The 253,131-nt window shown below is 40.8% G+C and overlaps 1 protein-coding gene and 1 long non-coding RNA gene across 2 annotated transcripts; both read left to right on the plus strand.

The window, feature by feature from the left end:
- The first annotated feature begins 25,573 nt into the window (after nucleotides 1-25,573).
- On the plus strand, nucleotides 25,574-51,232 carry LOC140477226 (uncharacterized). The gene is made up of 3 exons (XR_011960679.1): nucleotides 25,574-25,658; nucleotides 35,160-35,242; nucleotides 51,183-51,232. It is a non-coding gene; the product is annotated as an uncharacterized lncRNA (long non-coding RNA).
- Nucleotides 51,233-180,580, plus strand: fer1l6 (fer-1 like family member 6; the record flags this gene model as incomplete). Its single annotated transcript, XM_072569593.1, has 39 exons — nucleotides 51,233-51,303; nucleotides 57,634-57,688; nucleotides 57,793-57,924; nucleotides 63,796-63,858; nucleotides 65,106-65,184; nucleotides 67,635-67,794; nucleotides 70,856-71,042; nucleotides 73,547-73,739; nucleotides 76,812-77,152; nucleotides 80,200-80,308; nucleotides 81,460-81,637; nucleotides 86,317-86,437; nucleotides 88,039-88,139; nucleotides 92,646-92,736; nucleotides 98,364-98,480; nucleotides 100,113-100,265; nucleotides 104,052-104,235; nucleotides 106,276-106,400; nucleotides 110,170-110,304; nucleotides 113,294-113,443; nucleotides 115,283-115,393; nucleotides 117,744-117,905; nucleotides 120,272-120,446; nucleotides 124,765-124,871; nucleotides 129,571-129,687; nucleotides 135,263-135,314; nucleotides 137,617-137,699; nucleotides 139,063-139,194; nucleotides 144,824-144,943; nucleotides 147,249-147,376; nucleotides 149,439-149,609; nucleotides 152,708-152,862; nucleotides 154,454-154,596; nucleotides 156,462-156,550; nucleotides 157,610-157,708; nucleotides 159,326-159,567; nucleotides 167,115-167,278; nucleotides 173,058-173,158; nucleotides 176,417-180,580. Coding segments are annotated over 39 exons (5,277 nt in total), but the record flags the coding sequence as incomplete, so codon positions are not given.
- Between the last annotated feature and the right edge of the window lie 72,551 nt (nucleotides 180,581-253,131).

Genomic DNA, 253,131 nt, shown 5'->3' on the forward strand with positions numbered 1-253,131 from the left:
AATTACATGCCTGAAAGTTATTTGTCTGCTTTCCTCTGGTCCCTGGAATGAAGTTTCTTCTCTGGAGCTATCGTTTCAATAGTAGGTCCTTGCTCAAAGCAAGACATTTATATTTAACATTCAGTGTCACTGAGTTGATGACTTTAGAGTATGTCCAGCTGTTGTTGCTTTTTTCTGATTGAGAGATTTAAGTGAGAATTGCATCTTATTTTGTGCCCAAGTGCCACTGCAAATCCAAAGTGCATGTGCATCAAGGTTCACACTGACACATCAGACAAGAAATTTGATAATAGTTCATGAATATATTGTTCACTCATGCATTCACGTTGTTGCACAGTTTTCACATCTGTTGCTTGTGGTATCTGTTACAGCTCTCACTTTGCCAGGATCTGGGAAAAGACCTTTTACTGTCAGTACTTGATCTATGTAGTTTCCTTTAGGTGTATTCAATTGCATCTTTTTCTTCTGTTTGTTTCATATCATGTTTTTTCTTCTGTGATGACTCCCTCTTCTGCTTTGACTTGCTTACAATCGGCTTTGCAAATTTCTTAATTTATCATCTCACCTTGGTGTGTAATTTGATGGCGATTATCCCCCCTCTCACATAGTGTTTAAGAGTATTGGAATGTATGGTTCAGTTCTGTGCCCTGGGCATGCACTGGGCCTTTATGCACACTGCATGCTTGCAAGGTCAATGTACACAATGCACATCTGTGGTCCTGTGACCACTGTTTGGTCAAGATATTCATGTACACTGCAAGGTCCTTATTCTCACTGCATATGCCCTGGGGTGGGATGACCAGTGCTGAAGGCACAGGGGGTGCGGTTAAGGGAATACGCTGAGGAGGGGGCAGAGCTGAAAGGCGATGCAATCTCCAGGAGCTGCCTATGATCTGCTGGCTCCATTCCATGGTCCTCCAGAGCTGACCACTTACTCAGAGGAGTCTTCCAGCCTTGACCCTGATCCCATTGCCCTGCCTCCTTCAAAGATGTGACCTCCAAATCAGGCCCTTCAAGGAAGAGATGGTGAAGTATGTGGAGGGTTGAAGAGAGCTGGTGGGGAGAAGTGAGAGATCAAGGGGATGGGGTTTGAAGTGAGGGAAGGGAAGCAGGATTGGAGTGTATGAGTCAGGAGGAGGAGAAGCAGAGGGTGTGAAGTGAAGGGGGCAGGAGTGGACTACTAATGGTAGGAGTGGATGAAGGGTGGAGCTGAGGTCAGTAAGGGAAGAGTGTAAAGATTCTATACATTTTTCTGTATTTTTGAATTGTGAATTGCACTGGGAAATAAATCGATTTGATTGTTGAAGGATTGCTGCATTTTTTAACAGCGAGTTGTCTGACACTCAACATAAATGCTGCTTACACTTTCCTTTGTTCAAACTGAGGGGAAAGGCTAGTTACAGATAACTGGAACCAGGGGGCTGTGTATGAGTTAAGCTTTGGCTGGCGGCATGTAGCTGAATTGTGACGAGTTGCCAATGACAAAGGCCTCATGCCGATCTGCCTATGAACTACTATATGGTGGGGGGCTTATAAGCGGGTTAGTTTAACTGTTGGAGTTATATGTTGACAGTTCATAATTGTTTATCTGAAGTTGGAATCTATTTATTTGCAATAAATAGGAATTCTTGTTAAGTACAGAAACATGGTCCATGCATTCGGTCAACCTGAGTCTAAAGAACTGAGATAAATTGGGGGTTCTGTGAACTTCTGTGACAAATTTGATCTCCAATGTGTTAAAGTACAGCTTTATTTGAGATGCTGAGATCTTTGGGCAATAGTTATTAGGAGAATTTTGGTGTAGGTTTGCTTTGTTTCCTGTTGTAATGCAGACTGGGGCAAAGTCTGGAAGCACTGGTCTAAGTGAGGCTGGTGTGAAATGCCTTTCCCGACTGCTTTATCAGAAGCATTAGTCACCATCATCAGGGGAGATTCTCAAGACACTTACTTTCTTGTAGTTTTATTGTTAATCATAAAGTAAGTGCAAAAAGAACAACATCTGCAGCATTGAAGGTCACTCCCACAAGTGAGACTTTATTCCTTGCAATGTGGAGTAGGACTTTAAAGCACCAAACCTGGTAATGTTGTGTTCTCTAGAGTTAAAACTGAAATCCTTATTAATTCCACAATTAGATCAATAAACGGTGGACCTTTTGTATTCTCCACATTTGATAATGGAAGAGTTAATACCACCACCTCAACTATAAACTGCAAATCATTATTTCTATAAAAAAGGCAGCAAAAACAGATTTACATCAGATTTTAAATAAAGACTAAAGTGCTGGAAAAACTCAGCACGTCTGGCAGCATCTGTGGAGTGGGAAACAAAGTTCATGGTTGAGTCCAATATGACTCCTCTTCAGAAGAGATTGGATTTTACCCAATAGATAATGTTAAGTGAAACTTTGTTGACTCCCCTATTAATACCTAATCTGAATCAGTAACCTTAATGTGATATAATGCTGTATAAGCTACTTCCTATCCACATACCTTTTTAGTGACTTGCCATTTGATTTACATGATTCTCCTGTGTTTTATTATGGGTTGCAAGTTACACCAACTTGACCTAGGTTTACTAATATTAACTAAGAATGTAATTCTTACTTTCCAGACTGATTTCTATATAATTAGTACTTTTTTTAGATTAGATTACTTGCAGTGTGGAAACAGGCCCTTCGGCCCAACAAGTCCACACCGCCCTGCCGAAGCGCAACCCACCCATACCCCTACATCTACCCCTTACCTAACCTACGGGCAATTTAGCATGGCCAATTCACCTGACCTGCACATCTTTGGACTGTGGGAGGAAACCGGAGGAAACCCACGCAGACACAGGGAGAACGTGCAAACTCCACACAGTCAGTCGCCTGAGGCAGGAATTGAACTCGGGTCTCTGGCACTGTGAGGCAGCAGTGCTTACCACTGTGCCACCGTGCCACCCACAATTTCTTGGTGAGCATAATATTAGAGTGTCATACTTACACATTTAAGTGTCAGACTGTCAAACTAGCAAAATATATAGTTTCCTGATTGTGTAAAACTGACCAAACAACACTGAGAAGGTCAAGTTAGCTCTGCTGATTGGTACATTTGTTGCTGCTTTGAAGTTGCAAAGTGAAATCCAGTCATAGAGTCATAGAGATATACAGCACTAAAACAGACCCTTCAGTCCAACTCGTTCATGCCGACTAGATATCCCAACCGATTATAGTCCCACTTGCAGCACCCTGTCCATGTCCCTCCAAACCTTTCCTATTCATATACCCATCTAGATGCCTTTTAAATGTTGCAATTGTATTCGCCTCCACCACTTCCTCTGGCAGCTCATTCCATACACGCACCCTCTGTGTGAAAACGTCCCTTAGATCTTTTTTCTACCTTTTTCCCCTCTCACCCTAAATCCATGCCCTCTAGTTCTGGCATCCCCCCATCCCGGGGAAAAGACTTTGTCTATTTATCCTATCCATGCCTCTCATGATTTTATAAACCTCTATAAGGTCATCCCTCAGCCTCCGGCGCTCCAGGGAAAACAGCCCTAGCCTATTCAACCTCTCCCTATAGCTCAAATCCTCCAACCCTGGCAACACCCTTGTAAATCTTTTCTGAACCCTTTCAAGTTTCACAATATCTTTCCGATAGGAAGGAGACCAGAATTACATGCAATGTTCCAAAAGTCACCTAACCAATGTCCTGGACAATATGACCTCCCAACTCTTGTACTCAATACTCTGACCAATAAAGGAAAGCATATCAAACGCCTTCTTCACTATCATAGCTAAAACATGCAACTCCACTTTCAAGGAGCTATGAACCTGCATTCCAAGGTCATTTTGTTCAGAAGCACTCCTTAGGACTTTACCGTTAAGTGTATAAGGCCTGCTAAGATTTGCTTTCCCAAAATGCAGCACCTCGCGTTTATCTGAATTAAACTCCATCTGCCACTCCTCAGCCCATTGGCCCATCTGGCCCAGATCCCATTGTGATCTGAGATAACCTTTCTTGCTGTCCACCACACCTCCAATTTTGGTGTAATCTTCAAACTTACTACCTATACCTCCTATATTCACATTCAAACAGTTTATGTAAATGTTGAAAAGGAGTGGACCCAGCACCGATCCTTGTGGCACTCCACTGGTCACAGGCCTCCAGTCTGAAAAACAACCCTCCGCCACCACCCTCTGTCTTCTACCTTTGAGCCAGGTCTGTATCTAAATGACTAGAACTCACTGTATTCCATGAGATCTAACCTTGCTCACCAGTCTCCCATGGGGAACCTTGTCGAACTCCTTAAGTCCATATAGAACACATCTATTCCTCTGCTCTCATCAATCCACCTTGTTACTTCTTCAAAAAGCTCGATCAGGTTAGCAAGACATGATTTCCCACACACAAAGCCATGTTGACTATCAGTCCTTGCCTTTCCAAATACACGTACATTCTGTCCCTCAGGATTCCCTCCAACAGCTTACCCACAACTGACATAAGGCTCACCGGCCTATAGTTCCCTGGCTTGTCCTTACCAATTTTCTTAAATAGTGGCACCACATTAGCCAACCTCCAGTCTTCTGGCACATCACCTGTGACTATCAATGATACAAATATCTCAGCAAGAGGCCAGCAATCACTTCTCTAGCTTCTCACGGAGTTCTAGGGTACACCTGATCAGGTCCTTGGGATTTAAACACTATTATATATTTCAAGACATCCACCACTTCCTCCTCTGTAATATGGACATTTTTCAAGATTTCCCTACATTCCATATCTTTCATATCCTTTTCCACAGTAAATACTTATGCAAAATACTCGTTTCGCATCTCCTGTGGCTCTGCACAAAGGCCACCTTGCTGATCTTAGGATGACTCTATTCTCTCCCTAGTTACCCTTTTGTCCTTAATGTATTTGTAAAAACCCTTTGGATTCTCCTTAACTCTCTTTGCCAAAGCTATCTCATGTTCCCTTTTTGCCCTCCTGATTTCTCTCTTAAGTATACTCTTACTGCCTTTATACTCCAAGGATTCACTTGATCTATCCGGTCCATATGCTTCCTTTTTCTTAATCAAATTCTTTAGTCATCCAGCATTCCTTACACCTATCAGCCTTTCCTTTCGCCCTAACAGGAATATACTGTCTTTGGATTCTCGTTACCTCACTTCTGAAGGCTTCCCATTTTCCAGCTGTCCTTTTACCTGTGAACTTCTGCCCCCAGTTAGCTTTTGAAAGTTCTTGCCTAATACCATCAAAATTAGCCTTCCTCCAATTTAGAACTTCAACTTTTAGATTTGGTCTACCCTTTTCCATCACTATTTTAAAACTAATAGAATTATGATCGCTGGCCCCAAAGTGCTCCCCCACTGATACCTCAGTCACCTGCCCTGCCTTATTTCTCAAAACTGGGTCAAGGTTTGCACCTTCTCTTGTAAAAACATCCACATACTGAATCGGAACATTTTCTTGTACACACTTAACAAATTCCTCTCCATCTAAATCCTTAACACTATGGCAGTCCGAGTCCATGTTTGGAAAGTTACAATCCCCTCCATAACCACCCTATTATTCTTACAGATCACTGAGATCTCCTTACAAATTTGTCTCTCAATTTCCTGCTGACTATTAAGGGGTCTATAATACAATCCCAATAAGGTGATCATCCCTTTCTTATTTCAGTGCCACCCAAATAACTTCCCTGCATGTATTTCCAGAAATATGCTCCCTCAGTATGGCTGTAACACTATCCCTTATCAAAAAAGTCACTCCCCCTTCTTTCTTGCCTCCCTTTCTGTCCTTCCTGTAGCATTTATATCCTTTGAACATGAAGCTCCCAGTCCTGTCCATCCCTGAGGCACATTTCTGTAATTGCTATGATATCCCAGTCCCATGTTTCTAACTATGCTGAGTTCATCTGTCTTCCCTATTGGGCCTCTTGCAGTTTAACTTATCAGACCTACGTTGATCTCTGCTTTGTCCCTGCCTGCTCTGACTGTTTGACTCGCTTCTTTTACCAACTGTACCAGTCTCCGATTGATCTCTTTCCTCAGTATCTCCCTTGGTCCCACTGACCCCACCTTACTCGTTTAAACCCTCCTGAGCAGCTCTCGCAAATCTCCCTGCCAATATATTAGTCCCCTTCCAACCCTTTCCAGTTCAGGTGCAATCTGTCCTCCTTGTACAGGTCACTTCTACTCTCGAACAGATTCCAAAGATCCAAAAATGTGAATCCTTCTCCCATTCACCAGCTCCTCAGCCCTGCTCTAACCTCCTATTCCTCCTCTCACTAGCTCGTAGCACCGGGAGTAAAAATCAGCCAATTCCATTGTGGAATTGCGAACAAAATAATTCTAAGGCTCCCTCAGCTTCTCATTGAGAGCAGAATACAGGCTTATCGATCTCTTGACTAACGCAATCTGGCAGGGTGGGGGAATCCCTTGAAAAGTGGAGCCAATGCAGGAGTAGAGGTGGGCAAACTCCTGGATGAGTAGGACACCTGCTTGGGCCACGGGGTCATTTTGATGGACCAGCTAATTCTGAAACAATTCAATAGCCGGCCACATTGCAAACCTGTTCCCTTTTTTATGCCTATCCCTGCTTTTTATTACACCATTCCCACTGATAAGCTATTCTATCACAAAACAAAACTTGAATTGAATTTATTGTCATGTGTTCCAAGGCACAGTGCAAAGATTTGTCTTGTGAGCAATACAGGCAGATCACAGAGTTAAGTAGCATAGATAAGTAAATAGTAGGTAAACAGCGGCAAAAACAAAAACACAGGTACAGGCGTGAGTCCATTAAGTATTTTAACAACAGTAGGATAGAAACTGTTTCAAAACCGGCTGGTGCGTGTGTTCAGGCTTCTGTACCTTCTCCCCAATGGTAGAGGTTGTAGAAAAACATTGCCAGGATGGGATGGATCTTTGAGAATGCTCGCGGCCTTTCCTTGACCACTGGCATGGTAGATGGATTCTGTAGATGGGAGGTTGGCCTTTGTGATTGTCTGGGCTGAGTTCACCACTCTCTAACTTCCCTATGTACTATCAGTACCCTTGTCTTTAAGTCAAGATTAGTGTAGTGCTGGAAAAGCACAGCAGGTCAGGCAGCATCCGAGGAGCAGGAAAATCGATGTTTCGGGCAAAAGCTTCAGAAATGAGCCTGGGAGCCTCTGGAGTGGAGAGATAAATGGGAGGGGGTGGGACTGGGGAGAAGGTAGCTGAGAGTGCAATAGGTGGGTGGAAGTAGGGTGAAGGTGATAGGTCAGAGAGGAGGGTGGAGCGAATAGGTGGGAAGGAGCTTTGGCAGGTAGGACAGGTCATGAGGACGGTGCTGAGCTGGAAGGTTGGAACTGGGATAAGTGGGGGGAGGGGAAATGAGGAAACTGGTGCAGTCCACATTGATGCCCTGGGGTTGGAGGGTCCTGAGGCGGAAGATGAGGCATTCTTCCTCCAGGCATCAGGTGGTAAGGGAGTGGCGATGGAGATGGCCCAGGACCTGCATGTCCTTGGCAGACTGGGAGGGGGAGTTGAAATGTTTAGCCACTGGACAGTGAAGTTGATTGGTGCGGGTGTCCGGGAGATGTTTTCTGAAGCACTCTGAGAGAAGGCATTCGATGCTGTACCTTGAAAGAGATCATGTAGTTTCCTGGATCCTTCCCCATTAAAAACCTTCCATGTTTCAAATGAAACAAAAAGAAATGAAGCATTCTAATTATGTCGCTCCTCCCACAATCACTAGCATCTCAAACCGCTGTGCAGTCAATACAGAGTAGTCACTAATGTTGGGAATGCAACAGTCAGTTTACACAGAGTAAGATCTCACAACAGCAATTTGAATATAACAAGGTAATCAACCTGCTGCTTCTGAAGAAGTTATATTGGACTTAAAGACAGTCTCTATTTCTGTCTTCACAGGAGCTGCCAGACTTGTGTTTCTTCAGCATTCTCCATGATTGTTTCCGATTTCCAGCATCCACAGTATATTGCTTTTAATCCATTTTTCTGTGGTGCTGATCTTTAGCTAAATACCCCATCTGTTCTTTGATTTAGTGGCAAGGAATCTTTTATGTTCACCTGAGAGGACAGATAGAGTCTTGGCTTATCATTTCCTTTGAAAGAGGACACTGCAGACAGGACATTAACTGGTGAGTCACTCATTATTCTCAAGGAATGAGAATTGAATTTGAAACCTTCTGACTCAAAGAGGCAAGCATCCGATCAAGAAGCAGCTGACACAATCCTATTTCTTTTTAGTCCAGGAGCTATCCCTTAAATCGGTCATGATGCATTGGAAAAAGCCTAAAATTCCCCTGAACAAACGCTGATTTTCAGGTTCTAATCTCTTCCTAGCTGCCCCAGCAAAAGAAACAGTTTGTTACTACCTACGCTGTCAAATCTTAGTCCATCTGATAGTTTGTGCTTTAAGATTAATGTATTCATCAGGACAGACATTGAGCTTTACCAACTTGTTGCCTCAGTTACAGATTTGAAAACAAATCAGGTTAGATATTTAAAATATATTAATGTTAAGTTGTCTTAGTTTATTTCCAAGGTTACAGGCCTAAGACCATCAGCAAACTATGTACAGCAAATTTGTTTATACTGTGCTGGCTGCATATTGACCAGTTATTTTCGATTCTGTGCATCAATTGTCCAAGTTTAGAATTTTTGAAACAAAGCATTGCAAATATGTCATAGGTCAATTAGCATTGGGGTGGCATAGTGGCTCAGTGGTTAGCACTGCTGCCTCACAGCACCAGGGTCCCTGGTTCGATGCCAGCCTTAGGCGACTGTGGAGTTTGTACATTCTCCCCGTATCTGCGTGGGTTTCCTCCGGTTTCCTCCCACAGTCCAAAGATGTGCAGGCCAGGTGAATTGGCCATGCTAAATTGCCTACAGTGTCAGGTGCATTAGTCAGAGGGAAATGGGTCTGGGTGGGTTATTCTTCAGAGGGTCGGTGTGGACTGATTGGGCTGAAGGACCTGTTTCCACACTGTAGGGAATCTAATCAGTGTCTCCTTATGACATTTCCAGTTTTAATTTGGATTTTCAGCATTTGGAGCTTTTCAAATTTCTCGCCTATGCTCAGCATGGAGGAGCAGGAGTTTCAGCTGCCCGAAGCAAACATGCCAATGACTCAAAAACAAAAGACTGTCCTGCGCTTTTACATCTGCCAGGCTGCACCTTACCACCAGAGGGTGCTGCTGGACTGTGGAAAAGACTGACTTGCTTACTACTAGCTGTCCTTTTTCCCAAAAGTAGGCATTACTTATTTTTAACAAACTAATGAAGTCTTATTCCATCAGATACTTTGTGGTTTAATTTTTGGTAGGGTAGATAATGAGAAGCTGTTAACTTTTGCTGGGGGAACTCAGAACAAGAGGGTGAAACCTTAAAATCGGGCGTGGTGTTAGGAATCACACAAGGTTGTGGAAATCTTAGCTCTCTGCCCAAAACTCTGTTGAGGCTGGGGGTGTGGTCTTTGAAAAATTCCAAATCTAAATTTCATCAATTGTTTTGAGGCAAGGGCATTAAAGGATATGGAAAAAAGATAAGTGGAGTTGAGGTTGAGGGGCAGAACAGGTTTGAGTGGCTGAATGGGCTACTCTTGTTCCTTGGGTTAGCAACTCTGGTTGGATATATGTATGTAATTGCTTAAAATGGGAGGGAGGCAGAAGACAGCAACCCCTAGGCCAGTTCACCTGACCTCAGTCGTGGGTAAGGTTTTAGAGACCTTTATTAAGGATGACATTGCAGAGTATTTGCAAGTGTGTGACAAAATAGGGCTTCATCAGCGTGGCTTCATCAAATCTGTTAGAATTCTTTAAGGAAGTAACAAACAAGTTACATAAAAAGAGCCAGTGGATGTGATTTCAGAAGGCTTATGACAAAGTACTTCACAGGAGGCTGCTAAATAAGAGAATAGCTAATGGCATTAGGGGAAAGGTACTGGCATGGATAGAGGATTGGCTGACTGGCAGAAAGCAGAGACCAGGGATAAAGGAGTGATGAGAGTTCCCCAGGGGTGAGTATTAGCACCATAACTATTCACGTTATACATTTGTGATCTGGATGAAGGAACTAAGAGCATTGTTGCTCAGTTTGCAGATGACACAAAGGTAAGTGGAGGGGCAGGTGGTCGAGAGTGTGGTGCTGGAAAAGCACAGCAGGTTAGGCAGCATCCGAGGAGCAGGAAAATCGATGTTACGGGCAAAAGCCCTTCGTCAGGTAGTGTTGAGGAATCAGGAAGACTACAAAAGGACTTGGAATGGCTAGGAGAGTGGGCAAAGAAGTAACAGATGGAATGTAATGTATGAGGTTAAGAACTTTGGTGGGAAGAAAAGGTGTAGACGATTTTTTAAATGAAGAAAGACTTTGGAAATCTGATGCACAAAGAGACTTAACAGAATCCTGAACTAGCACTTCAAATGTCAATATGCAGCTTCAGTTGGCAGTTAGGAAGGAAAATGCAATGTTAACACTCATTTCAAAAGAGGTAGAATACAAGAACAGATATGTACTGCTGAGGGTGTATAAGCTCTGGTCTGACCAAATTTAGAATATTATGAGCAGTTTTGGGCCCGATAGCCACAGAAGGATGTGTTAGCATTGAATGGTGTCCAGAGGAAGTTTGCAAGAAATTTCCTGGGGCTGAAGGGCTTGTCTTATGAGGTATGGTTGAAGACTCTGGGTCTGTACCTGATGGAGTTTAGAAAGATGGGAGTGTGTTGGAGACTCATTGAAACTTACAGAATACTGAGAGGCCTGGATCGAGTGAACATGAAGAAAATGTTTCTACTAGTAGGAGAGACTAGGACCTGAAGACATAGCCTGAGACTGAAGGGATGACACTTTAGAACTGTGTTAAAAATCACACAACACCAGGTTACAGTTCAACAGATTTAATTGGAAGTACTATAGCTAATTTGCAATAAGTTCTGTGTCTTATGATCCTGCTCCGCAGTTACCTGATGAAGGAGCAGCGCTCAGAAAGCTAGTGCTTCCAATTAAACCTTTTGGACAATAGCCTGATGTTGTATGATTTTTAACTTTGTCCACTTCAGTCCAACCCTGGCACCTCCAAATCATCTCTTTAGAACTGAGATAAGGAGAAATTTCTTTAGCCAGAGAGTGGCGAATCTGTGGAATTCATTGCCGCAGAAGGCTGTGGAGACCAAGTCATTGAGTGTCTTTAAGACCGATAGGTTATTGATTAGTAAGGGGATCAAGGGTTTTAGGGAGAAAGTAGGAGAATGGGATGAGAAATTGATTGAATGGTAGAGAGGATGTGATGGGCTGAATGGCCTAATTCTGCTCTTATATCTTATGGAACGTCTGATTGCTGAACTTCTGTTCAAATGACACATGCCTGCAATTTGCCAAAGTTACTAGAAGCCAACAGTATTTTATTTTTCAGGTGAAAGGTATTGAAATGCAGAGCTGAAGGACTCTGTTATGCAGAGTTAGATACTCTATCACAGCCTGTACCTGTATAATTTCAACACTATCCTCTACCTGACAATGTAGAAGGTTGCCAGGCAAATTGCACCCCACACATAGAGAATCCACCCAACTTGGCAAGTTGGCCTAATAGCCTCTTCTCAATCAAAAATATAATGATGGAAGGACTCATCAACATTGCCAGTTAGTAACAACTAAATGAATGATAATTTCCTCACTTGACAGTCATTTGGTTCCACCAGAACCATTAGTACTGACTGCATCTTTTAAAAAGAAGCATTTTAATCAACCTATTAAATAATGTTGTTATATACATGGGGAACAGGTTGGACTTGAACCTAGGCCTCCTGGCTCAGAGGTAGCAACAATACCTCTACACCACAACAGCCAAGTACTTAGTCTCATTGCAGTGCATCAGATCATAGACATGCTCCACATTTAACATCCCAGAGGCAGGGGCTAAGAATTAAACCCGAAGATAATTGCTGGAAAGAATCTCAGTGCATTCCTCCCTTCTGGGAATAAAGCAATAATTTCAAAGCTAACCAAAAGAAATTGTTTGATTGTTTGGTGCAGGTGCCATTAAATCATAGTCACCAGCTTAATTCTCAAAACTTCAAATTGGATTCTTGAGGTGAAAACGTTAACCAAGTCTTTATACCTAAAACAAATCCAGCAACTTACTTTTCAAGTTTCATCAACAAAATGTCAATGTACCTGAAATTTGCAAACAATGTAGTTTCTGATTTCAATTGTGTTAAAACATGAAGGAAGATACAAAGAAGTGTACAAGGATTGATAGCTAGGTCAGCAAACTTGCATATACACGGTGATGCCCATATCCATGGAATCATTTTCACTCACCTGTGGCTTACCACGGCCGGAACATAGGGAACATTCCAGCACCAGGGACCAAGAGGCTGCCGGGAAGGTACATTTCCCATTCGCTCCTATCTGCGGTTTTTGGTTTCCGTGGTAGGTCCTGGAACGTAACCCTCCTGTGGGTATGGAGGGGGTGGGTGTGGATGACTGCTTCTGCTTAAATTCCTTTAGAAATGGTTGTTTGAATTCTAAAAATGCTGAAGATCAACGGGTCAGCAGCATCATGGAGAGAAAGCCAGCTAATGTTTTGAGTCTGATGAAGGATCATCTAGATTCACAACATTAGCTTGCTCTCTCTCCATTGATGCTGCCTGATCTGCTGTGATATCCAGCATTTGTTGTTTTCGTTACAGATTCCAGCATTTGCAGTAGTTTGTTCCTACCTTGATTTGAATTCTAATTGGCTTAGCATCATTATATGTTCCACTCATGGGCCCCATATCTCAGGAAGGATGTACTGGCCCTGGAGGGTGTTCAGAGGAGGTTCACAAGAATGGAAAGGTTAACCTGAGGAAAGTTTGAGGGCTCTGGGTCTACACTCAATGGAGTTTTGAAGGATAGGGGCAGGGAGGGGTCTAATTGAACCTTACAGAATACTGAATGACCTGGAGAGAGTGGTTGTTCGGAAGATGGTTCCATTGGTAGGTGAAACTAGGCCTGGAGGGCACAGCCTTATACTAAAGGAAAGAACTTGTAGAACCGAGATAAGAAGAAACTTCTTCAGCTAGAGAGTGGTGAATCTATGGAATTCATTGCCACAGGAGGCTGTGGAGGCCAGGTCATTGAGTATATTTAAGACTGAGATAGATTGGTTCTTGATTGTCAAGAGGATCAAGGGTTATGGAGAGAAAGCGGGAGAATGGGGTTGAGAAACATTATCAGCCATAATCGAATGGCAGAGCAAACTTGATGGGCTGAATGGCTTTACTTCTGACCCTAAGTCTTATGAAATTATAAGTCAAACGTTTTTCTATCTCAGATTGAATATGGACAATTACAGTGTTCACAGTAGCTAGGCATTGAGAATTCAAAACATTTCCAGTCTTCTGAATGAAGGAATTTCTCATCTCAATCTGAAATGAGCAGTCCTTTGTCAGATTCAGTCTTGGCCTTACTGCAACAGTCAAGCTCATGTCTTCACTCGGTTTGACACAGCTAAAGAGTAAAGATTTGTCAATAACATCTAAAGGTGTAGGAGTTTGAAATTGTTAGCGATAGATTTTGATAAGCCACCCAATACAATTTATGGTGAAGATTTATTTGAATAAAGCACTGAAACTGGGACTCTTGTTGTAAATGTCAGCTGTTATTGTTTTGTTCACATTTTGTAAAGGCAACTTTTATTAGTGTGAAAATTCAGCCTCCTAAAAAGCTAAATCCTGCACTATAAATTATAAATAGACTGGAAATAATGTGTATTGCTCCAGAATCCTGTGAATGTGATGAGTCTCCGTGGTAACTGTTACATTGCGACATATCTGGAACTTAACAGCAAATGTTGTAGCATTATTAATGTAGCCCCCAGTCAACAATTCAATTTATAAATTCAACACCTTTCACTGCTTCACCATAAATTGTTATTGAAATAGAAACAGGCAAGGACATGAAATCATGGTTTTAAATATAGCACAAATCTACATCTTTTTGATTTATTTCATTATATGACAAATATCTTTTGACTAATTCTCTAAACTATAATTTATGCACAGCGTGCATTTTGATGAGAGTTAATATTGGACACCCATGTTGAAGTCATTGAATGCAGAACGTGATGTCTCGCTTACAAAAGCAAATTCCGTTTTCCATGAAAATACAGGACAAATCCAATCTGATCAATTACTGCCTGATCTGGGTTATCAGTGAAGTGATGGAAGGTTTCAATACAGTGCAATAACCTACTCACTGGTTCTCAGTTTAGTTGACAAATGGAAAGTAACATTTGTGCTTCACAAGTGCCAGACAATAACTCCAACAGGACAGAATCGACCATCACCCTTTTAATGGGGTTATCCCCTACCACTAACATCTTGAGGATTATCATTGACCAGAAATGGAACTGAGCTAGCCATATAAATCCTGTGGCAAAAAGAGGATGTCAGAGGGTACGAATTCTGCAGTAAATAATTTATCTCCTTAATCCTCAAAGCCTGTTCATCATCTACAACGTATTGGTCAGGAATGTGATAAATGAATGCAGCTCCAACAACCCTCCAAAAGCTTGGTACCATCCAGCCAAAGCAACACATTTGATTGGCACCCAGTCACCACCACAAGCATTAATTCTCTGTACTACCAATACACAAGAGCAGCAGTGTGAAGCATCTGTAAGGTGGACTGGAATCATGTCCCAGGCCGCACCCACAGCACCTTTCACCTAGAAGGGTAGGGCAACAGATGCTAGGGAATACCACATCAACAAGCTCCACTTCAAAGCACTCACCATCCTGACTTGGAAATATAATGTCAAAAATCACATGACACCAGGTTACAGTCCAACAGGTGTAGTTGAAAACACCAGCTTTTGAAGCCTCGCTCCTTCCGCAGTAAGAGAGGGAGAGTTTAAACACAGAATTTATAAGTAAAAGATCAAAAGGTCGTACAACTGATGCAAACAAATTAAACACACCTAAGATGGCTGTTAAATATTTAATCCATTAGAATGGAGGTTCAAGTTGCGATTGATTAATATCTGAATCCCTCAGAATTTCTTTCAAGTTACTACCCCGAGATGTGAGTGAGTGTGTGTTTATTGTATATGTGAGAGGGTCTGTGTGTGTGTATGTAAGTGTGTGTGCTACAGTGTATAGTGTGATGGGGTCACCTGTAGTGCGATATGAACCCAAGATCCCAGTTGAGGCCATCCTCATGGGTACTGAACTTGGAACCTGCACCTCCATTCTAATTGATGAAAGATTTAACAGCCATCTTACGTGTATTCAATTCATTTGCAAGCAGTTTATGATACTTTGATCTTAAACTTATAAATTCTGTGTCTAGGGTCTCCCCTTCTCACTAGAACCTGAAGTAGGAGCAAAGTTCCAAAAGTTTGTGTTTCCAAATAAACCTGTTGGACTATAACCTGGTGTTGTATCATTTTGACCTTGTCCAACCCCCAGTCCCAACACCAGCACTTCCACATCATGGAAACATAATACCATTCCGTCACTGCCAGTGGATGAAAATCTCAGAAGTCCCTTCTTAACAACACTGTGGGTGTATCTACACCTACAGCTGTTCAAGAAGGTGGGTCATCACAATCTTCTGAAGGGCAATCAGGGATGAATCCTATTATTGGACTTGTCAGCAATATCCAAAGGAAGTAAATGTAAAACTGCTTATTAAAGGTAACAGTCTCTAATTTGTCTCTAATTTAGAGCAATTTTGTCCAAAAGAGTAGCTCGCATCAAACAAATCATTATTGAATATTATACAGGTCAATCTTTTTTTCATGTTTTAGACTTTTACAATTATTATGTTAATCACATACTGTAACCCATGCTCCATGCAGTTGTGCATTTTAGTTATTTTGGGAATAATAACTTATATAGATTAAGGACACACAAACAGGTTTCCGAGGCACAATTTATCAAGACTATACAGGCAATGCATCAGAAAGATCACAACCTTGATGACTTGACTTTGCTGAATTATCTGGCGACAGTTCTTCATTGTAAGTGCTGTAATAGACCTCCGAACCCAAGCAAGTGAAAAATACAGTAGAGTTTCCACTCTTCGTTGTTATTCATCAACCTCTGCTAAAAGTAGATAAATACTAGCTAAGGAAAGAGTTAGGCTTTTCTACATTGCATGGTATAGTTCAATGCTTGATCTAGGATCTTAGATAAATAATTGATATTTGGGAACTGTTGTCAGTGTATAAGGCTCTCAGAATCATAACCCAATGAAGAGTCAGGGGCTTCAGGAAAAAAGAGAGAAAACATTCCCAGGACTAACATATTTTAATATTTTAATGCATTGCAAATCATTTAAACACTGACTAACAAAAGCCTGTCATTGAATTTTTAATGTTCACAGATTGCACTTGCTGTATATCACAAAAATACTCCGCAAATAACATATGACAATATATGAACTGACATCCAGTAGAAAAGTTAAGAAAATAAAAACTGCCTCTTAATAGGCAGGAATGATTTGGGGTCTTGTTACCAGAGAAAAAAAACAATAATGTTTATAAAATAATTTTTAAAATTCGAACCGCGCAGAGATATGAAGCAGCCCTTCAGTAGATGCAGCACCAAAGGACAGGGCTTTGATGTAACCAGTCCAAAAACATTGTTGAACGTTTTTAAAATAAGATACAATAAACAAGCTGGTAATGTTTGTCAACGCATTGCACCTCATACCTTAAATAAGCTCAGCCTATAAAATATTTTGTTTCTATTTGTAGTAAAAAATTAGATACAAGTTACTTTTGTCCTTGTTTGTTTTCTGGCTGACATTTGATTTAAAACAGTTTCCATTAAACCGTTTCTTTAAATGGAGAGCAATATTCTTTAGAAGACTGTATCAGATAACTTGGTTCATTTTAGTAATGTGAAACCGTTGACAAAATTTAGAAGATTGTTAGTAGCTTAGCTTATGTTTGTCCTCAAGACTATTTATCTGTCACACACTTGGGCACCACAGATGAAGAAGTAAAGTGCTCTGTCCCTGTCCAGTTTGAAAGCAATTGAAAAATTCTCTGCTATGACATAACCTGGTTAACAATTTGTAGGATCAAACATAATTAATCTGTAGGAGCTCTTCTATTCACTCTTTACACCAGCAAAACGAAAGAAGAAGTTGAAGATTGCCCATATTTAATGTTTCAATTTTTGTGGTTTAGAACAAGTCATTGGCAACATGATTTTGACATGATGTTTGTGTGTTCCTCAATACTGCTGCTGTTTTTGAACAACAATGGAGAATTATTTTTGCAGCCACAGGCCCAGGAGAGAATTAATGCAACGTACCTGACATAAAAATACATTGTAGTAGGCAGTTGGGTATCCGCCAACTTAGTGTGCTGTTAGCAATTCCAAATAGGAGCATAATATTGAAAAACAGAAAAAAGAAATGGATAAGCATAAAGTGCTTTTGTTCCCAAGGCAGAACTGGCTCGATGTTTGTAATGTTCATATTTTGTTCATAGCAGTTTTCAGTGGATGGTGTTTGTAAACTCATTTACAGATAACTAAACAAGGTGAGCAGTTTAAGAGGTTGACCAGTTAAAATGATAGTCTTTCAGACAAGTCACATTCATTTTGTGGTACATGGTTGAAGTTCCTATTTCAGGACAGTAACCTGACATAGATTTCATCACAATAATGAATGTTATTACCAGGCTGGTAATAATTTATAACAAAAGCATTGTCATCAAAGGAATGTTTGTAATTTGGTAGCAGGTAGATAGTTGTAGACAGATTAGAAAGCAACAGTGCAGGAATTGGTCACTGTAGGACTTTGTTGATATGGTCTCTTCACAAATTGGTGTGTCAGCCATGTGCAGGAAGGTAAATCCTGTAACAGAAATTCAATCAACCAGGTGAACCAATATAGAGGAGCTCTCAATGTATTCACCAGAGAGGCTGCTGTTCAATTGAAGATGATAATAGTGGAACTATGCTTTTCTAAACACCTTTTTCAATGCAGGTGGGTACAAGTATGGTAGCAATGGCAGAAACAACTGATTCTGGGCCAGAGCAGCATACTTGCTATCGAACACTGATGACACATTAAGCTGGATTGAACATCTTATAGTAAACACTCTAGAAAGAGATTGGCTGGAAGTTCATTGCAAGCTATGAGATCTTGTATGGCTTATGTCAAAGAATGTTCTCTTCTTGGCACCAAGTTACTTAAATTTGGCTTTCAAGGACAACATCAGTGAAGATAGGAATTACAAGACCAAGTAGGGGTCTTCAAAATTTACAGTCTTTATGGTCGTAGGGTGCTGGAATACCAAGTTTCACATTATACAGCACAGCGTAATTCTGGTTGTAAGGATGAGGGGGTCCTTTACTGTTTGTTGAGCCTGAATGGCGAGCATTTTTATTTCCTTTTCTGCTGGATGGCAAGACAAAACTGCTCAACCTCACGTGCTATAGTCTTTAACAACAAACAGAATACTGGTGTTGATTGCCACATGTTTAAATCAAATTCTGTCCAAGATGTGAGTAAAAGACCATACATTTCTTACAAGGGAAACATTCCACCACAGTGGTTCCATTATAAGTTGCAGCCTGAATGTATGGCCCGTCATTTGTTGCAGTATGCACTGAGGTTGTGTGGTGTTTGGCATGGGCAGTTGGTACATGTGAGATAAATTGCAAGACAAACAGTCTGTGACTGTATTATTCAGTCTACGTTTGGAGGATTGCGCACAATACAAATGTAAATTTGTGATTTGCTCTACCCATGAATAAGGCTCTCCATTGGCAGCATGGGCTCACATGATTTCCATACTTCTTTTTCATCAACCTTAAACCTGATGGGGAGTTCTTCTAGTGCAGTGGTAACCTCCCTGCTTCTGGGACAGCAACGTTGAGTTCAAATCTCACCCCCAGGACATTTTGGCCATGATGGGTGAAATTGATCTCAACCAAACAGATTGATTGCTCGCCAGCAGATCCTTCCAACTCAAGTGATGGCTATTTACAAATGGATAAGTTAGGGGAATGGCCCAAAATTTGGCAGATGAGGTTTATCATGGAACAGTGTGAGGTTATCCATTTTGGTTGGAAGAATAAAAAGGCAACTTATTATCTAAATTTCAGTATGATTTGGTGCTGACAGATCTGGATGTTCTCATGCATGAGCAGAGATGTTAGAATGCAGGTACAGCAGATAATAAGGAGGGCGAATAGAATTTTGGCATTTATTGCTAAAGGAATGGAGCATAAAAGTAGGGAAGTGTTGCAATTACAAAAGGCATTGGTGAGACCACACTTGGAGTACTGTGAACCGTTTTGGTTCTCTTAATTGAGGAAGGATGTAATAGCATTAGTGACAGTTCAAAGAAGTTTCACTAGATTAATTCCAGAGATGTAAGGCTTGTTTTATGAGGAGAGAATAGGCCTATACTCACTAGAGTTCAGAAGAATGAGAGGAGGTCTAGCTGAGGTATATAAGATGGTAAAGGTGATTGACAAAATCAGAGACAATCTAAAATCCCTTGAAAATGAGGGAGAAGTGAAAAGAAGAAAAAAAAATCCTTTGCCATATATAGGAATCTTGAAACTAAGCTGTAAAATGTACAAAAGAATCATTAGTATCTTCTTGATCCAGGTATTTGTATAATATCCCATTATATGGAAGTTCCATCAGCTTGTAGATGCAAACTCTCTGTAGCAGCCTTTACCTACATGATGGGCACTGAGTGCTAGATAGAAGACATTTATTCATATACTGGGCCTTCAGGCTCCTTTATCAACTGCGATGTCAAGCCTCAGAATATTCTTAACAGCTACTTTGTTTTGCAAATGTGGGTATCAACACTGAATAATTTGGGATGTCAGCTTATTGGATGGAAATCCCACTCCCTGGAATGGTCTTCCCTTTTCTCAGACATCCACCTCCCAACTTGGTACCAGATGTTGCTCCAGAGCAGAATCCTTCACTCCGGATGCCAAAGAACCTGAATCCAAAATCAGCATCAAGCTTTGTCATCCATAATGTGTAAACGAAGGTTAAAAGATGTTTGAATCTTACTCCACTCTTGAAAGGTACACTTCACACTCAACATTAGAAAAGACTATGTGATGTTTAAAACTACTGGAGATGGTGACACATAAATAAGTCTGAAAGTATTAGCAGTGAATATTTTCAAGCCCTTGGTTATAAATCAGGAGAAAATTGCCAGATGGAGGATTTTTAAAAATCTTCTTAACTGGCCAAGCTTTCTTTCTCCTGGAACATTTCCCAGAGCACACATGCAGCATGTGTACAAATGAAAAGGAAATGATCCAGGTACAATATCCATCACATACTCATGGAAGATGAGCAGCCAGGTAGAATCCCATTACTTATCACTTGGATACATTGTTTTGCAAAGCCTTCTGTATTTTTTCAGTGTATTAAGTTTTAATGTGTCATATTCTGAGAGGACTCTACAGCACTATTCATTTTGAAGAGTCACCTTTTCAGGTAGGTTATGTCCCGTTTATGGGCAATGATGATGGAACACCCCCTCCCAGTTCATTGAGCTTATAGCTGTTCACAGGTTTTGTGCAGGCTTTTGAACTGCTATTGAAAGGAATGCTTTTGACATTGTGGAAGTGTCCTTGTCTGTGAGCCAGGAGCTCTGGGTTCACTTTCCACCTACTCCAGAGGTCATAGAGCCATAGAGATGTACAGCATGGAAACAGACCCTTCGGTCCAACCTGCCGACCAGATATCCCAACTCCATCTAGTCCCACCTGCCAGCAACCGGCCCATATCCCTCCAAATCCTTGCTATTCATATATCCATCCAAATGCCTTTTAAATGTTGCAATTGTACCAACCTCCACCACTTCCTCTAGCAGCTCATTTCATACATGCACCACCCTCTGCCTGAAAGAATTGCCTTTAATAACATCTCTAAACAGGTTGATTAGAAATATCTCAAACTGCTACTCGGTGATGCCATGTGACTGATCTAGTCTGGAGAGATCCCCTGCTTCCTTGGAAACTTGCCTGGGCTGAGTTTAGAAATGGGCAGAGATCATGTTGTGTCCCTAACCTGAAATCATAGAAACATAGAAGATAGGAGCAAGGGGAGGTCATTCAGCCCCTTGAGCCTGCTCCACCATTCAGCACAATCATGGTTGATCATCCAACTCAATAGACTAATCCTGCTTTCTTTCTATAACCTTTGATCTCATTCACCCCAAGTGCTCTATCTAGCCACTTCTTGAATACATTCAATGTTTTGGCATCAAATACTTTCTGTGGTAGTATCAGGGTTTTAGCACATACCTCCACCCAAACCTGTCTCCCTTTACCAGTGTCGGACTTTGGCTCAATCTACAAACTTACTTTCTTCTATGTGTGAGCCAAGTCCTGCGTGTTCTTTAAATGAAGCAATAGGAGAAGATATTCGGTTTCACACTTTTAGTTTATTTTAGCAGTAAGTGGATAAAGCATACAGAGCTCTGGGTCTAGACCTTTCCATCCCTGACAAACTATACAGTGTGTCAGTTCAGAAAAATATCACACCTTTCTGTCCCTGACCCAGTCTTTTCTATAATAAAAAATGACATGCAATCACTGAGGTGGGATTATCTTCTGATTGGCTGTTGATCTGACTCCATTCTCCACCTCCTTGCGTTCCCGGATGTCCGACCCCACGTGACCTTGTTTTGCCTGCGAAACGGAGTACCACGTGACCCTGTTTTGCCTGCGAAACGGAGGACCACGTGACCTCCTTACACGTCTCCGGCACGTGACCTTGTTTTGCAACGGAACGGAGCACCACGTGACCTTGTTCTGTGCGCGCATAACAGAGCATCCCCAAAGGCTTCTGAATGCCGAGTATATTTACACTCGCAGCCAGCCATATATTTATAAGTAAGCCGTATATTTACACCAGTCAAAATCTTGTCCACAGAATCTAATCCAGGAATTAACAGTTAGAAAGTGGAAATCATGTATTGTAAGTGAAATAGCGACAACGAAAGAAAGATGGGGTTAAGAGATTTTTAAAAACTGACAGAGTGGAAAAGTAAAGAAAAAGTAGACGCTCTTCATCACTGATCAACAGATGGGCTGAGACTCCATACTTGTAAAATTAACTTCTCTATTCCAGGAGAGTTTTGTCTTCCAGCTGTAATTAAGAGGAAACACACGATTAAAGAAATCACTATACATTAATGCACCAGCCATGACCTTTTTTGATTTGTTTCGAGTGTAATTAATGCCTTGTGCAATTTCTGTGTTATGTCTCTGGGCAAGGTATAGATATAACAAAACAATTTTTAGATTTCTGTATTTGACTGATTGAAAATTGTTTTTCAATTTATTCTTTAATAACAATGAGTATTGTTACCCTCAATTCAATTAATAAAGTAAAATCTGGACTGTTCAAATCTGGATGGAATCAGTACTGTCCTGTGATGAGACTGCTTTGTTACACTTAGTTGGTTATAATAAGCTTGATTCACACTGAATATCAATACTATATTGATACCTCGGGACTTTCCTCTGATTTTCTTATAAAAGATCCAACTCATGTTTACATGATATTTCTTTGCTGGCACTGAGACCATTACATTATTTGAACAAATTTCCACCTGTGTTTGCAGTTGCAGCTACTATCTGAAGCTGACCCAGCTATCGCTGATAGACAATGTATCAATGATGTTTGTGAAACTTTATTGCAATTTAAGAAAGAGAATGTGCTGAAATACATGCAAGGATTTCTTTAATGTAAACTTAAGTGAACATACATTCACTTTCATTTTACTTGTAGCTACGGGGTACTTGAGAATATGAGTTAGAATTAATATTTAACCTTTTTTTACTGTTGCGTAATTCAACAGTGTTGATGAACAATACTGAGTTTTGATTTAGTTATATTTCCAGTTTGTTAATTTCCTGTTAACTTTTAATGATACTTTTATGTATGAACATACAAATTCAGAGCAGAAGTTGACAATTTGGCCCTCAAACCTGCACTGCCATCCAATAAAATCATGGCTGATCTGATTGTGTTTGAAATTTCACAATCCCATCTCCCTGCAATGACCTTTAATTGCCCTGCCTAACAGGAATCTATCTATATCTTCTTAAAAATATTCAGTGGCATCTCCTATACATCTGAGGCAGTTCCAAAGTTTTTTTTAAACAAATAGAATCCCAACACTGTGGAAGCAGGCCATTCAGCCCATCAGGCCCATACTGACCCTCTGAAGAGCATCCCATATGCAACCCTTTATCCTATCCCTGTAACCTCACATAGTCTGTGCATCCCTGGACACCATGGCAACTTGGCATGAACGATCTATCTAACCTCTGCAGTTTTGGACTGTGGGAGTAAACTGGAGCAACCAGACAAAACCCATGCAGACACACGGTGAACATACAAACATACAGACAGTCACCCAAGGATAGGATTGAACCCAGGTCCCTGGCACTGTGTAGCAGCAGTGCTAACCACTGAGTCACAGTGCTCAGTTGAGGAACTGCCTGAGAGGAAATAATCCCTCTTCTCTGTCCTAAAGATGTGACCCCTAATTTTAAAACAGTGTCCCCTTGGAGTCACTCGCAAGAGGAAACATTCTTTCCACGTTCCCCTTGTCAAGACCATTCAGTATCTCATACACTTTAATCAGATCACATCATTTTTCTAAACTCCAGTTAAAAAAGCCCAGCCTATCTAATCTTTTCACAGAAGACAATGGGTTCATTTTGGATAGCAGTTGAGAGTGTGGTGCTAGAAAAGCACAGCAGGTCAGGCAGCATCCGAGGAGCAGGAGAACCATTATTTCAGGCAAGAGCCCTTCATCAGGAATGAGACTCTTGCCTGAAACATCAACTCTGCTGCTCCTCAGATGCTGCCTGACCTGCTGCGCTTTTCCAGCACCACACTTTCAACTCTGATCTCCAGCATCTGCAGTCCTCACTTTCCCCTCATTTTGGATAGCAATCTATTGGAACTCCCCTGAATGGGGGAGAATGTTTTAACATCCTTGACTAAGTAAGGAACCCAAAACTGTACATAGCATTTGAAATCTGGTCTCACCAATGCCCAGGATTCTCTTGAATGACCCCCATATCATCCTAAATAATGGGGAAAACTGTGAAATAAAGAAAGAATGATACTGGATAGCATACCAAACATGGGCAAAAGAGCTGAATTCCTGCGGTGAGGTGAGAGTGACAGACTTTGACACCAAAGAGCCCTAACAAAACTGAAATCAATGGATATTAGGGGCAAGCTTTCTGTTGGTTGGAGTCGAACCTGGCACATAGGAAAATGGTTGTGGTTGTTGGAAGTCAATCACTTCAGTTCATGGACATCTCTGCAGGAGTTCCTCAGGGTAGTGTCCTAGGCCGAACCATCTTCAGCTGCTTCATCAATGACCTTCCCTCCATCATAAGGTCAATACTGGGGATTTTTGCCAACGATTGCATAATGTTCAGCACCATTGACTCCGCAAAAACTGGAACAGTCCATGTTCAAATGCAGCAAGACCTGGACAATATCTAGATTTTGTTTGATAAGTGGCAAATAACATTTGCATTGCATAAATACCAGGCAATGACTTTTTCTAATCAGAGTCAATCTAAGCTCTTGATAATAATAGCAGTTCTATTACTGAATCCCCCACTATCAACATCCTTGATGATTACCATTGACTAGAAACTTCACTGGACTTGTCAAATAAACACAGTGGCTACAAGTCATAGGCTAGGAATACTGGGGACAGTAATTCACTTCCTAACTCTCCAAAGTTTGTCCATCACCTATAAGGCACACCTCAGGAGGGTGATGGAATGCTCCCCAATTGCCTGGATGGGTGCAGCTCCAGCAGCACTCAAGAAGCTTGACACCATTCAGGACAGAACAGCCTGCTTGATTGGCACCACATCGACAAACATATACTCCTTCTTCCACCAATGCTCAATAGGCGCAGTGTGTACCAATTAGATGCACTGTAGAAATTTCCAAAGATACTTAGATATCATCTTCTAAACCCATGACCACTTACATCTAGACGGACAAGGACAGCAGACACATAAGAACATCACCACCTGCAGGTTCCTCTCCATGCCACTCATCATCCTGACTTGGAAATACATTGCTGTTCCTTCACTATCAATATCGCTGCGTCAAATTCCTGGAATTCCCTCCCTAGTGGCTTGTAGGTCACCAACAGCATATGGACTCAAGAGGTTCAAGAAGGCAGCTCGTCACCATCTTTTCAAGAGCAACTAAGGACGGTCAATAAATGTTGGCCAAGCCAGTGACACCCATGTTCCATAAGTGAAAAGAAAAACCCTAAGGATTGATTTTCTTCAGATCGTGCTACAGACTTGTTACAGATCTTGTGCTGCTTGTTGTCCTAATTGTGATAAGTTTACATTTGAAGAGTCCTGACCTAATGCAGATTTATATCTTCGCACCTTGAGTAATTTGGAGTGGAGATCAATGTTGAGGATGTTACCACCACATTGCACCTTTAGCTGTTGCCATGAAAAATGTCTGCAGTGATATCCTGGAGCTGCCCTTTAATAACCAATATCATCTTCTTTCGTTTCAGACATGACTCCAGTTGCTGGGGCATTTTCTCTTTGAGCTGAGTCTTGTTTTGGCTACAACAAAGATGTTCGTGAGAACCAGGCCAAGGTGAGTTAGTCTCTTAGGTTGACTCACTTCGCACTTGCTGCAGGTCTAGCATGCAAGGCAACTGTCAACAAAAATTTCAACTTGTGATTCCTGTAAGGCTTTAGGAATATAAAAAAATGGAAACTGGTCTCATACATTTTCTCATTTTGGGCTCTGTGACTACGACACACATCACACTGACAGAACAGAAAAATGTGGATGCATGAATAAAAACATTTTATTTTCTCTTCCTTCTATCTTTGTGAGTTGTGTGCATTAAAAAGTTGGCAAAGCAGTAATAAACATTACAACAAATTTTGGGAGGTGCGTTAACTGACAAATGTTACCACTGGGATTAACAAATTCAGAACATAGTAGACATGGAACATGAGGGCTTCAGTGAACCAGTTGGTGCTTTTAACATTGAGTCACCAGCAACTTTTGAAATTTATTAATTTTGCTCTCTGTATCTGAAAATCTTCTCTGCATGATGACACGCCCAGCATTACAATGGCACTGCCAGAAGTGATTGGAATCTTTTTCTAGTTTGTGTACAAGATGATGCTGCTTAATGCAATCCTTCTATTGAAAATAGAGTCATAGAGTCATAGAGATGTACAACAGGAAACAAACCCTTCAGATCAACTCATCCATGTCGACCAGATATCCCAAATTAATCTAGTCCCATTTGCCAACACTTGGCCCATATCCCCCTCAACCCTTCGTATTCATACACCCATCCAGATGTCTTTTAAATGTTGTCATTGTACCAGCCTCCACCACTTCCTCTGGCAGCTCATTCCATACATGCACCACCCTCTGCATGAAAAGGTTGCCCCTTACGTCCCTTTTAAATCTTGCCCCTCTCACCTTAAACCGACACTTTCTAGTTTTGGATTCCCCTATCCTTGGGAAAATACCTTAGCTGATCAGCCTATCCATGCCTTCATGATTTTATAAACCTCTATAAGTTCACCCCTCATCCTCTAATGCTCCAGAGAGAATAGCCCCAGTCTATTCAGCCTCTCCCTTTGCTCAAACCTTCCAACACTGGCAACATCCTTGTAAATCAAATATTGTCACTAATGGTGTTTATTAAAACTGCAGTTTGTAGTGATTGTAACAAGGTTAGCCAGGTGGACCTCATAGAATATGTGTTCCCTGATTGGGGCTCTTACCCTGGTCCAGTCAGGGAGCCCTAGCTGACAAATATAAAAAGGAGTGTCTGGGATTCTGTTCACTCTCAGAGCTGCCTCTGAGAAGCCAGACCAGTGTCAACTACTATGCACATATAAATAAAGGGTGACTTGGTGACAGGATACTGGCCTTTGTGGAATTATTTCACAGTTGGTTTGTATAAATCAGTCAAACTACATCGAAACTTTTTCTCTTCAGCCAGACTGTGTAATGTGATAGGATTATGGTTGGGGTGATTAGTGTTAGAGTTAGGGATAGGGTCGATGACTAGACCTGAAAGTTGGGAGCTGATTGTTGCAGATTATGGAGTGTGGAACATCTGAGAGCCATGTGGTGCTTTTGTGAATGTTTTAACCATATGCCTCCTGTTTCTGGTAGGAGCCTGCTTGTATTTACAGGTCAGGGTCCTGGTGCTGTTGTCACTCTGTATTTGTAGTTTGTTGGTACAATCAGTTGAATAAACAGATAGTTCTTAATGGCTGCTCTGGAAATGGAAAAGTACTTGGGGGCCAAGGTTTTGTGGGCCAGAAGGAATGGGTGAGCTCTACTTGACTCGACAAATTACCACAGCCCAATGCTAGGTTCTGCCTGATCCATCCAGGATTGATTCCCACAGTTTTGCACAAATGATGAGCTTTAACCAAGCACATGTTTGGTGTCAGCATTTGGCAACCATATACAGATAACATCTGAACCTGAAAATGTCGGCTTTCTGAAGGTACCCATCAGGAGATTATACATTCTTCTGATGAGACCCTACATGTGCTCTTGCTCAAAAAATCTTTCAATGTTTGCGATAATCGGCTATGAATTAAGCAACTCAGCGTTTGGTCCCAGATAGCTGGAATCAGCAAGGGTGATGAGTAATCCATTAGATTAATTTTGAGTCTTTTATCTATTAATCCAAGTCACTGTATATTCAAAATCCTGTTCAAATGCTCTATCCTGCTTGTAGCATATTCATGAATAGTTGAATTGATATGCTTGGGAATTTAAGTTGACAGTAAAGCTTATTAAGAAAATATGTCTAATTTTCTCCATAGAAATTTTAAGGAACAATGTCTCTGGAAGAAGACAGAGGGTAGTAGTTGATGGCAAAGATTCATCTTGGAGTGCCGTCACTAGTGGTGTTCCGCAAGGATCTGTTTTGGGACCATTGCTGTTTGTCATTTTTATAAATGACCTGGAGGAAGGGTTAGAAGGTTGGGTGAGCAAGTTTGCGGATGATACGAAAGTCGGAGGAGTTGTAGACAGTGAGGAAGGATATGGCAGGTTACAGCGGGATATAGAGAAGCTGCAGAGCTGGGCAGAAAGGTGGCAAATGGAGTTCAATGTAGCTAAGTGTGAAGTGATTCACTTTGGTAAGAGTAATAAAAAGATGGATTACTGGGCTAATGGTAGACTACTTGGTAGTGTGGAAGAGCAGAGGGATCTTGGTGTCCATGTACACAGATCTCTGAAAGTTGCCACCCAGGTAAATAGTGCAGTGAAGAAGGCATATGGCGTACTGGCTTTTATTGGTAGAGGAATTGAGTTCCGGAGTCCTGAGGTCATGCTGCAGTTGTATAAGACTCTGGTGCGGCCGCTTCTGGAATATTGTGTGCAGTTTTGGTCGCCATACTATAGGAAGGATGTGGAGGCACTGGAACGGGTGCAGAGGAGGTTTACCAGGATGTTGCCTGGTATGGTAGGAAGATCCTATGAGGAAAGGCTGAGGCACTTGGGGTTGTTTTCTTTGGAGAAAAGAAGGTTTAGGGGTGATTTGATAGAGGTGTACAAGATGATTAGGGGGTTAGATAGGGTTGACAGTGAGAACCTTTTTCCGCGTATGGAGTCAGCTATTACAAGGGGGCATAGCTTTAAATTAAGGGGGGGTAGATATAGGACTGATGTTAGGGGTAGGTTCTTCACTCAGCGAGTCGTAAGATCATGGAATGCCCTGCCAGTAGCAGTAGTGGACTCTCCCTCTTTATGGGTATTTAAGCGGGCATTGGATAGGTATATGGAGGATAGTGGGTTAGTGTAGGTTAGGTGGGCTTTGATCGGCGCAACATCGAGGGCCGAAGGGCCTGTACTGCGCTGTATTGTTCTATGTTCTATGTTCTATGTTCTATGCTATTTATTACTATTCAGTGTTCTCTCTAAGTTGATTTTACACTGCTTACGTAAACATTGTCAGAAGACCTGTGATATTCATCCAACTTTCTATGTATTTTCGATGCATGTTTACTAAGGGCTGGTTTATTAACAGATGTAAAGTGGGGCCTTAACAATATGATTGTGCCAAGATCATGTGATTCTCCATGCATACGTTTATACAGGATACATTTGATTACTTAGTTAATAGTTTAAACTGGTATCAATTGGAATTTGGAATAAGAAGCAATTAAGATCTTTCAAAGAAGAAATCTCCTTCAGCACCAATCCCAACAAAGAAAGGGGATGGATAAGTATTTTTTGTTGGTTGGTTTTTGCTCGTCACAACAATAACAGCTTACATTTATATAGTATCATTACCACATAAAAAGTATCTTAAGCAAGCGTTATCAGGCTAAATTGAACACTAAGCTAAAGAAGGAGAAAGTTGGAAGTGACCAAAAGCTTGGTCAAAGAAGAGAGCCTTGCATACTCCAGAGATACCTGTGTTGGGATTGAATATAAAAAATGAGTATGACCATGTTTGGGTAAGTGGTAATTACACTGAGATGGACAACTGAAGAAAGACATTGGAAGAGAATAGAGTGGTTGGCAGCACTAAAAGCTAAAGAGAATATGAGGAATGATGCCTATGAGGGCAACATCTGAGATTTTGGTCAGGGCTATCTCAGTACTATTGCAGGGATGGCAATAGATTGCAAAATATTCATAACACAGAGTTTCGAGAAAGTAATAGATGTTACCTCAGCCCTCCATGCCATTGTGTGGCCTGGGGTTGTCTTGGAGATTAACCATGTGTTCAAACTAGGCTCTACTTACCTCATATAGGTGGCTTAATGAGGTGGGAGGGAACACAGCCAGCTGTCTACTTTTCTGGACCATCCACTCATTGAACATAAAGCAGAACAGTACAGCACAGGAGCAGGCCCTTTTGCCTACCACCTCTGGGCCAACCATGATATCATTCTAAACTAATCCTATTTGCCTGCACATGGACTATATCTGTCTAATTTCTGCCTGTTCCTGTATCTGTCTAAATGCCTCTTAAACATTGCTAATCACCCTGTTTCTTCCACTCTGTTGGCAGCACATTCCAGCCATCTACCGTCCTTTGTGTTACATCAAAGAGAAATGAGCTCTGTGTAAGTGTCTTTCAAACTCACTTTAAACCTATGCCCCCCAGTGCTTGATATTTTCATCCTGGGAAAAGGACTCCAACTAGTCACCCTATCCATGCCTCTCATAGTTTTACATACTTCTATCAGATCACCCCCCCAGCCTTACCTCTAGCAAAAACAATCCATCTTTGTCCAACCTCTCTTTATAGCTAAGATACTTCAATCCTAGTATCTAAGATCCTAGTAAACGTCTGCTGCACTCTCTCCAAAGCTTCGACACCTTTCCTATAGTATGGTGACACAATAGTCCAAATGTGGCCTACAAAAGTTTTATACAGCTGCAACATGACTTAAAAACTTTAATGTTCAATGCCCCGAGTGATTAAGAAAATCATGCATATATCTTTACCACCTTATTGTCTTACTTGTATTATTGCTAGACTTTTAATAATTAGGCCCAGTTAATCTGGGTTGAATCCCATCATGGTAAATTGTGGATTTGAATTCAATAAAAATATGGAATTAAAATCTAATGATGACAATGAAGACATTGCTGATTGTCAGGGAAAACCCACCTGGTCAACTATTTCCTTTAGGAAAGGAAACTGCCATCCTTTTGGCTCCAGACCCATAGCAATGTGGTTGGGTAATTAAGGATGGTCAATGAATGCTGGCCAGCCAGTGATGCTCACATTCTCCAAATGAATAAAAAAAACTTGTATTGATACTTTCAGGGAGCTATGGATTTGAACCCCAAGTTCTCTCTGTATATCAGTGCTCCAAAGGGTCCTGCCATTTACTGTATAGTTTCCCCTTACATTTGACCTCCCAAAAAGCATCACATTATACTTGTTTGGATTAAACTCCATTGACCATTTTTTTGCCCAACATTCCAATTGAGATATATCCTGGTGTATCCTTTGACCACATTCCTCACAATCCACAAATTTTCATGTCAGTTGGACACTTTCTAATCACTTCACGTACATTTTCATCCAAATCATTTAAGTATGTTCACTGACCACATTCACTGCCCTACCCTCATCAATCATCTTTGTCACTTCCTCAAAAGAACTTAATCAAATTTGTGAGGCAAGACCTCCCCTTCATAAAGCCATGTTAACTATTCCTAATAAAGTCAAAAATCACACGACACCAGGTTATAGTCCAACAAGTTTACTCACCCCGGTCCAACACTGGCACCTCAGCATTATCCCGAATAAGTCCATTCTTTCCCAAATGCGAGTAAATCCTAACCCGAAGAATCTTCCTTATAATTTTCCTTCTACTGATGTAAAATTCACTAGCCCATAATTTCCAGGATTATACCTGTTTCCTTTCTTAAACAAAGGAACACATTGGCTATTCACCAATCTTCTGGTACCTTGCCTGAGACTAAAGAGGATACAAAGATCTCTGTGAAGGCCCCACCCCCACACCAACAACAGAACAATCTGAGGCACTCTGACCTTTGTGTTGTTTGCCTTGATCAGAAGATACTAATATCTTTCATCCCAGAACATAGAGACAATTTTCTCTCCAGACTAAAAGTTCCTCTCATGCTGAGTAACATCCAAGGGAGGAAACATGAAGGGAACTGCCTCATCACAAGCTCAGTGGATCTTGGTTTTGTTCCAGCTAGGAGAAAGTGAGGACTGCAGATCCTGGAGATCAGAATCGAGAGTGTGGTGCTGGAAAAGCCCAGCAGCTCAGGCAGCATCTGAGGGGCAGGAGAATCTACGTTTTGGGCATAAGTCCTTCACCAGGAATCGGATTCCTAACGAAGGGCTTATACCCGAAATGTCGATTCTGCTGCTCTTCGGACGCTGCCTGACCTGCTGTGCTTTTCCAGCACCACACTCTTGACACTTTTGCCCCAGCTGTCAGGCACCCTTGGGGTATACTTATCCTATCTACGATGCAAATAGTTGTTCCAGGGAATATGAGTCTTCTACATTAAGACTTCCCTATCACTACTCCTCCCATATGTCCTTGAGAGAATGAAAGATTGGATGGATAATCACAGAATTTGACTTCTTGTCTGGACCTTTCATTAAGTAGCAGAAAATAAGATGGGTTATTTACCAATTATTCAATGAAAGAATTTTACATCACAAAAGTGAATATTTAAGTTCTAAAAGGATGAACTACATATTCTCATTCATTCCTTTTTTTTGCTTTTTTGCTTTTTTTCCAAGTATTTGTATCGTTTCCCTCTTCATGCTCAACTGGAAATTTTTCAAGTAAAATTTACATTTCATTCCTCTAGATTGTAACACTCCTCACCGTACATGAGGCAGTCAGGATTCTAGTTCATGCCACTATGAAAAGGGACATTAATAATTAGAATATTCCAGTCTGATTTCTTCTGTCCAATTTTACGACTTACCTGGAAAATCATTTCCATGTGACCAATTTGCTTATTGTGGGAAAGACCAATCACAAACACACATACTTCCCTCTTTTATAATGATTGCTCATCAGTACTCAAACAGAAACTGATCTGGTTAGTTACATGAACTTTACATTCTGGAACTACTTTTGAAAAACAAAGTACATTTGTATAAAGAAAGCTCATATTGTAGCCTCTGAAGCCAACAGAATCCGAGATGGAGCCTAGCACCCCACAAAAGTAAGTAAAAATATTGTTTTCTGTTTATGCAAATGACAAATGTATTTAATTTAAACTAGTGTTAGTTTCAAATGAACTTACATCAGGTTGCGACTCAAAAAATGCATTAATATGTTCATAAGGAGAATTTTCTTAACTTTGAGAAAACCAATATGAAAATAAATTTGGAACATTTTCTAAATATTGTTTTTGTCTATTTTTAAAGTAAACATGTTAATTACTTTTAGCTGATCTTTCAATGTAAGGATTAAAGTGAAATAATCTTAATGGTCAAAAGAACAGCATTTTTGAAAAATGTAATTAGATTGGAATTTATGGAAGCACTTGTGTTATGACAATAAGCAGATTCAATATATTTGGTTCTATTTGTTAAAGAAAATAAGCTTTGTATTATAGTGAAAATGGACCCATTAATGAGTTAATATCCACCGTAGATATATTTGCCAAAGAGGTGGTGGGAGCCATGAAAGAGGCCATGTAGAAGTGTAGAAATGTGTTTGCACTTATACCAAGAATCGCAACTCTTTGTCTCATTCTAAATGTATTGCAAAAGTTGATAATAATGTGCAAGTAAATGTTATATTTTTATAGTTTTAATGTATATTTTGCCTGAATACATAACATATTTTTCAATACATATACAGTTACACATTGTATAATGTGAATATCAAACAGTCTCCATCCCAATCAACTCTAATGGAAATTTTAATTCTGAAGTTATACAAAATATTATATATTTTATCTAACTTTCTTTCTCTCCCTCTGTATAACAGCCAAATTCAAAATACGTTTCTAAGAGGTATATACATTTGGGTAGTTTATTTAAATAGACATTCTTAATTCTTTTTTGCTTCTTTGAGGGACAATGAAACTGTGTCCCACTATATTTGACACAAAACTTATGTGCTTAGAGTTACCACAGGACAGACCCACTTGTTCATTTTGTTAAGTAGACTAGTAACTAATACACAACCTACCTAATCTTTATTGACCACGCAGCCAATTCAACCACTAAGACATTGAAATCACTCAGTAAAACACAAAGCCAACTTGAAGGACTGTTCGTTCAGCTAGCTCTTGAATGTTTAAATCCTATTGAAAATTCTTCAAGCACATTTATATAAACCCAGTGGTAAAATATTTGTGACAATTTTAAGAGACATTTAAGGTTTATGTTTATTCATAAAGCAAAGCTGTGAATGCTTTAGTTTAAAGAAGCACAATTGGAGAAATCCCTTATTCAATTTTTAGGAGGAGTAACCATGCTTTATAAATCATTTGTACACTCTCATATTTTGAATCATACACTGTTTCCTGATCACTTATTTGTTGTTTAACTTAAAACAATCTAAACCTGATAATCCAAAACCACAATTCATGATCTTATTGAAATTGTGTTTAATGGACAATACAGTTTTGTTTGGCCATTTTCCCCATTGTTGGCAACAGCTTTTACTGTAATTTAGTTAATTTGTACAATTGAGCGCATGAATTGATATAATATTTTTCTAAATGTATTCAAAAAGATTTAAGCTGCTCAATAAATAACTGTACTTTAGATGGTGCTTACTAAAAGCATTTTCATAGAATTTGTTTCAGTCCAAACACTCTGCGCTCTCTCTGTCTCCTTCTGAGAACTGGGAAGGCTGCTCTCTGTGTTGAATGCTCTTGCTGCCTCTTCATTCTATCATTGGATGTGGTTGTCACTGGTAATGTTAGCACAAGAGCTGCCACCATGATCACAGCATTTTGAAAGATGTGTCAGTAGTTCTGTATTTAATGATTTTCAGCCTCTTTTGTGTATACTAATAAAATGAAAGAACAATACAGAAAAGGATCAATATAACATGGGGACGCTGACTACCTAGTGGTATTATTGCTGGACTATTAATCCAGGTACCCAGGTAATGTTCTGGGGACCTGTATTCAAATCCTGCCTTAACAGATGGTAGAATTTGAATTCAATAAAAAGAGTCTGGAATCAAGAGTCTAATGATGACCATGAATCCACCGCTGATTGTGGGGATAAATCCATCTTGTTCACCTGTTGGGGAAAGAAAGTGCCATCCTTACCTGGTCTGGCCTGCATGAGACTCCAGACCCAGTGTGGTTGACTCTTAATTACCCTCTGGGCAATAAATACTGGCCTAGCTGGTGATGCTCTCATCCTGTAAATGAATAAAAAATATATTCTTCTGATGGACTTCTCGCTCACTGAGGAACAGGGAGGGAGGGAGGGAGATCCATGTGAAGACATTTTTATAGGCTGTCTATTGGATTATCATTAATGTGGAGCTAAGCAACCAATAATTGAGGTGCTAACATATTCATGGGATGGAGTTTATTAGTTGCCTTCTCATTTGTTTCAAGAAGGTTAACTGTTCATTCAAAATGTATGTGTTTTGTTTGTTTCTCCAGGAAAAGGGTGTTTATTGGTATTAAGCTGAAAAAGAAGAAAAATGAAGAAAGAGGTTTATTCATAGAAAACAAAGGTGCATTAGGTAAGGCCTAGAAGATAAATATTCATACTGATAATAAGCAACATAAACAACATGTTAAATGATGGGACACACTTTTTAATGCAGAATTGACAAAAATTTGGATAAATGCATTCAATTACAAATCAAGCAGTAGTTGCCTTTCATTAAAATACATGTAATGGAGCCATACTAAGTTATATAGTAGTTGACCATCTGAATTATACCCATTTTGCTCCATCTTGTTCAGTTCCAATTGTACTTGCTTTGAGGATCAATAAATAAGGTGGCAGGATGCAACTCTGTGTCATTCTTAAAATAGTTGATTGCATCAAATCTAAACGGGAGTTTAACTGAGATCAGAGCATTCTGTTAGTCTGTGACTTCTGGACCATTGGTATCTATCAAGTGGATTTCTGGAAGCCGAGGTGAGCTTGTGAATTACCACTGCATTGCGGTTATGCCAAGGCATTGAATCCATGATCTATTACACCCTGTGAGACAGTCTCTCTCAGAAGCTGTACCATACAGCAATATTTGCTGAGGTATGTGCCTTTCAGGATGTGCAGTAGTAATATGTTGACACCAACTCGCATGTCAGTTTTAGCTTTTAGCATGTATTGTCCTTCCTTTTAATAACAGGTGATTGTAAAACTTTCTGATCACTTCATATCATAAATATGATTAAAAATGTAGTAAACTTGGTCATCTTCTGAAATTTACTTTTCTCTTGGTTGAAACTCATTGATACTTTAGTGTTTTTGCACATTGTTAGCACTTGCTGCCAGTGCTGTGGTATTGTACTGCCTTGTTGGTCACATCTGTTTTTTTTGTGATGGGTTCTGGCGAGACCTTTCCATCCAGATTTCCTGCACATACAGGGGCCTTGGTGCTACATAAAAGAGAAGGTGGACAGCTTTTGAATAGGTGCAATAAACTGCACCTGCTGCAGATTTTGTTGGTTTGGTGCACCCTGCTGGCTGGAGCAATAGTGTTGGTTGCACTGAATTATTGTTGGCCATCCCTATAGCTTCATATTTGTGTCCATCCTCAAGTAATGTATGTGGTCAGTTTTATTCACCAATGGTTTAATTGGTACAAAGGTGAGCCGACTTAGTGAGCCCCCTAAAATTCTTCTTCCGAAAAGTTTCACGCATGTCCTTTTGTGTGGCATTTTCTGACAAACTAGACAGCAGACTCTTGGAGTTTGTATTTGTGCAATATGAGTTGGAGTCTATTAATCCTGAAGATAATTCTTACCTTGCCCTATTGTTTGTCAATTTTCCAAACCTTCCCTGGATCGTTTTGGTCATCAATGGAAAGACTAGCTGTGTATTCTCTTATCAGGATTATCTCTCACTTGATCTGTGAAATATAACTACATACGTTGTCTGTACAGTTGTAATTCAGTAAAGGCATCGCTGGACACCCAGTCCAGAATTAAGTGCTGGCCTTCAATTTTCTTTGCTGCTCTTTGCTTAAACTCATACTGTCATACAGCAGGAAACAGATCCTTTGGTCCAAACAGCCCATGCCAAACATAATCTCAAACTAAACTAGTCCTACTAGCCTGCTTCTGGCCCATATCCCTCCAACCCTTTCCTATTCATGCATTTACCCAAATATTTTTTAAACATTTTAATTGTACCCACATCCACTACTTTCTCAGGAAGTTCATTCCACATGTCAACCACCCTCTGTGTAAAAAAAAACTGTCTCTCCCCTCATCTTAAAAGTGTGCACCCTTGTCTTGAAATCCCCCATCCTAGGGAAAAGACAATTACCATTAACTCTACCTCTCATTATTTTATAAACTTTTATCAGGTTGCCTCTCAACCTCCTACGTTCTATTGAAAAAGGTCCAGCCTATCCAATCTTTCCTTATAACTCAAACCCTCCATACCTGGCAACATCCTGTTAAATCTCTTCTGAACTCTCCCCAGCTTGATAATATCCTTCCTATAACTGGGTGACCAGAACTGTACACAGTATTCCAGAAGAGGCCTCACTAATCTCAACATCACTCCCAACTCCTATGCTCATAGGACTGAGCAAGGAAGGCAAGCATGCCAAATGGCTTTTTACCCACCCAGTATGTATGTGACGCGAACTTCAAAGAATTATGTACCTGCACCCCTAAGTCCCTCTGTTCTAAAATATTACCCAAGATCCTACCATTAATTGTATAAGCCCTGCCTTGTTTGTTGTCCCTCACATTTATCCAGATTGAACTCCATCTACCATTTTTAAGCCCATTGATCCAATTGATCAAGACGCCTTTGTAATCTTAGAAAACCTTATTCACTATCTACTATGTCACCAATTTTGGTGTCATCCACAAACTTACTAACTATGCCTTTGATAGTTTCATCCAAATCATTTATATCAATGACAATCAAAAGAGGACCCAGAACCAGTCCCTGTGGAACACCGCTGGTGACAGGCCTCCAGTCCAAAAAGCAACCCTCCACTATTACTCTGTTTCCTGCCATTAAGCCAATTATGTATCCAACTGGCAAGTTTACCCTGAATCCCATGTGACCTAACTTTACTAATTAGTCTACCATGCCGAATCTTGTCAAAGGCTTTACTAAAATCCAAATAAACAATGTCTACTGCTCTGGCATCATCAATATTTTAGGTAAATTCCTCAAAAAACTCGATCAAGTTTGTGAAACATGATTTTCCTTGCACAAAACCATGCTGACTATCCTTAATCAATTTTTGACTCTCTACATGTCCATAAATCCTATCTTTTATAATCGCCTCCAACAATTTACACACAACTAAAGTAAAATAGAAGTGCAGTTTTTTAAAATTTACTTTATTGGTTTTGCATTTTTCTCCTTTTATCTTTTCCTTGTTTGCTTCTATTACTATTTTTTCCCTTGTTGCTGCTCTGTTACTGGCCTTGGCCACTTTAAAACTTTCTTTCTAAGAACTGCAGGTTTGCATGTTTTAGAATTGCTGGCTTGCAGTTGTAGATTTTTGTTTGTAGGTGGTGCACCAAATAAGGAGCAATGACATCATATAGGTTTTTTCTTATTTTCACACCAATTTGGAAAAAAGAAAATGGTGGAACTGACCTCTGAACATAGGTAAGGCTTTTCAACTTAGAAAACTGCTTTTGTTTTTAGTGATTTAAAGCTGTATTTTGTTTTAGTCGTGCTTTGGAGTTGTACTTTTAGGATCATTTAACTACCTTTTTAAAAAGAAACATTTGATTGGCAGACTGATTTTTTTTTAAAAGGAAAACAGGGAGAGAAGTTGGGAACTTGCTACAGAGGGAACAGATAGACAGATTATTAAGTAGTAATTGGTTAAAGGGTTATGGGGAGCAGGCAGGAGAATGGACGTCAGGTTGAGATGAGAGCAGCCATGATCATATTAAATAGTGGAGCACGCTCAAGGGCTGAATTGCCTTCTCCTCCTAGGTCTGAAGTCCTCTCTTTAGCTATTAATTGGCTACTTTTGGAAAATCACAGTGTAGGCTTCTGACCTCTATTTAAATCCAATGGTGGGGTTCTGAAGCCCACAGGGTAAATCTAGGCTCCAGGGTTAGAGGTCTGAATTAGTGGGAAAGAAAGGAAAAAGAAAGTATTTCTGCCTTTCTGGACATTCCAAAGCACTTTGCAGCTGCAGAAATGTATCTGAAGTAAAAAGGTTGTTATAATGTAAGAAGCACAGCAGCTGATTTGCATATATGGAAGTCTTACAAACAGCAATGATAACAGACAGATCATCTGTTGAGTGAAAGTCAAATATTGACCAGGTTACTCCTCTGCACTTTCTTCTACCTCAATGTTTTGTCAAAAAACATGACGTTTCATCAGTACCACACTCGAATGTCAGTCTGAATGTATATAAGGTAAAAACAATGACTGCAGATGCTGAAAATCAAATACTGGATTAGTGGTGCTGGAAGAGCACAGCAGTTCAGGCAGCATCCAACGAGCAGCGAAATCAACGTTTCGGGCAAAAGCCCTTCATCAGGAATAAAAGCTTTTATTCCTGATGAAGGGCTTTTGCCCGAAATGTTGATTTCGCTGCTCGTTGGATGCTGCCTGAACTGCTGTGCTCTTCCAGCACCACTAATCCAGTCTGAATATTTATGTCCAGGCTTCTGGAGTCGCACTAGAATCTTAACAATACAATTAAACCATGGCTCACTAGTTCTGTTTAATTACTCTTTAATTTGAACTACTGTATGGCCATACAGTAGAGCACAGATTCCAGGTGAAACGTTGATACGTAGAGAATAGGTGTAAAAGTAGGCCATTCAGCCCTTCAGGCCTGCACCACCATTCAGTATGATCATGGCTCATCATGCAATGTCAGCATTCCACTTTCGCTTTCTCTCCAAACCCCTAAATCCCTTCAGCTGCATGAGCTATGCCCAGCTCCCTCTTGAATATATTTAACAAACTGACCTCACCAGCTGTCTGTAGTAGAGAATTCTATAGGTTCGCAACCCTCTGAGTGAAGAAATTCTTCCTTATCTCTGTCCTGAGTGGCTTACCCCTTATTCTTAGAGAGTGACCCCTAGTTCTGGATTTCCCCACCATCGGGAATACTCTTCCTGCATCTAACCTGTCCAAGCCCATCAGGATTTTATATGTTTCTATGAGATAACCTCCTCATTCTTCCAAACTCAAAGATAAATTTAAAATTGGTATCAGGGAGTGGTTTTTCAAGCAGGCACTGACCAACACCTGAAATGGGCTATTATACAAATTGGTGGAAAAAAATCCCTGGGATCCTTAATGAAGTGATTCACTGCATTATTAGGGCTGTGTAGAGTTGTCCTGGATAGATGGTTAAGAATAGTTAAAAGATCTTTCTCATTTATGCATATCTTCAGAGCTTATGACTTTGATGGAATCCATTAATCCATGTGGATAAACTAAAATGCCAAAATTCTTTATGCTAAAGTTGGCTCAATCACTTAATGTCTCATGATCTTTATTGTAATTACAAAACAAACAAATTTACGAACAAGTATATCAGTTAGCTCATATTGTAACCTTATACTGACAGAACCTCCCGGGAAGGTGCCTACAATAGACTATTCTCTCATCCCACAAAGTAAACAACTGATATGTACAATCCTATTATGCACTTCCTCCATGTAATTCAGTACCAATATGACAGGAGAATTTGAAGAGTGCTTGTCACTTTTTGAACCATTGTGTTTTGATTTCAGAATAAGACTGAGTGGACACACCTAATTTAGTTAGAAACACTGGATCAATATTAGATTTGTGTTTGTAAATTTTATACATTTATTTCCAAACAGCATGCTCATAAAGCATCTTATTAACACCATAACTAGACTATCTGGTTAATTGAAATTTTGTCAATTAAGTTAATTAATAAATCTAAAGTGAGTACCTGACTCAATTCCATGTTCCTGCACAGTCGCTATGTCCTTTAATTCACATAGTGTCCATACATATATAAATGTGGCACTGGGAGGATTTAGTAAAGTAATGAATAAACACATTCAAGCAGAGGTTTGGCAGAGAAACAAATCTGTCATTCTTATCTGATCTGGAGGCTGCCGGGTGATGGTCACATGTGGGAAGGGCTAGGCTTACTCACTACTTTAGGAAAGCTCCTGGATCCAGGAGACAGTTCTGGACACACTCAGACCTCAAAGGTATTCCCTTAAACATGGGGAATCTTGCCCACACTTCAAATCAAGTGTGCCAATAAAGCTGACAATTTTCTTCTCATGCTGTTGAAAATACCAACTCCCCTTCCTGAGATTGGTGAATCAGTTGCTCACCTTCCAACCTCAGTCAAGGCTGGAAATGGGTGGAATGCTGCTGGGTTTGGATAGGGAAGCATGTTTCTGTAACTCTAAAACGCTTCCCTCCATTCTCACATGACACAAAATCACAACCTTTTCAAAATTAAACAGCAGCGCATTCTTTATGTATTCTTCCACGTTCTCACAATAATTCCTTCTTCAATCCTGTGTTGACAGATTTCGACACCATTTTCATTTCTTTATTGACATTTTTGACTCACCTTTATTTTGTAATAAAATAATTGCAATGATTCTATCAAATGGTTTTCTCCCTGCGAGATATCAGACTCAAAAACTTCAAATCCAGGGGCTGTGTCGGGCATAGAGACTAGGAAGGAGTAGACTATATTAGTGCAGCAAATCTAGAGAGAGTTCAGAGTTGTTTCAGCAAACCTGCACTGTCTGGATGTGCTGAAGTACTCTTCCTCAGTAAAAGAGCTTATTCTGAGCTATTTTGCATTGTCTCACTTCACTTGTCACTCTTCTGTGGCAACTAAAGTGCAGTATAACATAGAGAATTTATATTTTGAGTTTGTGATGTTGCAAATAAAAAAGGACCCTGTGCTGGATGGGATGAGGATGAGGCTGCTGAGGAAAGGAATGATAGAAATTGGGAAATCACTTGTCACTATCTTCCAAGTTCCCTTCCTTGGAACTCAGAGGACTGGACGATTGCAAATGTTGCACCCTTGTTTAAAGGCAAAAAGGACATATCTAGCAATTAAAGTTTTTAGACACAGTAAGCCAACAGAGAATAATGCATTTGGACATGCAGAGCTGCTAAAGGATGGATTTGTTATTTGTAAATCATATTTGGCTAACTTCATTGTACTGTTGTTTGAGAGCAGTGCAGTTGATGCTACGCAAATTAACTAGCTAAATGAATTTTCTATAATATTGAAGTCCATGAGATAAAACGGGTAGTGTGATGAAACTAGAATTGTTTAAGGGCTAGAAAATATGGGGTGTGGTGAATGACTATTTCTAAGAGGTGAAGGCTGTTTGGATAAATGACGTTTAAGTAGCTTGACATGGATTGTGACTTTTTCCTCTGCTGGAACTTGCTTTCTCTTGAGTTTTTGGTATCCATTAAACACATTGTTCAAATTACAATGTCCAAAGCAATTTTCAGTGAATTGAGTGAATTTCCAAGGCCTCGTGTAAACATAAAGCAAGGAAGTGACAAGGATTTGAATAAGTATTTTCTTCAGTCATCACAATGGAAGACATAAATAGAACTGCAAAATTACCAAATATTCAAGGGAGAAAAGGTGGAGAAGAAATAGATCACTGGAGAAAAGTGCTAGGGAAACTAATGGAGCTAAAGTCTGCTACAACTTGTGCAAGTCTGGCCAGAGTTTCTGCTGCAGCACATTTCAACAGAAGATTTGGACTTTCCAAGGAATTCATCACCAGGGTTAAAGCAGGTCTTCTCACCTCTTTTGGACCTAAACTGCAGGGTGGCACAGTGGCTCAGTGGTTAGCACTGCTGCCTCACAGCACCAGGGTCCCAGGTTGAATTCCAGCCTTGGGCGACTCTCCGAATGGAGTTTGCACGTTCTCCCTGAGTCTGAGTGGGTTTCCTCCGGGTGCTCCAGTTTCCTCCTACAGTCCAAAGATGTGCAGGGCAGGTGAATTGGCCATGTTAAATTGTTGGTAGTGTCAGGTGCATTAGTCAGAGGGGGGTGGGTTACTCTTCGGGGGGTTGGTGTGGTCTTGTTGGGCCAAAGGGCCTGTTTCCACACTGTAGGGAATCTAATCTACCTAGGATAATGACATCAGCGTAACTACAAATTGAGAGGTGATAGACTTAAGACCGATGTCAGAGGCAGGTTCTTTACGCAGAGAGTGGTAAGGGTGTGGAATGCCCTACCTGCTAATGTAGTCAACTGAACCACATTAGGGAGATTTAAACAATCCTTAGATAAGCACATGGATGATGATTGGATAGTGTAGGAGCACGAGCTGAGAATAATATACAGATCGGCGCAACATCAAAGGCCGAAGGGCCTATTGTGAGCTGTATTGTTCTATGTACTATGTACTATGTTCTATGTCCTAAAGACTGACAAGTCCCCTGAACCTGGTAAGACATATCCTGGGACATTACAGGAAATAACGATAGATATAATGGACGGATTGTTTATAAATTTCTCGGAATCATTAGATTATGAAAACGTTCCAGTGGATTGGAAAACTGTCAACCTTTCCATACAAAAAAGTTAGTGTATGTTTATTGTTGGGAAAATGTCAGACTCTATTACAATGGGTTTAATAGTAGTGTAGAAATGTATTATATGATCAAGCTTCATGATAAGAAGTCAGTCCTGCTAAATGTACTAGAATTTTTGGAGGGGTTAACAAACAGGGTAGATAAAAATAAAGCAGTGGATGTAATATATTTGGATTATCAAAAGGTTTGAAAAGTACCACACATAAGACTATTTAAGAAGATCAGAGCCCATGGTGTTGGAAATAGTATATTAATGTGGATAGAGGATTGACTAACGAATCGAAGACTGAGAGTTAGGATAGGGGTGTCGTTTTCAAGATGGCAACCTGTAACTCGTGCAGTCCACAGGGATCAGTGCTGGGGCCACACTTATTTGCAATATATAGTAATGACTTGGATAAGCTAAGTTAATAAAGCCAAGTTTGCAGATGACACCAAAAATAGATGGGACTGTAAGTGTTGAGGACGACACAAAAGATCTGCAGAAACAGATAGACAAGTTTAACAAATGGGAAAAGAATTCACTGATGGAATACAATATGGGAACTTATGAGGTCTGCACTTTGGCAGGATGATTGGAAGAGCTTAAAATCTTAGAAAGTTACAGCACAGAAGAGTCCTCAATTCATTAATCTAACAAAATTAGTATTCAAGTTCAGCAGGTAATGAGGAAGACAGTTGGAGTGTTAGCCTTTACTTCAATGGGAGTGGAATACAAATGATGAAAACTATGCAAGGCATCAATCAGATCCCACTCGAAATGCTGTGAATAGTTTTGGGCCTCATCTAAGGAAAAATATGCTGGTATTAGAGGTAGTTCCAGGGAAAGAGTGGTAAGCTGATACCAGCTATGGAGAGACTGTTCTGATGAGAATAGGTTATGAAAGTTGGGCCTGTACTCATTGGAGCATAAGAGGCAACCTCAATGAAACATCCAAGATTCTTTGGCGACTTGACAGGGTAGAGGACTGAAGAGTATAATACGGAATAAGGGGTCACACATTGAAGACAGAGATATGCAGGAATTTCTTCTTACAGAAGGTTTTGAATCTTTGGAATTTTTTTTACTACAGAGGGCTGTTGAGGTCATTAAATATATTCAAGGCTGAGATTGAAAATAATCAGTAAAGAAATCACAAGTTATTGGGAAAAGACAGGAAAGTAGAGATGGGGGTTGTCAGAGCAGCCATAATGTCATTGGGTGGCAGGGCAGACTCGATGGGCTGAATGGTCTGCTTCTATTTCAATGTCTTATGATCTTACATAATTCATTGGCATTGTCAGGTCTAAAGCTAATAAATGGTTTGTGATTGTTAAAATTATGAAGCTATCTAATGGAATGATACTCATCCTAAGAAGACAAATGTAGCTGAGAACACAGTACAATGGGAAGAATGAAGATCTGAAATTCCAGACAGTACAGATTAAGTAAAATCCACTTGTATCAGGTGAAGCAAGAATAAACCTCAGGTGGGTAGCCCTAATAGTGCAAAAGAGGTGTGCCATGTTTCACAGCCCACCGAGTCATTGACTGTTCAAAGTTTCCTAGAAGAAGTTACAAAGATGTTTTTACAGGTTTTAGATGTTTATCTGGTGCATGTTATCTTGGAACAGATGAGTGTGTGAGACAAACTTAGCATGTGCCAAGGATAGGGCCATCTGTCCTTAAGGCCAACCAAGACAGAAGAGCTGACAAAGAAGAAAGTGAGAACTCCTATAGAGTGGATTAGCAGCACAGCAGATGTGAAGCAATCAGGAAAGCTAAGAGGATATTTTGAGCCAAAGGATCTCAGTAAAGATCTGTAGAGATCTTGCTAACCTATTCCAATCATTGGAAGGATTTCGCCACAACTTGCAAAGGCAAAAATCTTTGCTATCCTAACAGTGAAGAGTGAGTACTAGCAAGGGAGATAAATGATTGTGCATGCTGCTTGGCACTTTCATAATCTCCACAGCAGGATCAAAGCAGTTAATATGTGATCATGATTTTTCAAAGTGCTAACTATAATGGGTAAACTGTTAGTTTATGGTTACGGAGACACAATGGATGAAGCTGTTGCTGAAAAATCTTGGAAAACTGACGGTATGCATAGATCCAAAGGAGTTTAAAGAGATTTCACAACCCCATGTTAACCAATAAAAAAAATTTCAACAACTCCCCAAGATGATAGTCCTTATTACCCATCTTGTGAAGGTTAGTTACTAACAAATGAAGCTGGATGTAAACAACAAGTTCCTAAATTCATTCTGGGTACCACTTGTGAGATACAATGGTTGCAGACGCTGTTTGGCATTTCCACTGCTTCAGAAGAGATCAACACAGAATAAATGATAGTTGTTTTTCTGAAATAGAAGTTACTATGGATAATCCAGTCTATCAAACGGAGACATGATCGAATAAGCTATAGACCATTATCCATGAACTATCTATCAAAGTTTTTGTTTAATTTGTCATCAGAGTGTGAATATTCTCCAAGCTCACTACTGACAATATGCAGTGACATTGGGCACAGAATAAGAAGCAGTTTCCACTTGAATCCAAAATTTAGGAACAACAGCTTGTTCTGTTCAGGAAGTCATCAGCTCAACAGTTGTTGAATCTGGGAAAATAAGCATCTTGCTCTGACCAAGCACTCACTCTGTGAATAATACTCCTCTGGAATGAACAGATAGAAGACAAACTAATATCAACAACTTTGACATATATCATTCTAACACCTGAATAACTCCAAGATAATGGATGAAATGAATGTGCAGAGACTGATGAAAGTGGGACTTAGTAGAATCAGCACACGTGCTTTATTAATGAATGATAATTGTTCTATTGACAATATAAATGGTAACTTAGCTACCTTGAACTGCAAATATACAAGTAGATTTTTTTATGAATGGGGTGTATTTGGAAAAATGTATATTGTGCACTGGCTGGCTTCTCATAGTTATATGAATTGTACGTCTGCTGTAACTTGCTTTCACTTTTGGCTATGGCAACCTTTAAAAACATTACTTAAGTCAATGAGAGGCATACTATGGTCTCAGTCCTGCGTCACTGATTTTGATGCACATCATAATTTCGACTTGGATAAAGGACACTATTTTGAACTTTCTAGATGACAAGACTTTGAAGGTTCACACAAAGTAAGGAAAATAATAACAGACTTCAAGAGGACCTAGACAGATTGACACAGCAGTTTAAATATAATGCAGAAAAGTTTCAGGCAATATTTTTTAATTTAATTTAACTACTAATTGGTGTAATTTTAAAGAGAGTGCAAGAATAAAGAAACTTAAGAGTGCTTGTGCATAGACCTTTGAAGGAGCAATACAGGTGAACAAAGCAGTTCAAGCATATGGGCTTCAAGTACAAGCAAACGGGACTAGTTTGGTTTAGGAAACCTGGTTGGCATGGACAATTTGGGCTGAAGGGTCTGTTTCCGTGCTGTATGACTTTCATCTCTCTAACAGAGGGATAGCACACTAAAGCTAGAAAGTTATCTGAAGCCTGATTAAAATGCCACTTCAACTTCAGCTGGAACAGTGTATCCAATTCTCGGCACTATTTGAAGAAGGCTTCAGAGACTATAGAAGAGATTTACTGGAACAATTCCAGGGATAAGGATTTACAGATATGCGTTCTCCTTGAAGATGTTTAAATGATGAAGTATTTCAACAACCATAATGTTTTACTTGTTCGAAATAAAATTTATCAGAAATCTCCTTAATTTCATGGCTTATTTCATTCAAGACAGATATTTGACTTTTGGTATTCAATTTTCATTTTATAGATTTCTATACAGTCCACTTGGGAACAGAACTAACTATTCCAAAACCAAAGTTAAAAATCACACAACACCAGGTTATGGTCCAACAGGTTTAATTGGAAACACACTAGCTTTCGGAGCGACACCTTCATCAGGTGATAGTGGAGGGCTCCATCATAACACAGAATTTATAGCAAAAATTTGCAATGTGATCTAACTGAAATTATACATTGAAAAATTGATTGTTAAGCCTTTCATCTGTTAGAATACAGTGATAGCTTCACTTCTTTCATGTGTAAATCATAAAACCTTTTTTTAAAAGTTGCATTCTCGGGTTAGCTGTTAACAATGGTGATAGCTAGACAATAGGTTGAAGGTGTTAGCCCCCTGTGTTCTCTGTCTATGACCTGATGTTTAGATTGATTCTAATCTAAAAAGTGAGATAACAGAGTTTTACATAAATTCATGCAGTTTTTGAGCTCAGAGTTCTACATGAATGTATGTATGCAGTTCTTGAGCAAAGTGCAATGTATCTCTGCAAGTACAAATTCACCCACAAAAAATATGTGTGCATGTGGGTCTTTGTCTGTCTGTCTGTGTGTGTGTGTCTGTCTGGGGTGGGGGTTGTGAGTGTGAGAAAGTGTGTGTGTGTGGGAGTGTGTGTGTGTATAGTGAGTGCAGAGTGTCTTAAGTCTGTGAGGGGGTGCATGTGTGAGTGTGGGAATGTGTGTGTCTATAAGGGTGTGTGTGGGTGTCTGTGCGCGCATCTGTGTGTAACTGTGTCCATGTGTATGTGAGAGTGTGTGTGTGTGTAGGAATATCTGTGTGTGTGTGTGTGTAGTGCAATGGTGGTCACCTGTAATGTGACATGAATCCAAGGTCCCAGTTGAGGCCCTCCCTATGGGTACCGAACTTAGCTATCCGCCTCTGCTTGGCCACTTTCCTCTGCTGCCTGTCCCGAAGTCAACCCCTGGTCCAGGACATTCAGCCTCAGACCTTCGGGTGACCATCCTTCAAGGTTGACTTCGGGACAGGCAACGAGGAAAGTGGCCGAGCAGAGGCTGATAGCTAAGTTCGGTACCCATAAGGAGGGCCTCAACCGGGACCTTGGGTTCATATCACATTACAGATGATCACCATTGCACTACACACACACACAGATATTCCTATACACACACACTCTCACATACACACGGGCACAAGTACACACAGATGCGCGCACAGACACCCACACACACCCTTATAGACACACACACTCCCACACTCACACATGCACCCCCTCACAGACTTAAGACACTCTGCACTCACTATACACACACACACTCCCTCACACACATACTTTCTCACACTCACAACCCCCACCCCAGACAGACACACACAGACAGACAGACAGACAAAGACCCACATGCACACATATATTTTGTGGGGTGAATTTGTACTTGCAGAGTTACATTGTACTTTGCTCAAAAACTGCATACATTCATGTAGAACTCTGAGCTCAAAACCTGCATGAATTTATGTAAAACTCTGTTATCTCACTTTTTAGATTAGAATCAATCTAAACATCAGGTCATAGACAGAGAACACAGGGGGCTAACACCTTCAACGTATTATCTAACTATCACCATTGTTAACAGCTAACCCAAGAATGTAACTTTTAAAAAAAGGTTTTGTGATTAATACATGAAAGAAGTGAAACGATCACTGTATTCTAAAAGATGAAAGGCTTAACAGACAATCAATTTTTCAATGTATAATTTCAGTTACATCACACTGCAAATTTTTGCTATAAATTCTGTGTTATGATGGAGCCCTCCACTATCACCTGATGAAGGAGCGTCGCTCCGAAAGCTAGTGTGCTTCCAATTAAACCTGTTGGACTATAACCTGGTGTTGTGTGATTTTTAACTTTGTACACCCCAGTCCAACACCGGCATCTCCAAATCATAATCCAAAACCAGATGAGTAGCAGTTCATTTAATGGCAGAATGATCAGATTTGCATTAATTGAAGCATTTCTAGCAGAGAGATATCTAAGAACCGAGGGAAAGGAAGTCGCACTCTGGCATTTTATATGCAAGACTTTAATTTTTGTTGCCACTTTTCCTAAACCTAGAAAGCATATTAGATAAAACTGTGGAAAGAAGTATACAAGTCAGTTCTGCTCTTAACCATCATTTATCACTTAGATTACATTTCTCTCAGAGCTCTGTTCTGAATGACACTAGTATTTCCTTTCTTAATCATTTGTGAAGTATGTTTGCAGCATGTCCTCATTGTTGACAATTCCTTGAGTCTATAGCACAAAACTGATGTGTCTAAAACTTGCCAATTCTACTGATGTAGGTCATACGAGCAGCTTGTAAGGTAAACAGAAAATTCAAACTTGTACAGAAAAGCATGTTCCTTGGAAGTTGGTGTCAATGAACTTGGTGGGTGAGAGGACCTTAGTTGTACAATATTCATCTTGGAGTTCTTGAAAGCATCAATAAAGGCAAAATACTGCAGATGCAGAATCAATAAAAAACAGGAAGTGCTGGAGAAATCTGGTCAGTCTGGGAGCATCTGAGGAGAGAACAACGTTTTGAGTTTGAAAATGTGTGTTCTAAGGAACTGAAATGGAGAGAGCTGGAAAATGGTGGAGAAGAACAAGTGGAACAGAAGAGAAAGTCAGTGAAAGGTTTGAGGCCAAAGGAGATTGGGATCCCAGGTATCAACTACCAAAAGGCAAAGGGAATGGGAATGTTTGTGAAGATAGGCCCAATGTAGGAGACAATAGCAGGAGTTAAAGTCAGAATATAGGTCAGCTCTGCTGAAAGCAAAACCAGACATTGGGGGTAGTGTTGTGTATTTGAGGGGAGAGTTGAGATGGTGGCAAAGTGGTGGCGATGTTAGGAAGGCAAGGAAAACAAAATAGAGGACAGGGTTCATGATCTGAAATTATTGAACTTAATGATAGGTCCAGAAGTCTGTGAAATGTCTAAAAGGAAAATGAGGTGTTATTCCTTTAGCTTGCATTGGCTTCAGTGGAACACCATTGCAGGCCTAGGACAGAAATATGACCATGTGAGCAATGCAGTGTATTAAAATGGCAAGCAATTGGTAGATCAGGGTCATGCTTGTGGATTGAGCGGAAGTGTTGGATATGGTGAGCAATAGAATGAGGCTTGAATCAGATGACAGGAAGGCCATGGGGTGAGGTAGGTAGTTAATGACTTGTGTTTGGTAAGGTGGGGCAAGAAAACCTTGCTAGGCCTTTATTTAATTTAAACTCAATTAAACTGTCACTTATCCGAATACACAACATTTGCTTTTTGGCTACGTATGTTGGACTGTCACTTTAGGAGTCTGATCATGTGCCACAATGTTGACATCGTTGACCTTTTTGGGTGGAAATATCTTAGTCTAACCTTGCTGCCTGTAGAGTAAACATCTCCTTAATGAACATCCTGCTGTTAAATGCTTCGGCCTCCTGGTGCTTCTTGGAACTTAACAGCCCCATGTTTGTGAAATGTGTAAATGAGGCTGGGGTATTTGCCGAGCTTGTGCACTTAAGATCTCCATTCATACTCTCATCATGAAGGGTAATTCTTGAGTTAGAAGTTACCAGGTAGAGAAAGGAAAAGAACTGTAGTGAAGAGTTAAGTATCATTTTGGATTGATTCTGAGGGATTTAAATGTCTAATTAAAGCATAGTGTGAAATATGTTTTCCAGTTGTGCTAAAACATTAGAAAGGGGGACTGTGATTTAAAGTATAAACTGCTTACTTAGATGTGTTCAGTCAAAAGTGCTTCTGTCTTTTGTTACAGTAAAGGTCTTAAAATGTGAACTCTTGATGTTTGACTTTTTAAAACCAATCTCTGTGAAGATCACAATATAAATATTCATGGTGTCAATCAATTATGCCTATGTCTTGACTGAATAATTTTGTTTCTGCTTGCAGTTTGTTCTCTATATTCAGGTAAAAGTCCCATTGCTTCCTGGAATATGAAACATGTCCTATTTGTAAAATGTCAATTGGTAAATTGCTTTCACAGTACAGTCACACTTCACACTTCACACTTTAAAGTCAGCTCCCTCTAATATAACTGCCTTTTGTGTTGAAAGACTGGCTACACGTTTACTGGAATTCTAGAGCTTACTGTGATTATTTCCAGGTGATCTGGATGACAGGGCTAGCGTGCTGGACAAGCCAGAAATGATCGACCATGATACTTATGAAGTTAGTAGTGAAATTCCATTCAGCAGTTCCTTCAGGAATATTTCCCCCAGAAAAAGGTACGTGACTCCAGTACAGTAAATCTATATTCCAACTGTGTGCAGTTGTCAGAGATTATTATCATGTTCAACCTGAGAGTAAAACTCAACAGCACCTATGGAGAGAGAACTAGAGGGCTGAATTTTCCCAAGTTGTGAGTGACATAGGCTATGGTGAGAAATGTGGGAAAATAGAACTGGAATGACAAAAGTCTAATTCTAAACATTGAGAAAAACAGTTTCTGATTTATTTTCCTTGAGGTTTCATCAGTAAGATCAAGACCCACTGATTATGGGTGACTATCTTACTTCTGTGCATTGGTATCTCACAAATATTCAACTCACCTTCTTTACATGAAGCTTGCAACTCTCCCCTCCTCTAGCAATAAATTGAATGGCAACAATTCCTGGCTTGAAAGTGAGAGTGTTTACCCAGTGGATGTAGCTCAGTTCTTGCTCCTCCAGACATCCATTTTAATGCTCCTTATCAACATATCCTTGATGCTCTGTGGACAGTGGCTTTCTCCCTTCATCCAAATTTGGCAGAGCTCATCTGCTGTGACTGCTTTATATTTCTTCTCTTTTTTTTCTCTTTGCCTTTTTACTTACCTCTTGTCCTGAGTTCGGACGGCATCAGCGACAGTGAAGAACCCCAACGTGGGCCCAAATGGGCACAGCACAGACCTCATGGTGGAGGTGAGTGGGCCCAGCACAGACCTCATGGTGGAGGTGAGGGGGCCCAGCGCAGACCTCATGGTGGAGGTGAGTGGGCCCAGCACAGACCTCATGGTGGAGGTGAGTGGGCCCTGTGCAGACCTCATGGTAGAGGTGAGTGGGCCCAGCACAGGCCTCATGGTGGAGGTGAGTGGGCCCTGTGCAGACCTCATGGTAGAGGTGAGTGGGCCCAGCACAGGCCTCATGGTGGAGGTGAGGGGGCCCAGTGCAGACCTCATGGTGTAGGTGAGTGGGCCCAACACAGACCTCATGGTGGAGGTGAGTGGGCCCAGTGCAGACCTCATGGTAGAGGTGAGTGGGCCCAGCACAGGCCTCATGGTGGAGGTGAGGGGGCCCAGTGCAGACCTCATGGTGGAGGTGAGGGGGCCCAGCGCAGGCCTCATGGTGGAGGTGAGTGGGCCCAGTGCAGGCCTCATGGTGGAGGTGAGTTGTCCCAGAATGGGCGATGGGCAGAAGATAGATCACAACAACTTTTCTGACATGTGCCATGACACTCTCTGAAAATAATACTTTGCTTCATAATAGGAAAGTTCAACCCAGAGACTTCAGTTCAATGTGACTCTTCTTTGCACTGAAGAGAGATAGAGATGTGTTGGGTTGGGAAATGTGATGGGTTTAAAGCTGCAGATATGGGAAACTTGGGGTAGTGAAAAAAAGTGAAAGTCAGGGTGACATTGGAAGCCAAATGAGAATAGACTCATGGGGATCATGGAATGAAAGGCAAAGGGAGTGATAATGAAGAAAAAGGAGGGATAAGAACTGTCCCGTATATACTTTCTTAGTGTCTGTACTGACATTATTTAAGAGTAGCATTTCAACCTCTGAGTCAGCACATAATCTCAGATAGCACCTCACCACCATACTTAAGAAATATTCTACGTATTATGTATACGATTCTAAGGGGCATGGATAGGGTGGATAGAAAGCAACCTGTTCTGCTTAATTGAAGCGTCAATAACAATGCGTCATCATTTTAAGGCGACGGTCAGGATGTTCACAGGGGATTTGAGCATATTTTATTTTGACCCAGCGGTTGGTGGGGTCTGGAATGTACTGTCTGGGAGGGTAATTGAGGTGGGAGACATCACAACTTTAAAATGTACATGGAGGGGTACTTGAAATGTCATTATTAGATTAGTTTACTTACAGTGTGGAAACAGGCCCTTCGGCCCAACAAGTCCACACTGACCCCCCCCCCACCCAGACCCATTCCCCTACACCTAACACTATGGGCAAGTTAGCATGGCCAATTCACCTGACCTGCACATTTTTTGAACTGTGGGAGGAAACCGGAGCACCCAGAGGAAACCCACGCAGACACTGGGAGAATGTGCAAACTCCACACAGATAGTCGCCTGAGGCAGGAATTGAGCCCGGGTCTCTGGCGCTGTGAGACTGCAGTGCTAACCAGTGTGCCTCCGTGCACACTGGTTATAATTCTATGACTCCAACTAGCAGAGAGAATTCCCTGATTCCCATTGAAGCAGTTTTGCTCGGGCTCCTTGATGCCACACTGGATCAAATAAGGTCTTGAATTCAAGGGCTGTCACTCTCCCCTCACCTCTGGAATTCAGTTGTTTTGTCCATGCTTGAACTAAGGCTGTAATAAGATCTGTTCAAATCTATGGACCAAATATTGGAAAGAGGCAGTAGTGTAGAAAGGTCAGTGCAGACTCGATGGGTTGAAGGGCCTCTACTAAGCTGTATGACTCTATGACTTTACTGTCACAGCTGCTGGCCTTTGAATGAATTGGAAACCACTGACCCATCTGACCTCTCAGCTGGATATAACTGATTACATGCACATTGTACAAACAAGAACAGAGGAACACTTCAAATTATGTTCAACAGCAAATGATGTCACTGCAGAGTAACCTTAACAAGTAATCCACAAACTATAAATCACACCAAAACAGCCTGAAGACATATGAAAGGTGTTTTATGTGTTGTTTTTGGATGTGTGTACCATAAATAGTGAAAAATAGAATTGGAACGAAACAGTAAAATCCTATCATATCTTTTCAGGACATTTCTAGACTTTTGTTTTGCCATTTCAAAATAACAGCAGAATCCAAAGACTGTAGGAGGCCCTGTCCTGACTCAAGCATTTAATTTTTTTCAAAATAAATAACGTATGAATTCTTGGTATTGCTAGGTGTGTCAGTATTTATTACCTGTCCTGGGTAGTCCTTGAGAAGGTAGTATGAGCTACCTTCTTGAACCGTTGCAGTCCATATGCTTGTAGACAGACTCACAATGCCATTAGAGAGGGAGTTTCAAGATTTTGAGCCAACAACTCTGAAGGAACAGCAAAATATATCTAAGTTAGCATGGTTATGGCTTGGAGGAGCACTTGCAGGAGGTGGTATTCCCATGAATCTGCTCCCCTTGTCCTTCTAGATGGAAGTAGTTGTAGGTTTGGAAGATGCTGCCTCTGGTTCTTTGGTGAATTTCTGCAGTGTATCTTGTAGATGATGCACACTACTGCTGCTGGGCATTGGTAGCGGAGAAAGTGGACGCTTTTGGATGTAGTACCAATCAAGTGGGCTGATTTGCCCTTGATGGTGTGAAGCTTCTTAAGTATTGTTGGAGCTGCACTGATCCAGGCAAGTGGGGATTATTCCATCACACTCCTGACTTGAACTTTGTAGATAGTGGACAGATTGTGGGGAGTCAGGAGATGAGTTATTCACCCCAGTATTCCTAGCCTCTGATCTGCAGATGTAGCCACTGTAATTATTTGGCGAGTCCAGTTGAGTTTCTAATCAATAATAACCCCTAAGATGTTGGTAATGGGGTATTCAGAGTTAGTAATGCCATTGAATGTCCAGGGGTGGTGGTTAGATCGTCTCACACTGGTGATTGTCATGTCTAGCATTTGTGTGATACAATTTTACTTGTCACTTGTCAGCCCAATCCTAAATATTGTCTCGGTCTTGCTGTATTTGGACAAGAACTGTTTCAGTATCTGAAGAAATTCTACAGTTTCTACCACAGAAAGCAATTGAGGCCAAAACATGAGTAATTTCATGAAGGATTGAGATATAATTCTTAGGGCTAAAGCGATCAAAGGGTCTGGGAAGAAAGTAGCAACAGGGGACTGAATTAGATGATTAGCCAAGATCAAAAGGCTAAATGGCCTATTCCTGCTCCTATTTTCAATATTTCTACTACTAGTGCTAAACATTGTGCAATCATTGGTGAACATCCTAACTTCTGACTTTTATGATGGAGGGAACACCAACGATGAAGAAGCTGAAAATGGTTGGGTCCAGGACACTACCCTGAGGAAGTCTGACAGAGATGTCCTGAGGCTAAGCTGAGTGACTTCCAAAAAATACAATCATCTTCATTTGTGCCAGATATGACTGCGGGTGGCACAGTTACTCAGTGGTTAACACTGCTGCCTCACAGCGTCAGGAACCTGGATTTGATTCCACTCTTGGATGACTGTGTGGACTTTTCATGTTTTCTCTGCATTTGTGTGGGTTTCTGCTGGGTGCTCTGGTTTCCTCCCACAGTCCAAAAATGTGCAGGCTAGATGGATTGGCCATGCTAAATTGTCTGTAGTGTCCAGGGATGTACAGGCTAAGTGGATAAGCCATGATAAATGCGGGGTTATGGGAATAGGGTCAGGTGCTGAATCTGGGTCTGGGTGGGATGCTGTTCAGAGGGTTGGTGTAAGGCTTGATGGGATGAATGGCCTCTTCCACAATGTAAGGATTCTATAATTCTATGACTCCAACTAGCAGAGAGAATTCCCTGATTCCCATTGAAACAGTTTTGCTAGGGCTCCTTGATGCCACACTGGATCAAATAAGGTCTTGAATTCAAGGGCTGTCACTCTCCCCTCACCTCTGGAATTCAGTTGTTTTGTCCATGCTTGAACTAAGGCTGTAATAAGAACAGAAGATGAATGGCCCTGGTGGAACCCAAACTGGGTGTCAGCGAGCAAGTTATTGTTAAGTAAATGCAGCTTTTGCGCACATGATGACACTTCCACCACTTCCATATTGTTATATTTGCTCTTCTAATTGTTTCCATTATTTATCTAAATTTTCTCAAAATCATGACATTCTCTTCTATACAAAAGTTCAAGGCAAAGAAATTAGTGGATGATGTGACAATGAGTTATATTTTCCTAGGCAGGGATCCTTACAGGGCACTGTGCAGCCCTAGTAGTGTTCTGCTTTGATACTGATGAATGCTTAGTGGTTTGTACAGGTAGTAGCCTACCCCTGGGGAATAATTGTCATTATTCAGAACGGCATTTTCAAACAAATTTCCCCACCCAAATTTGCACCTGGAGTTATGATAATGTTATTAAGTTATCCCCTGTTATTGTGATAATGAGCTAACTTCAGCAAATTGCTCAGACAACAGTGTACTAGAGGGTATGCTTTTCATTTCAGGAGTAAACCATTCATATTAGAAAATCTACTTTTTGGTGTCCTGGCACCATTTTCTATTTGTGCTTTTCTATTCCCAGCACCTCACATGAGAATTAAAGAAGTATTCAAGCTAAACTAATTTAAATATCACATTAATGAACATAAAAGCATACTTGCTCATGTGTTCCTGCCATAAATCCTTCCTACAAACTCAGTTCCATAACCATAAAAGCTAATGTTGACTGCCTCTCGAATCATTAGTCGATTGAGATTGTTATCATGACCTGAGACGCACAGTGGATGGTAAAGACAGATAGCTCTGAAGCACAATTCCTTCGGATGATTGTTTCCATACGTTGGATGATAGCTTCTAATATTTGAAGGCATGTATGTTTAGCAAATTATTCTCCTCACTTGGGACGTCATGTTGCAACTGTGCAGTACATTGGTTGGGCCAGTTTTGGAATCTGCATTCACTTCTGGTTTCCCTGCTGTAGGGAAGAATTTGTGAAACTTGAAAGGGTTCAGAGAAGATTTACAAGGATGTTGCCAGCTTGGAGGGTTTGAGATATAGGGATAGGCGGAATAGGTTGAGGCTGTTTTACCTGAAGAGTTAAAGGCTGAGGGGTGGTGACCTTATAGAGTTTATTAAATCATAGGAGCATGGAGAGGGTGAATAGCCAAGGTCTTTTTCCCAGGGTAGGGGAGTCCAAAACTAGAGGACATAGGTTTAAAGTGACAGGGGAAAGATTTAAAAGAGACCTAGGAGGCAACTTTTTTTATGCAGTGGGTAGTGCGTATGTGGAATGAGCTGCCAGAGGAAATGGTAAAGGTTGGTGCAATTGCAACATTTAAAAGACATCTGGATGGGTACATCAGTAGGAAGGCCTAGGAGGGATCTGGACCAAATTCTGGTAAACGGGACTACATAAATTTAGGATGTCTAGTTGGTAAAGCCGAGTTGGACTGAAGGGTCTGTTTCCAGGCTGTACAACTTGATGACTTTATGACTTTTTCCATTTGAAATCTTTTCCCTCCCCATTGTAAGCAGTGTTTGAATTTAGGGACACAGGAACTGACCCATTAATCAGCAACCAGGAAGAGCATTATTTTCCTCCCAATAACTGGTTTCCAACCTGAACAAATTGTTGATTTAAGTAATTTATTTATTTAATTAAAACATTGTGGATGTAATTACACTTCATTAATAAAGCTTTCTTCACAGATCAAAACCAGTGACTAAAATACACCCCACTGAAAACAAAGCTCTACACTACCAGGTAGGAGACATATGAACTAATTTTCGTAGTTTTGCAATAAATGTTTCTTTAGTAAATTCAAAATGAAAGTTGTTCATAGGGGAACTCTTGTTTGCTTCTATTAGATTGGTATTACGATCACTGAGGCACGGCAGCTAGCTGGGGACAATATCGATCCGACAGTAATCATTGAAATTGGGGATGAGAAAAAGCAAACAACTGTGAAAGAATCAACAAATTCCCCTTTTTACAATGAGGTAAAAATATTCCATCATTTATGTCAATAATCACACATCTGCTCTGAAAACTTTATGATGGTTTAACAACCTTATGTTGAAATGTTTAAGCATCAGTTTACAGCAAATGAAAACAGCTTTCAAACTTCAAATAATGATTCAGAAATGTGTCTCCAATAATTGAAAAGGGCACTCAGTAGAGTGCATACCTCAGCGATGCTGTGTTAATTCAGTGCTGTGACAATTATATAGTTCTTTTCGCTGCCTGATTGATGCGCCACGACTGCAAAGCTGAAAAGTCAAAATCTTATCTATAAGAGTTTCCATCTTATTGAGGAGGCTTTGGAGCAATTCGCATCCACACGCTGTTCTGAAAAATTCTACTCACATTTTGACAACTGTGATGAATTCCACTATAGCAGCTGACACAGCCCACGATGTTCCAGATCAAGCCACAGCATGCTAAATCAACAACCATTAAACATAAGTCACCATGAACCTTGTGTTGAGGAACCTTTGAAAAAATTCAACCGAATCCAGGCTTCGACATGAACGTAGGCCAAAGCTAACCAGTTTGTGACATACATATCCAGTTTTATTGAAATCTGCCCACTTGTTGTGAGATAACTAATAAAAAGACAACAGACCTGTAAGGATTAAAGGATAATGTTGCCTATCTTCAGTGAGGGAATTAATAAAATGACACAAAACATGAATCTTCTTCAAGCGCAGAATTCAAGAGATTGCAGGGTGCCTGTTGGTTCTACGGGGAAGCCTGTCAAAGTCAGGTTGAGCATAATATCAGGTGGTCATGTTGATTTCTTGCAGGGTCCCAATTTATAAATTCTTGGGGAGGTGAGCTGGAAGGACAAAAGGACAAGGTTCCAATAGCAAGTTATCTTTCCTGATCTGCCTATAGATAGTGGGCAGAACATATATAGACTACGCATCACCCAATTTAGTCCAAACATGGCATTGGCTTTCCATTGATGTCAATGGATCCTGATAGGTCAGATTGGCACTTTCTTTAGAAACCTATTTAATCAAAGGACCCTAACACAATATCTACAATCATTAAAATGGCAGCAACAGGGTGGTCAATTCTTAGTCTTCATTTTTATACCACTCATGCCTTGGTTTTACAAGGTTTAGCTCATAAATCATAAAGGAAGTGCTTCAGGACTCCAATACGCTGTGTCAGTTTTAACACAAGTTCACATCTTGGAATCTTCGCACATTGGCCTCCTGATCTTCATTGTATTGCTGTGCGAGATCAGATTTTTTCCATCAAGATAGATAGATGATTTCATTGGGAAACTGCCTGAAAATTCCTGAACGCCACAGTCATGGAGTGATATTGATAGAAGACTAGAACTTGGCTCTCCTCCTCTGTATATACATACATACACACAGTCTCTCTCACACAGACTTGAACACACACACTCACTCTCTCACGCACATACACTCACACATTCTTAAATACACATTTACGCACTCTCACACTCACATATACTCAAACTAACACATACGGTCACACACTCACACTAACAAACACACACTCACTCTGTCTCTCTTATATGCATTCACAGACAATCTCACACCCACTCTCAAACTTCCACACACACATTCACACTCACTCTCTTACATGCTCACTCTCTCACATACTCATTCTCTCCAACACTAATAATCTCATATTTAGATGCACACACATTCTCACTCAGTTCCACGCACACATTCACATTCTCTCACAAATATTCAAACTCTCACACACACACATCCATTCATTCACTCACACCCACACTCACACACAACCTCATTCTCGCACTCACAAACATAACCCACTCTTACTCTCACACTCACACTTCTTGCTGATTCTGCCAGGACTCTGCATTACATCCCCAGAGGCCGATACACTTTTTATTAGGAATGATGTGTGACATGGGAGAGAAGTGAGGAAGGAAAACAAATAACAAATATTGTGAAAATAAATGATGCTTTCAAAAATGTGACGCATAAAAGGACAACAGAATAATACACAAATGCATTCCTTGCTAAATGAAATGGAAGGTGAGAGGCAATAGCAAATCTTGATTTCTGTTTTATTTTTGAGAAAAAGGTTTTAAATTCTCTAAACATTACAAATATAAATTGATTGTGTTTGACAGTAAACAGAAATTAATATATTTTGTACTATTTGGATAATTTTGTCAACATAAGGCAATATATGTTTCTAAAATAATACAGAAACCTTCACTGTTGAAAGAAACATTTCGCATTAGTATCTCACTTGTCGAAAATCAATTGCACGACTGTTACTTTAGAACATAGAACCTTACAGCGCAGTACAGGCCCTTCAGCCCTCGATGTTGCACGGACCTGTGAAATTAATCTGATGCCCATCTAACTATTCCATTAAAATCCATATGTATGTCCAATGCCCATTTAAATGCCCTTAATATCGGCGAATCAACTACTGTTGCAGGCAGGACAATCCATACCCCTACTACTCTGAGTAAAGAAATTACCCCTAAATTACCCCTATCTGCCCTAAATTTATCACCCCTCAATTTAAAGCTATGTCCCTTCGTGTTAGCCTTCACCATATGAGGAAAAAGGGTCTCACTGCCACCCTACCTAACCCTCTCATTATCTTATACATCTCGATTTAAGTCACTTCTCAACCTTCTTCTCTCCAACGCAAACAGCCTCAGTTCCCTCAGCCTTTCCTTGTAAGACCCTCCTTCCATACCAGGCAGCATCCTAAAAAGTGTCCTCTGAACCCTTTCCAAAGCTTCCACATCCTTGCTATAATGTGGTAACCGGAATTGCATGCAATACTCCAGGTGAGGCCTTACCAGTGTCTTGTACAGCTGAAGCATGACGTCATGGCTCCAAAACTCAATCCCCCTACCAATAAATGGCAACACATCATATGCCTTCTTAACAACCCTACCAACCCGAGTGGCAACTTTCAGGGATTTATGCACCTGGACACCAAGATCTCTCTGTTCATCTACACTGCCAAGAATTTTACCATTAGCCCAGTGTTCTGCATTCCTGTTACTTATTCCGAAGCGAACTACCTCACACGTTTCAGCATTAAACTCCATTTGCCACTTCTCAGCCCAGCTCTGCATCTTATCTATGTCCCTCTATGACTCACAACATCCTTCAGCACTATCCTCAACATCCTCTGCCTACCTCAGTGTCATATGCAAATTTACTAACCTATCTTTCTCTGCCCTTATCCAGATCATTTATAAAAATGACAAACAGCAGTGGCCCTAAAACAGATCCTTGCAGCACATCACTGATAACTGAGCTCGAAGATGAACATTTCCCATCAACCACTACCCTGTTTTCTTTCAGCTAGCCAATTTCTGATCCAAACAGCTAAATCACCTTCAATCTCGAAACTCCTTATTTTGTGCAATAGCCTACCGTGTGGAACTTTATCAAATGTCTTAAAGTTCATATACATCCCATCATCTACTTTACCTTAATCCACCTGTTTTGTCACCTTCTTGAAGAACTCAATAAAGTTAGTTAGGCATGACCTACCCTTCACAAAAACATGTTGACTATCCCTAATCAAATTATTCCTTTCCAGATTATTATAAATCTTATTTCTTATAACCTTTTCTAACATCTTACCCACAAACGAAGTAAAGCTCACTGTCCTATAATTACCAGGGTTGTCCCGACTCCCTTTCCTAAACAAGGGAACAACATTTGCTATCCTCCGGTCCATGGCACTAATCCTGTTGACAATGATGACATAAAGATCAAAGCCATAGACTCTGGCTTCCCAGAGAATCTGAGGATAAATCCCATCCAGCCCCAGGGTCTTATCTATTTTCAGATCTTCCAAAATTGCTAAAACCTCCTCTTTGTCAACTGCAATCCCATCTAATCTAGTAACCTGTATCTCCATTTCTCACTAACATTGCCCTTTTCCAATGTGAAAACTGATAAAAAGTATTAATTATGTCCTCTGTGTCCTCCGATTCCACACACAACTTCCCCCTACTGTCTTTGATTGGTCCTAATCTTACTCTAGTCATTCTTTTATTCCTGATATACCTATAGAATGCCTTAGGGTTTTCCTTGATCCTATCTGCCAAAACTTCTCATGTCCCCTCCTGGCTCTTCTTAGCTCTCTTTTTAAATCTTTTCTGGCTAATTTATAACTCTCTAGCCCCCTAACCGAGCCTTCATGCCTCATCCTCACATAAGTCTTCTTCTTTCCCTTGACAAGAGCTTCGACTTCTTTCGTAAACCATGACTCCCTCTCTCTACAACTACGTCCCTGCCTGATACTTATCAAGAACCCACAGTCACTGTTCCTTGAATAAGCACCATATTTCAAACCTATCCATCCCCTGCAGTTTCCTTCCCCATCCTATGCATCCTAAATCTTGCTTAATCACATCATAATTGCCTTTCCCCCAGTTATACCTCTTTCCCTGCAGTATATACCTATCCCTGCTTATTGTTATTGTAAACATAACCGAATATGGTCACTATCGCCAAAGTGCTCACCTACCTCCAAATCTAACACCTGGCCGAGTCCATTCCCCAGTACCAAATCCAATATGGCATTGCCCCTTCTAGGCCTATCTACATACTGTGTCAGAAACCCTCCTGCGCACATTGAACAAAATGGACACATCTAAGCAACTTGAACTATAGTATTCCTAGTCGATATTTGGGAAGTTAAAGACCCCACAACAACGACCATGTTACTCTTGCTCCTATCGAGAATCATCTTTGCAATCCTTTCCTCTACATCCCCGGAACAATTCGGAGGCATATAGAAAACTCCCAACAGGGTGACCTCTTCATTCCTGTTTCTAACCTAAGCCCAAACTCCCTCAGTGGATGAGTCCTCAAACATTATCTCAGCTGCTGTAATACTACCCTTGATTAACAAAGTCACACCTTTCTCTTTACCATCTTCTCTGTTCTTACTGAAAATTATTGAATATTGAAAATTATATCTGGATAATAGCAATGTCAAATAATATTGTTAAAACATTCTTGAGGTTGCATCTAAACTGTTACTGTTTTACTGGAATTATGTTTCTATTGTGTTTACTTTATATATTATAGTATGTATTATCTAGAATGGTCACCTTGTTTAATCAGTTTAACAATTAAGTTGCCACATAGATGGTCAAATAAAGCCTTGGTGAGACTAGATTTGGACCTGGTCTCCATTCCAGAGGAAGAATATGCTTGCCTTGGAGGAAGTGCAGTGAAAGTTGAATAGATTGATTCTCAAGATAAGGAGACTGTCCTATGAGGTGAGATTGACAAGTAAGGCCCTGACAGGAGAGACCCAGGAAACTGTTTCTCCTGGCTGGGGAATCCAGAGCAAGGAATCACAATCTCAGAATACGGGATCAACTATTTAGTATAGAGAAATCTCTTCTCTGAAAGATTGCAAAACTTTGATGAAATTGTCTCCCAGTGAGAGCTGTAAATGCTCAGTTGTTAAGTCAGTTCAAGTCAGAGATTGCTAGATTTTTAGATATAGAGGATATCAAGTGAGGTAGGGAATCTGTGGGAAGATGTAATTTAGATGATGCTTACTGAATTCTGGTGCAAGCTTGATGCGTTAATGGCGTACTCCTGCTCCTGTTTCTTATGTTCAGAGATTTTAGTTTCGTTTCTGTGACAGTACAAAAACATTTAGAAGCTGAGATCAAGCAAGGAAGAAACATCTGATCCATGCATTAATGCTCCTTTCTCAAGTGTCCTATTGTCTCAGATTAAGTTACAGTTACAATTCTGGTGCTTCTGATCTCATTGTGCTGATGTGGGCCAGTATGGCAGAACGACATGAAATATTTACTATAACAACATTCATTAATTATTTTCTCTTCACAGTACTTTGTGTTTGATTACATTGGTCCAACAGAAATATTGTTTGACAGAATCATTCGGCTTTCAGTAAGTAATCACATTATTATACATATTTTAAATTGCTTTCTGTTAATGATGAGATAAAAGATACTGCAAAGTTTTAATTGCCAAATATGCTATAATGGGATCTTATTACAATTTCAATGAAGTGAGATTGGCTGAGAGATGTTTATCAGCTAGATGTAGAACTAGAAGCAGAAGATTAAACATATTGCATTCAGGTAAATGGAGGACCAGTGAGTCAGCAGTTTGTTACCTCATTCAAACTTGCTATTTCCAATGAAGCAGAGAATGTTACAGCACAGGAGGAGGCCACTCGGCCAGTCATCTCCAATCTAGCTCACTGCAGGATTAAGGCGCCTTAAGTCACTCCCCTGCCTTCTCACCATAGGTGCCTATTGGAGGAGCCAAAACAAACTAAAGCGCCTATTGGAAGAACAACACCTTATCTTCCACCTGGGCATCCAACAGCCCAGAGGACTCAACATTGAGTTCTCCAATTTCAAATAACCTCTGTCCCCATCTCCCGACTCCCTTCCTAGCCCCTCTCTCTCTCTGCCACCAACCAGATCCATTCCTCACATTGACCAACCAGGTTGCACCTTCTACCTGCCTTCACCTATTCCCACTTCACCACCCTGCCACCGCCTCCCACTGTATCTACAGCTACTGCACACCCACCCCCAGTCCTCAAGAAGGGTTACACTCAAAATGTCAACTTCTACAGCTCCAAATGCTGCCTGGCTTGCTGTGTTCTTCCAGCCTCCTGCCTGTATAGCCAGTATAGAACAAGCTACCAGAGGAAGTGGTGGAGATGGGTACAATTACATTTAAAATGCATCTGGATGTGTATGTGAATTGAAAGGGTTTCGAGGGATATGAGCCAAATGCAGGCAAATGGGACTAGGTTAGAGCAGGATGTCTGTTCGGCATGGATGAGTTGGACCGAAGTGTATGTTTCTGTGCTGTATAACTCTATGACTTTATATCTGGACAAAATACTCCAGCTAACGCTGAACCAGTGTTTCATTCATGTTTATTATAGCTTCCCGGCTTTTGTTCTTATTTCTAAATAGGAAGATGTAAAATGGACCATAATAGGAATAAGGAACTGTCAGTAAATGAAATGATCATAGCTTCCCATGATTTAATAAATGGGTAGAGGATTAAAACAGAATGTCTTGTTACTACTTTTCTAAATATCACAGTTTGAATTTTTCATTAAGTGTTTTCACTCATTTGCTATTTCCCTAAATGCTGATGTCATTGTGCAGGTTTGGCATTCCAAACTGATCCGTGGAACACTGATTGGGGCTTTTAAACTGGATGTGGGAACAGTTTACAATGAACCAGGTACATTCAATTGCTGTCAGTTCAAAGCTATAGGGGTGAATGGCGCAGATTGGAGTGGGTCTGTGTAATGGCTGAGTGGAAGGTCGTATTTTCCAGCTGTTGTGGTAGTATATTTTATACCTTTAACAGTTTGTATCTTAAATTGCCATCAATCATTACTGCCTCAAGGGGAATTAATGTACTATGGTCATGGCTGGAGGGAAATCTGAAGCAGCAGTCGTAGGATTACAATGTGCTCCATTTAATCTACCAGTAAATGTATCTAAGTATAGTCTTATCTTCAAATCACGAGTTCACATCATTGCTTCAACAATCTTTGTGTGTCATTGGTACATTTACATCTAAGAAGCAGTTATTTACAAACTTTTTCTTAATGCAACATGGTGGCTCAGTGATTAGCACTGCTGCCTCACAGCACCAGGGATAGGCAGGAGGCTGGAAGAACACAGCAAGCTAGGCAGCATCAGGAGGTGCAGTAGTCAATGCTTCTTCAGGACGAGGGGTGAGTATGGGGTAGCTGCACATAAAGAGGGAGGCGGGGGCAGGGTGGTGAAGTGGGGTTAGGTGAAGACAGGTAGAGGGTATGACCTGGTTGGTCAGTGGGAGAATGGATCCAGTTGGTGGTGGGAGCAGTGGCAGTGAGGAGGAGGGGCTGGGAGGTTATTTGAAATTGGAGAACTCAGTGTTGAGTCCTTCGGGCTGCAGGGTGCCCAGGTGAAAGATAAGGTGTTGTTCCTCCTTAGGTGCTGTGGTTTGTTTTGGCAATGGAGGAGGCCAATGATGATCATGTCAGAAAGGGAGTTGTTGGGGGAATTGAAATGGGCGCTGACTGGGAGCTCCAGTGTGCCCCTTCAACACCAGGACCCAGGTTATATTCCAACCTCGGGCGACTGTCTCTGTGGAGTTTGCCCATTCTCTCCATATCTGTGCAGGTTTCTGCTGGGTGCTCTGGTTTCCTCCCACAGTCCAAAGATGTGCAGGTTAGTTGGATTGGCCATGCTAAGTTTCCCACAGTGTTCAAGGATGTGTAGCTTAGGTGCATTAGCCATGGGAAATGCAGGGTATTAGGGTAGGGGATTGGGTTTGGGTGGGGTACTCTTTGGAGTGTTGATGTGGACTTGTTTCCAAATGGCCTGTTTCCATGTTTTAGGGTTTCTATGGCATTTCATTATTTTGAATGTGAGAGAAAAATTTCAGTGCATGCCATTTGAAATTAGAATGTCTGCATTATCTTTTAATGCACATTATTTACTAAAGAAAGACTAACCATGATTGATAATGACAATTCTTTCATTTTAATTCTATATGTACTAAATATCCTCTTGTTTTTCTTTCCTAACCTGATCTCGTAATTTCTCTTGTATTTTCCATCTTCCTCCTGATACTTGTTTTCCACTCAGAACCTGGATTCCATGCTGGAACATTTTTCCTGCTGTATTCTCCCAATCCCGAATGATGGATTAATTCCCTAGATGGGGCTCGTGCCACCGGACTTGGTTATAGTGAGAAAGCTGCAGTTTCCAGTGATCTATCCAAGTTACCATGGTCCCATGGGAACTCATTAGGGAGATTGACAATTGGTGGTGGTTTAACTTGAAGGTCATCATGCCTAGCATGAAAGATGTGATTGGGAAAGTGGGTCTTCCATGGTAACCTCAGCTGGTGCAGGAATTGAACCTGTGCTGTTGATGTTAGTCTATGTAAACCAGCTAGGTAAAAACAATGACTGCAGATGCTGAAAACCAAATACTGGATTAGTGGTACTGGAAGAGCACAGCAGTTCAGGCAGCATCCAACGAGCAGCGAAATCGACGCTTTGGGCTTCCTGATGAAGGGCTTTTGCCCGAAACGTCGATTTCGCTGCTCGTTGGATGCTGCCTGAACTGCTGTGCTCTTCCAGCACCACTAATCCAGTATGTAAACCAGCTGTCTAGCAAACTAAAATTCTGAAACTCAGTCACCCACAGCAATTTACTTTATTTATTTGTGCTGCCAGGAAAGCAGTGGCAATTCAGTACTGAGGTGAACAATCCACTCAATGGCTGATGCATGGTGACTGATTGTAATTCCAACAGGAACTGATCTCTCAGGGCAGGAGTTCAGAACATGAATTGCCAGCGTCACAATGTGAGCTGTTCCTCGTGTGACCAGGTCATCTCTGCATCTTGTCTTGGTCAAGAAAGAGTCTGACCACCAGTTTGGTGCACTTGGGGTATTTAGGAATTGGCACGAAATATTGCCCTTTCCTGCAATGCCTACTTCCTATGAATGAATATTATTTTAAAAATCCATCCTTTTAGCATAATATTCAAAGGACCCCGTGGTTTGCTTGAATGCTGTAATAATTGTATCAATACAGCAATTTTGTAATTATAACTTGTTATTGAAAATTTCATAAAAAGAACTAAAGTCAGGTACTGAATTAACTTTTTTTCTTCTCCTTCCTATAGGCCATCAATTCTGCAACAAGTGGGCACCTCTAACCGATCCTAGTGATATCAAAACTGGAGTGAAAGGCTACCTTAAGTGTGACATCTGTGTCACTGGGAAAGGTGACAGTGCACCACCTTCTTTGAAAACCGCTGAATCGACTGAGGAAGAAATCGAAAAGTATGGTTATTCTTTCATTCCTTTGCGAGAAATGAAAGGAAATGAAAACAAAATTGAGTTAGAAGTGCTAGAAATGGTTAGCATGTCAGAGAGTAGTGGCAGAGAGAAAAACAAAGTTAGTGTTTCTGGTTTACTAGCCTGTCATCAGAACTAGAAGAATGCGAATACCTGTATGCAGAGTGAGGGGAAAGAGTGAAAGGGGAAAATCTATGATAGGGTGAAAGGCAGAAGAAGCTCAGTAAGAAAGGGGATATCGGGGCAAGTCCAAGGGATGGCAACGGGAGCTGCTGGAAATGGCAACAGCACAATCAGATATTGCGACAATGAAAATCAAGATTCAGAAAATTGTGCAAGGAAGAGGGGAGAGCTATAAACCACTCCGCTAGCCAGGAACAAGGGTTCCCCACCCCAAGAACTAGCTCACTCCAACTCCATCCCTAATGTCGCTGATGAAACACCATGACTAGCACTTGCTGTTTGAGAGAGAGCACAAATATGCTCAGCTTAAAACCTGCATGCAACTAAAAGGAAACAGAAGTGAAGGAAATGCCAGTGCTGGAATCTGAAATAACCTCCATCCCCTCTGGAAACACTGGTATACAAAGCAAATGAAGGAAGCTTCTGTAAACAGACAAGATAGCCATGTGTATTTTTTCATTAGAATGTACCTGATGAAGTGTTTACCTGAAATGTTCACTTATTGCCTTGATTTCAAATGTTAATTGAGCTGTGGTGTTTTTCTAAAATTATCTATCCAAATTAATGAATTCTTGAATTATAATGTAGCAATTTATCCTGAGGAACAGGTAAAACATGATTTTCTCAAAGCAGGAGTAAAGTTTGTGTTTAATGTTTGTGCATGTGAAAATGAACATCTTGTAAACTTCTTTTTGAACCAAATTAATCCCTTTTCCCTTAAGATAGTGAATTGGAATTTCAATTTAAAACTATCAAACCGAAGACACTGGTTTAAGTGCCAATGATTGGGACATGTTCCAATTCAGGCATGAGGGTCAGCAGAAAACAATTCGAGGTCAGCTGCAATAGAAAGGATGCAGGGTCATATCTTCTCTGTTCTGCCTCCAATAGTCTATGTGTCAGCATGATATTCTTTCTTCTTTTGTACACTAGTTCTTATTAGACTTGTCAGTAATATGGCATGAGTCTGGAGCAGTTTTGTCCATTGAGGCCTATGATCAGTGAAACATGATTGTCATCAAATAGTGATCATTACAAGATCAAGTTCAAAGTAACATTTGAAAGCGAGAAACACAAATCAGCTACTAGAATTTTAGATTTAGGTTAGACCAACTTTCTTGAGATGAGCCAGAGACTGCCCATAGTAAATTTGGAAAATCTACTAACACAACAGTGGAGGATGTTTAAAAAAGCACGATACAAACCAGTTTATACCAGTTATAGGGAAAGCTACACTTCACAGAAAGAAGCAACTATGGACAACTGAAAATGATAAGGTATAGCATAAAACTAAAAGGAAGGGCTCACAAAAGTGCAAAAAAGCTGCATGAATCCTTCTGAGTGGGAAAGATACAAAGACAAGGAAATGGCCACAAAGCAGTATCACATCTAAGAAATGGTATTATGAAAAGGAAACTTTCCGGGGACATCAAAATCAATAAGGGGACGTTTTACTAGAAGAAGCCTACTAAAGGCTGAAAGTGGGGATAATGTCAATGACTATTGGGAAATGGCAGACGTGTTGAATTGTCACTTTCCCTCAATATTTACAGAAAAAAGGATAGCTTGCCTGTAGTCCCAAGGAAATAAGTAGTGGATTGGGAACAGGCACTGAGTAACACTAACATAACTAAAACATTGCTAATGAGGAAAGTAATGGAACTAAAGAATGTCAAATTACTAGGAGTTAATGATTACCATCTGAAGCTGTTGCATGAAGTGGAGGAGCACTTTATATACGCTCTAACTATAATCTTTCAGAGTTCCCTAGATACAGGAGTCATCCCTCTGAATTGGAAAATTGCATTTCACTCCACCTTTTAAAAGGATGGAAGAGGAAAATCAAGGCATTACAGACCAGTTGACCTGACATCTGTGGTGTGGAAATTGTTGGAGTCTATGATCCAGGATGTGTAGTTGAACACTGTGAAAATTTTCAGTTGGTCAGCAAAAGTTAGCATAAATTCATAACGGGTAGACCAAGGCTGAAAAACCTCATTGAATCTTTTGATGATTTTTGACAGTGGCTGACCAAAGAAACTTGGGAGGTGCACAGATCTTTAAAATTACAGAAACGGGTGCAGAAAATAATAAAGAAAGCTAATGGAATGATATTCTTTATATCTGGAGGACTGGAGTATAAGGACGTGGAAATTATGTGGTAACTGTGCAACCTTTTTGGAGTACTGTGGGCAGATCTGGGCACCATACCTTAGGAAGGATATATTGGCCTTGGACCAATGAAACCTGGACTTCAGGGGTTAAAGTTTGAGGAGAGATTATACAAATAGGCTTGTTTTCTCAAGGATTGGAAGGTCAGGAGTGATTTGATCAAAATCTTCAAGATGTTAACAGGAAAAGACAAGGTAGATAAAGTTAAATTATTTCCACTGGTTGGAGGATTCTAGAACTAGGGGCATAGTCTAAACATTAGGGCCAGACCTAACAGGAGAAATGCACTTTCACACCCAAAGGATGGTAGATGTTTGGAACTCTCTTCCAAAAATGGCAATGGATGCTGGATCAATATACTTTTAAATCTGAGATTGTTTAACAAAACTTTATTTCAGGAATGAAGGGATAAAATCTGGGCCAAAGACATGACCTCATTGAATGTTGGAACAGGTTCAAATGGCTTACTCCTGTTCCTGTTTTCAATGTTCCTATGAGACTGTCAAACTCATTTTGAATAGAATCCTTGCAGCCAGTATTTCTAAGATTCTGAGTACCCAGCACCAAATACCCTACTTCATATTACAACTTAATTTTAAACAGCTTTGTGTTTCAGTCACTATTTGCTTCTTCAATAAAACATCAAAGTCATTACATTTTTATTTACAACACAATTTTTGGTTTGTGTTAGGAATTTACTTATTCCAGTTGGATTTCCGACAGAGAGACCATGGGCAAGGTTTTTTGTCAAGATTTACAAAGCTCAGGGATTGCCGAAGATGAATTCTAGCCTCGTGGCAAATGTAACAAAAGCATTCATTGGAGACAGCAAGGATTTTGTGGACCCATATGTCATTGTCACCTTTTCTGGTCAAAGGGTATTTACTATCTTTCAAGTTATTTCTCTGTTTGTTTATTCGCATGTTCATTGCACAATTCTGCAAACCTAACAACAGGATTGCAACTTGAAATCAAAATAGACTTTGTTACCTCCTATTTACTTTTATCTAACCTTATTTATTATTCATGAATTGGATTACTCAGAGTGGATGACTAGGCATTTTATCTTCTATTATGTTAAACCTGCACAAGGAAGCTGTTGAGGTTTAGAAACAGCAGAAGGTCATTCAGTGCTTCAAGCCATGGGTATGTGAAGAGAAAAGGTCAGTGAAGACAAATGTCATAGAGCCATGGAGTCATAGAAATGTACAACATGGATTCAGACCCTTTGGTCCAACCTGTCCATGCCGACCAGGTATCCCAACCCAATCTAGTCATACCTGCCAGCGCCAGGCCCATATCTCTCCAAACCCTTCCTATTCATATACCCATCCAAATGCCTCTTAAATGTTGCAATTGTACCAGCATCCACCACTTGCTCTGGCAGCTCATTCCATACACGCACCACCCTCTGTGTGAAAATGTTGCCCCATAGATCTCTTTTATATCTTTCCCCTCTCACCCTAAAACTATGACCTCTAATTCTGGTCTCCCTGACCCCAGGGAAAAGACTTTGCCTATTTACCCTATCTATGCTTCTCATAATCTTGTAAACCTCTATAAGGTCACCCCTTAGCCTCTGAAGCTCCAGGGAAAACAGCTTTAGCCTTTTCAGCCTCTCCCTATAGCTCAAATCCTCCAACCCTGGCAATATCCTTGTACATCTTTTCTGAACCCTTTCAAGTTTCACAACATCTTTCCAATAGGAAGGAGACCAGAATTGCATGCAATATTCCAACAGTGGCCTAACCAATGTCCTGTACAGCCGCAACATGACCTCCTAACTCCTGAACTCAATACTCTGACCAATAAAGGAAAGCATACCAAACGCCTTCTTCACTATCCTATCTGCCTGCGACTCCACTTTCAAGGAGCTATGAACCTGCACTCCAAGGTCTCTTTGTTCAGCAACACTCCCTAGGACCTTATCATTAAGTGTATAAGTCCTGCTAAGATTTGCTCTCCCAAAATGCAGCACCTCGCATTTATCTGAATTAAACTCCATCTGCCACTTCTAAGCCCATTGGTCCATCTGGGCAAGATCCTGTTGTAATCTGAGGTAACCCTCTTCGCTGTCCACTACACTTCCAATTTTGGTGTCATCTGCAAACTTACTAACTGTACCTCTTATGCTCGCATCCAAATCATTTATGTAAATGACAAAAGTAGAGGACCCAGCACCGATCCTTGTGGCACTCCACTGGTCACAGGCCTCCAGTCTGAAAAACAACCCTCCACCACCACCCTCTGTCTTCTACCTTTGAGCCAGTTTTGTATCCAAATGACGAGTTCTCCCTGTATTCCGTGAGATCTAACTTTGCTAATCAGTCTCCCATGGGGAATCTTGTCAAATGCCTTACTGAAGTCCATATAGATCACATCTACCACTCTGCCCTCATCAATCCTCTTTGTTCCTTCTTTAAAAAAAACTCAACAAAGTTTGTGAGACATGATTTCCCACACACAAAGCTATGTTGACTATCCCTAATCAGTCGTTGCCTTTCCAAATACATGTACATCTTGTCCCTCAGGATTCCTTCCAACAACTTGCCCATCACCGATGTCAGGCTCACTGGTCTATAGTTCCCAGGCTTGTCCTTATCACCCTTCTTAAACAGTGGCACCACGTTAGCCAACCTCCAATCTTCTGGCACCTTACCTGTGATACAAATATCTCAGCAGAGGCCCAGTAATAGGTCCATTAAAATCAGAAACAGGAGAACAAAGAGTTAACAGTCTAATTTAATATATATTTTAGTTTGTCGCCACAAAAGATGATGCAAATATAAACCCAAAAATCTTGGGGAACACAGGATCTAATGAGAGAGGAACTGAAAAAAAAACATTAATGGTGTTGGAAGAACGATTGGATTAAAGGCTAATAAACCACAGGGCCTGGTCATTTGTATGATTTTAGGGAATTGGCCTTAGAAATAATGGATGCAATTGTGGCCATCTTTCAAAATTCTATAAACTTTGGACGGGGGTGGGGGGGGACTATGTGGTGAGTGTTAGCTTAGTTGGTTGGATGGCTGATTTGTGATGCCAACAGCATGGGTTCAATTTCTGCATTGGTTGGGGTTACTATGGTATTTAATGTTTTTGTCATGTATTCCTGCATCACAGAAATTTGTATCTCTTCAATATACACTGAAAAAATGTTTTGACACAATATATAACTGCTGTCCTGTGTGATTTATATAATCATTTAAATGTGACTGCTGCTGAACCCAAATCCAGATTCCAAATGTGCTTGAATTTGACTGATTGTGGTTCTTTTGAAGGCCCACAGGGAATGTGATCAGTGTTGACATGGACTGATTTATTTCTCCACTTCTGTTATAATGTACCTTTTTGTTTACTGTCACCTTCTACTCATCAGGGCCGAACATCTGTACAGAAAAGTTGTGCTGACCCTGTCTGGAATGAGCAGATCATTTTCAAAGAAATGTTTCCACCACTTTGTCGGCGAGTCAAAATTCAGGTTTGGGATGAAGGGAATGTTAATGATGTTGCCGTAGGAACTCATTACATTGACTTGAAGAAAATATCAAATGAACAGGATGGAGATAAAGGTTAATTCCCGTTTGTAAAATCTCTCAGTAAAAAAAATCTAAATATTCACTTAAACTTTTAATTGAAATTAATGTTTTGTTTGAGAACTGTTGAGTGCTCAATATTTTGAACTGTCACATATGTCGACAACAAAGTGGTCTTTTTGTCGTGAATACTGCTACTTTTTTTGTTCATATACTTAAGACTTTAGAAGGAATTCTTCAGATTTCAACAGATCTGCAAGTTGTATGGTGGCCGTGATGAAAAAATGATATTGAGATTCATTAGAACAGTGACAGTCAAATTATGAATGTTAAAGAGGGTGATTGTTTTTACTCTTGCCTGAGAATCACACGGATTGTGATTACAATTAGTAATTTGGGCGCATCCTCTAAAAGTTTCCAAACATTAATTTGAATAGATGGAGAGTTGTGGAAAGTGTTACAAAATTGTCTGATTTGTGTTTCTGACGGGTGAGTCTTCACATAAGGTGTACGATTTCAGAAAAACTTCTTTAAAATATAGTTCAACTCTGGTCATAAAGTGTACATTTACTGCTCATTGAATAATAGGAAGGATTTGATTGACTCTTGAGAGGGAAAACAGATGAAAAATTAAGGGTTTTTTGTTCTGGATAACTTCCTTAAAGTCGTGGGCTAGATTCCCATTTGGTGATGGAGGTGTGAATGAGGTTAGGAGGGGAATCAATCTTAAAACACTTCTGCTAGTAATTTCAAAATATGCAGTTCAAACCTTGCTTTACTTTCATGTGCCATTTTCTATAGTTGGCAATGCCTTAGGTTGTGACCCTGTGCACACTCTTCTGATGTTGGGGCCACCATTGGCAATACTATGGCAAATCTGAATATCTCCCCTCACTCAATATCTTTGTGTTTGGACCGGTTCTGGAAGTGCTAATTAAAAAAGTAAAAATTGGCAAATTCATGATCAATGGGGCAAGTGTACTGAGGATTTGTGAAATTCTGACCTTTAAATGTTAAATGTTTTGATAATTTCAGGTGACAGTGTTAGACATTGTATTGTAATGTAAATGTGTTTGAACTGTGGTGATGCATCATAGGACCTTGTCAGTAAAGGTAAATTATCCATTAAATCAACAAGCATTATTTAAGTATCAGGATGTGTCAGAGTACTTTAACCTTGGAAGATGCTATCATGCATTCCAAACAGTAGCAAACTGTCTTTCTCGCAGTTGTGGCTGTGATTTAAATGTTGCAAGATCCTTAACTTTAAAAATAAAGCTGAGCTCCACGCATTTGATTGATGGGTAATCTGCTTTGAAAGCACCATCTATTGTTTTAGTTTCTTTTCCTCAGGAGTTGCAATGGTTTGTTTTACAGCTGTGTTTTTTATTTATAATAATTTGTGTTTCCAAAACTCTACACCCACAAATGTAATTGGGGTATTGTCCAGATTTAGATTGATTGCTATAAGAAGTTCTAAAACTATTATCTATCCTTGATGTAGTAATTGAAGAAATACTTTTTTTAGGATAGGCTGACCACTTGAGGAAATTTTAAAAAATATATTTTTATGAAGGAGAATTTTTTTTCAGTGTGGTGTACTTGGATACCAGCTTTATAATTGGTGGTATGTTTTAATGTCCATTTTAAAGACATCCTGTTGAAAGCTGACAGTGGTCACTGGCTGTATGGCCACATTGGATAAATAGAGGCATGGGAGCTATGAGGAGGGCATGGCTATTTGAGGGGACATGGAACTTAGGGTGATATGAGGAGTAGGAGGAGATGAGGAGATATAGAAGGGACTCAAGGTGGTATAAGGGGCCATTGGAGGTTGTTGATGTGAGGTTCATGGGGTTAACAAATAATGTTGGGAGCTGGACAGCTGTACTTGAGAACCAAGGTGGGCCTTCTAACCAGTACACCTCTGCTCCCACATTACCCCCTGTACTCATCCTGCATTGCATTGTGGGACTTGCAATCCAACCTCTCCCTTTCTACATCTTGAAGAGGAAAAAATATAGCAGGATTAGAGCCCTAAATAAGTTTCCCTGGTTTCCTGAGACAAGAACCTAGACCCTGGCTTAGAAAATAGATTTGTTTTCTTTTGAAGGGAGAAAAACTTGAGTTGATGGCATTAAAATTTCCAGCAGCTATGCAAACCTGACATAACTAGTTTAAGCAAATCATTCATTGCAGTGGAGTAAAACTCCAAGTTATTGAATGTAATCTTGAGGGAGATGACAGTATCATAGGAATGTGATTGGACTAACAGTGCAAAAACCCCAAAAATGCTTTGGTCTCAACATTCATCGAACACATCAGCCCATCAAATTTAAATACAATGAAGAAATCTATAAAGGTAGTTTCAGTAATAGCATCTGTCAGAAATGACAGCAATCATCATAAAAACTCATGTGGTTCACTAATATTCTTTAGGAAAGGAAATCTGCCATCCTTACCTGGTCTGTCCTACATGTCCTACATGTAACTCCAGTAGCACAGGAATGTAACTGTTCTCTGAGATGGCCCTGTTAGTCACGAAGTTGAAGGGCAATTAGACATGGGCAATAAATGTCTTGCAAGTGAAAACCACATCTCTTAAGAAATGACCCCACAAGATTCTGCAAAAATAATTTAGTTGTGGAATTAGGCGTGGGTAAAGGCATTGAAAATGATCCTTTAAGTTGCTTCAAGATGTGGTTGAATGTTGAAAACGAAGGGATTAAGAAAATATACAGGAGGGAAGTCATTGAAATCAACCTCCGGAGAGCTAATGGGATGCAGATAGTAAAGACATCGTCCTCCTGCTTGAAGCCAGGATTGTCCTGCATGAGAACCACCCTGCCTCACATGACTCTGTTGTCATCCATGTTCTACATTACACCCCCTTATAAATTCCATTGCCTCCTTTGCAATTGTCACCTCCCTCTACCCCTCAGCCTACAGTCCCCAACTCTCATGATTAGGTGCCTGGGCCTGGTTAAATGACGTTACTACTTGGTAAGGCAGGAATGATGCAAGCATGCAATTAGAATCATGAAATAAGAAAGTAATATTCAAAAATTGAGAAGTGATGTGAAACGAAAAGCTTTTTTTATCTTTCAGGGTTTTTGCCAACTTTTGGACCAGCATGGATCAATTTGTATGGCTCAACTCGCAATTATACCCTACTGGACGATAACCAGGAGCTCAATGAAGGCTTTGGAGAAGGAGTATCATTCAGGGGCCGGCTCCTGATTGAAATTGCAGTGGAGATTCTGTCAGTGGGCGCAACTGATTCCAAATTCTCTAAGCTTACAAACGAGTTGAAGATTGTACCTAAAGATACTAAATTTGGAAAAGAACAGAAGACATCTGCCACACCTGAAGAATCCAAATCCTCTAACTCTTCTAATAAGACAAATTCTACTGAAGTTGAAGTAGAATCAATAGAGACATCTTCTTGGGTTTGTTTTACAATCACCAGTTGTTTTTTTCACATTAATCTGGGGGAAAGGGCATGAAACTTCAAAATGGAATGAGGTTGCAGTTTTAACTTTGTTTATTAGATTTATTACACATGGTAACTATTTTCAAGTTTGATTGAAATCACAAGGCCTTTTGTTGGAATCAGACTTGTCAACATGTGTCCTTGCCTGCCCTTCCCCAGCTCCTGGCCTTTGAGGTGTCCTCCCCACACATCGCCCTCCTGCTTGAAGCCAGGATTGGCCTGCATGAGAACCACCCCACCCCACCCCACCCCACCCAACATGACTCTGTTGTCATCCATGTTCTACGGTACACCCCCTTATACATGCCATTGCCTCCTTCGCCATTGTCATCTCCCTCTACCCCTCAGCCTACAGTCCCCAACTCTCATGATTATGTCCCTGGGCCTGTTTCCAAGGCAGTGATCCCCTTGCAACCTCCAAAACTCTTGTTTCCCCTTAGCTTCCATTGAAGGACTTGATGGACTGACTGTGGCCCACACCCTTACATAACCCAACTGGATAGCCACAGATAAGAATGTCCCAGGCCCCTGACCGATATCTGTCCCCAACCAAGTGAGTCTGAGCCTCTGGACTGGATTCTGTGGAGCATTAGTCAATCCTCAGATTGCAGAGACACAGACTCCCTGACCAAGAACACCACAGCTGGATACTTGACTGTGTCCAAACCCCTGGATTGATGTTGGAGGCTACCCTTGATTCACTCTGCCAGACCCACTGTTTGACAGGTTCTTCCATGTACTTCAGTGAAGATTGTTCCCTTAAGACTTTGAGTCATAGCTGCCTGCTTGCTGCACATGCAGTCTGTTTGCTGTGTAAGCTGCTGGCATGTGATGCTGGTGTGAGATTGACGCTGTCGTACAGCAGGAAGTCTGCCCACTTGACTGAGACTGCTGACCAGCATGGCAGACTGCCTGGTTAAATGAGTTCACTATTTGGCAAGGCAGGAATGGTGCAAGCATGCAATTAGGTGCTAAATGAGTGAGTGACAAGACAGTGAGTGAGCAGTCTTAGTACAGCCTAGCCCAATCTGTGAGTTGGGTTCCTATCCATTTGTGCAAAGCAACCTTGCATCAGCCTTTCAATGTCAGTTGCTGATGATGGCTATAAATCCTGCTGTTTGATGCTAAGAACATGGCAGCACTTCACAGGCATTGGCTGGAGCTGGGGTCGCCAGGTAACCACTGATGTCAAATTTGCTCACTGTGGTAGTAGGAAGAGCAGCTGTATAATAATGAGGTGACATGTAAAGTTAACAAGATTTTTTTTGTTCATGTGATGTGGTCATCGGGGGAGAGTGCAGCATTTATTGCCTATCCCCTATAGTTCCTTGATATAAGTGGCTTGTGCGGTCCACTTCAGAGGACAGGGAGAAAGTGAGGACTGCAGATGCTGGAGATCAGAGTCGAGAGTGTGGTGCTGGAAAAGCGCAGCAGTCAGGCAGCATCCGAGGAGTATTCCTGATGAAGGGCTTATGCCTGAAACATCGATTCTCCTGCTCTTCGGACTCTGCCTGACCTGCTGTGTTTTTACAGCACCACACTCTCAACACTTCAGAGGACAGTTAAGAATCAACCATATTTTTGTGGATCTAGAGTCCAATACAGGCCAGACCAGGTAAGAATAGCAGATTTCCTTCCTTACAGGACATTAGCGAAGACATCCGGGGGATGCGATGACCTAGTGGTATTATCACTGGGTTGTTAATCCAGAGATGCAGGTAATGCTCTGGGATCCCATTTTCAATTCCTACCACAGCAGAGGTGGAATTTGAATTCCGTGAAAATCAGCAATTAAGAGTCTAATGATGATGCAGCCAATGTTGATTGTGGGGAAAACCCATCTGGTTCACAAATGTCTTTTAGGGAAGGAAACTACCATCCTTACCTGGTCTGGCCTACATATGACTCCAGACCCATAGCAATGTGATTGATTGTCAACTTCCCTCTGGACAATGAGGGATGAGCAATAAATGCTGGCCTAGCTAATGACGCCCTCATTAATGAATTGAAAAAAAGTCAGGCTTTTACAGTAATTGGCAATTTAAAAAGCCAGTTTTAAATTCCTAAGTTTTAAAAGTGAATTTAAATTTCACTATCTGCCATGGTGGGATTTCAATACATAACCAGAGAGTATTAGTTTGTGGGTTCTTGATTACTAGCAACTACAAGCAATAATTCCATTGAATAGACAACTCACCACTGCCTAATGAGAACTCACCACTGCCTATCAAGAATCTCATCTAGACCTTAGTTAAAAGATGCAACAAGTTGCCCTGATGTGGGAATGGGCCTCATTAGATTTCTCATGCTGCTATATTTTGCCCCGTCGACTCCAACGTTCAGGCCCCTCTATGATTCTGGCTACAGTCACTGAATCTTAGGTGTCTCTTAGATATGGTCAGCACCCCATGAGATTCTAAAATGTTGTACCTTATACCCAACCAAGCTTGTATGAATTCATCAGGTTAGATGGAGCTTATTACAGTTTCCAACATTCATCTTTTCTGAGCCATTATCTTTTACAACGCAGCCTATAGTTGCTCAATGTAATAGAAAGCTATGAGTCTACTTGGAGACAAACAGCCAATGGCTGGACAGGGTGCCAGCAGCCACTCTCTGTGTTCCTGAGTGGGGAGGTAACACAGATATTGCCCGGTAGATAGGGATTCTTAAAACCCCTCCCCGCCAACGTAGTTGTCTGGCTACATTTTCAATTTTGGATTTTTAAAAAATGTTGTCGAGACAGTATTTTCTTGTTAAGTGTTGCCTTAGTTTACCCTTTAGAGAGTAGGGCGGAGTTTCAGAGTCTGATTCATATTGAATTAAATATTCTCACATTTTAGAAAATTCAGAATTGGGTGTTTTAGAAAGTTCTTTTTTGCTTTATCACAAATGTTTAAGTCATTTAAGAAACGAAGGACTGGAAGAAGTACTGATTCTGTAATGTCTTTATTTAGACTATCTTTTCAGAATTACTGCCTAATGAATAAATGTCTTTTCCAGTCAGATGAAGAAACTGTCCAAGATTTCCTTCTGTTTGGTACAATATTTGAGGCAACAATGATTGACAGGAAAATTGGCGACAAACCAATCAGCTTTGAGATGTCTTTAGGTAAGAAGTTACAGGTTTGTCTCTTCATTTAGATGATATGGAAGCGTTTGACCAACCATAGTTATGCTAAATTATAGAGCAGGCTTGATGAGTTGAATGACTTACTCCTGTTGCTATGTTCCTACGTTAGTTTCAGTATTTTTCATGATCAATGTTTTACCGGATCTGTAGATTCTGAAGTGTGTGAGAACAGTGCTGATACTACACTGAGAAATCACTGAGTGCGGATTGAGAAAGCATACGCTTCAACTGTAAAATGTAATTACAATAACTGTTCAATAACATCTCTGAATACATCGCACTCTCTCAGGGAGGGTTAGGATAAAAAAAAGGAGAATTACATCCCACTAACTTCAGATTGGACATGGTCAGAGAGGAAATTGCTTGCTTCCAATCAGTCTTTATGGCCACTGGCAAATAGCGACACCAAAGAAGGTGATAATACCACATTAGTGCATTTGTATGTAATACCAACATTGGCTGACACATCTATATTCCATGATTTTTCATTTATCCATTTATTCCAATAATGTTTTGCAGCAAATGTTTGTGTGATTGTAATGTATAAATCCACTGAATATAAACCCATTTCAAACAATTGATGAATGTTCCTTGAAGAATTTACAGCATATCTTGCATGAATTGATTGCTTCCTACCTATTCCCAATGTGGCCCATATGTAGTCATCACAAGAATGCTGAGACCATCAGCCTAGTGTTATTTACAAATGACTCATGTCTACTGTCCACATGGTAACCAGGGCATCGAGAGGCTGCTGGTTCCCTGTTTCCTCAGCAGCAGCTTCCCAAACAATCATGTCTCACAGTAAAATCAGTGGAAAAAATTGCTGAACTTATGATCAGACAGGTCCAATATTTCCATGAATAACCATAATAATCCTGTAATAATCATAAGTTCCAATGTAAAGAAAAAACCAGAGAAAATCTGTGGGCAGATACAAGTGACGAGTACTGGTCATTTGCCATTGACAATAAAACGTGGGCCAATAAATTTACGAAGGAGAAGTGTAAAGGCAGCTGCAAACCTCTCTCTTTCTACCAATAGGAGGAGGTACTGCTAAGATGTACATTAATGGCTTAGAAGGAAAGATGTGCAAATGGGAAGTTTCATCTTTCATTTCCTCTTTGCAGGGAATTATGGAAATACCATAGATGGAGTTGTTCCAGCCAGTCCAACCAAAAGGCGACAACCAGAAGTGAATGAGGGTGAAACTGTATCTCTGTTGTATGGCAGGGGACTGGGTGATATGTCTCAGTCCAACAAGTCAATGAGCACCCCTGAGAAACCATTACTAACTGAAGGCAACAGGTGGAGTTCAATATCTATTCATTTTCTTTTCAGTCACATTGTGTGGGTGTCATTAGCTTGGCATTTATTACTCATTCATACTTGTTCTTGGTGTTGGTGAGCTGACTTCTGGAACCACTGCAGCCCATGTAATGCACTGTGATGTTTGATAGGAACTTCCAGGATTTTGACTCAGCATCCGTGAAGGAAAAATGATAAAGCTCCAAGTCAGAATAAAATATCATTTTGAGGGAAAGCTACTTCCATGAATCTGCTGCCCTTGTCCTTCTAGGTGGTAGGGGTTGCAGGTTTGGAGGTTGCTGTTGAAGGAACCTTGGTGAGTCACTGCAACTAGTATATAATGCACACTGCTGCCACTGCACTGGTGGCAGAGAGAGTGCTGGATTGCTGACAGCTTGCCAGTCAAGTGGACTGCTTTCTCCTGAATGGTGCTGAATTTCTTGACTGATTTTGGAGCTACATTTATCCAGGCGAGTGATGAGTTTTCCATCACACACCTGATTTGTGCCTTGCATGCAAAGAGATTTTAGAGAGTCAGGACATGAACTACCCATGACAAAATCTCTAACTTCTGACCCGGTTTTGAAGCCACATTATTTATTTACATAAATCCAGTTCAGTTTCTAGACAGTGGTAACCCACAGGTTGTTGATAGTGGAGAATTCAAAGTTGCCAAAGGATGATGGTCCAACTCTCACTTGTTGGAGTTGATCATGTGTGATGCAAATGTTACTTGCCACATATCAGCCTAAGCCTGGGTATTAGCTGAATCTTGGTACCTTTGGGCATTTGGACAAGTATACTTTACTACATGAGGTATCATCAATGGTACTAACCAATGTGCAACCTTCAGAAAAATCTCTGTTCTAGCCTAACATTGGAAGAAAAATGGTGGGGCTCCTATGAGGAACTCCTGCAGTGATATTCTGTGTCTGAAATGATTGGCCTCCAACAACCACAACCATCCTCCTATGTGTCAGGTATGACTCCAATGAGAATGATTCCCATTGACTCCAGATTTGCTTAGCTTCTCAATGCCATGACTTATATCACAGAAGCTCTACAGTGTGAAAACAGTCCCTTCAGTCCAACAATTCCACACTGACCCTCCGAAGAGTAACCCATCCAGACCCATCCCCCTACCCTATATTTACCCCAGACCTCTGAAACTAACCTATATATCCCTGAACACAATGGGCAATTTAGCACAGCCAACTCACCCAACCTGCACATCTTTGGATTGTGGAAGGAAACTGGAGCAAATGCACGTTGACACAGGGAGAATGTGCAAACTCCATACAGACAGTCGTTTGAGGTTGGAATCAAACCTGGGGCCCTGGCACTTTGAGGCAGCAGTGCTAACCACTGAGCCACTGTGCTGCCCCATCAAATAGGGCTTTGATGCTAAGAGCTGTCATTCTAATCTTACCTCTGGAATTCAGCTCTTTTGTCCACATTTGGACCAAAGGTTTAATGAGGCCAATAGCAGAGTGCTTGTGAGCAGCATGTTTTACAGCACTTTTGATAGCGTTCAGTGAGTTTTTTAATTGTCTGCTTGCATCTATGACTAAATGTGGCAGGACTAAAGAGCTTAGATTTGATCAATTGGTTATGGAATTGCTTAGTTGGGAGTGTGGTGCTGGAAACGCACAGCAGGTCAGGCAGCATCAGAGGAGCAGGAGAATCGACGTTTCGGACAAAAGCCCTTCATCAGGAATTGCTTAGCCTTGTCTATCACTTACTACTCTCACTGCTTAGCATGCAAGTGGCCTTGTGTTTATTTCTTCACCATGTTGACGCCTCATTTTGAAGTTTTCCTTTTGTTGTTTTTGACGTGTCTTCCTGCACTCCTTAGTGGATAGGGTTGATACCCAGGCTTGAAGTTAATGGTAGAGTGGTTGATATGCCAGGTTATGAGTTTACAGTTTACAGTTGAATACAGTTCAGGGCTGACAGCATCTCATGGCTACCCCGTTTTGAGTTGCTAGATCTGATTGAAATTTGTCCCATTTAGCATGGTGGTAGTGTCACACAACATCATGGAGAGCATCATCTTTCAAATAAGGAAGGTACTTTGTCTTCACAGGTTTGTAAGGTGGTCTCTCCTACCAAAAACAATCCTGGACAGACATATCTGTGACAGGTAGATAATTGAAGACAAGTTCAATAGTTTACTTTTCCCTCTTGTTGGCTTCCTCTCTACATCTGCAAACCCAATCTGGCAGGTAAGTTCTTTGGGACTTCAGCAGTGGTGCTTCTGAGCCGGTTTGGTGATGAAGATTGGAGTGCCCCAACCAGAGTCAATTCTGTGACCCTGTCAGCCTTGGGGCTTCTTCTAATTGGTATTCAACATGAAGGAGTACTGATTCATCACCCAAGGTAGGGGCAATAGCTAGTCATTAGCAGGAGGTTTCCTTCTTTGCCTTTGACTTAATGCCTTTTACCAAAATCATATGTGATAAAACTGAAAAGTAAATGATATTGTTCACTCCCAGACAAAAACTCTTGATTTTGTAAACAAGTGTTGGTTGAGAAAATATTTATTGCACCCATCTGTGTGCTGCATCCTCAGATTATGCAAATCAAAGTCAACTGATTGAAGTGCAACTTCAGTGCTAGCTGCTTTTTTGTATAGTTGATTTGTGTGGCAGGAAATGGGTAAAATTATGCGAGACGAGTTCCTGTATCTGTAAAGACTAAGCACTTAAACCAAAGTTAAAAATCACACAACACCAGGTTATAGTCCAACAGGTTTAATTGGAAGCACACTAGCTTTCGGAGCGACGCTCCTTCATCAGGTGATGAAGCACCGGCATCTCCAAATCACTTAAACCAAAGTCTCGAAGGGAGATTGTCAAACTAGCCTCCTTATGGGCTAGCTTCAAAACCAAAACCAGTTCCAAAATTCTACTTTATGTGCAGTCCCACCATTGTATTTACATTTCAAATGCCAACAACAGGCTTATGCCAATGGTAATCCCAGAGCATTGAAATTCCATCCTCCTTCACCAAACGAGCTCAGCCAAGTGTTTGTGATCAGCAGTTAGCATAATGCTATGCTGGTTACAATGGGACACCTGAGATACTGAAAAATTGTCTATACTATTGTGAGCATGGTGAATGTGCTAATGGACACAAATTCCTGTCGAACAATGACCCACTTAAATCTTTAATGCAAACATATGGAAATGATGGATGTTAGGTCAAGTAGCTCAAGTCTGTCCTATGCAATCACATCATAACTAAATATCATTATCCTATTAATCTCACTAATTAAAATACAGTGGAGGACAGACAGTCAACAATTTCAAAGAGAAATTCGATAATGAACTGTTAAGGGAAATAAAAAGAGCATCAGGCTGGGACTGACAACATTGTCCTGTAAAATGCTAGCAAGACTTTGATAGAGTAAATGGTCCCCCTGTGCCATAATGACTTTGAATTTACGATTCTCAATTCCTGGAGCTAGTACAAAAATAAATGAAAGATAAAACTGAAGCAAATTCAGAAGAAAAGCATTCTAGGAAAGTGCTCTCCAATTTCTGAAAGCAATTAGAATGATTTTGGAAGATCACAGTGGCCCTAAGGCACATCAATCAATATCCAGCCACCAAAACCCAGCCATCAATTCTTGCCACCAATATCCAGCCACCAATATGCTGTCCCTAGATCTCCAATATGGCAGGCACCAAATACTCAGCATGATTGCTTTTAAAAATGGATTACAAAATATAATGTGAAGTATTTCTAATGCTAAACTCTTGCGACTTCAAAATCTCTTGTCTGACACCCAATCCTCTATACTCTATAAACATTATCTCATTCAAAACACTGCCATTTGTATTTTAACGTGCACTAAATTCTGTTCAACCATCACCACTACCCTAGATGATCTGTATTAAGTCCAAGTCACCCAATGGATTGTGCTGAAATCCTCCTCATGCTGTTGCTCCTCCATTTCCCTAACCTCTCCAGTTCTATAAATCCATTCCCCAAACATTCCATTCCTCTGCTTTTGGCCTCTTGTGTCTCCCTCCTTTAGCCCCACCAACGGCTTCACTCATTTAAACACTCAATGCTGAAGGTGCTACCTCCCTTGCATCCTTCCTTTCTTAAAAACCATCTTTGACCAAATTTAGGTCACCTCCCAAATACATTCTTCTATGGCTTGACTTCTATTTTGTCTAATTTGCCTCACTGTGTATGCTTTTGAATTTTTTTTACAGGGATAGCAGCAACTTAAATTTGTGTACTTGCCTTTAACACAGTAAAATGTCCCAGGGCACTTTCCAGGGGCATCATTGGCTGAGGAGAAATTCATACTGATGTCAAAAAGCTTGGTCAAAGAGGTTGGCTTTAAGGAGTGTCTCAAAAGGAGAATTGGAGGGTGGAGGGGGATATTTCAGAGTTTAGGGCCTGGCCAATGGTGGTATGATGAAAATTAAGGAAGAATTGGAACTGAAGAAGGGCAGAGAATTCCAATGATAATTCTGTAAACACAAGTTTTTCTGTTTCTGTTAATCCAGACAAGGAAACCATGTGGAAGATAGGGCCAAAACATAACTTTTAGCTTTGACTCTCCTGGTCCTCAGTCTCCCTGAAATCTTTGTCTCAGATAGTAAAACACAAGTAACAAATGTGCTAACTGATCCTAACTGGGTTCCTTCTTTTGTTTGCAGATGTTACTACTATTTGCCATTTAATAACAAGAAACCTTGCATGTATGTCAAGAGTCACTGGGAGGACCAAATCTTTCGACTGCACAGTTCTAACGTCCTGGACAAAATTGCTGACAGGCTTGTTCGTGTTTTTTGAAAACTATCTAATAATTAATTTCTTCCATCTCCTCTGATCTTGTTGACTTTCCCTCTGACCCTCTCTCAATAATTTGTCTGTCCATAATGGATCAACCTTTTCTCCTTTCCACATAGCAGTGTTCTTCTCCGCTCTCCTGGGGTAAATTTAACTCCTAGGTCATGTGAAAAGTTAATGCTTTGAAAGTTTCTCATCCAACCTCAGCCACCTCAAATCTGCCCTCTCTTCTGCTACAAAGGTAGAGAGGGAGGTGTGTGATTGAACAAGAGTCAATCTCAGCTGGCATCTTGCTCAGTTTGAGCTTTTGAAAGAAGCTGCTAAAAGGAAGGTTGGTGGGTGGAATGGGGCACTGGGGCTAGGATTGTATCCATAGGATACAGACCTGTTTGTGAACCATGCAGAACAGGAATTCCTCCTGACTTCACAAACCAGTCAACATCCTGCTCCAAGATTCTAACTTCCCCTAATACCCTCCTCTCCATTGTCATCTTGGAATCTTGATGTGCCCCCCACCATGTGATCTTTTATTATATTCCTCATCCTTCTTCCCCCCATTTCAATCTGTCCCTACACTGACTGAGACATTGACCCAACTACCACTCATCCAACTACTACCAACTCTCCTCCTGCATAACTGCAAGAAACACCCTTCCCTCAATTCCACCCACCTGGGAGAGGGGCATAAAAGGTGGTTGAAATGTCAAAAGTCTGAAACCCAATACCAACTTGTTTCAAATCTACTTATTTCCAGTTTCAATTAGGGTCAATTGTGGTGATGAGGGCATTGACATGGGGTTTGGATGACTAACTGTGCCTGGAAGGGCAGGTCACTTATTTCAATATGCTACTTTTAAGCAGCTGTGATTTCCCCAGTGATTTGTAACTGAAATGAGTGTGGGATTGGATCCAGTAAATATCTTTGCTAACATTGCTTGTGGGCCCAGCGAGCAGGAGTGCCTAATATCCCTATCTCTCATGATCCCTTCAACACCTACCTGTGATCTTCCTCTTCCTCCCTTCTTTACGCTATCCTTCCAGTTTGACCTTTCCACTCAACAGCCACTCAACCTGGCTGGTTGACTGTGGACCAGGCAGAATGATCAATTTAAATAGGATCCCACCATTAACTTTACCACAATCTCTGCATTATCAAAGCTTCTGGCTTCCACAACACTCCTTTCCCAACACTACAATCGCTCTATCACTGCCTTGATCTTTGCAGACATCCATGAAGCAGACCACAATTTTTACTGTCAAGCAGAAATCGATATCTGTATTACTGGGGAACTGAATGTTAATTGGTTATCGACTCAGATTGTTGGCCAACTATAATGAATTGTGTATTTGCTTCTCTACAGAATCCATATCATCTGCATGAGGCATATGTATATGTCAGAGCCTTTTGTGTACACTGTACAGTTAGATCCCAAGTGTGAAAGTGGATGTGAAACTGAAGTTTAAGTATCAGTGGCACATTTGGCAATGATTATTTAAGAGGCAAACTGGTTACAATATAGTGGGCTTAACCCCACAAAAAAGACGAAGGAGCTTGACAGTTGTATCCATTATCTCAACTTCTTATTTAGGAAGAAGATTTGGAAGAAATCAAAGAATGCATGAAGGTTTCTGATTCTAGAGTCAATAAGAAGATGAAAGCTATTCTATGGGAATTTATAGTCAGATGCAGGTAAAATACTCAAAATGACTCTGATATATCAACTGAGAACGCATACAGGAATAATACTAACACAATACCCAAATGCCTTTGCATTTTCAAATTTAGAACATATAACATAAAACAGTACAGAACAACTACAGGCCCTTCGGCCCATGATGTTCTGTCAAAATGACGCCAAATTAAACTAATCCCTTCTGCCTGCCTTTGGTCCATACCCCTCCATGCTTTGCATATTCATGTGCTTATCTAAAATCTCCTTAAATGCCCCTATTGTAATTGCATTCACCAACACCTGTGGCAGTGTATTCCAGACCCCTACTACTTTCAGTGTAAAAGACTTGCCCCTCACAACTCCTTTGAACTTTCCCCCTCACACCTTAAATGCATACCCCCAGTATCAGACATTTCAACTCTTGGAAAAAAGATTCTGACTGTCAACCCTATATATACATGTCATAACCTTATAGACTTCTCTTAAGTCTCCCTCAGAATCCACTGCTCCAGAGAAAAAACTCAGTTTTTCTAGCCACTCCTTATAACTCATCTCCTCTAATCCAGGCAGCATCCTGGTAAACCTTTTCTTCACTCTCTTCAATTCCTCCACATCCTTCCTGTAATGAGGTGACCAGAATTGAACGCAATTTACATTTCATTCCTTTAGCTGTACAGTACAAACATATTTCAAGAATGCTTGCAGCAATTTATTTTTACATTGATTCTTTTTGGAATTCATGTTTCTATTTATAAATTTTACATTTTATGGTTAAGTCTCTGCTAGACTGCGATGCATTTTATTGCTCCACTTGTAGATTTTAATTCCTGGCATGTAAGAGCGGATATGTTTTGCCTGTTTAAATAATGTTGCTCTACTCTGTACTTGAGGACCATATATATTCAGTACTTGACTGAATAATCTTTAAACAAAGGGTTTAAAACAAATAGATAGTCCAAAGGTACTTACACTAACACAGAAAATGTCATGAGTCAACAACGAATTAGATTAGAAAAGCAAGATTAGAATTAAGAAGAATAAATTGGTGACCAGAAAACAAGAAATGCCAAAGGACTGGATTTTTAAGAATTCATGGATGTAGATGTCACTGGCTGAACCAGTAATTATTGCCGATCCCTAGTTGTCACAGAGAAGCTTGTGGTGAGCTGCCTTCTTGAACAGATGCAGGCCATGTGCTGTAGGCAGACTCACAATGTTGTTAGGCAGGAAATTTCAGGATTTTGACTCAGTAACACTAAAGTAATAGCAACATATTTCCGAGTCAGTGAGTAGCTTGGAGAGAACTTGCAGTCAGTGGTGCTCCCATGTATCTACTGCCTTTGTCCTATTAGATGATAGTAGTTGGGGGTTTGGAAGGTATTGTTTACGGAACCTTGTAAATTGTATCTTGTAGATGGTATTCACTACTCTTACTGAACAGTGGAGTGAGTGAATATTTGTTAATGTGGTGCCAATCAAGTGGGGTGATTTATTCTGGATGTTGTCAAAAAACATAGAAACATTGAAAAAGAGAAACTAGGAGCAGGAGTAGGCCATTTGGCCCTTTGAGCCTGTTCTGCCTATCAAATGATTTTTGGTGATCCTCTATCTCAATGCCATATTCCCACTTTCTCCTCATATCCTTTGATGCATTGAAAGTCTGAAAAAAAAAATTCTCAATTCCTGAGTATATTCAATAATTTGATCTCTGCAACCTTCTCTGGTAGAGAGTTACACAGGTTCACAATCCTTTGAGTGAAGAAATGTTTCCATATCACAATTCTAAATGGTTTATTCTGTGTCCTGAGACTGTGTCCACTGTTTATAGACTCCACAACCAGGCAAAACCTCCTCCTTACAAGTAATCTGTCAGCCATGTTAGAATTTTATACCTTTCAATCAGGTCCTTTCTGTGCCTTCTGAGCTCTAGTTGGACTCTTGTACACCAAATAATGAAAGTAGACTAGCAAGTGCAATAAAAAATTAGGAAGGCAAATGATCTATTGGCTTTCATTGCAAGAAGACTTGAGTTCAGATGTAAGGATGTCGTTCTTCAGTTATATAAGCCCAGTTAAACTAATGTCTCCTCAAAGGATAGTCCAACTATCCCCAGTATCAGTTTGGTGGATCTCCTCTGCACTCTCTCAATGGAAAATATATCCTCAGGTAAGAAAACAAAACTAGCATACAATACTCTCGATGATAGTTACACCAAGGCCCTGCATTAAGATCTTTGCAAGGGTTATGCTCATGGAATCATCTTATTGGAACTTAAGTGACACTGAATAAACACCTCAGGCCTTAAACTGCACTTCATTCTCTATATTCACTCACTGGATGTGACATCACTGGTAAGGCCCGCATTAATCACCCAACCCTAATTGCCCTGGAGCTGAATGGATTGCTTGACTATTTCAGAGGGCAGTTAACAGTCAACTACAATATTGTGTATCTAGAATGAAAGATAATGTCAGATTTCCTTTCTTAAATGACTGGATTGGTTCATTCAATAATCAATGATAGTTTCATGATCACCATTACTAAGATTAGGTTACATGTCCAGATTTTATTCATTGAATTCAAATTCCACTAGCGCCACATTCTAACTCTCCTTTGCTGCATGAACACTATGAATTTAAGAGTAGGTCATAGGCTGGGTAATTTGCAGTGAGGAACTCAATTCCTGACTTAAAGTCTTTTTCACCATGGACAAAGCTCAGTTTAGGAATGTGATGGAGTATTGTCCACTGGTTTTGTTGCTCCAGCTGTACTCAAGAAGCACAACACTAATCTGGACAAGCAACCTACTTGATTGGTTCCCCATTCAACATTCTCTTCCTTATCTCAGCGGTGTGTACCATCGACAAGATGTACTGCAGCAACTCATCAAGGCTCCTTCAGCAGGACTTCCCAAACCTACAGCCTCTAATGTCTAAGTGAACAAGGATAGCAGGCCTATGGGAATACCACTGCTTACAATTTGCTGTCCTATTCTCACATACTATCCTGACTGTCGTTATTCCTTCATTGTTGCTGAATCAGAATTCTGAAACTCTACCCTAAGAACATTGCAGATATATTTTCAACAGATGAACTAATGTGATCAAGAAGGGACTTATCATTAACTTTTCAAAGGCAATTAGGAATCTCATATCCAGTTAAGTTTCTATTCACTTTTAAGCTAAAGGATATTCATATAGGGGAATTGATTGCAGTAAAGTTATTAAATATCAAGAGAAGGTGGTTAGAATTGCTCTTGTTAAAGATGGTCATTCACTAGCATTTATGCTGCATATGTATATAGTACTTGAGATTTATCACCTGAAGCCTGAATGATGTCCAAACTTTGCTACATGCAGATATCAGCTGCTTCAGTATCTGAGGAGTTGTGAATAGTGCTGAACATTGTGCAGTTATTAATGGTTTTTCACAGTTCTGATCTTTAAATAGGAATGTCATTGAAGCAGTTGAGGATGTTTGTGCCGAGCGCACCAGCCTGAGGAACTCCTGCAGAGATGTCTTGGAGCTGATTGCCTTCCAACGACCACACCCAATCTCCTTTTGTATAAGAGTGACTCCAACCAATGGGAAGTCTTCTTCCTCGTTTTCGTTGACCAGTTTTGTTAGGGGTCCTTGGTGCCACACTCAGTCAAATTCTGTCTTGATTTCAAAGACAGTCACTGTCGTCACACCACTGGAGTTCAACTGTTTTGTTCATGTTTAGCCCAAGGCTTTGTACTGAAGCCAAGTGGCTCGTTTGAAACTGAGCTCAGCATCAGTGAATACATTGTCGGTCACTTACAGCAATGTGGACAACACTCCTGTCAGGAAAAAGTGAGGACTGCAGATGCTGGAGATCAGAGCTGAAAAATGTGTTGCTGGAAAAGCGCAGCAGGTCAGGCAGCATCCAAGGAGCAGGAGAATCGACGTTTCGGACATAAGCCCTTGAAGAAGGCCTTATTCCCGAAACGTTGATTCTCCTGCTCCTTGGATGCTGCCTGACCTGCTGCGCTTTTCCAGCAACACATTTTTCAACACTCCCGTCACACTAGTGAGAATTAAAAATAGGCTTATGGGGTAGTAATCAATCAAATTATAGCTTTTTATGGACAAGGCATGCTTGGGCATTTCTTTCAGTTTGTCAGGTAGGTACCAATGCTATTTATGTACAATAATAGCTGTCTAGAGGCAGAGCTTCTGTGGTTCCATGATCAGGAATTGTAGTCAATTCATCTCATACTTTCAGTCAGAACATGATTCAGAGGCTTCCCATCATGCCACTGAATAATGATCAGGAGTGAAGGATAAATGGGGTGATTTTGACTTTCTTCAGGTGCTGAGAAGAATTGCAGGATAATAAGAAGCAAATTATTTACTTACGACAATTATTCAAAGTGTTTTGTTAACTATAGCCAGTTGGTGGGACTTTCGCTTGAAGTTCAGCGCAAGCAATGAACTATTGCCTTTGACTGTGAAACAGCCACCACTTATCTAACTAATAGCTCAATGGACTTGAATTCCAGAAATTTTGCCAGCTTTGCTGAAAAGGAAATCGAAAGTGTTGAACAAACGGCGCTTGACAAGAAACGCTTCAGTACCAGCAGGATGGAACTGGTAGGACACTGACTGAACAGAGTGTGTATAAAGGCTGTGATCTCAATGCTGCTGCTGCTCAGCCACTGAAAATCAGGCAGAAACCAAATTGGGTGTAACATTGGAGTTTGTGCTGGACTTCTGCAGAAGTGAGCAGCTCCAAAGAAATATTTTGGTGTGTTTGGCCTTTAAGACATGATGCGTCTTATAACTGTTAAAGTACAGAGCAGCTAAAAGACAATTGCACATGTAAATTCCCATCACCTTCTTCTAGCCGTCTTTCCATAATTAATTCCTGATGCAATAGATTCCTTGAGGTTTACTGTGGGGTAAAGAACAGTAGTGGGGGGATTTTAACTGTTAGGTGCCTGAGTGACAGACAGCACTGACAACACGCCTTATCCTTTAGAGCATGGAGGCCAAAACCTTTGGCCTCAGAGAGTTGGAGTTGGGGAGTTAGTGGCCTGGTGCAGCTTGCTGGACTGGAGCCAGCACAAGGTCAGTGAGTCTGTTGGCAAGTGGCCAGCAGAAAGGTCATTTCTGGGAGGAGGGGGATTTGCCATTAGAGGAAGCAAGAAAGTAAATACAGGGTGGCAGCAACTAGTATTTTTTTTGAGACATCCAAGTGCTTTGTTTCCTAATTCAACTATTGACCAAAGATTTGAATTACAATTTTGTAAGAATATTCCTTAAAAAAGAGGGATGAAATGTTTCATCTTGTGTTAACAACACATTTAATATTAACATTCGTGTTTGCAGTGTGGTGTTCTTGTGTGATATGGACACAACATGTATTAATACACAAAGCTTGTTCTTTGCATCAGAAAGAATGTGTACATTCATTGTGCTGTTTCAACTGAACCTAATAGTTAACAGCCTCTGGCCCAGGAGAATGCATTGACCTATCAAAGCCAACCTATTTGATTTAAGTTTAAACAAAGCTTAACAGTTAATTGTTAGTCATCACCCAACTGATATATTGTCTGTGGCAATGCCCTGACCAAGTAGAGTCCACTTGCCAAGCAATCAGCACTCTCTTCTCACACAGTATACTTTGTAATTTAGAAAATGCTGGAAAATCTCAATAGGTCTGGCAGCATCTGTAAAGAGAGAAAAGAGCTGATGTTTCGAGTCTAACTGACCTTTGTCAAAGCTGGTCACTGAGGAAGGATATATGGCTGTGGAAGCGAGTCTTAGTAAATACCTTGTCTAACACTGAGAGAGAAAAGGAAAGCAGTGAAGGTGGACGGGGGAGAGAGACAAACGAAAATCGTGTCAGAGAGAAGAGCAGTATTTCTTCAGGGTAGGCATTCCTGGAAGAGAGGTGGCAGTGGGTTAAACACTGGATAAAAGCAAATTACTGCGTGTGAGAAACAAAGCTCACTCACTTCAATAATTTCAGTCCGAGACAAGATCTGAATCAGTAGTATCATTTATTTTATCCTTGCAAGAGGGTGCGATGTCCACTGTCTACAAGGCAGGGACACACACACAGTGAATTCAACGAATACACGATATTTATGTAATTTGGTTCCTTTTTTTTTATCCCATTGCTCCTCCCCGTTTACATCTTCCACTTCTCTAAGACCAGCACCCATTACTCCTGTTTATCTCTTGCCTTATCCGGCCTTGTCTGTGACAAAATGCTTCTTTCTGGCCTCACAAGGCCGTTTGACCACATCCCGCTGTGCCCCATTGTTAGGTATTATCTACTCCCTCCATCTGTGCTTTGCCCAACCATACTGATCCTTATGACCTTTTAATTGGGGTTTGTTCCTGTGTTTCTATAAAAGTGGGAAACAGATGCTTATAACTACTGCTTGTGCAAGCATATCTGGCTTAACCTACAACCTCACAGCACCTTATCTATTTGTCTGTAACATCTACGATTGTTTTGCAGTCACGTTTCATTCTTGCATACAATTTTAGCTAATACAAAAACAATTATGTATTTCCTCCACATAGTTTGCATTCTAGTTGACTCAGCTCTTAGTTGAAACAATTACACATTGTTGTGAGTTCATTTACCTTGCATAAGTAATTATAATTGCAGAAGTAGCACTACTTTACCTATATCCCCACACTGTGGATGCTGGAATCTGAGACCAAAAGAGAAAATTTGACAAAGGGTCAGTTAGACTCGAAATGGCAGCTCTTTTTTCTCCTTACAGATGCTGCCAGACCTGCTGAGATTTTCCAGCATTTTCTCTTTTGGTTTCAGATTCCAGTATCTGCAGTAATTTGCTTTTATACTTTGTAATTTACTTTGGTAATTCTTGTAAAATGTGCTGATGAGTACAAGACAAAAATCTGGGACAAAATGTGTCTTTTTTTTAGCAATAATCAAGGTCTTTACTATCTGATGGCAATTTGTAAAAACAAAATACAACTTATATTAATAATAGACCCAATCCTGTAATTTAAAGGAATCCTGGACAATCAGCACATTCTCTATTTTGGGCGTTCTAACATAAATTTGGATCATTATTTAAATTCAGAATTAACCAAAGGCCAATGAAATAGAGCATCAAAAAAATTGCTCTCCCTTGGCACAATGAAGAAATAATTTTTAACTTCTCTTTTTGAGAGCTTTATAGTGAAAATTGCTGGGTTCAGGCTTTATTCAGGTCTGTCCTGAACTGACACCTGTGTCCTTTTTATAGGTTGGGCTGCCTGTTCTGGTTTCTGAAAGTACCATCACATCAGCTCACAATCCTGTGTCCACAGTCCCGCTATTGCCCATATATCGCCCTATGCTTCACCTTCCCACATTGATCAAACGAACAACCCATCAGTGGCCCGATTGAATAAATCATGACTACCAGTTCAACCACTTTCTTCTCAGCCCTGTACAGTAAAAGAATGTTTGCAAAGAAAACTTTAAAAATGTACCATTCTTTTAATGCCTGATAATTTTTTTCCTCCTATAGAAGAGTTCAGGAAAGATTCATGTTTAATTTCTGTAGTATCCTGCACTATCCCCTATTTTTTATGTTTGTTAAACTTGCTCAGTAAAAGGTACTTACTTCCCAAAATATGCAGGAGCTTTTAAACATGGCAAATGCCAATATATGATGAGGATTGGCTTACTACAGCTATTCTGTTGTTGTTAGATTCAATTTAGTACTAACTAGACCAAACTAAAATGGTCTAAAGTTAAAATTGCTTCCAAAAGAAAATAATATCAAATTGGCTGACCAATAGAAAGTAGGATATGCACAGCTGATTCCAAACTCTTATGCAGCCTCTGTAAGCAATATAGCATACTTCAAATGCCTAATACATTTCTCTTCATTTTATTAGTTTCCAACACGAACATAAAGTTCATGATTTGGAGCTTTAATATTGCAATTTTTGATTGCATTTTGTATTTTGACAGGTTTTTATTTTTTGCAATACTGTAACTCTTAAGGAGTGAGGAAGTCTTGTAGCCTAGTGGTTAGTGCTTCTGCCTTTGAGCATCTAGCTTCAAGTGCCACTCCAGGACTTGGTGGTCAAGAATGTGCATTTGTAACATGGCCGAAAAGATTCAGGCTCAACTTGTAAATCCTTCCACCGCACAGCCAGGTCATGTGGTTATAGAGAGAGCAAGAGAGATTCCTGGTCAGCCATACGTTGGAAAGAAAATCACAATCTCTACCATCACTAGCCAGAATCGCAGTTGGTGATAAGCATATAAAATTTGTCAAAGTAACTTGGACTCTTTGGAGGGCAGGTGGCGAACAGATTGGAGGGCAAGGGATTCAATTCCTGTTCCAGTGGGGGTGGATTTGGAATTTGCCTCCTTACCAGATCCAAAGTGGTGAGGGCTGTGGCATTATGGGTTGGACTTCCATTTGCAGTGAGAAGTGAAGTAGAAAGAGGCAGACTGAGACGGAAAATCTTGGATCTGCAAGTTTAAGACAAGAGGAGGGCATGCAATGAAATAAATGGTTTTTGGATTGCATGAAACAGTAACCATGTAGTTCAACAGCAGTTCTGCTCCAGGGTCATCACAACATGAGCCTGGAAATATGGTTGGTGTGTTCATGCATTTAGAATAAATGGGTTTAATGCCTCTGCAAATAGTGGATGGAGAAATTTGAGACAAATACATTAAGCATCATATAATTGTGATGCTTAACTACAATTTCCAGATCATAGAGTCATTATGGCACAGAATGAAACCATTTTCCCATCTTGCTGATGATAGTATCTTTTTCATTTAACAAACATAGGGCTAAAGAAATCCAGCTTTCAGAGCATTGTTTAATTTAATGTTGGAAATTGAGTTGAGGAACACTCAACAAACTTCACAAATAAAACAACAAGCTAGATCTAAAATGTCTCCATATGTTGCCCATTATGAGTATTTTGTCACCTCACTTTCTCTCAATGAAATTGAAGCATGAGTAGGCCATTTAGCTGCTTGAGTTTGATCTGCCCTTAACAAGGTCAGTGCTGATCTCATTATGGCCTTAATTCCATTTTCTTCCTTGCTCCTCAACTCAAAAAGTTGCTTTATGCCTTCGCTTGAACTTCGAGCCTTTGACATTGGTTCCTTTATATCATGGATACAGATCAACATATGACACTTATGTGTACAACGCAGAAGGTAACTGAAAACTATGATGCTTTCTCCATCTATGCCCACTGATGTTTAACACTACCAGTGGAAACCATTCATTTGGGATTCTTTCCAGGACATTAAGATTTGCATATTTTTTTTGAAAGAGAAGTGTAATTTTTTGCTGAGTAAAACAATAATGTCATTACTGGGAAATAGAAGGTTTGACTAGTCACTCAATAACAGCATCAAGTATAGTCAGATGCAGTTTGATACCAGTCAGATCTAGTCTGCATCAACAGACTGATCATCTCAAAGAGAAAAAGGACAAGCTGCCATATCATTCTGAGTTTTCCATTTCCCCCACGAGCTATCATTTTTAGTCTGTCTGAATATCTAAATATCTTTTAAAGGCTGCATCCCTCACTTCCTCTGAAAGTTCATTCAACACTCAAGCCATTCTTTTTGTTAAAAAAAAATTCCCTCTCATGTCTCTTTAAAATCTTTCTCCTCTCACCTTAAAAATATACCCTTTAGTCATGAAATCCCCCACCTTAGGGAATAGACACCTGCTGTTCACCTTATCTACACCCCTCATGATTTTATAAACTACTATTAAGTCGCCTCTCAACCTCCTACACTTCAGTCAAAACAGTCCAAATCTCTCCTTATAACTCAAATCCTCCATTCCCAGCAACATCCTGGTAAATCTCTACTGAACCCTCAGTGCAAAAACATTGTTTTGTTTTGCTTGTATTGTCCAATGCCTATAAGGAATTCAGCTGAGACTGTTCAGACCTCTTCCAGGCAGAACATTACAATTAGCAGAAAGAATTTCCATCAATTTAAACTGAATTCCAGGTTCACATAATCTTTAAGGTGCTTTTTTAAAGTAGGTGAGCACTGCTGGACTATAGAGGAGAAAGTCAAAAACTCCAGATCCCCTGTCCAGATTGTTGAGTGACATGCATGCCTGCAGATACATGTTTTAGTGTAACCTGCCGACAGAAAACTAGAAACGAAGAAAGAAAACATTGTTTGATGAACCATCAAAGTCAGCTTTCACAGTCATGACCTTGCTCAATCTTTCTTTGTATTCCAGGAATTGATAAGCAGTGAAGCAAGGGCAATGATTCAGGAGAAGAAGAAGATGTCAATGAATGAATGGCTGCGTGAAATTCAGAACTGGATGCAAAAGTTACGATTTCTTGCAGATGAGGTACAGTGCAGTCAAGAATAGAAAGGAATATTTCACTGTAATTAAATATTAGTTTGTCAATCTGGTAAAGGAATCTAAAGATAAGGCAGCAACTTTCTCTGTGTTAACATCCGTATTGTTTGTTTTTTGCCTAATCACTTCAGGAACCATCTCTATTTATCTATGAGTGTGTTTCAAGAAGGCCATAACACAATACTGGATAGAATTATGGACATGTGGGGTCCAGTCACAGAGCTTCAATGCAGACCAGTTAGATATATATATAATTGCCATAAAAAGAGGGCAGCATAGAAAGAGCTGATTCGGCCCATCATGCTGATGCTAGATCTTTGAAAGAGTTTGTTCAATGAGTCCCATTCTCCATTCCCTCACCCACCTGTCCTTTCTCAATAGTCCTGTATTTTTCCCCACTTAATTTCTTTTTATTCATTCATGGCATTAAGGCAAGCTAGGCCAATATTTATTGCCCATCCCTAACTGAGTCAACTACATCAGTGTGCATCTGGAATCACATGTAGGCCAGATGAGGTAAGGATGGCAGTTTCCTTCCCTGAGGGACAGTAGTGAACCAGGTGGGCTTTTCCAACAATTGGCAATGGATTCACAGTTATTATTAGGCTCTTAATTCCAGATTTTTATTGAATTGTAATTCCACCGTCTGCCATGACAGGATTTGAATTCGGGTTCCCAGAAGTTTACCTGTGTATCTGGATTAATAGTCCAGTGATAATATTACAAGGCTATTCCTGGAGATACTTTCCTCTTAATACCTGTTATTTGTTTTAACAATGTGCACTGTATTTAATTTTACAGCACAGCTTTTAAAATATTGGGTTACCAGTTGGATGGCAACACAGTGATGCATCAGTATTTTAATACAGTGTTGGAGTTATGTAGGCACATCTGGCAAATTCAGGAGAGTCCTTTAGTTCTTGTCTAGCACCTTTAATTTACCATTAACAAGGTTCTTAATGAGGCATGCTGGCTCAGTGGTTAGCACTGCTGCCTCACAGTGCCAGGGACCCAAGTTTGAATCTCCCCTTGGGTGACTGTGTGGAGTTTGCATGTTTTCCCCATGTCTGTGTGGGTTTCCTTGGGAGCTTTGATTTCTGCCCAGAGTTCAAAGATGTGCAGGTTAGGTGGATTCGCCACGGAAAATGCAGGGTTACGGGGACAGGGTGAGTCTGGATGGGATGCATTGTTGATAGGCCAAATGGGCTGCTTACAGACTGGAGGGATTATATGAGTCTAATGGACTGGCTGCATTGCGAGGACAGACAATCCTCCCTGCCCCTAACCTATATTGGCCAAAATACAAATCCATGAGGAACAGGGTTGGGAAACTGGCAGATTGGTCACTACTGGTATTTTTGGGCTCCACTTGCTTCCATTCCTGTCCTTTGGCAGGGCCCACTGTTCACATCTGTGATCACTCATCACCTCCTGAACTTTATCGTCTGTTCTGAAGAAAGCTCCCAGAACTGAAATGTTAACTCTGTTTCCCTCTCTAAAGGTGATGCCTGAAGGGCTGGATTTTTCTGTTTTCATTTCAGGTCTCCAGAACTTGTAATATTTTGACTTTTCAGTTAAAAACAAAAGGCTTAGTTATTTTCTCTCTTTCTATATTTTCAGCCACAACATACTATTCCAGATGTGTTCATTTGGATGCTCAGCGGCAACAAGAGAATTGCATATGCACGGATTCAAGCAAAGGACATCCTGTATTCTAAGAAAAATGATGAGAAGGGGAAAAACTGTGGGATGATCCAGTCTCTATTTCTTAAAGTATTCATTTGTTTTGCTGTAGAAATGTTTCAACTTGCATGGCATCTTAAAAGAGAAAGAAAACCTAGCCAAATTGCATTTTCTTGGGCTGTGCATTGTTCTGTTCCACAGGATAGACAGATGGGTATTCTGACTCCAAGTCACAGGCATTTTGCTAAGGCCCGTTGGCGTATGATGATCCTTGTGTGTGAGCTGGTATGCCTGATCATCTATTTTGCCCCTGAGTGTGGGAGGGTGCCTGACGTTCACTTAGAGAACAGTTCAGCAGCCCAAGCTAGGCCTGCAAGTATAGAAACCCTTATGGATGCTTCTCCACCACAACCACAACTCCCCTTAAATAGCCTCACCATTATTGTCTCACTCACACTTCTGAATTCCCTTACCTTCCCTGATTTCCATCAAACCGCCCTTACTGTCCCATTCCCCCAAACATAGAACTTATAACATTACAGCACAGTACTTCGGCCCTCAATGTTGCACTGACCTGTGGAACCAATCTGAAGCCCATCTAACCTACACTATTCCATTCTCCTCCTTGTGCCTATCAAATGGCCATTTAAATGCCCTTAAAGTTGGTGAATCTACCACTGTTGCACACAGTGCGTTCCATGCCCATACTACTCTCTGAGTAAAGAAACTACCTCTGACATCTGTCCTACATCTATCACCCCTCAATTTAAAGCTATGTCTTCTTGTGCTAATCATCGCCATTTGAGGAAAAAGGCTCTCACTGTCCAACCTATCTAACCCTCTGATTAGCTTATACCTCTAAATTAAGTCGCCTCTCAACCTTCTTCTCTCTAATGAAAACAGACCCAATTCCCTCAGCCTTTCCTTGTAAGACCTTCCCTCCATACCAGGCAACACCTTATTAGATCTCCTCTGAACCCTTTTCAAAGCTTCCACATCCTTCCTATAAGACAGTGACCAGAACTGTACGCAATACTCCAAAGAACAAAGAACAAAGAGCAGTGAACATTACAGCACGGGAACAGGCCCTTCAGCCCTCCAAGCCTGCGCTGATCAAGATCCTCAATCTAAATCATCTATTTTCTAAGGATCTGTATCCCTCTGCTCCCTGCCCATTCATGTATCTGTCCAGATACATCTTAAATGACGCTATCGTTCTTGCCCCTACCACCTCCGCTGGCAACACATTCCAGGCACCTCCCACTCTGTGTAAAGAACTTTCCACGCATATCCCCCCTTAACTTTTCCCCTCTCACTTTGAACTCACAACCCTTAGTAATTGCGTCCTTTACTCTGGGAAAAAGTTTCTTGCTATCCACCCTGTCTACATCTCTCATGATTTTGTAAGCCTCAATCAGATCCCCCTCAACCGACTTCTTTCCAATGAAAATAATCCTAATCTACTCAACCTCTCCTCATAGCTAGCACCCTCCATACCAGGAAACATCCTGGTGAACCTCCTCTGCATCCTCTCCAAAGCATCCACATCCTTTTGATAGTATGGTGACCAGAACTGTACACAAATGTGGCCAAACCAAAATCTTATATAATTAAAACATGACATGCCAACTCTTGTACTCAATACCCCCTCCAATGAAGGAAAGCATGCCGTATGCCTCTTGATCACTCTATTGACTTGCATTACCACCGTTAGGGAACAATGGACTTGAGCACCCAGATCTCTCTGTACATCAATTTTCCCCAGGACTTTTCCATTAACTGTATAGTTTGCTCTGGAACTGCATCTTCCAAAATGCATCACCTCACATTTGTCCAGATTGAACTCCAACTGCCATTTCTCTGCCCAATTTTCCAATCTATCTATATTCTGCTGTATTCTCTGACAGTCTCCTTCACTATCTGCTACTCCCACTAGTCTTACTTCACCTCTGCAAATTTGCTAATGAGGCAACTTACACCTTCCTCCAAATCATTTATGTATATCACAAACAACAGTGGTCCCAGCACGGATCACTGTGGGGCACTACTGGTCACAGGTCTCCATTTTGAGAAGCTCCCTTCCACTACTACTCTCTGTCTCCTGTTGCCCAACCTGTTCTCTATCTATCCAGCTAGAACACCCTGGACCCCATGCAACTTCACCTTCATCAACTTACCATGGGGAACCTCAACAAATGTCTTCCTAAAGTGGCTGTACCAGGGTTTTGTACAGGTACAACATTATCTCATCGTTCCGAAACTCAATCCCTCTACCAATAAAAGCTAACATACCATATGCCTCCCTCAGCCCTTTCACCCTCTTTATCCCCTCTCTTTCCCCAAACACTCTCACGGTGTCCGTTAAATAAACAACTCACCAGCACATTTGGATGTATTTTATCTCATAGGTCTGTCAAAATGAATAAACATAACTTGAATAGCAGTTTAATAAACCACTATTCTATTCAGAAGCTCCAAAGTGTCAAAACAAATAAACTCACTTTTCCTTACTCAGCTAGGAAAACAAACCCTGCTGAGCAGAATCCATTTGAGCTTTCGAAGATCACTAAAAACTCTGTAAAAGCTATGAAACAGGTGGCCAAGCTGTTCTTTGAATATTTAGTGCAAGCTCAAGCATATTTCAAAGCTTTAAAACAAGCAAATGTAGGAATTTCTTTTGATATATAAATGGCAAAAGAGAGGCAAAGGTGGACATTGGACCACTGGATAATGATGCAGGAGAGATATTAGTGGGGAGCAAGGAAATAGCTGAGGAACTGAATAATTACTTTGCATCAGTTTCCACATCTGGCAGAGATTTCCCTGCACATCCAAACACCATGTCCGTTGCTCTCAATGTGGTCTCCTCTACACCGGGGAGACAGGACACCAACTTGCGGAACATTTCATAGAACATCTCTGGGGCACAAGCACCTAACAACCCCAGCACCCTGTGGCTGACCACTTCAACTCCCCCTCCCAATCCATGCAAGTCCTGGGCTTCCTCTACTGCCAGATCCAAGCCACCCGATGCCTGGAGGAAGAATGCCCCATCTTCCGCTTTGGGACCCTCCAACCACATGGCATCAATGTCAATTTCACCAGTTTCCTTATCTCCTCTCCCCACTTTTATCCTGGATCCAACCCTCCAAATTGGCATCGCCCTCTTGAACTTCTCCCACCTATACATCTTATTGTCAAAGGTACTGTGTGGGTGTGTGTACGGAATGAAGGAGGAGTGGATCAGGGAGTCCTTGAGGAAATGGTCTTTGTGGAAGGCTGACAAAGTAAGGGAGGGGAATATGTGTCTGGTGGTGGCAACACGCTGGAGGTGACAGAAGTGGCAGTTAATGATCCTCTGGATGTGGATACTGATGGGATGGTAAGTGAGGACAAGGGGGGACCCTGTTGCTGTTGTGGGAGGGAAGAGACGGGGTGAGGGCAAACTGTGGAAGCTGGGTTGGACCCAGCTGAGGACCATGTCAACCATGGTGCTGGGAATTCCTCCGTTGAGAAAGAAGGTAGACATTTCAGCGGCCCCCCTGTTGAAGTGGGAATCATCAGAACAGATGTGACAGAGATGCAGGAACTGTGAGAATGCAATGGAGTCTTTACGGGAAGCAGGGTGTGGGAATGCATGGTCAAGGTAACTGCGGGAATCAATAAGTTTGCAGTGGAAAAGGAAACTTCTTTGTTTAATCTGAGGCTGAATTCAAACATAAACCCTAAGTATATCAATGCTATTTTGTACCTACTTCCCCCACTCAACTCTGAAGTTATTCAGTTCAGTGAATGTTCTATTTTGATTAGAAGTTGTTGAATGGCTGTTATTTGTGCTTCTTGCAATGCCATTTTTTGACATGTGTATCTTTTCAGTTGCCAGGAAATCGTGTTATAGGATGGCCTGTGCAAGCAAAAGTGGACATTAACCTATGGTTAGGTCCAACCAGACACATGGATGCTATTCTGGAAAATCTGCCCAATGAATTTGATCCAGAAATGCCATCAAAAAGTAATGCTGCGTATGGGATTTCCCCACCCCTCAGTATTATTTATAAAGGTAGGTGGGACGGATCTTAATTCCAATTCATAACTAATTCTGTATTTAATCTTTTCTGTATTAATGGTGAGATTTTTCCACAACTAGAGTGCAGCCAGTTATTCCCGATGACATCAAAAGACAAGGAAGGAAGTTTTAGACTCTAAAATTGTGGAATTCAATGTTGAGTCCTGAAGGCTGCATTGAGCATGTCTTTTCTTCCATGTCTTTTACCCATCCCATGTCATGAGCTTTTTCAGCATAGCTAAACCATTTTGTCTCACTCATAGCCCCAGATATCATGTATCTAGCATCTTTTCCCTGGTTACCAACAACAATCCCTTTATCCACCTTTTCTCTCTGTTCAGGCTCTGTCTGCACCTATCCATACTCTCTTTCTCCCCTCCAACTCATGTCATTAGCATAACTATACCTTTTCTACGTTGCTATCACTTCCAAAGCAGAATCCGTGGTCTTAAAAGGTTAATTCTGTTTTATCTCCAAAGATGCTGCCAGACCTGTTGAGTTTCCCCAACAATTTGTTTTTGTTTGTTTCAGATCGCCAGCATCTTTGTTTTATATACAGAGCTTTATTTATACAGCAAATGTGGGTAGATGTATTTTAAGGTATTTTAAATTGTTACCAAAGCAAATTAATGCAATCTGTAACATATTAGAGTCATAGAGTCTGACAGCATAGAAACAGACCCTTCAGTCCGACTAGTCCATGCTGACCATGTTCCCACACTAACCTAGTTCCCACTTGCCTGTATTTGGCCTGTATCCCTCCAAGCCTTTCCTATATACGTACTTATCTAAATGAATTTTATATGTTGTAACTATACCTGCATTCACCACTTCCACACATGAACCAAACTCTATGGAAAAGAGTTGCCCCCATGTCCTTCATAAAACTTTCTCCTCTCACTTTAAAAATATGCCCCCTAACTTTGACCCTTACTATTCACCTTATCTATGTCTCTTATGATTTTATAAATCTTTATAAGGTCACCCCACAACCTCCTATGCTCCAGTAAAGAAAGACCCCAGCCTATCCAACCTATTTTTATAATCAAACCTTCCATTTTTTAATGAATTCACAGGTGACAATAGAAGCATTGAGGAGATGCCAACATATTGATATTTTCACTGAGGTGTAGTGATCCATGTTAATGTTGTAAGAACATAAGTTCAAATCCCATCACGGTGGCTGGTGGAATTTAAATTCTGTTAGTAAAATCTGGTGTATGGAACTACTCTCAGTAATGGTGACCGTGACAAATATCTTTAACTTTTTTTTTAAAAAGATGTTCTTACCCAGTCTGGCCTACATGTAACTCCAGACTCACAGCAATTTAATTGACACTTATTGCTTTTTTGAACATGCATAAAACATCATGCTGTTCAAGGGAAGTTAAGGATGGGCATCAAATCCTGGCCTTGCTGCCAACCATGAAAGGATAACAACGAAAAAATGTGCCAAACATAATTTTGTCTGGTTTCTGTTCTTAATATCCTGGTAAATCTTTTCTGAACCCTCTCCAGATTAACAATATCCTTCCTAGAGCACAATGACCAGAATTGCACACAGTACTCTGGAAAAGGTATCATCAACATCCTGTACAACCTCAACATTCTTTACCACCCTGTCCACCTGTGGCAAAAATTTCAAAGAATTACGTATCTGAACCTGTAGATTTCTCTGTTCTACAACACCACTGAGGGTCCTAATTTTATTGTATGTTATTGCTCTTGTTTGTTTTGCCAAAGTGCAGTTCTTCGCATTTTCCAAATTAAAGTTGCTTGGAAAATGTTAACTACTTATGAAAATCTAGCAGACAGCATCTTTCACATACTCTGCATTTGAAAAGGTTTATGACTCTAGCTCCTTCACACGAAAGAGGAGATGATTACATTAGGCTTAGGCTGTGATTTCATTTCTTTGAACAATGATGATAAGTACTGCTAACAGTGGATTATTACTGAACCAAGTGTTATATTTCTAATCAATGTCTCTGCATCTTTAACATCTTGTGTTTTGAACTTTTTTGTATTGAACAGATCATCACATGTTTCAGCTAAGGTGCCATATGTACCAAGCGAGAGGTCTTCTGGCTGCTGATAATACGGGTCTTTCAGATCCTTTTGCTAAAGTGACATTCATTTCACATTGTCAGACTACTAAGGTAAATAATGAAACATTAACACGATGGGAGGAACTGCAACAATTACAGTCATTAATGAAGCTTTCTAATGATCATACTATGCATTTCATTTAGTCCTCTCAGTTTTCCAACATTCTTTTGAGTTGGCAGCCATATGTAATGTTTTAGGTCAGTCAACTGTTCATATAGTTGAATAGCAAAATATTAGCTAGCTTTCTACTAAGCATTAGTGATAACACTGTAAGTATAAGAAAGTGTACATAAATTATTCACTGTAATATGGTCTTGAGAAACTTAATTATTACTATTCATACACTTTCTCATAATATCAGTATTTCATTTTTGACAAGTCTTTTCTGTGATTTTTGAATAGTGCTTAAGAATTCTCCTATTAATAAAATGGTAGTGTTCTTTTACAGTCATAGAGATGTACAGCATGGAAATAGACCCTTCAGTCCAATTCGTCCATGGTGACCAGATATCCCAACCCAATTTAGTCCCACCTGCCAGCACCCGGCCATATCCCTCCAAACCGATCCTATTCATATACACATCCAAATACCTCTTAAATGTTGCAATTGTACCAGCCTCCACCACTTCCTCTGGCAGCTCATTCCATACATGTACCATCCTCTGCATGAAAAAGATGCCCCGTAGGTCTCTTTTATATCTTTCTCCTGTCACCCTAAGCCTATGCCCTCTAGTTCTGGACTCCCTGACCTCAGGGAAAAAACTTTACCTATTTATCCTATCCATGCCCCTCATAATTTTGTAAACCTCTATAAGGTCACCCCTCAGCCTCCGACGCTCCAGGGAAAACAGCCCCAGCCTGTTCAGCCTCGTCGTATAGCTCAAATCCTCCAACCATGACAACATCCTTGTAAATCTTTTTTGTTCTTGGGATTTTCTTATTACATCAAAAGTAGGAGCAAGAGTAAGCCATTCAATCCTTGGAGCAAGAGCAGACCATTCAGTCCTTTGAGCCTGCTGTGCAACTTAAAGTGATCATGGCTAATCACCCAATTCAGCACACTGTTCCCACTTTCTCCCCAAACTCTTTCACCCATTTAGCCCTAAGAACTACATGTAACTCCCTGAAAATCTTCAATGATTTGGTCTCAGCTGCATCTGTGCCAGAAAATTCCATAGCCTCAACATTCTTTTCATCTCAGTCCTAACTTGCTTATCCCATATCATTAGACTGTGACCCCTGTTTCTGGACTCCCTGTCATTGGGAACATCCTTCCTGCATTTATCCTGTCCTATCCTGTCCTGTTATAATTTTATAGAAAGATTATGAAACTCCCCCTGCACCTCAATTCATCAAAATTCCAGTGAGTACAGTCCTAACCAATGCAGTTTGTCTTCACATGCCAGTCCCGCATTCCAAGAATCAGTCTATCAAACACTTTTTGTACTCCCTACATAGCCAGAACATCCTTCCTCAGATAAGGAGACCAAAGCTGCAAATAATATTCTTATGCGGTCTCACCAAGACCCTGTACAATTGTGACAATTCATCCTTCCTCCTGTACTCAAATCCTCTCACTGTGAAGGCCAAATATCATTTCTCTTTTTCACTGCCTACTGTACCTTTATGCTTACTTTCAGTGACTGATGTACAAGCCGACCTTAATGACATTGCAACTCACCCTTTCCCAAATTGTCACTATTCAGATAATAATCTGCCTCTTTGTTTTATTTTGCATCACATTTATGCTGCATTTGCAATACATTTGCCCACTCAACTTCACCTTCCCACCTAGCTATGTATCATCTACAAACTTGGAGATATGACATTTCATTCCCTCATCTCAATCATTAACATATATTGTGACTAACTGGGTTCCAAGCACTGGTCTTTGCAGAACCCCATGAGTCACAGCCCATCGCTTGGTCAAAGGCCTCTTTATTCCAATTCTTTATTTCCTGTCTGCCAACTGTGCCAGTACATTACTCCCAAGCCCAGGCACTTTAATTTTACTTGCTAATGTCCTATGCAGATCTTTGTTAAAGACTTCTGAAACTCCAAGTAAACCTCACCCACTGGCTCCATGATCAACTGTATTAGTTACATCTTCAAATAACTCCAGTAGATTTGTCAATCCTGATTTCTCTTTTGTCATTGTCTTCCATGTGCTCTGTAACTAAATCTTTTATAATGGACTCTGGCTTTTTTGATGCTTTTAATATGAGTAACTCAAAAATATGCTTGAAATGCAACACGATGTCTCAGGTTGAGTCTGCATATCATTTGCTTTTCTTCCCTTGTTTTTGATTCTTTCTCATGTTTGTGCCCAAATTCATCTGCAATTGTTTGATCCAAATATACCTTCTTCCATATTTTGCCCAACTTTATGCTCACTTTTCCTATACCACTGTCCTTCCTACTTTGGTATCCTCTACAAATAGAACCATTTGCACAAATTTTGTGAATCTAGACCATCTATATAAATCAGAAACAATTGTAGTCCCAACGATAAGTACAAAGGCAACTCCCTCAATATCCTTCTTCCCTCTCCAGTCATTTCTTTTTATTGCTGCTTATTCTTTCTTATCTATGTTGCCTATTCCTCAGGCTTACCCTGAATTGTGATACTATGTTCCCTTGAGTTGTCACTCCTAAAGTTATTCAGGAGGTTGGTCAAGCAGAATGTTCTCTCTTCTCAATCCATATTGATTGTAGTTTATTGACTCTCAATCTATCCTTGGGAAATGATTTGCCTTGAGCCCATTTAGGAGCCTATCTTGTCATGGGATTACTTTTGAGTGGCTTTGACAAAGAAACATTCAGGCTAAGGGACTAATTCCTTCTCCAGGGTACTCAAGTGATAGATTAAAATCTTGATTTCCTCTTCCCCTTTTTTTGCCACAAATATTCATTAAATCTGCATCCCACTGTTACATGCTGTGAGGTTTTTGTACACCATAAACTCAGCTGCAATAATAAAAGTTACCTTTTCCCTACTTCAGCATTATCCCAAGTGGGTTTGTTATTGTCTGGGACGTACCTTGCTTTTGTACGTGACACCTCCATTAGTAAAGCCATACACTCTTTTTTTAACACCTTCTCAACTTGAACTGCCAGCTTTAAATATTTGTGTTCATACATTTCCCAAGTTTCTCAGACCCAGAACCCCCTTTTAAAGAGGGCTTATTTTATTGACGAGGTAACGGCCTTGTGGTATTATTCCTGAACTGTTAATCCAGAGACCCAGGTAATGTTCTGGTGACCACAGCAGGTGGTGGAATTTGAATTTGATAAAAATTAAGAGTCTGATGATCATTGTTGATCGGTGGAAAAACCCATCTGGTTCACTAATGTCCTTTAGAGAGGGAAACTACCATCCTTGCCTGGTCTGGACTGCATGTGACTCCAGACCCACAGCAGTGTGGTTGACTCTTAACTGCTGTCTGGGCAATAAATACTAGCCTAGACAACAATGCCCTTATCCTGTGAATAATTTTTTAAAAAAACCACCTCTCTTCTTCCATCTGACCAAATGAATCACTTAAATGAGATTTCATCTTGTATTGGTCTTTTTTCACCAGTCGGTGTATGTCCTGGAGGCTGGAGAAGGTTTGCTCTCTGATGGCTGGCCTGAAGCAAGGAGGAAGCTTGGTCAAATTGCATGGCTCTGAAAAAATAAAATTTGTCCTGATCTTTCATTTTCAAGTGTAACTTAGGAAAATTTATTTAAAGGATGGAAATTATCCTGAAGACCAAACATTTATCAAGATGATGAAGATGAAAACCTAATCACACTTCTTTTTTTTTGGTTCTAAACAGGTTATTACTCAGACTTTGTCTCCAACATGGAACCAGATGCTCCTGTTCAATAACATCCACCTATACGGTAAAGCAATGGAAATCAGTGAGTCTCCCCCACTTGTGGTGATTGAGGTTTATGATGAAGATACAGTTGTGAGTATAAAGTATTAATCTTTAATGGGAAAACATTCTTTATAAAGGAAGTTACTAGCTTTGCATCTTTATTATTTGCTGGTTCACTTTATTTCTTGAACACTAATGCTGTCTCAATTCTAGATAATTTTATGATGTGCATTCAAGCTGCCAGTTCCCTTCTAGTTGCTGAGAGGTGCTAGATAGTGTGTGATCTGTCCCACTGCCTTCCTCTTTCCTTTCCATAGAACAGTAACATCAATTGATACTGTTTGTTTGTGGGAGCTTGCTGGGTGCATGTTGACTGCTACCTTTCCTGAAGTTAACAGGGACTAATTTTCAAAATTATTTAATTGGTTGAAAATGGCTTTGAGAATTTTGAGGTAATGAAAAACTCTAAATAGAGTCTAAAGGCAGAATCTTCTGGATCCAAAGGCAAGTAAAGAACTTCAGTGCAATGGTGACATAACAGATTCCTGCTCATTCCTGTCACTAGCCAAATTACATTCTGAGTGGGAAGGCTCAACTCCATCCTTCCTGCCCCACTGCCAAGTAATGCCCTCAAATAGACTGTTAATAACCATGTGACAGCCTCACCCTACTGATATGATTCCAGTTCCAGGCAGGACGAGACAGTTGCAGCTTACCTGACCAGTAAACAGGTCAGGGTAGGTTATCATTTTGGGGTGGGGGTGAGGGGTGTTGAGTGTCCCTCATTTTATGGATATGGCTGCTAAGAGTCAACAGTCTGCCTTTGCTTCCAAATGCCAAAAGCCCCTGTCTCTGCAATCCCCAAGAAGTAAGACTCACTCCCAAACATCTGGAATTGATCTTCTACCTTGGGAGTCTAGGGCATATTGTATCAGCAGAAGCCATGGCCTCGTCTGTGTTCTGGAGCTGTTATACTAATTAGTTGGCAGCTCTTGGTGACTGAGACTCCCTTGTTCTTAATATGAATTGAAACCCTGCTGGCCACTAATTGCTGCATGATCAGGCAGGCTTTCACATTCCGAGACACTGTGACATTGTTTTCTCCAATAATAGGAGGATATTGCCCAGAGATTCATCAAAGAGGAGGAGGAGACCATTTGGCCCATTAGGTCCACCCTCTAATGCAATCCACTCAGTCCAATTCCCCGTTCTTCTCCTGTATACCTACAAGTTCCTTTGGCTCAATCCAATTTTATTGCTTCTGCTTCTACCACTCTCATAGTGCGTTCCAGGTCATTGACTCTCAGTCAGTAAATATATTCTTCCTCACACAACCACCCTCACCTCACTTTTTTCTCTTACCCCAAGATTTAAATCTGAAGTCCCTGGTCCTTTTACCATCAGCTTGTCATAACAGTTTATCTTTATCTATCTCACCTAAACCTATCTTAATTGTGTTCACTTCTATTAAGTCTCCCTTGTTCCATCGAGATCAAATGTAACTTCCCTAACTTAATCTCGTAACCAATCCCTGGAACCATTGTCTCCCCTGCACCCTGTCAGTGCTTGTCATCATTGGTGATTGAAATATTGAAATTCAGTTGGTGTGAGTGCATACTCTCCACATGACACAGATCACCAGGTTTCCAATATACCTCATTGTCCTACTGTCCATCTTTATTTATTACTGACTTCTAATTATGATGCTTAATAATGATCAAGCAAACATCACAGTTCTACAACTGGCAAGCATCAATGATTCATTGCAAGTATCTGCAAGTATCTAAGTGTTGATTTGTAAGCCATGCATCTACCTAATGAAATGAACCAACAAAACCTCTCAACACACCATTATTCTGCCATTCTCATATTCCAATCGCTTAATCTGAACTATCAACAGCTTTTCTCCACTAGCATCCCACATCCACTACCCTCAACCCCCCCCCCCCCCCCCCCCCCCCCCCCCCCACACACACTTCACTTCAGCTCTGATGGAGTCATCTAGACTTGAAACACTAGCTTGCTCTCTCTCCATGGATGCTATCTGACCTACTGTGGTCTCCAGCATTTGTTCTTTTCAGTACAGATTCTAGCATCAGCAGTAATTTGCTCCAATAAAACATCTAGTTCGCATTTTAAATCATGATTTCACCGAACAGCAGAAAAGCTGGTTATTCACTGCTATCGTTCTTGTTTTGAACTATGAGGGTTTGAATGGGTTAATCCAGCGATTTGCCGAGTGAGGGTCAGGACCCACAGGAAGATGAAATTTTCAGACTGAAAATTCTGAGGCAGCAATGGATGAATTCCCTCCCCTTGCTCAAGGGTATTCTCCTTCCCGTCCCACAGCTCACCGAGGGGAAAAATGTTCGGGAAGTATTGGCTTAATGCCTGTGTTACTGAACAACTTGACAAATTGATAAGAGGATTCAAGATCAGGTTATGATAATTTATTTCCTGCATATGCAGGGAGAGCCTGCTTTATCACCATGATGAGTAAAACACACTCTGATGGATTTGCAGGTAAATCGAATCTTGATAGAAAACATTATAACATTCACATTAAAATTCCCACAGTCCTTTGTCCAGACTGTCTTACATTAGCTGCTGCTTTTCTTGCTGTCTTTCACAGGAATTGTCTGTATTTTACCCAGGTGTAGCTTCTACTCTACTAACCTTGACAGCCAACATGACTCATTTGTCATCCATTCTTTGTACATTTGTGGTTCTCACTGACTTTGCTACCTTTGCTATTACTGACAATATAAATAACTTAACTCCTTCACCTGGAATGTTATGATGGTGTTTGCAGTAACATTGTATGAGAAAGAGGCATTGTATGATTTGAAGAGAGTTAAGATGTATTACTGTGACATTGCATACAGTCCTCAAATATGCAATAAAGTAGTTTCTGTTAACATATAGAAGAAACTGTAATCTCAAGCAGCATCAATCTATGGGGGAATTAGTCTTCATCCCAACTCTTGTATCCTGTTAGGCTAACACTGTTAGCTGAAAGTGTTGTTCTAGCAAGCTAATTTGAAAAGATGGATCTTCTTTCATGCTACCTTTATTTCAGGGTAAAGCAGAGTACATTGGCAGCACTATGGCTGTTCCTGTTGTGAGGCTGGCTGGACAAGATTATGTGCCCCCTGAACTTCAATATCACCCCATGTACTGTGGCAGTGTACCTGCTGGTGAGCTCCTTGTAGCCTTTGAACTTTTGCAGGTGAGAATGTTTTGGGATCAAGTTTAAATCAACCTAATAAACTCCTGAAACATAAACTATTGATGATAGTTTGATCTTGTAAGAGCCTAAGTAGCTAATAAAATGGATACCTAAAAGACAGTCAGGTGGGCGTATTGGGGAAGGAATTCATTCACATAGCACTGCTATATGCGGGGGGAGGGGTTGGGGAGGCCTTAGCTGCTATTTATATGGCTTGTTTAATTCATATTGATTGAATTTAGCTTCCAGAGGTAAAAGAGTATACTTGATTGCTTATTGAAGTTAATCTTCGTGAACACACACATTTTAAAATAGCCCTTGTGCAATATCTTTCATGAAAGAACTGGGGAAAGTTAAGAGCCAAAGGTTTAGTTTGTTTGGAAGTGAATTGCCACTGACAATGTATCAAAACTGTGCTCACATCCGTCAGAGCACGTTTACATTGTGGTGGCCTGGCTCTTCAGTGAGAACTACCAGCAGTCTGTCCCTCGTGGTGGAGAATGGGCTTGTATTGTTGTGACTGCTGGAAAGTTAGGACAGCTATTCTGGGTCAGCAAACCAAGTTAGACTAACGCAGTTTTCTAAAAAATTATTCAGTCAACTATTTTGGGATGTGGTGTCTTGTCTGCCTCATTTTCCAGATTCCAATATAAGCTCACCTGAGCCTGATGGCAAACCAGAGCAAGATCTAGTCTGTAGTATCAGACTGGTTTGCTAAATGAATATCTGACTCTAACAACTCAGCACTCAATCCTGTTTATAAAAACTGAACCGCTGATCTTGAGTCTCTTCCACGAGAAGAATTTATCCTCAAAATACCACATGATTGGTTCTTTTGTGGCAATTTGAAATTTACCAAAGCCAATTAAAAACAAATCTTTATCAATATTGTGCACAAAATATAGAATTTGAATTGAAAATTTAAATTCACAGCAGAATGTGTGCATATATGAAATAGAAAAAGTAGACTATTTGGCTCAAGCTAATTGCACCACTTAATAAGGTCGTGGTTGATCTGTTTGTGTTTTGAGTTCTGCATTCCCATATACTCCACCAAGAACCTATTATTCTTGTCTTATAAGAATCTATCCACTTCTGTCTTAAAAATATTCAATAATCCTGTCTCTGCTGCCTTCTGAGAAACAAAGTAAATATTTAATGTTCACCATTGTTAAGATTAGTATTCAATACTAAATTCAGATGAACTTAAATTCCACCAGCTACATTGATGAGATTGAACCCTATGTTCCCACAGCATTAGTCTGGACCTTTACATTATTAGTCTAGTGACATTAGCACTCCAGCACTATCTCCTCCATGCACTGCCTCTACTCTTTCAAGTTTGCAACATGAAAAAGTCTGTTTTGAAAGACTCAGGACCCCAAGAAAACCTTTTAGTATTAAAATTCAGAGCCAGAAATACATCACAAAATGAAGAAACTGGGAAACTAGTCAAGAAACTGCAAAATGATCAAGTATTGGAAAGAGTTGAAACAGAAAATGGTGAAGAAACTCATCAGGAGTGACAGAGACAGAGTATAGGGAGTAGATGGAGACAGAGACAGAGTGAACATTTCAAGTCAATGTGGTCATCTTGTGAAAAGAGATGGCTTCTCCAGCTGAGCTAAATTCAAACAAGATTTTAAACACACTTTATTATGATTCATTTTAGCAATTTCATATTAGACATTAAATGCAAAAACGAAGACTGTGAGACATAGAAGGTTCATTAAGAAGGTATTAGCTAGGTGAACAGGACAATCTTAGGATAGGGGAGAAATAATAAGTAATGCAAGTGTGTAGGATATTTATCTTTTGCTATAAATTATGTACTTTCAGATTCCAGACTCAGGAGTTGAAGATCTTCCACCTATTGATGAACCAGATGGAAATCAGATCTTGCCAGTGCCAGTCAACATCCGTCCTGTGCTAAGCAACTACAGGGTGGAGGTACAAGATATATGAAGTTAAAAATCACACAACACCAGGTGATAGTCCAACAGGTTTATTTGGAAGTATTAGTTGTCAGAACACTGCTCCTTCGTCAGTGACGAAGGAGCAGTGGTCCGAAAGCTGGTGCTCCCAAATAAACCTGTTGGACTATAACCTGGTGCTATGTGATTTTTACATTTGTCCAAGGAGTCCAACTATGGCACCTCCTCGTCATTGGATATATGAGGGAGACTGCAGCTAGGTCAAAAAAACTAACTATTCTGCTTTCCTTATAAATAATCCTCAGCCTTAAATCTGCATAATTTTTACACTTTTGTTGACGAACTCAAAATGCTATATCCATACAAAAGCTTATATACCCATAGCATGATATAGAAGCAGGACAGAAACAGAGAAATGGAAACAGAAAATGTTGGTATCATTCATTGGACCTGGCAGTATTCTTTGGAGGGAGAATTAGAGTTAATGGGCTGGATTTAATAGGACACCAAAGTCTCACAGCAGCCCATTTAGACACTGGTGTGGGGAGGTCCCTTCTCCTCAGCTGTGATCAGCATTAAACATTCTGAGGTGGGCCTTCCATGTTTGTGTTGGGAAGAAATCCCATCTTAAAGAGCTGTTGGCCAATCGATGACCAGCAGCTTGTTTGTCCCAATAGTGCCAGCAGTAGTCACTGCTGGTACTGTGCCCACTCCCAACAAAGGAATCCTGACACCACAGTATGTTGGGGGTCTTATTGGGGCTGTGTTAGCACACAGGATTGAGTGGGGCTGCATGGGACCTAGGTGGGGAGAATTACCTCGTTGGGGCTTGAGGTTGTGGTGTGGGGGGAATCACCTCTAAATCTAAAGCAATTGCCATTGAGTAAGGAAAATTCCAAAGACTGGACCAAACAACTATGGTTAAAGATGATATCAAATTTAAAGAGAAAACAAGTAATTGTGCAATAATAGGTGACAGGTCAGAAGATTGGACAGAAGGAAAATTAAAGAATGATAAAAAAATTATAAGGAAGGAAAATTTAGAGTCTTAGAAAAAGCCAGCAAAAAATATCAAACAGATAGTCAGAGTTTCTATAAATATGTAAAAACGAAAAGAAATAAGAAGTTCTATAGAAACTGACTCTGGAGCATTAATAATGGAAAATAAAGGAATGGCTGATGGATTGAACAGGTAGCTTGCATCAGTCTTTACTATGGAAGATATAGTAACATCCCAGAGGCAGTTTCAAATCCGGAAATGGAAAGGAGGGTGGAACTCAGGAAAATCACAATCACCAGAGGGTGGTACTGAGTAAATATTTGGAGCAGTAAGCTGACAAGTGCACAGGTCCTGATGGACATCATGCTAGGGTTTTAAAAGGAGTGGCTACTGATATAATTGATGCATTTTCCAAAGCTCCCTTGACTTGGGGCAATGTCCCATTAGATTAGAAAATAACAATGTAGCTCCTTTATTCAAAATGAGAGAGAGACAGAAATCAGGAAATTACAGGCCAGTTGGATAAACCTGGGCCTCCTGCATGGCACAGGCCTACCCCTGCTGGTCAAACATCTAAGGGCCTCAATCAGCCCATAAACGAGCAGCTCACGTGAAGACTCCTCCATCCCAAGTATGGGATATTGTAGAGAGAAAGGACAGGAAGATTATGGTGGGCATAGTGCCCACTAGATTTTATGTAACTCACCCCACCATCAAAGCCACCCTGCTGGAGTGTAAAATCAAACCCAGAACATTTAAGTGTATTAACATTCCACCAGACCTGAGAGATTGAGTACATTTTAAGCAAGTGAAAAGGTGAAAGATAGGACAAAGAGGAAGATGGAAGACGTGAAGGCTGGTAAGATGCATGATAAAAGGGATCATGGTGCTTGAAAGACAGAACTCATACTTAAATAGAGGCATTTATGTTCTCAAGATATCCAGAGGTGCTGCACAGCAGTGAGTAACTTTGGAAGTGTAATCTCCATTCCTCCATAAGGCCCCACAATGAGATATATGCTCAGATAATCTCTCAGATAGTGCAGTTGAGGGATAAATATTGAGTACAAAACTCTGAAAACCCACATTGCTCCCTTAGCGCTGCGAAACACAGCCACAGTCTTCATATCAACATATACGATGTAACACCGCCTCCATTGTAAAACATGTGTGGGTTCCGGTGTTGGACTGAGGTGGACAAAGTCAGAAGTCACATAACGCCAGGTTATAGACCAAAAGGTTTGCTTGAAATCATAAGTCTTTGGAGGGCTGCTCCTTCGACATGTGAATGTGCTTGATTCCCATCAAATGTTAGATGTCAAAGTCGATTTCTGTCCATTCTGAATAGTAATTTTGTTTTTTGCAGGTGTTTTTTTGGGGTCTCCGCGAGCTCAAACGGGTGCAGCTGCTGACTGTGGACCGGCCGCAGGTCTTCATTGAATATGCAGGGAAAGGAATCAAATCTTCTGTCATTCAGAGTTACAAGAGAAATCCGAACTTTACTATTCAGGGAGACTGGTTCATTGTAGTAAGGAAACAGCTATTACATTCATCATGTTGAGGTCTCTGCTGGCCTTGGTGCCATTGCTGTGATAGTTCAGAAATACTACCTGGTATTCACTGCTGAGGGCCTTCTAGCGTCCCTGCCAGCCAAGAGCAGGCATGACTTCCACACTAGGGTCTAAGGAAGACCTAGATATATTAAGAAGGAAGGGCAATTGCTTCTGAAAAGTTGCTTAAAGTTGTGACATCTTTTCTTCAGATCATTGAACGACCCTATATCTCCTTTATCGGAATGATGAGGTACTGCTCTAATTCACAGTTATTGTGGCCAGCTTTGCTCTGCTGTGGCCCATCTACCCTTATGGTTTAAATAACCTCAGCACAATGCTTTAGGACAGGTTAAACCCAGAGCACAATAGCAGCCCAAAGGCCAGCCTTGTCAGACTGCCAGGGGTCAAGCAGTGTCTGTGAAATGTTGGATGCTCTCCCAAAAAACTTGTTTATTCTTGATGTGCCTCATGGTGGCTGAAACAAAACAGCATTTGGAAAATCAGAGCAGCCAAATATGTCATAGTCATAGAGTAATACACTCCAGAAACAGTTTCCGGTTCAACTCATCCATGCCAACCAGATTTCTCATGCTAAACTAATCCCTTTTGCCTGCTTTTGGCCCATTTCCCTATAAACCTTTCCAATTCATGTACTTGTCCAAACATCATCTAAATGCTATAATTATACTCTCTTCTAACACTTCCTCTGGCAATCCATTCCATGTATGCACCAGCCTCTGTGTGAAAAAGCTGCCCCTCAGGTCCCTTTAAAGTCTTTCCCCTCTCATCTTCAACCCACACCCTCTAGTTTTGGACTCCCCTACCATGAGAAAAAGACCTTGGCTATTCAATTTATCTAGACTGTCATGATGTTATAAACCTCTATAAGGTCACCTCTCAACCTTCTACCCTCAAGGAAAAAATGTCGCAGTCTATCCAGCCTTTCCTCACAACTCAAACCCTCCAGTCCCAGATACTCTTTTGACTTTTCTGGATATGTTTTGTTCTTTTTCTGCTCTTTTGATATATCTGGTCTCATATCATGGAAGTGGCCCTACTTTCTGGCAACCAGTGAGAGAAATCTTAGACTCTGACTGTAGGTCTGTCTCTTTGCTCTTTATTTCCATTCAGCATCTTTCCATTTTGATTGGTGTTGGAGCCAAACCTTTTTGTTTATCTGCTCTATCCACTCCATTGAATTGATTCATTTGGAGTTGTCATTTACCTCCCAACAATAGTGGTGACAGTGTCGAGGAGGGGGTTAAAAAATGTTGAAAGGTCTGCATTGCCCTTACCTGGTGTTCTGTGTAATTTGATTCAGTGGAAACATGGGTAATTTAGTGGTGGAGGATAATAGATGAAAAATGCTACAGGTGATTTTGCAGTATTCTGCATTAAAAACAAAATGTAGCAAGAAATGCTGACCTGTACCAACCTACTGCACATGTGACTGCTCCTATATAATACTAATGAGGTGTGCAGATGGCATGTATCCTGACTTGGTGATGCTGAATATGATTAAGTCTGAATGTCCACACCCACTGTGCACTTGGGGGATGGGTTCCAACTGCTGGACAGGTTCCTTGAGACTTGGGGAAACCTGGCAGTGAAATGAGTCTGTATAACAGAGCGACACACTGGCTCAGAGGTTGGTATTGCTGTCTCACAGTGCCAGGGACCCAGGTTCAATTCTGCCCTCAGGTGACTGCCTGTGTGGTGTTTGCATTTTCTTCCTGTGTCTGCATGGGTTTCCTCTCGGTTCTCCTGTTTTCTCGCACAAAGTCGTGTGGGTTAAGTGGACTGGCCATAGTGTCTAGAGATGTATAGGTTAGGTGGATTAGCCCTGGGAGTTACAGGAATAAGATGGGAGGCTGTTCAGAGAGTTGGTATGGACTCAATAGGCTGAATGGCCTGCTTCTACACTGTAGGAATTCTAAACAAAATTGGCTGTATTGTGTTTCTGAACACCTCAAGTAAATCTTTTGTTAATCATGGCCCCTTCCTGCTCCTTGTAAGCAACACTTTCCCACACCATTCATCCCCACCTCCAAATTGCTGGGGTCCAACCTTCACCCCAATTTCTCTCTGGTTGGACACCACTTCCAACTGTCCTGGCTGCAGCTTTTTTGCCATTGTTTCTCCTGCCCCCGCAACCTCTCCAACGGCAAATAGTACCAATATCACGGGTTAGATTCCAGGTTTTACTCCTGGCCTTGTCCCTCTCAGGTCACCCCTCCCTCCTTTGGTAAATACTGGGGCTATTGTACCATGTACCTGTAAGACTTGTGCACGTTGATTTAAAAGGAATGTAAAACAAAGGCTTTACTGTTTGTTTTGACAGGAATTACCTGACAATGAATACCTTCACCCACCACTCCGTATCTCTGTTGTTGACTGGAGAGCATTTGGCCGCAGCACTCTTGTTGGGACACATACCATCAACTCACTGAAGCAGTACATGCACAGACCTCATGAACATCGTCAATCAGCATGTAGAAGCACACCGGACATAACTGGTAAGTATCTCTGACCTTACTCTTCTCAAAGCAGCTGAGAATGTAACGGGGGACAGTTTTATCCCCCCCCCATCTGTGATGAGTAAACAGTCTGTAACAGGGCCTCCAGAAATAAGTGGCAACAGTGAGGGGGGGGGGGGGTGCATTGACTGAGGAAACTCAGAGGGACTTTCTCAGGAAGAAAGGGTGTCTTGATCAGAAAGAGACTTCAGGAAGAGTGGGACACATAAATAGACACAAAAAAATCCTTTGATGCTGCCTGACCTGCTGCGCTTTTCCAGCAACACATTTTCAGCTCTGATCTCCAGCATCTGCAGTCCTCACTTTCTCCTCGAAGATTTTAACCTACTGCGAATCCTCTTGCAAGGATGCCTTCCTTGAAGAAGCTCTCTTCCTCCCATTCCTGAAGAAGGGCTCATGCCCGAAACGTCGATTCTCCTGCTCCTTGGATGCTGCCTGACCTGCTGCGCTTTTCCAGCAACACATTTTCAGCTCTGATCTCCAGCATCTGCAGTCCTCACTTTCTCCCACAAAAAATTCCTCAACCAGATGTGAACTATAGGCTTAATTCCTTGCAATTATTCTATTTTCCTACTTTAACCTTAATTTTTCCAAGGAATTGATGCCAATAGAAATAAAGAATTATTGCTTCATGATGTTTGGGCCATCTGTCCACTTAAATTTTGTCTTGCAATATAATATAAAATATAATCAAGAACAGAATGTCTGGTTGGGAAATTTAGGACTGGAAGCAGTCTAAAAGCTCGAGCTAGATCTTTTGGGAGTAAAGTTAGGGGTGCATTTCTTCACTCAAAAAGTGCTAGATGTGTGGAACTGTTTTTTTTTTGCAAATTGCAGTTGATGCTACACCATGTGTTAATTTTTAAACTGAGATTGAGCAATATTTGTTAGCCAAAGATATTAAGGAATACGGGTACATGAATTAAGGTTGCAAATTAGTTATGATCATTGAATGGTGGAACAAATTTGAGGAGCTATATGGCTCACACCAGTTCCTATGTTCCTAATATAATATTGAAGAAAGGCTTTTGCCTCCAGCGACTATTTAATTGTTTTTGGCATACATCCCTCTGAGTTAGAAGCTCACATAATCAAGTACTACTTCAGAGACTTGAGTACAGAATCTTGAGTGACACATCAAGTTTAGTACTGAGTGAGCACTGTCAGAGGTGCTGTTCGGATGGTAAAATGTTTGTTCTCTTAGGTGGATGTTTAAGATCCCACAGCATTATTCAAAGGAAAACAAAACAGGGTGAGATCTCCCAGTGTTTCTGGCCAACCTTAATCCCTCAGCAAACACCTACAAATAAGTAATCTGGTCATTTATTTGATTACAAATTGTGACAATTTGCCTTGCACATATTAACCTGCACATTTCCTTGAGTCCAAAAAAATCAAGACTTTTCCTTCAAAAATTGTTAATTGGTCCTTAGGTTCAGTAAGATATTGCGAGGTCGTGAAACACATTATGTGAATGAAAATCTATATTCTCTCTTTTGTTTTTGTCCTTCCTTTCACTGTCCCTCTATCATTGTCGGTCAGTTTTCATTTCAAAAATTTTAATTCAATTTACAGTAACATGTAACAGTTTCTCTTCCATTTACGGTTAGACCACATTGCTGACAAGAGCAATATTATTGCCCTTGAATTGAGAGTCCAACTGAATCTTTTCAAAGGGCATTTAAGAGCCAACCGCATTGCTGTAGACCTGGAGTCAGGGGAAGGCCAGACTGGGTAATTAATGAAAAAAAAAGAACTGCAGATACTGGAAGTCAGAAACAAAAACATAAACAAAAACAAAATTGCTGCAAAAGCTCAGCAGGTCTAGCAGCATCTGTGGAGAGAAATCAGAATTAATGTTCCGGTTTCAGACAATTTCAGAACTGTCCTTTCAGGAAGGTAAATTTCCTTTCTTAAATGGCATGAATGAATCAGATTTTTATCATAACTGGTTTTTACTACAACTGGTGATAGTTTCATGACCGTTGTTGCTGACTCTAGCTTTATATTACAGATTTATTAACGGAACTTCAACTCTACCAGTTGCCATGATGGGACTTGAGGCCATTTTCAAAGACTATCAACTTGGGCCCCTAGATCACTAGTGATCGCTATGCAACTACCTCCCTCTGAACATTTTGGTCAATCAATTTGCAAAATATTTTGCACTATTTACTGGACAGGAAGTCATTATTTCTATGCAGCATTCCATTAAAATCAGAAATTGTAGCAGCAGAAGTAGGCCATTCAGCTAATCGAGTCTATTCTGCCATTAATGAGATTGTGGCTGATCCGATAACCCTACTCCACTTTCCTTCCTTCTCACAATAACCCTTGATTCCCTATTGATTAAAAATCAGTCTATCTCAACCTTGATTATATTTAACAATGCAACTTCGACAGGCCTCTTGTAAAGAATTCCACAATTCACCATCCTCTGAGAGATGAAATTCCTCCCATCTCCATTCTGAATGTGTAACTTCTTATTCCAAGATAATGCCATCTGGTCCTGAACTCTTCCAAAGGGGGAAACAATCTCTTTACATCTATCCTGTCAAGTGCCTGAAGGATTTTGCATATTTCAATAAGCTTGTCTCTCATTCTTCTTAACTTCAGTAAAGGCCCAATCTCCTCAACCTCGCCTAATGAGATAGTTCCTTTATGCTGGGATTATTCTCGTGAATCTTCTCTGGACTATCTCCAATGACAATATATTGTTCCTTAGATAAGGGGCTGAAAACTATTCACTGTATTCCAGCTGTAGTCTAAGTTGTATAATACCCCTCTATTTTATACTTTATCCCCTTTGAAATAAAGGCTAACATTTCATTTCCCTTCCTTTTTACCTCTTGAACTTGGATGCTAGCTTTGTTGTGATTTATGCATGACGACTCCCAAATCCTTCTGTGCTATAGCATTCTGCAGTCTTTCTCCATTAAAATAATAGTCAGCTCCTCTATTCTTCCTGCCAAAGTGCATAACCCCACATCTCTCCACATATTATTCCATGTGTGAAGTTTTTTGTCCACTCAATTAACCTGCCAATATTGTTCTGCAGATTCTTTGCATTATCTTCACCACTTGCATTCCCAACTGTTTTTATGTCATTGTAAACTTGGTAATAGTTCATCTGTTTTCCTTAATTAAATCATTTGTATTGTAAATAATTGTGGGCCCAGCACTGAACCCTATGGTAATCCATTAGTTACAGGTTGCCATCCTGTAAGTGCTCCCCCTTATCCCAACTCTGTTTTCTATTAGTTAGCCAATCCCCTATTCAAGTGAATGGACTCCATCCAACATCATGGGCTCTATATCTTCTTTAGTTTAGTGTCTAATGTTATCATCCATGTAGACACCAATACCTCCAAAAAAAATACAATATTTCTATTCCTAATGACAAACTTAAGGGAATCACATGACAAAGCTTGATGTTTTAAGACTTTTACTGCAACAAAGAATAACATTGACTACATATTACTGGCAGCTAATTATTTAAACTACAGAAAAGATAATCCTTACTAATATTTTAATGCAACCATTAACCCTACACTGCATGCTATAGTCTCCATGTTAACCAAGCTACCCAGGTTTGTTGTCAGCCAGAAATTGAAATAGATCATATGAATCTCTTCACTCTCCATTTTTACCATGAATGGAAGAAACAGTCGAAAACATAATCAACATATAAAAATTCACATTCATAACATTGGACAGCAGTCCATTTGCACAAAGCGACATTTTGCAAAAAGCTTTGAGATTAATGATGATTTCTCAGCTTTGGTCATGTTCGTTAAGAGACGAACCTGAAGATGTAGATTATGCCTCATTTAAAAGTAGTCTTTTGACTCATTCTGAAATCCTTCAGGATTTCAAGTGCCAAGCTAGCTTACGTGCTTCAGTCTGAGAACACACCTCAAAGCAGAAGTTTCTGAATTAGAAAGCAGAGTATTGTCAAATGAGCCAAAACACATTGTGTCTTAAATCAGTAACAGAAGAGGACTGTATGTGAACCAAATAAAAAGGTTACAGGCTTTCTGGTTACTCTGGAGTATATCAGTTTGGGTACCTAAGAGACTGTAGAACTAACTTTGAATATGTGCATTTATCAGATTCAGATTATAGAAAAGTTAAAGCAAAGACAAATTAAGAGTTGAATCTTTGGAAAAACCAAACTCAAAGTACCTGAGCTGTGTCGATCTTTACAGCAATAAATGTTGATATTTACAGCAAGGTATTTCAGCATAAATGTACGTTTACATTTGCACTAATAATTGACTTCTTAAAAAATCTTTAGATGAACCTTGTACTATACCACAAATGCAAGAAAATGAAGTCCATATAAGCATGAGTCTTGACGCATCATCTGAACCAATGCCAGCAGTACATTTCTCAAGACACATGGTCAGTAAGATCTACTTTACTGAAGTTAGATTGCGTGACTATGTTGAACCTGATTGAATACTATAGATTAAGATGACCTGCAATATTAATGCACTTCTATTGACCTCATGTTATTTGTGCAGGAGCACTCTGATCGTTATATGGCACTGTCCTTAGGGTGAACCTCATGCCAGAAAGATACCCAGGACATACAGGCATAGAGTTATACGGTACAAAAACAGACCCTTTGGTCCAACTTGTCCATGTTGACCAAATATCCTAGACAAATCTAGTCCCATTTGCCAATATTTGGCCCATATCCCTCTAAGCCTTTCCTATTCATATATCCATCCAGATGTCTTTTAAATATTACAATTATACCAGTCTCCATCACTTCCTCTGGCAGCTCATTCCATACGTGCACCACCCTCTGCTTGAAAATGTTGCCCCTTAGGTCCCTTTTATATCTTTCCCCTCTCACCTTAAACCCATGCCCTTTAGTTCTGCACTTTCCCACTGCAGGAGTGGGAGAGTTGACTATTTACCCTATCCATGCCCCTCATGATTTTATAAACCTCTAAAAGGTCACCCTTCAGCCTTCAAGTCTCCAGGAAAAAAAGCCCCAATCTATTCAGCCTGTCCCTTATGCAGTAGTTCCCCCGTACCTTCGAGGCATATATTCCAAGACCCATTGCGGATGCCCGAAACCATGGGTTTGAATGGGAAACTTGCCTCCCAGGCAGCCCCCGGTCCCCAGTTCTGGAATGTTCCATGTAATATGTTCGGGTTGCTGTAAACCACGGGTAACTGAAACCGAGGTGAGAGGATCCGCAGACACAGTGGCTGCCCTACATCCCAAACACTCCAACCCTGGAAAAACTTTGTAAATCTTTTAAGTTTCACAACACCCTTAATATGCCAGAATCTGCAATTATCCCTAAAATTGAAAGGAGGACCCATGGAAAATGACTGGTTCTTTTTATTGATTTTTCAAATGCAGATCAAAAATTGAGTCAAAATGATCATTCCTTTATTTTGATTTTGTTGAGAACAAATTTATGTAGGGATGCATGATTAAGTATGCATGATTTCAGTTCAAGAAGACTTATGTGATTGACAGTGAAGCAGTCAGCTGTAGTGTTCAGGATGGTATCAATGGACTAGTCAGGTGAACTCAAAATAGACAAATGGGATCTAATCAAGAGATGTGTGAGATTTGGGTAAGACATACAGGGCAAATAGATACCCAGTAAATGGTAGGATACTAAAAAGTACACAAGATTAGAGAGCATAGCAACAAATCTCTGAAGGTAGCTGGTCAGGAAGATAAGATGGTTAAAGAAGCATACAGAATACTTTACTAGTTGAGCTAAAGAATATAAGTGCAGACAAGTTATGCTAGAATTGTAAGAATGCTAGTTGGGCCAGAACTAGAGTATAGCGTAGAATAGTGGAAATATGTTATTGCGCTAGAAAGGGTAGAGAAGAGATTTGCAAGGCTGTTGCCAAAGGTAGAGAACTTTAACCAATTTAAGACTGAGATGAGGAGGACTTTCTTCTCTCAGAGGCTTAAGAGTCTTTGGAACTCCTTGCCACAAGAGCTTAGAAGTAGAGTCCTTGTGCATACTTAAGGCTAAGATAGAAAGATTCTTGATCAGTGGGGTTACGGGGAAAACGAAGAAAAGTGGATATGAGGAATGTTGGATCAGCCATGAGAGTATTGAATGGTGCAGCAGGCTCTAGGTGCCAAATGGCCCACTCCTGTTCCTATTTCTGTTGGGCTGATGGTATTAATCATGAGAAAATATTGGAATGGCTGCAGTTGTTTTCTGTGCAATAAGGGAGATTTAATTGGATGTATAAAACTTTTAAGAAGCTCTGATAGAGTGGAGAGCAAAGGAATCAGCAATAAGGGGGAAAAGACATAAAGTAATTGGTAGAAGAATTGATGTGGGTGCTGAAAGGGGGCTTTGTTTAAACCCAGAGTGTTTGGTTATCTGGAACTGAGCTGAAAAGAGCAATGGAGTACCATGTTGGTAGAGGAAGTATGACTCCATTAACTTTGATTTCATTTTCAGACTATAATGCTACATGCACTATAATAACTACATTTCAAAAGTACTTCAATAGCTTTAACTGGATGCTTTGCTATTAATTGTATACAGGTCATGGGTACTTAACTGGGGATTCACTTAGGTCCCTTTAAATAATAAGACTTAAATTATGATTGTTGTGTGAGGAGGTGTATGCTTATAGTACATGACTCTGTTAATAAATATAATATATATATATATATATATATATATATATATATATAAAACAATTGGTTCCAGTTCTATATTCACCAACTGGCTTTCTCGAATAGAATATGGTAGTAGAGAAATGTTGCCTTAATGCAAATGTTGAAAACTAAATAAAAAGTTAAAATATGGGAACATTATTGTCTGCTGGTTCCCTTCCAAGCTACACACCATCATGACTTAGAAGTGTAAAACCATTCCTTTATCATTGCTGAAACAAAACCTGGATCTTCTTTTCTAATGACATTGTGGATGCAGTGATTTAAGAATACAGCTCACAAGTATCTCCTTCAGGTCAATAAGGGACAGGCAATAAATGTAACCTTAACCAACAACGCTCACATTCCATGAAAAAAAATCATATAATATCTCAATATCAGTGATCCAAATTAAGTGATGTCACTTCAAGAATGTCATTTTCTCTTGGAAAATACGATGGTTGTTGCTTCCACAGTTTCTTGTAGAAAAGCATTCATTTCCCAAAATCTCCTAAATGCAAAGTTTAAAATCATCCATCAACCAGAGGAAATCAGTATTTCCTATTCAATATTAAAATATCATAAATTTAAAATGTTCAATTAATTTTCCCAGCCTTCTCATAGAATCCCTACATGTGGAAACAGGGCCTTTGACCCATCCAGTCCACACCAACTCTCTGAAGAGCATCCTCCCAGACCCAACCCTTTACCTCATCCCTGTAACCCTGGACTTCCCATGGCTAATCCACCTAGGCTATGCATCCCTTGACACTATGGGCAATTTCACATAGTCAATCCTCCTGATTCTGCAGATCTTTAGACTGAGGGAAGAAACTGGAGCACCCATGCAGGTGCAGGGAGAACACGGAAACTCCTCACAGACAGTTGCCTGAGGCTGAAATCAAACCCAGGTCCATGGCACTGTGAGGCAGCACTGTGCTGCCTGTGCTTCTGTGCTTATGTAAGTAAAGTTGTAGAGTTTATTCATATAACTATACTTTCTGCTATCTGTTTCATTGAAATCTGTATCCAATGCCATTACTTTAGGTTCCCGAGTGGCATTCAGGTTGCTGCAAAGTCACTTCCTAAATGTTTCCCAAGGGAACACTCTTCTATTAGTGACATTACTGTAGCAGCCTAACATTGGTCAAAAAAAGTGACTTACATTTATATAGCACAACATCAGGGCATCCCATATGATATTACACCCAATTATGTAATTTGGTATCGTTACTACTTCAAAAGGCTTTTCTGGTGCAAAGGCAGTGTCCCTTGCTCTGAACCAGGAGGCCAGGGTTCAAATCCTACCTACTCCAGAGGAGTGCAATACAGTCTCTGAACAGGTTACTTTAGGAAACATATACTCACTATTGCAATGTAGGAAATATCAGTGTTGCACAGCAAGCTCACAAAAGCCATAGTGAGATAAAAGATGAGCTAATCTGTTTTAATGGTATTGATTGAGATTAAAGATTGACAGATCATGGGGTGTTTTCCTCTTCCCATTGTCTCTCTTGAGAGGTTCGAGAAGGAAAAGAAAAAGTCAACAAAGAGGACCAAACTTACTAGGACAAGTAATTATGCAGCAGAAAGTGAGGACTGCAGATGCTGGAGATCAGAGCTGAAAATGTGTTACTGGAAAAGCGCAGCAGGTCAGGCAGCATCCAAGGAACAGGAGATTCTCCTGCTCCTTGGATACTGGCTGACCTGCTGTGCTTTTTCAGCAACACATTTTTCAGCAAATAATTATCCAGAAAATTATATTTAACAATAACATTAAGTTAACTATACAAGTAATAACTTCTCAGCACTTTACATTAAGTAAATTTTTTTCTGAGCCTACTCTATAGATAAATCCTGATATCGGGTACAAAATTGAGATAACTAACAATTCACTTTTTTAACGAGTCAATACAGTACATTGGGTCTTCTAATTAGCTACTATTATTTAGTTCAGTACTAAACATGCTTATTTTATTCATGCTAAGGTTGTTGTTGTATATTCAGATAATTTGTTTGGCGAATAATGTGAAACTGTGGAAGGATTTTCAGTCGGTTTCTGAGCCCAAGAAACCATGATGTAAATTTATCTTCCATGGTGACTGTCTTCCTTACACTGGCTGATAGGATGGTTACTTTCAAATGGCGGGAGCTTTTTTTTTAAAACTTCCACAGCCTACAAATTGAACCTATATCAGTGCAAATATTCTGCTGGATATCATCCTCCAGGGATGGAATTCCAATCTTAACTCACCAGGATTGTTTGGAGCAAGATTCCAATTCAGAAATGAGGATGTTGCCATTAAGCTAAGGGTTTGCTCCCTTGCCACGGTGATGGGATACGATGGTTTATCACTGCATATAACCAGTGAAAGTGTGTAAACAAAACATTATTTCTTTTCCTTATTGAAACCACCTCCATTTGCCTATGCTTTATTACAGAAGAGGAGGTTGTCACGAAAGTTCACATCAAGAAGGAAACCTTCTGTCATTCAAGACAGTGAGAATGTCATAGACTGGTGGTCTAAGTATTACTCTTCTGTGGCAAGGGCCCAAAATGTATGACATACTTACTGATAAATGTTCATTTTATAATGCTTGTTCAAATTAAAGTTACCAATAAGTTATATCATTGATTGGAATGGTAGCACTGATCAATAAGAATGGCTGTAGTTCACTGATTTTGCTCATAATATGAGAAACAAACTAAAGGGTAAGTACAAGCGTGTAATAGAAAATGAAAAATAACAAATGCACAGTCTTGAAAGCAAAGAAAAATATTTGTTCTCACTTTTCTTTGACTCTGTATTTATTAAAAACAATTTCTTACATTTTCTGGTTCTGACAATAGCCGACTTGAAAAGCAATTCTGTTTTTTTTGTTCACAGATGCATATTGATCAGCTGCCTATTTCCAGCATTCTGGATGTAAGTTTGTCACTGAACTGAAAGGTTCACTTTCAGACTTTTCGTCACCATACTCGGTAACATCATCAGTGAGCCTCCAGCGCAGCGCTGGTGTTGTGTCATGCTTTCTATTTATGTGTTTAGGTTTCCTTGTGCACATGATGTCATTTCTTGTGTTGGTGATGTCATTTCCTGTGTTGTGAAGTGATTTCCTATTCTTTTTCTCAGAGTATGGTAGATGGGGTCCAAATTGATATGCTTGTTGATAGAGTTCTGGTCGAAGTGCCATGCTTCTAGGACATCACACAGCCAAGGAAACCTAAACATATAAATAGAAAATGGGACATAACATCAGTGCTTCACCAGAGGCTCACTGATGATGTTACCTAGTGTGGCAATGCAATGGCTGAAATTGAACCTTGCAAAACAGTAAGCAAACTTACACCCAGAACCTCAAACTGAGCTATAAATCTTATCAAAACTTGCTATTTCCAGCACTTCCTGTTCCTACTTCAGATTTCCAGATTCTGCACTATTGTTCCTTGCTCTAATCCTATTGCCACATGAATCAGTCTTGCTTGCTGTGCTGCAGTTCATTAGCTCCAGACAACTTTCAGCATTCCTGACACAACGCTTCATGTGCTAGAAATGTACATTAAAAAATTGACTGTTCAATGGCCCTGATTTTCACTACACTATGGAAAAGCTGCAAGACCAAGGCACAGCTTTCTTGCACAAACATATTTGTCTACTGGCACTGTGAGAAGCTAGACTGTGAGCTTGGTGAATTATATAAGTGAGTTTGTTTGATGTCTGAGCTGTGACTCTGCTCATGAACTCCGATAAAGTATAGAACCATCAGGATTAACAGCTGATTTGTGGATTTCATGTATTCTTTGACCATCCTTTGGTTCTTGTCATAATCCATGGTGACCGTTAGTGTAGTTCTGATTGTATCCATCAATGGCTCAATGGGTTTATCCAATGATTGATCGAGCTATGCAACATCGTCTCAAACCAACATCACTGTCTATGATTCTAGCTCAAGGGATAGTAGTGGAGTCATCATTGTTATAACCATATCTTAGATAATGTTTCCCATATTATTATGGTTTCATTTTCTTTCTCATCATATTCACTGTCTGAGGTATCACCCAGGAAATTATAATTCCCTTTGTTGTGCATTTCTCCCATTTTAACCTATCCCATTAAAGCTTTCTTGACAGTTCATCAGGTGTGACATTCCAGGGTATCTCTCTCCAGACAGCCACTGCATATATATCTGTAGGCATTTGTTTGACTCTTTAAAAAATATTTTAGAACATTGACATTAAAAGTTCAATATGTCCATAGGTGATCCGTGGTCATGACATTTCCCTCACATGATAAATGAAACGAGATCCATTCTCATTTCATTACAAAGGATGAAAAAGAATTAAATATGTAAAATGTGAATAAGTTGATTCTCTTAGCTTTAGTCTATATTACCTTTTCAGTTCTTTAAGATTTGATCAGGGCATCTGATTTCCCAGCAATGTAGGTAAATTTTAACTGGTGTAATTGATTGAACTGACACCAATGGAATAAACAGGCATTCTGGGTCTTAAACTTCTCCATAAATAGTAACACATAGTGGTCAGTAGAGACTGTGGTCTCTTTGTAACCATTTTGAATAAATATCTTAAAAGTAATTGAGAGATCATAATATACAAACGGTTTCCTTCTCCTTTGACAGAATACCATCTCTGATGATTGTTTAGTTTCTAGACAGGTACCTGATTAGTATCTCCATTTCATATTCATCTCCCTGACAGAGACAGCTCCTATCCCAGATATCACTTGGATCAGTAGCAGCTTAGAGCTGCAAGTACAGGCTCACTTATTAAAATGGCCTTCAGCCTCTCAAAAGCATTTTGACACTTGTCAGTTCATACTACCTATTTTTTCTGGATTAGGTCTGTCAGCTTTGTGGCCACTGTGCTGAATGTTTGGGATAAATGTTTAATAGAACCCACACATTTCCTGGAATCTCACAGCTTCCCATTTTATTATGGGAATAGAGATCTGTGCTACCTTTGCAGAAGTGGACAATACTTATCCTTGACCCATTATGATCCTGGATAGATCACTTGGGCTTTCATGAGCTTGCACTTGTGAAAATGTCCACCAGGTCAGTTGACTGTTTTGTAGAAAAAGGCTTGGAGGTGTAGTGGATAGCAAAGAAGGTTACCTCAGATTACAACAGGATCTTGATCAGATGGGCCAATGGGCCGAGAAGTGGCAGATGGAGTTTAATTCAGATAACTGAGAGGTGCTGCATTTTGGGAAAGCAAATCTTAGCAGGACTTATAAACCTAATGGTAAGGTCCCAAAGAGTGTTGCTAAACAAAGAGACCTTGGAGTGCAGGTTCATAGCTTCTTGAAAGTGAAGTAGCAGGTGGATAGGATAGTGAAGAAGGCGTTTGGTATGCTTTCCTTTATTGGTCAGAGTATTGAGTACAGGAGTTGGGAGGTTATGTCGTGGCTCTACAGGACATTGGTTAGGCCACTGTTGGAATATTGCATGCAATACTGGTCTCCTTCCTATCGGAAAGATGTTGTGAAACTTGAAAGGGTTCAGAAAAGGTTTACAAGGATGTTGCCAGGAGGATTTGAGCTAAAGGGAGAGGCTGAACAGTCTGGGGATGTTTTCCCTGGAGCGTCAGAGGCTGAGGGGTGACCTTATAGAGGTTTGCAAAATTATGAGGGCCATAGATAGGATGAATAGACAAAGTCTTTTCCTTGGGGTTGGGGAGTCTAGAACTAGAGGGCATAGGTTTAGGGTGAGAGGGAAAAGATATAAAAGAGACCTAAGCGGCAACTTTTTCACACAGAGGGTGGTACGTTATGGAATGAGCTGCCAGAGAATGTGGTGGAGGCTGGTACAATTGCAACATTTAAGAGGCATTTAGATGGGTATAGGAATAGGAAGGGTTTGGGCCGGGTGCTGGCAGGTGGGACTAGATTGGGTTGGGATATCTGGTCGGCATGGACAGGTTGGACCGCAGGGTCTGTTTCCATGATGTACATCTCTATGACTCTATGTCTCTAGAGGGCATAGGTTTAGGGTGAGAGGGGAAAGACATAAAAGAGACCTAAGGGGCAACTTTTTTTACACAGAGGGTGGTACGTGTATTGAATGAGGTGCCAGAGGAAGTGGTGGAGGGTGGTACAATTGCAACATTTAAAAGGCATTTGGATGGCTAAATGAATAGGAAGGGCTTGAGGGATATGGGCCGGTTGCTGGCAGGTGGGACGAGATTGAGTTGGGATATCTGCTCAGCATGGACGGTTTGGACCGAAGGGTCTGTTTCCATGTTGTACATCTCTATGACTCTATGATTCTAAGTGCATTTCCCAGGTGTTGTAGTATATTAGGAGGTTGTCTAGGTACACAGTGCAATTAGATAAACCTGACATTTTCTGCTTCATCAGCCTTTGAAAGTTGGTTGGGGAATTTTGGTGTCCATCTGGTATGACTTGACATTGATATAACCTGCCTAGAGTTATGAAGACTGAGCTTTCCTTCATGTGCCATCTAGGGAACATACCAGTACCCCTTGAACAAATCTACCTTGGTAATGTGGGCTGCCTTACCTATCCCATGTACGCACTCTTCCAGCCTGGGTATTGGCTCTAGGGCAGTTCTGGACACTTTATAAACTTTTTAATAATCAATGCAGAGCCTTGTGGAGCCATCTGTTTTGGGCACTATCACAGCTGGAGAGCTTCAGTTATGCTACTGGTCTCTATTAGTTGGTAGTACAGCATGTATTTACTCACTTCGCAAACATCGGCTGGGTCCAGCCTAAGGGATGTTACCTTGTGATAGCTTATGCTTTGTTAAGTCTGCCCAATGTTCCACATCTATATAAGTGAATAAGGACTCTAAGTTTGATAATATTTCAGTATTGGTTAGTGTGGTACTAAGGGATTCAATATGGGTCTTATACAAATCCCCTTCCAGTTGCCCTTGTTGCTATCCTTGTCCTCGAGGTCGGTGGCAATGAAACAGGCCATAGCATAGAGTCTTCAGGCTAATGCGGACTTCGGTTTTACAGATACTGACAAGTCCAGACATTGGAATCTCATGAGCTAGTCACAATATCTCAGTAAGGTACTGCTGCGGACCCATTGCCTCGAGGACCACTGTGTACTCCTCATTTGCAGGTCTTTTCTGTGAGCGGTTCTTCATTTACTCATCAGCACCTCATTTTTAAAAATAGTATCATTCAAGGACTCTGCTTTAGCTTCAGAGTGAGCTGCCTGAGCTATGGGCCAGCTTGTGGGGCTGTTACCAAGTAAGTTCTATTTATTCCCTCTTTAGGTCTTCTGGACTCCTGAAAAAGATTTCAGATAGCCAGACCACAGGATCTTATGGTTATGATGCCATCTCAGCCTCCACTGACTGAGCTAGTCTGTCCATGAACTGTATGGCTTCTAGCATCCAGAGCGAGAGAGTCTTTTATCTGCCACACTGGGGTGCACATAAGTAGTTCTTCAACTGAGACCTTCACAGCACACTATTGCTTGAACCCAGCTGACACTGACAGCCATTGACAACAGTCAGTTATTTAGCTTTAGCATTTTACTTTTAAGAGACACATCGTGGAAGTTTGATTTGTCCATATGTGTTCTGAAGTTTGATCCATACAAAAGACACAGCTAGCCTCGATGTTAGGTGTTGAACTTTTTTTTGCTCTATTTTATTTTGTTTCTCGAATATGAATATCAAACATAACAACCCCAAATCAGATGTTCGTCTTTAATGACCTCAAGTTACACAATTCAACGTGAGTACTCCTGGTCAAATCATACTATTCCAATTGTGCAATTCTTTATTACTGAGTTCACAGACCACTACACAATTCAGATACCATGCTTTATGGTTCAAACTAGCCTACAGCAAACAATGGTTTATTCTGAACACTTATACTATTTCTTACTTTTGATCTACATTTTCCATGCATATTAACATTGTAGTGCATTAGAAGATACACAATGCAGACTTAGATTCCCACAGCAAGGAATTAAATTCAGAGAAATCCTCTGATGTCATTGCTCATCATTTCTTAGAATGCTCACATTAACTTGACAATAACCTTTACTAGTAAAGCTACTACACATATCATTTACAACATTTGTAAGTTAAGTGCTTGTCTACTCACTAATGTTGTGTTTCTAACAAGGCAAAACTGAAAGATACAAGTAGCAATCTGCATGTTGAAGGATACAAAAATGGTAAGTGAACCCTGCAAAGTAATAAAATGTGTTATTGATGGACAATCTTCTACAATATAATTCAATGTTCAAATTATCTAATGCTATTAAAGCACCCATTGTCTAACAAAAGGCAAAACAAATGATTGTATGATATACGTAACTGAAGGACTTTCATCACTGATAGAAGCATGTTCACCTCAAAATTGGCTGCCGAGAACAATGTGCCTAATTTGCTGCATTTGATTTCCTAGTTATTTGTTTTTATCATCAGAACAGTGGAAATGCCCCAAAGGGACTGTGGGACTCTGTGCCTGATACTCTAAACTGCATTGGCCACAGACCCTCATAAAATTTACCCCATAATATCTGGGGTATGGTTACATAAAATAAATACTGAGGATCTCATAACAAAGCAGTAGTATGCCAACCACTGGGCGAGAAGGTAGAGGTTCAAATCCAACCTACCATGGAGGTGTGTCAAACCATGTCTGAATAGGTTGATTAAAAATAAATTTAAAATAATTGCTCAACGTCTTTGGTTCTAAGGAAGAGATTGTAACTATAATATATTTAGTACACTGTCAGTCATATTGTAAGTGTCACTCTAGGACTTAACGGCCAAGGAACATGCATTCAAAACAAGGCCAAAGAGGTGGTTGTGTATCAACCTGTAGTTGCTTCCATCCACTTGTCAATGCAGAGAGAGGGAATAAGAGAGATTCCTGATCAGCCATGCGATAGAAAGAATGTTGGATCTCTTTCGGCACAATTATGTTTCAGACTACAACTGGCAAAAAAAAGTCCATGTTGCCATAGCAACCAGGAGTTTCTGGGCGAACTCTCTCACACACCTAGTTCTGATCTTATTAATGTTAATTGTGATGGAATGAGGTTGGGGCCACTGCTTCAGGAGCTAGGAGTAAGCATAAAGAATTAAGTTCAATTCTAAATACCAGAAGTTGCACGTCACTCCAGCAGTGATTGTTGTTGTCTGAGCAATCCATTCAGAAAATAAATCCCAAATTAATTGTAGTTGGAATGATTAGACTGGAAATATGTTGTATCTGTCTGGCTGTTGCATGAGTTCACATTCTGCTCAAACCGATATTCACAGTTGAGAAAGGGACCATTCTGCCCATTGTCTCTATGCAAGCTCTTCCAAAGGATTTTCCAATTAGTCTCACTTTCCACCTCTTCCTGCAGAGCCCTTTAGAATTTGTTAGGTTATAGAATTTCAAAATATAAAATGTGGTAAAACTTTCTGTGTTGGCAAATTGTAGCATAAACAAGATGGTGAAGAAGGTGTTTGGTATGTTTACCTTTATTGGTCAATGTATTGAGTATAGGAGTTGGGGGTCATGTTGCAGCTGTGCATGACATGGACTAGGCCATGTTTAGAAGACTGCGTCTAATCTGGTCTCCCTGCTGTAGGAAAGATGTTGTGAAACTTGAAAGGATTCAGATAAATTTACAAGGATGTTGCCAGGGTTGGAGGATTTGAGCTATAGGGACATGCTGAATAAGCTGGGGTTTTGTTCCCTGGAGTGTCGGAGGCTGAGCGTGACCTTATAGAAGTTTATAAAATCATGAAGGACATGGATAGGGTAAATAGTCAAGGTCTTTTCCCCATGGTAGCAGAGACCAAAACTAAAAGGCATAGGTTTACGGTGAGAGGGGAAAGATTTAAAAGGGACCTAAGGGGCAACTTTTTCATGCAGAGGGTGGAGCATGTGTGGAATGAGAAGACAGAGGAAGTGGTGGAGGCTTGTACAATAACAGCATTTAAAAGGCATCTGGATGGGTACGTGAATAGGAAAAGTCAAAAAGGGTGGCACTGCAGGTCAGGCAGCATCCGAGGAGAAGGCATATTGGGCATAAGACCTTCATCAGGAATGTGGAAGGGAATGGGGAATGAGAGCTAAAAGAATATGGGCCAAATTCTGGCAAATGTAACTAGATTAATTTAGAATATCTGGTCAGCATGGACAAGTTGGACCGAAGGGTCTGTTCCTATGCTGTATATCTCAATGACTCTATGACCTGTCTTCATAAACATGCAGATGGAATGCCTGCTTAGTTTTTAAATTGAATATCTTAAATGCTATGCATCAAAATGGGAGTAGTTTAATTAATATCCCAGATACTTATAATTGCTTTTAATTATTATATATTCTTATAATTCCGGTCTTTAAAAAGTCAAATACTAAATGCTGTTTCTTATTTCACTTTTTGATGTGATGCATAATTTGATTCTGTGCATAGAGGCTGCTTATGTAAATCTCCTTGCCTTTGTTTCTAATGCTTGATGCCATCACTTCAGATGATGAAGATGATGAGAAGAGAAAAAGAGTTAGAATGGTTGAAAGAACAACATCGCAAAAGCTTGACATTGCAACTTTTGAGGTAAAATTATAAACTGTATGGCCCACATGGTTCAGTATATAAATACATCCATTAAGTCTATTCTTAAGACCATGTCTACTTATCCTTAGTATAGCCTCATTCTGCCCATTCAAATTCCTGGAGAGGGAGACAAATCATATGTTAAACTTACAATACAAAACACCCCCAGTAAAATATCATGATGTCCAATTTAATCACTGCAGAAATCTACAATATAGCTTTTACCCAGAAACCTGATGTCATTTATTCCTTTTTGATTTGCATTCTCTGGGTCACACTGCATTAGTCCAAGCAATGTTATATTTTGGTTCTGATATTTCTTCAGGGACGTGGAGAGAGTGGTGGGGAAAGTTGGGGACAGCAATATGGAGGAGAGTATTTGCAAACAGGAAACATCAAAGTGATGAAATTAGCAATAGGACACATTTTAAAATTATTCTGCAGGTTTCCCTTCAGGCTGAGCACCTGCTGGGTTTGAAATCCTGTGACACAGGGACATGGCAGAGGAGAGGAGGGAGGGACTGAACAGTCATGGGTGAATATTTCACAATTTGGTGTGGATGAAGGAGAGGGCAGAGATTTGGAGGAGAGTGGAGGTTGGGAGGAAAATAGTAAAGATTGGAGGTGGTGGTGATTGGGATATGGGTAGAGTAGATAGAGGCTGGGGGTTTGGGGGAGTGGGTGGGGAAAAGGTAGTTGGTAAAATTAGGATATCTTGATGGAAATCATAGACTGACGGCAAATGTGGTTGGTGGGGTAGGGTTTGGAGGGTGCTGTTAGAGATTGTAGAGTTCAGGTGCAGATCGTGGAAGGTGAGTTTTGGCTGGGTGAGAGACCATAGCCTGAGGTTGTGATTTTGATGATTATAGAGTCTGCGAAGAGTCATGTTTGTTGGATTGAGAGAAAGCAGTCCTACACAAGCAGTGCAGTAAATGCACTTATTTATGGAGACCCAAATTCTTCATAACCTATGCTTCAACCTCCAGAATCTTATTCGTCACGTCACTCTGAAATTTCTCTATTTCCTCAATGCCCTTTCCATAGAAGTGATAGTCAAAGTTACAGGCATTATTCTAATAGGGGCCTTATCAATCAGATATATATGGTTAAAATAATTTGATTGACTTTCAATGAAATACTAAGTTGTATCCCAGGTGTATGACTGCAAATTGTAGAATTCAAATTGGGCATGATCTTATGAACACTGTCTGTCTGCAAATCTTCCCTAATATTTTGCTGCTCATTTTGAGGTCGCCTCTCTGGCTAGTTCTCCTGAAGCATCCTATTTACCAAGTATAGATTACATTAATCAGGTTGTATCATTGGAGCGGAAGTTATCATTTTTATGAATTGTTTCCATCAGGTATATGATAAAGAATTGGAAGAAGAATTTGATCACTTTAGTGATTGGGTGCAAACATTTGATCTCTTTCGTGGTAAAGCAAATGAAGATGACACCAGTCTAGATGATGAAAGAATTGTTGGAAAATTTAAGGTGTGTTTTAATCATTTATTTTTTAAAATTTGTAATAGATTTTAAGGTACAGAGATTCATGCAACATGGTCAGACACAGAGAACTGTGTGCATACTTGGTAGAGAAATAAACATTTTGGGGAGGAGGAAGAGGAGTGAATCTAGTTTTTTCCATGTTGTGATCAAAATAGGTGTTATCTTCCTCCCATCTTAATGTCAGGGATCTATTCTCTGCTTCTGAGAAAAATATTTTGTCTTGTGAATTCTCTGTCCCAAAAGCCTTTGACATCTGTTCCAGAGTTATTAATGGCCCTCCATTACTTTCCACATTCGATCATTCTCCATGTCTGCACTATAGCAAGCTATTAGATCATGGGCTAAACATCATCACCAAAAGTGCTTCAAGTATCAGTATATAACATAGTAAGATCATGTTGAGATTGCAGAGAGAGACAGTTCTTACAGCATTTACAATGTACGCTAAGTAGGTAGGGGAGACCGTTTTGAGACCATAACGGTTCAGTCCTCAGTCCATGTGTATCCGCCATCACAGCCGGCCTCACTGATCATGCATAATATTCATTAGCAAATGAGGATTTGGCTGTAATCACACAGATCGCTTTGGGAACAAGAGATCTCTATGTCTTTTACCTCTCTCACTAGCCCATGTTTTTGAGACCAGTGGCAAGATTGAGTTTTAGGTTGAGACCCCAATGATGGGGTGAAATGGGAATCTCGCAACCCTGAAATGTGTTGGGAGCAGTGACCCCATTTTCAGAAGTGGATTGGAAGATAGACTGCCAAAGTATGGATTGGACTAGTGGTAACCAACAGCATCAAGTACCTGGCGCTCTCTGCTAATGCCAAACATGCAATAGTCTTCCACGCAAACTACTAAAAGCATTTCTTTCCAACAGACCCTATTTCCCAATGGCAATCCCACAGTGGAACAAGCTGCCAAGAAAATAGTCCCAAGCCTATCACTGGAAAAATTCAAGTTTAGATCATTTCCATTTACAAGTTATCACCAAGGCAACCATCTCAGCTTGTCTTGTCTGCTTTAGCTGGTACTGTCTACATTAATGTCAGCCAAATATAGATATTAGTCTCTGATGTTAACACTACTAAAGCAGAAGCTTGGAAAACTGGCAGTGATTACGGCTGCATAGTCAGAGACGGCACTCTCCAGTGAGGAGACTGCCAGACTCTCAAAGTAGGAGGGCTAGTAGAATGCAATTTATCTTGAACGAAGCTCCAACCTGCTGCTCCAGCTAACAGAGACAGGGAGGGCCACCATCCTGAGGCACTTTATCAGCACCTTTAATGAATTTGTGTTGAAAAATTGCTGGGGCACATCAGTGTGGCAAAGCTGCCTGAGGGAGTAGCTGTCTCACGCACCTATGGGAAGACAAATGGAAAATTCCTGTCAGTCTCCAATAATTGCCCTTCAAAGTAATTCAATTAACTTCCTGCCAACCCTGACTGGGAAAGTAGCCCAGGGATGGGATGGTACCAACACAGCTCACTCTTACTGGTGGTGTGATCTTAGCTGCCTGCCTCCTTGCAATCTTGTCCCCATATTGGGGTGAAAATTCAGCCCTAAAGAATAGTACTCCAACAGAATTTTGCTGAAATCTAAGACCCAAGGAAGGGGAATCCAAAACGAGAGGGCATAGGTTTTTTTCATGCAGAGGGTGGCACGTGTATGGAATGTGCTGTCAGAGGAAGTGGTGGAGACTGGTACAATTGCAACATTTGAAAGGCATCTGGATGGGTATATGAATAGGAGGGGTTTCGAGGGATATGGGCCAATTCCTGACAAATGGGACTAAATTAATTTAGGATATCTGGTCAGCATGGACAAGGTGGAACAAAGGGTCTGTTTCTGTGCTGTACACCTCTGACTCTATCAATGACTCAACTGAAGATAGGACCTCTTAGAGGATTGGCTCTGCATTGAACCATGTAGTGTATTAAGTTGCAAGTGAAACACTTTTATAAATGTTCAGTGATAGCAGCTCTCCTATAACTTTAGTTAGAGCCATAGAGTCATAGAGATGAACAGCATGGAAACAGACCCTTCGGTCCAACCTGTCCATGCCGATCAGATATCCCATCCCAATCTAGTCCCACCTGCCATCCCTCCAAACCCTTCCTATTCATATGCCCATCCAAATGCCTCTTAAATGTTGCAATTGCACCAGCCTCCACCACTTCCTCTGGCAGCTCATTCCATACACATACCACCCTCTGTGTGAAAAGGTTGCCCTTTCGGTCTCTTTTATAGCTTTCCCCTCTCACCCTAAACCTATGTCCTCCAATTCTGGACTCCCCCACCCCAGGGAAAAGACTTTGTCTATTTATCCTATTCATGCCCCTCATAATTTTGTAAACCTCTATAAGGTCACCCCTCAGCCTTCGACGCTCCAGGGAAAACAGCCCCAGCCTATTCAACCTCTCCCTGTAGCTCAAAGTTGTTCATTTTAAATCTTGATAGATACATTTTAGTTCAGCGGAGTTATTAAATAACAAATACAGAAACCACGCAAGCTTGAAGAACAATTTATCTTTGTTTGGGGACCCTGCAGCCTCTGGGGCTAATCATTGAGTTACACTGAGGTGGGGATGATATACTGCTTTTTTAACAGCAAGATATAACAGAGAAATGTTGTAAGAATTGAGCATCACTTACAGTAGTTATAAAAAAGCATTATTTATTATATTTTATTTTTATTTACAAATACTATGAGATCTAAAGATCACCATTAATCATCAGGAACATTTGCGCCACATAATTAATGGGCAATCACCAACTCTAATAGGAGACAATCTAACCACTGCCCCTTGACTTTCAATGGTGTTACCATCATGAATTCCCCATTACCAACATCTTGGGGGTTACTACTAGCCAGAAACACAACTAGACTCTCCATAGAAACATAATGGCCATCAGAGCAGGGCAGAGTCATTGCAGTGAGCAATTTACCTCATGACTCCTCAAAGCTTGTCCACCATCTGCAAGACACAACTCAGGAGTGTCATGGAATATTCCCCACTTGCTTGGATGAGTGTAGTACCAACAACACTCAAGAAGCGTGACATCATCCATTTGATAGGCACCACATCTACCTCCGATGACCGACTTTTGATCACCTTCTCAAGGTCAACTAGCGATGGGCAATAAGTCCTGACTCAGCCAGCGACGCCCATGTCCCACGAGTGAATAAAATAAAATCTAATTTGATGAAGGCATCATGAAGTATAATTTCATAAGACTTGCTGCTCTGTGGAATCAGACTCCTTCAGACCATGGGCACCCGCATGGGTCCCAGCTATGCCTGCCTCTTCGTAGGATATGGGGAATAGTTCATCTTTGCAGTTACACTGGCACCAATCCCCACCTTTTTCCTCTGCTACTTTGCTGACTGGATCATGCTCCCACGAGGAGGTGGAACAGTTCATCAACTTCACTAACACCTCCTACCCTGACCTTAAGTTCACCCGGACCATCTCAGACACTGCTCTCTCCTTCCTGGAACTCTCCATCTCCACTTCCGGCGACCAACTCAACACGGACATCTACTTCAAACTCACCAACTCCCACAGCTACCTGGACTGCACCTCCTCCCACCCCTTCTCCTGTAAAAATGCAATCCCTTGCTCCCAATTCCTCCGCCTCTGCTGTATCTATTCCCAGGAGGAGCAATTCCACTCCAAGACATCCCAGATGGCCTCATACTTGAAACGACAATTTCCCCTCCCATGTGGTCAACAATGCCTGCCAGTGCATCTCTTCCACTTCCTGCACCTCTGCCCTTGAACCTCACCCCTCCAACTGCAACAAGGATAGAACCCCCCTAGTCCTCATCTTCCACCCCACTAATCTCCGGATATAACACATTATCCTCCACCATTTCTGCTGCCTACAATCAGATCCATCACCAGTTATATATTTCCCTCTCCACACCTAACTGTGTTCCACAGAATGCATTCCCTCTGTGACTCCCTCATTAGGTCCATGACCCCACCAGCCCACCATCCACATCCAACACCTTCCCTTGCCGCTGCAAAAGGTGTAAAACCTGTATCTACACCTTCCCCCTCACCTCCATCCTAGGCCCCAAAGAATCTTTTCATATCCAGCAGAGATTTTCCTGCACATCCAAACACCTCACCTACTGTGTCAGTTGCTCTCAATGTGGTCTCTTCTAAATTGGGGAGACAGGATGCCAAATAGTGGAATGTTTCAGAGAACATCTCTGGGACACGTGCACCCAACAACCCCACTGCCCTGTGGCTAGCCACTTCAACTCCCCCTCCCACTCTGCCAAGGACATGCAAGTCCTGGGCCTCCTCCACCGCCAAATCCAAGCCACCCGATGACTGGAGGAAGAATGCCTCATCTTCTACCTTGGGACCTTTCAACCACATGTCATTAATATTGACTTCACTAGTTTCCTAATCTCCCCATGCCCCATCTCCCCATCCCAGATCCAACTCTCCAACCTGGCACCGCCCTCTTGACCTGTCTTACCTGTCCATCTTTTTTCCCACCTATCTGTTCCACCCTCCCTACTGACCTATCAACATCACCCCCCACCTGCATCCACCTATCGCCTTCCCAGCTACCTCACCCCCACACCCACCCCCACCCTCCTGTTTATCTCTCAGCTTCCTTCCTCACTTGCCCCCTCCTCACCCCACATTCCCGATGAACAGCATATGCCCGAAATTTTGACTCTCCTGCTCCTCGGATGCTACCTGACCTACTGTGCTTTTCCAGCGCTATACTTTTAGACTCATACTCTCAACTGCCAAATGTACGTCAGATAACTGCTGCGTTGTTTTGTGGAGTCACAGCCTATCTATATTGGTACCTGCCAGGCACTGCATTCGCAATAGCTCATTTTAAAAGTATTCCTGAGACTTTTCTTCTTTCAGATAAAAGTATTTTGCTTTAATTGTGCTAATTTTTCAAGCAGCTACACTGGGTTGTTGGGGAAACTTAAGAGTACTCATCGGATTGCAGGCCCAATGATATAGAGAGAATTGAACATGAGGATTATAATCGAGGAGTTGATAGAGTGTAAATGTGGAGGTGAAGAATTGAACAGCTGCAGAAATACAGTGCTAAATGGAAGACAAAATGCTGGACTATTGGGAGCTCCATTTCTGCTGCAGATCAGCATTCCATTTCTATTGCAATTTATGACGTGGAGGAGTCAGTGTTGGATTGGAGTGGACAAAGTTAAAAGTTTTGGAACTATCTGATGAAGGAGCAGCACTCCGAAAGCTAGTGCTTCCAAATAACCTGTTGGACTATAACCTGATGTTGTGTGATTTTTTTACTTTATGCCCATTTAAATAAAATGCATTAGAGTTGAGGAGGAATCACTTCACTCAAATGGTCATGAAACTGTTGAATTGACTACCCAGAGTCCATGGGACATTGGAACATGGAATAGGCCAAAGGAGGAGATTGACAGATAGATTTTTAAATGGGTTAAAGAGCTATCTTGAGCCCAAGATGAGATCAGCCATGATTGTATAAAGGACGGAGCAGATTCAATGTGCTGAATTGCCAATGTCTGCTCTTAACTCTGATGTTCTTATATTCTCAACAGCATTCCCTTCTCTTGTCTATTTTCAGGGATCATTCCAGGTGTGGAAATGTATTAACGATTATGATACAGATGGACAATGTAAAATTTTACATGGCATGCCATCAAACATCCCTGTCAAAGTTTTAATTAGAGTCTACATTGTAGCAGTAAGTGACATTGACATTTCACTCAGCTTTGAATATTAGTCCTAATTCTTCAGCTTTTGATGAAAATTATTTGAAAAAAACGTACAATAAAAACCTAAAACGTGTTAATGTTAGGAACAGCTGAGGTCCACACCTAAAAGGCTATCTCATATTTGTTCCCAGGTCTGATTGAGAATTGCACCAGTAACAAAGACCACTCTCTTTATTTCTGCAGACCCCCATATTAACATGGTAAAACAGATCAATATGTGTTTTTATATTTTAACTAATCTATTCATTTATACTTTAGTCAAGTAATCACTTCTCTTGCGATTTTGGAGAAGATTTGTAGCCTGGATTATGGATCAGGTAGTAAGTTGCTTACTGTGCTGGTAGATTTGTTTTTAGATGTTTCATCACCATGCTAAGTAACATCATCGGTGAGCCTCCAATGAAGTGCTGGTGTTCTGTCCTGCTTGCTATTTGTGTGTCTTGGTACTTTGTGGTTGATGATATCACTTCCTGTTCTTTTTCTGAGGGATCTAAATCGATATGTTTGTTAATGGAGTTCTGGTTTGAATGCCAGGCCTCTAGGAATTCCCATGCGTGTCTTTGTTTAGCCTGTCCCAGGATGGATTTATTGTCCCAGTCGAACTGATGTACCTATTCATCTGTGCGTCTGGATTCTAGTGATAGTTGGTCATGTCTTTTGGTGGCTAGTTGATACTCATGCATCCTGGTGGCTAGTTTCCTCCCCGTCTGTCCAATGTAATGTTTGTTGCAGTCCTTGCAGGGTATTTTGTATGATGCTCATTCTGCTAGTTGTTGGTACAGCGTTATTTAGATTCATCAGGAGCTGTTTTGGTGTGGTGGTAGGTTTGTGAGCTACCATGCTGCTGAAGGTCCGGAGTAGACTGGTCATCATCTCTGAGATGTCTTTAATATATGGCAGGGTGGCAGTTGTGATCAAGCCAAAGAAACACTGGCCACACTACTAGACGTACCAAGGACACAACACCTGACAGCACCAACTCCTCAAAATAGTAGACCTATGGCTCACAACCCACTTCACCTTCAACAACAAGATCTACAAACAAATCAATGGGTTGCCAATGGGATCACCAGTATCAGGACTCTTCACAGAAGCAGTTATGCAAAGGTTAGAACAAACAGCCATTCCCACGATCCAGCCCAAGCTTTGGGTCCGCTATGTGGATGACACCTTTGTCATCACAAAACGCAATAAATTAGAAGAAACCCGCAAACACATAGACAATATCCTTGCCGGTATAAAGTTCACCAAAGAGGAAGAGAACAACAACAGACTCCCCTTCCTAGATGTCACAGTAGGATGAAAAGCCAATGGAGAGCTGCAGACCAGCGTCTACATGAAAGCCACACACACTGACCAGATACTCAACTACAGGAGCAATCATCCCAACACCCACAAACTGAGCTGCATCAGGACATTATGTAAATGAACCACAACACACTGCAACACCCAGGAACTACAAAAAGCCGAGGAAAAACACCTATACAACGTATTCAAGAACAACAGGTACCCAAGAAGTGCAGTCAGCCAATTTGTACACAACAGACCTAAACAAGAAGACACAACACACCCAGAGACTCTAGCCACCCTGCCATACATTAGACATTTCAGAGATGACGACCAGACTACTCTGACCCTGAGGCATCATGGTAGCCCAAATCTTCAACCACACTGAAACAGCTCCAGATGAATCTAAAGGACCCTGTGCCAACAACCAGCAGAATGAGCAACCTTGCAAGGACTGCAACAAACATTACAGGACAGAAGGGCAGGAAACTAGCCACCAGGATACATGAGTACCAAGTAACCATGAAAATACGTGACCAACTATCACTGGTATCTATACACACAGATGAAGAGGGACTGGGACAATACATTTACCCTGGGACAGGCTAAACAAAGACACGCAAAGGAATTCCGAGAAGCCTGGCATTCAAAGCAGTACTCCATTAACAAACGTATCGATTTGGACCACTCAGAAAAAGAACCGGAAGTGATATCACCAACCACAACATAAGTAACAAGTGAGACAGAACACCAGCGTTTCAGGGGAGACTCACTGATGATGTTACCTAGCATGGTGATAAAATGTCTGAGGACACATCTACCAGCTCAGCGAGCAAACTTACAACCTAATCACTTCTTTTGCAGCTCCTGGCCTGGAGAAGTCATCATTCCACATCATTAGTACAAAGTTGCATATTAAAATAAACATATCGATATATAAATATCTCAGTAATCAAGTGTTTCTTTTATTTCTTCATCCTGTATCAGGCAAGTAATCTCTACCCTGCTGACCCTGATGGAAAGGCTGATCCTTACATTGTTCTGCAACTTGGAAAGACTGAAATTAAGGATCGTGATAATTACATCCCCAAACAACTTAATCCACTGTTTGGAAGGTCAGAAGATGACTGCTCGCATGTGTGTTAATGTCTGATCTAGTCTGTAAATGTTCCAATGTTATAAATAATTGGATAAGGTGCAGACTAGAGGCTCAAGACAGCTTTGTATGCTGAGCCATACAAGAGATAACTACACCAAAGCAGATTTAGTATTACAACTTACAAATGAGTGTAAATGGCAGTGAAATGTTAAATTTTGCTGTTATAATTTCACATGCATCTAATAGCCAGTTTGGAGGAGAGAATGAGGAGGCAAAAATGTGAAATTGGGTATGATGATGGGGTTCAGGAGGCTATTGCCTACCCAATCTCCTCTGGTATTTTACCGATGATGGTTTTATGCTGATGCATAAATCAGTTGAGGCTATGAAATATCCAATGCATGGCTTTTTAGATTGAATTGGAAATTGTGGGTTTGGAAGATGCTATCCGAGAATCTTTGGTGAATTTCTGCAGTGCATTTTCTAGACAGTACACACTGCTACGTCTGAGCATCGGTTTTGGAGAAAGTAGATGCTTGGGGATGCAGTGCCAGTCAAGAGGGCTGCTTTGTCCTGGATGGTGTCAAGCTTTTTAAGTGTTGTTGGAGCTGCACTCATCCAGACAAGTAGAGAGTATTACATCACACTCCTGACTTGTTCCTTGTAGATGGTGGTGAAAGTGAGGACTGCAGATGTTAGAGATCAGAGTCCAGATTAGAGTGGTTCTGGAACAGCACAGTTGGTCAGGCAGCATCTGAGAAGCAGGAAAATCAACGTTGTGGGCAAAAGCCCTTCATCAGGAATGCATTCCTAATGAAGGGCTTTTGCCCGAAACATCGATTTTCCTGTTCCTCAGATGCTGCCTGACCTGCTGTGCTTTTCCAGCACCACTCTAATCTGGACCTTGTAGATGGTGGACAGGCTTTGGGGAGTCAAGAGGTGAGTTATTGCCTGGCTGCTTAAGAACCTCCTCTTGCCACCGCTGATATTTTATCTGCTGTTATTTTATCTGATGTGGTGGTGTCAAGGTAGGAGCAGTGCTGGAAATGGTGAACTGCAGGTTATCTCAGTGAGAGCTGGTGTCTCTTGAACGTGGCACATCCTCCCAGTTAGAACTGGAAGCCATGCCTTTACACAAATAAGAACCTGAAAGCTATAAAATCAGGTTGTGGCTTCCCAAAGCTGTAGAGGTGAGTTGTCCCTACCCCTTCCAGTGGGGCCACCAGCTCTGAAAAATTGTAGCCCGCTTTGAGCCTGCTGGGTGGCACAGGCCCGATAGCATCTGAACACTCAGCAGAGTAACTAGGGACAGGCAATAAATGCTGGCCAGCCAGCAATGCCCATATCCCACAAATGAATAAATGAAAAAAGGTCACTGTTGTTCTGCCATTCCCTATGCTTGTGCATTCAAATATGTGCACTTACAAACTCCCAGCTCTTGAGCTTGTTATTGACTGAGAAGGATGTTAATGAGACACCAAATTTGCTTCAATTAATAAAGGAAATATATTGTAGAAGAACACTTTGGTTTCAAAGCTGATTTTTAAGAAGGAATTTAAAAGTAGGTTCTGCACATGCTGCAAAAAATCAGCTCTTACATTTAGTCAGATGATATGTTGAAATGCCTTTGAATTAAAACAGTCAATTTCTAATATGACCCATTCATTTCTACTGTAATTGTATTTCAAGAGCTACACAATTCGACAACTCTGTGTGATCCTTATACTAGACAGTGAGTTAGAATCATTTGACTCCAAGAACATTCTTTGAACTCTGGGGGGAACCATAGGTTCTTTGCTATGAATATTTGTTTTACTTGCCTCTTATCTTAAAAATAAAACTTTCAAAATTTACAATGGCCCTGTTTTATTTATTCCAATTAAATCTACTTGAGATAGAGTCCTTGAAAATTCAATATTTCATTAAAAAGTCAAGACAAAAGTATTACTTTATCACATCAATTTTGCAAAATCTGGAGCTCTAATTTCTTAGGCTTTATTGTTAAAATTATTCAGTCTTCATCTGTTATTAGGAAAAAAATTATCTCTTGTACAATAATCCTTTCCTTCGTCTGACAGATCTTATGAGATTGAGGCGACATTCCCAATGGAATCTCTGCTCACGATAACAATCTATGATTTTGATTTGGTTGGGACAGATGATTTGATTGGATCAACTAAAATTGATCTGGAGAACCGCTTTTACAGCAAGTACAGAGCTACCTGTGGACTACCGTATGAATATGAAATGTAAGGATGGGTTACATCTCAATCTACTGGACAGAAAGGGCAGATGTGCCTGTAATACTGCACACGACTGAGAGAGAAGGATTAGTTTGCTGTAAATGTGCGGGTGGGTTTGCTCAGTTGGCTGAATGCCTAGCATTAATGAAGAACGATGCCAGTGTGGCTGTGATAGTTCATGGAAGTTGCCTCTTGCCTTGCCTCATATTTGATGTGAAGTGGTATCCCTCAGGCTAATAACCAATTGTTTCTCTTCTGTAGAGCCAAATGACTTTGTGATCTATGGCTCGCTATTTAATTATGTGGTGTAAAATCACCCACTGATTTGCAAACTGTTGGGAATACAATGATAAAAAATCTCTTTAGAAGGAAACAGATTTATGATGCAGGTTCTCTTTAAGCTGCCTTAGAGAGGGAAATTGGAGAGATTGATCTCACTGGACTGCTAATACTGGCTTATAGAAAGACTTTATTTGGCTCAATGGATACACGTTCCAGTAAGTTAGGGATTAATTATTATGTTACTGATCTAGTAGTGCTGGGAATAATGATATAGTTCTTGGTAAGATAATGATAAGTTCAAATCTCAATGTGGCAGTATGGGAATTTAAATTCAGTATATAAAACAAATATGGAAAATAAAACATAATGGTGACCATCAAAGTATTGGACCCACCTGATTCATTTATGGCAATTAGGACAGGGAGTCTATCATCCTGAACACATTTGGGCTATATGTGAGTCCAAACTCATGTTTAGCAAATGTGCAAATATGTCAAGAGTTCTTTGAAGATGTAACAAGCAGGGTGGATGTGGGGCTATTAGATGTAATGTATTTGCATTTCCAAAAGGAATTTGATACAGTTTCACATCAGAGTTACTGCACACAGCAGTAACTCATGGTGAAGTGAATGACATGTTAGTACAAATAGATAGTTGACAAACTAACAAGAAACAGCGAATCATTTGATCATTTTCAGGTTGGCAAACCAGAACCAGTGAAATGAGGTGACCTTGACAGTTTACAATCTATATTAATGACCTGGTCAAAGAAACAAAGAGTATTGTAGTCAAATCTCCTTATGATACAAAGATAAGTAGGAAGGCACATTGTGAGGCAGATACAAAGAATCTACAGAGAAACATTGATGTGTTCAGTGAGTGGACAAAATATGGCAGAAAAGTATAATGTATGAGATTATTCAGTTTGGCAGGAAGAATAGAAAATCAGAATATCACTTACATGGACAGAGAACACAGAATGCTGAAGTATAAAGGCACCTGGTGTTCTCGTAAGTGAATCCCCTATGTTAGTATGCTGATTCAGCAAGTAACTAGTAAGGAAAATGGAATATTGAACCTTATTATAAGGAAGTTGGAGTATAAAAATGTGAGGTCTTGCTACAATTGTACCAGCCATTTTTCAGATACCATTTGGAGAACTGTGTACAGTTTTAGCTATTTTAGACAGATCCACTTGAGGATTAATTAGAGGGATCAGAAAATGGTCACAAGGCTGTTTCCTGGAATGAAGAGATTGGTTTATGCGGAAAAGATTAGCAGGTTTGGCCTATATTCATTGGAACTTAGATGAATAAGGAATGATCATTTTGGAACATGTAATATTCTGAGCGAGAGTCAGTTTTTTTAGGGCTATTTGAGATTTTCCTGACTGACACTTTTTGATTTTTGGGGCTCCTTTTCATGCTCGTTAATTCCTTTATTAGGTAATGGGCTCAAGTAGTAATATTATCATATGCATTGTGGTTTAGTTTTGGGTTCCTTCCTTAGATAGATTGTGCAAATATTAAAGATTGCATACACACATATGTATTTGGTCAAATCTAATTTGGAACTTACAAGAGGATTTTTAAAATGTATTTATTGTAAATAAATCTTTAATGTTCATAATTTTTACACATTCACAAAAAGGAATAGCTAAATGCATACCTGATTTAACAATGGTGCAACATTAATATTGATTTTCCAGGAGTAATTCTTCCTTACTGGAAAAATTACAATTTGCAAATAGCTTTCTGAAAAGCTTCATGGAAGTTTAATGCAGGGTGTTCACTGTTATCTAGAGAAGCAATTTTCAAATTATTATTTGCTTTTACGCATTAAAAATATGTAAGCTCTCAGCTACCCACAAGAGAAAATGCTCCTGTGTGCCATCACCTCTCAGCATGTTGAATATTAAGCATGATTATTAATAATATTATTCTCAACTCCATTAAACTTGGTCAATAATGGATAAAATTATATGATGCATAAAGGCCATGATACCTACCCAATCATTAGTAGATCAATCTCAGTGCTCCTCTCCCCACTCCTCCTGTCTCCACACCTCTCAACTGACACTGAAACACAGTAACCCAAGCTGGTTGCAACCTAGATCGGCCTTAGTGGAGTTCAGTTCCACCAGTCACATTTCCCAGTCTTACTGCTTTTCACTGCTTCTGTATCTGGAAGAGCAGCAAGCTTGGGAGAGGGGATTTGTCAGTGATGGAACTGAACAGAATCTGTGTTTGGGGAAACAGTTCTTCACTGATTTTACCTCGCCCACGTGTTTTGTCTGATTGATCACCTCAGCGACTGAATTTTTACAGGCATTTTAGGGCTTTTCAGGGGCACATGTACCTGCCAGCCCTGTGTATTTTGACTGTTAGTCCTGAGGGAACTTGACGGATTAGATACTAAGACACTTCTTCCTGTCATGAAGGGAATTTAGGAATAGACGTCACAATGTTTGTTTATTCGTTCATGGGATGTGGGCATTGCTGGCCTGCTCATCATTCCTTGTCTATCTCTAGCTGCCTTTGAGAAGGCTGCTTCATCCAATGATGCCCACGTTCCATGAAGTAATAAAAATAAATAATAAGGGGTCTCTTATTTAGGTTGGAGATGAGGATGGAGGAGAAATTTCTTGTCTGTAGTTTATTAGTCTTTAGAATGCTTTTCCCCTGAGGAGGATGTCCCTTATTTTTACTCTTGTTTGTTTTGAGCTCTCAACTACCAGTATATTTCAAAGCTGACATAATTTAATCAGTCTGACAAAAAAACATGTCTAAGGATATTTTAATTACAATCTATAATAATTGCAGAGAAGGTTACAATGCCTGGCGTGATGCAATGAAACCAACCGAAATCTTAAACAGAATGTGTAAGGAAAACCATCTCCGTGGACCCTACTTCAGATCGGGAGAGATAGAGGTGGAACGCAAAATCTTTGCGGGAAAAACCATCTTTATGGAAGACGGTGAATATCAATATTTATGTTAATAAAAACCTGGAATACAGAGATATTACAAAAACTTCGGAATTGTAACATTTTCCCTTCTCAACATTATAAGTGGTGGTTGCATAGCAGGTTTTGAGATTGATGTTGAATGTGGAATCTCACTTTTTCCTGATCCCTCCAGCATATTCACCATAATTACAAAGCTAATTATGGGATTCTTAACTGCAAATTAGTGCCTTCATACACAAAAGAGTAAAAGTTTATTTAACAAACCTATTACAGTTATTATTAAACTGATATGTCTGTGAAACATCAAGTCATATAGTCATACCGCACAGAAACAGACCCTTCAATCCAACATGTCCACTGAGACCAGACATCCCAGTCTGATCTAGTCCCTTTTGCTACCATTTGGCCCATATTCCTCTAAACCCTTCCTATTCATATACCCATCCAAGTGCCTTTTAAATGTTGTAATTGTACCAGCCTCCACCACTTCTTCTGGCAGCTCGTTCCATATATGCACCATCCTCTGTGTGAAAAGTTTTCCCCTCAGGTCCTTTTTAAATCTTTCCCCTCTCACCTTAAACCTATACTCTCTAGTTTTGGACATCCCCCACCATAGCTATTTCACCCTATCCATGTCCCTTATGATTTCATAGTATGATTTTATAATAATTTTTATAATAAACTACTATATATTCAAAATTCTGCAGGGTAAGGAGTAAAGGAGAGATTCTGGCATAATGATAATTTCACTGGACTAGTAATCTAGAACCCCAGGTTAATATTCTGGCGATATGGCTTCAAATCACACCATGGTAAATGGTGAAGTTTAATTCTGAAATCTGGAATAAATCTGCTCAATGAAGTAAAGATCCTATCGGTTCACTAATGTGCTTGAGGGAAGGAAATCTTCACAGTTCGCTCTACCTCAATGTATTTTCTCTGTACAGTTATATAACCGAAAAAGCGAGTGTGAGGATCTCGTATAGTATTCTTTTGAATAATTAAACATGTTAGCTTTGGTGTCATCCTCATGTGAAGCAGAGATTATACTTTCGTGTAAGATGTGAATTGCTTTCTTTTAAAGCTTATTGGTAATCCTTCTTCATTAATCTATATTGGCCTCCTATTACATATTTATGTGTCATCCTTTCATGAGTGTTTACCCATCCTTATTTATGTGTCCATTTTGTACTGTGTTAGTGCTATACTTCTTTGACATCAAGTTTAAGGAAAATTTCAATCCTCCTCAGTGATCAATGGGAACACACTTTCATCACTTTCATCAATCCAGTTTCAGTGAATCAAGGTGACATTGTGTGTCTATATAGTATTTTTAATATACGATGACATTCCAACATATTTCATATTAACTTTCAGTGATTCATATACAAGGGAGTTCTCTGAATACCAACACTTTCTAGCTAGCTTTTCCCTACTTAAGAAATGTTTTGTTTCAATGTTTTTCTGTTGGAGTGGATACTTCACAGTTCTCTACTTATTCTACTCACTTGTTCTTTTAGAACTTGTGCGTAATTCAGCCACCTCTAAGTAGCAATACTTGTTTTTTTATACGATCTAAGTATATTCTTGTTTTATGTAGGTGAGGAGGTGATCTCACATGAACACCTGGCTTTAAAGGTGTTACATTATTGGTCAGAAATTCCTGGTGCTGGATATAAATTGGTTCCTGAACACATTGAAACACGCCCTCTCTACCACTTGGATAAACCGGGCATGGAACAGGTAATTTCACCGGACTAGCTGGACAAAGCTCTTAATTGCTGAGAAATGAGAGCTGCAACCATTACATGACATGTTCATCTTATATAATCTACCTCCATAATGACAAATTCTTACACCTTGATGTGTGTTTAATGCATGAACTTCCTAAAACTTTCATGAATTATTGGGAACTAAAAAAATTGTGTTTTTTATCAGGCAGTATTACAACCATGAATAGACTAAACTCCATTCCGAGCTCAGCATGCACTATTTTGTTAGATCTCTTGTGGTATATTACTAGTGTCCCTGCCTCTGAAGCAATAGGGCTGGGTTCAAGTTTGGCTTTTTCCAGAGGTGTGCAATAATATCTCTGAATAGTTTAATTGTTTTGATAACTGTCTGTTTGAGATTTTGGGTTGCTTCATTTATAAATGGATAAGGGTCATTATCTTGGTCAGTGACAATTAGATGTTTCTTCAAGCTGCACAATTTTAAGTTACTTAACAACAAGAAGTTGTTTTATATTGGACCATTAGCGTGGTAAAATGCTGGAAAACACTTCATTGAGGCAGTCTCAAATAGACGTTGATGTCGAACTACATATTCTGCTTGGTTAAAGCAATGGGCTTTAAACTGTATCATAAAGGAAGAGAGAGTGGTAAAACAACAGAGGTATCAGGTGGGAACTCCAGAGGCTTATTCAAAGGCTTGGAGTGAGTGAAGGAAATTGAAAATATGTAAGAAGTCAGAATTGGATGACTGCAGAGGGTGACAAGTTGTCAGACTAGGAAATTACAGAGATAGGAATAAGAATTTTAAATTGGAACACTGTGGGATGATATCCCAATGCTTTGTGCAACGTTCCTGTTGCTTGGCTTTAGGTACAATGACAAAACTTACTTGTTGTTTTTCACTTAGAAACATATTTAATCATCAGTTCATGTTCCAGATGATTCATTGGTTTTGGTCAAGTATGTATTGTAATTAATTTTGGAAATAAATTTGTCCCACACAGTTTGTTGAGAAACAACATGCAGCTCTTTGGGAAATATACATCCACCCAAATATATAAATTCATCACAAAGATATTAGTTGATTCCTAGTGGCAATGAATCCATCTCCTCATGCCCAGGTTTGTTAACTTATGCTTGTAGTGTATTCCTGCTCGCTTGGCTGTGTGGTAGAGTTCTCACCTTCCTATTCAACCAAAATCACTAAAAGCTGCTTGCCTATTATTTGTGACATGTTAATTGCACAAAAAAATTGGCTGCTGCACTTGTTGACAAAATTGCATTGGCTAATATTCAAAAGCAACAAATTAGCTACGCTGTGCTTTGAGTCTTTCTGTGGACACAAAAAGGCAGCATCTGACTGCAAGGTTTTTTTCCTTTAATTTGAAATTTGGCTATAATCAAAACCCATTCAGAACCTGGTGCAATTCATCAACCAGATACAAAAGTGAGGGGCTGAATTTAAGTGCAAATCTGTGAAAGATGTGGAATTCTAAAGGGTAGTCTGTTTTTTCTTTTAGAATGGAATTTTGACCATATTGGAAACTTATCATAATTTTCTGTCCTTTTTAACATCTTGAAACAATTGCAGAAACTTTCAACTTTGGAGATGCTAAAAAAATGGATCAGTTGCCTAATATGAAAGGGAAATAAGGTGGAGATATTCATTGGAGGGACATTCTAATATCACTTGCTTAGGTTGTCCTTCCCTGCTTTCAAAAGCAAGATGTCTTCAACAACCTCTCTTGAGGCCACAGTCTAATTCTGCATTTTTCAATCTTGTGTTGCTAATGTAATCATCACTTAAGCATCGTGTTAAATTTTATGGAAACACGTTACTGCTTGGTCAATTTCAAGTTTCTGATAATCCTCCAGGGCCGTATCCAGATGTGGGTGGACATGTTTCCAATGGACATGCCTCCTCCTGGTCCTGCTGTTGACATATCACCTCGTAAACCAAAAAGGTAAGAGCTGAATTCTAGTTGGAACGCAAGCACCATATTATTTGTAAGACGGTTTGTAAGAACAGTGTCCTGCTATATGTCTGTAATTTATTATTTAAAAGGATATTAAACTTTATTTAGAGCCATTCATCTCATTAAATTATTTGATCTTACCGTGAAAGCTCCCCGCTCTTTTATTCCGCTCTTCAGAGCACCCCGTACTCATTTAATTCTATGACCTTAACTGATACGGTATATCCAGATTATCAAATTGACATCAAATCAAATTATATGCAATTTTAAAAATCATCCACTTTGAAACAAAACATTCTAAAGAATACTTCTGAAATCATTTGTGCCTTACCGCAGTGAGACCTTGGCCAATAGTGGAATTGAGGGCTTCAAATTATTTCTTAGACTTTTACGTTGTTATATTCTTCTTCTTCGGATCCTTTTATAATGGAATATACTGGGGAAATGGATACTATTGGCCTGATATTACACTCGGTTGAGGACAAATTTATTTTCAAGGTTTCTCGGCCCAGATTTTGAGATCAATGGTCTCAATGGATCGATAAAGCTTCCTGGATAAACTGACCTGGAAGTAATCTCTCTGCAAAGATCTGGTGATAAAGGACTGCAGCAGCTAGTCCAATCAGATGGCTGGAAACCTCAAAGTGAAGGCACCGCAAGACTGGAATGAAAGCAATTGATAATTTAATGAACCATAGGTGGAAGGCCCTAAATTACAGTGGAGAAACCACACGTGATGGTCCATCAGTGCCCTGGAGATAGCTTCCCTTCTCCTGCTTTGTGTCATGGGGAGTCTCTAGTACTGCAAACCCCATTCCCAACTCTGTTGTTCAAAATGCAGGTGGCCCCATAAAATGGCTGCCTCCTTGAAGCAGGTGGCCACTATTCCATATAGCCCACTGCTGAGAAACATCCCCCTCTTGAAATGTGGTTGTAAAATTCAGGCCATGCTGTCTAAAGAAATAAGCTCGCCTATAATTTAGCACTTATGTGAAGCATTTGTGGTGAATGCCCGTGGGGATATTCCTTGATGGACTTTGATTGCAGGTACGAACTACGAATAATTATCTGGAATACAGAAGATGTCATCTTAGAAGATGAGAATTTTATTACCGGTCAAAAATCAAGTGACATCTACATCAAGGGGTAAGAGCTGCACATGGTTAATATTTGCTTTACTTAATTCAAAAGGAGTTTTATTAGAAACTGGGATTAAAATGTAGTTACAATTTTACCAACATTTTTCAGAATAGAATTATACAGTGCAGAAGAGCCCTTCATCCCCTGGGTCTGTACCGCTAAAAAAACACTAAATCTACACTAGTCCCACAATTCAACGTTAAACTAAGCATTCCATAGAACACTTGACCAGAAGCTCACCGAGAATCACAATTGTTCCTGGATGAGACCGGAATGAAGTAAGCTGTGATGATTTAATTAGGCAGGAGTCCAACAAGCAGATATTTACTGTCAAAATAAACTTCTCCCACCTCAGAAGTGAGGTCTTGTTCAGGCAGTGAGAATATTAAGGCACTTACATCCCATTAATTACACAACTTGCAGCAATTAACTTTACCTTCCCAATTAACCTCTGCCGAACTGAGATACTTCAGTAAGTGCATACGTGACAAGTTGGTCTTCGGCCTCCAGTCTGGGTAAGCTTTCCTGCCTTTTCTCCCTTGAACAAACATCATTAATGTTTTCTGTCTTCACTTTTGCTCCAAGCTCTGAAACTGTAGAAGGCATGTCCAAGGCAAGACGAATCCCTGTACCATTACAAATTCCTACCCCACTTTGTAGGGCTGAACCTAATTATACATACTTGGTGGTTGGAAAACAGGCTGGCTCCAACTTGGCAGAATATTAATAGATTCTGGATTAGTGGTGCTGGAAGAGCACAGCAGTTCAGGCAGCATCCAAGGAGCAGAACTGCTGTGCTCTTCCAGCACCACTAATTCAGAATCTGGTTTCCAGCATCTGCAGTCATTGTTTTTACCTAGAATATTAATAGATCCAAGGCAGCTTTGCCAAGAGCAAGAGATAATATGGAATGTCCAACTGCACTGTGTGGGAAGGACTGGGGCAGCAGTGATATCAAATAGTTGTACACAACCCACAGAGGCACTTCTACCTCTCCTGGACCCACAAAACATGCAAGTAAAACAACAAATAAATTAAAAATATATTTAAGTAATAACTTAAACTTATTTAAGGGTTCTTCTTTGGCTGCAGATCGCCATGTTGCATGTACAGCCCAGATTTGATTAAAATGGCAACAGATTGCCATTTATATTGTTGACCACTGACCGCTTGCAAAGCGATCTCTTGGCCTGCTCACATATCAAAAGAAGCTACTGCCTGAACCAATCAATATACTGTTGGCTGCAGGGCATGAGATCCAGGGGAAAGAGGATAGCAGCTAGGATGCTTGCTTAAACAGGGCATTGGACCACTTTCAAGTCACTAAGCCATTCCATTTAAGCCAATTGACTTAAAGTAAAGTCTAACCCTCTGACTTTCCAATGCTGGACACGATTGACTGCAGACCCTTCAAGGGATTCCAGCACAAAATTCCAGATGAGTCTTCTTTATGCTCTTTGCGAATCATCACACACTCAAAATAATCTAAATTTGTTCATGAAAATGTTGGAAAGTGGGAATGCAATCCAATTCTTCTCAAGACAAAGGAGCCATTATTCTCTCCCATGGTGTGAATCTGAGGTACAATTTTTTTTAACATTTCAAATTCATTTTTTTCTCTAGCTGGCTAAAGGGAAAAGAAGATGATAAGAAGGAAACAGATGTACATTACAACTCTTTGACTGGGGAGGGAAACTTCAATTGGCGTTTTATCTTTCCTTTCAACTACATACCTGCAGAGAAACAGATGGTTATAAGCAAAAGAGAGTCAATTTTTTCTCTGGATAAGACAGAACGTAAAGTCCCTGCAATCCTGATACTTCAAGTCTGGGATTTTGAAAGGCTTTCTTCTGATGACTTCTTAGGTAAGTCAGAAACTTGGAATGCTTCCATTTAGAGTCACAGAGATGTACTGCACAGAAACAGACCCTTTGGTCCAATAAGTCCATGTTGACCAGATATTCCAACCCAATTTAGTCCTACCTGCCAGCACCCGGCCCATATCCCTCCAAACCCTTCCCATTCATATACCCATTCAAATGCCTCTTAAATGTTGTAGTTGTACCAGCCTCCACCACTTCCTCTGGCAGCTCATTCCATACACGTACCACCCTCTGTGTGAATGAACCCTTTCAAGTTTCACAGCATCTTTCCAATAGGAAGGAGACCAGAATTGCATGCAATATTCCAACAGTGGCCTAACCAATGTCCTGTACAGCCACAACATGACCTCCCAACTCTTGTACTCAATAAGAATAGGGGAGTGGCAGATTGTTGATAAAACCCAGCCTATGATTTTCCAGCATAACCCCAAGGTAATATCTACTTCAGAAATTGCAAATGCTGCGAATCAAGGGTGTAAAAAAACCCAGCAAATCCTGGATGTATATATTTGAGCATCCTTATAAATAGGAAGACAGATTAATATTTTAGCTAATGGCTACAGAAATGGTGGTTGTTGACGTGAAGCCAGTTCAGTGAGTGTTTTTTGTGCCTGTTTCTTCTTTAGTTTTGGACCAAAATGGAAATCAAATTTGATCAGAGTCTAAAGTGGGGCAGAATTTTCATATTCTGAGTACAATGTTTGTAGTAGGTGCTTTGATTCCACATTTCATTGATTGAAAAACCTCTTGACTAATAACATACAATTGCACTTCTACAATTGGCTTCTGCATCTCTCTGCTGGGAAGAAAAGAAAGGCCTTTCACAGATTCCTGTTGAAGTACACCTCTGGCTCTTCTTAGTTCTTCATTAGTTCTCTACCTCTGGTTCAGCCACAACCTTTACATGGGTAAAGGGTAGGGCAAGGAGACATGTCCTAAATCCACCCTGCCTAAACTGATGGGAATACAGACTTTTATACACTGGAGTAGGGACCTATCAATACTGATAGTGGCGGCTCCAACGTTCATTCTGTCACATGGTTAACCAGGAATCTCTCCAGCTCTTGTCAATGCCATCGGTGTGTGTAAGAAGGATTTCTGGTGAACATTCAATCCGCTTGACTATGTTATGAACTCAGCTTCCTTGGTCAACAAATCCAGGGGCTCAGAGGTAGAAATGTGGCCCACTGCACCAGAAGACCAACTCCTCCTTGTTCATGTGTCTAAATCTCTGGAATGAATAAGTATATGGAGCCGATTTTCAGATTATTTTAAATATTTTTGAGAAAGGAGATGTTAAATAGTGATGTTCATTCCATTACAGACAAACCTCGATTATCCAAACGAGATGGTCGTGCACTATTTCATTCAGATAATTGATTATTTGGATTTTCGATTTGACCTTAAACAGGGGAAGCCATATTGATCTAACACTGTGCTCTACTGGAGAGATTGTTTAAATCTATCATTTTGATGAGTCTTTTATTTAAACAAACTAATCTTTGCATTCTGCAAATTGCAGGTTAAACTGAGAAGAACTAACCCATTATCATCACACAAATATATGGAATCCCATCATTAAGCAAGGTCCCGAACACCTCCTACGATCACAAGAGCATTTGTCAGTTTCCGTGAACTCAGTGTCACGATAGAAAGATAGAAGCACCATCTCGCACAGGCGTTTACTTTCTTGGCCATTATTTACATGTTTTTTTTTGAAAAGATGTGCAACTTCTACAGGCTGACATTCACAGAGAACTTATAAAAGAGCAGAGAAAGTTTACATGCAACTCACTTGTGCTCCCTTAACTCAGAAAGACAGAAACACCTCCTCGCACATGCGTTTACTTTCTCAGATATTTTTTTCATGAATGGCCCGGTAAAGTGACGGGAATACCCTGCAAAGTACTTACTTTTGCAAAGGGCTGTGTAACTACCCATTATCCAAAAAAATATCCAGTCACTGATGGTTAAGGTGCTTGTGTTTCTTTGTTTTTGCCAGCGTTTTCACATGTTCTTCAGTACCTGTACAGGTAAATTGAATACACTTACCTCTTTGATGTAACTTCTTCTGATAATCCAAAATTCAGATAATTGACATTTGGATAATCAATGTTTCTCTGTATTTTTCTAAGTTTGGATTTCATCTTCATTTTGTGATTGGCCTCCTGAGATTAGGTGACAATGTGTCAGTAAATAAAATAGTTCCATATTTCAGTTGTTTGAATTTGCGCTCAGACCTGACCATTCAGCTCATGTTGGTGGGGATGACACCACCTAGGAAATGTAACAACCCGTCTCACTCATCCTGCACCAACTTCTTTTATAACAATAGCATGGCGGCATTCTGCCTCACAGTGCCAGGGATGTAGGTTCGATTGCACCCTAGGGTGACTGTCTGTGTGGAGTTTGCACATTCTGCCTGAGTCTGCATGGGTTTACTCCCACAGTCCAAAGAGGTGCAGGTTAGGTGGGTTGGCCATGCTAAATAAGACTACAGCGTTCAGGGATGTGTTGGCTTGGTGGATTAGTCATGGGAAATACAGGGTCACAGGGATGGGATGCCCTTTGGAGGGCTGGTGTAGACTTGATGGGCTGAATAGCTTTACTGTAGCAATTCTATGAAGATGTGAAGAAGCAGGCAAAGTCGTCATAGTTCTGCTCTCTCATTAAAGGGAAATACTTGGTGATGAGTTTGACCTAAAGGTCACCTCAGCCAAGGTGTGAGGTTGAGAAGATATATGTTGGCAGTGACCTAAGACTATGCAGGAATTGAGTCCATGCTATCAGTATCACTCTGTATTGCAAACCAGCTAATCAGCCAACTAAGCTAACTGACCTCCTTGTGAAGGAACATGCATTACATCACACTTAAATAACTGCAATATTACTTTCTGTGTTGTTTCTGGGTCTAGAAGGAACCATGCAGTATAAAAAGAGGCCATTCTGCCTACTGGGCCTGAAGACTGTCCAACTAGTTCTACTTTCCTGTTTCTTCACCACAAAGTTTTCCTCTTAAAGGATTCATCTAATTCCTTTATTTAATCAGCTACTACCACGCTATTAGACGGTCCAGTCCAGATCATTGCAACATTTGTTTTCCCTTATGTGCTTCTGATTATGTGGAATTACTGGACAGAATTTAATGTAGGCAACTTGGGGATCACACATTGACTGGACAGCCAATTTAGCAAGCACCGTATTGTCCCATTTTAGCAGAGTCTGCCACATTGAGTGCCAATCCGGCAACGAACTGGGCAGCAGTGGACCTTCCCCGGGACTAAGGAAGTCCTGCCCACTGAGAGCTGCCAGTCAGTGAGTCCTTATCCTAATCCTATTGCAGCACCTCTCTGTTGCTCAGCAGCACCACCAAGACAATGACAGCACCACAATTGCGTGAGTCCAGGATTGTCAAGGGACTGAGATACAGGAGGGGACACATGGACTGGGGAAATACAAAGAGGCATATTGTTGACAGGGTCAGGTATGGCTGCCAGCAGCTTACCCAACCCCCACCCCCTTCCTTGTCCCCATATTATTTCCCACAACAAGGCACTGAGTGCTTTTGAATGAGACCCACCTCTCTACTCTGGGACCCACCTCCAAACATCCATGACAGAATTTGTTTTACAGACTTCATGTATAGCACTGCTGCCTCACAGCGCCAAGGACCTGGGTTTGATCCCAGTCTTAGGTGACTGTATGTGTAGAGTTTGCACATTCTTCCCATGTCAGTGTGGGTTTCTGCTGAGTACTCTGGTTTCCTACCACAGTTCAAAGATGTGCAGGTTAGGTGGATTAGCCAGAGTAAGTGTGGGATTATAGGGAAAGGATGGGGTCTTGGGTCTGGGTGGGATGCTATTTGGAGGGTTAATGCAGACTCGATGGGCTGAATGACCTCTTTCTGCACTGTCAGTATTCAATAAAAATGTCTGAGTGTTGGTGAAGCCTTGAAAAAATTTCATCAAACTTTCAGAAGCAAGTGAATTCTAAAATGCAATGAAACATTAATTATCTCTCAAAATCAAGACTTCTTTATTTCCAGTCAGCTGAGCAACATGAGCAGATAGCTACTAATTCATGTGCTATCCACCAAAGTGCCATGTGACTTCCTTAATGAGCATTAGCAGCAAATTTAAGTGGCCATTAACAATCCTCTGGGCAACCATTCATAGTGTAAGGTTCAGTTCCTTTATCAAGTTTATGTCTTGTGCTAAACACATTACTGCTTAAATGCCCATCTTGTTACTTGGAGCCTATTCAGCTCAAACTAGTTCATGCCTGTGATTATGGTCCACAAGAATCTCCTGGCTCACATCATCATCTACACTTTCAAGGTTAAAAATCACCCAACACCAGGTTAAAGTCCAACAGGTTTATTTGGAAGCACTAGCTTTCAGAGCGCTGCTCCTTCATCAGGTGGTTGATCCGAAAGCGAGTGCTTCCAAATAAACCTGTTGGACTATAACCTGGTGTTGTGTGATGTTTAACTTTGTACACCCCAATCCCAACACTGGCGTCTCCAAATCATGACTACACTTCTTCTATATTTTTCTATATTTTTCCCCTTCATGTACTTATCTGTCTTCTCCATGTGGTCTGCAGGGAAGCCCTCTTATCATTTGAAGTTATATTCTGCTCCTGTTAAAATGAATGGATAAAATTCATGACAGTGACAATGATTTATTTTTCTGCCCTATTTGATTCCAATCAGCAAAGGTAATTTTATAACGTAAGGGAATAGTTAACTGGTTTTTTCATGTTTGTTAGTGATATGCATCCACATAAAGCATGGATGCTTCGACTACTTTTGGAATATTGCCTGCAATTCTGGTCTCCCTACTATATGAAGGATGTTATGAATCTTGAAATGGCTCAGAAAAGATTTCCAAGGATGTTGCCAGGGTTGGAGGATGTGAGCTAACGGGAGAGGCTGAATAGACTGAGGCTATTTTCCCTGAGGCATCAAAGGCTGAGGGGTGACCTTATGGAGGCTTATAAAATCATGAGGGACATGCATAAGGTAAACAGACTAGAAGAGTATAAAGGAAGTAGGAGTATACTTAAGAGGGAAATCAGGAGGGCAAAAAGGGGACATGAGATTGCATTGGCAAATAGAATTAAGGAGAATCCAAAGAGTTTCTACAAATATATTAAGGACAAAATGGTAACTAGGGAGAGAATAGGGCCCCTCAAAGATCAGCAAGGTGGCCTTTGTGTGGAGCCACAGAAAATGGGGGAGATACTAAATGAATATTTTGCATCAGTATTTACTGTGGAAAAGGATATGGAAGATATAAACTGTAGGGAAATAGATGGTGACATCTTGCAAAGTGTCCAGATTACAGAGGAGGAAGTGCTGGATATCTTGAAATGGTTAAAGGTGGATAAATCCCCAGGACCTGATCAGGTGTACCTGAGAACTCTGTGGGAAGCTAGAGAAGTGATTGCTGGGCCTCTTGCTGAGATATTTGTATCATCGATAGTCACAGGTGAAGTGCCGGAAGACTGGAGGTTGGCTAACGTGGTGCCACTGTTTAAGAAGGGCGGTAAGGACAAGCCAGGGAACTATAGACCAGTGAGCCTGACCTCAGTGGTGGGCAAGTTGTTGGAAGGAATCCTGAGGGACAGGATGTACATGTATTTGGAAAGGTAAGGACTGATTAGGGATAGTCAACATAGCTTTGTGGGTGGGAAGTCATGTCTCACAAACTTGATTGAGTTTTTTGAAGAAGTAACAAAGAAGATTGATGAGAGCAGAGCAGTAGATGTGATCTATATGGACTTCAGTAAGGTGTTTGACAAGGTTCCCCTTGGGAGACTGATTAGCAAAGTTAGATCTCATGGAATAAAGGGAGAACTAGCCATTTGGATACAGAACTGGCTCAAAGGTAGAAGACAGAGGGTGGTGGTGGAGGGTTGTTTTTCAGACTCGAGGCCTGTGACCAGTGGAGTGCCACAAGGATCGGTGCTGGGCCCTCTACTTTTTGTCATTTACATAAATGATTTGGATGTAAGCATAAGAGGTACAGTAAGTACACCAAAATTGGAGGTGTAGTGGACAGCGAAGAGGGTTACCTCAGATTACAACAGGATCTTGATCAGATGGGCCAATGGGCTGAGAAGTGGCAGATGGAGTTTAATTCAGATAAATGCGAGGTGCTGCATTTCGGGAGAGCAAATCTTAGTAGGACTTATATACTTAATGGTAAGGTCCTAGGGAGTGTTGCTGAACAAAGAGACCTTGGAGTGCAGGTTCATAGCTCCTTGAAAGTGGAGTCGCAGGTAGATAGGATAGTGAAGAAGGCGTTTGGTATGCTTTCCTTTATTGGTCAGAGTATTGAGTACAGGAGTTGGGAGGTCATGTTGCAGCTGTACAGGACATTGGTTAGGCCACTGTTGGAATATTGCGTGCAATTCTGGTCTCCTTCCTATCAGAAAGATGTTGTGAAACTTGAAAGGGTTCAGAAAACGTTTACAAGGATGTTGCCAGGGTTGGAGGATTTGAGCTATAGGGAGAGGCTGAACAGGCTAGGGCTGTTTTCCCTGGAGCATCGGAGGCTGAGGGGTGACCTTATAGAGGTTTACAAAATGATGAGGGGCATGGATAGGATAAATAGACAAGGGATCCCCTGGGGTCGGGGAGTCCAGAACTATAGGTTTAGGGTGAGAGGGGAAAGATATAAAAGAGACCTAAGGGACAGCCTTTTCACGCAGAGGGTGGTATGTGTATGGAATGAGCTGCCAGAGGCTGGTACAATTGCAACATTTAAGAGGCATTTGGATGGGTATATGAAGAGGAAGGGTTTGGAGAGATATGGGCCGGGTGCTGGCAGGTGGGACTAGATTGGGTTGGGATATCTGGTCGGCATGGACAGGTTGGACCAAAGGGTCTGTTTCCATGCTGTTCATCTCTATGACTCTATGACAAGGTCTTTTCCCGGGGTGGGGGAGTCCAAAACTAGAGGGTATAGATTTAAGATGAGCGGGGAAAAATTTAAAAGGGGCCTAAGGGGTAACTGTTTTATGCAGAGGGTGGTGCATGTATGGAAAGAGCTGTCAGAGAAAGTGATGAAGCCTGGTACAACTACAATGGTTAAAAGGCATCTGGATGAGTATATGAATAGGAAGGGTTTTGAGGGATATGGGTCAAATGCTAACAAATGGGACTAGATTAATTTAGGATATCTGGTTGGCATGGACAAGTTTGACCATTGGGTTTTTTTTCCATGCTATACATCTGTATAACTCTATGACTCTATTCCTTTCCAATGATTCCAAATCTAAATGCTGCCACAAGTTAATTATTTTCACACTGTTTCTCTTGATTTTGGACATGGCTGTTCTGATCATGGAGAATATTGTAATGCTTGATAACTGTTGGGGAATAAATGGACTGAACATATGGAGGTGATTAAAAGAAGGAATGGCTACAATATTGATTACTTATCATTGTCCAGAACATGAAAAATCGATCCAATGTAAGCAGTGTCTCATGTGCGTTTTATTTTTCTAACACCTTTTTGTAGGATCTGTTGAACTTGATCTGAATGGATTTCCTCGTGGTGCCAAGTCAGCAAAGAAATGTGGCTTGGATATGATCGAAGAAAACTCCAAGACTAAACTTATTTCAATATTTCAGCAGAAGCGACTGCGAGGTTGGTGGCCTTTAGAAAAGTCGGGTGAACTCACTGTAAGTACAGTAATTCCAATCTGTTATAAATAACATTGAACTAAACTTCAACCATATTGGAGAAAGAAAATGGAGTCAGTAACATTCCTTTTCTCCTTTTGAGTTTGATTTATCCAGTGCAAGTCTCATGTCAGGTCTGAGTGAAATGTGCCAGGCAGTTTGTTTCTTGGAGGTACAAGCAATTTATAAGATGAAAGGGCTCAGAATTTGTCCTTAAAGTGGACAAATTGTCCTGATGAAGAGCTTATTCTTGAAACGTTGTCTCTCCTGCTCCTTGGATGCTGCGTGACCAGTGCCACACTTTTTGACTCTGATCTCCAGCATCTGCAAGGCAAAAGTGAGGACTGCAGATATTGGAAACCAGAGTTTAGATCAGAGTGGTGCTGGAAAAACACAGCAGGTCAGGCAGCATCCGAGGAGCAGGAAAATCGACGTTTCAGGCAAAAGCCCTTCATCAGGAATCCTGATTTTCCTTGGATGCTGCCTGACCTGCTGTGCTTTTCCAGCACCATTCTGAACTAAGCTCCAGAATCTGGAGTCCTCACTTTCTCCAAGTTGTCCGCATTGTTCTAAGAAGCTGCTACACATGTTAGTGTGGGCATTATGGAAGGGGGGGGGTGGTTGGGGGAGGTGGGGGCGATAAGATAAGATCAGTATTGCTGCATGCACCCACAAGATACCTACAATATATCCAACCTGAAATTGGGTGGACACTTTTTTTAGGCATTTAGGTCGATCACCTAAACAAGTGATAAGTCATTTTCATAAACTAATGAGGGGTCTGTCGCATGTTTTAGGATTCCCCTGCTAACATTGGTCTGACCATCATTATTAGCAGGCATCGGCTCTGTTTTATTCAGGCTATCTGAATGTATATGCAGCCTTGTTGCTGTTATTGAGAAAATGTGTTTACTTATTATATTTAAGTAACTTGCTTCTTCCAATTTCACAACCCTTCTGCTGGCAATCCCACCCCTCACGCTACGGGTACCCCCAAACTTTCCACTACTTCTATACAACGCCACCACCCTCCGCCCATTTCCCCCCACCACCTTCCATAAACAGGTCACCCAAACCTTCCTACTATCTTGACACACAGACAGTCTAGAGTTTCATTGTCCAGCCAACTCAAGTGATAAGTGGCAGCATTTCATCCCAATAATTGTCCACAATCCTCAGACTTCCATCCGTCGGGAACAGGGACTATGCCGTGTGCCCATTTGGTATTTGGAATCTGACCTAAGCAAATTTCTACACCAGCATTCTTTGTTTCAGCTCCGCTACGTTCTCTCAGACATTCAAGGAAGCAGACAAAATCAATCTAACTGATGTTTGTTCCCTCTCTTAGCTTAATAATTGTAAGGCCTATTGCTTCATGCAATGGTACTGGCTGAGACCAGTTAACTGACAGACTGGAGGCCAAAGCTGGGCTTTTCTTGCTTTGTGTAGCCTATGTTCCAAGTCCTTCATGTGCCATTGGGGTCAGATTTTTGCACAGTCAGTCCTCCATTCACAGAGGCCTTTTAAATGGTCAGTGAGACCTAGACAATAAATACCACCCAATTTTACAACAGATCCCATGTTTCCTTGATGGGGAAAGGAGCAAGAGTCTGAATCAAGATGGCACGAAACCCAAGCACAACAAGTCTATTTGAAATGAGGGCTAAGTTCAAACCAGTTCTATTTTTACACTTCCAAGTCTTTAACCAGCACTGTGGGAATCATAAACATATAAGTACTCTTGAAAGATGGATAGAGCTTGTTTCAGTGTTATGATCAGGCATTATTCATCACCCCACCTTTTTAATATGAAAAATGAAGGATGCAAATGTCATTTTGAGTTAAACAAATCCCCAGTGGTTGCACTGCTTAGTTTGACATGCTAGTTAGTGGAGGTTAGAAAAAATGGTTGTGATCTGTCCCTGAAGTTTAAATTGAGTTATGAATCATAGAACGCTAAAGCACAGTACAGCCCTTGGCCCTCGATGTTATGCTGTCTTTTATCTGACTCTAAGATCCAACTGACCTACATACCCTTCATTGTACAATCTTCCATGTGCCAGTCTAAGAGTCCCTGATGTCCCTCATGTATCTGACTCTACTACCACTGCCGGCAGTACATTCTATGCACCCACCACTCTCTATGTAAAGAACCTACCTCTGACATCTCTCCTAAATCTTCCTCCAATGACCTTAAAATTATGCCTCCTCATGATAGACATTTCCGCCATAGGAAAATGTCTCTGGCTATCCATTCTATCTATGCTGCTCAACATCTTGTACACCTCTAACAAGTCACCCCTCACCCATCTTCGCTCCAATGAGAAATGTCCTAGCTCCGTCAACCTTTCTTCATAAGACATGCCCTCCAGTCCAAGTAGCATCCTAGTAAATCTCCTCTGCATTCTCTCTATAGCTTCCACATCCTTCTTGTAATGAGGTGACCAGAACTGATCACAATATCCCAAGTATGGTCTAATCAGGATTCAAAGAGCTGCAGCATAATCACACGCCTCCTAAACTCAATCCCCCAACTAATGAAAGCCAACACACCACATACCTTCTTAACAACCCTATCAACTTGGGTGGTAATTTTGAGAGATCTATGGACATGGACCCCTAGATCACTCTGTTCCTGCACACTGCCAAGAATCCTGCCTTTAACCCTGCATCCTGTATTCATAGTTGACCTTTCAAAGTGAATCACTTCACACTTTTCTAGCTTGAACTCCATCTGCCACGTATCAGCCCAGTTCTGCAGCCTGTCAACGTCCTGTTGCAATCTACAGCAGCCCTCTGCACTATTTATAATTTCACCAACCTTCGTGTCATCGGTAAACTTACTAACCCAGCCTTCCATTTCCTCATCCAAGTCATTTATAAAAATCACAAAAAGCAGAGATCCGAATTTATCCGTCCACATGCCCAGCAATCCGTGTCCCCATCCACTCCTGTTGAGCCTTCACTCCATCTATTCATGAGGTAAGTCTTTAAGAGAAATAGTTACCTTAGTGACAGCACCCAATCCTCCCTCTGACTGCTCCTGCTGCTGCAAATGGAGGCCGCTGATTCGCAAGGTAAGTATTTAAGAGGAAAACTTACCCTCCCGGCAGACTTCAACAAAATGTTTGGCAAGGTTCCGCATGGTAGATTGGTTAAAAAGATTAAATGGCATGGCATCAAGGGGGAGCTAGCCAATTGAATACAAAATTGGCTTGAATGGAGGAGTCCATTGTTGAATCTTTCCAAATGTTGTTATTACAGCACCACTACATACCAGGAGCTGGCATGGAGTACAGAATGGCATGAGTATTGTGGGGATATAGGGAAAATGGAGGTGGATAGAGGGCATGAGTTGCCATGGAGAGGATATGGAGAGTGTGAAGGGGAAAAGGAACTTGCTAGAGATGAAGGAAGTGGATGAGAGAGTGCCTTCTAATGAGCCCACCTCCGCACTCTGTCCCCACGTTGCTACCCCTGATCTACTTCAGGGATCGGCACGCCTTGATTCCATCCTGTCCCTCTCTGTCAGCAGAAAACCTGCATGTGATGGAGCCTTTCATATCAAGGCAGGTCTATTAAGCTGACTTCAACTGCCCACCTTGGGAGTGAAAAGTTGGCCCCCAGGTTCTTAGAAGCATACACTTTGTCCTGAGAAGAATTAGTATCTGCCAAAGATAGCATAGTATAGGCTTAATTCAGTGAAAACAAAACTGTTGTTTGTGCATATTTTAACAGTTAAGTTCATTTGCCAAACATTTCCAATGACTATTACCCACCCACATCATGGTATCATCCCTGTCAGTACTTTTATTTTGACTAAAAACTACATGTTCTGTAAAAAAAAGCACCATCGTCCTGCTTGACATCATAACTTGTGAAATTTATTTTAGCTCAAGATGTCATTCTGAAAGGAATTTTGCTCCATTTCAAGTACATGACGCCAAAAACATCTCAGAAACCATTTGCAAAACACTTCTGATATTTTAAAATTTTCTGTCTTGATCACTGAATTCTTTACCCAAAGGAAAGATTGCAACAACCAGTGTTGATTAGGGAATGATATGAAAACCCACAATTCCAAAAACGTTGTTGTATTTTTATTTGTTATGATTAAACATACCAGCCATATCCGATCCCAAAGTGAGACCATAAATTTGATTTTTGCTATTTGTTTACTGTGGAGGTCAGTCATTGACATATTCACAAGAGGCTGTCGATGTACTTTTAATAGAAGAACATAAAATTTATTACACCAAGAAGAAAAAAAAGATATTACATGTAAATAACTTGAAACTGTTTTATTACAAATATCAGAAAAATAGATTCAGACCCTCAACAATCTTACATATACTCAAATCTCAGTGAGATGGCACTATGTCCTCACTTTAAAATCTCTTATTTAGTTGGAACAGCTGTAATTGGTTTCTGGAGCTTTCTTCTGACTGACATCTGAGCTTTTTGAGAACAAAGAGATGGGTTTACTATTTATCCTCTTCCAGCAGTTTCCTGTTGCTGGATATTTTTCTCTTAAGCCATTCTGTACTTTTTCTCCAGCCTTGATTATTTTTTGAGGCACTGCTAGACTAACAGTACCTTTTCACAGACACTAAGACACGCACACCTGTGATTCTGGTTGCTAAGCAACAACATTTTTCTCTTCTATCCCTTTTTTCCCTTATTAATCAACTATTTACCTCAAGTTTTGCTCCAAAGCTTTAAAGCCTCATTAAAAATACTTGTACATCAATAAGTCTCAGCACCATTCAGCACAACATTAAATGAAACTAAAATCATTTCATACCCTCCTAAGCACATTTTAGAATCAAACTCAAAGCTGTACATACTTTCTCTGCTTTAGAACCCAAGTTCTCAAATGATAAGAATATATTAAATCAATATAAAATCATACTGCAGAAAATAGCATGATAGTACTGTTTATTTAGAAAGGGTCTACGCAGCCAAGGGGAGGGGTTCCACAGCAACTTCATTACCAGTGCTTCACATCTTCCTCCACCGTGTTACTGAGCTTACTCGTCCTCACCAGTGGTGGTGCTGCTGAGCTGCCAGCAATTCTTGTTGGCGGCATCCAGTCCCTACTTGACCACTACTAAGAAAATGCATCTAAGGGTTCTTCTGCTGGCTTAAACGTGGCTTGGTTCCCATTCTGCTCCCCCCGCCCACTTCCCCGTGCTCAGGGTGGCACGGTGACTCAGTGGTTAGCACTGTTACCTCACAGCACCAGGGACAATGATTCGATTCCAGCCTTGGGCAACTGTTTGTGTGGAAGTTGTATATGCTCCCTGCGTTTGCTTGGGTTTCCTCCCACAGTCCAAAGATATCCAGGTTAGGTGAATTTGCCATGCTAAATTGCTCATAGTGTTCAGCAATGTGAAGGCTAGGTGCATTTGTTAGGGGAAATGTAGAGTAATAGGGGAATAGGTCTGAGTGGAAAACTCTTTGGAGGAGTGATGTGTTGGGCCAAATGTCCTGTTTCCACACTGTAGGGATTCTATGTCCATTGCCAATCAAATTGGCAGAGATTTTCCTTTCACCGTACCAGGTCTAAAGGTCATGTGTCAGAATAGCATTGTCAACATGGGTCCATAATTCAAAATCCATTCAATCAATTGTTGCATTTTAAACATAAAAAAAATTATTGACTGCCATTCCTTTACTGATCAGCAGGTATAATCTAAACTGTGTCTCCTTTTTATTCTTTTTTATGCCTATGTTTATGAATGTTCTACTATTCATACTTTCTGCACAATTAATGTAGGGCAAGGTTGAAGCTGAATTCCATCTACTTACTGGTGAGGAGGCTGACAGGAATCCAGTTGGCTCTGGTCGTAAAGAGCCAGAACCATTGGAAAAACCCAAGTAAGTTTGGTCTCATTGCTGGACAGGTAAACAGTATAGAACCTGATAATGAACCAAGGGATCTAGTCTACACTTTCAAGCATGCATGACTAACTCTGATTATTGAAATATTGGTAAGTAGATTTGTTCAAAATACATGCTTTTTCTTCATGTTAAGTTTATTTTATTGTTTCATAGGCTGTGGGCATTGTTGTTTAGGGCAGCATTTATGCTGAAAATGTGTTGCTGGAAAAGCGCAGCAGGTCAGGCAGCATCCAAGGAGCAGGAGAATCAACGTTTCGGGCATGAGTCCTTCTTCAGGAATGAGGAAAGTGTGCCAAGCAGGCTAAGATAAAAGGTAGGGAGGAGGGACTTGGGGGAGGGGCATTAGAAATACGATAGGTGGAAGGAGGTTAAGGTGAGGGTGATAGGCCGGAGTGGGGGTGGGGGCGGAGAGGTCAGGAAGAAGATTGCAGGTTAGGAAGGTGGTGCTGAGTTCAAGGGTTGGGACTGAGACAAGGTGGGGGGAGGGGAAATGAGGAAACTGGAGAAGTCTGAGTTTATCCCTTGTGGTTGGAGGATTCCTTGGCGGAAGATGAGGCGCTCTTCCTCCAGCCGTCGTGTTGCTTTGGTCTGGCGATGGAGGAGTCCAAGGACCTGCATGTCCTTGGTGGAGTGGGAGGGGGAGTTGAAGTGTTGAGCCATGGGGTGGTTGGGTTGGTTGGTCCGGGTGTCCCAGAGGTGTTCTCTGAAATGTTCCGCAAGTAGGCGGCCTGTCTCCCTAATATAGAGGAGGCTACATCGGGTGCAGCAGATGCAGTAAATAATGTGTGTGGAGGCGCAGGTGAATTTGTGGAGGATATGGAAGGATCCCTTGGGGCCTTGGAGGGAAGTAAGGGGGGAGGTGTGGGCACAAGTTTTGCATTTCTTGCGGTTGCAGGGGAAGGTGCTGGGAGTGGAGGTTGGGTTGGTGGGGAGGTGTGGACCTGACGAGGGAGTCACAGAGGGAGTGGTCTTTATGGAACGCTGATAGGGGAGGGGAGGGAAATATATCCCTGGTGGTGGGGTCCGTTTGGAGGTGGCGGAAATGACGGATGATACGATGTATATGGAGGTTGGTGGGGTGGTAGGTGAGGACCAGTGGGGCTGTGGTCCAACCGCAAGGGATGAACATCTTCCACCTAGGAACCCTCCAACCACAAGGGATGAACATCTTCTGCCTAGGAACCCTTCAACCACAAGGGATGAAAATCTTTCGCCTAGGAACCCTCCAACCACAAGGGATGAACATCTTTCGCCTAGGAACCCTCCAACCACAAGGGATGAACATCTTCTGTCTAGGAACCCTCCAACCACAAGGGATGAACCACTGGTCCTCACCTATCACCCCACCAACCTCCATATACATCGTATCATCCGTCGTCATTTCTGCCACCTCCAAACGGACCCCACCAACAGGGATATATTTCCCTCCCTTTCCCTCCCCTATCAGCGTTCCGAAAAGACCACTCCCTCCGTGACTCCCTCGTCAGGTCCACACCCCGCCCACCAACCCAATCTCCACTCCCAGCACCTTCCCTGCAACTGCAAGAAATGCAAAACTTGCGCCCACACCTCCCCCCAAGACCCTAAGGGATCCTTCCATATCCACCACAAATTCACCTGCACCTCCACACACATCATTTACTGCATCCGCTGCACCCGATGTGGCCTCCTCTATATTAGGGAAACAGGCCGCCTACTTGCGGAACGTTTCAGAGAACACCTCTGGGACACCCGGACCAACCAACCCAACCACCCCATGGCTCAACACTTAAACTCCCCTCCCACTCCACCAAGGACATGCAGGTCCTTGGACTCCTCCATCGCCAGACCATAGCAACACGACGGCTGGAGGAAGAGCGCCTCATCTTCCGCCTAGGAACCTCCAACCACAAGGGATAAACACAGACTTCTCCAGTTTCCTCATTCCCCCTCCCCCCACCTTGTCTCAGTCCCAACCCTTGAACTCAGCACCACCTTCCTAACCTGTAATCTTCTTCCTGACCTCTCCGCCCCCACCCCCACTCCGGTCTATCACCCTCACCTTAACCTCCTTTCACCTATTGCATTTCCAATGCCCCTCCCCCAAGTCCCTCCTCCCTACCTTTTATCTTAACCTGCTTGGCACACTATCCTCATTCCTGAAAAAGGGCTCATGTCCGAAACGTCGATTCTCCTGCTCCTTGGATGCTGCCTGGCCTGCTGTGCTTTTCCAGCAACACATTTTCAGCTCTGATCTCCAGCATCTGCAGTCCTCACTTTCTCCTAGGGCAGCATTAATGGTCAATTACTAGTTGCTTATTAGAAGATAGTGATGAATTGTTAGCTTGAACCACTGAGGTCCATATGCAGTGTTACTAGGGAGAGAGTTCCAGGATTTTGACCCAGGGATACTGAAGAAATGGCATTCTAAGTCAGGCTGATTTTTGGTTTGTAGAGGAGGTGGTATTCCCATACTTTTGCTTCCCTTGTCCTTCAAGATTGAAGCCACAGGTTTGGAAGGTGTTGTCATAGAAACATTGGTACATTGCTACAGTGTGTCTTTTAGATTGTACACACTGGGGCCATTCTGCAGAAGTGGTGTAAGGAAGGAAAGATCAAGGTGGTGGGTGGCAAGCTTATCAGTGAGCTGCTTTGTCATGGAGTCATAGAGACATACAGCATAGAAATAGACTCTTTGGTCCAACTCGTCCAACTTTCCCAAACTTAGAAGATGTGGAGATTCTTGAATTTATTGGAGCTGCACTCATCCAAGCATGTGGAGAGTACTTCAACACATTCCTGACTTGTCCCTTGTAGATAGTGAATAGGTTTTAGGGAGACAGAAGGCGAGTTACTCACCACAACATTCTCAGCTCGAACCTGCTGATATAGCCATAGTATTTATGTGGATGATTCATTTGTTTCTGGTCAATGGTAATGCTCATGATATTGGCAGTGGGAGATTCCATAATAAAAATACCATTGAATGTCAGGACGGTGAGTAGTTTCCCTCTTCTAGGAGATGGTCTTTGCCTGACACATGTGCAGTGCAAATATTTTATGCAGTGTGTTTTAATGATAAAGTTATTGCAAGGAACATTATTCTGGGAAGGTTGTCAACTTGAAGTTTATTGAACCTTGCAATGTATTTAAATCCTATGAACAACAACACTTGTGCTACTTTAGTTTTTAGAAGGTCATCAACACTCACAATGGTTTGAAACTGTTTTAATTGGATTTTCTTTCTCCCTATAGCCGCCCTGACACCTCTTTCTCTTGGTTTGTAAACCCTTTCAAGTGCCTCTACCATCTGATCTGGAGAAATTACAAGAAGTACATCATAATTGGACTAATCTTGATAATACTCACATTGTTTATTGTGTTATTGATCTACACATTGCCTAGTGCAATAAGTACAAGGATAATAAATGGATGAGCTAAAAGATTTTTTACTTGAAATGGAAGAACTCTTCAAAAATGCTTCAGGCTTTAGCTTCCTGTGGACATGAGGTTAAATGGTTGCAAATGAACTGTTAAATGGCAATGTATTCCACTGGATGTGTTTTTTTCAATCACAGTGCAATCTATTTGAACTGAAAGTTTTGTTAGGTTCTAATAAGTGTCTAATTTGTCATGTTAAGATGTTACATAATTGCTAAATTTTAATTAGTAGCATAAATACATGCAGCTTATTCCTTTCTCGGTAGCATTATGTTTGTAAGACAATAAAGCAAAGATTTCTGCTTCAACCTACAATTAGGTAATGTACAGTCTGTTAGCAGAGTAGTGCCACACTGCCCATTGTGTTAAAGCTACATTTTTGTTTTTTTTTGAAGTTGCTAGAAATGGAACCTGTGAAGTATAGGGTTTCAGTTTCAGAAATAGCAAAATTGCAATAGAATTCTAACAAGAACAAAATATTTTGGTCTTAACTAAGCTTGATATAAACTTGCCTTTACTTTGAGGTGGTAGATAGGTTCTTTGCTTTAGTAAGGCCATCAGTCTGTGGGTGAAGCATGAAGATGTTTCCTGCCACCTGAAGCCTCTGGTCTGGCAGACACAAAAGCCTTGATAGTGCCTATGGGAAAGATAGGACCCAATTTACTTAACTGCATTCAGACAGTGAACTAGCTATAAAAGTAAGACGTGAAGATAAGTGTAGATAAATAGGGAATTATGAGAAATATATCATGGTTAAAATATAAAAGAATATTAAAATAAGCTCCAATCTAAGAGGAATTTTGAATATATGAAAAGAAATAATCATTGTGAGGAAACTGGTTATTGAAGAGGTTAAGATTAGATCAGATCCCCTCCAGTGTGGAAACAGGCCCTTCGGCCCAACAAGTCCACACTGACCCTCTGAATTGTAACCCACCCAGACCCGTTTCCCTCTGACTAATACACTTAACACTATGGGCAAATTAGTATAGCCAATTCAGCTGACTTGCACATCTTTGGACTGGAATTGAACCTGGGACCCTGGTGCTGTGAGGTAGCAGTGCAAACCACTGAGCCACCATGCCATCCAAGATAGCACACTCATATGGGATATGTGAATCTAAATGTGAATGGCTCCAAATTCACATTCAGAAGCTAGGGATCTTTGCTCAGTCCTTTTCTGAGTGGACCATGTAGTCCTTCAATGCTGGCGTGCCTTCCTGACTGAAGGAAGATGTACAAGTAGTCAAAGTGATGAGGAGAGAAATAGCTCAGACATTGTATGAACAATGAACTTGTTTATAATGAAGGGCTAGAGCACTTAACATTCATTTAACTAAACCATTCAGCTTTGTTTTTCAGGAAATTAGCTCAATTTTTATATTTCTTACGCTTGATAGAAGTGTTCACGACTTTAGGTGAGAGGAGGCTGTGTTCTATTGACAGTGCACTATTCTTTAGATTAGATTACTTACAGCGTTGAGACAGGCCCTTTGGCCCAACAAGTCCACACCAACCCTCCAAAGAGCAATCCACCTAGACCCATTCACATTTACCCCTTCACCTAACACTATGGACAATTTAGCACAGCCAATTCTCCTAACCTGACTGTGGGAGGAAACCAGAGCACCTGGTGGAAACCCACACAGACACATGGAGAATGTGCAAACTCCACACAGACTGAGGCAGGCATTGAACCCGGGTCTCTGGCGCTGTAAGGCAGCAGTGCTAACCACTATGGCACCGTGCTGCTCTATGTTGTAGAGATGAATCAACATTCAGTGAGTTATTGTGTTCACCCAGCTTCACTATGATATGCAAAAACATTAATGGAGATCCTTCGCTTTCTAGGGTGAAACTGTGTAAAATTCTACAATTTGTTTTTAACTCACAAAATGTTAGACGTATTTAGTTGCTCGTGATGTCTTTCATATCAATTTCTTACATTACTTCTATTCTTTTCCAACTCCAAGTTGTGTATTACTACAAAACTGAGCTTTTATTTGTTAACCACACTTCAAACTTCTTTGCTGTTTTGTTCTCCTGAATTTTAGCTGCTTAGAAGCTCAGGATAGTTTCATGTTTAGCTTTATTTATTCAGGGGAAATCTATGTCACTGGTCAGGCCAGCAATTATTGCTTATCCCGAGTTGCACAGAGAAGATGCTGGTCAGCTGCCTTCCTGAATTGCTACAGTTCTCAGGGTGTAAGGACAGTCTCAGAACTGTTACAAGGGGAGTTTCAGGATTTGAACACAGTGACACTGAAGGAATGGTGATAGAGTTCCAAATTGGGATGGTGTGTGGCTTAGAGGGGAAATTGCAGGTGGTGGTGTTGCCATGGGCTGTTGCCTTTGACCTTTTAAATGTTAAAGGTTGCAGTTTGCAAGGTGCTGGAGTTGCCTTGGTCAGTAATTGCTGTATATCTTGCAGATGGTACAAACTACTACTACAGTTCATCAGTGGTGAAGATGGTAAATGTGGAGGTTGGCGGAGGGGGTGTGAATCAAGCAAGCTACTGTCCTGGATGGTGTGAAGCTTCTTGAGTGTCATTAGAACTACACTCATCCAGACAAATTGGGAGTATTTCATCACACTCATGACTTGTGCCTTTACTAGCCATAGAGTTTTCAGTCTTGACCTGTTCTTGGCACCACAACATTCATATGGGTGGTTCATTTCAATTTCTGGTAAATGGTAACCTCCAGGATGTTGATAGTGGGGAATTCAATGACGTTGATGTGTTTGAATGTCAAGCAGTGATCATTAGATCCTCTCTTATTGGGAGTGGTCATTGCTTTCCATTTGTATGGCAGAAATGTGACTTGCCACTTATCAGCCCAAACCTGGACACAGACTGCTTCGGTATTTGAGGAGTTGCAAATAATGTTGGACATTGTGTAATCATCAATGAACATCCCCACTCCGAACTTATGATTAAGGGAATATTATTGATGAAGCAGGTAGGGGGTGCTTAGGACTTGGACACAACTTTGTGGAACTTCTGCAGCGATGTCTTGGAGCTAAGATGGGGAACACCAACAACCACAACCATTTTCCTTTGTGCAAGGAGTGACTGCAACCAGAGGAGTGATTTTTCTTGTGTTCCCATTGATTCCAGTTTTGCTAGGGCTCCTTGATGCAATACTCCAAACTGAGTGCCAGTGAGCAGATTATTGGTAAACAAGTGCCGCCTAACAGCACTGTAAATGACCTTTCACTCACTTTACTGATGATCAAGTGTAGACTGATGGGGCAGTAATTGGCCTGACTTGATTTGTCCTGAGGATAAGGCAATTTTCCACATTGACAGGTAGATGCTAGTGTATTGTCTTTTCTGCAGCAGTTTGGCTGGAGATGTCACTCCAACTAAAAACACTGTGACAAGCAATAGTTACAAAGGCAATTATGAATTTAGCGATGGTTGCCAAATTGCCATATATAGTTTGAGAAATGCGAAGTAACACAAAATTTAATAGAAGTCTATTGTTTGAGTAGAGTAACTGTGATTGATTTTATTAACCAGTTGAAAGTTGGAGGTTTGGAATCAATATTGTAGCCAGAGTTCTGACGAATTGTCACCAGGTTTGTGTGGGCAGAGGTAAGGAATTCACAGCCACTTCATCCTTTATGCCAAAGCAATGCAGTATATTCCTTAACTGTAGTCTATTAAAGCACACATGGCTTGTATCTTACTTTGACAAATGAATGTTAGATTACACAGAAAGCACTGGAACTCTTTTTAGTAAGTCGGCTGCTCACTATGGCAATCTTAGACAACTTCATGCTTTGAATGCAAATGTTACTTCAATATATTTTGAAGAATTTGCACCCAAGACATTAACTTGAGTTTTCTACTGACCAATACAGCCTGACCTGCTGTCTCCAATATTTTCAGGTTTTGGCTCAGTTTTCTAGAATCTTCAGATTTTTAATTCTTGTTTGTAATGTTAACACAAGTGACTTAATAAATGCTATATCAACTGCAACATTTTAAAGTTAGTCTTTCTAAATGGAATTGTATGTGTTTGCTCAGATTTATAAAATTGCTTGTATAATGCTTGTAATCAATCATTAAAATAAAAAATCTTTATGATGCTGTATATACATGAGCTGATCTTCAATTCATTGATAATAACAACAAAAAATAAGTTATAGTGACATACAGTCATACAGCACAAAAAGGACCTTTTAGTCCAACCAGTTCATGCCAAACATAATCTCAAATTAAACTGGTCCCGCCTGCTTGCTTCTGCTACATATTCCCCCAAACCTTTCCTATCCATGTACATATCCAAATGACTTTTGAAAGTTGTAATTGTACCCACATCCACCATTTCCTCATGAAGTTTAGTCCACATGTGAACCACCCTCTGTGTAAAAAATTTGACCCTCATGTTTTTAACAAATCTCTCTCCTCTCACCTTAAATATATGCCCCCTTGTCTTGAAATCCCCCATCCTTGGGAAAAGACAACTATCATTAACCCTCTCTATACCCCTCATTATTTTATAAACTTTTAACAGGTCACCTCTCAAACTCCTATTCTCCAGTGAAAAAAGTTCCAACCTATACAGCTTTTCCTTATTATTAAAATTCCAACCAGCGAAGAAATCTATGTCATCAGTGCTCAGTATGCAAATGGACAGCAGGCGAACTTGCCCTCAAAATGCACAGGGAATGCCAATTTCAGGCAAACAATTAGAGAAAAGTGCCCCATCAGATACTCGAATCTGAGAGGAGATGCCGTCTCAATCCCAAATTCCCCCTCTCCTCCATTGTGTGCCTCACCAGACAGAATGTCTGATTGGAGGCGCAGCCATTCTAGTGGCTGCTGTAGCATGAAGGAGAGTTGGACAAGTGTGGAGCAGGCCTGAGGGGGAACCCCAGACAAAAGTCTGGGCTTCAGTCAGATAAGAGCCAGGCCTGAGTTTCAGGAGCAGAGATGGATGGGAGAGGGTATTGTTCAGGAAAGCAGGTAGTGGATGGTGGGGGAGATGAGTTGGGCTTCATTTTTTAGATGGGGTGGGTGAGAGGTTGGAACTTGTGGAGTTGCTGAATAATTAAGGTGAGACCTTTACAGTTTCCACGTGCCTTGATATTGCTGTTCACTGTCCCACGTGGGCACAATCGACAATCCCTTGTGTTCACAATGTTAAGGACCACATGCTATAATAATATTACAATTATAAATCAGGGCTAAAACAGCAATGGATGGGATGTATAATCCCAATTGAAGACCAGCTCAGCTACTTATCACCCAGAAAGGCAGTAAGTGCATCCATTTGAACATAATTTTATCCTGTGGTTGTCAGGCTGTTTGTACTTTAACCTTATTTGAATACTGGGTGAAATGTGACTTCTGAATTAGAGCAAAATGTGTGACAGCAATTTAACATCTTCTTTAGATGCTTCTTCCAAAGTCAGTGATGTACTAAATTGGATGCACTGTAAAAATGTTACCTGTATCATTTTTTGGGAAATGACTTAATTGCAGTTTGTTTTCTGTTTCACTGTTCACTGGGACCAGTAGCAGTATCTGAATTAACCGTTTATGTGCACGTTGATGATCTATGTCCAGTCACAGAAGACAAAAAATATCTTGGTTGCACAGTAAAATGTAACACGATTAATACCATGTTAAACCATTTAAGTGTGGTTAGAGGATTTGACATTCTCTGTCCTCTAGCTGTGAAACCTTTATTGTCAGATAACTGCTGGTCTCTGAGTGACTACAGTTTTTGAAATGTGTGATTCCTGAAATTTAAGATAAACTAATGAGCAAAGCAACCTAAATTCAATCAGATGAAACACAGATAATAGAATGGAGGTTCTGACATGATATTCCCGAGCTTTGTGGGTCAGAGAGAGATTTCTTAAACTCCATGGCTATCAGCACACCTAAAGCACCCTCCTGCCAAAAGGACTGGAGAATCTGGTTGATGAATTTACTAAGTAAGTGGGATTGAGATTGGATTTCTGGAACTCCCTCTCTTCTTGCCCCTCCACCTGAAACATCTGATAGCTGCAGATGACACTAGGTTTAGAATGAGGCTATCAATGTGCCTTATGTAGGGAAATTAGTCCCACCTTGTGCATGTACATATTGACACAATTTGTGATATAGCGTGATAGTTCCGATCCTGTGTGATCCCATGTTATAAGAAAATGGCATGATAGCAACACCATTTAAGCTAATGAGACTGGAATCGCATTATAGTTTGTGTTCTACAAATTACGGTCTAAATTCTTCAATCGTGTTATAGCCAATTTGCGTTGAAGAAACGCGTGTTATAGCAAAGCCGACTGCAGCTAGGAACAAAGACTCGAAGACACTGAAAAGGGGATTTAGTTCTAAATGTATCTGTGGATTCACTAAAAACATTCTGGGCTTTAAATTAATCAATATCAGGTTTTCAAATTAGCTAAAGGCTGCTGAGGGTAAGGCTGAGCTTTGATAGTTTCCATTCTGTGTAAAATGTTCATCGTTACATCCTTTTGTGGCTCAATACCTTGTTTACATTTCAACAATTCAACAATTTTGTTCAATGTGTATTGCTGTACTTATCAGTTATATAGTTACAGCAATGGTAACTGTGGAAATATAGCTTATATAATCAGTAAAGTTAGGCAAGCAGCATTGAAATGGTTTGTCAAATAATTACAGCTCTGTTCACTACTGACCTTAATTCAAATGAAAATCTTGACATCTAAATAAATGTTGATAACAAATATGTTACTTTCTGGTAATTTCATTGAGTTTCACTGAATACAAACATTGATTTCACTGTTCGGATTAAAATGAACAAGTCTCTGTGAACAAATGTCTCTGAAGTTGAGAGCTCTTGTCAATCACAAAACTGGACAAGCAAAGAATGCGGGGCTAAATGCTTTTCTTTAAAATCGAACCACTAAATCAAACAGAATACTTTGCTCCCATAGAGTTGGGTATAATAATCTAGATAATTAAAAAGAAGAAATTGTTTTCCATGGGAGAGAGATTTCAGTTTGATTTAGCTGCCTAGGCACCCTATATTGCAGACATTCTATCTTGAAATTATTGACTGTATTTATCAGTAAAATGAAAAGATTCTCATCTCTTTGGGCCTCTGGCAAAGTGAACCTATCCACCAGAACACATTGTCAGTCTAAATTCTCCACTAAGAGAAATTCCAAGTCACTACAGGAATTTAATCGGCAATAAACTGGGTCCTATAATGAAATGTCCGCCCTCTGTGAGGTTTTAGGCCAGCAAAAGTGTTTTAGGATAGGATGCATCTCCAGGTATACACCAGCAGCATCAACTCATCTGGGTTAACATAAATCAGCACAGAGAATCCCAACTTAAGAATTCTAGAATATTGCTTTCTGTGTTTGGGTTCTGGAGAATAGAATTACAAACCTTTTCAATACTTGCTTATGAACATTTATTATACAAATCAATTCTGGATTTCACAATAGTAATGAGTGACATTTCATTGACTATATAGTAGCTAAAGATAGTTATTGTCATATTAATGATAATGCTCTAATAATCAATCATCAGTGATTGATTAACACAGTAAAACACTTTAAAAGTTATGACACAGATGTTGCAGCAAATTAACTGATTTCTGTGTGTAACTTGCAAATCCAAGGCAGACTAACTGCCAGGGAGGCTTGCAATTTTGTTTGCACACACCATATGGAGTCCTTAAAGATGTGTCTCATGCAGGCAATGTTAGAACATACAACTGCTAGAACATGACAATCCTACTTTAAAAGTTCACACAATTTTTAAATCCACCTTAAGAAACAACTGGATATTAGAACAAACGTGAGATGAAAATTACAATTTCAATTCAATATAATTTCTAAATAGTCTTTGTCTCAAACTTTAAAGGGTGAATTTGGTTTCAAACTTGACCCTGCATTGTTTCTTACAAGTTGGCTGATTTGTGTCTGTATGTATCCATGTGCTGGCTTTTTAAGAAATCGTTTTCAGCTCCACAGCAGTTAGAAACAAGCCACTATTTTGTTCAAATTTTATTGCAACAAAGAATTATTGAGGATCATACCAGCCTTTTTCTTGCCAGAGGTCTAATTTAGAGTAAATAAACTCAAAGGAAGGGCTGAGGGAATTTAGTCGTAATACCATCTCACACCTTCCTCTGTCTGCAGCATGTATCTGAGAATTAGCTCTTGGCAAAATTTCAAATTCTTGTTCTGCTTAGATTATGTCTCAAATTTAGCCTTGGCTGGATTCATTTTGGATATTCTTTACAAAAGGGAAATACTGAGATATACAGCATGCTTGGCAGCATGATAAAGAGCGAAGACAAATTATTGATGATTCAGCTATCTGCATCTTAGACAGCCCCTTCAGATCCAGAATGACTTGCTTCTACTCACTTTGATGGGTTCTGAAATGGTTGACAGATCCAATGTGTGATCTGCCGAATCTGCCACATTTGGAGCAGATGCTGCTTAATGACCCAGGTAGATGAACTGTTTGGAGGTTTGTGTGCTCCCTCCTATACCTCAACTTCACCATTGGTACTAATACCAGGGAAAGAGGGACGGTATGGTTCAAATGATCTTCAGCTGAAATGTGCCTGGACCAGATGGTGCGTTCTTTTCAAAGTATCTTTCTCAAAGGAATATATTTTTGTTGGGAGTTGTGAAATATCTTCTCAAATATATGTCTCTTTTTTTAACTGTAAACCTATTTTGTCATTCCATTTTAGCTAACTTTACGTAGAATACAGAATACTGCTACACAGATGAATCAGATGTCCTTACATATAAATCACAACAACTTAGCAGATAGGATTTCAGGACAACAGATAATACCCCAGATCAACGATGGGCATGTTGAGTTTATAATCCCAACTTGCGTTTTAGTAAAAAGAGGATATGCAACCAATAAGTGACTGAGAATGTACATTCAGTGAGTGACTAGAAGGTATGTGTGGATTATCCCCAACCTCAAGGGAGATCTTGAATTCTACACTTGACGGATGTCAAAGATGCTTTAAAAAGAAGGATTTCAAAGATAAAAATACACTGAAAGCTGAAATGTTAACTCCTGTGAGCAATATCAGACGATGAACATTATAGGAGAAAACAGTCTGGGTGAGAGACACATTTATGTTTTCCCTTTTCAAGAATATACAAGAATGGGGCAGACCAGATCCAACCTTGGTCTGTATTTCTAATGGGTCAGAGCTAAGAAAAAGCCTAGTCACTCCTGTGCTAGAGATAAAATATCATTTATTGAAGCCAGAAAACAAGCGAACCCATATTCAAAAGGAAACAGGACGAAGGGCTTTCAGTTGACCTGCAAAACCAAACATTTCAAAATCAACTGTCACTTACCAACAGCAGTATCATCCAATGTGATAGCTGCAACACAATATCATTTACTCTTCACAGAATTCATAGAACATCCATATATCTTTTATCATTTTTATCGTAGACTCATCTCTCATTTTTAACTGTGTATACACATGCCACATTATATTTCTTCCACATTTAGTAACTAACAAAGTCACACTTCTGTTAGGTCAAGAAAGCCTGGTTAATTAGGCTTGTTATCAAATATAAATTAATTTTGTCTCAGAGAATGACAAAGGGAAAACGTCTGAGTCTCAGAGCTTTTATCTGCCACCTGCTTCATTCTATACTGTGCCCTCTTTAGGTGCTGTTTAACTAACTCACCTCCTCAATTTAACCTCTTCCTCACCTCTGATACATAATCTAAGTATGAGATCTCTGATTTTGGTCCTGTCAATTTTGCTTTCTTCAAAGGGCCTCTCACTTCATGACCAAATGTTAACTCAAAGGGAGTGAACTGTGTAGATTCATTTGGGGCATCTCTAATGGCAAACAATACGAATGGGATACCTTTATCCCAACCATTCGGGTAATCCTGACAGTATGCTCTCAACATGGTCTTCAAGGTCTGATGCCACCTTTCTAAAGCTCCCTGGGATTCAGGATCATACACACTGGAATTAAAGTGCTTTATACCTAAGTTATCCATAACCTCCTTAAACAGCCTAGCAGTAAAATTTGATCCTTTGTCCAACTGAATCTCTCTGGGTAACCCAAATTGTGTGAAGACAGCTACTAATGTCTCTACTATCCATTTTACCTTGATACTCTGTAATGGAATTGCCTCCAGAAATCTGGTATACATGTCCATTACAGTTAACAAGTACTGGTTCCTTCTTTTAGGTCTCAGGAGGGGACCTACACAATTAATTATAACCTGCATGAAAGTTCTTCAAATGCGGGAATTGACAACAAAGGTGCTGGTTTTATTACTGCCTGTGACTTACCCACCATTCGGTATGTATGACACGTAAGGCAAAAGTTAACCACATCCTTGTGCATTCCAAGCCACTAAAAATATTTTTGTACCTTACTCTGAGTCTTTCGTACCCCGAGGTGATCTCCTACAGGTCGTTCATGTGTTACCCATAATACCTCCTGTCTATACGCTACCAAGAACACAATCTGGTGCACTTTGGCCCATTTTTCCTCTGCCCTAACCTGCTGTGGTCTCCATTTCCATTTTAGGATTCTATCTTTCAGATAATAACCCGACAGAATCTTCTCTGCCTCCTTTTCATGCACCCACATATACATCTTTTATCATCTTGTCTTGCTGTTGCAAGTCTCTTAGTCTTTCAGGAGTAAATACTTCTGTCTGACCCTCTGCCTGTTCAGGTTTTTCCTGACCATTACATCAGACAGAACCTCAACTCCTTCACCTTTCTCTTTAATTTTCACTTCGTGCAGTGACTTATGATAGTGGGATCTGGTTACCACACAGTCTGGGAAAATACCAGGATATTTCTGCATTAACCCCTCAGTTTCTCAGTCTTCCTTGGGCTTCTTCACAACAAGGGGCATCACTTCCACCTTGGGCCCTGCCAAATCATTCCCAAGAACAAACTGAATTTCTGGAACTGACACTCTGTCAATCACTCCCACTGTAGTTTCCCCAGTCTTGAGTTGGCACTCCAACCTGATCTTACATAGGGGAACACTAAATTTCTGTCCATCTATCCCACAAATTACACACTCTTGGGGAACAGATCAGAAAGAGAGCATATTCGTTCATCCCTTACTATAAGCAACTGGTTAAATCCTGTAGCTCTCAAAATTATAACTTTGTGTCCTTCTCTCCCTGTTCTTTCTGAGTAAACTTTACCCACAGAGGTAAATTCTTTGTAGAGGCCAGGTACTAACTTCATACCCAGCCCCTGCCTAGGCTGTGCACTCACCTACAGCTCCTTGGCTCTTGGGGGTCTCCTTTGCTACCTTCACTAATGCCACTGGTTTAGCTTCTTTTACCACATCTTTCCCACAGTGCCTGTCTTTAACGACCAGCACTGTGACTTTATGTGTCCCACTTTACCACCGTGGAAACACCTGAGGCCTTTCATTTCCTTTCCACCCTCTTGGGCTTCTTTTTTATCCTGTGGTAAATTCTTACCAGTTCTCTCTACTCTTGGTTTCATAGTGGAGGATCTCCCCTTCTCCCAAATTCTATCCCTCACAGGACCCAATTCTGGCCAGAAGATTGTCTTATGTACCAAGATGTACTCAACCGCTAACTCTGCTGCCCTTCTCACTTCCTGAACTTTCTATTCCTTGACATGAATTTTTACCATCTCAAGAAGTGAGTTTTTAAACTCCTCTAGCAGAATAATGTCTCTTAGAGCCTCAAAGGTGCTATCTATTTTCAAAGTACGCACCTATCGATCAAAATGACTATGTTTAATTCTTTCGAACTCAGCATAAGTCTGACCTGGTTCCTTCTTTGTGTTTCTGAACTGTTGTCTATATGCTTCTGGTATCAATTCATAAATGCTTAAAATAGCCTGTTTAACCTCTTCATAATCTCTTGACACCTCATCTGACAAAATGTCAAATACCTCACTAGCTCTGCCTATCAGTTTAGTCTGAACTAGCATTATCCATAAATCCTTGGACCACTCTATCTGCTGAGCCAATTTTTAAAATGAAATAAAGAAGGCTTCAACATTTTTCCCATCAAAATGTGGTAGAGTTTTGACATTTTATATATATATATATATATATATATATATATTTATATATACACTTTCTCTTTTAATCCCCATCCTGTTAACTTGACTTTGCTGACTAAGTCGCAACTTCTCAAGTTCAAATTCTCTCTCTTTTTGTCTCTCCCTTTTTTCTCTCTCTCTTTGCTCAGCTAAGAACCTTCTCTCTCTTTTTTCCTCTCTCTCCTCTCTCTCTTTCGCTTGCTCTCTCTTCCTCTCTCTTTCCTTTCTCTCTGTTTATCTTCTAACTCCATTTTCCCAATTGTAATTTAAGTTTTTCTATCTCTACTGCACTCTTCTGTTTTTCTGACACAACAAAGTGTTTGAGTAATTCCCTTACAATTTCAGCTTTACTTTTGTTTTTTTGTTAAACCCAAATCTAACTAATTTGCTAATTGTAAAAGTATGGCCTTTTTCTTTCCTTCTAAACTTCTTTGGCAAATTTGAGAATCATCTTCAAATACCAGAACTTCTTTAACAATTTTAAGAGCCATTTCTCTCACTTTTAATTTAATCAACCACAAATCACCGAAATTAAACAAATTGTCTCACTTACGTTTTATTTTAAAATCTAGAACACTAACCTGCAAATGTTTAAATCTGCTGGGATTTTTCATACCCCCAAATCTATTCAAATATGTCTAAACAAATTCAAATCACAAATCCAAAACCCAAACTGTTCAAATCACGGACAAAAGCCCCCAAACCTTCAAATCTCAGCGATGAGCCCTCAAACTGTTACGACATGGGGTAAACTCCTCCCCCCGCAACAAATTTAAACCTGCAACACAGAAAAGATTTATCTCATGCAGTAATCTGTGAAAATTTGATAGGCCAAGAACTAAAGTAAATTAACAACCTTATTTCTTAAAGTATAACAGAGAATAGTTAACAACTATTTACAACTCCTTCCTCTAACCTATCTTTTGCTTTCCTTTCTATAATACTAGTCCGATAAAACCTCCCAATTAAGTTTTACTGAAAAAATTCAAGTTTCAAAACCAGCCAGATTTTGAATCTTCTTTTCTTCTTCTTAGAGATTTCTGCTTCATGGGTGGCTGATTGATAAAAATACCTTTAAGAGCGCTTTTCTCCAGGCAGTCTCTACATGCCGGTGGCATGGCAGTTCTCTTCCCAACTGTTCAATTTTCTCTGGTCTTATACCCCCCAAAGCATCGGATTGTGTCATTGGCTTTTAAGATTGTCATTATATTAAATTCAAATTTGATTGGAATTTGGTATTTTTGAGGGTATAGTTTAACCTGATTAGCCTAATTTGAATCTGTTTTTGTCTCCAAGCAACCAGCTACCCAAACTGCTGGACCACATGCTACATTGTATTTTGTTGAGAACACTTGATGCTGTCAGGTAGTCCTGCAGCTTTTAACTTCTTTAAAGGTACATTACGCCCACATCTGCATAACATACTCAACCCGAAATGTTAACTCTATTTTCTCTCCACAGATATTGTCATACCAACTGAGCTTTTCCAACCATTCCTGTTTTTGTTTCCATTCTCATAGAATAGAATCCCTGCAGGAACCTGTGAATAAACCATTGCCCCAGGATTTCATGAAGGGCTGGTATCCATCATTTGAAATGGTTCATTGAGCTGACAAATTACAATTCTTATTCTTTTTAAAATGTATCCCTTAACTGTTTTATCTGTCTGTGTGAGTGGGAATTAAGATCAAAGAAGATTGGCATTATGAATATCAATTATATGACCTTGTTGATGTGTTCTGCTAAAGTTACAATTTTAATAATAAATGCTAACTTTTGTTTAAGTTACAAATGTGATGTCCAAGGTCTGTTATTTGCAAAGAAAACAACATATACTGGAGATGACAGTGTGTTGGACAGCATCCATGGAGAGAGAGCAAACTAACTTGTCATTGGAGCTGAAGTGAAGGGTGGAGGGGGCTGCATTTATGTGATAATTGGGGAGAGGGTGTGGAAGTGATGGAGTGTAGAGTGCTGAGAGAGGAAAGATGTTGATAGCTCAGATTAAGTGATTGGGATATGAGAATGGCAGAACAATGTTGTGTCTAACTGCCAGAGTGGAAAGAACAGAGAGTCCCACTGGGGTGGGGGGAAGGGAAGAGAGGACATGTTGACAAAGAATGTAACAAGTAAAACTAAAAGTAAGGGAAGAAATGGGATTTGGTTCACAATTTGAAGGTGGTGAACTCAATATTAAGTCGAGGAAGCTGTAAAGTGCCTAGTCTGAAGATGAGATGTTGTTCCTCCAGTTTGCTCTGTGATTCGCTGGAGCATTGCAGCATGCCAAGGACAGACAAGTGGGCATGTGAGCAGGACGGTTTGTTAAAATGACCAACTATGGGAAGATACTAACTATCTAACACAATGGTTTAAAGTGTGTTCCAGTTATGAATCAACTATGCAAAGAAGAAAGAGACATATGATGGAGATGACATTTGGATTTAGTAATCCAAAGCAATTCTTGGTGGCTCAGTGGTTAGCACTATTGTCTCATGGCACTAGGGATCTGGATTTGGTTCCAGCTTTGCGTGACTGCATGGAGTTTGCACATTCTCTACCATGTTGCATGTTGTATGCATGGCTAAATTCCATATAGACGATATCCATCACTTTACCTTCATCATCTTATTTGACACTTCTTCAGAAAGCTGAATCAAGTTAGTGAGACATTGTTTCTCATGCACAAAGTCATGTTGACTATCCCTAATCAGCCCTTGCCTTTCCAAATCCATAAGAGGTGACCTTATGAAGGTTTATAAAATCATCAGGAGCATAAATAAAGTGAATAGCAAAGGTCTTTTTCCTTAGGTGGAAGGGTTCAAAATTAGGGAGCATATTTTTAAGATGAGAGGAGAAAGATTTAGAAAGGACCCGAGGGGCAACTTTTTCACACAGAGGGTGCTTTGTATGTGGAATGAACTACCAGAGGAAGTAATAAATGTGGGTAGAGTCACAACATTTAAAAAGCATTTGGATAGGTACATGAATAAGAAATGTTTCGAGGAATATAGGCCAAAATGCAGGTAAGTGGGACTAATTTAGTTTGGGAAACTCATTCGACATAGACGAGTTGGTCAGAAGCATCTGTTTCTATGCTGTATGGCTCTATAAATCAGCTGCCTGCTAAAGCAGTCAACATCATCGCCCCTTTTCATTAGAACATGATATGTAAGGTCGGCTATGACAGGACAATATCCACAATAGTCAAACAGATTTGTGTTTCGGTCCGACAGACTTTGGCATATTCTTCTTTTTGCTGCTGTCATATGTGTTCAGGCCATCGACAGAGGGGTTTACTACCACACTAGCATTGCCAGAAAGCTGCTCAGCCTTACTTGCCTAAGATCCTCAACAAAGGTACATCAAGACCTAGTCAGAGAGTTGCTCTACTCTACTGATGCCCCATCAATATTCCATACCGAGCAATATGAACAGACTCTCCCATGTCAGTACAGTATACAATCTAAATTCGAACCACTGTCCTTTGTTTGTCTCATACAGTAAGAGCACCTGGGGTAAACATGTCTTATGAGTAATAAACTGTTCAAAATGTCTATATAGAATATTTCACAGGCACCAAGATATACCGTGAAGAAAAGAGACCACCTTCACCACCAGAATCAGCAAAATGGTCAAAAGTGTTGCCATACCCCAATCTATCAGCATCAAGAATATGATGGTGGAGACAGCTGATAGCTTCACATATCTAGTCTCCACTATCCTCAGAAATCCATCCGTTGATGCTGAAAACAATGCTAACATGCCATAAGTTGCAGCTATTATGTTCAATCTCAGGGAGAGAGAATGGAACAACAGTAACCTGATTGAGTCCCTTAAGCTTGTATCCTCAGTGCATCCCTCTATAGGAGTCAGACCTGGGCAACACCTGCTAGGAGGAAAAATGGCCAAACAGTTTTCACCTTCACTTCCTGACATATTCTTGGTATCTCCTGGCTGAACAGGGTCAGTAAATCAGAGGGCCTGGAGTGTGTTAACTCCTACCTTCTGTCTCTAAAGAAATTGCAAACTCATCAGCTGTCATACATAGTCAGTGATGGCTGCGATATCTAGAGGCTGTCTTTGGAAGGGCATTGTAAATAGTAAGGACAAGCAAACAGTCCGGCTGAAGAGAGGACCAAGAGAAATCTGAGGCCAGTGAATCATGCACCTTCAGAGCCCATTCAGCAAACGTGACAGACAATGCCAAGCCAAAATGGCCATTCTGAGGCACAGTGTGTGATACTTAACACAGAGATCACCACAGAAGTGCAAACTATTGTTTTTTTAAGACAGAAGGGTGTCACCATATCTGCTTTGACATTGAATTCACTGACTCAAATTCATCCTCCTTCTCTGTCCTTCTTATTTTTCAACTCTTAAATCCCGCCGGTGGCAGATACCCTATTTGCTAATATCCCAGATGCCCTGCATAACTAGCTCATACTGTTAGCAACTTAAAAGAGAAAAAAGTTTTTGAGGTAAATGATGCATGGCCAAATCTAAATAGTAGAGTGAAAAATAGAGTTCCACTAAATTCCATCCAAGTACTTTCATGGATTGGCTGTATGGCCTACACTGAACCCATATTGAAGACTTCATTTAATGATACTTCAGTTCAATGTCCAGCATCAGTAGCACATCATCACCAACATTTAGTCTGCTTGCTTTTGTGCAAAGATTCAGCTTTTTCACCTCAGCAACACATTCATATCAGAGGCTGGAAAACAGTTGACTAGGGGCTGCTTCCTGGCACAGGAAGAAATGCTGATCTTATCCAGCTTCCAGTGCACAAAATTATGTAGTCTAAGAGCACACTTAGCACAGGAAAACATGGTTATTGATGTCCACAACTAAACTGTAGATTTTCAAAAATCAGTTACTTCATAAGTGGTTAAAGTTGCACTGTCTTGCACAATTATTTTGATTTAATTTAAATATATCTTATGAACAAAAAGGTAGCAATGTTTATTGCTGTGTTCCTTTTATCTCCCTGACAGCACGTGAATGAAGTGCCTTGTAAAACTGGTAGGCAGTCATAGTAAAACATTTATGTGGGATTTGCTCAATTCCTTTATGATTTCTTTGATGATTTTCATTGTTGCCTGAGCTTTTCCATGTAACTGAAGATAGTGTGCAAAAGTATCTTGACTAATGTTAGGTGTCAACAGAGAAGCATACTGCCAGTGGAATATCTTACTTCACGTGATTTGAAACGAGATGGATATACGAGACCCTCATACCTTCAGGTGACGTTTGGTATTGATATTATGAGCGTGGCTCTGAAAGGTATACTGGCATACTGACTGTGAGAAATTCCAATACAATTGTGCCTTCATGCAAGTGATCATGGAATTGATAGGTGCTGTCTAAGCAGCATTGCTAAGTTAGAGTCATGGAGTCATACAGCTGTATAGTACGGAAACAGACCCTTCAGTCTAACTCATCCATGCTGACCAGATATCCTAAATTAATCGAGTCCCATTTGCCAGCATTTGACCCATATTCTTCTCAACACTTCCTAACCATATACCCATCCAGATGCCTTTTAAATGTTGTAATTGTACCAGCCTCCAGCACTTTCTCTGGCAAATCATTCCATACACACATCATCCTCCGCATGAAAAAATTGCCCCTTAGGTCCCTTTTAAATCTCTCACCCTGAACCAATGCCCTCCAGTTCTGGACTCCCCCACTCCAGGAAAAAAGACCCTGTCTATCTACCCTATTCATGCCCCTCATGATTTTATAAACCTCTATAAGGTCACCCCTCAGCCTCCAACGCTCCAGGGAAAACAGCCCCAGCTGATTCAGACCCTCCCTATAGCTCAAACTCTTCAAACCTAGCAATATTCTTGGAAATCTTTTCTGAACTCTTTCATGTTTCACAACATTCTTCTGATAGGAAGGAGTCTAGAATTGCACACAATATTCCAAAAGTAGCCTAGCCAATGTCCTGTCCTGCTGCAACATGACCTCCCAACTCCTATACTCAATGCACCAATCAATAAAGGAACCATACCAAGCGCCTTCTTCATACTCCTGTCCACCTGCAACTCCACTTCAAAGGAACTACGAACCTGCACTCCAAGGTCACTTTGTTTAGCAACATTTCCCAGGACCTTACTATTAAGTGCATAAGTCCTGCCCTGATTTGTCTTTCCAAAATGTAGCACCTCACATTTATCTAAATTAAACTCCATCGGCCACTCCTCAGCCCATTGGTCCATCTGATCAAGAACGCATTATACTCTGAAGTAACCTTCTTTGCTGTCCACTACACCTCCAATTTTGGTATCATACTAATATACCTATTGTGTTCACATCCAAATCATTTTTTTAAATGAGGAAAAGCAGTGGACTCAACACCGATCCTTGTGGCACACTGCTGGTCACAGGCTTCCAGTCAGAAAAGCAACTCTCTATCATCCTCTGTCTTCTACCTTTGAGCCAGTTCTGTATCCAAATGGTTAGTTCTCCCTGTATTCCATGTGATCTAACTTTGCTAATCATTCTACGATGAGGACCCTTGTCGAATGCCTTACTGAAGTCCATATAGATCACGTCCACCGCTCTGCCCTAATCAGTCCTCTTTGTTACTTCTTCAAAAAACTCAATCAAGTTTGTGAGACATGATTTCCCACACACAAAGCCATGTTGACTATCCCTAATCAATTCTTGCCTTTCCAAATACATGCACATCCTGTCCCTCAGGATTCCCTCCAACAATTTGCCCACCACCAATATCAGGGTCTATAATTCCCTGGCATTTCCTTACCACTTTTCTTAATAGTGACACCACATTAGCCAACCTCTGGTTTTCCAGCACATTACCTGTGACTATAGATGATACAAATATCTCAGCAAGAGGCCCAACAATCACTTCCCTAGCTTCCCACAGAGTTCTGGTGCACACCTGATCAGGTCCTGGAAATCTATCCATCTTTTGTGTGTTAAGATGTCCAGCACCTCCTCCTCTGTTGTATGGACATTTTTCAAGATGCCACAATCTATTTCCCCACATTCTATATCTTCCATGTCCTTCTCCATAGTAAACGCTAATGCAAAATACTTGTTTAGCATCTCCCCCAACCACTGCAGTTCCATACATAGGCTGTCTTGCTGATCTTTTGAGGCATGCCTATTCTCTCCATAATCACCCTTTTGTCCTTAATGTATTTATAAAATCCCTTGGGATTCTCCTTAACCCTATTTACCAAAGCTATCTCATGTCCCTTTTTTCCTCTTTATTTCTCTCTTAAGTGTAAGTTGATTCAGTGCAAATTGTGAATAGAACACTTTGCTGTCACTGTATGTCAGTGATAGAGGAAGTGACTGTTGAAAATTGTGGATGATGTGTCAGTCAAGCAGGCTGCTTTATTCTTGATGGTTTTTAGCTTCTTAAGCTATTGATGCTACACAATCCTGACATGTAGAAAGTATTCCATAATGTTCCTGACTTGTGCCTTATAGATTATGGATAGGAAATAAAGAGACAGGAAGTGAGCACCTTGCTGCAGAATTCCAAACCTCTGACCTGCTCTTGTAACCAGCCTTTTTTCGACATGTCCAGTCAATGGTAAGCCCTAGGATGTTGATAGTGGGGGATCTAGTGATGGTAATACACTAAACATCAAGAAAAAACAGTCAGAAACTCTTTTGCTGGAGATGGTAATCATCTGGCACTTGTATGACACAAACGTTACTTACCACCTATTAACCCAAACATGGATGTAGTCCGCATCTTGCTGAATATGGATATAAACTGCTATCACCTGAAGAGTTGCAAATTGTTTTGAACATCTCCACTTCAAGAGTCATAGTCATTGAGTCATACAGCATGCAAATAGACCCTTCGGCCCAACTAATCCACGCCAATCGTGTTCCCAAACTAAACTAGTCACACTTGCCTGCCTTTGGCCCACAACCTTTCCTATTCATGTACCTATCCAAATGTCATTTAAATGTTGTAACTGTACCTGCATCCATCACTTCCTCTGGCAGTTCATTCCACACACTAATCACTCTGTGTGTAAAATAAATGCCCTCATGTCCTTTCTAAAACTTTCTCCTCTCTCTTTAAAAATATGCCCCCTAACTTTGAACTTCCCCACCCTCGGGAAAAGACTCTAGCTATTCATCTTTCTATGCCCCTCATGATTTTATAAACCTCAATAAGGTCACCCTTCAACCTTCTATGTTCCAGTGAAAACAGCCCCAGTCTATTTTTATAACTCACACCCTCCATTCCTGGCAACATCTTTGTAAATATTTCCTCAACCCTTTCCAGCTTTATGATATTCTTCCTATAATTGGGTGACCAATACTGTACATAGTCCTTCAGAAGAGGCCTCACCAATGTCCTGTACAACCTCAACATGACATCCCAACTCCTATTCTCAAAGATCTAAGCAATGAAGGTAAGCATACTAAACACCTTCTTAACCACCCTATCTTCCTGTGATGCAAATTCCAAAGAATTATGTCCCAGAATCCCACGTCTTTCTGTTCTGCAACACTACTCAGGACCCATTAATTGTATAAGTCCTGCCCTTGTTTGTTTTATCAAAATGAAGAAGATCATGCTTATCCAAATTAAACTCCATCTGCCACTTCTCAGCCAATTGACCCAACTGATCAAGATCTGTTTGTAATCTTTGATAACCTTCTTCACTCTCAACTCTACCACCAATTTTGATGTCATCTGCAAACTTACTAACCATTCCTCCTATATTCTCATCCAAGTCATTTAAATAAATGACAAACAAAAGTAGACCCAGTACCAATCCCTATAGAATATTGCTGGTCACAAGCCTCCAGATGGAAAAACAACTCTTCTTTGTGCAAGGGATAACTTCTCTGATTTATGATGGAAGAAAGGTCATTGATGATGCAGCAAAGGATTGTTAGGCTGAGGAAAGTAACTCAAACTCCTGAAGTGTCATGGGATTGTGATGATGGACTTCCAACAAGCATCTTCCTATGTGCCAGGTAGAACTCCAACCAGTGGAGAGTTTTCCCCGTGATTCCCATTGACTCCAGTTTTGCTAGGGCTCCTTGATGCATGCTTGGTCAAATGTAGTCTTGACATCAAGAGCAATCACTCTGACTCACCTCTGGAATTCAGCTGAAAACAAAAATTGCAGGAAATTACAACAGAAGACTGCAACATCTGTGGAGAGAGAGCATGGAGAAGGATGCTGCCTTTCCCATTGTGATTTCCAGCATTTTTTGCTTTCAGTGCAGATTCAGTATCTGTAATCATTTGTTCCTATATTCTGGAATTCAGCTGTTTTGTCCATGTTTGCACCAAGCTTACAATGCAGTCAGGAGCTGAGTGGCTTTTGAGGAATCCCCACTAAGTATCAGTGAGCAGGTTATTGCTAAGCAAGTGCCATGGATGGCACTGTGAACGATCTCTTCCATCATTTTGCTGATGGTGTAGAGTCGACAGATAAGGTAGTAATTTGCCTGATTGGATTTGTCCTGCTGTTTGTACACAGCATGCACTTAGTAATTTTCCACATTGTTGGGTGATGCCAGTTTGTCGCTGTGCTGAAACAGCTTGGTTAGGACAGTGATTGTAACACTGTCAGCCAGATGGGCCTCATAGAAGAATCTGGTCCAATCAGGGAGCCCTGGCTGAAGGATATAAACAGGAGTGTCAGACATCCTGATCATTCTGACAGCTGACTCTGAGGGAGCTGGATCAGTGCCAAGAACTCCCCACATGTAAATAAAAGATGACTTGGTGACTGCTTACTGGCAGCTGTGGAGTTATTTCAGCTAGTGCTGTATGTAATTCTGAATCACAAGTCCTTAATATCAATGATGGCATATTGACAACCCCATAGTCTTTGCACTATCCAGAGCCTTCAGCCATTTCTTGATCTCATATGGATGGAATAAAATTGGCATTGTCCTTCTCTATGTTCTTACTTTTCTCACTATTGCATGGTACCAGGAGTAGTCCAGAGATTGCTATTATTAAAGTCCTGTTTGTTAGTTTCTTTCATAGCTCCCTATAATCCGCTTGGAGCACTGCATGTCTCATTCCACCTGCATAGTTAGACTATGTCCCTGGCTGTAGAGTCTCCATTAGAGTACACTGCTACTGCTGGCAGCAGGGAGACAACACAATGTACTACAGAGAAATACCAACCTGTTATCCTAACTACTGAATCTCCTATCACTGTCATAAACTTGCCCTAACACAGCTGAGCCACCTGTGGCACTGTTGACTTGGCTCTGATTGCATAAGTAGATTCGTTGTCCTCATCAGTAATCCATACTGAATACTGGGGAAAAAGTGATAGTGAGATGCCTCACATGCTTTGTTCTCTTTGACTGTCTGATGCTCAGCTATTCCTTCTCTGCACACTCTTAACAGTAGTGTTAGCACCTCTGAACATGTGCATTCACATAGCCCCCATCCTCACGAAGGATCATAGTGGCACCAGCTATTGTTCGAGCTCTAATAACATGTTCCTTACTCCCCCATTTCACATACTGGAAATATACTTCTATTTCTAAAGATCATACTTCCTCTTCATTAACTTCTAATTTTACTTTTGATTATTTTTTACTTGAGGTTTCACCCTTAAGACAAATTATGGATATCAGCTACAGTCGATTTGGGTTTATGACGTGATATAGCTGACCAAACTCCCAAATTCTTCATGTCAATTTTTGTTTTCACTTTAAAAGCAAATTGACTAGTGGAAAGTAATCCCAAAGCACTAATAAAACTGCAAAATCCCACACAATAAAATGGAGTTTAATTTATTCTGACACTTAGGCATATTGAGATTCATGATACTCTTTGTATGGTCAGTGTTATTTGGAAGTGCATTCGCATTGTGAAATGATTTATCAACTTTTCTGGATTTTCCAGGCTGCATTATCAGTAAGCTATCAGAAATATTTGGAAGAAAAAGAGAACACTTTGTTTTTCATTTTCTCTTTGAGCAATGGCACAACATTCCTGAAGAAGGGCTCATGCCCAAAACATCGATTCTCCTGCTCCTTGGATGCTGCCTGACCTGCTGCGCCTTTCCAGCAACACATTTTCAGCTCTGACCTCTAGCATCTGCAGTCCTCACTTTCTCCACAACTGATTTATTGCCCATCAACCTCTATTCTCTGCCTGAAGGCAGGTCCTTGGTGATCATTCACTTAGCTATAGTGAAATGCTTTAATTTATTTTGCCACAAATAGGTCAGGGGCCTAGTTCTAACTCAGCTAGAATGGAGATCCAACCCCATGTTGTTGGCATTCATCTGATTAGCTATTTAACCAAGTGGCACACATACATCAACCAATATCAAAGATTATGCATCAACTGGTATATGTCACAGCAACTAGTCTTCAATAATAAGATACTTAATTGATTGAAAAGTGCTTTCTGCTGTCCTGAAATGATTGAAGGTGTAATATAAATGAAAGTTCTCTCTTTAAGTGTTGAATTCCAGCACTGAATATATGGTGAAGTCCAAAGTTGATGGGAAATGCTGCATATACATTCTCAGGTGTTGGCATCTATCACAGGCCAAAGTCATCGTCTGTGATCCTGAAGAAGATGTTTTTTCGAGCCAACTTTGCAGTGATACAGAATCCAGTTTCTTTGTCCATTTTCAGTTGGGTTTCTCAGTTAAGAGGGTCTAAGGAAGTTTGGATCGAAGAGTGAGGCTTCAGCTCAGGAGTCTTTGACAAGGAGGTTGAGTGAAGTGATTACGCCACAGTTGAAGAGGGTGAAGACATGACTGCCCAGCTGGTTCAGTGCGCTGCGTGCTTGATGTGGGAGGTCAACAACTCTGGTGTATCTGGCTCGTATATGTGTGGAAAGTGCACATTCAGCTATTGACCGAGCACATTGCAGCGCTGATGAAAGAACTCGAGGACCTTAGGCTCATCCGAGAGAACGAGATTTTTCTGGACAAGACCTTCAGCGAGGTTATTACACCAGTCATGCCAGAAGAGAGCAGAAGAGAGCAGACGATGAGGAAGGCAGAGAGGAGACAGGTGCAAGACACCCCGGGAGAAGTACCTGTCAGGAACAAGTTGAAGCTTTTGGAATCAATAGAGACTGATGACACTGCCAGTCTGCAAGGCGGCCTGGTCTGTCAATCAAAAGTTGGCGCAGAGGCAGAGCGGAAGAGTCGGATATTGCACAGAGCCGTGGTAATAGGGGACTCCATCGTGAGAGGAACTGACCGGGGTTTTTGTGGCAGCAGACAGGATTTAAGGATGGTGTGTTGCCTTCCTGGTGCCAGGGTGAAAGACATCGCGGACAGAGTGCAGGAAATCCTGAAGGACGAGGGTGAAGAGCCAGAGGTGGCAATACATGTCGGCACAAATGATGTCGGGAAGAAGAGCAGGAACATACTACAGCGGGACTTCGGATAACTAGGAAGAAGGCTGAAAAGCAGGACGCCCAGGGTGGTTATCTCCGGTTTGCTTCCAGTTCCTCGGGCTGGTGTGGCCAGAAACAGGGAGATAATGGACTTGAACGTGTGATTGGAGAACTGGTGCAGGAAGCAAGGATTTAAGTTCTTGGATCACTGGGATGTATTTTGTGGCAAGCATAAATTCTACGAGAGAGACGGTTTGCACCTTAATAGGTTAGGGACCAGCATTCTGGCAGACAGGTCTTTTACTGCAACAACGCTACATTTAAACTAAGTAGCTGGGGGGAGGGGACAAACTGGATGTTTAAAAAGGAAATTGAAGGGAAGGTTAGAACAAGAGAAGTCAAGAAAGATAACTGTATCAATGAGGCAGAAAACTTGGAAAGGGATCATGCTGTAAGGTTGAGTGAAATAGGGGCTGATGGGAAGGGTGAGGGCAGTAACAAATTAAAAATACTATACATGAATGCACGAAGCATTAGACATAAGATGGATGTGCTTGAGGCTCTTTTGGAAATTGGCAGATACGATATTGTGGGGATAACTGAGACGTGGCTTCAAGTGGACAGGGCCTGGGAAATGAATATTCAAGGCTACACGTGCTATCGTAAGGACAGACTGACGGGCAGAGGGGGTGGGGTGGCCTTGTTGGTAAGGGAGGATATTCAGTCCCTTGCACGGGGGGACCTAGAGTCAGGGGATGTAGAGTCAGTGTGGATAGAGCTGTGAAATACTAAGGGTAAAAAGACCCTCTTGGGAGTCATCTACAGGCCCCCAAACAGTAGTCTGGATGTTGGATGTAAGTTGAATCAGGAGCTGAAATTGGCCTGTCGCAAAGATGTTACTACAGTTTTTATGGGGGATTTTAACATGCAGGTAGACTGGGAGAATCAGGATGGTATTGGACCTCAAGAAAGAGACTTTGTGGAGTGCCTCAGAGATGGATTCTTAGAGCAGCTGGTGCTGGAGCCGACCAGGGAGAAGGCAATTCTGGATCTGGTATTGTGTAACGAACCAGAATTGGTCAGAGACCTCGAAGTGAAGGAGCCATTGGGAAGTAGTGACCATAAAACATTAAGCTTCAATCTGCAATTTGAGAGGGAGAGGGTACAGTTGGAAGTGACAGTACTTCTGTTGAATAAAGGGAACTATGGAGCTATGAGGGAGGAGCTGGCTAAAGTTCAATGGTGCAATACCTTAGCAGGGATGACCATGGAGGAACAATGGCGGATATTTCTGTGTATAATGCAGAAGTTGCAGGATCAGTTCATTCCTAAAAGGAAGAAAGATCCCAGGAGGAGGCATGGCGGCCGTGGCTGACGAGGGAAGTTAAGAAACATATAAAGTTAAAAGAGAAAAAGTATAACATAGCAAAGATAAGTGGGAAAACTGAGGACTAGGAAGCTTTTAAAGAGCAACAGAGGATTACTAAGAAGGAAATACGCAGAGGAAAAATGAGGTACGAAGGTAAACTGGCCAATAATATAAAGGAGGATAGTAAAAGCTTTTTTAGGTATGTGCAAAGCAAAAAAATGGTTAGGACTAAAATTGGGCCCTTGAAGACAGAAACAGGGGAATATATTACGGGGAACAAAGAAATGGCAGAAGAATTAAATGGGTACTTCATCTGTGTTCACTGGGGAAGACACAAGCAGTCTCCCTGAGGTAAAAGTGGCTGAAGGACCTGAACTTAAGGGAATTTATATTTGCCAGGATTTGGTGTTGGAGAGACTGTTAGGTCTGAAGGTTGATAAGTCTCCAGGGCCTGATGGTCTACATCCCAGGGTACTGAAGGAGGTGGCTTGGGAAATCATGGTTGCGTTGGTGATTATTTTCCAGAGTTCGATAGATTCGGGATCAGTTCCTGCGGATTGGAGGGTGGCTAATGTTATACCACTTTTTAAGAAAGGTGGGAGAGAGAAAGCAGGAAATTATAGACCAGTTAGTCTGACCTCAGTGGTGGGAAAGATGCTGGAGTCTATTATAAAGGATGAAATTATGGCACATCTGGATAGTAGTAACAGGATAGGACAGTCAGCATGGATTTATGAAGGGGAAATCATGCTTGACTAATCTTCTGGAATTTTTTGAGGATGTAACTCTGAAGATGGATGAGGGAGATCCAGTAGATGTAGTGTACCTGGACTTTCAGAAAGCTTTTGATAAAGTCCCACACAGGAGGTTAGTGAGTAAAATTAGGGCGCATGGTATTGAGGGCAAAGTACTAGATTGGATTGAAAATTGGTTGGCTGATAGGAAACAAAGGGTAGTGATAAACGGCTCCATTTCGGAATGGCAGGCAGTGACCAGTGGGGTACCGCAGGGATCCATGCTGGGACCGCAGCTTTTTACAATATATGTTGATGATATAGAAGATGGTATCAGCAATAACATTAGCAAATTTGCTGATGATACAAAGCTGGGTGGCAGGGTGAAATGTGATGAGGATGTTAGGAGATTGCAGGGTGACCTGGACAAGTTAGGTGAGTGGGCAGATGCATGGCAGATGCAGTTTAATGTGGATAAATGTATGGTTATCCACTTTGGTGGCAAGAACAGGAAGGCAGATTACTACCTAAATGGAATCAATTTAGGTAAAGGGGCAGTACAGAGAGATCTGGGTGTTCTTGTACACCAGTCAATGAAGGCAAGCATGCAGGTACAGCAGGTCGTGAAGAAAGCTAATAGCATGCTGGCCTTCATAACAAGAGGAATTGAGTATAGAAGCAAAGAGGTGCTTCTGCAGCTGTACAGGGCCCTGGTGAGACCACACCTGGAGTACTGTGTGCCGTTCTGGTCTCCGTATTTGAGGAAAGACATTCTGGCTATTGAGGGAGAGCAGCACAGGTTCACGAGGTCAATTCCTGGAATAGTGGGATTACCTTACACTGAAAGACTGCAGCGACTAGGCTTGTATACCCTTGAGTTTAGAAGACTGAGAGGGGATCTGATTGAGACATATAAGATTATGAAAGGATTGGACACTCTGGCAGCAGGAAACATGTTTCTGCTGATGGGTGTGTGCCGAACCAGAGGACACAGCTTAAAAATACGGGGTAGACCATTTAGGACAGAGATGAGGAGAAACTTCTTCACCCAGAGAGTGGTGGCTGTGTGGAATGCTCTGCCCCAGAGGGCAGTGGAGGCCCAGTCTCTTGATTCATTTAAGAAGAGTTGGATAGAGCTCTCAAAGATAGTGGAATCAAAGGTTATGGAGATAAGGCAGGAACAGGATACTTATTAGGAATGATCAGCCATGATCATATTGAATGGCGATGCAGGCTCGAAGGGCTGAATGGCCTACTCCTGCACCTATTATCTATTTTCTATTGTCTATTGTCTATTGTTATTGGGCATGAGCCCTGCCTGCAATCTTGTTCCATTTTTAACCAAGGAGCAAATGTTCCTCCATACTGCCTTGACTGAGATTTGTCAATTTTCTACAAATCAGAAATTGAATCTTGAATTTTGTTGGCACAGTTGCAAGTCTGGCTGGAAAGTAATCTGGAAATTTGATCACCTGACATTGCACTTCTAGTTGTGTGATGTCTGACTACATGACATGTGAAACGTTTACTGCATTCACATTCTAAAGCTTAAGTGCTCCATATTTGAGTATCTTTGCTGAGAGTTTTGTGCCAGCAATAACTATAAGCGAAAAGCTCAGAGAATATAAGGCTCAACCCTGAAGAAGGAAAAATGAGGATGGGAAGAAATTGAACATGGGGAAGCAATTAACAGAATGGAAACTGTTGAAGACAAATGTAGGTCCCTTACAGTTAGAATCAGGTGAATTAATAACGTACAACAAAGCTTGGCAGACAAATTGAACAAATACTTTGATCTGTCTTCACTAAGGAGGACACTAATAACCTTTCTAAAAGGCTAGAGGACAGGGGGTTAAACATGAAGAAGGAACTGAAGGAACTCACTATGAGTCAGGATTAAAGCTCAATAAGTTCCCAGGGCCTGATGCTCTGCTTCTCAGACTACTTAAGGAAGTGGCCCTAGAAGTAGTGGATGCATTTGTGGTCACTTTCCATCATTCAATTGACTCTGAAAGAGTTTGTAATGACTAGGTGGCAACTAGTGTACCCCACTTTTTAAAAATACAGGAGAGAGAAAACAGGAAGTTAAATGAATGCTGGTTAGCCTGACATTGGTGCTGGGGAAATGCTGGAGTCAATTATTAAGGGTGTAATGATTGAGCATTTGGAAAGCGGTGACAGCATCAGTTCAAGTCAGCATGGATTCACTAAAGGGAAAACATGCTTGGCAAAGCTTCTGAATTTTTTGAGGATGTGACTAGTAGAGTGGAAAAGGTTGAATCAGTGGATTTTGTGTATCTGGACTTCCAAAAGACTTATGACAAGGTTCCAGACAAGAGATTAGTAAGCAAAATTAAAGCTCATAGTGTTGGAAATACCAGATTGTTGTGGAGAGAGAACTAGTTGGCACACAGGAAGCAGAGAGTTCAAATAAATAAGTACTTTTCAGAATGGCTGGAAGTGATAAGTGGAGTACCGCAGAGTTGAGTGCTGGGGCCCCAACTGTTCACAATATGGCATGCTGGCCTCCATAGTGAGAGGATTTGAATATAGAAGTAAGGACCTTATTTACAAATCAGAGCAGGACATATACACTTAATGGTGAGGTCCTGGGGAGTTTTGCTGAACAGAGAGACCTTGGAGTGCAGGTTCATAGTTCCTTGAAAGTGGAGTTGCAGGTAGATAATGTAGTGAAGGCGGTGTTTGCTATGCTTTCCTTTATTGGGCAGAGTATTGAGTATAGGAGTCGGGAGGTCATGTTGCAGCTGTACAGAACATTGGTTAGACCACTTTTGGAATACTGCATTCAGTTCTTATCTCCCTGATAAAGGAAGGATATTGTGAAACTTGCAGAAAAGATTAGGCGGCACGGTGGCACAGTGGTTAGCGCTGTTGCCTCACAGTGCCAGAGACCCGGGTTCAATTCCCACCTCAGGCGACTGACTGTGTGGAGTTTGCACGTTCTCCCCGTGTCTGCGTGGGTTTCCCTCCGGGTGCTCTGGTTTCCTCCCACAGTCCAAAAATATGCAGGTCAGGTGAATTGGCCATGCTAAATTGCCTGTAATGTTAGGTAGGGGTATGGGTGGGTTGTGCTTCGGCGGGTCGGTGTGGACTTGTTGGGCCGAAGGGCCTGTTTCCACACTGTAATGTAATCTTAAAAAAAAATTTACAAGGATGTTGCCATGATTGGAAGATCTGAGCTTTAGGGAGAGGTTGAATAGGCTAGGGCTAATTTCCCTGGAGCGTCAGAGGCTGAGGCATGACCTTATAGAGGTTTACAAAATCATGAGGGCCATGGATAGGGTAAGTGGGTGGGAGAGTCTAGAACTAGAGTGCATAGGTTTAGGGTGAGAGGGGAAAAATATAAAAGGGACCTAAGGGTCAACATCTTCATGCAGTGGGTGGTGCGTATATGGAATGAGCTGCCAGAGGAAGTGGTGGAGGCTGGTACAATTATAGCTGTTAAAAGGCATCTGGATGGGGCATATGAATAGGAAGGGTTTAGAGGAATATGGGCCAAGTGTTGGCAAACGGGACCAGATTAATTTAGTTTATCTTGTCAGCATGGACGAGTTGGACTGAAGGGTCTGTTTCTATGCTGTACATCGCTATGACTCAATGACTCTGAATCTATGCACAGGTATACCCTTTCCCAAACAATGATTACAGCTGAAATTTTTAAAAATTGAAAAATGTTTATTTTGACTGTAATTACAACCAAATAGTTGTGAAACAAATATTAGCAGCATAAGTAATGTGAAGATAAAAAATGTTTTCCCTTGAACACTTATGCATGTAATAAAATTATTTTTACATTGCTTCAATTAACTGATTTATTATCTTGCCCTTTCTGTCTGGACATCTTCTTCCATTTACATTTCCATTAGCTTGACTTCTCTTTGTCATCATCTTTGATTGCATCAACCTTATTTTGACATCAACTACAAACTCCACTTAATGCCTGAGTCTATTCTGTTCATTTCACTCCACCAGTAGGATCGGTGCTACCAGCAGACTTTCATTCCTTTCAATGTCATTTTGTAGAACAATGCATTACTTATTTTTGTCTTGTAATAGTTACTTTATGTTACTGTTCTGTTCTTTATTTTATTTCACTGAAGGAAACCTTGAAGCTGTGGGCAGATAGCCAAAATCCTGGCTTCAGATAAATAAGAATTTTCAGCCCCAACAATTCTTCCAAGATAGCTAAGTTGTAATTCATTTATTAAGAATACTTTGAGAAAGATTCATCACAATAATCAACTAACTCTATCTATATGGTCTCATGCTTTCTTATTTATGAGTCTTTAGATTCCCTACAGTGTGGAAACAGACCCCTCAGCCCAACAAGTCTACACTGACCCTCTGAATAGTAACCCACCCAGACCCATTTCCCTCTGACGAATGCACCTAACACTATGGGCAATTTGGAATGGCCAATTCACCTGACCTGCACATTTTTGGACTGTGGGAGAAACTGGAGCATGCAAAGGAAACCCACGCAGACACGGGGAGAATGTGCAAATTCCACACAGGCAGTCACCCAAGGCCAGAATTGAACCTGTGTCTCTGGCACCGCTGAGCCACTGTGCTGCCCATTGAGCCACCATGATGCCCATGAGCCACCGTGCTGTCTTGGTCTGGGCAAATATTTAAATCTTATATGTTTTAAGTCATTACCTGTCATTAATACCTCCACTTTTTTCATTAACTGGTTTAATTTCTTAATACTCCTAGCTGCTTTAAAAAGTACCATGTGATACCATGGTGAGATGAAAATGTTTATTGGTCGAGAGGACACATTCTGCTCCTACCGTCTAACTGTCGCAGAATGAATTCTCACCACAGTTCTTTGTGGTGTAGGATCCATTCAGTAGATTTGCTGCCATCTTCCTTTTTCCTGTTAGAGATCTGGAGGGCCTGCTTGGTCGAGTGTCGGAGTGAAAAACATTTGGTAATCTAATGATCTCACTCCTTTGAGATCCATAGTTGTTCACCCACCTGATCCAAGTGAAATTATCAGCAATTATTGCACTCCTCAACAATAATCCCTTTCAGACCCTTATGCCCAAATGGAAAATCTTGTCTCTTCCAGCCTTTTGCCCCATTATTAACATTATACATTTAGGTAGGTAATTATATTTTCTTTGCCATCACCATCCATATTTACAGACTAACAACATCCATGTCAAACTTTATGTGTGATGGAACTTGTGTCATTAAATTTAATTTGTAGTTTCTTTTATGCAGACCCTAACTCAAACAGAAATGAACTAAAAGGATAACTGGACAGGTAAACACAGACAGGAAATTGATCCTCCCGTTTTCTTGTGAAACAAAAATTAACTGAAATTTGGAAACCAAAGTGTCTTGCAAACTGAACTGTTTCAAATACATGAAAGGATACACATCATTCTGAGCTGGGTAGTTGCAGTTATGACTGACCTTCAACAACCATGACCACCTTCCTATGTGCCAGGTATGACTCCAAACAGCAAAGAGTTTTGCCCTATACTTCCATTAATTGTAGTTTTACTAGGATTCCTAGATGCTATGTTCGGTCAAATGCAGCCTTGGTGTCGAGGGCTGTTACTTAAACTTCCCCTCCTGAGTTCAGCTCCAAGTCTTTAATAAGGTCAGTAGCTGAGTGGCCCCGGCAGAGCATCTGTGAGCAGGTTATTGCTGATCAAGTGTCACTCACTAGCATTATTGATGACATCTTCTATCACATTGTTGATGATCTTGAATAGACTGTTAGGGAAGCAATTGGCTGTGTTGAATTTGTGCGCTTTTTGTTTACAGGAATTAACCTAGCAATTTTCCACATTACCAGGGGGACACCAATGTTGTAGCTGTACCTAAATAGCTTGGCTAGAGAAGTGATTAGCTCTGGAGCCACGACTTTAGTGTTATTGCCAGAATGTTGTCAGAGGCCATAGTTTTGCAAAAACCAGTGCATTCAGGAATGTCTTAATATTAAGTGACATTGAATTGGCTGAAGACTGGCGATGATTGGGGGAGGCATGTACTTGACACTTCTGGCTAAAGATGGATGCCAATGCATCATGAGCCTTTTCTTTTGTACTAAGTGCTCGGCTAGCTCATCATTGGGGCTGAGAATCATTGTGGAGTCTCCAGATTTCTACCAGATATTCCTTGCTTCTTCTTATGTGCCAGGGATGGTTGTTGGAGGTCAGTCATCTCAGTCCCATGATGTATGGGAGTTCTTCAGGGTGGTGTCCTATGCCCAACCATAGGACACCAGCTACTTCATCAATGACTCCAACCAATGGAGAAATTGCCCTTGTTTTACATTCACTATTGTTTTTTCTAGGGCTCCTTGGTCAAATGCAGCCTTGATGTCAAGGGCAGTCTAACCTCATCTCTGGAATTCAGGTTTTTAGTGTATGCTTGAACAAAGTCTGTAAATAAGGTCCGGAGCTGTGTGGCCCTGGGAGAACTCAAACTAAGCGTTAGTGGGTAGGTTATTCCTCAGCCCTATCTTCAACCTTCTGTGTTGCCTGCTTCACTGCATGGTTAATCAAGATAAACTGCAGATCAGCATTACTGCTTAATCTGTAGATAGCTGGACCATAGGTATCAGGGATGTAGACCAAAAGTTTCCCATTAAGTCTCCCTCTGATTTGGGATTTTCATAGCAGTCAACTCCCATTTCCCCAATTAGCTTGACATTGTTTGGTTTCATCTACCTGAGTAAACATTTATTTCCAAATTTTCAGAAACGGTCTGGTGGTACAGTTTATGTGGAGTGATGTTATTCTGTGTTCCAGTATCAAGCTTCAGCTTCAGATTGATGATAGGTGTGGAGAATATGTGTAAGTGTTGCTTCTGCAGAAGTCACATACTCAGAAGTGATAAAACTCAGTGTCGCTTTAGCAGAAGTCATAAGACTTAGCTATCAAGGGGGGGGTGGGGTTTGCACACTAACAACAGGCCACAGACAGATGTGGTAAACCGATTAGATTAGCAGCTGCACAGAGCAACTGCAACTGTCACATATGAGGTAAAAGAGGAAGTACAGAGAGACTCAGAAACTGTATAAAAATGCACTGATATTGTTCAGCGGTGTGCCAACTTTTGGACACCCACTCTTGCAAGAACGTATGAATAAGGACTGCTTCGGAATTTGACTCGGACTAAAATTATTTGGCAGTGAGCTTCGTTTCTCACATGGGAGGCTTATTTCTCACTTTCTTTCTGATCTGAATGACATTGTAAATATTTTTATTGCTCTCTGAGAGCAGTGCATCCAATTATATCATACGGGCATATGGTTCCAAGTTTGTTGCGTTCACAATAACCAGGACATGGATGTTTCGCTTTATTTTCTTTCTCATTTGTCTTATAACTGAGCTTTTCTTTTGCAGTGATTGGCCTTTGCACAAACTCAGTAGTTTGACCCATATGTGGGATATTTCCTTCTGTCTGTGAGTGCATGTGACTACAAGTCTTACATAGCTTTCTCTACGTCTGGTGTGCATTTTGTTGCGGTTTCACTGCATCAACCCTGCTGCCCTGAGTTAACTGAACACTCAAACATAATTCATGTTCTGAAGAAGAGTCATATCAGATTTGGTAATGCTGTTTCTCTATCTACAGATGCTAACAGATCTGTTGAGTTTCTTCAACTCAGACTGTTTTCTACCCTTTCTCCGTTTCCTACATCTGTCTTCTTGTGTCTTCCTGTACTCTGGGAGTCTTTATGTCCTGCAATTTTATGTGTTTGTCCATTCTAACAAAATCCATTTGTACTTCAAGCTGTGCAGGAAACCCAAATATGCTGTTCTAGCAACCTTCCATCAGCGTTTCAAATTTACTTTTGCTCTCTGCATTTTCTAATCTTGATTTAAAAATGTCAACAGGCTCACCCAGTTTCTGCCTCCGACCTAGACATTCAGGTTGCTGGATCTGACTATTTGACTTTGGCAGAAGAAGTATTTTAAACTTTTTCAAAAATATTTTAGTGTAGCTGCTGCCTTCTTTGCTTAGCTTCCAGTTATTAAATTTATATCTTTCGCTCCTGCTTACAAAGGATGTAGCTTGCACCTTTCTTTTGCTAGAATCTTTTTGAAAGCTATTGAAAATTAGCATGCCCTATGGTATTAAGTTCTCAAGTACCTCTAAGCCTCCCAATACAGCATGGGTGGAAGCAATTGTGTTAATCATAGAATCCCTACAGTGTGGAAACAGGGCACTTGGCTCAACAAGTCCTAACCTATTGCGCTGCATTTCCCTAATTAATACACCTACCCTGCACATCCCTGAATACTATGGGCAATTTAGCATGACCAATTCACCTAACCTTCACACCTTTGTGAAGGAAACAGACCACCCAGATGAAACCCACAGATACGGGGAGAAGGTGAAGTGCTGAAATGGTAGCCAGTTTGTTTTTACGTGATTCACTTGGTCTTATTTTTCCAGCGCTAACCCTAACTCAGATTGATTTTGCAAATTAATACAGCATTCAAGTTGTTTGAAGTGCTTGGGTTTTCTTTCATAAACATCTGACACCAACTTGTGTCTTCTGGTTTCTGCATATTTGAAATAATTGCACTTTAGGCTCAAAAATGCCAGTGCTTTGTTGACTTTTTGAATTTTAGCTCTCTGTGTGGAACATGGCTGCCATGTAACTCAATGTGGGACTCCAAGGTTATATATTCCGACAGCAAGTAATGTTTGGCTCTTTACATGTAATATACCAATATCACAGGATTCTTCATTGTGCATCTGTATGCTGCTCAATGCCTCAGTCAAAAAATGGCACAATTGCCAGTTCAAAATTATTTAATTTTATGATGCCTTTGAGACACAAGAGTTTGAAATTTGAATCAACTATATGACAAGTTACTGAAATATAGATACATTTGGAACATGCACTGAGGTGGCTCAGAGGACTAAGTTGAATATGAAATTATTTCAAGTCCCCAAGTTTTAATAAATTATAAAATATATTCAACAGATCCACATAGTGAAAAATATAGATTTTTAAAAATGAGAAATTAATGTGAAAAATAATTCCCATAGAACTATAAAAGTTCATAACAAATTTTGAGGTCATTCAGGCCATTATGTCTAAGCTGGCTGTTTTTTTAGATCATTTCAAAACTCTTCAGAACTATAACTTTTCATTCCTAACATCATCCTTGTAAATTGCTGCTGTAGTGCTTCAATTGAATTAATTGGGGTAACATTGCTTTTTACAGCTTGCCCTCTTATTCAAAGCCACTGAAGTTTCAGATCCAAGATGGTGGTGGAATAGGATTCCTCAACCAGAGCTCATCCACTCCATCCCATCCTTTTCTTTTTTTTTCCTTTTTTTTCTCAGCAGCCTAGCATGACATTTTTTCAGTCTGGCATGGCCTCAGCCTGGACCTCTGGCCTTGAGATAGTTCCAGAGTAGTCTCCTAGTCTCGAGAGCCTCAAGGTAAACCCTGGAAACCCTGGCATGGAATATGGTCAAGGCCCAGTACGGACGCTAGGCTAGGCACCAGTGAAGGACTGGACTGGAAAGACTGTTAGTTTTTTGTATAAATGGACACCAAAGTTGCTCAAAGCACTTTAATTCTAACCTACCCTTACCTTGCTGTTATCTTATGCTTCTTATATCTGATGCCCTCCTTTTCTGAAATTTATGTTGAATACTGCTGCTGGTTTTCAAAAGCCAATAATTGATGTTATATTTCAGAATGTTTCATTTATTTCAAAAAGATTGTATCCTCTGATAGAGAAGCTGACTTTGATGATGTAAGTGAAATAAGAAAATGTCTTTTGGCTCATAAACATGTGGTAATCAGTTAAGGCAGAGCAAGGTAATATCTGACATCAGCTTGGAATAGGAGTAGGGCACACTTATTGTAGGGGTAAAGAATGTCCATCATGATCTGGTAGTTTGCAAATAATGAATTGGCATGGCCGAATAATTTATCAAAAGATACCAGCAGGACCTGGTTGCGTCTGATCTGCATCTCACCTTCACTTGACCTAACTTTGCTCGATATCCTTTTCTATTCTTACCTGGTGAGATCCATTAATCTCAGCAGCGAAATTTCCCAGAGCCCCAACCTGCTTGAAACATCGATTCTCATGCTACTTGGTTGCTGCCTGATCTGCTGTGCTTTTCCAGCGCCACACTTTTCAATTCTGATCTCCAGCATCTGCAGTCTTTACTTTCCCCTATTCTGTTCTACTACTCTGTTGTACTTATGTATGGTACAATTTGTCTGGTTAGCACTCATGAAATACTTTTCACTATACCTCGGTACAAGTGACAATAATAAATCAAATCAAAGCAAATCAAATAAACCTGCCTCAGTCATGCCTGTCTTTTCTGCTATGACTCCTGCCCATCCAATGCTGCAAGCTCTCCTGTTTGAACCTTCACCTCAGGAGTTCATCCACTGTCTTTAGTTATATGGAAAATGCAGAGGTAGCCTCCTCATCATCTATTTCCCATATGACTCATCCTAAGTGTGCATCTGAGTTGAGCAGGATTTGGGACTTGGGAAATGGTTCTGATTCGTGATAGCAGTAAGATTCCACCCACATTCTGCTCACTTATTTGCTGTTTATAGGACCCAACTGTGTGTAAATTAAAAGCGCTGCTTATTTTATTAATTCTTTGGATGTGGGAAACACTAGCAACACCAATATTTACTACCTAAATCATCTAATTCTGTAGCTGTTTGATATGATTCACTGGCTTTTATGGCCAATTGAGAGAGCAGTTAAGAATTAATCGCACTGGTATGAGACTGAAATCATACGATGGCCAGTTTTTTCACAACAATTTAGCGGTCATTTTCTTTTTGGCAGATTAAAACTTGTCACCGCAGTTTTAAACTGGAACATGAATTCTCAACCTCCTGATATTTACACATATTCATCTGATCAATTAGTCTAGGTCTCCAATGAGATATCTTCTCCATAGTGCCATATCCTTTCTGTATTGTCCAACAAAACAAAAAGCAATTAATTGGCTGTGATACAAATTAGGGCAAAGTGAGGGATGTGATAAATTGTGAAATACCGATCTGCTTCAATCCTCTATTTAATCAAAGTTTCATTTGTAACCTATTTCACTGAATTAAAATGTAATTTAGAAACCTATTTCCTCTATTTGGTTTTTGGATTATAAATAACCTTTCAGAAATTTTATAAATGTAACAGGTTTTGATAAAACCAATAAAATTAAGAAAGACAATGAACAGGAATGGCAATGTTCCAATTAACAGAGTAAATTTTTTTTTATTTTTGTAGATATTCTGTTGTCCTACTTTGGATCGATGGACAATGGAGATCTTCAAACAGTTGAAATGCATTCCTGTACCATATGGAAGATGAGGTGAAGTTGCTAACTGCTCCACAAAACATATTTGTACTTCCTTGGAAAACTTGACATTGCCTTTGTCTTCTAATTTCTTACGTTATGTTGTGATGGAAAGCCATGCTGATAAAATTCTCAACAGTTTCAAAGAATGAGAACTGATCTCATTAAAACTTATGAAATTCTTATAGGGGTTGACAAGGTGGATGTAAATAGTTTTCTTTCACTAGTGAGTCATAGAGGCACAGAGTTGTACAACATGGAAACAGACTCTTTGGTTCAACATGTCCGTTAGGAGAAAGTGAGGACTGCAGATGCTGGAGATCAGAGCTGAAAAATGTGTTGCTGGAAAAGCGCAGCAGGTCAGGCAGCATCAAAGGAGCAGGAGAATTGATGTTTCGGGCATATGCAGCAACACTTTTTCAACAACACATTTTTCAGCTTCAACATGTCCATGCTGACCAGATATCCTACATTAACCATATATCCTACATACATCCGATTTGCCAGCATTTAACCCATAACCGTCTAGACCTTTCCTATTTATATACCCATCTAGATGCCTTTTACATGTATTTATACCAACCTCCACCACTTCCTCTGGCGGCTCATTTCATACACATGCCACACTCTGCATGAAAAGGTTGCCCCTTAGGTCCTTTTAAAGCTTTCCCCTCTCACCTTAATCCTATGCCATTTAGTTTTAGACTCCCCTACCCTGTGAAAAAGATCTCGGTTATTCACCCTATGCATGCCCCTCATGATTTTATAAACCTCTATAATGTCACCCCTCAGCCTCTGATGCTCCAGGGAAAACACACCCAGCCTATTCAGCCTCTCCCTATAGCCAAACTTTCCAACCCTGGCAACATTCTTGTAAATCTTTTCTCCAGCCTTTAAAGTTTCACAACATCTTTCCTACAGCAGGGAGACCAGCGCTGAATGCACTATTCCAAAAGTGGCCTAACCAACATCCTGTACAGCCGTAACATGACATCTCAACTCCTATACTCAGTGCACTGGCCAAAAAAGGCAAGCATACCAAATGCCTTCTTCACTATCCTATCTCCATGGACTCCACTTTCAAGGAACTATGAACCTGCATCCCACGGTCTCTTTTTCAGCAACACTCCCCAGGAATCTACCATTAAATGTATACATCCTGCCCTGATTTGCCTTACCAAAATGCAACACCTCACACGTATCTAACATAATTTCAGAATAGTAGGCCTTCTATGATTGAACAGCATGGGAACGTCTTCCCTCACAGACTGGTGAATCTTTGGAATTCTCTCCCCCAGAGACCTGTTCGACCTCAATTATTGAATAATGTTCAAGACAGAAATTGATAGATTATTAAAAATAATGGCACCAAGGAATATGGAAATAGTGTTAGGAAATTGGCAGTGAAGTGGGATGATCAGTCATGATCTGATTACTTATGGAACAGGCTCAAAGAGCTTGAATGGCCTAGTTCCTATGCTCTTGTAATAAGAAGCCTTAAGCTATGGAGGAGTAATGCTCCGAAAGCTAGTGCTGCCAAGTAAACCTGTTGGACTATAACCTGTTGTTGTGTGATTTTTAACACTAAGTTATAGGTATTTTATGGTTTCCGCAATGATTTTAAAAAAGAAACTCCAGGCAATAGTTATCAAAACATGGTTGGTTTATGGTGCAATTAGCACGGTCTTGATTATTTAATAAATGATTTCCAATGTCAGAATCACATCTACTTTCTGAAACTTGCAAGCATGGTGCTGGTGGCAATGCAATGCGAACAGAATGTAGCTTTCCTACCCCCAATGACAAAACTATGAGATAGCAAAAAATGTAATTAACAAACTAGAGAGATATGAGTAGCTACATTTTTCACAGTTGCATTTCAGACTAAACTTCTCCAAAAGAACAAAAAGAAACAGACTGCATTAAATTTGAAAGCTTTGCAGGCAAGTTTTGAAACATGAGTGAATATAATGTATAAATGGCTTGTGTACAATATTAGGACTCCAAGGTAAAAGTCAATTCAATCAAGACACTCTAAGAAGCAAGACTGTGTCCTGAAAGGTTTTAGTCCTGTGAATGATTAGCTAAAATGTATGATCTCTTAAAAGGTAGGGAGAGAGTAAACTGAGGCTAGTTGCTATAAGACTGGAAATCGACATTTTAAAGCATTGGAAATAAAGCTTGAGGATGTCTAGAAATAAGTATATCGTCTCTATGTATCTCTGAGGCATAGAACACAACAGCTGGCAATAAGTGAATATTACCTCTGCCGTCCATTTCTCTGTACTAAAATAATCATGTGTGCAGAGTTTCTAAGGGTTCAGAATGGAATATGTAATATAGCATTGATGTATAATGACTAACGGTTCTGAAGAAAGTTCCTGAAAGGGAAAAGATTCATAGGATTGATGGCCTTTTTTCCTTTTCTGCTTCTGTACATTCGATAGCTGCCTACAAGTAAACAATTATCATCCCACAACAGCTACATTTAAACAACAGCTCAAAAGCATAATTGCCCATTGCACTTACCAATGTTTTGTGAGGCTGAGACAGAGCAACTGGCTGGACGAAGCATTGATCCAGTGCTGAAAATAGAAATTAGGGGAAAGATTAAACTGACACAAACAGAGAAATCAAATGAAAATCCATGCTTCAATGAGACAACTGGCAAACCATCAAGTGTCAGTCGTGCCCTGTCTTGAAGGAGTAATTCTGATGCCAACAATCTTCCTGCCCTCAGGCAGCTGCTGATGTGACAGCCTGTGTTTCACTGTGGCCACCTTTAGCAAGTGTGTTCTTTCTTTTCTTACCGTGCTAATCAAGGACTGACTGTCAGTTTCAGGAGGAAACTGTGCAATTTCCATATAACTTTGCTTGACAGCAGAGGCCTTCCCAGTGGCCCTTAAAGGGACTGTTGGAAGGCACTGAAGATTATGTAAGCCGGGGTTTTCTTTTCATCTGATTCTATGCACAGACAGTGGGAGAAGGACATTCTAGCCACTGCCAATCTGTGTTTATCCCTCTCCCATTTAACTCCTCCTCCCCAGGACATAACTGTCAAACCTCCAGCATGGTATGATGGCTCAGTGGTTAGCACTGCTGCCTCACAGCACCAGGTTTGATTCCAGCCTCGGGTGACTGTCTGTGTGGAGTTTGCACATTCTCCCCGTGTCTGCGTGGGTTTCCTCCGGGTGCTCTGGTTTCCTCCCACAGTCTAAAGATGTGCAGGTCAGGTGAATTGGCCATGCTAAATTGCCCATGGTGTTAGGTGCATTAGTCAGAGGGGAATGGGACTGGGTGGGTTACTCTTCAGAGGGTCGGTATGGACTTGTTGGGCCGAAGGGCCTGTTTCCGCACTATAGGGAATCTAATCTAATCTAAAGTGAATCTAATCCCAACAGCAAGCTAAATCAGGACAGCCAATGGGCATCGGCAAGGCACCTTTAGATGAGATCCAAAGGCTCAGACCTAACAGACACTGCCCTCCATCCCATTCGTTTGGCACCTGTTTTCAGTGCAACACCAATTTTCTGGTCACTAATCTACATTTTCCCTTCCACCATAATCTCATTAACTGTTACACAAGCTCTGTAAGCTAAATAATGACTCCTCTTGCTCTGCTCCTAGGGTATCTATCAACCCTCTGATATTTTGCCCAAGTAGCCATTCTTCAACTGTGATCCTAGGCATGGCAATCAGAGGACTATTTGACTGTGGGTAGCACAATCAATGTAATTCTTTCCAGACCTGATGTCACTAGCTGGCATCATTATATATCAATCAAGAATAAGAGATCCTTAAGTGGCAGATGCTAACACCAAATATTGAGCTCAGCACCATCATCCCAAATGAGTGGAACCCAGATCAGCCTGTGAATGTGCAGTCTTCCTTATCCAAATATGACACTTACATATCATTAGTGCATTGACTGACTAAATCGTTTGTTTTAGAGAAATTATATGGTTCAAATTGCAGGCATGCAAGGCAGAATCAGAGTATAGGCAATTGCTTGGCAATGGCTTACCAAAATGTTGGCCAAATGTCAATACATGGCAGTTATTCATAATCATTACCATAGGTGAACCTGATTATGCCCAATATAGTTAGAATCAGTGTTGTATTGATTTACTAAAAGTGTGATTTTAATTACTCTTGTAATCACGTTAATTTCACACCAATTATATGCCATATAGTAGCAGCAGTTTGGCACAAATCAATGAAACAAGCAATTGATTCTCCATTAAATTTATCATTCTGTTTTCTGACATACTGAATGGTAGTTCAGATGTGGATTAGAGCCAATAAAGCTCCCAGATTCCAAACATGATACCCAGGTGCAATTAGGTCACTAATGTCTCCTTCCAGTGTCACCCTCAAATGTATTCTGATCGAGTAGAATGAAAGGAGATGACTCTCCACCAGGATTCTCCAACTACATCATCTAACTTATTGCTAACTAAACAGGAGTGTCCTTAGTGAAATATTGGCCGATGTTTCTGGTCCTGGGAACAGAACATTGCTGAAGTACAAGGGGTCAGGAAAATGGATTGTCAGGACTGTAACATTTTATCACCTCTATGGAGTTTCTGGGACTTCATAATTCTCAGGATCGGCATCTTTGAGAAATCCCTGTCAATTAAATAAAGTGGGGAAAATCATTCCTTGAAAGATTGACTGGTGACAACATTGACCCAAAGTAGATGAGAACCAAAGAAAAAATCTTGTTCCTGTCTTTGGTTTCCTAGAGTATCCACAATATCGCAGAATCAGAATCCGAGGGACCATAATATCCCAGAAACAGAATCTGAGGAGCTACAATATCCCAGAGTCACAATCTGAGGGTCCACAATATCCCAGAATCAGAATCCGAGGGACCACAATATCCCAGAGTCACAATATGAGGGTCCACAATATCCCAGAATCAGAATCCGAGGGACCACAATATCCCAGAGTCACAATATGAGGGTCCACAATATCCCAGAATCAGAATCCGAGGGACCACAATATCCCAGAAACAGAATCTGAGGAGCCACAATATCCCAGAATCAGAATCTGAGGGTCCACAATATCCCAGAATCAGAATCTGCAGGTCCACAATATCCCAGAATCAGAAGCTTAGAGTCCATAATGTCCCAAAATCAGAATCTGCAGGTCCAAAATATCCCAGAATCAGAATCTGCAGGTCCACAATATCCCAGAATCAGAAGCTTAGAGTCCATAATGTCCCAAAATCAGAATCTGCAGGTCCAAAATATCCCAGAATCAGAATCTGCAGGTCCACAATATCCCAGAAGCAGAATCCGAGGGACCACAATATCCCAGAAACAGAATCTGAGAGTCCACAATATCCCAGAATCAGAATCCGAGGGTCCACAATATCCCAGAATCAGAATCTGCAGGTCCACAATATCCCAGAATCAGAATCTTAGAGTCCATAATGTCCCAAAATCAGAATCTGCAGGTCCAAAATATCCCAGAATCAGAATCTAAGGGTCCACAATATCCCAGAATCAGAATCCGAGGGTCCACAATATCCCAGAGTCACAATCTGAGAGTCCATAATATCCCAGAATCTGAATCTGCGGGTCCACAATATTTCAGAGTCACAATCTGAGGGTCCACAATATCCTAGAATCAGAATCTGAGAGTCTACAATATCCCAAAATCAGAATCTGCAGGTCCATAATATCCCAGAATCAGAACCTGAGAGAACACAATATCCCAGAATCCAAATCTTAGAGTCCATAATGTCCCAAAATCAGAATCTGCAGGTCCACAATATCCCAAAATCAGAACCTGAGACAGCACAATATCCCAGAATCAGAATCCGAGGGTCCACAATATCCCAGAATCCGAATCTGAGAGTCCACAGTATCCAGAGTCACAATCTGAGAGTCCATAATATCCCAGAATCTGAATCTACGGGTCCACAATATTCCAGAGTCACAACCTGAGGGTCCACAATATCCTAGAATCAGAATCCGAGGGTCTGCAATATCTGAGAATCACAATCTGAAGTTACACTTCAATAACTACTTCCCTATTGCTGAACCTTGTGAAATTTAGGCTGAAATGATAACCTTCAGCTGCTGATCTTCACCAGTTCTGATCATTATAACCAAGTGAAATGCTGCGAGTTTCTCCTTGCCAATTCTTCACCTCTCCTCCATTGTCATGGGTCTTAGGCTGGGCTGCTTCAGGCCATTTAAACAGTCCATGCAAGAAACGGAAGGAAATTCCTGTAGTCATACAAGAATTCTGCATTTTAGATGTGTTGCTTTTTGTTAATGCTTTGAAATTTGGCACCCATTCTTGTCACCTTCTCCTGAATGCTCCTTGGGCTATCAAAAGATATAAAGTTAAATGAAGAAAACATTTCCACTTTCTGCTGCCATTCTGGCTTCAGAGACATGCAGTAAGCTCTTTTTCTGGTGAAACACTGTCTAGGAGAGAGCCTGAGATAGGATGGAGAATGCCGTAAATTACCTGAGTAGGTGGTTATTTTATGAATTGGACTATTCATCAAACGAGTTTCAATTTGGATCATTTGAGGTTTAAAGCTCCTTTTGCCACACATCTTACAAAATTTGGGGTAGAAATTGGACTGTTTCCAGAAAGAAAATAGGGAATAACAATAGCCAATTTTACAAGGCAATGGCCAACAAGAGAAGGGTGCACAAAAAATATCCAATGCCACTTAGACTTGAAATAATGCCTAATGTGTGAGCCACTGCCAGAGCTAACAATTCCTATGTTTAAACAGCACCTAGCCTGTCTCTCAAACTGTGCTGCTTACACATAGATCATAGTCTGAACTTGACACAAGATAACGAATGTGAACTTCCTGTGAACTCTTGTTTTTCAAGAATTAAGTTGTTTTATTAATCAGTTCAAAAGCATTTGTGTAAATTTATAATGCTCAATATATTCTCCAACAGGCAGTCCTTCTGTTGAAATGTGATCTGATTAGTTCTTGCATTTAACAGCGTGAGCAATCCATAACCAAATCTCATGCTAATTCACAGACACCGTCACCATAGCAACAGCTTTTGCTCTGATAAGTAAAGGGAGATCCAAAAAACTGGAAGAGGGGCAAAAAGAGAGTATAAGAATTGATTAATGATTAAAAATTAAGGAGCCAAAAATATCTTTCATAAACATATAAATATTCAAAGGTATTGAATTGGATGTGTGCCAATTTTGGACCTAATCTGTTTGTAAGGCTCTGATCATCTTCGAACGTCCAACTTTTGTTCTTGATTAATTAAAACATTCTTAGCAAATGCCTTTTCTTTTGTTCGTCTTGTGCCAGTCCAAGAATTTCACCTCTGGCGACGCATTACAAATTCCCCCAGCTGCCCCTCTTAATCATTGCCCCAGTTCCGAAAACCAACCAAATAGAGCCGAGATCCGATTCCATGTTGTTGGTTTTCGGTAGGATGAGGAGGCTTTAGAGAGGGTGTAGAAGAGGCTTACCAGGATGCTGCCAGGATTAGAGGGCATGAACTATAAGGAGAGACTGGAAAAACCCAGGTTGTTTTCTCTGGAATGGGAGAAGCTGAGGAGAGACTTGGTAGAAGTCTATAAAATTATGAGATGCATAGATAGAGTTGATAGTCACAATCTTTTTCCCAGAGTTGAAATGTCTAAAACTAGGGGTCGTGCATTTAAGGTGAGAGGGTGAAAGTTCAAAGGAGATGTCAGGGCCAAGTGTTTTCCAGATAGGAGTGTAGAATGTGCAGCCAAGGGTGGTGGTGGAGACAGATATGATAAAGACATTTAAAAGACTTTTAGATAAGTACATGAATATGCAAAGACTGGTGGGTTGGATCAAGGGCAGTTTGAAGGGATTCGTTTAATTTGATGTCATGTTCAGCACAACATCATGGATCAAAGGGCCCATTCTTTTGCTGTACTGCTCTATGTTCTAAGGTTGGGGTAAGAAATGAATACATTTTCATTGGGCTTCATGAAAGAAGAGGATAATGTAAATGTAGAAATAAAAGAGAAGACAATAGTGATATCTAATTTTATCCTGTTTGATGAAGTTAACGTGGTTCAAAGTTGTTAATCCTCGAGTAAGAAGGTTATCTGGTCCATCTTCTGAGTTACTGAGGGAAGTGAGAGTGAAGATAATAAGGTTTTTAGTCACGATCTTCCAATTCTTCTTCAATATCCAGGTGGTGCCAGAAGACTGAACGATCACAAAAGTTACAGAATATTTCAAAGTATGGGAGTTAATGATCTCATTAACACACTCCAGTCAGCTTAATAACTGTAGTAGGACAAATCTTTGAGGTGACAATCTGGGACGAAGGTGGCTTATTGAAAATTTTACAGGTATCATAAAATAAATGAAAGTCAGTGTGGGAGTTGTGAACTTAAATCAAATTTGACAAACTTGATTGAGTTCGTTGTGAAAGTAGCAAGGATGAGATGAGGAGGGGAAGTGCAGCTAATATTTTTTATATGGACCATATCATAAATTTGTTTTCAAAAGTAAAATGTATATGGTTAAAGAGATATTGGTATCAAAGGACAGAAAGCAGAGAACAGTGGTGAATTAAAAACCAAAAGGATGGAAAACCACAGCAAGTTTGGCAGCATCTGCAAAGAGAGAATTTTTTTTGGAGTCTAATATGACTTTTCTTCAGAACAGTGTTGAATTACAGTTTTGTTTAACCTGGGCAAGTGTATTATGAGATTTCCCAAAGGGTGGAACTGCGACAATTGCTGCTTTTGATAAATACTTTAAAAACTGGACAGTTTATTTATTCATTCAAAGGATGTGGACATCACTGGCTGGCCAGTGGTTGAGTTGCTTTCTTGGACTGCTGCAGTCCATCTGTATAAGTAGATCAACAATGCCCTGATAGAGGAAATTCCAGAATTTTTAGCAGATGCACTAAAAGAACAGCAATATAATTCTAAATTAGCAACTTGAAGGGCAACATGCAGATGCTGGTGTTCCCATGTATCAAGTCGTCTTAGCGTTATATCTGGAAGAAGTTGTGTGTTTAGTAGCTGTTGCCGAAGGAACCTTGCTGAACTTCAGTGGTGCAACTTGTAGATACAGTTGTCTTAACACTACTGTTACTGAGCATCGATGGTGAAGGGAACAGATATGATGCCAGTCAAGCAGGCTGCTTTTTCTTGGATAGCATCAATCTTCTAGTGTTCATGGAGCTCCACCCATTTAGGCCAGTAAAGAGTTTTCCACTACCCTCCTGACTTGTGCCTTGTAGATGGAGAGCCAGGAGGTGAATTGCTCATAGCAGAATACCTGTCCTCTGACCTGCTATTGTAGCTATAGTGTTTATTTGGCTAAAACAGTACATTTTCTGGTCTTTGATAACCTCCAGGATGTTGATTGTAGAGAATCACTGATAGTGGTGCTAATCAATGTCAAAGGGGGTGGCTAGATTGGGTGTTACTGGAGATGCTCATTGCTTGGCATTTGTGTGGTGTGAATGTTACTTGTCATTTTTCAGTCCAAGTTTGGATATTGTCTAGGTTTTGCTGTATTTGGTTAAGAACTGCTTCACTATCTGAGGAATCATGAATGGTGCTGAGCAGTATGTGATCATCAGCGAACATTCCCACTTCTGACCTTATGATGGAGAAGAGGTCATTGATAAAGATCATTGAATCCCATTGACTCTAATTTTGCTAAGGTTCCTTAATGTCATACTTAGTCGAATATGATCTTGATGTCAAGGGTAGTCACTTTCACCTCGCCTTGAGTCAAGGCTGCAATTTGATCAGGAGCTGAATGACCCTGGTAGACCACAAAATGTGTGTCAGTAAGCAGGTTATTGTTAAACAAGTGTTGCTTGATTGCACTGTTGATGACAATTTCCTTCACTTTTCTGATGATCAAGAGCAGGCTGATGAGAGAGTAATTAGCTAGGTTGGCTTTGACCTGTTTTTGAGTACAAGACATATCTGGGCAATTTTCCACCTTGTCAGATCAATGCCGGTATTGTGGCCATACTGGAACAAATCAGGACTGATTCTTTAGCCCTCCTGTTCACAATTCAATGTGCCAGTTAAAAAAATAATCCCTCCCACAAGTTGACTTTGTGCAAAGTCAGAATTTTAGGATATCATCAACCAACTAAGTTGTTCTGTTGATAAATATGTTATATTCTTTAGCTGAAACCCGTCTTGCAATGATTCACATCCCTCCCCTGATTCCTGGTGAATCCATTCCACGTTTTACAAAAGAGGCTGCCACTACATTGATGAATCGACTTAGGAAATTTTCATCAGAGGTAAGACCTTGAAGCTCATTCAGTGCTGTGATAAGCATTATATTTTGAGTTGTATAAAATGCGATTTATTCACATCAGCTCTTTGTGAAATTTGTCACAGCCGCATTTAATTTCCCTCTGCCACAAGATGTTAGATTTGTGAGCATGTAGAATATTAATTATCATTTCAATACTTTCACAGGCTCCAGGGTGTGATTAGAAGATTGTGTGTTCACTAACACATTTCCCAGGATGTTCAATTTGTTACCAGCCAGGGTCCCCACAAACTGATGGAAACCCTTACAGGAGTGCAGATAATGAGCTGTTACCAATGAGCCTGAACAACCCTCTATTGAGATTGACTGTTGCAAGCACATGTATGTTTACAAAGTGCCAGCCAACAATGTTGCATCGAGTAATCACTCACAGAGATAATAAATAAGTAAAATATGAGAGATATCATTTTTGTCGACACTGCATGTTTTGAAATTAATTAAGTTGCTATTTTTGTGTGCTCAGTTCTGAATATTTTATATTTTTTGGTATCAGTCATTATTTTAAGCAGGGGAGCCAATTTTAAGTGGGGGAGCCCTCAGTATGTGCAGAGCACCATGTTTATATAGTGAATATTCTTTCACTTAAATAGGTGCAATGTGATTCCAAAAAGAATCCAGTACAGAATGATTTACATTACACTGATTTGTAGTTTGCATTGAACCCAGTATCTGTGACAAATCAACCCTTAGCTACCTCAACAGATCACATTTCATTACAGATGGACCATGTTGTATAAGGTAACAGTTTTGAAAGGGTTAATGCTGAAGACTGTGTTAAGCTCCACTCAATGTTATAATGTCAATATGCCTTGGATAGAGAAAAGCAAAACATATATGAAAGAGAAGGAAGATAAGGCCTCTTGTGGTATAGTGGTATTGTCCCTGCTTCTAAGCCAGAAGGTCTGGGCTCAACTCACACCTACTTCAGAGATATGTCATAACATGTCTGAACAGCTTGATTAAAAATGTCTACAATTTGATTTCAAAATAGGTTTCAAAGAGACACAAGGAAGACAGACTGATCATTAAGGTCTCCTCATAATCATAGTAATGATGTCTATCTAGAAATGCAACTCTTTTCTGAATGCTATTGTAATAAACTGCACCATATTTAGGTTATCTTATGAATGTCCACTGCTACTTTAGACCATGAAGGTCCTGTAGAAAAAGAAGATGGCGACAATATCTTACCCAACTGATTGGCATTGTATATTCATAACTCAGGCCAATATGAGGAGCTCCCAAAATATGATTCAAGATCATTTAAAGTATGATCCTTCTGTCTCACTTAAAGAGGACACTGCAGTAGTTCAACATACTCATGAATTGAAGAAGTGTACCCTTGTCAATTAATAAATTTGAGTTTGTTCTGTGCTCCAAAGTATCAGAGATTTCTGGAAATGCTGGGTAACTGCATTTATTAACCAGTTCTATGGCAAAAAAATATGCTTCATATTCATAAACTGTGTACAGCTTTCACACCATCGTAAGTTCACTGACCGATACTTTCTGTAAGGTATTACATTGATTTGACTCTCCTCATTACTGTATCCTCCAAATTTCAGGATGCCTGTATTCCTTCATTTCTGGCTGTTTGTCATTCCTGATTTTAATCATATCACCAATGGTAGCTGTCTCCCTTCAGCTGCCAAACACCCACTCTCGAATGCCTTCCTCAAACCTCTCTTGCTCTGTTAGCCTGAATTTTGAACACCATTGGATGAGAGTCAGGGATAGATAGGACCTGACAATGACCTCTGGACAGTTCCACACTCCATCCCAGCCCCAGGTTATGGAGTAATAGCAGAAATGTCCACCTATGTGGGACTGGTAGCTGACAGAGGCCGTTAAGAGCCACTGAAGACTAATTAAAGGAAGCAGCTTGGGATTTTCCATTTATCAAAATCTCCACTAGGCTGGTGAAACTACCTGAAGGAGCGTACTGGCAGTGGGTGCTGCAGGTTGCCCTCAAGCGGATCCACTTAGCCACACCCACAGCAGAAGTCTGGGTTTCAGAGACTGAAGTGCTATCCATTCCCTTTTCAACGTGGCCTCTGGATGCTGGAACCCAGATGAAGAACTTCATGCTCATGAAATCTGGCATTTTATCCCTCATGAATATATAATAGCTGAACAGAACACAATTGCATGAGAAAACCTGACCCAGTCCTGAACATAAACCTTTTACTACCATCTCCATGTTTGATTTCAAAAAAGACAATTGCATCCGTAGTATATTTTTCAGTTTCAACCCTTTCAATTTATGCAGTTACCCCATCGTTTCACATTCAGCTGAGTACTTGACATTGGGAACTTAGTGGGAGATCTGGCATATCTTCAGCACTTGAAGAACATACAGCAGAATTAAAAAGATTGGTCTCTTTGAGCTAAGTCGTAGTGTGGAGTCAAATTCTTCTTCAGCCTTTGGGGCTTCTTTTTCCTCCAAATAATCTTTGGCAACCAATTTGTGATCAAATAATTGGTTGACAAAGCATTGACAGAGGGAAAGTAAGAGTTTTGTTAAAAGTATTTTAATTTATTTGTGAGCTTTCTTTGCTAAACTGACCTGGAAATTGTATTAAACATAGGTCAGGTGAAGACTTTGTGAACGGTATGCCATGCACCAATTCCTATTTATTGCACAGTGGCGGAATTAAGCTTATCAGACAGAAAATATATCGAATTTGAGATGATTGACAGTGAATCATAGAGTCAGGGAGAGGGGATTTGGAGGAGTAGTGATAAAGATATTTAAACTAATAATTCAGAAGGAAAGAGGAGACTTCATTTCACTCAAGAAAAACTGGAAATTGGATCCTTCATTTTGATCTAGTTAACAACATATTTAATTGAAGTGATAACTTGCTGCTAAAAAGAATTCAAATAGTTTGTTGTGACCAACAGTGAGTGGATTAAAAAGAGGGGAGCCATATTATCTTCTTCACCTGATCATAAGAAAGTAATACTTATTTTACTAAATGTGTTATTAAAACACTCATTACATGCACTATTGTCATAGTATGAGCATTAAGTAATGTTATAATTTGGATTGAGGGAAATGTGATTACTAATCCATTTAAAAAGTGGTCCTCAATGAAAAAATGCTTGAGAACAATTGCCAAAGCCAGCTGAAATGGTGGACCATTGTTGCGGAGGATCTCTTACAAATTTGTTGTTCTTGTGGTACATAGTTCTGTTTTCTCTGAATTCCTCATCACTACCAACTCTAGGTACTGTGCCTCATTTGATGGGAGTGAAATTTGTTTTGGGAAGGACTGTATAACTAGTAATAATGAATCAGCCACTTGTTTTAGACATCACTACATTTTCTTGAAGTTAATGGAAAAGAAAATCGTTAGTGGGGAGAGGGTTGTAACACTCTCTGCTAATTGAATATTCCTCATTTAGTGCTACTGCCTGAGGCCAATTACACTCCCACTAAATGTTGTAAAAACAAGGTACTTTAATACAAATAAATATTTTATTTAAGCTTAAATACAGTTTGCATTTGTTGGTACGCAAGATAAACATTTGTGTGTGAACTACAATTGAAAGTCAGTAGAGAAAATAATGAAACTTTATTCCTATCCTTTTTCAAATTATCTTGCCCTTCACATCTAGGTTACTGCAAGTAACATGAGATCCTCAATATTATGCTTCTTCCTGTGATTTGTATTACAACATATGATTATCTACACGATGCAAAAAGGAAGTAATGTTTAATATTACAATCAAATTCATGTATTGTGTCTCAGATTACCGAAGTTTAGGGCATTCCTTTGGAAGGAATTGTTAATATTTTTCTTCCACTAACTGGCCCAGGTAATTAATTTGTTTTCCCAGACATTACAATGTGTCATGTAATCTTTCATGTTAATAAAAGTATATTTAATTTGTCTAATTCACAGGATTTTTTAAATAAAGTCTTTTTAAAATTAATGAATATAAAAGATATAACATCAGTCTGAAGTTTATCAATAAATGTACAACTATACAGGTCTGACTTTTCAACATTAAATTTCTCACTGTTTTGGAGCACTCACTTGAAGAAGTTAAATCTGCCTTTTACACAGGAAGTTGCCAGTGTTTTTACCTGACTTACTGCAGGTGGCGCTATAGAGTCATACAGCGAAGAAATAGTCCCTTCAGGCGCTATAGAGTCATACAGCGAAGAAATAGTCCCTTCAGTCCAACTCGTCAATGCTGACTGACCATGTTTCCCAAACGAAATTAGTCCCACTTACATGTGTTTGGCCCATATCCCTCTCAACCTTTCCTATTCCTTTTCCTTCCTGTCCAAATGTCTTTTAAGTGTTGTACCTGCATCTACCACTTCCTCTGGCAATTCATTCCACATATAAACTACCCATTGTATGAAAACGTTGCCCATCAGGTCCCTTCTAAATCTTTCTTTTTTCACCCTAAAAATATGCCCCCGAGCTTTGAACTCTCCCACCCTAGGGAAATGACATTGGCTATTCACCTTATCTATGCCCCTCATGATTTTATAAGCTCTATAAGGTCACCCCTCAACCTCTACATTCCAGTGAATAAACCACAGCCTATCCAGCCTCTCCCTATAACTCAAGCCCTCCAATTCTGGCAACATCCTGCTAAATCTTTTCTGCATCCTGTCTAATTTAATGATATTCTTCCATTGCGGGGCAAGCAGAACCGCACATGATACTCCAAAAGTGGCCTCATCAATGTCCTGTACAACCTCAACATGATGTTCCAACTCCTACACTTAATGTTCCGAGCAATGAAGGCAAGTGTGCTAAATGAGTTCTTTATCATTCTGTGGTGTTGTTTTACAGGTAATACATCCCCTCACACTATTAGCATGGTTAGCCAAAACCATTCTTCCTGCTTATTCCTAAAATTGATTTATAATTCTGTAGTAGCCTTTGTAAGTCAGAACCTCACACTTATCTAAATTAAACTCTATCTGCCACTCCTTAGCCCATTGCCTCATCTGATAAAGATCCCATTGTAATCTGAGGTAACCTTCTCCACTGTCCACTACTACTCCAATGTTGGTGTCATCTGCAAACTTGATGAAAGACATTTGTTCCCATTCCTGGTTTTCAGTATAGTTCCTCCACAACTTATTCAGACCCTGGTAATCAGTTCTTCAAAAGATGGTATTGGAATTAAAGGTGCCAGCTTAACTGAGGTTTAGGGGTTTCTCTATTTCCTGATATTTATGGCAAATCTGGTAAAATGTGATTAAATGTGTTATGCATACTGACCAATAAAAATATTGTTGTATTTTGGCCAGCATTTTCCTAAGTGGAATTGAGCATTCACGAGCCACTTGTAAAATTCATTACTCAGGAAGGGTTACAAGTCAAACAGGACATGTCAAACCTTTGGGCAATACAGGAATAACAATCATTGGAAAGTCTCTTTACAGATAGACATTTGACTTTGGCTTGGATGAGAAATGTAAACTCAGGGATCAGAAACCAGGGTTGTTTTTGAAACCCAATAATCCTGACAGTCAAAGGATGCAATAATGGAGCTGTGAGCAATCACAGCAATCAATCTCTATCAACAAATCTGCAACAAACCAGATACAAAACCAGGAACACCCCCACACCACAGTCAGTGAGAAAAGTTGGACACATGACAGACACCACATGTCAGTTCGCCACATATCCTCATATTGACTCCCATAAGATACTTTATCACTTGTTAGCAGTTTCAGTTATGTAGACTTTTCAACTCCATTTGGCCCAACCAGGGCTACCCTGGTGTCCAAATCAATACCTAACTCCAAATTTTGATAGATCATTTGTCCATCCTGAGTGTTCTACTGAATTTAAATTGTTTTATTTAACTCACTTTTCTGAGTTACTAGAAAATGGCAACAGGTTTGAATACAGCTAATATATCTATAATTATAATAAATCAGGCAGAAGCCCACTTTCAACAGGAAATGGAACAGTTTAACTGGCAATGCAAGAAAGAATTAGAAATGATTCTGATACCTTATGTACAGGAGCCTTAACTGCTGACTTCAGGAGATGATCTGTTTGATCTTTTCACATTCCTAACCTTCATTCATGAACAAAGTTTATCTACAATGGAGCTGACATCCTCTAAATCTAATTAGATGTTTCCTTTGGACCTGCCGCAAAATTCAATACAAATGAATTAGAGGCTAGCATGTCAGCAAGTTTAATATTCAAGAGACTTAAGGCAGAATTATCCCCTCCCTAGAGGTGATGAGAAGGGGAAATAATTTAGCAGGTTGGCCCTGGAGAAATATTCACCCATCCTCCTTTGTTGGTGCCTCACCAATTCAGTTCTGGGTAAGAATGATGACACTCAATGGCCTCAACTGGTCACTAAGTGAGAGGGAAAGCTATCTGGTTTCCTCACTGAGTAACTGTGATGACCTGCCTCCCTAGTTTAGTTGGGCAGGAAGGAGGGCTCAATTGCTCCAGATTGAGGACAAACAGATGGGGGCAGTGTAGGTGAAGGCAAAGTGATGGCATCTAAAAGTTGCCTTTGCCTCTGACCCCACTAATAGCTATCTTCCTGTGACTCCAACCTCACAGCAAGTAGAAAAGAAACACTATGATCTCCTGAGGAGTAGACCTGAACCAACAAGCTTTAGAACTCAGATACTGCCAACTTCTGATGGCTGGCAATTCCTGACAATCTAGGATGCTGGGCATGTGGATGGCATATCAAACCCCCCTAACATTGCCTACATCCATATTTAGTTGCAAAAAGGGAAAGTTCTAGCCTTTCAGTTATTATAAATCAAGAGAGAGTGGTCTTCTATTGTTATTGTTTGTACTGCTTGCTTTTAATTCATTTATAAAGAGAAGGGCAATAAATGCTGGCCTATAGACAGTGACACCTATAATCTGTGAATGAATAAAAACCAACCAGGGCTTTGAACACGGAAATGTAATTCATTTCTAAACTCTTAAAAAAACAGATTTGAAAGAACTCCTGAATATTTAGACAGCAAGATAAAAACAAGGTAATTCCTGATGAAGGGCTTTTGCCCGAAATGTCGATTTCGAAACTCCTTGGATGCTGCCTGAACTGCTGTGCTCTTCCAGCACCACTAATCTAGTATTTAGACAGCAGCAGAACTGGGTGAGTCGGGTTAGTGATGCATTGGTTAGTAAATCTGTCTCTGAGCCACAAAGTCCAGATTCAGGTCCCACTCCAGGACTTGACCACAGAAGGTGCATTCATGATAAACAATTTTTAAATCCTTCCAAGAAATGCTCATAGTTGGTCGTAAGAGTGAGAGAAATTCCTGGTCAGCTTTGTGATACATATGACTGCAAGCTACACTGTGCCTATGATTGCAAGTTGCTGCAGAGATCCCCTCTGCCTTGGGGGAACCTATTGGTTCAGTTGACTGGATGGCCAGGGTGAATTGGATTTATTCCCAATAAAATGAGGTTCTGTCCCTGTTTGGCCTGGGTGGATTTGGGATCTGCCTAATGGTGGCAGTCAGATCTGCATTCAGTTAAATCCCTAAAAAGAAGGAACAGGAGCAGACTCCTGTTTAGGAAGGGAGTAAAGCAGAAGACCGAACATTACAGGCCAATTAACCTGACTTTGGTTGTTGGTAAGATTTTGGAGTCCATTGTGAAGGATGAGATTTTTGAATAATTGGGAGTGTATGTAAAATAGGGCAAAGTCAGCATGGTTTCATCAATGGGAGGTCATGTCTGACAAATCTGTTAGAATTTTTTGAGGAAGTAATGAGCAGGTTAGACAAAGGTGAGCCAATGGATGTTATCTACTTGGACTTCCAGGAGGTTTTTGACAATGTCTCACACGGGAGGCTGCTGAGTAAGATATAAGTCCATAGTGTTAGAGGTAAGGTACCAGCATAGATAGAAGATTAGCTGTATGGCAGAAAGCAGAAAGTGGGGATAAAAGGGTCCTTCTCAGAATGGCAGCCAGTGGAGTTCTTCAAGGGCCAGTGTAGGGACCACAATTTTTCACATCATACATTAATGATCTAGATGAAGGAACTGAGGGCATTCTGGCTATGTTTCTAGACAATACAAAGATAGGTGGAGAGACAGGTAGCGTTGAGGAGGCGGGAAGGCTGCAGAAGGATTTGGACAGGTTAGGAGAGTGAGCAAAGAAGCGGCAGATGGAGTACCATGTGGGAAAGTGTGAGATCATACACTTTGGTAGGAAGAATAAAGGCATAGACTATTTTCTAAATTGGGAGAAAATTTTGAAACCTAAAGTGCAAAAGGACTTGAGAGTCCTCGTCCAGGATTCTCTTGAGGTAAACTTGCAGGTTGAGTCAGTAGTTAGGAAGGCAAATGCAATGTTGGCATTTATTTCAACAGGACTTGAATATAAAGACAGGGGTGTACTTTTGAGGCTTTATAAGGCTCTGGTCAGACCACACTTAGTACATTGTGGGCAATTTTGGACCCCATATCTCAGGAAGGATGCACTGGCCCTGAAATGGGTTCACAAGAATGGTCCAAGGAATGGAAGGTTTAACATATAAGTAAAGTTTGAGGACCCTGGGTTTATACTCAATGGAGTTTAGAAGGATGAGGGGAGGATCTAATTGAAACTTACAGAATACTGACAGGCCTGGATAGAGTGGACGTTGGGAAGATACTTCCATCAGCAGGAGAGACGAGGATCAGAGGGCACATCCTTAGAGTAAAGGGAAGTGCCTTTAGAATGGAGATGAGGAGAAACTTCTTCAGCCAGAGAGTGAGGAATTTATGGAATTCATTGCTACAGGGGGGTGTGGAAACCAGGTCATTGAGTATATTTAAGACAGGGGTAGATTCTTGATTGTTAACGGCATCAAAAGTTATAGGGAGCAGATGGGAGAATGAGGTTGAGAATTCCTGCTCCTGTGTCTTATGGTCTTATGGCCTATCATTCAACTTCTTCAGAACTGTTCTGCCATTCAATTATTTTATAACTGACCTGAATTTTAACTATATCCACCCAACTTGCGTTCCTAGCCCCAAAACCTCTGCCAAACAGAAGTCTACAAGTTAAACCAGTAAATTTATAAACATAAGATTAGATAACTGTTTGTCAATGTGCTGCTTAAGCTTACAATCCATGGGGTACAGTTGAAAATTACCCCTAAAGAGTCAGATAAATATTATATTGCAGTCAAGATCAGAGTATGTTAGAGAAAATCAGATTTAGTATGCATGTGAATGAATTAGAGACAAAATCAAAATTAAATTTAAAGCAGCTAATCTACAGTCACCTTAATTGAAGGTAATCACTAACAAGTTTTTTTTTCTTTTACAAACAAAAACAGAATTTGCTGGAAAAACTCAGCAGGTCTGGCAGCATCTATGGAGAGAAAGCAAAGTTAATATTTCAGTCCAGTAACCCTCCTTCAAGACTTATTTTATAAGGATCCTTGTACCAAATAGTTTCATAAATTCTGTTAAATCCTGGAAATTGTTCTGCCCTCTTTCCCTCTCTAACATTGTGCACTATGTTTACATCAATTGACTAAAATTTACCACAGTGTTATACACCCCAATACTTCAAGCATTTCTTTACCACGGCATTTCTTCACTGCTCTCTCTCCCTACTCTCCCCTTGCCACAAAATTATAATTTGTGTTTGTACTGAGCTCTGTCAATATTCATCAAGATGATGTCCTTTCACTCACATTGAATACTCAGCACTATTTTAAATTGTTTTTAAGTCTTTGTTGGGTCTTTTGCTATTGCTTTTCAGAACTGGAGAGAGTGATGTGGGGGTTGATGAAGGTTTGGGTCACAGAGTTAAGAAAACTCATCACTCTGACTGATACGCTACCTCTGGAGAAAACTGCAGACTGATGGCAGAGATTGCAACTTCAGAGATACAAGTATACAGTCTCTTAGCTTCAGAGAAGATGACTGAACTCTGGCCATCTTGTATGAAAGTAAATTATACTGTTGTAATTGAAGTGTGGCACTTTTTTCAGTACTGGACAGTTTTCACTGAAAAATCATGCTGTGACTTTTAAAATTCAATTTATTACAAAATGAATCCTTTCAAGCTGAGATAAAACTCACAAAGAAAATTTCATCTTTCATTCATTTTGCTTCCACTTTACTCCAAAGTTCTAAAATTGCTCATTCTTGACATTTCATTGAATTTTTTTTTAATAAACTGGTCATGCATCTTGACATTTTCTCTCACTGCTATTTTGTTGTTAACTTTAGTTTCACATAATATTCTTCTGCCCTGACATTTAACAACAACAAAAAAATCAAATAAATTGATGACTGAAATACAAATAATTGCATTGAATTTGAAGCGTCTGTAGAAGGGATGCCATTATGTCAAATCCTTGGTTGGCAATTTTTTATTTTCTGTAAATGCACGATGGTATAAATCACTTTGCAAGGTGCACCTCCTTACATTTTCACTGAAATGTGAAGAAGTTGAATTGATATTCTTCCATTTTTCTATTCATCCAATAGGGTTCTCCAATTTCTGATTGTCTTCTAGTCCTCATAGATTAGATTTGCAAAAGTTTGTTAAGATTATAGCCTTTTGTCTTTAACCAGTGCTGCCTGGCTAGGAGACTACTTATGGGCTTGTGTCATGTTACACATGTCCTGATTCACCAGCATTAACCATGTACATGGCCCACTTCCACATAACTGGGCTAATGAATTCCTCATTGTTTACAGACAATACAACAATAGTTAACATAATCTAAGATTTCCATCTAATGAAATTTCCTTATTTCATGTTATGAGAGTGCACCGAGCAGATTCACAAGTTGAAATTATCGAGCCATAGGTCGTATTGTGATACTGGGATTGTTCCTACTGGAATAGGGAAGAACTAGAGATTTAAAACAAAGTGTTAAATACATAGATGGTTCTCATAGTAGTGGTCTGTGACAATTCTCTCTGGTACTTTTGCATGTTGTAGCTGGGAACTATGGATAGTGATGGTGGAAGCTCCAATGTTCGTCATGACTCATGGCTGACCAGTAACCTCTCCTGTTCTAATCTCCTGCCTTTGGAGTTTGTCGGCAAGAATTACAAGTTGGTAGACAACCTATTTGACCAGAATATGAACACAACTTCCAGGGCTGTCACGTCAAGGAGTTTCTGGCTCAGCAACAGGAATGTTACCTCCTGCACCACAATATCTCCACCATAAAGGGGCAGATGTCCCTCTAGCTGGGGAGTCGAGAGGAAATCAGAAATTCAGGCAAGTGGTCATCAGTTTGACATTGTCATTGAGAGTGAGGAGAGACATAAGGAGAAACTGATTTGTGCAAATAGTTGATGGAGATGGATTGTGTTTCTATAGCAATTTTCTCTGCCACAAATCATCACATCTTCCAAGGTAAACTTCAGTAAATTTGAAATAGAAGGCTAAGCTCTAGCCACAGAGGAAATCAATGAAATTAATTCTGAATTCCTATAACAACCACTGCTAACAGCTTACTCTGTGTTTTAAACTTTTGATTCTGCTCTTCACATGTTGCATGTACAAATGCACAGTGGATGAAGCTGGGTGGGATTCCATCCCTCTTTGTGAAGTCCCACATCCTTTGCTTCTCAGTTTCTAACGTTGACAGGAGAGATATTTTACCTCCTTAAGATGGGAATGGATCAAACTGTGAATAGCAAATGATGTTTTTGTTTAAAATTAAGTATCTATGGGCTCGTTACAAATGTAAAGGCTTATTCTCTGAGGCCGAACTTGAAATTCGTTTGATTCAATTGGGCTGGAAAGACTATGCTCAGAAATCAGTGTTCACAGTGGAAGGAAGGCAATACCAGGGAGGAACTGTCCAACAAGAGGAGCGTGAATGTGGCTTCCTGAGGAATACTCCGTTCCCAATGCCATGCCCCTCAATCAGAGTGCCTGACTGCAAGGAAACCTCATACACACAATCCACCATCCCAACATCCCCAGTGCGCAGCCAGCATGCCCACCAAGGTTTCCTTTGTGATTGTCCAACATGGCGCTAGTCTAACGCAGTGATTTTGAAATTACTTCAATTGTTCTCAGTTGGGAAGGCTACCTTCTAATCCTTCACACCCAGAGTCTGAATAGAAGCAGCAAGGGAGTCAGGTAGGTGCAAGGGTTTCCATTCAGCTCAGGTAAACAGCCTCTCCATCTCTGAACTTCCTACAGGACTAGGGGGACGTTAACTTCCAACCTAGATTTCCTGGCAGCTTGTGCGGTCAACAAGCTAAGGTGCAGCCCAGGCACCAAGGACATCTGGCTGTCCATGGTAATTCAGTGCCCTCCCTGAGCCTTGACACTCCATCCAGGTCAGTACCGCAGCACACAGGGTCTATAGAAATGGCTAAATCACAATCTGTATCTATCTGGGGACAATGTCTTGTACAATGGTTTGAATTTGGAATTTGATAGCTTGTATGCAGAATCAAAAGTAGCCTTCAAAATGGGAATGGCTAAAGAATTGAAGAGAAAGAATTTTCATGCCAATAGAGTGGGACTGATCTTTCAAAGAGTCAGAGGTGGGCTGAATGGTAAAAACAATGACTGCAGATGCTGAAAACCAAATACTGGATTAGTGGTGCTGGAAGAGCACAGCAGTTCAGGCAGCATCCAACGAGTAGCGAAATCAACGTTTCGGGCAAAAGCCCTTCATCAGGAAAAGGGCTTTTGCCCGAAACGTTGATTTCGCTGCTCGTTGGATGCTGCCTGAACTGCTGTGCTCTTCCGGCACCACTAATCCAGTAGTGGGTTGAATGGCCTACCATTTATAATTCTAATATTAAACACCTAATTTCTAACTCCATGCCCAAACCAAAAGAAATGAAATTGAGTTGGGTGCCATGGTAATGTAGGTACTGCCAGGTCAGACAGTATCAGTAAAGACAGAATTGGAGGCTGAGATTGTCTCTTTCTCAGGCTCAGGCTCATTGTATCACGGGTGGAGGGCAAGAGTTGTGCTAGGTGCCCCTACCACTGAGAAATCTCACCAGATCGCACACCAATTTGTTTATTAAGGTCTAGGTGACACATTTTGTTAGAGACAAAAAAAACTGCAGATGTTGGAATCCAAGGGAGACAAGCAGGAGGCTGAAAAAACACAACAAGCCAGGCAGCATCAGGAGGTGGAGAAGTCAATGTTTTGGATGTAACCCTTCTTCAAGACTTCAGCTGCTTTCCTGGCCTATCACAGGCCTCAACACTGACAAACCTGTTCTCCAGAATCAGTCAGTCAGAGTCAAGGAACCTCAGGTCCTAGAGATGGTTGGTGGAGAGGACCTTGTTAGAGCCTATTTGAGTCCAGTAATTGCAAGCTATGGGAGGCTGATGGTGTGTACAGAGAGGAGAAGGGTCAATTCTCATAACTTTGTTAAGGTATTAAACAATACACGTGTAGCTTATATGTTTTATTGCAAATCAGAGCTTATATACTTTCCCACAAACTGAACTAGAACTTATTTATACACTCACTAGGGTCTCCGACACTCTCCGAGTAGTCACAGAATATAAAAGCAAATACCCGGTCAGGAAAACTGATGCTGCTAACGAAAGTTGACACTGGCCAAGCACTCTACTCTCTCTCTCGATGACATCACCGCGTCCTTGATATAGTGTCTGCTTCTGCAGTGGTTGGTTTCTGCAGTTGTCACTAGCTGCTTGCCCTAAGGATTTTCTTCTTATTTAGAATAGAATCCCTACAGTGTGGAAGCAAGCCGTTTGGCCTAACAAGTCCACACTAACCATCCAAAGAGCATCCCACCCAAACCCATTTCCCTATCCTACCGCTCTACATTAACCCCTGACTAATGCATCTAACCTACACATCCCTGAGCACTGTGGGCAAATTATTATGGGCAATTCAACTATCCTGCACATTTTTATATTGTGAGATGAAACTGGAGCACCCAGAAAAAACCCATACAGACATGGGGAGAATGTGCAAACTCCACACAGGCAGTCACCCAAGGCTGGGATTGAAGCTGGGTCCCTGGTGCTGTGAGGCAGCAGTGCAAATACTGAGCCACCATACCACCCCTGTAAGTAAGAGCCACATTACAGTAAAGTATTGACTGCCTTTTGTTGTCCATAATACATACAAGTTAGTAAAAGTCTGATAGCTAAAGGCAACAATTAAATTGGACTCATTTACTTGACAGGAAGAGAAAGCCGATAATAGGGTAGGGTCTTCAGTTGGTCAGTGTGGACTTGTTGGGCTGAAGGGCCTGTTTCCACACTGTAGGGATTCTATGAATTCTAAAACACCTATACTCAATGCCCTAACTAAGCATACCAAACGCCTTCTTCACAACCCTGTCTACTGAGACTCCATGTTTAAGGAACTGTGCATCTGCAGCCCTCGGTCTGTTTATTCAGCAACAGTCCCCAGGCCTCTACCTACCAGGCTGGTAGAAATATGGAACGCACTGCCTCAGAGGGTTACGGAAGCAGGTAATCTCTCCACATTTAAGAAACATCTGAATGAGCACCTAAAATGTTAGGGCTATGGACAGGGCAGGTAAATGGATTAAGTTTGCTGATGTAGGTCAACATAAACATGGTAGGCTGAAGGGCCTGGTTCTGCTCTGTTTGACTCCAAGAGGATCTAACTCCTCACCATTGGATGCCCTGAAGAGTAGTCTGTTCGTCAGGAGGCTGCTGAGAAAGAGAAGTACCAGCCGCTGACATACTGCTGGGAATACTCAGTGTAAAACTGCTGACACACACAGGGAAAAACAGCTTGTGAACTGGGAATCATCTGAGTTCAGGTGCTGGCCTGAGCCGATCAGAACCGGTTGGTACCAACTAAGTTCTGCAAAAGATGAGATAATACAAAAGAGGCATGTGATAGGTGGATGAGTCTGAACCAATGGGAAGGAGACAGCACAACTCAAGGGATGGGATCTGAGTATGGAAAGCGGTGGGTGCTATGGGATAGTAAGGGATCACCACCACCAAACACATATTCCCCCACTCCACTGTCTGCATTTCGCAGGGATCATTCCCTCCAGGGCACACCAGTTCATTCCTTGAGCATCAACACCTGCCCCCACTCTCCCCAAACCCCCCCAGGGCCTCCTTCCCATATAACTGTGGAAGATGCAAAACCTGACCCTTCACCTCCTCCCTGCCCACTATCCAAGGGTCTAAACAGTATTTCCAGGTGAAGTAGCATTTCACCTTTACTTCCTCTAATCTTGTGGATTGCATTCGCTGCACCCAATGTGGCCTCCTCTACATTAATGAAACTAAATGCAGACTGGGTGACTGCTTTGCAGAACACCTCCAGTCCATACGCATGACCCAGACTTTTCCATAGCCAGTCAGTTTAACACAGCACCTTCTCACATGCCCACTTGTCTGTCCTCAAGAGTAAGTGATGCCAGAGAGTCAGAGTTGAAAAGGGTGACGCTGGAAAAGCACAGCACGTCAGGCAGCATCCGAGGAGCAGGAGAGTCGGCATTTTGGGCATAAGCCCTGCACCAGGAATGTGGAGGAGGGAAGGGGAGATAAATAGGAGGGTGGCGTTAGGGCTGGTGGGAAGGTATCTGAGAATGCAGATGGGAGGGGGGTGATTGTGGTAGGTCAGTGCAACATCAAACTTTTCTCTTGCCACCTCTGCCTCCGTGTTTACCTTTCCAATTATGATTCCCACCCACCCTCCGAGAAGCCCTTCTCCTGCCTCAAAACTACCCTATCCACTTGGACACCCTGCCCTGATCTCTTACCCACCCTCAACCTTTTCATCTCCAACTGCCGTCATGTCAATGGCCACGTCAACCTGTCCACCCCTCTCACCCACTCCAACCTCTCACCCTTGCAATGCGCAGCCCTCCACTCCTTCCACTCCAACCCAAACCTCACCATCAAACCAGCGGACATGGGGAGGGTGCAGTGGCAGTTTGGTGTACTGACCTCTACACTGCTGACGCCAGGCGCCAACTCACGGACACCTCCTCCTACTGCCCCCTTGACCACGATCTAACCTCTCATCACCAAGTCATCATCTCCCAAACCATCCACAACATCATCAATGTAGGGGACCTCCCATCCACGGCCACCACCGTCCGGTCCTACCTCTTACCCAAAATTCATAAACCTGACTGCCCCAGTCGACATTTCATCTCTGCTTGCTCCTGCCCCACTAAACTTACCTCCTCATATCTCAACACTGTCCTGTCCCCTTTAGCCCATGAACTCCCCGTACACTGTCAGGACACCACCCAGGTCCTCCATCTCTTCCATGATTATCATTTCCCCAGCCCACAGTGCCTCATCTTCACCATGAATATCCAGTCCCTATACTTGTCCATCCGCCTGATGAAGGCTTTCAAGCCCTCGGTTACTTCCACTCCTGCTGATCCAACCAGTCCCCCTCCACTGATACACTCACTGAATTGGCTGAACTGGTCCTCACCCTCAACAAATTCCCCTTTGAATCTTCCCACTTCCTTCAGACCAAAGGGCATGGGCATCTGCTTGGACCCTGGCTATGCCTGCCTCTTCATAGGATACGGGGAATAGATCATCTTCTGGTTACACTCCCAACCCCCGCTCCTGTAAAAATGCTATCCCTTACTCCTAAGCCCTCCGCCTCCACCGTATCTGCTCCCAAGAGGAGCAATTCCGCACCAGGACATCCCAGATGGCCTCCTACTTCAAACACTATAATTTCCCCACCCCACATGATCAACAATGCCCTCCAGCATATCTCCTCCACTTCTCGCACCTCCACCTTTGAACCCCACTCCTCCAACGGCACCAAGGAGAGTACCTCCTGGTCCTCACCTTCTATCCCACTAATCTCCAAATACAACGCATCATCCTCCCCCATTTCCACACCTACAATCAGACCCCATCACCAAAGATATATTTCCCTCCCCACACTTATCTGTGTTCCACAGAGATCATTGCCTCCATGACTCCCTCTTAGGTCCACACCCCCCACCAACCCACCCTCCACACCAAGCACCTTCACTTGCTGCCACAAGAGGTGTAAAGCCTCCATCCAAGGCCCCAAAGATCCTTCCACATCCCTCAGAGGTTTTTCTGCATATCCAAAAACATCTACTGTGTCCGTTGCTCTTGATGTGATCTCCCCTACATTGGGGAGACAGGACATCAACTTGTGGAACATTTCAGAGAACATCTCTGGGACACATGCACCAAACAACCCCACTGCCCTGTGGCTGACCACTTCAACTCCCCCTCCCATTCCACCAAGGACATGCAAGTCCTAGGCCTCCTCCACTGCCAAATCCAAGCCACCTGACATCTGGAGGAAGAACACCCCATCTTCCGCCTTGGGATCCTTCAACCAAATGGCATCAACATTGACTTCACCAGTTTCCAAATCTCCCTGCACCCCCACCCCCCCACCTCCCACCACCCCCCCCACCCCCCCCCACCCCCCAGCTCATCCCAGATCCAACACTCCAACTCGGCATCGCCCTCTTGAATTGTATTACCTGTCCATCTTCCTTCCCACCTATCTCCTACCCACTGACCTATCACAATCACCCCCCACCTGCATCTACCTATCACCTTTGCAGCTATCTTCTTCCCATCTGTACGCCCACCCTCCTACCTTTCTTTCAGCCCCCTTCTCCTTCTACATTCCTGATGAAGGGCTAACACCAGAAACATCGATTTACCTGCTCCTTGGATGCTGCCTTACCTGCTGTGCTTTTCCAGCACCACACTTTTTGACACTTGATGGTCCTTGGCATACTGCAGTGTTCCAGCAAATCACAGAGCAAACTGGAGGAGCAACATCTCATCTTCAAACTCGGCAGTTTACAACCTTCTGGGTTGAGCATTGAGTTTAAAACCTTCAAATTGTTAACCTATGTCTTCGCTTTATTTTAGGTTTGCTTGTTAAATTCTCTGTTACCTTCTCTTACCTTCCTCCACCTCAGTATGACTGTCTCTTCTAGTCTGGCACTCAGACAGACCATTGATCTGCCATTCTCACATTCCAATCACTTGATCTGAACTGCCAACATCTTTTCTCCCGCAGCACTCCAACAACCCCCGTTACCATTGCAGAAATATTGCCCTCTCCACACTTCACTTTACCTCTGAAGAAGAGTCATTTTGACTCGAAACGTTAGCTTGCTTTCTTTAAATGGATGTTATTTGACATGTTTTAATCTCTAGAATTTTTTGTTTTCAGTGTGGTGACCGGAACTGAACACAATATTCCATATGTGGCCTAACCAATGTTTTATAAAGTTGTAACAAGACTTTCTTGCTCCTATATTCTACACACTGGCTAATGAAGACAAACATCCCATTTGCCTTCTTTACCACCCTGTCTACTGTGCTGACACCTTCATGGATCTATGGATTTGTACATCAATGCCCCTTTGTTCTTCATTCCTCCATACAGACCTCTCATTCACTGTGTATATCCTTCCCTATTGGATTTCTCAAAATATCTCAAAAATATAAATTCCATCTGCCATTGCTCTGCCTTTCAGACCTCCAAGGCTGCGCTGACACATTTACCCTTCGATACGAAAACTGCCTTCACTTACAGGATCTGTATTCCTCCATTTCCTTCCTCTTCATATACTGTCCAGGTGTTTTTTGAATGCTGCTGTTGTATCTGCTTCCACCACCTCCTCTGGCAGTGTGTTCCAGGCACTCACCATCCCTTGTGTGAAAAACTTGTCTTGCACATCTCTTTTAAATATCCCCCCACCCCACACCTTGAACCTGTGCCCTCTAGTAATTGACTCCTTCACCTTGGGAAAAAGTCTCATACTTTCCACTCTGTCAATGCCATTCACAGTCTTATAAATATCTATCAGGTGACCCCTCAACCTCCTGCATTCCAGTGAAAACAAACCCAGTCTATCCAACCTTTCTTCATACCTAAAATTCCCCATACCAGGCAAAATCCCAGTAAACATTTTCTGTACTTTCTTCAAAGCATCCACATCCTTCTTGTAGTGTGGAGAATGAGAACTGCACACAATATTCCAAGTGTGACCAAACTAAAGTTCTATAAAGCTTCAGCATAGTTTGTCTATCTTTATACTCAATGTCCCTTCCTGTACACCTAGATTCTTCTGCATATCAATATCCTTCTGTCACTCTTTGTATAATTTCCATCTGTACTTGACCTACAAAATGCATCACCTCACAATTGTTGGATTAAACACTATCTGCCATTTTTCTCCCCATTCCCCAACTGATCTACATCCTGTTGTATCCTCTGACTATCCTCCTCACTGTCTGCAGCTGCACCAAATCATTGTGTTGTCTACAAAATTAATAATTAGAGCAGTTATGTTTTCCTCCAAATCATTTATGAAAATCACAAACAACAGATGTCCCAACAGTGATCCCTGTGGAACACCACGAGTGACAACCCTCCATTCCGAAAATCATCCTTCCACCACTACTGTCTATCTCCAATGACTAAGCCAGTTCTGTATCCATCTTGCCAACTGACTGATACCAAGTTACCATGTGATTTCACCTTTTGTACCAGTCTGCCATAGGAAACCTTGTAGTCCATGTAGACAACATCAACTGCTTTTCCTCGCCAATCATTTTCATCAGCTCCTCAAAAAAACTAGATTAAGTTAGTGAGGCACGACCTGGGGGTTGATGCACCATTATGCCTGCTAAAGCAGCTGATACTTCCTCCTTATTAATCTTAACATGTTATAGAAGCTCAGCATCCCAAACAAAATGCCTGACTACAATGTCATTCTCCTTTGTGAATATAGATGAGAAATATTCAGATGAGAAGCATTTAAGACCTCACCCACTCCTCAGGTTCCACACACCGATTGCACCTTTGGTCTCTAATATGCCCACTACTTCCCTGGTAATCCTCTTACTCTTAATATACTCAGAAAAAAAGCTTAGGGCTTTTCTTTGATTTTCTTTTACCTCACATGAAGAGAGGGGATTCAGGGAGTTCAGAGGCAAAGAACTGCCACCTCCCCCTCCATGCCTCTAAATTCCCTCACCTTAAACATGGAAAATGAAAAAAGTCTCCAGTGGACCTTTGCATCCAGCATCTAACTGGTGGTGTAGTGACAAGGTGGACAGTATCTCCCCAGGGCAAACTCACCCAATTATTTCCCTTTCTCACCCCATCTCTTTCTAGCTTCAAGGATTGAAAGCCTGTCCTTAGTCTCAAGGTTTATTATTTCTCATTTGAATTTTTCTTCGTGACGATGCAGGACTGGAGCTTTTGAGTTATAGGGAAAGGCTGAATAAGTTGGGGCTTTTTTACCTTCTTCACCACCCTGTCTACCTGTGTTCTCCACTTTCAAGGAGTTATGAACCAGTACCCCTAGATCTCTTTGTTCTATAACACTCCCCAGGCCACTGCCATTGACTGTGTAAGTCCAGCCCTGGTTTGACCCACCTAAATGCAACACCTTGCATTTATTTAAATTAAACTCCATCTTCCATTCATCAGCCTACTAGCCTAGTTGATCAAAATTTTGCTATATTCCCAGATAACCTTCTTCACTGTCCACTATAAAAGCAATCTTGGCGTCATCCACAAACTTACTAACCATATCTCATCCAAATCATTTATATAAATGATGAATAACAGTGGACCCAACACTGATCCCTGTGGCACATTGCTGGTCATAGACCTCCAGTTTTAAAACACCCTTTACCACCACCCTCAATCTTCTACATTAAAGCCAATTTTGTATCCAATTGACTAGCTCTCCCTGGATCCCGTGAGATTTAACCTTACTCATCAACCCACAATGAGGTACCTTGTCAAAGGCCTTGCTAACATCCATGTAGACAGTGTTTCCACAGTGCCCTTGTTTACTTTCTTGGTCATCCCTTCAAAAAACTCAATCAAATCCATGAGATATGATTTCCCATGCACTAAGCCATACTGATTATCTGAAATGAGTCCTCTCCAAATGCCAGTAGATCCTATCTGTCAGAATTCCCTCTAACAATTTACCCACTACAGATGTTATGCTCACTGGTCTGGAGTTCCCAGACATTTCCTGCAGCCTTTCTTAAATAATGGCGCAACATTAGCCACCCTCCAATCTTTGGGCATTTTACCCATGGCTGTCAATGATGTAAATATCTCAGCGAAGGACTCCACAATTTCCTCCCTAACCTCCCCCAAAGTCCTGAAATATCCTTCATTAGGTCCTGGGGATTTATCTACCTTAATGTGTTTTAAGACTTTTAGCACCTCCTGTAATGTGGACTCTCTTCAAACATCACTATTTATTTCCCACGTTCTGAGCATCCATGCTTTTCTCAACAGTAAATAGTGATGAGAAATATTCATTTAGGACCTCACCCATCTCTTGTTGGCTCCACCTATAGACAACCTTGCTGATCTTTAAGTGGCTCTATTCTCTCCTTAGTTACTCTTTTATCTTTCATGTACTTGTACAGTCTCTTTCGATTCTACTTTAGCTTTTCTACCAGAGTCATCTCATGTCCCCTTTTAGCCCTATTGATTTCTCCCTTAACTGTATTCCAACACTCTCTGTACTCCCCAAGTATCCACTTGATCTCACCTGTCTATACATGTCATATCCCTCCTTCTTTTTCTTGACCAGGACCTCAATAACTCTAGTCATCCAGGGTTCCCTGCTCCTGCCAACCTTACCCTTCACTCGAACAGGAACATGCCAGCCCTGAACACTCATTAACTCACTTTTGAAAGCCTCCCAGTTACCAGATGTCCACTTGCCTGCCAACAGCCTCCCCAGTCGACTTTTGAAAGTTCCTGTCTAAGGCCACTAAAATCAGCCTTGCCCCAATTTAGAACCTTAACTTGTGAACCAGACATAACCTTTTGCATAGCTATTTTAAAACTAATGGAATTATGGTCCAAAAGTATTCTCCCACTAACACTTCCATCACTTGCCCTGTCTTAGTTCCCAAGAGGAGGTCAAGTCTTGCCTCATCTCTGGTAGGACCATCATGCATACTGTATGAGAAATTCTTTCTGAACACACTTAATAATTTTTTCTCCATCCAAGCCTTTAACACTATTGCAATCCCAGCCAATGTTAGGAAAGTTAAAATCTCTTACTACTACAACCAAAATATTTTTGCAGCTATTTGTGATCTCCTTGCATATTTATTCTTCAATCTTCTGCTTACTATTGGGGGACCTATGATACATGCTATCAAAGTGATCTCCCCCCTTTTATTTCTCAGTTCTACCCATATAGACTTAGTGGAGGAGCCCTCAAGTATTCTCTCAGTACTGCTGTGATGAGGTATTTTTTATGAATAAGGTATATTTATGAAATTAAAAAATTATGGGCAAAATGCCAGCCTGCTCCCAACAAAGGGTGGGCATCTGACCTCCATTAACCATGAAAGCAGGTCCTGAAATCCGTGGGGAAAATTGCCACTCTGTGTGTGTTGTTGGGTAGAGTTGCTTCACAATGAAACAATGTATCCAGGCCCTCGGGATTTATTGTTATGTTTAATTATCTTTTGTTGGTTAACTGCTGAGTAACTTGAATAACAACAGCTCAGACATACCAGCTGGTTCTAAAGGCTGCAAATAATTGGGTGCTGAAGTAAAATCAGGAGTCACTAGAGAAACTCAGCAGGTCTGGCAGCTTCTGCAGAGAGAGAAATAGAATTAATGTCTGAGGTCAAAAACCTTTCATCATAAGAATGGATGTTGAAGTTTGTTGGTGTGTCTGAGGACAGGGTCCAGGATGTTAGTACTTGCTGCATCATCTACTGAAGCAATTGCTACCAATTGCTGTTGGGTGAGAGTTAACAGAACCCTCTGGGGCACATCATGACCTAACGGAATGGAAAATACAGGGTTAAATGGCCTTGTTTCCTCAAGCTACACTGTGTAGTTGCTTCACCACCAGTCCATCACTCAAAGTGGGTCTCAACCACTTTAACGGGTTATCTTTGGTGTGGAATATTAACAATCTTTATAATGAATTCCAAATTCTGCAACTTATTCCATAGAGAAATCAATATAAATGTTTAGGAACTACAGTTGTGGTTTCTGGTGATGGGTGTCTAAAGCAAATTAAAAGATCCTAGATGACCAATTGTCAGTTCAGATAACACCTATTTTACAGGTGGTAAATGTATTCCAAAGTATATCCAGTATCTAAAACATTTCAATTTGTAAAGTATGTGAGCATTTGCCTGCCTGATGGTCACCTTTCCATACCTCCATTCAATGGCTTACTCAACTCGAGATCTGAGGTTCTGATTGACCCTCTTCCATTGTGTTCTCAAGATTTCCCTTACTCTCCTTCTTGCTCTGGGAGGTATCTCTTGTTCTAGGAGTTGCTGTCAGCTGCTTGGGAGGTTTGGCCTTTGCTGTGGGTGTGGCTCTGGGAGTTGTTGAGTCTTCATCTAGGAGTTGCTGGCTCTTGCTCTTTGCAAAATGACAGTTCTTGCATTAGAAACCATTGTGTTGTGACAGCAGACAGCTCTATTGTCATTTAAAAATGGCATATACTCCTTTCTCCTGACACAAAGATTGATGCCATCCTGACTATTGTTTACTTGATTGTCTGAGCCTGTGCCTCCATTTTGTTAATTGGTTGGCTGCTATATAATTGAATTCAGCCAACTGCATCTGCAGTGGTGCCCACTCTGCGTGCAACCCTGGGATCTACTTATTGATATTACATTGTGCACATTTGTCAGCCTGGACTCTTCGCTCCAATATTCCACATGCTCAAGTTCTCGAATGGGACTAAGGATCGTTCTGATTCAGATGCAAAAAAGTTGTCAACTGAGAATAGCAGAAACCAAAACTAATTGGAGTGCTTGGAGGTTCCTAATTATAATAGTTACAGTCTGACAAATATGTGATGAGAAAATTCATATTCAATGTTAGGTTTGTCCTAACATGCCACGACTTACTTTTGAATTTATAAGTCTCAATAAGTTGACCTGTTTGTAAATTCCACACAATAACAAGAGCCATTTCCTTAAGTGTACAGTGGTACAAATGGTAGCTCAATTATAAATATTATTAATGTCAATTATTCCATCACATTTATATCTATTAGAGCATAACAATAGTAAATATCTCCCACCAAACATTTCAGTTAATTCCAGCCTCCAATTTCATCAGTTTGTAGCGCTCCCAAGTCAGATGATTGTCCTCACACTCCAGAGTTTGAACACACAATCCAGATTGACACAACAACTCAGCAGTGAAGGAGTGCTACATTTGGCAGTCTGCCTCTTGGATAAGACGTTAAGCCAATTTGCATCATCTGCCAGTTCAAATTTACATAAAAGATCCCAAGACACTATCTGAAGAAAGGCACAGAACTTTCCTAGTGTTCCAGCCAACTTTCCGCTGTCAGAAACAGTCATTCATCTCATTTTTCTGTTTGTGGCACCTTGCCATGCATAATTGGCTGTTGTATTTACCTTATTTATTACCAGGAACAGTTGTAAAATTATATCAGCACTGCCAGAATATTATAAATGATGGTTCCTGCCAGAACCATCTGGGATATCTTGGGAAGATTTGCCATCGCCATCTTTCTTGCTGGATCTGATACCATCTTAGGCAGAAGATAGGGCCTGTCTTGATGAAACAGTAAAGGATTATTACATATTTCTTAGTAGCTAGTTATAGTACATCTAAGATACATAATTGCCTCTTATTAAACATCAGGCTCAGTGTAAGGGTAAATACACATCAACATTTTAGAACTTAGAGAAGTACAAAACAACTACAGGCCCTTCAGCTCATCATGTCTGTGCCAACCATGATCCATTCTAAACTAATTCTATCTGCCTGCACATCGTCAGTCTCCCCCTATTTCCTGACTGTTCATGTATCTGTCCAAATGCCTCTGACATATTGTTACCATATCTGCTCTATCACCTCCCCTGGCAATCAATTCCAGGCACCTACTAATTTTTTTTAAAAACCTACTTTGCACATTTTCTTTAAACTTTCCCCTTCTAGCTTAAACCTTTGACTTCCAGTAATTGACATTTCCACCCTGATTGCTTCTTAACCTCTGACGCCGTAGTGAAAACGATCTAAGTTTGTCCAACCTCTCATTATAGCTAATGCACTCCAGTCCAGGCAACCTCCTGGTAAACATCTTCTGCACCTTCTCCAAAACCTCCACATGCCTCCTATAGTGTGGCAATTAGACCTGCACACAATATTCCCAATGTGATCTAACTAACGTATTATACAGCTGCAACATGACTTGTCAACTTTTACACTCAGTGCCCAATTGATGAAGACAGCATTCCATATGACTTCTTTACCAATTCCTTTAGCACCCATGATGCCACTTTCATGGAATTGTGGACTTGCACATCATGGTCTCTCTGTATATCAATGCTCCTAAGAGTCTGCCATTTATTGTATAATTTCCACTTGCATTTGATCTCCCAAAATGCATCACCTCACACTTGTCCAGATTAAGCTTCATTTGCCATTTCTCTGCCCAACATTCCAGCTGATTTATATCTTCCTGCATCCTTTGACAACCTTCTTCACTATTCACAACTCTTCCAATTTTCATGTCATCTGCAGACTTACTAATCAGACCATTCAGATTTTCATCCATGTCATTTATATATGTTACTAACAATAGAGATCCTAGCATTGATTTTTGTAGAACACCATTGATATAGACCTGCAGCCAGAAAAACACCCTCTACAACTACCCTGTATCTTCAATGACCAACCCAATTTTGTATCCAATTTACCAACTCACCGTGGATCCCATGTGACTTAATTTTCTGGATCAGCCTACCATGAGGAATTTTGCTGAATGTTTTAGACCACATCCATTGCCCTATCCTCATCAATTACCTTCATAATTTCCTCAAATAACTCAATCAAATTTGTGAGACAAGACCTCGCTCACATGAAGCCATGCTGACTATCCTATGATGACTTTAATCTATTCTAGAAATGACCCCGATTGATGCAATTGGCACCTGAAGGACTTCTCATTGGTTACATGTAGATCCTGTGTGCTCAGATAGGTAAGTTAACTGCATGCACTCTGGTTGTAGTTGCAGCTATATTCCATTTCCAAACTGCATTTGTGATTCCTATGAGAATGTAGGGCAACACTAGCCACGTTTAGCAGAGAGAGACGTAGGCTGAACCTGGCAATCAAGGACTCCACTGAACCTCTATGTTCCTTTCTTCCTTACAGTCCATGTCAAGCCCATCAGTACTGAGCTACTGCACATTCCCAAACAAATCTTTTAATTACAAACTTCATTTCACAGGGATAGCCATGCCGAGTATCGTGCTGCACTGTCCCCACCTTGAAACAAGGGTAGCAGTGAATGACGATGCATTGCACTCTCATAGTAACCTATATCCATCAATGTACTACTGGCTCTTCCCCAACTAACATATTGAGTGACCACCTTTCTGAAATTACTGTCCACTCTGCCTCCAAGCTGGTTGTCTCCAGTATCCAGAACTGACTTCCTACTACAGCAGTGGCCCCCAAAACCTCATTGAATTTCATTGAACCAATCCCCAGTGACATGGTCAGTATTGATTTATGAAAGGGAAATCATGCTTGACAAATCTACTGAAGCTTTTCGAGGGTGACCTTATAGAAGTTTATAAAATCATGAGGAGTGTGGATAGGGTAAATAGACAAGATCTTTTCCCTGGGTTGGGGAGTTTAGAACTAGAGGGCATAGGTTTAGGGTGAGAGGGGGGAAGATATAAAAGAGACCTAAGGGGCAATGTTTTCATGCAGAGAGTGGTGCGTGTGTGGAATGAGCTGCCAGAGGATGTGGTAAAGGCTAATACAATTTCAACATTTAAAAGTCATCTGGATGGGTATATGAATTGAGAAAAGTTTGGAGGGATATGGGTAAAGTGCTGGCAAATGGGACTAGATTAACTAAGGATACCTGGTCAGTATGGACAAGTTGGACTGAAGGGTCTGGTTCCGTGCTGTACATCTCCATGACTCAATGTAACTAATATTTACCATGGCCCACTCAGTGTAATGTATTTCTGGATCCTGGCTGCACAAGTCCAGGCCCTTGGACTGATATCAAATGATGCCCTTGACGTACTGTGTCATTTCCCCCTGACTGAATTATGTTTTTCTTTACCTGCCTGAGGCCTACTTCTCTGAGACACGGTCATTTGGTTGAAGCTTGTGCAGGGTGTTCCTCACCTTTGCTGCTGGCACTTGCTGCATGTCTAAGATTGACTTACAGTAGTGCCTGACAGTCCAGCCCTTTGCATTTCCCAAGGCTAATCCCCCTTGCCTGCACATCCCTGGACACTATGGACGATTTGGCATGGCCAATCCACCTGATCTGCACAGGAGGAAACCACACAGACACAGGGAGGATGTGCAAACTCCAAACAGACATTCACCCAAGGTTGGAATCAAACCCAGGCCCCTGGTACTGTGAGGTAGCAGGGTTAACCACAGATCCACCATGCAGCCCACTTACGTCTGCACTGAACAACCAGGCAAGATAGAAGTACAGTGAAACTTTAAACTCTGGCTGAAGCAACCAAGGGCAAAAAGACAAGGAAAGGCAAAGATGTTGTGCCACTCCCTGAGTGTAACATGCCGTAGGGTTCTTAGAATAAAAATGTACCTGCCATCATGTTTCTAGGCTAGTTCCCAGAAACAAATATGATTTTATTTGTTCTCTCCATTTTTTTTAGAAAAAAAGGCGGTCATTCAAAATTTAATTCTCAACTTCAGCTCATAATTCCCAAACAAAAAACAGTGAGAAAAATGAAGGAAAAATATAGTGATTGTCTTAGCAGTACATAATGCTATATAAGCCTTTTCCATTTAAGAAAAATACAACATGCCAGGAAATTTTGGTGCAATCAGATTGTTAGCTAAATGCTGATAATACAAAGAACAATTACATGGGAACTCTCTGCAAACTCTGTGGTGAACACATGGAGAGCTGATTACGACACACTTTATAACTTTGCTTGGCTCCTCACAGGATCCTATTGGGTAGAGACTACCTTGTGATGTCAGTTAACCTTTTCATGTCCTAACTTCAAAAGTAATTTAAGGGCTGTGAAATTGCAGTAATTATGACGAGGTCAGCCAGATGGACCTCAGAATATGAGTTTTCTGATTGGGGCTCTTAATCTGGTCCAATCAGGGAGCCCTGGCTGACAGGTTTAAAGAAGAGTGTCAGGGGTTCTGTTCATTCTGGGAGCTGGATGGCTCTGAGGAGGTGGATCAGTATCAAGAACTCTCCATTTGTAAATAAAAGGTGACTTAGTGACAGGTTACCAGCTTCTGTCAAGTTAGTTCAGAAATGTTTTGGGACATCATGACCTTTTGAAAAGAACAATATAAAGACCAGGGTCTTTCTTTCAAGTATTCATATTTATTCCATAT

Source organism: Chiloscyllium punctatum, chromosome 5, assembly GCF_047496795.1.
Source record: "Chiloscyllium punctatum isolate Juve2018m chromosome 5, sChiPun1.3, whole genome shotgun sequence".
Classification (NCBI taxonomy): domain Eukaryota; kingdom Metazoa; phylum Chordata; class Chondrichthyes; order Orectolobiformes; family Hemiscylliidae; genus Chiloscyllium; species Chiloscyllium punctatum.